The sequence below is a fragment of the Equus przewalskii genome, chromosome 13 (assembly GCF_037783145.1).
Source record: "Equus przewalskii isolate Varuska chromosome 13, EquPr2, whole genome shotgun sequence".
NCBI lineage: Eukaryota > Metazoa > Chordata > Mammalia > Perissodactyla > Equidae > Equus > Equus przewalskii.
The window spans coordinates 30,619,618-30,855,361 of NC_091843.1; the positions used below are offsets into that span (position 1 = coordinate 30,619,618).

The 235,744-nt window shown below is 41.3% G+C and overlaps 3 protein-coding genes, 1 long non-coding RNA gene and 2 pseudogenes across 11 annotated transcripts; 3 read left to right on the forward strand and 3 right to left on the reverse strand.

The window, feature by feature from the left end:
* Positions 1-1,933: 1,933 nt before the first annotated feature.
* LARS1 (leucyl-tRNA synthetase 1) lies at positions 1,934-64,195 on the forward strand. Of its 3 annotated transcripts, none has more exons than XM_008513873.2 (32): positions 1,934-2,140; positions 10,932-11,050; positions 12,897-12,984; positions 13,399-13,479; positions 15,440-15,577; positions 18,265-18,426; positions 21,199-21,311; positions 21,938-22,001; positions 23,646-23,713; positions 23,817-24,042; positions 27,683-27,770; positions 27,851-27,927; positions 31,141-31,194; positions 31,957-32,097; positions 33,687-33,764; positions 37,536-37,621; positions 37,713-37,778; positions 37,873-37,955; positions 38,371-38,509; positions 38,857-39,069; positions 39,535-39,592; positions 41,560-41,623; positions 43,769-43,952; positions 45,095-45,185; positions 46,279-46,419; positions 47,431-47,571; positions 47,818-47,928; positions 52,780-52,890; positions 55,373-55,477; positions 57,712-57,807; positions 59,253-59,385; positions 63,783-64,195. In XM_008513873.2, exons 3-32 carry the CDS (start codon positions 12,934-12,936, stop codon positions 63,986-63,988), a joined length of 3,369 nt encoding a protein of 1,122 aa, XP_008512095.1. In that variant the 5' UTR covers positions 1,934-2,140; positions 10,932-11,050; positions 12,897-12,933; the 3' UTR covers positions 63,989-64,195. The 3 variants fall into 3 exon arrangements, with proteins under 3 accessions (XP_008512095.1, XP_008512094.1, XP_070425418.1); XM_008513872.2 differs by having other exon boundaries at positions 2,011-2,280; XM_070569317.1 differs by lacking the exons at positions 1,934-2,140; positions 10,932-11,050; positions 12,897-12,984; positions 13,399-13,479 and having other exon boundaries at positions 15,453-15,585; positions 18,272-18,426.
* LOC139075088 (D-aminoacyl-tRNA deacylase 2 pseudogene) lies at positions 10,173-10,622 on the reverse strand (annotated as a pseudogene).
* Positions 64,196-73,187: 8,992 nt separating the features above from the next.
* Positions 73,188-89,835, forward strand: PLAC8L1 (PLAC8 like 1). 2 transcript variants are annotated; one of them, XM_008513870.2, is made up of 4 exons: positions 73,188-73,404; positions 77,143-77,279; positions 88,331-88,467; positions 89,574-89,835. In XM_008513870.2, exons 1-4 carry the CDS (start codon positions 73,283-73,285, stop codon positions 89,712-89,714), a joined length of 537 nt encoding a protein of 178 aa, XP_008512092.1. In that variant the 5' UTR covers positions 73,188-73,282; the 3' UTR covers positions 89,715-89,835. The 2 variants fall into 2 exon arrangements, with proteins under 2 accessions (XP_008512092.1, XP_008512093.1); XM_008513871.2 differs by having other exon boundaries at positions 89,634-89,835.
* A 1,896-nt stretch (positions 89,836-91,731) lies between these two features.
* Positions 91,732-217,756, reverse strand: SH3RF2 (SH3 domain containing ring finger 2). 5 transcript variants are annotated; one of them, XM_070569319.1, is made up of 11 exons: positions 217,520-217,756; positions 215,849-216,332; positions 167,353-167,622; positions 164,042-164,137; positions 156,213-156,536; positions 124,319-124,410; positions 122,852-123,022; positions 116,007-116,239; positions 112,340-112,698; positions 109,538-109,846; positions 91,732-91,997 (listed from the first exon to the last, which is right to left on the reverse strand). In XM_070569319.1, the coding sequence occupies exons 2-10, from the start codon at positions 216,224-216,226 to the stop codon at positions 109,571-109,573; spliced, it is 2,199 nt and encodes a 732-aa protein (XP_070425420.1). In that variant the 5' UTR covers positions 216,227-216,332; positions 217,520-217,756; the 3' UTR covers positions 91,732-91,997; positions 109,538-109,570. The 5 variants fall into 5 exon arrangements, with proteins under 5 accessions (XP_070425420.1, XP_008512091.2, XP_008512089.2 ...); XM_008513869.2 differs by having other exon boundaries at positions 91,732-95,283; XM_008513867.2 differs by having other exon boundaries at positions 115,989-116,239.
* Positions 122,176-124,154, forward strand: LOC139075089 (uncharacterized). Its single transcript, XR_011525137.1, has 2 exons — positions 122,176-122,237; positions 122,727-124,154. It is a non-coding gene; the product is annotated as an uncharacterized lncRNA (long non-coding RNA).
* A 9,863-nt stretch (positions 217,757-227,619) lies between the features above and the next one.
* Positions 227,620-228,815, reverse strand: LOC103546954 (interferon regulatory factor 3-like; annotated as a pseudogene).
* Positions 228,816-235,744: the final 6,929 nt, after the last annotated feature.

The window sequence follows — 235,744 nt, forward strand, 5'->3', positions numbered from 1 at the left end:
TGTCTGCCTCTTCCACTAGACTGTATGTTCTATGAAGGAGGTGACTGTGTCTGTCTTGTTCAAATTTTGTATCTCCAACATCTAAGATAGTCTTGTACATAGTAGAAGCTAAACAAATTTTGTTGAATGAATGGAATCCAAATGACCCTTAAAAAAAAAGAATATTAGTCACTTAAATATGAACATTAAAAAGGGTGAAATTAGGGGCCTTAAGGTAGGTTTTTCATAATTTTATAATTTGTAGTCACATAATTACTTATTTTTTTCTTTAATGTCTCACACCCTTTAAACTGTAAGCTCCATGAGGGCAGAGACCATGTCTCTTGTTCCCTACTATATGCCCTCTATGTCAGCTTCACAGGAGTGCTCAATAAATATTTGTTGTATGAATAATTTCAATTACCAATGTGGATTGGAAGCTGATGAATCAAAGATGACAAATAGTACTGGTTAGGGAAGAACTGGAACAGGAAAATATAACCGTAGTTATAAAAGCTGTAGAGGATGAGGATTCTTTCATTCATTCAATCAAGTCTTTATAAGGCACCTACTATGTGCTAGACACTGTGCTAGGCAGCCTCTGCTGTCATGGAGCTTACAGTCTAGTGATAAATAAACAGGAAATCAAAATTCAGTGAGATAAATTTCCCAAGGAAGGGCAAGAAGGGCGTGCTTCAGGCAACATATAGGAGGGGATATTTATCCCAGACTTGGGCTGTCAGAAAGTGATGTCTAAATGGTTGGTAGCTAAAGGAAGAGAGTGCGAAAAGTGATGCAGAGTATTTATATGTGTAAGAGCCCAGGGGCAGGAGAGCCACTGGTAGGTTCTCTTTAGCCTAAGATTCCTTCTTAACTTCCTTCCTCTCATCCAATAAATTTTTATGGAGCCCATACTGTGTGCCAGGCATTGTGTTAGGCCATCATTAAATTTGTATTTCAAATCTAGTTTTTTTTTTGAGGAAGATTAGCCCTGAGCTAACATGTGCCACCAATCCTCCTCTTTTTGCTGAGGAAGATTGACCCTGAGCTAACATCCGTGCCCATCTTCCTCTACTTTACATGTGGGATGCCTACCACAGCATGGCTTGCCAAGTGGTGCCATGTGTGCATGCAGGATCTGAACCAGTGAATCTGGGGCACCGAAGGGGAACTTGCGCACTTAACCACTGCCCCACCAGGCCGGCCCCACAAATCTAGTTCTTAAAAAATGCAAATAAATAAATATATATAATCTAAAATTTGTTTTTATTAAATTTTTTTTTCCCTTAGTCCTTTAAAAAGACCCACTCAGGGCTGGGCAACTCACCCCCCCCCCCCCAAAGTGCTTTGTAGATGCTTAATGAATCTTTACTGAATTAAGAAATGAACGCATGTGAGAGTTATATAACCACCAGAAAGTAAAAGCCTTGGATCAGCACTTCTCAATAGATTTTTCTGATGCTACTGCACTGTCTGATGATACTGTAATCATTAGCTACACTGACTATAGAGCACTTGAAAAGTGGCTAGTGCGACTGAAGAACCGAATTTTAAATTTTATTTAGTTTTAATTAATTTAAATGTAAATGGCCACAATTGGCTAGTGACTATCGCATCGGACAGGACAGCCTTGGATGGCAGCACAGTTGGAGTAGTCTGAGCCTGGCAATGGGGGGACCAGGCAAAGTTTTAGTCTCTCGCTCAAAAATGGAAACTGTTAATAAATGGTTATAAAATGTCTAATTCTGGACTGTTTAATGCCACTGACAATAATAGATATCTGTGCACAGCAGCAAGCCATAATTAGCACTTCAGTCACTGAAGACTAATAAACCTTGCATCCTGGCATCCTGACAGACACCCAACCCGGCTCCACGGGGTGAAAAGGTTGAAGGCCAAAGAACTCCACCTTGGCCAGGACGAGCTCGCGGCAGCGAACTGCATCATGGACTTTGTAGTTCAACATGCGCGTGACGTCACTACCGGTGTCGCCTCTGAGTGGCTTATTGAGTCCACGTCCAGTATCTCGTTGTTCTCTGGGAATTGTATTCAATAGGTGCCTGCTGGACGTGGGCTCTATTGGCGTGGGAACTACAATTCCCGCCGGGCTACGAGATGAACTCGGCGGTAGTTAGTAGTGAGCCTGCGATTGCCTCATCAGGTGTGGAGCGTGTGCTTTAGTGTCTTGGGAGGCCTGGCTGCCCCGAGAGGGAGGGGAAAGGTTGTAACCACTCCTTTGAGGGGGGAATCGGCGAGGTCACTGTCGTGGGTTTGCAGAGTCGGCTGGGCGGCGCCATGGCGGTGAGTTTTGGCGGGAAGAGAGTCCCCTCGGCCGGGCCCTAGAACCCGGCTGATCTGTCTGCTTTTGCCAGAATCTAGGGCTTCATGTGGTAGCCCCTGTCCTGAAGGAGAAAATCCTTTTCTCAAGAAAGGGGAGGCCTTGCCCCCAACGCTTAAGGTGTGGCTGTTGTGAGGATGTGCCTTTTCTGGCCAGCTGATGAGCCAGAAAAACTGTCTTTAACTTTACAGGTTACTTACTGTCAAGTGAGTTGTTTCACTGAAGTTTCTAAAACCGATTTGGAGAGAGAGGAATATGTAACATTCATTCCTCCTTTCAAAAAAAAAATTATTGAGCGCTTCCCGGTAAAACAGACACAAATATTTGTATTCATGGTGTTTACGTGTGTGCGTTCGTGTGTTCGTACGCGTGTGTGGGCTATATACGAAAACATATGGTAAACTATGTCTGGTGCTGATAAGTGCTATAGAAAAAAATAGCGCTGGAAGCGGGGACTAAGGAGTGCGGAGTAGGTAGAGTTGCAGTTTTAAAAGAGCAATCAAGAAAGGTTTTGCTGAGAAGGTGGCATTGTGGCAAGAGGGAGGTAAGGGCACAAGCTGTGCAACCACATGGAGGAAAAGATTTACAGGTAGAGGCAACAGTGTGAGTGAAAAGCAAGGAGGGTTGTGTGTCCAAAGGACTGACCCAGGGGAGATGATGGTGTATGTGTGTGCGTTGGGGCGGGGTGCAGAGTGTTAATTGCTGGATGGATGTAGGTCATATAAGGCCTTGTAGGTTGCTGATTGAAGAGTGTGTTCATGAAAGAATGAGAAGAGAGGGACTGGAGATAATGACTATGACAACTCTTTTGACAAATTCTGTAAAGGAGAGTAGAGGAATGGGGTAATAGATCAAGGTCAAAATAGGGCCTTTTTTTTTTTTTTTTTTAGGAAGATTAGCCCTGAGCTAACATCTGCTGCCATTTCTCCTCTTTTTGCTGAGGAAGATGGGCCCTGAGCTAACATCCATGCCCATCTTTCTCTACTTTATATGTGGGAAGCCTACCACAGCATGGCTTGATAAGCAGTGTGTAGGTCTGCACCCGGGATCCAAATTGGTGAACCCTGGGCCTCTGAAGCAGATCTGTGAACTTAACCTTTGCACCACCTGGCTGGCCTCTAGGGCTTTTTTTTCAGACAGGAGAAATTATATAATGTTTGTATGCTTGTGGGAATTATCCTGTAGAAAGGGAAAATTGATGGAGAAGAGAGAGAGAATTGGTTGAATGATGTTCCTGAATAGAATAAAGGGGATGAGATCAAGTGCATCAGTGGAGGGTTAAAAAGACCATACTCGTCTATAGTAATAGGAAGGAATGCAGAATATTTGGGTATAGATGCATGTGGGTACGTAGACATGATGAGAGATGCTGTGGAAATTTTCTGTTCACTTCTGTTTTCTCAGTGAAATGGGAACCAAGATTATCAGCTAAAAATAAGGATGGGAAGGAAGTGTTGGAGGTTTGAGGAGGGAGAAGAAGGTATGAAACAATTGTCTAGGACATTCCTGTCAATAGAACTTTCTGCAGTGATGAAAATATTCTACATTTGCACTAATTTGGTAGCCACTATCTACGTGTGGCTATTGAGCACTTGAAGTGTGGCTAGTGCAATTGAAGGACTGAATTTTAATGTAATTTTAAAATTAAATAGTTACATGTGGCTAGTGGCCACTGTATTGGACAGTGCACACATTAAAGTTTGAGAAGCACTTGCCTACGAGAAGGAGTAACAAACTGGAGTTCAGAAATTGGAAGTATTGCTGTGCATCACTTGACGGTAGTGGTCGTGAATTTAAGTTGAGTCCAATCAGCATGGTCGAGTGTTTCTCTGCTGCCACTTTCAGCTGCCTGGATGAAGGAGCAGAGCAGGTGGATAGGAGGGTTGGTGTTTTGCCAGGCAAGAATCATGAAGAGAAAGGCAAAGGAGTGATTATACAGATGGACTTCAGGGAAGGCAGTGAAGACATGGGGTGGAAGGGGCTTAAGGATCAGTGAAGAAAGATCAGGATCAATAGGTCTCAGTGGGGTTGAAGAATTACTGGTGTTGGAATTCTAGCAGAGTCAGGAGCAATAAGATCAATAATAACATTTCTTATGTGTTTTGCTCTGTGTTTAGCTTTTTATTTGCCTTATCTCATTGAATCTTCTCGTTAATCTATCTGAGGTAGGCGCTCTTACTCTCTTCAGTTTACAAATGCAGGCTTAGAGAACTTAACTAACAGGCCCAAGTTCCCGTAGCTAGTACCTGATGAAAGTGGATTAGAACTCAAACAGATTGACTCGTTTTTCAGTCACCATGCCATACTGCTTTCCAGGAAAACCCATGCCTTCTGATTCCTGGTCCAGTGCTTTTTTTTGTTCCGAGCTGCTCAGTGCTTCCTCACCAATCTCACCCACCTCAATGGTATCCTTAGCCAGGGTGGAATTTGCAGGTCCTTCCTTTTTTTTTTTTTTTTTTTTTTTAACCACCCATTGGAGGTGGTAATGAGAATAGGCTTTTCAGTTTGGAAGATCTTAATATATTTTTTTCTTCCTTTTTATGTACAAGGAAAGTGGCATTATTTCTGGTACACATTGTTGTTTCACTTTATTTACTTCTTGGCCTCTGAAAATATTCATGTATTATGCTGTCATAATACTGGGCTGACATTAGTTTTATGGAAGAATCCAATAAGAGGTGCTTTTAAGAAAGAATAAGTAACAATAATAGTTAAAATATACTGATTGCTTATTCTGTGCCAGGCATTAGTGTTTTACATAATTTTTCATCAGAACAACCCTGTAAAAGTAGGTGCTATGATTATCCCCATTTTACTCATGAGGGAAATAAGTCATCAGATCTACTGAGAGGCGAAATTTGAGGTCATTTTGTCCCATTCTGGAGCCCATTCTCTTAATCATTATACTATTGCCAGTTAAACTAATTGGGAAATTTCTTTTGCAAACACCTTCCTATAAGGAAAGTTTCTAACTCTTTCCAAAGGAAACCTTACCACTAGTAAAGTATGTAAGACAATAAACATGGGATAGCATGTATAGAAAGTTTTTATTTTATAATTGAATTTGTAAAGAGCAAACTATAATTTTTTCATATCATAGAAATATTTATTTTATAGAGCTTTTGACTGTTTTAATCCCTTTTAGTTACATATCAGACTGTTAGAGGGGACGTGGGGATGTGATGTAATGAAGATAATACCCAACTTTAAAAAAATTGTTTTTGAACTTTTCATTTGGAAAATTAAATAGTGAACAAGAGAAAGAATAATAGTATTATGTACTTCCATGTACCCATCACCCAACCCCGATAATCTCGTTTCATGTATACCCCCCCTGGACCCTCCCCTCCACTCCTCAAGATTCATTTTAAGCAAATCCCAGGCTCTGTACCATTTTATCCCTACATATTTTAATGTTTTTTTAATGTAATAAGTTCTCTTAAAACAACCACAATGCCATTTCACATCTAATAAAAAGCACAATGTCGTGTTCCTTTGTGATAATGGTTAACATTATTGAACATTTACCGTGGGACTGGCACTATGCTAAGTCCTTCATGTGTATGCGCTCTTTTAATTCTCATAATAATATTACAAGATAGGTATATATTACCCCCATTTTATAGATAGGTAGAGAAATGGAGGCTTAAGGAAGTTAAGGAACAGCTAGTAAGTGCTAGAGCTAGGATGTGGCCAGAATACCAAGAGAAAGCAGAAATAGGAATCAGAAGATGAGAATTTTGTCCAACTCGACCATTTACTGGCATGATGATCTCTGAGCCTCAGATTCCTCATCTTTGAAATGATAATCACTGCTCTGCCCACTTTTTAGGGTTGTTAAGATCAAATAAGGGGCTGCCCGGTGGCACAGTGGTTAAGTGCACACGTTCCACTTTGGCGACCTGGGGTTTGGATCCTGGGTGCAGGCACGGCACCGCTTGGCAAGCCATGCTGTGGTAGGCATCCCACATATAAAGTAGAGGAAGATGGGCATGGATATTAGCTCAGGGCCAGTCTTCCTCAGCCAAAAAAAAAAAAAAAAAAGGAGGATTGGCAGCGGATGTTAGCTCAGGGCTAATCTTCCTAAAAAAATCAAACAAACAAAAAAGATCAAATAAGTTGATGTTCATAAAGTTTTAAGAACTGCAGAATATTATGAATATATGACAAAGTTTGTTGTCTAGTTCAGTGGTTCTTTACTGGGGGTGATTTTGGCCCCTGGAAAACATTTGGTCTGGAGACTCTTTTTTTTTTTTTAAAGATTTTATTTTTTTCCCTTTTTCTCCCCAAAGCCCCCCAGTACATAGTTGTATGTTCTTCATTGTGGGTCTTTCTAGTTGTGGCATGTGCGACGCTGCCTCAGCATGATTTGATGAGCAGTGCCATGTCTGCGCCCAGGATTCGAACCAATGAAACACTGGGCTGCCTGCAGCGGAGTGCGCGAACTTAACCACTCGGCCATGGGGCCAGCCCCTGGAGACTCTTGATATCACAGTTGAGGGCTGTGCCACTGGCATCTAGTAGGTAGAAGCCAGGGATGCTCCTAAACATCCTACAATACACAAAACAGTCCCTGAAAAAAGAATTATTCGACCCAAAATATCAACAGTTCCAAAGTTTAGGAACTCTGATCTAGTTAAATAAGCTTGTAACCAGTTAAAATAACCACTTGTCTTGTTGAGTATTAATGAAGAAATTGAGACTCAGGTGATCAAAGGACGTACTCAAGGTTATACAACAAGTTGGTGCCAGGACCACTGTCAGGGTTCATTACAATCAACCTTTGAGGTTTTGAGGAACAGGTTTTTCTGAGAAGCAGAAGCCTCAAAGAAGAGTTTTTGAGCATTTAGCACGCTCAGTACCTTGAAAGGATATACATAGTTCTAAGTAATTTGTGAAGACTATTGCTTTCATGTTTTTCTTTAAAGTGGGCGACATGGTCATTTTTAAGCAAAAAATATTTGTCAAGTAACTTCTGTGTCTATGGCATTGTACTCGGTGCTGAGGTGACTATAAAAGTTCTAAAGGTTGCAGCCTAACTGGAGTTGACAACCTAACTGGGTAAATGTCTTCAGGATCTTTTGATTGTATGTGATGGAAGCCAACTCAAATTGGTTAAAGTAAAGAGGAATTTAGTAATGATACAGTGGAATTTCATGTGACCCACGACCCTACGATAGGAGGTACAACTGGGCTTCATGAGGTCCTAGATATTTTTGGTTTTGTGGGCTCCTTCCTCTGTAAAAATATTAAAAATTATATTTTATTATTTATTTATTTATTGAGGAAGATTACCAGTCCTCCTCTTTTTGCTGAGGAAGGCTGGTCCTGAGCTAACATCCGTGCCCATCTTCCTCTACTTTATATGTGGGTTGCCTACCACAGCATGGCTTGACAAGCAGTGTGTAGGTCTGCACCTGGGATCCGAACTGGCAAACCCTGGGCTCCCGAAGCAGAACGTGCACACTTAACTGCTGTGCCACCGGGTCGGCCCCTAAAAATTATATTTTACAACTGTGTTAGTACAAAGAGAAATATATTGATATTATATATTAAAGTGTTTTACCTCAACCTAAAAGTTCATTTTTTTCTTCTTGATTTTAAAAGAAATTAAAATATTTTTGTGAGCCCCTTAGAGTATTGTGGGCTCTAGGCACTGTGCTACTCTACCTACAGGTTAATTTGGCCGTTAGGAGTTGTATACGCTGTTTTAAGGTCCAGGAGAAAGTGATTGACTTTCCTCTGCCCAAAACTCCTTTGCTAGAATCTAGTCACAATGCTCTAATCTAACTCCAATTCTGGAAACGTAGAGGAGTACACTTAACTGGCCCTGTGGCACTACCCTAAATAAAACTGCGCTCTTGTTGAAGAAATAGAAGAGGAAGGAACAGTATTGCATAGGCAACCTGCTGTCTCTGCCACAGCTTATTTTTAAACGATAGTCCTTGTATATTAGAATTGAAAACAGGGGTTAGTGTCTATGGGAATAGAGAGACTTGTAACTTGCAGGTTACTTGTTAAGAAGAGGGTTTTGCAGTAAGAGGGGCAAAGGAGCTGAGAGTCTAAATGAAAGTGATCGGTAGAAGGAATGGAAAGGAGTGAATAAATTCAGGGCCTTACTCTTTCTTGGAAAGGGAAATGCCTTATGCAGCCACACTTAGTTTTGGAAATTCTTGGGAAGGAGTCCAAACTGCCTTGCGTCTTGATTCAAATATGCATCCCAGTTCCTAGTCTTATGTTATTTCTATACGGCTACAATGTGCAAAAGCTGGCAATGTGTTATTCACTTCTCTTTCAAATCTTTAAATATTCAACAAATATTGAGAGGCTGCTATAAGCTAGACATCAAGGATGTAATGAGAAACAAGACACAGTGCCCACCATGAACAAACTTACAGTCCTGTGGGGAAGACAGACAGATGCTGACACTACTGTGCAATTAGTGCTATCATGGGGGAAATATTGATAGGTAGGAATGTAGTGGTAAGAATGGCATCTCATAAACTCTTGGAGATTCAAGGTGCTGACACCTAAGGATGAAATAGCCAGGCAAAGAAATTGGTGGGGTATGAGGCAGAGAGAATAGTTTGAACAAAGGCCCAGGGGTGTGAGAGGGAGCTTGGCACATTTGGGAACATGCAAGTGGCTTAATAGACCTGGAGTAGTGGTGAGGGGCTTGGAGGAGAGGGAAGGAAGAAGGGGATTGGCGGAGATGAGACAAGAAGGGCCTTGAGTGCCAGGTCTAAGAGTATGGACTTTATTCTGAGAGCAGTAGAGTGCTTCTGAAGGGGAATTGATTTGATCAGATTTGTGTTTTGCTATAATTTCCACTCAGAACAATTATGATCCAGTCAGGATTTATAGAAACAAAAAATTTGCTTGTCGCTTTTATTTTCCTTTGGTTCCTAGAGGAACTTGTTATAACTTTTAAAATTATGGAATTCCTTCTCATTTCCTCTCTGCCTGTGTGGCAAAGTTCTTCCTTTTATCTATTTCACCTCCGTCTTGTAAGCTGACATTTCTTCTTTCTGTTGTTTGTCCTGCTTAAACTTACTTAAAAAAATAAAAAGGAATAGCAAACCATTCTCTGATTTAAAATATAGAAAACTGAAAATAGTAAAACTGAGTTGACAACTTTATGGTGGATTTGTACTAAATCTTCCATAATTTGAATACTATTAGTTATTTTCATTACCTAATACATAAAGTATATTTAAGATAGTTTTTGGAGAAATAGGGGTAAGTTTGAGGTCCTCCTCCCACCCCGAGGAAGATTAGCCCTGAGCTAGTTGCTGCCAATCCTCCTCTTTTTTCTGAGGAAGACTGGCCCTGAGCTAACATCCATGCCCATCTTCCTCTACTTTATACGTGAGATGCCTACCACAGCATGGCTTGCCATACGGTGCCATGTCCACACCAGGGATCCGAACCGGCGAACCTGGGGCGCCGAAGTGGAACATGTGCGCTTAACTGCTGCACCACCGGGCCTGCCCCAAGTTTGAGTTTTTTAATTGCACGGAATTCCTCCTATAATATATCAGGTTTGTGTAGACATTTAAAAAACTAGTTAAGAATCCAGTGTATCTGTGATGTGAATAGAAAGCGTTTTTTTAAATTGTTGAATGGAAGGACAGAGGGAGGCCTAACTGAAGGAGACTGAGATCCAGAGATTAGGCGAGCTGGCAGGTCACTTGTCTAGTAGGTTGTAAAAGTGTGAGTAGAATCCAGATGTTTTCTCTTTTGAAAATGCTGCAGAATCTGGAAATGTTAGCAGGTAAGAAGGGGAAGAAAATCTAATTTCGGTTGAGATAATTTTATACCAGATAATAAAATTCTAGAAACTAATAGTAAGTTTTCAAAACAGAATTAGATTTGTGTGTGGTCCATTGGTGTCCAACTTTCACACCTGCCTGTTCCCTAAGTGCCGTGTTCCACTCCAGCTTCAGCACACTTCTTAGCAGCTACTTCTTTTTCACAGTCACAGACTGAGAATGAAGGTCTAACCCTTCTTTTCTCAGTTAGAGTGATGATGCGTGTTCCCTCCTTTCACGTTCATCCACGGGTGGCTTAAGGGATGGTGGGAATGTTGCCAGGTAGATCCAATATACTAGAGACATGCTGGCCATTCTCTATTTCATTTAAATTTCATGTTAATAGTCTGTAAATGATTTGGAGAGAAGTTCTTCGTCAGCTTCCTCGGAAAAAACACACAGATGACTAATCCTCTCTCAACCTCTGCCCACTGGGCCTCAGCATCCTCCTTTGCTGGATGTAATCTCAGCTTGGCAAGCAGACACTGCTTCATCGTATACTTTCGTACATGTTCACAGATTCCAATATATAGGAACATTTGACAACAATGTTACAGGATCTATGTTGTAGGATCTAATTTAAAAAAAAGTATTTGAAAGCTTTTTATATATTTAACTAATTTGAAATGGACACGTGATAACCCTACTTTTTAATCTTATTTATTTACATTTCAAGATAACCATGGAAAAATTGATCAGTAAACAGCTCAGTTCTGTGTGAATCCAGTTCTTTTTTTCCTTTTTTTTAAAGCAAGCCTCTTGTAGTATAGGGTGGATTATTATGTCTCTTTTGTGTCTAATAGGAAAGAAAAGGAACAGCTAAAGTGGACTTTTTGAAGAAGATTGAGAGAGAAATCCAAAAGAAATGGGATTCTGAGAAAGTGTTTGAGGTCAATGCATCTGATTTAGAGAAGCAGACTAGGTGAGTAATAGTTTGTGAAGTTCCACACATTGTGTTTCCAAAACCATTGGCTACAGAAACTGCTCTGCGGAAAGGATAAGGCAGATTGTTTTTATGGTGTTGTCTGAAACGGGCTGAAGGAGATGACTTCCACTTTCTGCATTTGAAATTAGGATCTTCCCTCCCATAGAATTCTTAAAGGATTTTTTCTACATAAAGGTTTTTTAAAGACTAATATTTTTCATATTTAAACAAAGGAGGATGTTTTGAATTTTATCTTTGCTGACTGGTTAAAGGAAATCATTCTATTAGAGAGATTCATATTATAGTGATAATTATCTTCAAAGACACAAAATATAAATTTTGAAGGCTTTCTGTGTTTGAGGATCTTATTTCATAGATACTGTATTGCCTTGATGTTAAGAGTCACTGAATAAGACAAACATAGATAATGATATGATATTGGGGAAAAACAAAAACAAAATAACTGCCCTAAAACAGTACCACAATAAAGGTATGCATCAATTATAAGATGCATCTCAATTTCAGGTATGTTGAAATGTAGAAAAATGTGCTTCTTAGAATTGAGGAGATACGTTGACAACAATAATAGCTAGTAGTGAAGTCTTAAGTCTTCAGTATGCCAAGGCAATGGGAATTATGCCATTTTTTAATGTGTATATTCTCATTTAATCTTCTTAATAACCCTTTAAGATTAGCAATATTTTTATCCCTATTTAATAGATGAGGATACTGAGGCACAGAGAGGCTGAATAACCAACTCAGGGTTGCATAGCTAGGAGTTGACAGGACCTAGACTTCTTTTCAGGCCTTTCTGATTCCAAAGTCTATACTTTTTGCTACTAAGCTACAGTCTAATGGAAATCTTTTTCTTTTTTTTTTAAAGTGAAGAGGAATTTGCTGTAATATAAAGTCTTCAGTGTTGTACTTTAAACTGTAATTTTAAGCTTCTATTTGGTTCTAGAATTTTGGTCAACTTTGAGGTGATTTAAAGTAATCAAAAGTGAACTGAAAAAGCTGCTTTGTTCAGTGGAAGAAAATGAACTGAAGAAACTTAGAAATATAAAGTTGAGTGAAAAAAGCAAATTGCAAAAGTCTATATGAAGTGTACCATTTTTTTATAAAGCTCACAAGTAACTGAAATTAAATGATATATTAAAGGCACAGACATGCGCAAACTATTCAAAAACAAGGGAATAAATTTCAAGATATTGGCTATCTCTGGTAGGATAGTGGGAGAGAACACAAGTAGTTTCAGTGGGTTCATAAGTTGGATTGTGTTTACAGATGTTCATTTTATTGTGCTTCATAACTTATATATGTTAGATACATTTGATTCATAAGGAAAAAGAATATAGCATAATAAACAGCTTTAAAAAGGTACTTTTCAAGTGAATTTACCATATATCATGTAATGCTGGGGATGTTCTGTTTTCCCTGAGGGGCTTTGAATTGCTTTTTATGTATCTAATGAAAACGAATCTTGCTTAGTCAGTAAAACATTAAATTAATCCAGAGTGCTACAAATATTAACAAAAATTTTGTTTTATTATATCATCTTTGCTCAGTATTTTAGCTTAAGTTAAACCTCCAGTATTTGGTACAAGTATGTTTATTTCTTTAGTAGCCACCTATAAATATCTTATTCTTTCTAAATCAAAAGTAAGTTTCAATTTTAGAGAGCTTTTAATTTCTGGATTTATAAGTTTAATCTTAAATGTCTTTTAAATAAATAAAATTTAAACAAGTTATTTACAGCAAGCTTTCGCTCCCCCTACCCCCTCATTGTAAAAGGAACTTAACATTTTCGTTTTTGTACTTTCTTTTTTCCATGATTGTTCTGCAGCAAGGGCAAGTACTTTGTAACCTTCCCGTACCCATATATGAATGGGCGCCTCCATTTGGGACACACGTTTTCTTTATCCAAATGTGAGGTAAAGCTTCTTCTGTGTTTAATACAATGGGATGGAGGGTCTTTAATAAATACTATTTTGAAGAAAATAGCATCTGTAGAATTTATTTCCTGTTAAGAGAACTTAGAGTTCCTTAATTTTAAGCATAATTTTTATATTTAAGTAATTTATATATTTTTATATTTAATTTTCATACGCTGTGTGTATGTGTGCAGGGGTCTCGGTATGTATGCATATTTGTAAGTAATTCCTAGACTGATGAAAAGACAGAAGAAAGGATAGGGGCTAGAATTTTGGAATGACTATAAAATCTAGCTGGTATTCTAAAGGAAGATGAGAAAAGGAAAACTAAACTGATGATTTTTGTGAAAAGTCAGCATTTTGTATTCATCTAGCATTTACATTTGTAATTTAAATTTAATTTTCTTTCTGTAGTTTGCAGTAGGGTACCAGAGATTGAAAGGAAAAAATTGTCTCTTTCCCTTTGGTTTACACTGTACTGGAATGCCTATTAAGGTAAGATTGCTTTTTATTTTTTTTTAGCTTAGAACAAATAGTAATATCCAATTCAAAAGCTTGAAATACTTCTGTATTATATTACAGTGTTTTTTGAAATGGGTTTTGAACTTGTAGTGAAAATTAATTTTTAAAAAACATTTGAAGAAGTGCTTAAATAAAGGGCACACATTAAGGTCTAAGTGATTTCTAAGCAATTTTGATATCGTTTGGTTACCTTTTATATTCATATTTCTGTTTTAGAATTAGATAATAACTACTGACAAGTAACATGCACAGTATTTTGTGCATTCATGACATATGGGATGTTGGCATAAAGTAATAAACTACTGTATCATTTTTATCATGTTTGCAAATGTCATTTGTCATAAATTTATATTGGAAATAATTCTCACTAAAGAATGGACCAGAAAACTAGAGTTGAAAGGATTCCCTAAATGTAATAGGGTTGGGAAATTTAACTCCCATTTCTTTTTATTCTCCAACTTTTTATTTTGAAAATTGTTAAACCTACAGAAAAGGTAAAAGGATAGTACAATATACCCCTCACTTATGTTACCAAGTATTAACATTTACCGCAATTGCTTTAGTTCTGTCTCTCAACACACATATAATATGTGTGTGCTTTTTTCTCCCTTTTTCTGTGAACTCATTGAAAGTAAGTTATAGACATCATGACATGTCACCCCTAAATACTTCAGCATGTATCATTTGAGAACAAGGGCATTCTTGTAATATCATCATAGTCCCATTATCCCCTCCAAGAAATTTAACGTTCATATAATATTATCTTTACCTAATCTATAGTCAGATATCTCTAGTTGTCCCAAAATGTCACTTCTAGCATTTTTTTGCTTTTTATTTTGTGGATCACGTGTTGCATTTGATTATCAGTTCTCTTTACTGTCTTTTAGTTTGTCATGACATTGGTGTCTTGAAGAGTTATTTTGTAGAACATCCCATAATCTGAATTTTCTGGTTGTCTCTTCGTGATTAGATTGGGTTAAATATTTTGACAATAACACACTGGTGAGGCGTAAACTTTTGATGTATCACATCGAAAGCGCATCATGACAGTTTGTCCCATTTTAGTGATAAGTTAATAAAGGCCAGATTTCTTCATCCTAAAGGTACCTTTTCCCCTTTTTAATTAAAAAGTAATCTGTGGGCTGATACTTTGAAAGCCTCTGAATATCTGGTTATCCAATTACCTAGTGGTTTTAGCATCCTTTGATCCTTGTCTGTTTCAGTTATTGAATTGGTGATTGTAAGATAACTTTCTATTTGTGTCATTCTTTCCTCTTTATGAACTGGAATTCTGCGTAGAAGAGTGCCCTCCCTTTTTAAAATTCATAATTCTGTATTTGTATTTTTCTCATAACTTTAACGTTGTCTACTTGGTGTCATCTTTGTTTTTGACAGTGGACTCAGTGTGGTATAACTGAGAAGAGCTGGGGTGGAAAGCCCAGGTTCATGTGTTAGTCCTGCATCTTACTAGCTTTATAACCTTGGATAAATCATTTCATCTCTCAGTGTCTGTTTTCTAACTTGATACCTGTCTTTTTCTCCCTAGCAGGCTTGTGATGATAACTGATAGAGTATATGTGACTGTAATCTTTAAATTGAGAAATGCTGTTATTAATGTTGTTACTCAAAATGACAACACTATATCTTGTTTATCTTTGTCTTCTAATGCCTAACATAAAGTATACTACATTGAGTACTTAAATGTTCAATAAATGCTTGCTGAGTGAATGACGTAAAATACAAATTTGTAAATTAGTGAATTTTGAGGTACGTGATTTATACCATTTGAATTTTCTATAATGATCCACTTAAGTATAGATGTATTGCAGAAAATTTCAGTCAATTTTAGTTGGCCATAGAAGCAACAAAAAACTCAAATTGTTTCTACCTTGCATTTTGAACATCTCTCTCTCTAATGTTGTGTTTGTTATAGGCATGTGCTGATAAGTTGAAAAGAGAAATAGAGCTTTATGGTTGCCCCCCTGATTTTCCAGATGAAGAAGAGGAGGAGGAAGAGATCAATGTTAAAACAGAAGATATAATAATTAAGGATAAAGCTAAAGGAAAAAAGGTTTGGTGGTGACGATATTTATTTTTGTTGAAGTTCTATATTTATATTAGTGATTTATATGTGCATTCTCGGTACTTCTGTAAGATAATAAGAGTTCCCTTATAATCTTCACTCAGTTCCCTTAATGTTACATCTTATATCACCGTGGTGCAATCCTCAAAACTAAGGAATTAACATTTGAACAATACTATTTACTAAACTGCAGGCTTCATTTGGATTTCACTAGATTTTTTGTTAATGTCCGGTTGTCAAGGTCCAATCCAAGAGCCTACATTGCATTTAATTGTCATGTCCGCTTAGTATGTCTTCTTATTCTTCTCTGTCTTTGTCTTCCATGACCTTCACCCTTTGGAAGCTACTGGTCAGACAATTTATAGTATGTCCCTCAATTGGGTTTGTCTAATGCTTTCTCATTAGTAGATTGAGAGGTGATGTGTCCTCAATGCATCATATCAGGGAGTATTTGATATTGATATGTCTTATTACTGGTGATGTTAACCTTGATTATTTGGTTTAGGTGGTATCTTCCAGGTTCTTCTATAGTAAAGATTCTATTTTTCCCTTAGTAATTAATATATATTTTGGAAAAGATGCTTTGAGGCTATGGACACAATATCTTGTTTCTTTTTAAATATTTGCTCACTAATTATAGCGTCCATCAGTGGATCTTGCCTGTAATAGTTATTACTGTGGTGTTCTATGGTGATTTTCCATTTCTCTCATTCCTTCCACATTTATTATCTGGAATTCTTCTGAAAGGAAGAGTTGTCCTTTTTCTCTCATTTACTTATTTATTAAGTTTTTTTATGTTAGTATGGATTTGTGTATATTTATTTTATTCTTCGGGTTATAATCCAATACTATTGGGGTCTTTTGGGGGGCTTGTTGTTCTTGCTCAAATTATTCTAGCATTAGCTCTCGGGGGTATTTTAGGTTGGCTCCTGTGTCCATCTGATATGCCCCCAACTTTTGTCCCATTTTTTTTTAAGCACTTTCTTACTTTTTGGTGCCCCAAGATGCTCCGGGCTCATCTTGTATTTTCCCTGTTGCCTCCCTGGAATCAACCACTTCTCCAAGGAGTCTTGTTTCTTTTTATTGAAAAATAGTATTTAGGGCTGGCCTGGTGGCACAGCGGTTAAGTTCGCACGTTCCTCTTCTCGGCAGCCCAGGATTCGCCGGTTCGGATCCCGGGTGCGGACATGGCACTGCTTGGCAAAAGCCGTGCTGTGTGGTAGGTGTCCCACATATAAAGTAGAGGAAGATGGGCATGGATGTTAGCTCAGGGCCAGTCTTCCTCAGCAAAAAGAGGAGGATTGGCAGCAGTTAGCTCAGGGCTAATCGTCCTCAAAAAAAAAAAAAAATAGTATTTAGAAACTAAGCTCTGAGTGCTGGGTATGCTCGTTGTTTCTAGGCCTTCTCAATAGAAAGAGCAAGGAAATATATGTATGTTTACTAACCCACGAATATGCATGTCTATATTTATTTCTTTATATGTATTTTTTTAATTTTGTATTTTCTTCTTCTCCCCAAAGTCCCCCAGTGCATAGTTGTATACTCTAGTCGTAGGTCCTTCTAATTCTGCTGTGAGGGGTGCCGCCTCAGCATGGCTTGATGAGTGGTGCTAGGTCTGTGCCTAGGACCTGAACTGGCAAAACCCTGGGCCGCTGAAGCATAGTGCGTGAACTTAACCACTCGGCCCCAGGTCTGGCCCCTACCTATATATATTTTGAAAAAGTTCATACTCATACCCCTGGCTCCATTTTGGCACCATTGGGCTCACTCTAGCATTCTTCCTTTGCTTATTTGTGACTTCTTTCTTCAATAGTGAGAAACCTGGTTCTCCTTATTTATAGTATATTTATTTGTTCAATCCCAGTCTACTAGTAGTTTCAGAATTGCTAACCTATACCCCTGGGAGAAACAATTTTACCAACTAAAGTACAATGTTTGTATATAGTTCTTTTTGTCGTTAGAATCTAGTGAACACAGTTTTCTAAAGTTACTTCCAAAGCACCTTTCTTTCCTGCTCTCTTCAGTGTGGTTATGTCATATATTTGTAATACAGTTAGATACATTTTTCACACTCTGCATTCCATCTTGAGTTCTTCCAACATCCTGATTGATTTTTAAAAAATGTTTACACATAGTAAAATTCTTTGTTGTGTATAGTTGCGTTGGTTTGGCGAATGCGTGGAATCATGTTTCTACCACCACGGTACCATACACAGCAGTTCCATCACCCCCCATATTCCTTACCTTGCCTTTTTATTGTTTTATAGTTCAACTCCTTTGTTTACCTCTAACTCATGGTATTTGGTTGTCTTTTGGTTATTGGTAAATATCGGAAAAGGAGAAAACTCTTGTTAATAGCTTATTCATAACTAAGAAAGATGCATGTGGTATTAGAAAGTTGGTGCTGAGATCTTGTCTTTGTGTTGATAATTCTTTATGGTTCCACCTGTTTAGTTATCTTTGGTGTCAGAGACCTGTTGAGTATCAGACTGTACAGTTTGGTAGACAAAAGAATATATCTAAATCTTGCAGTATTCTGACATATCAACACCATTGTTTTGCAATTAAAAAATTACCAAATCGGATTATTCACTTAAAATTATTGTGGTCCTGGCATTTGTTAACCAGTTGTTGGTTGTTCTTTAATGGAGTTTGTTTTTGTTGGTTATTTTCAGAGTAAAGCGGCTGCTAAAGCTGGATCTTCTAAATACCAGTGGGGCATTATGAAGTCCCTTGGTCTGTCTGATGAAGAGATAGTCAGATTTTCTGAAGCAGAACATTGGCTTGATTATTTCCCACCACTGGCTATTCAGGATCTGAAGAGAATGGGTTTGAAGGTATGCCCACCACCCCCATAGTTTAAGAAAACATGAAGAACATTTATATTTATATGATTATATGAGATTTGGACCATCTCTTAATTTAGAATAATATATTCCACTTGTATTCTGTTAATGAATTGGTACTATTATTATCAGATTAGAACCTCATGGCCCTTGATGTAAGCCATGAAGTACTTTAATATTTGTTGTATTGGAATGTGTATCCATATTTTAGTAATTATTAGAAAGGAATTCTATTCAAAGAATTTTTTTTTTTTTTTTTTTTTTTTATTAATGTTATGATAGATTACAACCTTGTGAGATTTCAGTTGTACATTTTTGTTAGTCATGTTGTGGGTACACCACTTCCCCCTCCGTACCCTCCCCCCACCCCCCCTTTTCCCTGGTAACCACCGATCAGATCTCCTTATCAATATGCTAATTTCCACCTATGAGTGGAGTCATATAGAGTTCGTCTTTCTCTGACTGACTTATTTCGCTTAACATAATGCCCTCGAGGTCCATCCACATTGTTGTGAATGGGCCAATTTCGTCTTTTTTTATGGCTGAGTAGTATTCCATTGTGTATATATACCACATCTTCTTTATCCAATCATCAGTTTCTGGGCATGTAGGCTGGTTCCACGTCTTGGCTATTGTAAATAATGCTGCGATGAACATAGGGGTGCAACGGACTCTTGAGATATCTGATATCAGGTTCTTAGGATAGATACCCAGTAATGGGATGGCTGGGTCATAGGGTATTTCTATTTTTAACTTTTTGAGAAATCTCCATACTGTTTTCCATAGTGGCTGTACCAGTTTGCATTCCCACCAACAGTGTATGAGGGTTCCTCTTTCTCCACAACCTCTCCAACATTTGTCGTTCTTGGTTTTGGATGTTTTTGCCAATCTAACGGGGGTAAGGTGATATCTTAGTGTAGTTTTGATTTGCATTTCCCTGATGATTAGCGATGATGAACATCTTTTCATGTGTCTATTGGCCATATTCATATCTTCTTTTGAGAAATGTCTGTTCATGTCCTCTGCCCATTTTTTGATCGGGTTGTTTGTTTTTTTGTTGTTAAGCAGTGTGAGTTCTTTGTATATTATGGAGATTAACCCTTTGTCGGATAAGTGGCTTGTAAATATTTTTTCCCAATTAGTGAGCTGTTTTTTTGTTTCAATCCTGTTTTCCCTTGCCTTGAAGAAGCTCTTTAGTCTGATGAAGTCCCATTTGTTTATTCTTTCTATTGTTTCCCTCAACTGAGGAGTTACAGTGTCCGAAAAGATTCTTTTGAAACTGATGTCAAAGAGTGTACTGCCTATATTCTCTTCCAAAAGACTTATTGTCTCAGGCCTAATCTTTAGGTCTTTGATCCATTTTGAGTTTATTTTGGTGTGTGGTGAAAAAGAATGGTCAATTTTCAATCTTTTGCATGTGGCTGTCCAGTTTTCCCAGCACCATTTGTTGAAGAGACTTTCTTTTCTCCATTGTAGGCCCTCTGCTCCTTTGTCGAAGATTAGCTGTCCATAGATGTGTGGTTTTATCTCTGGGCTTTCAATTCTGTTCCATTGATCTGTGGACCTGTTTTTGTACCAGTACCATGCTGTTTTGATCACTGTAGCTTTGTAGTATGTTTTGAAATCGGGGATTGTGATTCCGCCGGCTTTGTTTTTCTTGCTCAGGATTGCTTTAGCAATTCGCGGTCTTTTGTTGCCCCATATGAATTTTAGGATTGTTTGTTCAATTTCTGTGAAGAATGTTCTTGGGATTCTGATTGGGATAGCATTGAACCTGTATATTGCCTTAGGTAGTATGGACATTTTAACTATGTTTATTCTTCCAATCCATGTGCAAGGAATGTTTTTCCATCTCTTTATGTCATCGCCTATTTCTTTCAAGAAAGTCTTGTAGTTTTCATTGTATAGATCCTTCACTTCCTTGGTTAAGTTTATCCCAAGGTATTTTATTCTTTTCGTTGTGATTGTGAATGGGATAGAGTTCTTGAGTTCTTTTTCTGTTAGTTTATTGTTAGTGTATAGAAATGCTACTGATTTATGCACGTTAATTTTATACCCTGCTACTTTGCTGTAGTTGTTGATTATTTCTAATAGTTTTTCTGTGGATTCTTTGGGGTTTTCTATGTATAAGATCATGTCGTCTGCAAACAACGAGAGTTTTACTTCTTCGTTACCTATTTGGATTCCTTTTATTTCTTTTTCCTGCCGAATTGCTCTGGCCAGCACCTCCAGAACTATGTTGAATAGGAGTGGTGAAAGTGGGCACCCTTGTCTTGTTCCTGTCCTCAGCGGGATGGCTTTCAGCTTTTGTCCATTGAGTATGATGTTGGCTGTGGGTCTATCATATATGGCCTTTATTATGTTGAGGTACTTTCCTTCTATACCCATTTTACTGAGGGTTTTTATCATAAATGGGTGTTGGATCTTGTCGAATCTATTCAAAGAATTTGAAGAAGCCAAAGTTGAGTTTAAATATTTAGGAATATATAAAGGTATTATTGAAGTGTTCCTTCTTAATTTATCATAATTCCTATATGTTTAATATAAAAATATGTGGGTTTAAAAACTTACATATTAAACACAAATTAATAATTGTGTTATTTTTTAATAGTTGGAACTTGAAAAGTTTTGTTTTTCTTTTAATATTTGATATAATTCTAAGTTGGAAAATAAAGAGAAGAGTAAATAATTGATTCATGGGAATTCTTATTCAGAGACTATACAAATTTCTCAAAAATTACCTTTTTCTTTCTCCTTCTGTAGGTAGACTGGCGTCGTTCCTTCATCACTACTGATGTTAATCCTTACTATGATTCGTTTGTCAGGTGGCAGTTTTTAACATTAAGAGAAAGAAACAAAATTAAATTTGGGAAGCGGTGAGTTTGTTGTCCTTCAGTATAATAAAGGAAAATTATGTAATTCTTGCATTGTAATTCAGTGCCCCCGGCCTTCTTTTTCTCATTATCTTTTTTCTTTTTGTTCTCTTGTTTTCCTTTTTGTCTTGCCAATGCCTTAATTTCTCTTAGCTGCTTAGTGTTTGTGACAAATAGCACTGGGGAAAATAGGATGTCGCTTTAATGATCTCACTAAAGATTCTGTTCAGTCTTTCCAGCCAAGCAGAAAAAATAATAATTATATCTGTGTTTTAGTTTATCCTTTTGTTGTATAAATTCTTTGAGTCTTCATTGATTATATGGATTAATTAAAAGCTATTTGCATTTTATAAGTGAATTTATATTTTATTATCTTTTGTTTCATACCACAAAGCCAAGATCAGTATATATGTTTCAGTGGTATTACCTTTGGTGAAGGCAGAAGGCTTCCATTAAATAACTAAGTTGGCTGTAGAACTACCCATAAAAGCATACATGATAGACATTTGCTCAGTTAGAAGTTTTAGTTAGAAGAACTATTGTAAGATGTTAGGAGCAACACTGCCAAATATGTTAATATAAAAGTTGTATATTATAATAATATTTATCACTTATTATTTATTTTTTAGATATACTATTTATTCTCCAAAAGATGGACAGCCTTGTATGGATCATGACAGACAAACTGGAGAGGTAATTATTTGTGACATAAAGTAGCTGTTATAATAATTCTTAATGTGGCCAAAGAGTTTAAGACATAGATCAGAAACCTAAAAATAATGTTATCCTAGTGCTGAGGTACATAGTCATGATACTCTGGTGGCTCAGGAAGCAGAATGTCATTACAGATAACTGTATCTTATCTAGAACCTTGCTACTCTAAGAATGGTCCTAGGACCATCTGCATCAGCTTCTGATGGAAAAGCACATCCTTGAGGCTCACCCCAAAATTGCTGAATGAGAAGCTCTGGAGATGGGGCCCAGGAATCTGTCTTTTAACAGGCTCTCAATGTGATTCATATGCATGCTAATGTTTGAGAAGCGCCACCAGGAGAATATTCTGCTCTGAAAAGAGAGTGTGAGGAGAGGTAATGAGATATGTGGCTAACTGATGTGCACAGATTCCATTTATACTTGCTTTGATCATGTGCCTACTTGCTTATTTCCAAAATACTTCACTCTACATTCCTGTAGGACACATTAGTAACATTATTCCTTGCAATACTTGAGTCAAGCAAGGATAAGTGATTTGCCTAAAGCCTTGGCACAGTAAATCAATACTAATGCCAGGATCTGAATTTAGGAGTCCCAATGAGGACATCATTCTTTGTTACCATGTTTGAACACATTTGTAGTTTAACAATTAGTTTTCAAAATCAGCCTTCAATTATGATGAAACTTATCAGATAGAAGTGAGAGTTGATCAAAATTTTGAAAGATTTGAGAGACTTAAGAAGGCCCAATTTACTGACTTTATTAAGTTTTAATATAGTCAATGGTAGCAACATCCTAAATTTCAATAGTACATCATAGTTTTTTTTTTTTTTTTTTTTATTAATGTTATGATAGATTACAACCTTGTGAGATTTCAGTTGTACATTTTTGTTAGTCATGTTGTGGGTACACCACTTCCCCCTCCGTACCCTCCCCCCACCCCCCCTTTTCCCTGGTAACCACCGATCAGATCTCCTTATCAATATGCTAATTTCCACCTATGAGTGGAGTCATATAGAGTTCGTCTTTCTAGTACATCATAGTTTTTCAAAGCATTTTCCTATCCGTTATCTTATGTATTCCTTGGGACAATCCTGTGTGAGGCACAGCACAGTTATTTTACAGATGAGGAAACGAAGGCTCAGAGAGATTGTGATTCCCTTGGGTCAAGCCATTAGTAAGGGCCCAAGCTAGGTTTTGAATGCGTATCATCTGACTCCTGGTCCAGTGTATGTCTGTGATGATGACCACTCTGTGAGATTGGTGGTGATTGTATCTTCTAACTTCCATTTTGGCAAACACTGTTTTGGATGATTACTCCAAGTCACTTTTTTTTTCTGTCCTCCCCTCAGCAAACTGTCCTTACTCAGTAGAGTCTGGGTTTCCTTTACCAGTTCTGGTCTGGCGTGGGGTGGGAGGGTGGTGTCCCAAATCGCTTACATATTAGACTTCCATGTGGATATAGTCAGCACACTACTGTCAATTTCTTCATTGGAAGAAAGAGTTATTCCAACAATGCGAGAACCCATCTTAGAAATTTGAGTCAGATCTCTCACATAGATGAGTGGGTTTAATGCAAGTCTTTTGTCCTCCCCAATTTTTTTGTTTTGTTTATTTGTTTAGGGTGTTGGACCTCAAGAATATACTTTAATCAAGTTGAAAGTGCTTGAGCCATACCCATCCAAATTAAGGTATGTTTTCCAAACAGTTATTGCTTTATCTTTTTGAAATATCAGATAGTTGTGATAGAATCCATAACATGTTTTTGCATAAATGTATATTTTTTCTTCTTAGTGGCCTGAAAGGAAAAAATATCTTCTTGGTAGCTGCTACTCTCAGACCTGAGACCATGTTTGGACAGACAAACTGTTGGGTTCGCCCTGATATGAAGTACATTGGGTTTGAGACAGCGAATGGTGATATATTCATCTGTACCCAAAGAGCTGCCAGGAATATGTCATACCAGGGCTTTACCAAGGACAATGGAGTGGTGCCTGTTGTTAAGGAATTAATGGGAGAGGTAAGTTGGGTAGCAGACTTTTTATTTAGTGTGTAAATTCAGAGGAAAATTTCAGCAGTGAAACTTCAGAAAAGAGCATTTAAAAAAACTTTTTGTTTTAAAGATTTTTTTTTTCCTTTTTCTCCCCAAAGCCCCCTGCTACATAGTTATATGTTTTTAGTTGTGGGTCCTTCTAGTTCTGGCATGTGGGATGCCACCTCAGCATGGCCTGATGAGTGGTGCCGTGTCCGCACCCAGGATCCGAACCGGTGAAACCCTGGGCCATCACGTCAGAGCTCGAGAACTTAACCACTTGGCCATGGGGCCGGCCCCTAAAAAACTTTCTAATTGAGGTATACATACAGTCAAATGTGTAACTCATAAGTGTATGTATTGGTGCATTTTCATATGTGTATACACTTATGTAAGCAACTGCCCAAATCAAAATGGAGAACAGTTCCAGCACTCCAGAAGGCACTCTGATATCCGTTTCACAGTCAACACTTACCTGCTTCCTGTAAAGTAACCACTGCTCTGACTTCAGTTGCCAAAGATTAGTTGCAGTTCTTGAACTTCACATAATGGGATTATACAATCTGTACTCTTTGTGTCTGGCTCTTTTTTTTTTGTTAAATTTTAATGTAAGAACTGTGATTTGTTCAGTATAAAAAATTTAGGGTGTACAAAGAAACAAAAATAAGGAAATAAAAATTACTTATAATCTTATTTCCTATCATAACTATTTTAATTTTCTTGGGTATATCCTACCCGTTGTGTGTATGTGTTTTTATAATATATATATACATGCATTGTTTACAATGGCATCATGTTGTACCCAATTTCTGCCATTTTATGTTTTCGCTAATTATATCATAAAATTCTTGATGTTATTTAGTATTATTTTACTACTTAATTTTTTTTTAGCTTTTTATTGAGATTATGATAGTTTACAACCTTGTGAAATTTCAGGTACATGTTTGTGAGTCATCTTGTAGGTGCACCACTTCACCCTTTGTGCCCACTCCCCACCCCCGCTTTCCTCTGGTAGCGACTAATCTGTTCTCTTTGTCTACATGTTTAACTTCCACATATGAGTGGAGTCATACTGTGTCTGGCTCTTTTGCTCAACATTACGTCTATGAGACATGTTGTGTGTAGGAGTAGTTTGTTCTTTTTTTATTGCTGTGGAGTATTCATTGTGACTATATCACTAAAATAGCATTTTCGAATCTTATGTTTCAGCTCAATAAGTACATGGTTGAAAAATACGGTCCTCCCCAAGAGATTTAGTAGCTGCAGTAGACTTTATATTACTTTCTGAATATGATTGCATTCTTGTGTGGAATTGGAGCTGCTTTTTTTCTGAAGAGAAGGTCTTGGTTGACGTTAACTAAATCCGGATGGTTACATAGCTCTTATCCTTATAGTTTTTTTTACTTATTAGTGTTTCTGAGTATCTTTTATTCCTTTTGGTAAATGCTGATCTTTGGTATCTTTTTTTTTTTTTTTTCCGAGGAAGATTAGCCCTGAGCTAACATCTGCCAATCCTCCTCTTTTTGCTGAGGAAGACTGGCCCAGAGCTAACATCTGTGCCCATCTTCCTCTATTTTATATGTGGGATGCCTACCACAGCATGGCTTGCCATGCGGTGCCATGTCTGCACCCAGGATCCGAACTGGCGAACCCTGGGCTGCCGAAGCAGAATGTGTGCACTTAACTGTTGCACCACCGGTCCGACCCCTGATGTTGGGTATCTGAATAAATAACTTTTTAAAAAAAAAAGATGAGTAGACTACCATCTCAATTCTTTTTTTGAATTGAACTTTTATTTCTTACTTATTTTGTAAACAATTTTTTGACTAAATTGTTATACATTCATAAGACTCAAAATTCAAAAGACAAAGAAGATGCAAAAGATATCCCTACTCACTCAGTTCCCTCTTGGATAGGCAGTAAGTAAAATCACTGTCTTGTGTATCCTTCCAGAAGTGTTTTGTGTATACGTAAGCAAATACATACATATATATTCTTTCTCCCTTTTTTTATACACAAATGGCAATATACTTTATCACATTATTCTGCATCTTACTTTTTTACTTAACGGTATCTTTCTTTTGAAAGGTTTTATTTATTTATTTATTTTTCCTTCTTCTCCCCAAAGCCCCCCAGTACATCGTAGTTGTATACTTTAGTTGTGGGTCCTTCTAGTTATGGCATGTGGGACACTGCCTCAGCATGGCTTGATGAGTGGTACTAGGTCTGCACCCAGGATCCGAATCGGTGAAACCCTAGGTTGCTGAAGGAGAGCACACGAGCTTAAACATTCGGTCATGGGCCAGCCCCTACTTAACTATATCTTGGTAATCCTTTTATCAGTACATGAACAGCTTCCTTGTTCTTACCTTATTTTTGAGGCAGATTAGCCCTGAGCTAACATCTGCTGCCAATTTTCTTATTTTTGCTGAGGAATACTGGCCCTGAGCTAACATCCGTGCCCATCGTCATTTGTTTTATGTGGGATGCCTGCCACAGCATGGCTTGACAAGCAGCGTGTAGATCCGTGCCTGGGATCTGAACTGGTGAACACTGGGCTGCCAAAGTGGAATGTGTGAACTTAACTGCTGCGCCGCCAGGCCAGCCCGTCCTTGTTCTTATTTTTTACAGCTACATAGTATGGCATTGTTTGGCTATACCACAGCTTACTTACCCATTCACTATAATAGATATTTGAATTGTTTCCTGCCTTTTTTTATAAGCAGTGCTGCCACAACTCATTAGTTCCTGATGTTGGCATTCTGTCTGAGATTTTTTTGGGAACAGTATTAAAGCCACAAATTTTTTTCTGTTCTTAATGCAGCTTCTTTCCATGCTAATTTGAGCAGATTCTGGAGTGAGGGAAATGGGTGGTAAAACTTAAAAATAGCTTTCAACCTTTAAGATTGTTAGGATATTTAGTTTTCATCCATATGACTGTAAATTCCATAAAAGCAGTTTATTTATATGAATAAAGTGGGATGGGTGGGAGCTGTGTGGAATTGAAAAGTGCATTCCTTAGCTGTATAAGCAGCTGCAAGCTGTTTGTTGCCATGTGAGAATATGGGTCCAGTATTGTCAGATCTTCTGATTTTTTTTAAGAGAAACTAAATATATCTTTTTAATTGTTTGTCTTCTTAATTATCATTTTAAATGGATATACAGTATTCTATCTTATTGATGTCTCATATCTTTGTTAAATAATTTTTCTATTATTTAAAGTTTTAGTTGTTTCCAGAGTTTGCTAGTGTAGTTAACACAGCATTGGGCAGAGTTCTCAGACAAAAGATAATTTTTTTTCCTTTGAGGTAAATTCCTAGGATTGGATTGCTGGGTCCAAGTTGTATGAAAATTTCTGTGGGTCTTGCTATGGATTCCTATATTGTTTTCCTCAAGGAGTACGATGTCACAACCAATGTATTAGTATACTAATTTCTTCACCACCTTACCAGATTGGGTATTATAATTATTTACAATTATTTTTAGTCTAGTAGTTATAAAAGAATGAGTTTTTTTTACTTCATATATTTTTTGATTAGTAGCTTCTCAGGGCTTAACATATTAACATTGTTTTAAATTTTAATGGTTAAGTTTCTTTACGTTTTATGGTGATTTTTTTCTTACACAGGAAATTCTTGGTGCATCCCTTTCTGCACCTTTAACATCTTATAAGGTGATCTATGTTCTTCCAATGCTCACCATTAAGGAGGATAAAGGTAAAGAATTTATTTCTTTCTAGAAATACTTCAATACGCATTCTGGTTGTGTTAGTTAATTTCACACTTTCTTTTATAAGGCACTGGTGTGGTCACAAGTGTTCCTTCTGACTCTCCCGATGATTTTGCTGCCCTCAGAGACTTGAAGAAAAAGCAAGTGAGTATCATGTTCTTATTTCCTTTTCATTGTCTCATTGCTTTGGTACTGCTGAACTAACAATGAGCTTAGGCTAAAAAGCTATGGATGTATTTTTGAACTGCTATCTCCAACCTGTTTTTTGATGTTTATGTATTTTCCTGTGGTTTGAATTTTAAATATAATATTTCATAGAATCTTTTTTTAAAGACTATTTTTTTAGTGCAGTTTTGGGTTTACAATAAAATTGAGAGGAAGGTACAGAGATTTTCCCCTGCTCCCATACATATATAGCCTCCTCCATTATCAACATCACTGTTCAGAATGGTACATTTTTTTTTAATTGAGTTCATAAGAGTTTACATCATCGTGAATTTCAGTTGTACATTATTTCTTGTCTGTCACCATATAAGTGCTCCCCTTCACCCCCTGTGCCCACCCCCCAGCCCCCTTCCCCTGGTAACCACTGAACTGTTCTCTTTGTCCGTGTGTTTGTTTATTTTCCACATATGAGTGAAATCATATGGTGTTTGTCTTTCTCAGTCTTATTTTGCTTAACATAATACCCTCCAGGTCCATCAGAATGGTACATTTTTTTACAAGGATGAACCTAAATTGACACATTGTGATCACTTAAAGTCCATAGTTTACATTATGGTTCACTTTTGGTGTTATACATTCTGTGGCTTTGGACAAATGTTTAATGACATATATCCATCATTATAATAACATTCAGAGTATTTTCACACCTTAAAAATCCTCTGTGCTCTCCCTGTTCATCTCTCTTCCCTTCCAGCCCTGGCAACCACTGATCTTTTTATTGTCTCCATACTTTTACCTTTTCCAGAAATGTCATATAGTTGGAATCATAGTATGTAGCCTTCTCAGATTGACTTTTTTTACTTAGTAATATGTATTTAAGGTTTCTCCATGTTTTTTCATAGCTTGATAACTTATTTCTTTTTAGTGCTGAATAATATTCTCTTGTTTGGATGTACCATAGTTTATTTATCCATTCACTTACTGAAGGACATTTTGGTTGCTAACAAGTGTTGGCAGTTATGAATAAAGCTGCTGTAAACATCCATGTGTAGGCTTTGGCATGGACATAGGTTTTCAACTCTTTTTGGTAAATACTGAAGAGTGGGATTGCTGGATCGTATGGTAAGAATATGTTAAATTTTGTAAACCACCACCACACTGACTTCCAAAGTGGCTGTACCATTTTGCATTCCCACCAGCAATATTTGAGAGTTCCTGTTCTCCACATCCTCGTCAGCATTTGTTGTTGTCAGTGTTCTAGATTTTGGCCATTGTAATAGGTATGTAGTGATATCTTATTGTTGTTTTAATTTGTGTTTCTCTGATGACATATGATGTGGAGCATCTTTTCATATGCTTATTTGCCATTGTATATCTTCGTTGGTGAGGTGTGTCTGTTAAGGTCTTTGGCTCATTTTTTAAATCAGTTTGTTTTCTTACTATTGAGTTTTAAGAGTTCTTTGTGTAGTTTGGATAACAGTCCTTTATCAGATGTGTGTTTTGCAAATATTTTCTCCCAGTCTGTGGCTTGTCTTTTAATTCTCTTGATATTGTCTTTGACAGAGCTGAAGTTTTTAATGAAGTCCAGCTTATCAGTTATTTCTTTCATGGATTGTGTCTTCGGTGTTATATCTCAAAAGGCATCACCATACCCTTGGTCATTTAGGTTTTCTCCTATATTATATTCTAGGAGCTTTATAGTTTTGTGTTTTAAATCTAGATTCATGATCCATTTTGAGTTGAGTTTTGTGATGGGTGTAAGGTCTGTCTCTAGATTCTTTTTTTTTGCATGTGGATGTCCAGTTGTTCCAGTAACATTTGTTGAAGAGACTGTCTTTGTTTCATTGTATTGCCTTTGTTCTTTTTTCAAAGATCAGTTGACTATATTTACGAGGATCTGTTTCTGGGCTCTCCATTCTGTTCCATTCATCTATCTGTCTGTTCTTTTGCTAGCACCACACTTTCTTGATTATTGCAACTTTATGGTATGTCTTGAAGTCAGATAGCGTCAGTCCTCCAGCTTTGTTCTTCAATATTGAGTTGGCTGTTCTGGGTCTTTTGCCTCTCCATATACACTTTGGAATCAGTTTACTGATAACCATGAAATAACTTTATGGGGTTTTGATTGGGATTGCGTTGAATCTGTAGGTGAAGTTGGGAAGAACTGACATCTTGACAATATTGAGTCTTCCAATCCATGAACATGGAATGCCTTTCCATTTATTTAGTTCTTCTTTGATTTTGTTCCTCAGGGTTTTGTAGTTTTCCTCATGTAGATCTTATGTATATACTGTTAGTTTTGTGCCTAAGTATTTAATTTTTGGGGGAGCTAATGTAAATGGTACTGTGTTTTTAATTTCAAATTCCACTTGTTCATTGTTGGTATATAGGAACAAAATTGACTTATGTATATTAACCGTGTATCCTGCAACCTTGCTTTAATTGCCTATTAGTTCCAGGAAGGTTTTTTTTTGTTTATTATTCTGGATTTTCTACAGATAATCATGCCACTCTGCACAAAGACAGTTATATGTCTTCCTTCCCAATCTGTATACCATTTTCTTTTCTTGCATTATTGCATTAGCAGGGACATCTAGTACAGTGTTGAAAAGGAGTGGTGAGGGGACATCCTTGCCTTGTACCTGATCTTAGTGGGAAAGCTTTGAGTTTCTCATCATTAAGTATGGTGTTAGCTGTAGGTTTTTCATAGATAGTCGTTATCAAGTTGAGAAAGTCCTCCTCTATTCTAGTTTACTGAGAGTTTTTATCGTGAATAGGTGTTGGATTTTGTCAAATCCTTTTTTTGCATCTGTTGATATGATCATGTGATTTTTCTTTTTCAGTCTATTGATGTGATGGGTTTCATAAAACTTTTGAAAAAGTTTTCTGATGTTCACAATTTCATTGCAACCTAGGTTTCACTGACCTCATTTTAAGTGGGGTGTGTGTGTGTGTGTTTGTGAATTTTTGCTTTTGGCTGTATAATTTGATTATTTAAGCCATTCACTCTAACTTAAACTGTTGAGTTTTTAAAAGTCATAGATCTCTTTTTGAGATATATGATAAAATTTAAAAATTGCTCTAAATGGAGAGGAGGACAAATAATAGTGGCAGAAAAGTTTGGAGGTTGCTTCTCTCTGATTATACCAGTAAAGTGTTGATCATTAGTGTTAACTTGCAAATTTTTTGTAGGCTTTACGAGCAAAGTATGGAATTAGAGATGACATGGTCTTGCCATTTGAGCCGGTGAGTACGTAGATGATTCAGAATGTTCGTATCCATTTCTCTATCAGAGCAAAAAAGAGCTAACATTTTCCGTGTATCAAAATTAAACAATTGGTGGAGTATGAAAATAAGAGGGAGTTTGCTTAAGAGTTTGCTTATTTTTACTTGATATCTGCTGTGGCAGATAAGAGTGAGAGAAAAACTAACAATAATCATTTTCTTAGCACCTGGCACCTGCAATTCCTGAACAAAGAGCTTTTTAGCATCACCAATTTTATATAGCGTATTTTGCTGGTATGGCCAATTTCCAGACTTCTAAAGACAAAAATTTTGCCGTATTACTCATGAATGTTTATGTTTTCATATTAGTGCCTGCAGAAGAAAAGAAATTTAAATTACTAGCAAATAACTTTGATGAAGAATTTGGAAGACTTAAACCAAACAAGACTGTCCATAAATTTAGTTGTTTTCATCGTTTTGCTAGCTTCAACGTTAATTATATGCCAGTGGAGGGTTGAGAGCTGGGGAAGGTGTGTGTGTAGTGAGGGAGGGACAATGTGGGAGTTGGTGCACAGAATTTGGGTGGTTCCTGTGGACTGTAGGAAGACAGATTCACATCTGGATGTTATAGTCACTCTGTGATTACCTGTGTGGCACTGCAGTAATGATATGTAAAATGTGAAATGACTTCATTGGACAGTAGAGGCAAAAGGACTGTGCCCCATAGGGCTGTTTTTGTGTTCATTCATTGTAAATAAATTCCGACATTGCTGTTCTTTGCAGGTGCCACTCATTGAGATTCCAGGTTTTGGAAATCTCTCTGCTGTAACTGTTTGTGATGAGTTGAAAATTCAGAGCCAAAATGACCGAGAAAAACTTGCAGAAGCAAAGGAGAAATTATATCTAAAAGGGTTTTATGATGGTGTAAGTAATCATTTTTATTGTTTTTTATTTGATTTATTCCATGCTCTGTGATTTTCTTCTTAATGATTTAGAAAAAAGAAGAAAAACTCAATGTAGTTTTCAGCTATATACTGATTTGAGAGAGATTAGTATGAAATTCTGTTATTCTATTTCCAAATTTCTTTTTTTAATCTATTTTTTTTGTTTAACGGCATTTACAGAAATTACGTTTTTGTGCCCTCTAGGAGTCTCTAAGGAGTGGTTTCTTGAAGATATTTAAAGTTCATATTATTATGCAGTAAACGCCAAAGGTTTATTGCATGGACAATACCTGGTCCCTTCTATTGCTCTTTTAATTGAGGAGTTCATATTTTAAATAAGCAGTTTCATTCAGTTCATTAATTAACTTGTTAATGCCTACTAAATGCCAGGTGAGCACAACAAACATGTTCTGAACCTCTCTTTTCTCCTTTATTGTGCATATATTAATGTGCTTAGATTTCCATGGAAAGAAGACTAGGCTAGAGAAAGTAAAAGTCCAACCAAGTTGCTAGTGGCTTGAGTTTGAAATGAAGATTTTTAAGGCCATAAGTGAGAATGTTCTTTATTTTTACCTATACTCTCATTTTTCTGGATAACCAAGAATTGGTTATATGTCTTTTTTTAAGTGACTTTTACATTTTGGGTGATAATAAAAGCCAACATTTATATGTTAACTTATTTAAATCTCAAAATAACTCCCTGAAGTGGGCACTCTTATTCCCATTTTATAGATGAGGAAATTGAGGCACTAGGAGATTAAGTAATTTACCCAAGATCAGCCAGATAGCCAACCAGTGACAGAACTGATACCCAAACTAGGCAACTTGGTTCTAGGATTTGTGCTCTTAACTACTGTACCATAATGAAAAACAAATATAATTTCATAATGATGAATTAAATAGATATGAAGCATTTTGGTATGTTAGATGATTGGAAGGTCAAAAAAGAACATGTGTCTTTTCCACTTAAGATAAAACTATTTGCAAGAGACACAGGTGTCAGATAGAGCTCAAAATATCAGAAGGGGATTATGGCTTAGATCTGTGTGTGACAACAATGGGCAAGCTAATACTTTGCCCTAGAATTAAATTTCCCCACTACGTAAAAGGAAGAGTTGAAAAACAGTAGGCCTTCCTTTAAGAGCCAAGTTTATCACATGGCCAAGCAAAGGAGAGTGCTCGCTGGCAACAGGTGGAGTTGGAAAGAGAAGCCAAAATGGGGCTGAGCTGCATATGCTCAGTTCCTTCTCCCAAAACCTTCAGAAATGAGGTGAATTAGTATGGTGGAATTCTCGCCACATGGAAACCTGAGGAGTGGGAAGGAGGTGAGCGTTCCTTCCTAATCATGTTCGTGATAGCTATCCTAGTTATACTAAAAGAAAAACAAATGTGTTATAAATATTAGTTGTCCAAAACATACCAAAATAAAAACTTATAAAAGTGATAAATTTCACACTAAAAATGTCTTGATTATGGGTGGAAGTAAATTTAGCGAAAATGTTGTGTGGGGAACCCAAGGCAAATTTTAATTGTTGTGTATGTGTTTTTCCCTACTTCTCCTCTTTTTAGGTGATGCTGGTGGATGAATTTAAAGGACAGAAGGTCCAAGACGTGAAGAAGACTATTCAGAAAAAGATGATTGACACTGTAGGTGGTAGGCGATCCTCTGAACAGTTCTTTAGGAGAAAAGCTTTGAGTTAATAGACAGACTTTACAATTCTATTTTTTATTTTTTTTCTGCTTTATCTCCCCAAACCCCCCTGTACATAGTTGTATATCTTAGTTGCAGGTCCTTCTAGTTGTGGGTACAATTTTAATTAGTAATGAGTTCTGTAGTAGAACCTGGAGCTATATTAAAGATATATAATTTTGTGGCAGGAAATAGACCTATTCAGCAATTGATTTAACTTGAACATCCCACCTGTAGTGTTGATGAAGGTAGTACAAAGCACATGCAGAGGATTTTGATGATGCTTCCTGGCAGTGGCCTTTTGAGATACTGGTAGTTACGATTCTTTCTTTTGGTAGTGCTTTACTTTTTACTTTCATCCTTTTTTCCCCCCATCTTCATTTTTGTTGTAACTTTTTTCTGTTGAGCTACTTAATTACTTAACTTGTAAAATTAAATTTTTATTTTTTATTTTTTGAGGAAGATTAGCCCTGAGCTAACATCTGCTGCCAATCCTCCTCTTTTTGCTGAGGAAGACTGGCCCTGAGCTTACATCCATGCTCATCTTCCTCTACTTTATATGTGGGACGCCTACCACAGCATGGCTTGCCAAGCAGTGCCGTGTCCGCACCCGGGATCTGAACCGGCGAACCCTGGGCCGTGGAAGCGAAACGTGCAAACTTAACCGCTGCGCCACCAGGCTGGCCCCTAAATTTTTATTTTTGACAGTTATATATACCCATAATACAGAGAGACAATTTTTTACGTAAAGAAGCAAGTTTTTCCTTTCTATCCTTCCACATTCTCTTAAATTTCTCTTCCTTGGACAGGCTTACTTTCAGCTGTTTTAGTTGTTTCTTTTAGTATTGACCTTCATCTGTCTTATAGATCTCTAAGCTAAATCCTGTAGTATAATTTTTTGATTTTATTTTTCAGTTTTAGGCATCAGCCGTTGACCTACTATGAAAGATCAAGATTTAACTCTTCCCCTGACCTGTGTCTTCCTCTCTAACCTCCCCACATTTATGTACACTTCTCTACCCCCATCTTCCTAGTATAGGTATATTATAACTAATGTTAGAGCAATAGTCATTGTGTACATTTTTGAGACATGGCTGATCTACAATGTAGTATACAATGAGAACTTTTCTTCCCCAGCTTTTGGTTTTCCCTGGAGTTTATTACTGTCTTTTTAAAAAAATTTCCTTACTTTTAAATATAATTATTAATACTCCCTCCTCAGACTCTGTCCCAGTTGTCTATTTCTCCTCTCCATACCTTCAGACACATCAATATGCTCTCCCAGAGCCTTCTGGCCTGTTTTAGTCTGGACTGGTTGCTTACTGTCCTGGTGCATAAATGTCATCGGGAATGTTCCTCCTCCAAAGCTAAGGATTTCCTTTGCTTCTCTTGAGTTGGATCTCCTGTTTCCTTGATCCCTTGGCTTCTTCTTTCTTATTTACTCTCTTATTTTGGTGAAGCTCTGCCTAGTAGCTTTCCTGAAAAAGGGTGCCTGGAAGGTAAATTTTTGTGACCTTCCATGTCTGAAATGTGCTATTCTCTTCTCGATGGCCTGGGTATAGAATTCTGATTGGAAATAATTTTCCCTTAAAATTTTGAGGGCATTACCCATGGTGTTGTGGTTCAGTGATGCTGTTAAAAAGTCCAAAACCATTCTGGTAATACTGATCTTTTGTAAGTGACCTGTTTTTCCCCCTTCGGGAAGCTTGTAGAATGTTTTCTTTTCTCCCAATATTCTGAAATTTCGTGATGATGTACCTTGGTGTAGGTCAGTTTTTATTCATTCTTCTGAGTGATTGAGGGGGTCCTTCAATCTGTAAACTTATGTTCTTCAATTTTAGGAAAATTTCCTGACTTTTTCTTTGATTATTTTGTCCCTTCCTATTTATTTTCTCTTTCTGAATTCTTATTATTCAGATATTAGATCTCTTAGACTGTGGAAGTCGTTTTGCTCTTCTTTCTGAGAGACCCCCTCAACTTTTTTTCCCTATGAGTTTTTATTTGTTTACTGTATGTTTTTTGTATCTTTTACTTGTGTATAAATAAAGATTTCTAAGGACTCATTTAAAACATTTGTTTTGGTATGGGAGATTTTAAACTTATAAACGAGTGGAGAGTCATGGTGAGTTCCTGTACACCTATTACCCAGCTTAGCAATTACCAACTCAGGGCCAAATTAAGAAATATTCTTGTTATCTGATCAATCCTTTTTTTGTAAGATGCTATTCTTGTTTGTTGGATGTGAAATCTTAAGTTTCTCTTATTTCTCTGAGGAAGGCTGTTGATATTTAAGAATGGATACAAAATGGTGATTGGAACCTTTTTTAATGTGGGTACGGCTTGTCACTGGGCTTGACTGGTGGAGAACTGAAGGGCCATCTGGGCCTTGGGTAGGCCCTGACGTTAGCCCTGGTGTTAATTAGGGCTTCTTGGGTTTGTTAGATTCCCCTTAGGAGATTCTTCTAGTTTCCAGCTAAAAGGGTTTGAACTAGCTGAGCATTCTGGGAGCTGAACGGGATAAGATTGCCAGGGTGGATACCAACACTCAGTGTGCTGACTTGCACTTAATTCCCTATTTCCACTATGTACCAATACCCTCAACTTTGACTTCTGGTTGAACCTCCCTTTTATCCCTTCCAGAGAATAAACCTTCAGTGTTCTGCTGTCATAGGGAGGGGCAGTTGCCTGTCTGCATAGTGTGGGATTAGGGTATCTGGGTTCTAACCTCTTCTTTAAAAGACTTCAGTTAGTCCTCCTTTTTCCAGCCTCACATTACCTCCACATCCAGAACTGTCTTGTGCCACAAATTCCTGAATCTTTTGGAGGTTCTGTAATGCAAACTGGATTGCTTTTCAGCTTTTACTGCTGCTGGCTTAGGATTCAGCTAGCTTTCTTTAGTCTGTTAATACAGTTATCACTCATACTGCTTTTTACTTTCCAAAATTGTGTTGGTATTTCTTCTTCCATTCTTCTGTCTTTGTAGGTTCATGCCATTAAAAAAAGAACACCTCTTTGTTGTCATTTTGTTGGAATTTTGAGAGGGAACAGAGTTAAATGTCTGTTTATAATTTACTGTCTTTAAACTAAAATCCCAGCTGTATAAGTTCAGTATAAAGAATTGGATTAAGAACACAGAGCAGTGAATCATTTTATGAATAATAATGCTGAATTTTACTTTAAAAAATTATCATAGACTTACAAGTTTGGGACCATAATACATTAAGAGATATTTATATTTGGTAAAAAATAAAATTTATGGTCAGTTTTCTAGTGGGAATTTTTCATGACACTATAAATCTTTAGTAACAGTGTTTTCCATGTTTCATTTTGTGCATCTGTTTTTTGAAAACACAGTGGTTCCATGCATTTAATTTCCTATTTTCTTTATATTTTTACATAACAAGGATAAAAGGCTGCCAATAGCCAGCCTAACCTTCAACCATAGGATTAGAAACTATTAAACATCTTTCACTTTCCAACGAAAAGGAATACTCTGTACCCAGGGAAGGTGATCTATTTGATGAAGACGCACACCTTTTCAAAAGCAAGTGTTGTGTAGAAAGAAAGGCAGATAACTTCTACCCTGGGAAGAGGGAAGATGTAATGAAAATATGGGGTTTTGGTTATTGGTGGTATAGCATATTTTTAAAAAGTTATTTTTATCATCCTTGAGTAATATAGCTTGACTTGACATAATATCTGATATATTTTTATTTACTTTCTGTTAGGGAGATGCGTTTGTTTACATGGAACCAGAGAAACAAGTTATGTCCAGATCTTCAGATGAATGCGTCGTGGCCCTGTGTGACCAGTGGTTAGTCTCCTATAGCAACAAGAAATTTCCTTCAGTCACTTTGCTTATCCTTTTGACTTTTATTTTTTTTAATCAATTCGTCCACTCCCAGGTACTTGGATTATGGAGAAGAGAATTGGAAGAAACAGACATCCCAGTGCTTGAAGAACATGGAAACGTAAGATGGGAGAAAGTGATGAGGGAAAGGGAAAGGAGTTGAAGAACATGAGAGACAGTATAGGTGAAGACACTTTATCTTTTGCCCTCTCCAGATTCTGTGAGGAGACTAGGAGGAATTTTGAAGCTACTTTAGGCTGGCTACAAGAGCATGCTTGCTCAAGAACTTATGGTTTAGGTAAGCAAACGTCAAATTTTTCTGTTTGAAAACCTTTGCCAATTACACAGCACATTAATGCTCTTCCCTTTGTTTCCTCTCTTCCAGTGTTTTTCTGAATTGGAAGTGAGAGGTTTTGGTTAGAGGGTGAGGGAAACTAGGATGTGGTCCCCTACCATCTACCTGGTGGTGGAAGTACACCCTCTGTAACCCACATAGCTTTTATGGTGTGATTTTTTTTTAATAGAAAGTTTCTAGTGCTTCAACCATTTGTTTTTTATTTATCAGTTTATTTTTATTAATTATTCAAGTAAATTTAAGAACTTCCTAAATAAGAAGCTTTGTAAATGCTATAGACCTGTTCCTGGAAATGTGGATTCTATAGATGAAATGTCTCTTAGGTTCGTGCATTGATTGTCTTCTTTTTATCTTGCAGGTACTCGTCTGCCGTGGGATGAGCAGTGGCTGATTGAATCGCTCTCTGATTCCACTATTTACATGGCGTTTTACACGGTTGCACACCTGTTACAGGGGGGTGACTTGCGTGGACAGGCGGGGTCTCCACTGGGCATCAGGTTGGTAAATGAGTAAGGGAAAGAAGTGTAGTTTGTTAGCAAGAGATGTGATCTTTTGATTTACATATTGAAAGCTCTCTTTTTTAATATTTAGTTTGCATGAGAATTCATTTAGCAGAATTTTGTCATGATGTTTTTGCTGTTTTGCTATTGAACTGAGAAATAGTAATAAATAGACGCTCCTCTATTGTTATCCATTCTTCATTCTTATGGGAGTCCCTTGTCCTCATTTGTTACTGTAATTACCTTAAGAAAGAGATTCCTACTTCATGGTTAGATTAAAATACTGATTCTTTCAAAGAAATTATATATATGTTTTGTTGTTGTTTGTTTTATTTTTAATACAGACCGCAGCAGATGACCAAGGAAGTTTGGGATTATGTTTTCTTCAAGGAGGCTCCATTTCCTAAGACTCAGATCCCAAAGGAAAAATTACATCAGTTAAAGCAGGAATTTGAGTTCTGGTATCCTGTGGATCTTCGAGTCTCTGGCAAGGATCTTGTTCCAAATCATCTTTCATATTACCTTTATAATCATGTGGCTCTGTGGCCGGAACAAAGGTGAGTGCTAAAAAAGATGTGGACTAAATTTTACTGGTTATCAACAAAGGTGCCTTGTGGCTTCAAATATGTGAGAAGTAACTGTGAAGGGTATAGTTAGATTTGCCAGTTACATTCTTTTTCTTATATTAAATGTATACTGAAGCATAAAGCACGTCTTCTCCTGTCTGTTATATCCAGAAATCCTCATAAGATCTTTTTGTATCCATATATATAGCCCTGCTATATTTTTTAAATAGTTATATAGTATTTCACTGTATGCCTGCACCATAGTTTATATAACCAGTCCTTTAATGAACACTTGCTTTGTTTTCATTTGCCTCCTCACGTCAATAGGACTCAATAAATATCCTTTTACATTTGTCTTAGCCAACTTTTATGAAGCTTTTAGGATTTACCTGAAAATTTTAAGCCTGAACTATAATCTTTATGTTTTATTTTATCTTTAAACGTTTACCTGTAAAGTGACAAATGGCCTGCAGCTGTGAGAGCAAATGGACATCTCCTCCTCAACTCTGAGAAGGTAAGGCTCATTGCCTCTTGAAAATTTAAAATTCTTCAGAAAACTTTTCAGATTTAGGAATTTGCACTTTTTTGAAGAAATAAAGAATATGAAAATCAGAGAGTTAAAAAACTTCCATTTAAAATGTTTAGGGCTGCCAACATTAATTAAAGTTTAATCTTTAAAATTGAGTGAAGTGGAGAAGATAGTATTAATTGAGGGAGGGATGGGGAAAACTTCATTATTATATTTGTATTTAGAGTATCAAAAGGTGACACAAATTGTAACTGGAGGAGGGAAAGAGACAGACAGAGAGAGACAGAGACAGGGACAGGAAACATAAAGATCCTAGTGTTGTGCCCGTAACATATCTTTCTCATTAAGTTGAGAAAATAGTTGGATGGCTTTTGGTTTTTGTTTTATGCTTTACTGGTCCTTAAATTAGAATAATAGAATTTTGGAGTTTGTAGGATTCTTAGGTGTCATTTTTTTAAATTGAAGTCATAATAGTTTATAACATTATGAAATTTCAGTTGTACATTATTATTCGTCAGTCACCGTATAGAAGTTCCCCCTTATCCCTTATGCCCACTCACCGTCTCCCTTCCCCTCTGGTAACCACTAATCTGTTCTCTTTGCCTAGGTTTCATTTAATGCTTCTTCCCAGGCAGTATAATATCTCTCTTTATACTACTACTACTTCCCCTATTGTTACTACTACTAATATATATGATTTTTTATAGAGCACATAAAATTTTACCTCGTTAATCAGTATCCTAAACAGGAGGTTGTACATACTTCTTAACAAAGCCCTGGCTTGCCCCTATGATGTCTTTGTGCACATTAGAAAAGGACACCGCTCCTCAACTAAACAAAAGAAATTGTTACAATATTATATTTCTCATTAATAGCAATTGTAACAAGTTAGATTTGTTACTAGTGAATTTTGCTGCAACTAATGGAATATTAATAGTAAAAGAGTATCTGTTGCTGTAAGTATCTATATGTAATGAAAAGTTATAGATTTAAATAAATAGCAGATGATATGAATTACAATATGAAACATCATTTTTAGGCAGTGCTCTATTATTGAAAGGCTCATTGCCTCTTGAAAGGAGGCAATATTACAGGGAATGAAAAAGTTCATTTAAGGTAATCTGTACATTTGGCTGAAAAACAGCTCTCTGTTTAGAAGCACAGGCTATTTGATGGATTTTGTTAGATCAATAAGGACTTGATTATTGAACTCATTTTTTCTTTGTAAGTCAAGTGGAACCATGTACACGTACATTTATATAAATATGAATCCTGTTGTAACATGACTTTTTTTTTTGGTCTCAGCATTGTTGTACTGTACACCATAATGATTTTATTAGAACAAGATGCTGTATTGCTACGTAGTGGAAAATTGATGTAATAATTACCTCTCTTTGGTATCAGCATAGTTGTGATAAAGATATAAAAAATTTTAAATAATAAAGATTGCTAGGCTGTGCACAGTACTTCCTTAGATGAGCTGCCCTCAGGCAGAGCACAACTTGAATAACCAATTATTGTGACCCTAATGACAGGAAGTTCCTTAAACCTCTAACTCTGACCTCATGAGGTAGTCTGTTCATTTCTGAATGACTTTAATTGCTATAAAGCTGCTCTTTAGGGCCAGCTGAAATGTTCCAGAGTTACAGTAGAATCATTCCACATGTCTAAACCAATTCCCAGGGGGCAGTGTAGGCTCATGGAGAGAGCAATGGACTGAATATTGGACTGGAGATTCTGTCCTAGCTCTGTCACTGACTAGCTGAGTGACCCAGACAAGTCACTGTATTGACTGGACTTCAGTTTTCATCTCTGTAAAATTAGTGTAAGGTATCTTTTTCTTTCCAAGTTTCTAATCTTGTTATGTGATTGTGGCCAACCCATTTAACTTGATTTGGCTGATTTGATTTATTTGTTCTTACTAATGCCTAATCATTGACTGTCTATTTCAGATGTCAAAATCTACAGGCAACTTCCTCACTTTGACCCAAGCTATTGACAAATTTTCTGCTGATGGTGAGTATACTTTTTTGTTATTGTTGGTGCAAAGGGTCTGATTCTCCTCAGATTACAGAGGCAAATTAAAATTGTTTCAGTTTTATTTCTTTTCTCTTTTGCTTTTACCAATGCTTTAAAATATTCACATTTTCTTGTGTACAAGGTAAGAATTGCTGATGTGATCTGTTTAGGAGGCAAAGAAATTCAAGCTAAGTTTTTTTTTTTTTTTTGAGGAAGATTATCCCTGAGCTAACTACTGCCAGTCCTCCTCTTTTTGCTGAGGAAGCCTGGCCCTGAGCTAACATCTGTGCCCATCTTCCTCTACTTTATATGTGGGACGCCTACCACAGCATGGTGTGCCAAGCGGTGCCATGTCCGCACCTGGGATCCGAACCGGCGAAACCCTGGGCTCCCGGGAAGCGGAAGGTGCGAACTGAACCGCTGCGCCACTGGGCTGTTCCTCAAGCTAAGTTTTTGAGTCTTCTTTTGCTTTTTTTTTTTTGAGGAAGATTAGCCTTGAGCTAACTACTGCCAATCCTCCTCTTTTTGCTGAGGAAGGCTGGCCCTGAGCTAACATCCATGCCCATCTTCCTCCACTCTACATGTGGGATGCGCACCACAGCATGACTTTTTGCCAAGCTGTGCCATGTCCACACCCAGGATCCGAACCGGTGAACCCTGGGCCACCGAGAAGTGGAACGTGCGAACTTAACCGCTACACCACTGGGCCAGCCCGAGTCTTCTTTTAAAAGGAGATCACTGTAATTGCTACCTGGCTTGTTTCTAATTTCTTACTACTTCTAAGATTAAAGAGTTGGTTTGTAGAGATGCTGCGTATGTAGGAAGCTTTTCCAAAGTATTTCCTCCATCTTTGATATAAATGTAGGTAACTTGAACCTGGGAGCATTCATTTTTCAGAAAAACTTTTTTTCCCTGGCCTCAGTACTGTTCCTTTTGATCATTACTTTGTCAAGAGAAGAAATTCATTCTCCAACCTGAAGGAACCATTTATTTATTTAGAGAAATTTTCTTTTTAATTATTATTATTTTTATTGAGGTAAGCCATTCATCTCTTGTATAACTTAGTCTTTGGTCATCATGCCACTTCTTTCTACTGATTGTGGCTGGCACAGTTTGAGACCATACTGAAAAGGATGGGGAAGAATCAACCTAAGTAACTTTGCATAACAGTGTTTTAACTGAACAGTGGAAGGCCAAAAGAACTGTACACAAATATTGTCGTTAGTGAGTCTATTACAAGAGGTGTAGATTACTATTCTGAAACTACTTTTTAAAAAAAATTATTTTATTGAGGTCATAATAGTTTATAACATCGTGAAATATCAGTTGTACATTATTTGTCAGTCATCATATATATATGTGCCCTTTCACCCCCTATGTCAAACCCCTAACCCCCTTCCCCTCTGGTAACCATTTATTTGTTCTCTTTGTCCATGTGTTTGTTTATCTTCCACATATGAGTGAACACATATGTCTTTCTCTGTCTGGCTTATTTCGCTTAACGTAATACCCTCAAGGTCCATCCATGTTGTTGCAAATGGGACGATTTTGTCTTTTTTATGGCTGAGTGGTATTCCATTGTATATATATATACACCACATCTTCTTTATCCATTCATCAGTCGATGGACACTTGGGTTGCTTCCACATCTTGGCTACTGTGAATAATGTTGCAGTGAACATAGGGGTGCATAATTCTCATTGAATTGTTGATTTCAAGTTGTTAGGATAAATACCCAGTAGTGGGATAGCTGGGTCGTATGGTATTCCTATTTTTAATTTTTTGAGAAATCTCCATAGTGGTGATTTTTATTTTTGCTGTTGATCCATGGCAGTCCTTGAAAGCATTTGTTATTTCTTAATTTATATGTAGGCTTTGCAGTGTACCCAACTGGACATGAAGTTGATGTTCAGTAACCACATTTTTTTTTTTTTGAGTTCATAATAGTTTACAACGTTGTGAAATTTCAGTTGTACATTATTATTTGTCCGTTACCATATAAGTGCTCCCATTCACCCTTTGTGGCCACCCCCAAGCCCCCTTCCCCCTAGTAACCACTGAACTGTTCTCTTTGTCTGTATGTTTTCAGTAACCACATTTCTAAGTCATTGATTGATGTTTTATTTTCCCTCCTTCTTCCAGGAATGCGCTTGGCTCTGGCTGATGCTGGGGACACTGTTGAAGATGCTAACTTTGTGGAAGCCATGGCAGATGCAGGTATTCTCCGTCTGTACACCTGGGTGGAATGGGTGAAAGAAATGGTTGCCAACTGGGACAGCCTAAGAAGTGGTCCTGCCAGCACCTTTAATGACAGAGTTTTTGCCAGGTAATCTCTGGACCCAGACTGCTTTGTACTTTGGAGTTGCTTAGTCCTGGTGCATTTTTAAGTTTTCTTTTTTTTATTTCTCCTACAATAAATTAGATGTTAATAATTCCTGCTCTTTATCGAAAACTTACTTGTGCCAGGTACTATGCTAAGTACTTTGCATCCATTATCTGATTTTAGCTTCATAGTAACCTTATATGATAAAGATATTATTAGCTCTATTTTATAGTTAAAGAAATTTAAAGCTTAGAAAAATTAAATCTTTCATTAAATGCCTCAAAGCTAGTAATTTCAAACTTGGGATATAAACTTGCTTTTATCTAGCATTCTCATAACTATTTTACCATGCTGTCTTGCATTAGAGTAGGGCAGAATGGGTAAAGGAAAAGTAGATTAAAAAAAAAGGAGAATTGTCATTTTTTTTTTCCTTCAAAAGACATTTATCAACCTCTTTATATCAGGAACCATCCCAAGCCCTGCCATTAAAAAGATGAATAAGACTTGATCCTTCATTGTGGTCTAGCAGGAGAGAAAAACACTTATCCAACCAATTATAAGTGTAATAATAGGAATAGAGGGAATTCAGAGGAGAGGACGTAAGTTCTGGGTTTCTTGAGAAATAAACAGGATATTTTCAGGGAGAGGAGAAAGCTATGGAAAGAGTATGGTATTTACTTGAAGTACAGCATGTGGAGGGCAAAAGTAAGAGATCAAACAAGTTGGGTCCAGATTAGCCCAAATTATGAAGGGCCTGAGGTGGCAGGAGAAATTTTTTTTTCAATATGCAATGTCAGTTGTTTAAAATGCAATAATTAAACTTGACTGCAACCTTAGTTAAGCTATTTTCATATTGCATTTTGGACTTCATGATAAGGTTTCCATGAAGGAATTTTTAAACAAGCACATCTTTAACTGTGTTGTCATAAATAGGAGCCCTAAGCAGTGTCAGATGACAGAGTGGGTAGACAGTAGGGAGCTGCAGTAGGCATTTGTAAGGAACACAGAGATGAGTTTGTGCTTGAGCAGTCTTAAAGGTTTCAGGCATTGTTCTCATTTTACTGTTTATCACTATATTTGACAGTTTTTTACACCTATGTATACTTGCCTTTAAACTCAATAACCTTTTTTTCCCTATTCAATAGTGAAATGAATGCAGGAATTATAAAAACAGACCAAAACTATGAAAAGATGATGTTTAAAGAAGCTTTGAAAACAGGGTTTTTTGAGTTTCAGGTAGGCTATTCTTTTAGTAGCTATAAAATATGTTAGTGTGAATATGATATACTTCACCCTTTTCCTTCCTGCTGTAATGTAATAACTCATCTAAAGTGGAGACTGAAAATCTTGCCGGGAAATTTTTAAATTTTTCAATGAATTGTGATTTAAAGTAATTTTCTTTGGTACTTTTTCTGTTGCATCCACTTATAAATAATTATGTTTTTAGTTGAGCCATGAGTTAATAAAGAGGTTAAATCTAAAAATCGGGGTCCAGCCCGTGGCTGAGTGGTTAAGTTCTCACGCTCTGCTTCGGTGGTACAGGGTTTCACGGGTTCGAATCCTGGGGGCAGACATGGCACCACTCATCAAGCCATGCTGAGATGGCATCTCACATATCACAACTAGAAGGACCCACAACTAAAAATACACAACTATGTACTGGGGGGCTTTGGTAGAAAAAGGAAAAATAAAATCTTAAAAAAAAAAATCTAAAAATCAGTCACATTTTCCAGGAAAACATTTTTAAATTGATAAAAAATAAAGACAAAATTGTAACTAATTGCTGTTAGTTTGAAAACAAACATTTTCTGAGGTTTTCCACAAGGTGTCAGTATTTCCTCAAGTTTGGCAGTTGAAGTGCTTAAAGTAAAAATGTAGCTTTCCTCAGTCAGTTTTGTAAAATATCACGTTGGGATTTATGTAACTTGGTTTTCAGAGATGTGGTTAAATAAGGATAAGTGCTGAGCATAGCATTGTGTCATATTTATAGCCTTTTTTCATACTTAATGTCTTTCCTACATGCTGCCCAGAGTATTTGCCCTTAGTACACAAAATTGTTCAACTTTTACATGTTACAAAATGTCTTTTTTAAACATTTTTCTTAAGGATCATTAATATAAAACTGCAATATCCTTTGGACAAGGACTGATATACATTTACTTGCAAGTTGTTAAAAATAAAGTAAAACCTTTTCACAAATTCATTATGGAATTTTAAAAGACTGAAAAACTTAAAAATGCATTAAAATAGAGATACTGAATTTTTTTCCTTTAATTTTATTTTAAAGAAGTATGAGGAGAGAAATGGTAAATAAATTTGAATTTTATAGGCCTCGAAAGATAAGTACCGTGAATTGGCCATAGAAGGGATGCACAGAGACCTTGTGTTCCGGTTTATTGAAGTTCAGACACTTCTCTTGGCTCCATTCTGTCCACATTTGTGTGAGCACATCTGGACACTCTTGGGAAAGGTACCTTTATGCATTTAAGATGTGGGTGGTTTTGATTTTGGCCTCTTTAAATAAATATTGTGGTAATAATGTTCCTTAAGCAAAAAAGACTAAAAACGAGTATTTCAAGAATAATGCTGGATTCGTCATCTCATAATTATTACACAGGTTAAACTGAAGCTGCTTCCTGTTTAGACACATACATCATGTCTACACCTTTATAGACACAAAGTGTATATATTTTAAAAGCATGTGACTATGTGCATGTTGTTTGTCACCTACTTCCTGTTAGGAAATGTTTACGTTTGGATATATTCAAATATATATTTGAATATTTGTATAACTGACATTGTTTTTCTACCTGTTTATTAAAAAGGTGAAAATATTGAGAAAGATATAAATAACTGTTATGAGCTACCTGTAAACAAAGATAGAAGTGTATATTTGCATAGATATTCTTGTTTTATGTAAAATTCCTGGCATACATAGGGCTGCATACTCAGGGATACTATATTAGGATTCTTACTGTGAAGATGAATCCAATTATTTCTCCCAGACTTGCAGATAAACAGATTGGTTGGTTTAATAACTCCTTTCCAACCTTATTAGCCAGGCTCTTTTGTATTTTTCAGTGCATGAACAATGCAAAAATGTGCTTATGATGTATATACTGAATAGCTATACTTTCAATACTGGATTTATTAATAGAATAAAAACTGAGTATGCATAATTTATATAATAATGATTAAATTTAGGCAAATTAGCATTACATAATTTTCTTTGAAAGTGAGCATATGTGTGTGGGTATTAATATGCTTGTACAAATGGATGCTAATTAAGAATGTAGAGTCAGACTTCACAGCCTGAATTCTAGGGAACATTAGAGCAGGGGCTCTGGAAGTGTGTTCTGTGTGGTCAGGTTTGAACTTTGAGCACATAATTACAGATGGTAGCCTTGGTATGAAACTGTAATCGAGAATCATAAAATAATTGTGATGTCTAATCTTACTGAACCCTTCGTTTTTTTTAAAGCCCGAATCAATTATGAATGCTTCATGGCCTCTGGCGGGTCCTGTGGATGAAGCCTTGATACGTTCCTCACAGTATCTCATGGAAGTAGCTCATGACCTTAGACTGCGACTCAAGAGCTATATGATGCCTGCTAAAGGGAAGGTGAAGTCATTTTCTTTAAAAAAGGTTATTCCTTAAAAGTTGTTGGTCAAATAACATTTAATAGTAAAGAAAATTGAGACAACTTTCATTAAAACGTATAGAGCTATCTTCACTGCTAATGCAGTTCTGTAGTGTGTATATTTTTAATCTTCAAGGTGGTAGTGGTATATACTGGAGAAGGGTTCTTTCATTTTTGGTTTCTATGAAATTGATTAAATGTGTTTTTTGCTCTCTTCTGCCCTGTAGAAGACTGACAAGCAACCCACCGAGAAGCCTTCACATTGCACCATCTATGTGGCAAAGAACTATCCATCTTGGCAACATATCACCCTGTCAGTTCTACGTAATCACTTTGAGGTGATGCTCACGGTAGACTTTTCCCTCGACATTGTGGATAATGCTTATGCTGCTCTTATTTTTAGGATGTTGGCCTGTCTAGGGAAAGGAAGACAGGCAGCTTTGTTTAATTACCTTTAGGCATTGAGTGTCCTTTGTTATCCTTGGAGGCTCGTAACGGGATGCCAAGGGAAGAGCTGCTTTTTCATTATTTCTGAAACATTCGTACAAAAGTACACGATCTAGTTGTATGTAATTAAAAGGTGTGGGACTTTTCCCATATGTGTGGTTAAAATTATGGAGCAAAAAGACTAAGGTTGCCATTGGATTTGTTGTGACTTGAACGCTGGGATTCATGAAGCCTTAACCTTATTATGTTTGAAAAAAATTGAAGCTTCACTCTTGAGTAACTTAAAAGAAAATGGTCACATTGATAATTACCCACAGAAATGAAAAGCTTGATATTGTTTTTGACTCTGTTGGGTAAATAGCTATTAAGTATGATAGTTGTATTTAAAGGAAACCTAATATTTAAACTTAGTTCTAGGTTTTCCTAAAGAAAAAAGTTCACCTACTTTTTTCCTGTCACATTCAAAATATGAGAACAAGTAGGTGTTGTGGAATTCTTGCTCAGGTTATTAAGAACAGTTATTGGCAGACACAAACCATTAAAGTGCTCTTCAAAAAGAGAAAGAGAGACAAAATAGGGATTATGGCCGAAGCATAAGGTGATAACATAAAGGAAAAATCTTCAGTTTTGATTTTCTAGACCTTTATTGGAATTTTGCCTCAATACTTTTCAGAGTTAATTAAGAAATACTCAGAAAAACTTTTACGTTTATAAAATTGGATGAAGGGAGAAGATCATGTGTTTTTGTCTTCCTTGTGAACCTATTTTTATGGAGAACTACCTCCTGCTTTGATTGTGTGTAACAGAAATAGAATGTAGCCTTTAGAATCTTCTCGCAGCATTTGACTTATGGTAAGTAAAAGAGTAAAAGCTACTTCGGTAGGTAGAAACCTGAAATTATGCCTCAGTGGGTTACATATTAATACGAGCATTTCCAAGGAAGCGGTGGAAGAACCAAGTATAGTATGTAATGTCCCAGCTATTAAAAATGCATCACCACTGTTCTTTTAGAAATTATTTTTTACTTTATATTTTACAGTTTCAAAACAGCATTATCTTTTAGCATTATTTGGAATGGTCAGCTTCCTTTTAAATTTTTGTTTGTTTTCATCCAAAAGAACTAAAAGACTGTTGGTTTATAATCAAGAAGAATGTTCTTATGATTATGGCACTTTTTGGTGACATAAGGAAAACGTGTTTCCTACTCTCTCCTTTTTTCTTCCGTATGTATTTCAAATCCACACATTGATAAGTGGAGAAAATTTTTTCTTTTTACTTTTTATTAAGATTATGATACTTTACAACCTTGTGAAGTTTCACTTGTACATTATTGTTTGTCAGTCATGTTGCAGGTGCACCACTTCATCTTTTGTGTCCACCCCCCCACCCCCACTTTCCCCTGGTAACCACCAGTCACTTCTCTTTGTCTACATGTTTAACTTCCACCTATGAGTGGAGTCAAACAGAGTTCATCTTTCTCTATCTGGCTTATTTCACTTAACATAATACCTTCAAAGTCCATCCATGTTGTTGTGAATGGGACAATTTTGTCCTTTTTTATGGCTGAGTAGTATTCCGTTGTATATATATACACCATATCTTCTTTATCCAGTTATCGGTTGATGGGCACTTAGGTTGCTTCCACATTTTGGCTATTGTAAATAATGCTGCAATGAACATAGGGGTGCATGGGTCTTTTGGAATTGCTGATTTCAAGTTCTTTGGATAGATACCCAGTAGTGGGATGGCTGGGTCATATGGTATTTCTATTTTTAATTTTTTGAGAAATCTCCATACTGTTTTCTGTAGTGGCTGCACCAGTTTGCATTCCCACCAGCAGTGTATGAGGGTTCCTTTTTTTCCACAACCTTTCCAAAATTTGTTACTTTTTGTTTTGGTTATTTTTGCCATTCTAACAGGTGTAAGGTGATATCTTAGTGTAGTTTTGATTTGCATTTCCCTGATGATTAGTGATAATGAGTATCATTTCATGTGTCTATTGGCCATCCGTATATCTTCTTTGGAGAAACGTCTGTTCGTGTCCCCTGCCCATTTTTTGATCCAGTTGTTTGATTTTTTTGTTGTTGAGCTGTGTGAGTTCTTTATATATTATGGAGATTAACCCTTTGTCGGATATATAACTTGTAAATATTTTTTCCCAATTAGTGGGTTGTTTTTTTGTTTCAATCCTGTTTTCCATTGCCTTGAAGAAGCTCTGTAGTCTGATGAAGTCCCATTTGTTTATTTTTTTTTATTGCTTCCCTTGTCTGGGAAGACATGGTGTCCAAAATGATCCTTTTGATACTGATGTCAAAGAGTGTATTGCCTATATTTTCTTCTGGAAGCCTTATGGTTTCAGGTCTAATCTTTAGGTCTTTGATGCATTTTGATTTTGTTTTTGTGAATGGTGAAAAAGAACAGTCAATTTTCATTCTTTTACATGTGGCTGTCCAGTTTTCCCAGCCCCATTTTTTGAAGAGACTTTTTTTTTTTTTTTAAGGATTGGCACCTGGGCTAACAACTGTTGCCAATCTTTTTTTTTTTTTCTGCTTTATTTCCCAAACCCTCCCACCCCTGGTACATAGTTGTATATCTTAGTTGCAGGTCCTTCTAGGTGTGGGATGTGGGATGCCGCCTCAGTGTGGCCTGACGAGTGGTGCCATGTCCGTGCCCAGGATCCGAACCCTGGGCCGCCGCAGCAGAGCACATGAACTTAACCACTTGGCCACGGAGCCGGCCCCTGAAGAGACTTTCTTTTCTCCATTGTATGCCCTCAGCTCCTTTGTCAAAGATTAGCTGTCCATAGATGTGTGGTTTTATTTCTGGGCTTTCAATTCTGTTCCATTGATCTGTGCACCTGTTTTTGTACCGGTACCATGCTATTTTGATTACTGTAGCTTTGTAGTGTGTTTTGAAGTCAGGGATTGTGATACCTCCAGCTTTGTTCTTTTTTCTCAGGATTGCTTTAGCAATTCGGGGTCTTTTGTTGCCCCATATGAATTTTAGGATTCTTTGTTCTATTTCTGTAAGGAATGTCATTGGGATTCTGATTGGGATAGTGTTGAATCTGTAGATTGCTTTAGGTAGTATGGACATTTTAACTATGTTTGTTCTTCCAATCCATGTGCATGGAATGTCTTTCCATCTCTTTATGTAGACATCAGTTTCTTTCAGGAAAGTCTTGTAGTTTTCATTGTATAGGTCTTTCACTTCCTTGGTTAAATTTACCCCAAGGTATTTTATTCTTTTTGTTGCGATCATGAATGGGATTGTGCTCTTGAGTTCTTTTTCTCTTAGTTTATTATTAGAGTATAGAAATGCTACTGATTAATATATGTTGATTTTATACGCTGCAACTTTGCTGTAGTTGTTGATTATTTCTAATAGTTTTCCAATGGATTCTTTGGGGTTTTCTATATATAAGATTATGTCATCTGCAAACAGTGAGAGTTTCACTTCTTCATTGCCTATTTGGATTCCTTTTATTTCTTTTTCCTGCCAAATTGCTCTGGCCAAAACCTCCAGTACTATGTTGAATAAGAGTGGTGAGAGTGGACACCCTTGTCTTATTCCTGTTCTCAGAGGGATGGCTTTCAGTTTTTGTCCATTGAGTATGATGTTGGCTGTGGGTTTGTCATATATGGCCTTTATTATGTTGAGGTACTTTGCTTCTATACCCATTTTATTGAGAGTTTTTATCATAAATGGATGTTGGATCTCGTTGAATGCTTTCTCTGCATCTATTGAGATGATGATGTGGATTTTGTTTCTCATTTTGTTAATATAGTATATCACGTTGATTGACTTGCAGATGTTGAACCATCCCTGTGTCCCTGGTATAAATCCCACTTGATCATGGTGTATGATCCTTAATGTATTGCTGTATTCGGTTTGCCAAAATTTTGTTGAGGATGGAAATATTTTTTTCCCATGTACTTTAGTAAAGGTTAGAATTGAAAGTAAATGGATTATTGGAAATATTACTATATGTTACTTTTCATTTAAATTCATTCCCAACCCTTGGCTTTGATACTGTGCTTTTCCAATAAGGAGAAAATAAGTTACCCAAAACTCTGAAAAGGCTGCTTGCTTTATTTTTCACTCTATTGAAGAGGACAGTTGATGTTTGCAGAAATGAATTTAAATTCAGGCAGCACATTTGAGACTGTGTGTATATTAGTGATATATGAGTAGGCATTTATTTTTGAGTAGCTAGAAATGATACTATTTTTAACAGGTTGATAGCTAGGGATTCTTTTTTTTTCACATTTGTGGTAACAATTTATAAGGAAGAGTGTTCAAAAGCAGACATTATATAAATCTTGTATGATACTTGTGTAGTTTTCATTTTGATATGACTAATGGAATGCTTTTAGAAGTTTGAAGAGAAACAAGATCTTTAAAAGACCATTTCGTTTTCTCACTAGTTAAGATCTAATGTTACAATCCTGGAGGTGCCATTAGTGTAAGGAAAAATTAAATATTCAGCTTGAAGCATCTGGTTTTCTCCTGTATTCTAAAAAACCTGTATCCTTTGAATTTAGAGGGAATAGGAGACTCCCTTCTGTATTATTCATTCACCTTTCACTCCCCCATGATGCTCGAGGTTGCACACTCCTCTTCTCTAACAGACTGATAGAGGCCACCATTCTAGTCTGGCCGACTTCCTACAGGCACATCTGCTATCCTTAATTATCTTTCAAATATTTTTCTCTGCATTCTTCCCCCACTCTTTTTTTTAGACCAACAGTGGAAAGTTGCCTGATAACAAAGTCATTGCTAGTGAACTAGGCAATTTGCCAGAATTGAAGAAATATATGAAGAAAGTGATGCCATTTGTTGCCATGATTAAGGTAAGCTATGGACTCTGTGTAGCTCTGAACACATGAATAATGGTTAAATAGGATAGTAGAAGGAAGGGGAAAACTTTGGGTACAGTCTCCCCATAAATCTGCTAAAATAGCACTTTTCAATCAGTGGTTGTGAGAAATGAGCAATCAGATTTGGGGTTTACCTGTGGAATGGCTGAGTATGTGAAAATATGTATTGTGGAAGAAAAATTGGTTTAGAATTACTGCACTAAATGATTCTATTCATGTTCCCTCTTCCTTGCTTTTCAGCTTGGGAAGGAAGCATATTCTTTTAGCTTACATTAGGGTGTTTTTACTGGATCCTGTAACTGGAACCAAGATTCTACATTTGTATAGGTTTGCCTTAACGGGATAAATGCTGTTTATAGTGGTTAGCCCAGGGTTTCTCAACAATGGCTCTGTTGATATCTTGGGCCAGATAGTTCTTTGTTGTGGGAGTCTGTTCTGTGCACTGTAGGATGTTTAGCAGTATCCTTGGCTTCTACCCACTAGATGCCAGGAGAACCTCCCCGCAGACCCTCCTTCCAGTTGTGACAACCAAAAATGTCTCCAGATGTTGCCAAATGTCTCCTGGGAGCAAAATCAGCCGCCTTCCCCAACACGCCTCCCCCACTGAGAATCATTGAGTTAGACTTTTAGTTTTCCTCATATACATAGTTGATCTGTTGAATTTCGTGACAAAGAAGAACAGTAAGAAGGCTGTATGTTGTTTAAGATCTCAGGCTCTGGAGTCAGATAAATCTTGGTCCAAATCCTGTTTGTCTGTCACTTCTTAGTTTTGATGCCTTAGACAAATCACTTAAATTCTCTGGGACACAAAGTTTTTCATCTATGAAATGAAGAAATTACTAGAACCTACTTTTTAGGAGTGCTGTGAATAAATGAAATAATACACTTAACAGTTTAGTTAAATACTACCTGTCAAAAAGTAGGCTCACTAAGTGTTTTTTTAAAAATGTAAATCAGTGTCTTTCAGCTTGCTAGGCACGTAGTGGTTATTCTTGTACTTTAGATTAAGTCCCGAATCTTCTAGGCTACAGATGTCTGCCTGATGGAGACCAAAACTCTTAGCTTGTTGTATTTTAGAGAGATTTTATTCTTAGGAAAGCCTTAATTCTCCTAGACCGGAGTCAACCGTCTGAGCCTTATGGTGTTTGAAGTTTCAGAAATAATTTAGAATCCTGGGTTGACCTATACCAATCAAGTTGTAGTATGTTGGCTAGTACGCTTGTAATTCATTGGTTCCCTACTCAGCTAGTGTCGGTCAAAATGCCAGATCCATTGTCGATATGTCAGTCCAACAAAATATCCCACTGTTGGTTGCAGAGGCAATTAATTTTAATGACATGCCTTACAGGATCCAGTGAAACTGATTGAAAAGTAATTAATTAATATTAGATTAAAGACTTGGCTTTTTGAAAAACCAGTGTCAGACTGTTGAGTAGTAATATATTTTTTCACTAATATTGGTGATTTGCCAAGCACATTAATGGTTTGAAACTTTGGAAAGCGTTTAGTAAATCTGAGGATAAGAAAATGGCTTTCTAGGGGCCAGCCCCGTGGCTGAGTGGATAAGTTCACGCACTCCACTTTGGCGACCCAGGGTTTCGCTGGTTCAGATCCTGGGCACAGTCCTAGCACTGCTCATCAAGCCATGCTGAGGTGGCATCCCACATAGCACAAATGGAAGGACCTACAACCAGAATATACAACTATGTGCTGGGGGGCTTTAGGATGAAGAAGAAGAAGGAGAAAAAAAAGATTGGCAACAGATGTTAGCTCAGGGCCAGTCTTCAAAAAAAGAAAAAAAAAGAGAATGACTTTAGCAGTTTTTCATGGGAAAAGAAACAACTTGGATGGTAAACAAAAATAACGGACATCAGGAATCATGTCAGATCACTTCTGTGTAAGAGCAACATGTTCTAAACAGTTAGCTATATTTGTGCATATAAACTTGGATATTTAAAGACATTTTGAACGTCTTTAAAATTTGTGGGAATTTTTTGTTTGGTTATTATTAATTCATTATTCTCTGAAATAGCTTTAAAGATGTGGCATCTTGGAAAATTATTTATTTATCTATTTATTTATTGTTTACCTGAAGGGATATTTGCACACCTTTGTTTGATTCCTTGTCAAAGTGAATTCTTTGGGTTTGCATATTGTCAGTCTAAATAAACAAAGATAAAATCATACTTCTCTTATAAATCTGAAAACCTTGTCTTTCCAGTCTTTTCAGTGCTGCCTAATCTTATCATACTTTAAATGGTAATTACTCTCAGCGAGTAATTTTATTAGCAAGCAAACATAGATAAGGGAAACCATGAGTCTAAGGCCTTTCCTTTAACTGTTCAAACTTGAAGATTTTATCAATTGAGAGAAGAATGATTGCTTTGGAGGAAATATATTCTTTCCAACATATTCTTAATGTGATTTTGTTTTTCAAAACCATTTTGACTATTAGGAAAATCTGGAGAAGATGGGACCTCGTGTTCTGGATTTGCAGTTAGAATTTGATGAACAGGCAGTGCTTATGGAGAATATAGTCTACCTGACCAATTCCCTTGAGGTAAGAAGGACCAGGGATTGTAATAACTAGTTAACTAAAGTAAACATAATCCAGTTCTTTTGTTTTATAATAAGTCTTTTTATAAACTTCATATTCTGTGTTTAGTACCTTTGCCAAACATATCAGTCAAAAATATTTTTGGGGGGCCGTCCCTATAGCTGAGTGGTTAAGTTTGTGTGCTGTGCTTTGGCAGCCTAGGGTTTTGCCAGTTCAGATCCTCGGCGCAGACATGGCACCACTCATCAGGTCACAGTGAGGTGGTGTCCCACATGCCATAACTAGAAGGACCCACAACTAAAATATACAACTATGTACTGGGGGGATTTGGGGAGAAAATGCAGGAAAAAAAAGAAGATTGGCAACAGTTGTTAGCTCAGTTGCCAATTTAAAAAAAAAAAATCTTGGAAGGAAAGAGAATGGATGGGTATAGAAGTTGCAAGAAGAAAAAAATGTTCTGTCATTTCACTTTTCAATTACTCTACACGTAAAATACTACCTGTATATGCCTGGATTTTCCTCCCAAAATTATCTTTAAAAAAATGAGGAGAGACCTTATATTCAAATACTTTGAAAATCTGTCCTATTAAGGGGCTCTCTGAATTGCTTCTTTTTTCACCTATCCGTTCTAGACCTCAGATTCACAGAATTGGATTAATTAGAATCTTTGATTCATAGTATACAGTAGTCCCCTATTATCTGTGGAGGATACATTCCAAGACCCCCAGTGGCTACCTGCAACCACGCATAGTACCAAACTATAGTATGTTTTTTCCTATATATACATACCTATGATAAAATTTAATTTACAAATTAGGCACAGTAAGAGATTAATAACAATAGTAATAAAATAGAACAATTATAACAATATACTGTAATAAAAGTTACCATATATCTTAGCAACCTCAACATTTTTCCTTCCTTATTAAGTCAAGAACTCTCACCTTTTCACTTAGAGGAAGTGCTTTAGGGCTTCTCTTTGGCGTATCCGAATTGCCAGCATCACTACTCTTGGCTTTGAGGCCATTATTAAGTAAAATAGGAGTTACTTGAACATGAGCACTGCGATACCACAAAAGTCAATTTGATAACCAAGATGGCTAAAAGTGACTAACAGGCAGGCAATATATGCCCCATGGATATGCTGCACAAAGGGATGATTCATGTCCTCGGTGGGTCAGAGCCGGACGGCTTGAGATTTCATCAGGCTACTCAGAACAGTGTGCAATTTAAAAGTTATAAATTGTTTCTGAAATTTTCCGTTTAATATTTTTGGGCCATGGTTGTTAGTCATGGGTAACTGAAACTGCAGATAAGGGGGGACTATGGTATTATCATCAGTCCCTGCCTGACCCTTTTTTTTTTTAATTAACAATATAGTGAGCATCATGAATCTACTGTCCAACTCAAGAATTAGAACATTACCAATAGCTTTCACATATCTGTGTGTTTCTCCCCATCCCATCTTCTTACCCTCGACACAGCTTCATATATAGATTCTAAAAACGCTGTCTCTCAGACAACTTAGGCAGAAGGAAAGATAATTTGCTCTAGAAAACTGTTAGAGAATTCAAAAAGTAGTTCTAGTGATATTGGAAACACTAAAGTAAAAAAAAAAAAATGCGGGTTTAGAGTTTGAATAAAATTGTTTCATAAAATATGGAAATGGAAGAAAGTTATTTCTAAATAAGCATTTTATGTCATGTAATTATAAATGAGTTAGTAATTAAATTAAGTATTAATAGACATCTATTTTACGTGTATTTCTAAAAGTTCGTATATGCTCATGGAGGTCAAAAAACTAATTGGAGCTTTTCCCTGAGACAATGGGGACACCTTATATTTAGGCTCATCTTATATTTAGGCTTATGCAATATGCTGCATTTCTGAGTTTTTCCTTTTAAGTGGAAGCCTTTTATTCAGTGCTGAATTTCTGAACTTTAATTGGAAACCTTTTATTCTGATTTTCCTTTTCTCTTATACAGCAGGTAGATGCCACATTTCATTATACAAAATGGTAAACATGACTATCTAAATAACAATACTATGAGACATCTAAGATGAGTGTTAAATAATTACAGATTTTACTTAATGTTTATATGGAAAATAATAGAATTGCACAGACCATTTCATGTTAAGTGGAGAACCTAGTTTTGCTCTTTAGTGAAATGGAGTGATGATTAATTTAAATCATATTAAGTCATACTAATGACTTTCATTTTTTCCTCTCTATTTAGCTAGAACATATAGAAGTCAAGTTTGCCTCTGAAGCAGAAGATAAAGTCAGGGAAGACTGCTGTCCTGGGAAACCACTTAATGTTTTTAGAACACAAGTAAGTTGAAAGAATCTCATCGAATCATTACATTTTAGAGCTAGAAGAGACCTTAGAGACCATTACATCTAAACCCATCATTTTAAAGATGGAAGAAAGTGAGGTCACGAGAAGTTAAGTGATTGGCTTGCTCTAGGCCACATAGTTTGTTAGAAATGGGGCTGGATTTGAGGTCTTCTAATTCCCTAGTTGGTGCAATCCTGTTTTCCTTACTTTACTGTTATGGATGGCATCAGATGTTACTTGTGGGTTTAAAAATAAAAATATGATTTTCAAAACCTGATTTTTATACAATAAATACAGTGAAAATTGAAATGTTAAGATTTTTTTAAACAGTGGAAAGGAGCTTTTATACTTCAGATGAGTCTTGGTTTGATAATGTGATTCAAGACTTTTTGGTTCTGGGCATAAACCAGATTGATGCATTGTCTTACATTATGCTAGAAATGCTTTTTTTTTTTTTTCTATTTTTTGGCCATTGTTGGTGAAGATAAATAGGTTTTGGAGTTTTGGGAGATTCTATTTATTCACTCTCAAAGAATCCATTCAGAATGGCAGTATTTGGCAAAGTCTGATGGAGTGCAATTGTGAGAATTCATAAAATGCCCTACTTTTCTTGATAAACAGAGGACTTACGTATATCCTGTTCCTTTTACCACATTTGATTGAAAACCTAGTGAACAGAAAAAGCCTATTTTGAAAGAATGAAGTAATCATGATCATGGAGACTTCCTGAATTTATCAGCGTAGTTCGAATACTCTCACTACATTAGGATATGGTGTCTTTTAAAAGTGCAGTCATTCAGACCATGGAGATAGATAAATGAAATGTGTTCCTTATACAAATATGTTTATTTAGGCTGCTTTCAAGCATTGCATTAAGCTACTGTGTATTTAAGTCTTTAATAAGACTCAGTTGACTTTTTCCACTTAAAATAATAAAGAGGTCTTTGACTGTGTAGCTTATACAGTGTGGGAGGGAGTATGGCATAGAACTGGGTTTAATCTTGCCTCTGCCTCTTACCAGCTCTGTGACCTTCGGCTACTTTGTTAATCTTTCTGGTTCTCAGCTTCTCATCTGTGAAAAGGGGTCTTAAAGAACTACCTTTCAGGATATAAGGATAATGTGTGTAAAGTGCTTAGTACAGTGCCTGCTACATGGTGGAAATTCAATAAATGATGGTAGTTTTAGAGGAGAAAATATAATTATTGTTATTATGCGTCATCAGTATTGATATGTGTAGTCAGTCATTTTTACCTAAGCATTTGGTTCTAAGCACGAGCCTTTGTGCATCTTTTCCTTTATATTTGAGTATTGCTTGGTCTTGATTTTAGAGTACCAGAATTAAATCTGTCTTTTATTGGGCATTAGAAATGTAGCAGAGATTCCCCCTCCTGCAGTATTCAAGTTTGATTTTCTGTAACAATCATTTTTATTTTCCTAGCCTGGTGTGTCAGTTTCTCTAGTGAATCCCCAACCATCCAATGGCCACTTCTCAACCAAAATTGAAATCAGGCAAGGAGATAACCGCGATTCTGTAATCAGGCGTTTAATGAAAATGGACCGAGGTATCAAAGGTAAATGGTTTCCCTGAAATGCACATTTGGCAGTAGCTTATAGATTTGATGAGTTCTAAGCGGAGGGGAGAGAGTAAAGTAACTGGCTTGTTTAGGGACAGCTGTGTAATGTGGAAAGCATATTGGACCCGGAATCAGGAAACATATACTCTCTTTGGGACATTGTAACTGTGTAGCTTGATGACTTCGCCATATCACTTAAGCTCTAAACAGATCTCTCTTTTAGTAAAATGAGGACAGTGGATTAGATATTTTTTAAGGCTCCATCTAGCTTTAAAATGGTAACAAGCAATTTCTCTCTCTCAGAAGTATTCAAAATTAAGGAACACATACCCTTAATATTCCAAACTAACCTGCTCAACTGGTCTGTTCCTGAGGAAGGAAGAGAAGCAGAGTAAAAGTTATTGAGTTGCTGTCATGTGTTAGCGATTTAATCCTTTTATGAACCTATAACTTAGAGGGTATTATTATTCCCCTTTTAAAAATGATGAGATGGAGGTCAGAAAGGCTAAATAACTTGCAGATTTCATTGAACTAGTAAATCCTGGAGCTGGAATTCAAACTCAGGTCTGTTTGACTCCAAAGCTCATATTCTTTCTTCTAAGCAATATGCCTCCAGGTAAAATAGTAAATAATCGTAATTTCTTATCAAGATTAAGTTTAGATCTTCTATGATTATATTTAATATAATAATTTATAGCTTGTTTTTTTTTTATCACTCAGCCAGGTCTTAGGCTGAGCAGAATGTGAAGGGAGTTAGTGTGTCTCTGTATTATTTTTCTTCTAAATTATAGAGACAAATTAATGTTGAGATTCCCTATTTTGCGTTCTTTCCTCTTCTCTTCTTGATGGCAATCAAGAGTTGATTGGAGCACATTCCATTAGTATGAAATCTTTTTGAAAAGATTTACAAATCACAGACAGGAACCTAATTTATGTTCAGGCTAACAATATTCCATTAACCTAGAAGACTTAAAATAGTCTTTTGGAATCCATTCTACCATGTATTTTTTTTTTGTTCTCTTGAAGTCGTCCGTGCAGCTTCTGTGGACACTTCTTGAGAGACTATCGTGTGTGGTATATATAGAAACTCCTGTGTATGTCCCAGGGAGTTTGGGGAATCCACAAAGTGCTGTTCCTTAGGAGGCTGCCTCTAGTGCAGGAGTAGGGGACTAAGCTACTGAAGTCTAAGGAGAAACTGCTGAGTGCTGTAAGAGACGTGTAGATAAAACTTACAGCACAGAAAAAGGTGAGATGATTTCCAGCTGTGATCAAGGATGAATTTATGGAGAAAATATTGTTTGGATGGGGCCTTGAAAATTGTACCTGTGAGGGTGAGGGGAAAGGATGTACTGTACCAGCAGGAGGGAAACAATCATCCTTGTTTCTCTGTGTACCAGCAATTTATTAGGGCTAGCGATTGTATTGTTTTTGGACATTTGAAAAAGTTGTGGCAAAGTGTACACAACATTAAGTTGGCCATTTTAGTCATTTTTAAGTGTACAGTTCACTGGCATTAAGTACATCCACATTGTTGTGCAGCCATCATGCTATCCGTCTCTAGAACTTTCATCGTCCCTCACCGAAACCCTGGACCCATTAAACAATAACTTTCCATTCTGCCTCCCTCTAGTCCCTCGTAACCACTGTTCCGCTTTCTGCCTCTATGTATTTAACTTTTCAAGAACCCTATAAAAGTGGAACCATACACTATTTGTCCTTTTGTGTCTGATTTATTTCACTTAGCAAAATGTCTTCAAGGTTCATCCATGTCGCTATAGACATTTATCGTGTTCCCTCAGTAAACCAGGTACTGTAGAATGATAGCACCATCCTTAGAACTGATAGGTCACAAAAAGCAGAACTTGAGAATTTTGAAATATGAACATATTAGAAGCCATTTTGTGGCCTTCATTTGGCTATTTTATATTACATATAATCAGTCATGAGAAGATTAATAGGAAGAACTCTTAGTCTTGAAGAACAATATGGTACCTTTTAAAGAAAATAGGTATTTGTGTGGACCCACTGGATAGGATTATTATGAAGCTGTAGCACATGAGAGGATGTATTCCTGTGTTGAAAATTGTGTTATATAATGTTAAACCTGCCTTTTAAATATTCTCAGATACAGCACTCACTAGGTTTTTCAGAATTGTACTGAAATGTGTTTTCTATGTCTTGTCTTTTCTCCCTGAGCCTCTGGCATAATTCTTACATCCTTTGTCATACTAGCTATGAATAATATTATCACAAAGTGCTTTTAGTTTGCTGTTAGTAGCTGCTGTGAATTTTACAAAATAAATGGAAATGTTAGCGGGAGTTTGAAATTGATATTCCTCCAAGTATCTACAAAAGAGCTCTAACCTTGAGACTTTTCCAAAAGCCCTCAAGATACTTTGATACTTAAGGGGCTGAGCATATTGAGTATATGAGATGGGAAAGGAGTGAAATTCAATAACGTATTTCTCGGTCTGTCTGCTGCAATAGCCAGCGAGTCGTCCAATTAGTGCCAGTTGTATTGAGGGTGATTATGATCTAGGTCCAGGAGGAACTGGTCTAAAACCATCATTTCACTCCACAAAGACCACTGAGCAACTATTTGATGATAATGACTTTAAATCACTCACATCCCATGCCACATATGAACTAATAACTTGGAGGTGAAAGGCACTATTTCACATTATCAATGTCTAGGAATTTTCAATCACACTCATCTTTTCTCTAAGTGCCTTGAATCTCGTGTGGTTGCAGACTTAAATTTCAACATTTTCAATGATAAGAGAGGTCTGGAATAAGAAAAGATAGTAAAGCCACTAAGAAAGCTCCAAGAATTTATTGGCAGTAATGAACTACATGGTGAAACATCAAAGCAAATGTGTTTTGTCACTTAGAAGCCTGATCGAGTATTAAGGCTTTGAAATAGTTTGATTCAGAATTGCCTGGAAGGGTGAGGGAGGCCTGTTTCAGGGAGAGACAGAGGCAGATCTGCAGTAAAAGGCCTTGTACTTAAAATCTGCTGGCAGGGCTTGTCGCTGCTTCCACAGCAAAATATTTGGTATCACCGAAATGCATGTTGACTTGCAATGGCTGTTATAATGAATTGTATTCTTCCCCCAGAATAAGATTATGGCTGTCATGAAGGCCGTATCTGCCCCTGTCCCATTTTAATTTTCAGGACTTGTGCTTTATCTGGGAATAGATTGTATGGTGTCTGTAGAGACTCTCCAAAGACTCTCAGGCAGGCTTTGCCTTCATGGTAGTTGCAGGTAATTGCTCTGTAAGCCCCAAGATCCCTACTCTAAACTTACAGTCCTTCACTCTTTGTTTCCCAAGAAGAATAGAATGCCTGGATAACTTGTACTCCTGGCATAGCCGCCAGCTGCATTAATGTCTCCTTTTATCTCTTATCCCTCTCATGCAAAACTTCATTCTCTTAAGGCAATGTGAGGGAGTGTAGCTCATGGACCACCCAGTGATCTGCTTTAGAAAGGGGTGGGAAGTAATTCAGAAAATATCTTCTATTTCTGGGGATCAGGTTAAGCATAACTAGCCATGCTACACTTAGAATGAGATATAAACCCAGAATCAGCATTTGTAGTCATTTATGGTATTTTTCCACCGTATAAAATAACACCATTTGATGTTGGGAAGTCTCAGAATTGCTGAAATAAATAAATTTCTTTCAACCTCAGTTGTTGGCAGGAGTGTTGGATCATAAATTTTTTCAAGGGCCAAGTGCTTTCTTTGCCAGGAGCCATCTTATCAGCTTGCACAAGAGCAGATCAGGAAAATCTCAAGCAGGATAGGGTTGGCAGTCATCCAGAAGCTCAAAATTCTCAAAGCTATGCCCTTTCCCCTTCTCTCCTTGTCTCTCATCAGCTTGTTAATACAAACATTTTGATCCTTTGAGCAAAACAGGAAACTGGTAATGCTATTTCTTAGAGTAGTAATTCTTTCCCCAAAAGTATTTTCCAAAAAAAGCTACAACTCTTGCAGTTTTAATGTATTCCAGGAAGCAAGACAAGAAAGAGAAATAAGTTTTAGACATTTTGATCTTCTGAAAAATGGTCACTTGAAGCATATAGAAAGTGATTTGAGAAACCATATAGGATAATGTTCAAAAATATACTCAATCTTTCTTCTTGGTTTATGATCCCAGGAGAGGTGTTGTACAGAATCTCTGACTATTTTTGATCTGGATAGAAGCTGACAGAGGATGAAGATTGTTAGATTTGGCTTTGTTTTCTGAAATTGGATCCTGTTTAATAATCCGACGAAAATATTTTTCAGATATAACAACCAACATGTTTAAAATGTGCGTTATCAGACTGAGGCATGGGTTTGAGTCAGTAGCTGTAATTAAATGCTCATACTGATCATCTCTTTTGCTGTAGACCTTTCCAAAGTGAAACTGATGAGATTCGATGATCCACTGTTGGGGCCTCGGCGAGTGCCTGTCTTGGGAAAAGAGCACACTGAGAAGACCCCTATTTCTGAGCATGCTGTTTTCCACGTGGACCTCATGAGCAAGAAAATTCATCTCACTGACAATGGGCTACAGGCAGACATTGGTGATACGATTATCTATCTGGTTCATTAAACTTGTGCAAATTGGAGATATATCCTGGCTTCTGGGGTGTGACTACTCTGATTGTGCGTACAGATTGGTTGTGAGAACTTTAGGCTGGACCTACATAGATTTCATTTCTAACTATCAAATTCTGCATGTAATCATAATTATACCAAGTTATCTTGGAATCCTGGACCTAATAAATTTTTTTTTCCCTTCTTGGGCCTCTAAAAGAAACAGTTTGTGCCTACTTTGTTTTTTTTCTTTTTTTCTTTCTTACCAAATTATTGCTGTTTCCCGGAAGCTTCTAGTCTTTCAGATTAACACAAAAGTGTCAGTATGCTTCTTTTATGAGGTGTACTTTGTACTATTTATGAAGGCTAAGGAGTATCTAACAACTTTTTATATTATATCCATTATGGAGTTAGCTGTATTTCTTCTTTAAAAAGAAAAAAGTAAATTTGACAGCTAGTTTTTCTTTTTAAAGAAAAGAACTCTGATGGTGATTTAAAAGAACAAATGAGAATATTTTGACTTGACTATGATCACTAAGTATTTTGTATAAAGAACAAATAGATTTTGTATTTATAAGAATTTTTTAGCTTTAATGTATTAAATTACCACCAATGATGTTTTTTCAGGGCTAATATCAGTACTTTATGAGCAGTTTATTTCCTCTACACTGAATTTTGACATTTTAAAAGAGAGGATTTTTTTCCCCCAGAAATCTGCTTTTATCAAATTTGTCTTGAGTCCAGTTGTGTTTAAACATCATGCCTACTGTGTTGCAAATTTGTTCTCATATTCTTACAGGAATGTCTTTTGATATTGTCTGTGCCATCTGTCTTCATATGAGGAAAAAATATTAGATATTGATTGGCATAGGAGAAAGACATTTCTGTTTCTTGAAGGGTTCATTATGGGGAATGACCAATTCTGGTAACCCTAAGGAACCTAAATTCTAACTTTCAGGTCATGGAAAGAGATTTTATTGAGCTTCTTTAATTTTGCTCTCTACAATTTGAGATTACTGGGCCTGGTTAAATGCTTTATCATAGATTCATTAAAGCAAATCATAGAATGTTAGAACTGAAAGATCCCTTAGATATCATCAAGTATAAATTATCACTTATCTGCTAGGGGCAGGCAATATAGCCTAGTGGGTAAGATTACATACTCTGAAGTCAGACTAACTAGGTTAGATTTCCAGTTCTTCCATTTGCTACTTGGGTGATCTTGGCTAATTACTCAGCCTCAGTTTCTTCATCTATAAAATGGTACTAATAATGTGCCTACTTTCTAGGCTTACAGTGAGATGTTTAGATGAAGCAATCTAGGAAAATTATATATATAGCATAGTGCCTGGCAAGTGGTAAGCCTTCAGTAAATGTTGCTGAATAATAATAACAATAATAAGGGTCACCCTCAGTGGCCTAGAGGTTAAGTTCAGTGTGCTCTGCTTCAGCAGCCCAGGTTCAGTTTCCAGGTGCGGACCTACACCACTCGTCAGTGACCTTGCTGTGGCAGCGGCTCACATACAAAAAGAGGAAGATTGGCAACAGACCTACACCACTCGTCAGTGACCTTGCTGTGGCAGCGGCTCACATACAAAAAGAGGAAGATTGGCAATCTTCCTCACCAAAAATAAATAAATAAATAAATAAATAAATAAATAAATAAATAAAATAATAATAATATACCAGGATGTATTGGCTTGATGTTACCATAGGCTATAATCATGTCCTTTGTATTGGTTCCTTTGGGGCAACTGTTTTGTAGTTTGCCCTCCTTTAGATTGTTTTGCTGCTCTCTCACTCTGCATAGCCTTAGTTATTCCCCAGATTGAGAAATCCTTCCTGGTGTCTACTTACATTTAACTTAGGAAAATTAAATTATATGTGCTGAGCAAAAAAAAAGGAGGAAGGAAACTAATTTAAATCTTGTGAGTGATTGTAGCTGTTTTATTTAATGAGCCTCTGAACCTGTGCTGTCTTGGAGTAAGTGTAAGTTGTGATTCATGGATCCTCTGTTCTCTTAGGCTCAATTCCTATGTGTCTCTCTTAGAATGAACATCTTGCTGGGGTGAATATGCTTCTTGTGTTTAAAGATACATAAGTTTTGTTCAAGGAAGCCTCTAAGCATAAGCCCATTACTTCATGTGCTGCTCAACTAAAGAAAGAGCAATTAGTTGAAATGCTGAAAGAAAAATAGGATGCATTGGGCTTGTTGTATTGATAGGAGATTGGTACTTTCCTAAAGGATTTTTTTTTTCTTTTTTGGTGAGGAAGGTTGGCCCTGAGCTAACATGTGTTGCCAATCTTCCTCTTTCTGATTGAGGAAGATTGTCACTGAGCTAACATCTGTGCCAGTCTTCCTCTATTTTTCGTATGTGGGATGCTGCCACAGTGTGGCTTGATAAGTGGTGTGTAGCTCTGCACCTGGGATTCCCAAGCTGTGAACCCTGGGCCACCAAAGCATAGCACACGAGCTTAACCATGACACTGCCAGGCCGGCCCCGTAAAGAATTTTAACTCTTTTTTAAGTTGTGAAATATAGTGCACACACACAAAAAGTGAATAACAATAAGAAATATATAATATACACACAAACCATATGAAATACACACAAAAAATGAACACAAAACAGAATTTATCAACAAAGGAAAAACCTGGGTAATCACTACCCTCAAAGAATAGCACAGTGCCAGCGCCTCAGAAGCCTGCCTGGGCCTCCTCCCATAATGACAAACTTGTGGCGCACTGTATGATCAGTTTTTGTACATGTTCTGTATGAGCTTGAAAAGAATGTTTATTCTGCAGTTGTAGGGTTCTGCATGTCTGTTAGGTCAGAGTTGCAGATTGAATTGTTCAACTCTATATCCTACTGTTTTCTTGGTTTACTCTTTGTTTTTGAGAGGTGTACTAAAATCTCTCATGACCATGGATTTACCTATTTCTCCCTATAGTTCAGACAATTTTTGTTTTATATATTTTGATGCTGTGTTATTAGGTGCATATAAATTTAGATTCTGTTAATTTGCTGGTGAATTGAACTTTTTCTAATTAGGAAGTGTTCCTCTATTTTTAGAAATGTTTTTTGCCTAAATGGTATGATGTTAATATGACATCAGTTTTCTTTTGGTTATTGTTCATGTAGAATATTTTCTTCCATCCTTTTACTTTTAACCTTCTGTAGCCGTATTTTCTTTCAACTTTTTATTTTGACAAGATTTAAACCTACAGAAAAGTTAAAATTGTCAGGTAAACATCCATGTACTTGTCACCTAGATTTACCAATTGCTAACATTTTGCGTCATTTTCTCTCTCTCTAAATGTACATTTTTTAAGATAAGCTTTTTATGTTGAAATAGTTTTAGATTTAGAGAAAAGTTGCATCTATTGTACAGAGAGGTCCTGGACATCCTTCACTCAGTTTCCCCTAATGTTAACATCTTATATAACCTTAGTTTATTCAAAACTGAGTAATTAACATTAGTTTGTTACTATTAACTAAATTATAGGCTTTATTTGGATTTCACCAGTTTTTCCACTAATGTCTTTTTTCTAATACAGGATCCTATCCAAGATACCACCTTGGATTTAGAATATACTTTTAAAAAGTTCTGATCCATTTGACAGTAAGTCGCAGACACCATGACATTTCATCTTTTAGTCCTTTAGCATGAACTCCTAAGAACCAGGACATTCTTTTGTGTAATCACAATACACATATATTTTACTTAAGAAATTTAACATTGATGCAATAATATTAGGTAATAAGCTTTCCTAATAAAATTGAGGTAATAAAATTTCCCCAATATTTCATCAATAATTTTTTTTTTAACCCTCAGGATCCAATCAAAGATCAAGTGTTACATTTTGTGGTCATGTCTCTTGATCTTCAAATTAAGACAATTCTTCTGCCTTCTTTTCATTTCTTTTTTGGTTTTTCATGACAGTAACATTTTTGAAGACTCTATGCCACTTGTTAGTAGTTGGCTTCACAATCTTCATTTGTCTATTTTCTCATGGTTAGATTCAAATTTAAATGTTTTGGCAAGACTACTGCATGGGTAGTATTTCCCATTGCATGGCATCAGGACTCATATATTGTTGCTGTGATCCTATTACTGGTCACTTGGTTAAAGTGGTATCTTCAGATTTCTCCGCTGAAAAGATACCTTTTCCCTTTTGTAATTAGTAAGTAGTCTGTAAGGTGATATTTTGAGACCTATGTGAATATCTTGTTTACCAGCAAACTTTAAAGAAATGGTAGCATTCATGGATCATCTTTCTGCTAGTTATTACATTAGTAGTTGTAATAAGGTGAGTTCTTAATTTTATTATTTCTTCTCCATTTATTAGGTCTCATTCTTCTGTGAAGAAGTTTCCCCTTTGCTCCCAATTTTTTTTTTTATCATTCTTTTCAAATCACTGTAGACTGATGGATGTATTTTTCATATATACTATAGTCTATTACCATCATTATACTTTGACTGCTCAAATTTCCCTAAATTATCTGGTGGGAGCCCCATTCAAGCTGTTTCCTGTGTCCTTTTGATATCTCCTCTACTGTCTTGTAACATTTCATTGTTTAATGCACAAAAGGAAGTTCCCAGCTCACCTTGTATTTTCGTGTCCCAGAACTGGAGTCAGTTTTTCTCTCCAAGCAGCTCTGCTTCATTTTAATGGAGAATGGTATTAAGAAACCAACATCTGGGTGTTTTGTGTGCTCATTGCTACTAAAGTGTCATTGTTTTTAGGCTTTTCCAATGGGCAGAGGTAAGAAATATATATATTTTTTAAGGCATAATTTTATCTAATACGACAATTCTTTCTTGCCTCCTCCCCTTAAATATTTGTATTTTCCTTCTCATCCAGTGAGAACTCTGATTCCCAAGAGCCTCCATATATTTACTATTTGGTCTATCAGTAAATTCAGAATTACCAATCCAGTACTGTTAACAACACATCTACTAAGTAGAGTTCAATCTTTTTTTTTCAGTTCTTTGTGTCCTTAAAACATATCTCACTGAAGCATGTCAGAGCACTGTGTTCAGATGTGACTTGAATGAATTCATTTGCGGTTTTAATAGAGTCATTTTCTTTTCTTTTTATTGAATTTTATGGTTTGCTTTTTTTCCTTTTCACTTATTTTTTGAATAAGTAAAATACATGGTTCAAAAGTAAAAACTATATTTGTTCAGAGAAGTTTTACTCTCCTGCACCACATTCTCATGCTCTGTAGTTAACCAGTTTCATTCGTTTCTGGATTCTCTCTCCTGTGTTTTTTTTTTTTTTTTGAGGAAGATTAGCCCTGAACTAACTGCTGCCAATCCTCCTCTATTTGCTGAGGAAGACCGACTCTGAGCTAACATCCGTGCCCATCTTCCTCTACTTTATACGTGGGTCGCCTACCACAGCATGGCTTGCCAAGCCGTGCCATGTCCGCACCTGGGATCTGAACCGGCAAAACCTGGGCTGCCGAAGCAGAATGTGCACACTTAACCGCTGCACCACTAGGCCAGTCCCTCTCCTGTGTTTTTTTCCCAAAAATAAGTAAATATTTGTGTGTTTTAATTTCTCCTTTCTCATGCAGAAAGTACGTTATATATAGTTATTTTACACCTTGCTTTTTTAAGTTGACGTAATCTGGATGTTTTTTCCCTTTAGTTCATGAAGATCTTTTTCTTTCTTTCCCCTTCTCCTTTTCCTCCCTTACCCCCTTCTGCCCCTCCTCTTCTTCCCCTTGTGTAATCCTAGTGTAAAGGTGTACCGTAGTTTATTCAACTAGTCTCCTGTGGATGGGCTTTAGGTTGTTTCTAAGTTTTTGATATTTTATGGAATCTGTATAGACTTATATAGTGAAGAACTGAATATGTGGTTTTATATTTGTGGAGGTGTATCTTAAGAGTAAATTTCCGGAAGTGGACTTGTAGGTCCAGGTGTAAATGCATATGTAGTTTTGTTAGCGAATAATCTGGGCTGAAAAATGTTTTAGGCAGAGGGTCCAGCAGGTATAAACACTCTGAGGCAGGGGCATGCAGCTGGTGTGCTGAAGGAATAGCAAAGAGGCCACAGGAAGAAACAGGTCTAGAGATGAAAACTGACCTGCCCAAGATCCTATACACTAGAGGCAGAGCTGAGTTAGAGCCCTGGCCTCCATATTTCCAGCCCATTGCGGCACACTTAGTAAACAAGGAATGCATACGTAGAAAACAGGAATGTATTTGACCAAGGCCAGTGTTGTCAGGGCTGTTAGGTCAGAACAGGGAGAAATTTATATGGACCAGTGTCAGTTAAGACTTCACAGATGAGGTGGGACGTGAAGGATCATTAGGGTTGGCATAGCAGTTGAAGGAGAGCAGGGCCACATTCTTAGCTTTTAGAACTGTGTGAATGAGGGCTTGGAGGTGAAAACAAATGCCTGACTTGTTTGGGAGATGATACCAGGAATGGAATGTTTATCTGGAAAGAATGAGAGAAAAACTGGAAAGAGGTAAGTAAATTGAATCTTATTATAAAGATTCTTGGATTCCTGGATGAAGATCGAAGTTGATTTGTCTGGAGAGTCACTGCAAATTTTTAAAGTAGGAATGAGATGATATGGTCCTTTATGTCTTTTCTAGTTTGTGGCAGTTGTGTCCATCTGTTTTTCTCTTGAAAAATGCATTCATTTTGTCATTCTGATGACTATGTGCCTTGCTCTGGTGGGTTCTCAGTGTTAGCTGATACTTTGTTAAACTGTTTTCTCTCCTTAATATCTTTGGACATAACTTCATATATATATTAAAAAATACTCAGATGTCACTTAGGACTTGCAGCATTAGTTAAGTTTTCTAATTGCCCATTGCTATGCTTAGAGCATAATTGATTATAAGGTGGGAGAAAAAAATGTACACATGAAAAACAAACAGGATAGGACATGATCTTTTTGCCTGAGGGCTTAAGGAATGTGACAAAGGAGTACTTACCCCATTTTCACTTTGGAGGAATAGCTGGTAATTTGTTCTAGCCCTTGTTTTCTTTATACTGGAGTTAGATCTAGAGCTGTGCTATCCAAGAATTTAGCCACCAATCACATGTGTCTATAGAGCACTTGAAATGTGGCTAGTCTGAAGTAGGGTGTGCTGTGAAAGTGTAGAATACACTTCAGATTTCACAGACTTAGTATGACAAGGAGAATATAAAATATCTCAATAATAATTCTCTTTTATGCTGATTACATGCTATAATAATATTTTGAATAAATTAGGTTAAAGGATATTGGAATTAATTGCATCTGTTTCTTTTTACTTTTTTTAACTGTGGCTACTAGAAAATTTAAAATTGCATATGTGGCTCACATTATATTGCTGTTGGACAGTGTGGTTTAGAGACTTAATGAAATTTAGGTTAAACATTGCTTTCTTTTGCATCATATCAAGAGGTACGTAGTATCAGTTTGTCCCGCTCTTAGTGATAATAAATTTGATAATTTCCAAAACTCTCCATTTTAAAGATAAATTTTGATCACTTCTAGAACTTTCCATGATAAAGATATTTATTTTTAAATCACCTCCAGAGCTTCTGCTATAAAAATACTTTTTAATAAAAGTCCTCAGAACTTTCCATTTTAAAGATACATTTTGAGTATCTCTGGAACTCTCCAGAGTTAAGATACAGTATTTCTTTTGCAACTAGAAATCTGTGGAGTGATATTTTGATACCTTGGGAACATCCTGTTCCCAATCTTTTTTACCTAATGGTTTAGTACCCCTTGAAGATTCTTCCTGAATAAGTTATGTTGGCTATGCAGAATTGTTTTTTAATGGTATCATTTCTTTTTCATAAATAGTTGTCATTCTTCTTTAAAGAAAAACATCCCTTTTTCTTCTTTCTCTTTTTTATGTATCTTTAGGTGAAAGAGCTTTGTGGCATGTGGATTAGTCATTTCATACAATAAATATTTGACTGGAAAAGTTGGGTACAAATAAAATTTTAAAATATGGAATCAGCTTACATGTACAATGGTTGTTCACTCTTCAAAGGAATCTTATTGTAAATCTTTTTTGCAAAGCTAGTAATCACCTCTTCTGTTATTTTATAAACTTGAATTTTCATGTGTAGAACATTTATTCAACAAATTATTGAATGCTTATTATGTTTCAGACTGTTAAGCATGTGGAGTACAGTGGTAAGCAGAAGAAACATGGCTGTCCTTCATGGAGGTCACATCCTTATAGTTAAGAAGACAGTGAGAGTTGCCCAGAACCCAGTGAGTGAAGGCAGTTATGCAGTGATAGCTGAAGAATCTTGATTTGGGAGGTATTATACAGGCTTTTGCTAACAACTCTGCTCAAGTAAATGCTTTGAAGTTCAGAACCCTAAACAATCATTGTCTGTGGGTCTGATGACAAGAATCTATAGTATCGTTGGCAGTTTCCTTCTGTTGTCTTTCTAACGTAACATGGAATTATGATTGCAGACTCCTTCCCTCAATGTGTGATTTTTTTCTGAAGTTTTTTCCTCTAAGGACATTTTCCCAGCGTTTCTGGGGTCCACACCTCCATAAGGCATTGTGCTAGAGACATACCTCAGAGGCTCCCAGTACCCTGGAGATTCAGAGCAGTAGGGAGGCGGTCACCAGCCAAGCCCTGCTTTGTTCACTAGACTCCGTTCGGACTGGGTAGGAAAGAAGCAGCTCCACCTTCCTGTCATGATCAATGAAGTCCATGGAAGAGTAGGAGATTTCTAGAAGTTCTAAAAAGACTGAGAGGCTTGGGACAACCTCGGAAAGCTCAAACTTTAGGAAACCATCTTTCATGAGATGGTTTCAAGTACACTGATATCTGGGCTAGAAAACCTTTCTGTCTGCTCTCAGGTTAGTTATGGCACTCGTCATTTTGCTGAATTGGACCAGCAGTCCTGGGGAGAATGAGAGGCCCCAGCTGCTTCTCAGCTACATGGCGTGGCAGAATTCTGTAGCCTTTTGAGTACCCTGGGAAAAGGTCAAATGACATTTAGCTAGATCAGTGTTTACTAAAGGTATCTCCTAAAGCAAAGGCATTTTCCCACCGAAGATAAGTCTTGTTCTGAACTTACACAAGAAACTTACATCTTCAGCAGTCTCTCCCTTCAGATTAGTAAAATGGACGTGCCCAAAGTTAGATGTCTACCCATCTTTAAAGAAATACGATGTCTGTCAGTTACACTACTATGACCTCAGGTTCCAGAATATTAGGCAACATTCTTTAGAAGAGATGTTTTACTTTGGATTGAACCTAAGTGAAATCAGTGTCAAAGGGAAGAGGATAGCCCCAGTGACAAGAAAACACCTCTCACTATGAATTGCTTTGGAAATTACTTCTCTAAGTTTCCTGAGGATGTTTCCTTACTCAACATACACTCACCTCTGTTGCTTTCACTCACATCATCTGAAGATGAACATTTTGTTTCCAACATAAGGTGGGGAATAGGGTGATTTTTGCTCCCAGCTTTTGCTCTTTGGTCGGAATATCAAATCAGTCTTTTCTTATAGAGAATCAGGGAAAAGAAAACTTGGCTTGGGAAGAAAGTGGTTGCTCTCATTTCCCATGTGTACTTGAAAAGAAGGCAACTGATTAGTTCCTTCTGGCCTTGCTTGGCTAGTGAAAAGAGAAGGGCTGGCTTGGGTAACAGGGTGTCTCTTTATTCTTAACTTAAAATGTTGAACCCTGACCAAGTGAAACTTTATTTGTGGTGGCTGCCAGTAATTTCTACCCTTTTGAAATCAAAACTCAGGGGTTTTGGCTTCAGTTAAGAGTTTGAAATAATCAAGGCAGGCCAAGTGGAAGGCAGAATGAACTCGAGTATTGCAAGTTTCATTAAGGAAGAGAATGACATGAAACCCCCTGCAGGCTCAAGCCGGGTGTGTGGGGACATGCAGTGCGGAATGTGCTTCGCTGCTAGAAGAGAAGGATAGAGTGAGGTCAAAAATGGGGAAGAGTGTGTATCTTGTCCATCTCCTAACACTCTTACTCAGTAGGAGCAGGTAACTAGAATGACTGGAGTCAGCCTCCTGCCTCCCACCAGCTGAAGCCTCCTTCTGCTTCTGTCTGTTAGGGTGACCAACGCTCTTGGTTTGCCTGGGACTGTCCTGATTTTAGCACTGAAAGTTCTCCATGGTGGGAAGACTTTTAGTCCCAGGCAAACTAGGGTGGTTAGTCACCCTGATTGAATTTTACGGTGTTTGGGTAGCATGTATGACAACTGAGAAACCGCCCCAGATCTCCTTCCTCTGTTCTTTGTTTCTCAGAAAAATGTACGAATGCCCTAGGGTATGTGCGGGACCCTTAAGTTACAATAACAACAATAGCTGCCGCTGACTGTGTGCCTACTATTTGCTAAGTGTGATCTTCTTTAATCTTCATGGCAATGCAAAGGTAGGATATTTTAAATCCAATTTTATGGAAGAGGAGACCAGAGCTGAGAGCTGTGACAAGTTGTGTTTCCCAAGGTCAGACACCTAGAAGGCAGGCAAGCCACACTTGAACTTCAGTGTGCCTGAATCTAACATGTGTCCTCTTTCCACTGAATGATGAACTTGCTGAATTTGATGGCACATGGACAGCTGATCTGATTTAGCAAAGCTCTGTGTCCATCAGCTTTATCTGCTGTTTCCAAACTTATTCCTATTCTTAATGATAGTCTAGGAGTCCCTGGGGTAATATACAGTGCTAAAAGCTGTGCAGGCAGCTACAATAGCTACATTAGTCTGATACCTGTAGCAGCCCCCAAATAGTTACTCAGTTCTTTAAGGAACTACTAAGTGCCTGGCACATAAAAGGTCCTCAGTGAAGGGTAGCTATGCTTGTTATTTTAATTATGACCCATGAACTATAATCTTGAACTGAAATGTTTTAGCCACTGCATGTCAATTCAAACATTTTTATGTAAAAATCACCAAAGATTCAGGGTATTAAGGAAAGAAACAATGTACTTGTTGAGTTTAAAATTAAGCAAACACACAAACAACAACTTTTTTTTCTCACCAAGGAAAAGTCATCCTCTAGTTATTTAATTTGGAATAGATAGAGGATGGGCTTCCTCGCCATAATAAATGGTGTTATATACATAATGTTGAGTTAAAAGCAGAAAATTCTGTTTTGGGCTGCAAGCTATAAATAGTTCATTTCAGGGGAAAATCTAATCCAAGGGCTCAGCCCTAAGAAATTCCTCTACTAAACTCAGATAATTGGAAGCTCTTAATATAATGATGGAAGCTCCAGCTTGTGGGCATCACATTGAACGGTAAACACCTTGGATTGTGTGGAGGGATGCAGGAAGCTTTTAGGCTAGTCTCTGCTTTTATTTCATCAGTTCACACCTGAGACTTGTGCCTTTACTAGAGAATGAAACACAGGTGAGCTCACATAATTTATAGCTAGATTTGAGGAGAACTCAAATAGGATGGAAGAGATGTGTAAATTCAACTTGAATTCCAAGCTCTGGTGCAGCATTTCCAGCTGTTTGCTGGGCATCCTCCTGATGTCTCACTGGCACTGTGGACTGGCCAAGTTCCAAGCATCCTCTTCGCTTCCAATCTACCTCCTATTCTATTTTCTTTGCCATCTCTATTACATTGAAATCACCACCAAGCTAGTGTGAGACTCAGAAGCTATTGTAGTCATCATCAGTGGTCTCCAAACCCACCTGTATCAGGTTTCAGGCTGGTATCAGAATGACTGCATGGAATTTGCCTGGGAACCTTGTTATGAATCCTGATTGCTCTACCTCAGCCCTAGAGACCTGTGCAGTTGGTCTAGAGTAATGCTTGAGAATTTTTTTTTTAATCAAGCTAATTTGCTGTGAGGTTTGGGAAGTTGTGGACTTGGGCAGTATTGGTGGAATGAAAAAGAGATGTGGATCTTAATAACAAGAACAATGACCCCATATTATGGTAACCCAAAATCCTATTAGATTTATTGCCCCAAATCAGTAGTACTCAGAGGGCTCCCTAGTTGTTTCCAAGATGCTCCAAAGGTGTTGCCTCAAGAATGTTCCACTCTGGCCTCCAGGGCCTGTGTCCCAGGTGCTGAACACTGGTGACTAGTACTGTAACCATAGCTGTTCCAAGAAGAAATTCTGCTGCCTCTTGTTTATTTTGTCTCAAATGTGAGGCGGGCTCTTTAATTTTCCATAGCATACCAGTGACCAGGTGCAAACACTTAATGAGGCTTGCTGAAAGGGAAGCACAAAACAGAATAATTAGTACCATGTACAGGCTTAGACTCATTCTAGGGCCCCTCTACCCTACTTTTGACCTGCTTCTTCCATGAGGCCAGATACAGCTTACTCTTTACTATGGGACTCACTCACTCCATGGTAGGAGTTCAGGCAAAACTGACTTTCAGCCCCAGAAAGAGAAGGAAGTTTTTCCTCACCTCACTTTTGAAATCCATCCTGTGGGCCCATATGTCCTATTTCAGAATGATTAAGTGGAATATCTGTTCCCTTTGGAGAAAATCAACCCAAAGTTGTACTTTCTTGTCCCACTAGGACAATCATACAGTAGTTTGATATCAAGACATATTCTGAAGTCTGGATTATTTTCTTAAATGATACTGCATGTTCAACTTCAATAGCCTAGTCCAGATTTCAGTGTACCAGCTCAGTCCAATTCATTATTAGTCTCTTCAACAAAGGTTCAAAACCTTTAGGGTATAGCCTCACTCAGGGTTACCTTGTTACACAAGCTCTGGGCACAGTAAACTAAGTATATGTCTTTTAATCGACACAATAACACTGTGAGGTAGTTTTTCATCTTACATTTGAACAAACAGAAAGCAGAGAGGTTAAGTGAATTAACCAAGGTCAAACTTCCAGGATGTGGCACGCTGGGATTTGAACTGAGGCCTCTTAGTTCCAAATTTGTGAATTTAATTATTACGAAATGCTGAGAAACACTGAGGAATTAGACTGGACATTGAGTTTCAGTGACAGAATTTGGAATAATGTTGTTAATAGAGGTGGCAAAAAATCAGAGGAGAAGGTGTGAGGACGGAGGAGGGAGGGAGATGGTGAGGTCAGCTTGGGCTATGATTTAAGAGCCACTTGGCATCACTGGGTCCCTAGCTCCTGTTTATTACTCTGTGTTGACTTAATGGTTAGCCTTCTGAACCATCTTCTTTGTTTCCAAGTTAATCACCATCCTTGACTCTCCAGGAGCCATGCACCAGCCCAAGCTGTGGTGAAGCAGCCTGTCCGGGGAGCCAGTGGCAGGACCACAATCACAACAGTTGTCCAGACTGGTGGGGACTGGAGCACCGGCCTCTTCAGTGTCTTCAGAGATAGGAAAATTTGTATGTTTTTCCTCTTCATTTATATTCCCCTTTATTATTTTCTTTTACAAGACATCAGTGGGTGGAAAAGCTACAACAAGCAGAAGAACAGAAATTAAATGGTTTCAGAATAACTGGACTAATCTAGTGACTCAAATGCAGGAAAAATCTTGCTTTTCAGGGATGTGGATGCTTTTATAGACTAGTGATGACTTCAAAGATTTTTTAAATGACACCATCCACTGTTGGCAAAGATAAGTGAAATAGTCTCCTTCTGTTGCTGGTGGGAGTATAAATTGGTACAACCTTCCTGTTGGATGGTTTAACAATACATATAAAAAGAGTGTTACATAGCTTTTGACCCAGTAATTACACTTTTAGGCGTTTAGTCTAAGGAAATAAATCGTGTGTAAAGATTTAGTAGTGACATTAAATTTTGCAGCATTGGTTATTCCAGCAACAATCTGGAGCAACCTAAATGTTAAATGGGAGCATCCATACAATGAATTATTATACAGCCATGAAAAGTCACATTGTAGAATAGCACTTAATGGGATGAAAAGATATTTTGGATACTTTTTTGTGTTTTTTTGGGATGAGGAAGAATGGCTCTGAGCTAACATCTGTTGCCAACTTCCTCTTTTTGCTTGAGGAAGATTGTCACTAAACTAACATCTGCGGCAATCTTCCTCTCTTTTGCATGTGGGACACTGCCACAGCATGGCTTGATGAGCAGTGTGTAGGTCTGTGCCTGGGATCCAAACCTGAGCACCCCCGGCCACCAAAGCAGAGTGTGCAAACTTAACCACTACACCACTGGGCCAGTCCTTGTTTTAGATACATTTTCAGTTATAAAAGCAGATTGTAAAACTATGCACGTTAGACACCACTTTTGGGGGGGCCATATTTAGAAAAGGACCTGGAAGGATACAAATACAAATGTTTACAGCAGGGCCTCCAGATGGTAGGCTAATGAATAATTTTTATTTCCTTTGGTTTATCTCTTTCTAGTATTTCTATGAGAAATGTAGTACTGTTATAACAATAACACCAGTCACAAAAAGAAGCCCCCTTCATGGATTGAAAACTTTTCAGATACTGGTTTAGCTATAAGGAAATACCAACACTGCCCTCTAGCTACATGATTTTCCCTTGGGTTTGAAGTTCAAAGCACATTGCTTCTATTTTTACCTTAAGTCATTCTGACCCATCTCTGGAACCACATTTCAGTATTCCCATCCAGGACCTGATGCTCTTGCCCTGAGGAGCAACTCAGTCCAGAATCTCTCTTGGGTGGGGGGTGCCCCTTTGATGGATAAGGGTCACTCAAGTTCAAAATCCAACAGACCCTGGATCTAATATTTTTGAAGAATATGGCTCTCCTCACCCTTTGCAGGCTTCTGGGAAGATCTCAATTTGCCCTGAAGTCTCACAGGATGGATCAGTCAGAGAGCTCTGAGCTGTTACATCCAAGGCCATTATTCAGCTGAGAGTCTTGCTGAGGCAAAAGCTCTAACAACATTTTTTGGTGCTCTGATCACCCAGGGTTGAGCCTTCACTGTTTGCCCTGGCCTCACAGAGACTGCCCAGCACCCAACCCTACCCTTTCCTGTCTCTTTGCCTGCCTGACCCAGAGCTCAGCAGTCTTCTTCTGTCACTGTCACCCATGTGGACTTCTGACCAGACAATTATGGCGGCTGTGCTCTGATTCTCTCAGGATTCTTCCTGGTTCTCTTCCAGATTCTCTAACCTCGGTTTTTGCTCAGTACTGAGGTATGGAGAAGGCAGAATAGCCATGTGGAGACCTAGCCCCACATTGGGAACTGGATTGTTTCCTTTCAAAGCTTATAGTTGGGGCTTGGGGGACCATCAATGCATTCTGAGTAGGGCAAAGCCTGGAGTATAACGTAGTGGTTAGAAGAACAGGTTTGTATCAGACATAAACCTCTCCCTGAATCTTAAATCTGCCTCTTACTGGCCACTTGATCTTGAACAAATTCTTTGGATCTTCACTTTTCTAGCTCTAAAATTAAGATAAGGTGCCACCTCAAGGGCTGTTGTTAAGATTAAAGCAAACAATGTATATAATGCACTCAATGCTGTTTGGAACATAAGTGGATCAGAAGTTTTTTTGGTTGCATGCTGGGTTGAATAGTGTCCCCTCAAAATTCATGTCTACCTGGAACCTCTGAATGTGACCTTATTTAGAAATAGGGTCTTTGCAATGTAGTCAAATTAAAAAGAAGTTATACTAGATTCGGGTGAACCCTAGTCCAAGGGCTGATGTTCTGATCAGAGAAAATTTGGACACAAATATGTAGAAGAGAATGCCCTGTGAAGACAGAGGTGGAGATTGGAATAATACATCTACACGTCAAGGATTGCCAGCAACCACCAAACAGCTTGGAGAGAGGCATGGAACAGACTCTCCCTCAGAACTTCCAGAAGGAACCAACACTGCCAATGCCTTGATTTCAGACTTCTAGCCTCCAGAATTCTCCAGTGAGAGAATAATTTCTATTGCTTTAGGATGCCCAGTTTATGCTATTTTGTTATGGCAGCTCTAGGAAACTAATGCACAAGCAAACACTGGATTTCACTAGAAGCCTATGGGGTAGTCCCCACAATAAAAAAATCAATTAGAAACAGCTCAGAAGAGACAAGATGCATTACCAGGAGCTAACTGACAGTCTGGTCAATTCCAAACATTCTTTTGTTTTCCCGTCTGAGAATTGATGTTTCCCTAGATGGAGCCCAATTTGCCTAGCTTAGGTGTCATGTGCCTATTGCTTGGGCAGACCGGGGCATTCTGAATGAGAGTCCGACTATCAATATTGCCCACAATAGTGAAGGGATAGTTTCCTAAATTTACTATTGGGGTGCTGTTACCAGGAAAATCCCAGCAAATACACAAAAATGCACTTAGTGAATCTTAGGTATGACTATTACTGCTATTACAAATTTTTATTCTCCAGCATGTTGAGAACAAAGAGTAGAGTCAAGAGACTTAGACTGGCTGCAGCAGAGTGATTTCTACCCAATCTCAAGAGCACCTAAAATGTTGGTCAAAGAAAGGACCGCTCCTCGCCACCCCCTCTGCCTTAAACATTGCTTCTCTGCTTAGCTCTGCTGCCCACCCCCATCAGTGTTGAGGAGACCAATCACACCAGGTCTCCTGAGGATCCCCTGCTTGTCCATTTGAGAGCCCATTGTAGGAGAAGGGGAGAAGGAAGGTCCTGTGGAGAAATACAATATTCTTTACACTGAGCAGAATCCATGGAGGAGAGGCCAAGGTGATCTCGAATGTTCTGTGCCCTACTCATTGTTCCCTGGATGGGCCTCCATTTTGTGACTGCTCATAGTGTCTCTAAGCTAATTGTCTCAGATGAAAATTTAAAGGCAATATCACTTTATACACATCATCTGCACCATAATTCCCAGGATGCTGCTGGACTGAGTACTCTCAGTCCTGGGTTTGTGTCCTTCATTGTTTGAAAAGGCTACTTCATCCACAAAGTTTCATTTCAAGCAAATCACTGTGAAAATAGTGACCAACTTGGGAACAAAACCATGATTTGGTTCCACATATGATTCCCATCCTGGGACAGTTTTCCATTAAATGTTAGGAATTATCGCTACAATTTGTCATCCATTAAGCAAAGAGTAGATTATGAACAGCGATAATTTCCATTTCATTTTGACATTTTGCTTCTTCATTTTATTGTAATTATATTTTTTAAACTGCCTCCCTCTTCCCACCTCTGCGCTTTTATCTGAATTCACAATGCACCGGGATTAGCAAATGAGAGCTGTGTCCTTTGAAGATGTGGTTACTGGAAGCTCAGATGTGAAGATGAAGCCAAGGTGAAGTTAAGTGGCTGCTAAAGGGCATCATGGGTACAAGGCTGGGTATTCCAGCTCTGAGAATGTTTGTGATGTTGCCCCCGACAAGGTTTATGTGGAAGGTGTAATCAACATTGGTTTGTAATTCAGCCAATACTTACTGAATTCCTACCTATGTATAGACACGTGATAGGTGTTACAGACGTAATAGTGTATGAGACAGCGACAGTTTCTTAGAGGAGATAGACAATAAGCAAATAAACAAAACAAAATAATTACAGTTGTGATACGTGCCATGAAGGAAATAAACAGGGTGTTATGAAAGGAAATTATACAGGAGTGGGGTAAAGGATGGCCTCTCCGAGGAACCAACTTAAGCAGATACCTGAAAGATGGAAGGAACCAGCCGCTCCAACAGCCTTCCCTCTGGAGGGCACCATAAGCACCAGGCAGTGAAGAGCGTGGTGTGGACTAGGAACCATCAGATGGCCAAGGAGGGTGGAATGAAGTGGGCCAGGATTATCTGTGGTTTTCTGGAAGAGGAAGGAGGCACGAAGGGACCTCAGACTGGGGTTTGTGTCCCCAAAACTGTATTTTGGGTAAACTGTGCACTCTCTGAAAGAAGGGACTACTGTTGTCTTGCTCACCCCTCTGGGGCCCAGCAGAGTGCCTGGCCCATGGGAGGTGCTTAAAACTATTTCCTGAAAGACACATCAAGGAAGGAATTAGAACCGATATTCTCACTTGCTTCTTTCTCTCTTGCACGTCATTGAAAGAATCATAACGCCTCAGCGTGAGGGGGATGTTGGGGTCAGCTGGTCTGGCCCCTCGTCTGCCTGTCTAAATCCCCTCTGCAGCAGGCCTGGCAGAGACCTGACTGCCTTGGCTTTCTGAACCATTCCAGAGAGAAGGGCTCCTCCAGTGGAGCCAGCTCGGTGCTTAAAAAAAAAGATTTTAAGGGGGCTGGCCCCGTGGCCGAGTGGTAAAGTTGACGCGCTGTGCTTGGGCAGCCCAGAGTTTCACTGGTTCGGATCCTGGGTGGGGCCATGGCACTGCTCATTGGGCCATGCTGAGGCGGCGTGCCACATGCCACAACTAGAAGGACCCAAGACTAAAAAGATACAACTATGTACTGGGGGGCTTTGGGGAGAAAAAGGACAAATAAAATCTTTAAAAAAAAACAAAAGATTTTGAATAGGTTACCTTGCACATGATGCAAAATGCAGAAGTACCTACCCCTTTGGTGTATGAAAAGCGGGTCATCCTTGCTCTGCCTCCACGCAGTTCTCCCCAGAGGCAACTGCTCTTACCTGAGTCCAGATATAGACTCATGCTTCTAAAGATAGAGAAACTTTTAAAATAGATTGATGTTCTTTATTATAAAAGTATCATATATCATTGTAAAAAAGAAAAATATGAAAGGCTATAAAAGAAAAAAAGCAGTGTCTTGTAATCACAGCCACCAGAGGTAACCATTGTTAATATTTTGGTATCTATCCTTCCAGAATTTTTGCTGCATGTGTGTATATATAATCTACACAAATAGCACTGTCAACACACACTGTTCTGCACCTTTGTTTTGTTTTAATTTAACAATATGTCTGGGTAATCAAACCATATCAGCACTTCTGGAGCTAATATTTTAAATTGCTGTATATATTCCATTGTATGAATGTATCATGATTTATTTATTGAAAAATTCCCACTGGTGGACCTTTATGTGGTTTCCAACTCTTTGCTATTCAAACCAATGCTACGTGCCTATCCTCATACAGATGTCATTTTGCACATGTATGAGTTTATCCGTTGGATAATTGCTGAGGAGTAAACCTGCTGGTCAAATAGTATGTGCCATTTAAATCTTGATAGATGTTGCCAAATGGCTGTTTGGAAGTTGTACTAATTTACACTCCCGCCCACAATGTATGAGTGTACCCCATTCCTTCTTTGAGCATGTCTTATTGTTACATGGTTCTGCCTTTTTGTAATAATTGATCTGAAATGTGCCTCGCTGCAATTTCCACCCACCTTTTCTACTTTCTGCTCTCTGGGGCTCCACACTCTGATTTTGTGTAGGCTTCTTCTTTTTATCTCAACTCCTCTATGAGTTAGAAGGATGAATCATGAACCACATTCCATGCATGAGGGTGGAGCCCATCTCCGAGAACAGGCCAGGAACATTTAGGCTGTGGGTGCTTACATAACCACCAGGCCTCTGGGTGTAAGAGGAAGAGGCTGAATTTGTGGCTCAAATCGCTTTTGAGTCTGAGCTCCTTAGGAAAAAAAAAAAATATATATATATATATAATTATTCATTTACTTGCTTATACAGTATATGTATTTTTTTACTTCACAAATAACACATGAATATGTTCATCTCATAAAAAAAATGAAACATTACAGAAAAGGGAACTGGGTCCGCCCTTTTTTATTAAATCAATTTGAAGGACTTCCTTCCAGATCTTTTTCTCCGTATTTACATATGTATCCATTAGTAGTGTATGCTATTGCTTTGTAACTCTTTAAACAAAGCATAAATGGTATTATGCTATACATATCATTTTGCAGTTTGGCTTTTTAAACTCAAATTAGATCTTAGAGATTAATCTGTTGATACTTAATTGATCTTTCATTGCATTTTTACTTATTCCGTAGTACAGTTGTCCCTTCGTGTCCACAAGGTGGGCATTGGCTCCAGGATGGCCTCGGATACCAAAATCCACTGATGCTCAAGTCCCTTATATAAAATGGTGTAGTATTTGGATATAACCTACACACATCCTCCTGCATACTTTAAATCATCTCTAGATTACTTGGAATACCTAATACAATGTAAATGCTATGTGAATAGTTGTTATACTGTATTGTTTAGGGAATAATGAAAAAAATTCGTACACGTTCAATACACAAACAACTATCGTAGGCCTTTTGATTCACGGGTGGTTGAATTTGCGGATGGGGAACCCACCCATATGGAGGGTCAACTATATGATCTACACCATCACGGTTTATTTATACTTCCATCTATTAATGTACATTTAAGTTGTTTTAAATTTCAAGCTACAGATAATACTCAGTGGATATCTGTGTACCTGCTTCTGTGCACATGTGTAAGCATCACTCTAGGGTAGATACTGATAAATGGAATTACTGGTTCCTCGAGGATTTAAAATTTTACTAGATTCAGCCAAGTTGCCTTCCAAAGTGACTGTGCCAATTTCCACCTCCATCAGTGTATGGAGTACCTATTTCTCTTGGGCTCCGCACAACATTTAATATTAAAGAACTTAGAAAAATTTGGCATTCTTATGGGTAATAAGTGGTTTATGATTGTCTTCATATGCATTTCCCTGGTTACTAATGACATTGAGCAACTTTTCATGTTTGTTATTGGCCATTTGTATTTCCTCTTTGGTGGATTACCTGTTCATGTCCTATGCCCATTTTATTCTTTTGTTTGATTTCTTTTTTTTTTTAAAGATTTTATTTTTTCCTTTTTCTCCCCAAAGCCCCCTGGTACAGAATTGTATATTCTTCGTTGTGGATCCTTCTGGTTGTGGCATGTGGGACGCTGCCTCAGCGTGGCTTGATGAGCAGTGCCATGTCCGCGCCCAGGATTCGAACCAACGAAACGCTGGACTGCCTCCAGCAGAGCATGCGAACTTAACCACTCAGCCACGGTGCCAGCCCTTTTGTTTGATTTCTTATGTATTGATTTGTAGGAGTTCTTTGTTTATTCTGGATACTTACCTGGCCTGTGGTATATGTTGCAAAATTCTCTCCCAGAGACTCGTTAAGACAGAGGATTCCATCAGCCCACTCTCATGCATCTCTTCCTGAGGTGAGAGCTGACAGTGTGTATCCCACTGCAGTCTATCTCAGTACTGAGCAGAAACACTAAATGTAAAGCATTTTGCCTAAAGAAGTTGCATGATATAAGACTGTCCCACAGGAATAAATATAAACTAGTGATGATAAGGATGCTGTTTTGGAGCACTCAAATCCACAACCATTGTGGCATGCTAGATAAATACATAAAATGAGAACATATGGACATATGTGTTGTGTGTGGTAGTTAAGACTTTGGGGCCAGACTTCTTGAGTTCAAATCTGGCCTCTGCCCTTTCCTAATAAATGTATGAACTTGGGTGAATTACTTAAATCTTTTGGCTATCAGTTTGCTCATCAGTAAAGTGGGCATAATAAGAGTGCCTATTTTATAGAATTGTTGTGAGAATTTTATGAGTTAATAAATGCAAAGTAGTTTTAGCAGGGCTTGGCACATGATAAAATCTGTATAAATATTAACTATTATATAATAAAATTTTGGCTTTCATAGTACTTTTTATCATATCTAACTTTTCTCCCAAGGTAATTGAATTTTGGGTGTGTTTCCTTCAGTATCTAGTACCACCTCCTAATGAACACTTAGATAACATGGTTGGTTATACGATGGGGAGGATTAAAAATAAAAATGACAGAATGTGTTTTTAAAATAGGCATATGAATCATAAATGTAAGGTGCAAGAATTCCAATGTACCAAACAGCTTCTTTACAGTAACTTACTGAGGATGAGCATTTCTCTTTGCCAGTTAAAGTGGCACAGCTCAGGCAATAGCGTAAACACAATTTATTATTCACTTAGCTTGCCAGCTCTGTAATTATGCAATTTTTGAGAAATTTTTTATTTGCAGATATTTACACTATTTTGTAATCCATGCATAAAATGAGGTTTGATTGATTTTTATGTGCCTTGATTTCAAAGTCCCCTGATTCAAGGTTGCATACAGCATAATGACTCTCAACTCGATGTAAGTTTACTGGGCCATTTGCTGTCCTCTGGATTGTTCATACCAGTTGTCAGTGCTGGTGGGGACTGATGATTTCACTGGGAGTAATAATTTTTTTAAAATGTGGGGTGAAACATCCCAGACTTACTCAAGGCTGAATTCAGAGTTTGCTTTGGGGCAAGTGATGCCTACACTACCTGATTTAGCAATTATCTTAAGACTCCTGGAGGATGAAACAGATGTTCTGTTCCTCGAAGACAGGCTGCTCCTTTCCTCGCCTCCCAGTCCTTGTCATGCCCACTGTGTGCATGTGGTACTTCAACCCCTATGCAAAGTTGAAGAAGCCCCGAGTTCTGGAACATCCTTGGAGGTTCTAAGATAAAACAGCATTCCTAGCTTTTTGCTTCCTTGTCACTGAATTTGGAAGTGGGACTTTGCAATCCTCACTGTTGGGGCGGGAGGGATGGAAGAGTAAGCCGAGACAGGCCTTTGACAGGAGGTTCTTCTAGTGTGCTAATGACGTGGAATGTGAGCCTTTGTGTCTGGTGCACTAAAAGGCTATGGTCACTACCATTTCACACTCATTAGAATGGCTAAAATTAAAAAGACTGGCAGGGGCTGACCCCATGACTGAGTGGTTAAATTTCTGCACACTCTGCTTCAGCAGCCCAGGTTCACAGCTTTGGATCCCGGGCGTGGACCTACACCACTTCTCAGTCATGCTATGGAGGCATCCCACATACAAAATAGAGGAGGATTGGCACAGAAGTTAGCTCAGGGCGAATCTTCCTCACCAAAAAAGAAAAGACTGGCAATAGCAACTGTTGGTTAGGAGGTGGAACAGCTAGAACTCTCATGCATTGTTGGTGGGAGTGTAAAATGCTACAAATGCTTTGGAGAACTGTTTGTTTCTTGTAAAGTTAAACATAAATCTACCCCCATGACCTAGCAATTCCACTTCCAGGAATCCACCCAAGTGAAGTGAAAATATATGTCCACATAAAGACTTGTATATGAATGTTCCTAGTACTTATTCATAATGGTAAAAAGTGGAATAATCAGTGGGAGGATGGATAAACAATTTGTGGAAGAGTCATACATTGGAACACTACTCATCAATAAAAAGAACAAACTCCAAATTCATATAACAACAGGTGAGTCTTAAGAAACAGGATGTTGACCAAAGGAGGACAGATATAAAGGTAAATGTGATTCCATTTATATGAAGTCCAAGAAGAGGTAAGATTCTTCTATGGGAATAGAAAGCAGAAGAGTGCTTGCCTCTGAGTGAGGGTGGGAGATTGGGATTGTCTGGGAAGGGGCACAGGGAGCTCTGTGGGGTGAGGGCAGAGTTCAACATGTTCCGTTACTTGGGTGAATGTGATTGTCAAAACTCATCCAACTGAACATTCACGATCTGTACATTTTCTTGTATATAAATTTTGCCTGAATAACATATTTATTGAATACATTTTTTAAAGGTTATGGTTAGCTTTTTTTTTTTGCTGTTTCATAGTCTTAATTATTGGTATTCATCAAGGTTGTCATCTTTTGCAGCGCTACATGATGTAACATCTTAACTGTACATCAGGGGTTCTTGACCTGCAGTCCATTGATAGTTTTCAATGGATCCTTGAACCCCATGAAATTGGATGCACACTTTTGCATTTCTGCATGCATGTATTTTTCTTTTCCCTTGAGGAGCAAGTTCATAGCTATTACCATATTCTCCAAAGGGTCAGTGACCCAAAACATTTAAAACAGAACTTCTGTGTTAGGTGGCTCATGCAGAATGTATAGGAAACAATATCAGTAGTTAAAGATGAGTGAATGAATAAATGACAAACTGTTTCCAGTTGATGTTCAAGGAACCAAGCCTCTCATAGTTTACAGATTAAAAATGGCAGATGTCAGTGGCTCCATGAAACTAGCAAAAATTAGAGTAACCTTCTGGCCTGAGAAATAGAATAAAGCCCTGATAAGAACAGCAGGCAGAATCAGTGTACCATAGAAGAGCTTTCAATCACATTTATAGAAAAAGATGCCTGTTATTCAAAAGTGTCGTATACTGTGTCTATTTTAAATATTGAAATTAGTTAGATGAACATCACAGAAGCAACAGTTTTGATTCAACTGTAAAAGAATTATTTAATGCTTTTCTCTTGACAGGAAAAACAATTACCATTGTGAATGCTATGAGAATTGTATCAGGTTCAGCTTTGCCAGTTTTTAACAAAAGGAGACAATTTTGATGTACTCAGTTATGGCAGTTTTCTTACACTGAGTTTTGAGAATTGATTATTCATTCCCAGTCCCCCATTGCAGGGAGACACTGCAGCATTAAATTGATAGGGCAGGTTTGTACCTGCTCCTTGAGATGTAAAGTTGCTCTGAGAACATCGGAGAACCCTGGCTTTCTTTTATGTGGTTATTGACAGGTTTCTGTGGTTTGTTTTGTCCACTATGTCTTGAGTGTGACATCGCCAGGCGCTATGGAGAGTGTCTTTGTTGGCCATTGTTACCTGGGTCCACCTTTGCACTGAGAATTGGCACCAGAGAGAGACATAAAATACGGGTAAGTGGATTTGAACGTATGTGTGAACCGTGAACCTGGATCTATATGATACCCTGGATGCCTTTCAAACCTGTGATTTTCCAAAAAAAAAAGGTGTGGTTGAGGATGCTTAAAAGCACACACCTAGTGGAAGACTTTGGGAAAGGAAAGGGAAGAAGTTTCTGATTTCATTAGTTACTGGGATGTATGTTAACCAAAATGCCACATTTTGAAGGGTATTTCCTGGGGGGACCTATTATAATGCAGATTATTGGGCAATGGGCCACTTCTGATTCTCCGTCTCTTATTGCATCAAGAGAAAACACCAGATAGAATGCACCAAATTTGGAAGATACTTGGGATGGTCTGACTTAAAATGTAGCCTACGTGGCATATGCAGAATTCACTTTGGGGGTTTCTTGGGGACCCTTCAAAGAACCATAGAGTCAATTTCCAGTGCAGCTGAGACTGAGGTGCAATGAGAGATTGAGGACAGACAAGTCATACCTATTAAGATGAGGACAGTTAAAAAAAAAAATCTCTCTCTATTCACGTGGAATGATTCCTAAGATGTATTTTTAAGTGACAAAAAAAGCAAGGCATAGAAGTAAGCACCATTTACATAAAAAGACTATATATGTCTATACTTGTATAGACATGGAGTTTATCTGGAAGTATATATAAGAAACTGCCAACAATGGTTGCCCCCAGGTAGGTAACTGGGTGGCTGGGGACAGTTATGGAAAGGGGATTTATTTTTTACTTCCTATACCTTCTTAAAGTGGGAATTTTGGATCATGTGCACTTATTACCCATTCCAAAGAAATAAATAAAATAATTATAAATATTAAGTCCTAAGAGAAAAAAAAAGATTTGATTTCAAGCATGAAGCCCTTATCAAAAGCCCTAAGGGCATGTCTCTGAATTGCAAGGATTGATTGGCAATTGAGCTGCTTCATCCCTGAGTAACCCAGTGGAGCTCTGTCCCTGGGCATGGACTGAGGGGTGCTGGTGGATCTTGGATGCACTGGATGGGATGGGCCATCAGGTAATATTGCACGGGTCCTTGGGTAATGAAAATGAGCCTGTGTGATTGCTCCAGAACAGAGATCCGGGTCTCACCCTAGGGCACCCTGTGCGAGGACTGGCTGGCAGTGCACTGCTGTTGGCTGTTTTCCATCTGTCAGGTGGCCCGGGAACTCAAAATGAGGACCTCCCAACTCTACGAAATCTATGCAGCCCCTTCGACTAAGGACACCTTTATTTGACAGAGCAAGGAAACTCCTCCTCCTCACTCTCCCAAGCCCTTCTCTCAAACTCCTCTTAGTAGACAGATTGTTCTTAAGTTTTCACTGAAATTGTATGAAAATAAACAATTGCCCCCTGCTATCTTTACCTGTGTTCTTTCTTTACACATGCCCCTGGCGAAGAAAGACTGTCATTTGTCTGGATTTTCTATTTCAGTTCAGCCGTGCAAGGCAGATGCTAGAGGTGAGTTTTGTGCCCCCAACACCCTGCCTGGAATTCTGGAAGGTTGCATTTTTCCCCATCTTCCTACTGCCGTCCTTTCATGAGGGATGTCTGGGAAGCTGGAAGCATTGTTATATGGCTTTCTTATGCTAAGCCCCTTTTCCCACAGTACCAGTGATGCGCAGGAGATGGCTAATTTTAGTTAGTACTTGGACTGGGCCTTCAAGTCAATGAAACACAGAAGCATTGTCCTTCCCTTGTCCTGACTGCTTCAGGCCTGGATGCATAAAAGACAGAGTCTCCGGTTGCTGCTAACTGTGCACTTGCACATCTTCAGCTCCAGGCTCAGAGGCTTAGGTTGGCAACTGTTACAACTTGAATTGTGTACCCCCATCCCCCTAAAAGATATGTTAAAATCCTAATTCCTGGTATCTGTGAATGTCACTTTATTTAGAAACAGGCTCTTGCAGATGTAATTAAGTTAAGATGAGGTCATTAGGGTGGGACCTAATCCACTGTGACAGCTGCCCTTAAAGGAAGAGACACAGAGACAGAGACTCACAGAGGGAAGATGGCCGTATGTAGATGGAGGCAGAGATTGGACTGATGCTGCCACAAGCCAAGGAATGCCTGGGGCTGCTAGAAGCTGGAAGAGGCTAGGGAGGACCCTGCCCTAGAGGTTCTGGAGGGAGCATCCCCCTGCCAACTCTTGATTTTGGACTTCTGGCCTCCAGAGCCCAGAGAGAATAAGTCTCTGTGGTTTAAGCCACTCAGTTTGTGGTTCTCTGTCACAGCTGCCCTGGGATGCTAACACACCAACCATCTCCCACGCGACTGGAAGACTCTTGTTGTTCGGGCGGCAGCACAGAGCAGCGCTGAGGAGCCTGGCCTCTGAAGCCTGGACTTCCCTCTTCATTTACGAACTGTGTAACTACAGGCAAATTTGCTAATCTCTCTGTGCCTCAGTTTCCTCACCTGTAAAATGATAGTACCAACCTCATAGGGCTGTGAAGATTCTAATAAGACAGCACAGTGGCTGGCAGTTAGCAAGGACTCAGTACGCAGGAGCTATTATTACTCTTTTACTGTTCCTTATATTCACAGCAAATTATAGAATTTTCCATTTACAGTTGGGATATAAAGTTTTCCTTCAATTAAATTTTAGATTAAAATTGAGTTAATTAAAATAGGAATATTAAATAATGGTATAGATGGTTGGTGGATATGGTGAACATTGAGAAGGTGGTAAAACACTAATTTTATTGAGTACCTGTGTGTGCCAGGCACTGTTCAAAGCATTCTACATGTTTTAAAACATTTAATCCTTAAGATCCCTCAGGAAGGTGTCATCATATCGGCATTTTCCAGAAAGGGAAGCTGAACCACAGAGAGGTTACGTAACTTGCCCAAGGCCACACAGCTGGTAAGTGACAGGCAGTTGGGCTTTTGAGGCTGTGCTCCTAATCTCTGCACTAGGCAGCAGAGAAGGCTTCTGGCCAAGAGGCCTTCTTGGGCCCTCGTGGTTGTACAAACCAGAGTTTGCTCTAGGAGGTAAACTCATCTTGGTGAGCTTTGAGAGGAAGTGTCACTCACTCCTGCTCCCAGCCATCTCCACCAAAACTAAGCAACTAAGCAAGTCCCCTCCGGCAAAGTGATTCCTCTCCTCACGGCTCTCCCTCTGGATGTCCAGAGCCGCTGCCAGGAACCAAAGTCCTTTGGGAAAAATTAAGTGCTCAATGTTGACATTTAGTCTATGATAAAGTACCCCCTCTCCAAGCCAGCTCCTGAAAAAACCAGACTTGAGAGACAGCTCTGTTAAGTGAAAATAAACCTGCTTTATTGTTTCATGCTAAGACGCACATCGGGCTTCACAAGCTTACAGCTGGGAACAGTATGCGTTTTTGGCACAGGAGACTTGGGTAATCTCTCCACTTCCATATGATTGACCCTCCCAGCATGGAGAGCAGATGGTGTTTCACGCCCGGGTTACTGGCACAGTTCTCCTCCCGGCTCCTGGAAGAGGTGCGAGGGGACCGCTCCAGCGAGGAATCCCTTTTTTCCCTTTGCGTCTTCTCATCAGCCTGGACGGAAAAGGGCAAACTTAACACTTCATTAGAGCCTCAAGCCCCAGAAAAGGAAAACTCTCGGCTCTAAAAACATTGATTCCACCACTGAAGCACAGAACATAAAATGGGGAATTAATATGTGGATGGTTCTTTGAAAAGTGATGGTAGAGAGTGGTCCTGAAGCAAGGTGGCTGAGGGCCAGGACTTCTAGTTTCCTCTAGAATATGTCAAGTCCAAGAAAAAAGGAGCTAACAAAAATATGTGCTTTCTTCCCAGGTGAAAAGTTATATAACATCAAATATTTAAGTGAGACACAACAACTCTGATATTAAACTCCCCATTTCCTCAGACTTACAGAAAGCTGTCAGTGGTACAAATGTGAGAGTTACCCAACAGTGAAGGCATATTCTGTGTATTTTTCTTCTCACTAGAAAATTCCTTTTGGTTTAGAATTAGAAAATTCCACGCGAAGCATGGAACAGATTTCTGATGACTCCATGTGGGTAAACAGCACCAACACACATGTAACAGGCATTTCAAAGTAATCCACACAGATCATAAATTATAAAACCAGAAAACAAACACAACCCCCCAAAATCCCCTGGCTTTACAGTGGAATAGACTAAGGAAATAAGCTGCCAGCCCTGGAACTCTCTATTTTTTGGAACAAAGAAGTAAAAAGTTTGAAAGTCGTTAAGTGTCCACTGCCCTGTAAAATAATTTTTAAACATTTATATATTTTATATATCTAAGGTTTATTTATACAATAGTCCATAATGACTAACATATTATACCCTTTTTATAAACATTATTCACATACATATTACCTCATACAGATTCTCTTTTGGTCTATTAAAAACACTGTACTGAAAAAAAACCAAGCAAAGACACAAGAGTCTGTAGGTTTTCTGCTTATATTTCCATGGAGGAGTGAATTTTTCTCCCCTTCCATTTTCTCTTCCATCTTTTTTTCCCTAAACAATACCCCCTCCTCCTGACCCCACATGTAGTAAGAAGAGCGACAGTTCCAGGAGACGAAACTCAGACTTCATGGTCAGCAAACTATTCTAGGGTAGATTTCTGGGCTGACCTCGTTCTAATCATTCTAATTCATCCTTATGTGCCTCCCCACCACCTCTACCACTTTTGACCCATGATATTTGGAATCTATATGTTGGAACTGACAGTCCAGAAATGAAAACTTAGGAGATGGGGAGCTTTTTCTAAGCTTCTTGGCTGGCTGGGAACAAATTGGATTCTTCATTTTGTGTTTTAAGAAAATATTTGGTTGATTGGCTAAGCAGGTTCAAAGGAAAAGCTAAATCTCTATGAAATCCTCCACTATAAGCCATGGAAAGTTCCCAGAGACTTAAAAAACAGCAAGTGGAAAAATTAGGAGTGGTGGTTTCCTGTTGCTCTAAATGTGAGGAGGGGGAAGCCAATAGAAGAAGAAAATCGAGCGAGAGGGCCTTGAAGACAAGGCTGTAATTAGCCAATGTGATCTAATGGTTTCTGGGGATTAAAAGTTATGTTGTTCCCCCCAGTTTATACAACTTGCTTTTGTGTGGGCAGTTTGCCCATACTTAACCTTTTCATACATCATTGATAGAAGTAAAATTCCTTCTAACTCTGACATTCTATGACTTTGCCCTGGAAAATAAAGTCATGGAAACCTATTTATGGGTAGGCTGTAAGGCCTCATGGTAGTAACAAGTAGATTCCAGACTCTGAAGGCAGCATCTCTATATTCATTGCTGCTGAGGCTAAAGAGGAGCCAAGCAAACCTGAATTTATCCTAGAAGAAATGGAACCAACATTTAGTCACAGCAGTTCAGAGACAACGGGTGACCGACAATTGGCAGCACCATCATTGACCATGTGTGAGAAGGAGATGTCATCACTGAATTATCCTTTTGGTGGTCTCATCATACCTCTTGCCTTCCCACTCACCACTTGGCAGATAAAGCCAATACTTCGGGGCTTCTTGTTGCTTATTATCACCTTCCCCTTGGGTTAACTAAGAGAAGACTGTGATTAACAAGTCCAAGTTATTCATCCCATTGAGAGATGAGTGCTAGTTTGAATCTTCATGTGACAGTTTCACATAGAAGAAAACATTTGTGTAACCACAAAATACAATCCTTGCTCTGCTCATAGTTTAGCTGATGCTTGCTCCTGCTTATAAGCAGGACTGGATGAGAGACTGAGGATGCTTCAGTGCAAAATTATAATCCTGAACTTTAAAACAACTAACGTATCCAAATAACGATGCATTCTTTCATTGTCTTTGATAATCAGTGCAGCATGTGCTTTTAAAAATGAAATTCTTATTGATGTCTTAAGATAAGCTAGAAGATGAAAATGTATGGCTCAAAGAGTCTCAGGGTATTTCTGAATTTCATTTATCTGTGCAATGTGTCTCTCTCTGTTTAGCACAGATAATGTAAAATTTGCCTTTTAAATTAGTTTTTTCAAACCAGGGGTAGACTATCTTCTAATGACTTGTCCTTTAAGAGGACTTATTTCTGAACAAAAAGGAATGCATATTGTAACTAATTTTTATATTTTTGGACTTGAAATAGCCTCTCTGTAAGCATTGCCGTCTGTGGTGTCTCTCTTATAACGCCACGGATTCTTCTTGTCTGAGATTCTTTATGTGCCAGGTCCTTATTTCCTTGATCAGTATGTTCTAAGAGAAACCCGCTGGATCAGAAGGTGTTGGGGGGAGAAACAGGATGGAACTGGAATGGAAAAGGATGAGGATGTGGCGGAGGGATGCAAGATGCCTGGTTGGGAGTCAGGGAGTGGGTGAAGGCTAGGGACATTGTGAAGAACACCCAGGAGAAGAATATTATGCCATCCCCTGCATGGCTCTAAATCTGAGCTGGACAGACAGGCCAGTCACAGAGCTGGAAGGGGTTTGATGTCCAAGTTTTTCATTTGTTAGTTAGGTGCCAAAGTGAGAGAAATTGGCAAGATAAAGTTTGGCTTTGACAACAGAATGGAATTAGAGGATGGACAGGAGTCTTGTGTAACCTGTAACAGCACATGACTCATTTGCTTTTCTCCATCCTGACCTACCACCCATTGACTCTATGGGTAAAGACAGACTTGCTCTTTCTCCTATTACTCTCTGTCTTGGAAGCCAGCCTACTGGTATTCCTGTATCATCCCTGATGTCCGAGGAATATCTTATGGTCCACAGCTCTCCATTGAGCAGTTTCCATTCAAACAGATCATTTGTTCTCTTCAGTGTCCCAGTTGTTGCTGGCTCCTCCTCGGAAGATTACCAAGGCAGGGTCTGTGAAGGTGAAAAAGATTTCAGAATCTATTGTATGTGAATGCAGCCTGCGAAGAACTATAGTTCTTTAAAGTTCTTAAGCCTTTTGGACAGGAATTTATCTTTTCACAGAAGAGACGTCGCGTCCTCAGTTCATCTTAGCAAGAGGCACATAGACTCTATTTCCCCATTACTGGTGATGCAAACTTGGTCTTTTGGTTAAGATGGCTGTCTACCAGGTTTCTCCACTATAAAGCTGCTATTTTCCCCTTGTGTTAATAAGTATCTTGTGAGGAGCTACTCTGAGCTCTTCAAGCTTTCACCCACTAGTTTTAATATCCATTGATGATTCTTGCCTGAACCAGTTGTTACTGTAGTGGTTGCCAAATGGTGACTTCTAAAAATTCTTCTTTCCTTTTACATTTAGTAGTTGGCACACTACTGTAAGGAAGAGCTCTTCCTTCTCCCCTATTTATTTATTTATTTATTTATTTATCTAGTATGGAGCCAGGGATTCCTATTTGATGCTAAAGATTATTATCCGTTACTGCCAAAAATGAATAATCTGAATCTTATGATGAAGAAATATCAGACAAACCCCAATCGAGAGACATTCCATAAACTTAATGGCCTATATCCTTCAAAATACCAAGGTCATAGAAGGCAATGGATCTTGAGGAACTGTTCCAGATTAAAACAAACTAAAGAGATATGACAATTAAATGCAATATGTGGTCCTAGATAAAGCTAAAAATTTTTTTTCTATAAAGGAAAAGAGTAAGACAATTGAAAAAATAGTAAGGCAATTGAATAAAATCTGCAGATTAGTTAATAGTACTATATCAATGTTAACTTCCTGATTTTGGTAAGTGTATTATGCTTCTGTAAGAGCGCATCCTTATTTTTAGGAAGTACATACTGAAATGTTTAGAGATAAATGGGCATTTGATCTTCAACTTATTCTCAAATGGTTAAGAAAAATTATATCTATAATTTATATTAAAATTTTATTTACTATTTAATTAATATTTATATATATATATAAAAGAGTGAGAATCAAAACAAACATAATAAAATGTTAATATTGAGAGAACCTAGCTCTGAGAAGTGTATAGGAATTCTTCGTACTGTTTTAGCAACATTTCTCTAAGTCTAAAATTATTTCAAAAGTAAAAAGTTAAAATCCATGAGCCCCCAGAATTTCTCCAAGGCCTCTATGGTTTATTTTGATTACTAAATTCAACGTGTCAACCTGCATCCTTATCATCCCCACATGTGTAACCAATGTCCTCCTCTCCCTGCCCAGCTCTTGGCCCCTGGTCTCTTCCTAAGGCTGAGAATTTTCAGAAGGACGTGCAGCCAACACCTCGGGCTGCCCCTCGTCCAGGTGAGGGCAGGCCGTTTGAATGGGCATCCCAGGAGTCGCTGCTCTCTATGACTTTGCAGCTAGTACTTGGCTCTTGGCCCTTCTGAGTAAAAATAAAGTCCCCACTGACCATGCTGAAGGGGGACAGGAGAAAGTGAAAAGATGATGGGAAATGGTCCAATAACATTTAGAAAGACCTGCCTTCTAAAACATGCAGCCTCAGGGTTTGTCCACAAGCGAGTGCTCATGAAAATCCAGTAAAAGAGGAAATGAGTCTAAGGGGGAGTTTTTCATCTCCTGCCCAATTTCTTTCCTCTGGAGCCTGATTTCTATTCGAGCACTCATGCTGATTTAACAGACCAGTTTTCTCCTTGGGGAAACTTTAATGATGACCACAGCCTCATTCTTTGTGGGATGGCGTGGGACAGATCTTGCAAGCAAAGTTTATGAGAAACACTGATTTTGGGAGTCTTACCCAAACCTGCACTCTCCAAAAGCAGAACTGTGAACCATGGTTACAGAGACTGAGTGAAGAGAAGAAGCCTGAGCTTTCAAACAGGCAGCCACATTTGGGCTCAAAACTGAGCTTCTCAAAGCTCTTGGAGCCTGCAAATGCGATGCAGCATTTACTCATTTGCTGACGTGCTCCACTTGGCACAAGAGCAAGGAAGTGCTGTCAGAGGCTCCAGGTGGCTGCTTTACATTCAGCAGGAGAAGCAGGCATGAATACAAAGTCTATGATCACTAGGATGCATTCCACATCCCCCTATGTCAATAAGTTACACAGGATTTGGAATTGTGCTGTCTTCACTACAAGCCACCAAATGTGGGCAGGAGCTTCATCCTTATGACTTTTAGCCCTTAGAAGGGAAGGCACCTGTGTTAGACATAGCCTGCTTCTCTTCCCTGTGCCTACACGGGGCATGTGCCTTTGGAGATGTTAATATCAATGTCAACCTGTTAATATCACACTGGGCCCCAAAATGGCCACTGTGATCTGCAGGTCAGGCCTGGTGTCAGCAGCTGGGAGATTGAAGGTGAGGTTATTTGAGATTACTGCACCTGGACCCCAAGGCAGCAGTGTTTTATTTACTCTTTAACTACATTTATTGTGATGTAGCATTTCTGAGAGTGAGTGCAGGGACAGGGAAATAATAGGGAAGTAACTGCCAGGGGAAGGCTGGCTGCTGCGTTAATCTGACCTTCCAGGTTCTGCTAAACGATGGAGAAAGAACTTCAACTCTCTGCTCCACTGACATTTTAATAGGCAACCGAGAATCCCATCAATGGTAGGACGTGCACATTTACCTGTGGCTGGCCCTGTGCAGGGCTGGGTAGCAGCCCTTATTAGTGCTGTGTCTACAGGCCAGGGGTTTCAGGATCAGGCAGGTAATAACTCCTTGTTTACTGAGTGCTCAGAAGACAAATCTATTGGAAGTAGAAAACCCTGAGGTCTGCAGGAAAGCTTTTGCCTCTCATCTTAAACGAGGTGGCAGGTGGTTAGCAGCACAGACTGGAATCAGATTGCCTGGGTTTCTCCCCAAACACCACCAATTCCTAGCTGTGTGACCCCATGGAAATTATTTAATCTCTCTAGGCCTTAGTTTCTTCGTCTGTAAAATGATGATAGTAATAGTGTTTACTTTGTGTGGTTGTGATGAGATTTTTAAATTGGTCCATATAAGTAAAGAGCATTGAACAGTGTCTGGCACACAGCCGGTGTTCTGTAATTGTTGGCTCAAAAGTATTATTATGAATCAAGAGACTTCTTGAAGGCTATTTATTGTGATCCTGTTTCTTGGTTATCTCAAAGAATGGAAAGGTGGATACAGATCATTAAATTGGTTCATTGTCACGCTCATTACTTTTGCCTTAAAAACCTAAGTCTCAGTTTCTTAAGTTGAGGTCTTAAAATGTTACATCCTAATCTACAAAATGAGGATAATAATAGCTCAGTATTTACTTTATATGATTGTTGTGAGATGGCCTCTATTATTCTTCCCATTATATAGATGAGAAAATTGAGACTCAGAGAGGTGAAATGACTTGCCCAGAGTCATACAGTGAGTCACACTTGAGATACAACTCAGGTGTTCCAATGCTATAGTCTGGGCTCTTAACTGGTGTGCCAGAGAGAGGTGAGGGGAAGATGGGGGTGGGGCAGAAGGAGGAGAAGAAGGACCGTGTGGGAGAAAGACACTCACAACTAATAATAAGTATTTTTGGAATGAGTAAGTGGGCGTGGAAATTCAATAAATATATCCTAATGATAACAAAGCAGATGACATTTCATGCCTTGTCTACACAATTCCAAACAATGATTTTGACTGCTTAAAAAATATGACAGATTGCTTTTTGCTTGCTGCATAGTCTTTGCTTTAACGAGCTATGACGGCCAATCCATTTGGAAGGTGAGTTTTGCAGATCCCACAGCCCTGGAATGCTAGTGCTAAGCCAAGCGCCTTGTTTTAGAGATGGGAAACCAGGCTGGAGAAAAGGGAAGTAACTTGCCTCTGTGCTTGTGGCATCTCCCACAAGTTCATCCTTCCTATGAAAGTCCTTCTTGGCAAGAAAAAAGAGGATTCATCTATTTTTCAGTTATTCATTCAACACATATTTATTATACGATCAAAAATGTCTGATGAATGAATTTCCTTGACATATTGAGTTTGTTCCCGTTCACTTTGCCATGCTGTGTGTCTGGTTCCTTCTTAGTCTTCAAACCTCAGTTCAAATGTCACCACCTTGGAGAAACCTTTCCTGGCTGCTGTACCTAATGTAGTTTCTACCCCTCAGCTGTTGTCTGTCTCATCACTTTGTTTCCTTATAATATCTGTCATATAGAAAGATCCTGCACGTTTGTTTACCATTTACTCCCCTTCACGAGTTCAGGGACCTTACTTGCATTGTTCATTGCTGTATCCCAACTGTACGGAATAAAACCTGGCACACAGTAGAAGCTCAGTCAATATTTGTTGAATGAAAATGTATGAATAAATGAATGAGGGGACATTGATTTTTACTCAGGAAGAAAACATTCTGTGACTTTAAATGGAGATGGAGTGAGAGCAGGGATGTTGGCCTGGGGCCCCTTGGTCATCATGGGGTGTCCAGCAGGGGTTTAACTAATCAGCACATGCATTTTCTGAATTACAAACTATGCCAGGGACATTTAATTTCTGTTATTTGGCACCAAAGAGGAGGGGTTGTTATCGAAATCACCAGCCAGCTGGAAGCATGGCCGTGTCAGACCTATTTGCAAATCAGAAAGGACATTTCATAAAACCTGTCAACCTTGGGAAGCTGCAAGTCCACAGAGGGGCAGCACCAGTGTGCTCACGGGCTGCATTCAGGGTCACAGACAACCCTAAACCTTAAACCTTCAACAGACGAGGAGGTGCAGTGGTGGAAATGACCAGAAGGGAAAAGACCAACAAGGGTTTAGACAAAGGATGCATTTAAAAATAATCGTCATGTTGCCTCAATCCTAGCGCCATTTACCAGTTTGTCTGAAAGACCATGAGAGCCAAGCAGCTTAGATTTCTAGTCTTACAGAGCCAGCCCCACTGCTTCCTTACTGTGACCTTAGACAGATGACTTATCCTCTGAGCCTCAGTTGTTTGACCTATGAATAGGAGACAATAACAACTCATGGGATTGCCGTGAGGATTAAGTGAGAAAATGAATGTCAATAATAATGATAGCTAACATTATGGAGGATTTTCTATATGCTGGGCACTGGGCTAATGACTTTGTGTCCATGATCTCATTTAAACCCCACCAAACCCCTCGAGGAAAGCACAGTCAGTCCCTGCATTTTACAAGAAAGGGAACAAAAGGTTGGGGAGATTAAGTGACTTGCTCATGGCAACACTGGGAGGAAACACAGTGCCTAAATTTGAATCTAGATCTCACTGTGCTCTTAAAGACCTGTCATCAACCTGCTAAGAAGTCAGCCAGTACCTGGCATTTAGCACACATCTAATGAATGGCAGCTAGTGAGATTCTGTTCTTAGATTTAGCATTTCTCCTGCTCACTTGCTGTCAAGTCTTTCTCCTGCCTGCAAATTCCTCTAACAGCTCCCACTTCTAGGGTCCCATCTGCACACCAGCATCTGGCCTACCTGTCTCACTGAATCTTCCCAATAACCCTGTGAAATGCTGATTATTGTTTCCACTCATCAGCTGAGTAAAGAAAGTCTCAGAGAGGTTAGTTAACCTGTCCAAGGTCAGACAGCCAAGAAGCGGTGTGGGCAGGATTTGAACCTGGGGCCACGTGATCCAGAGCCCAGGGGCTTTCTTCTCCACATACCATTTCTCCACGTATCATCTTTTGGAACCTGTTTCTCCTCAGTGAAGCTCTCCTGACAACTAAAACACTCCCTTGTAACCCCCTCTCTCACTGTCTGCCTGATAGAGCCTCGCTATTTACTGTACACTCTGTTATTGAATTGTGCCTCCATAACCACTTATTGAACACTTTGGTATACTCAATACCGCCATCAGAACTGTACATGCATCATCTCGTTTAATCCTGCCAAGAACCCTATGAAGTGGAGGTTCTGATCCCCATTTTACAGATGAGAAAACAGGTTTAGGGAGGTGTCGAAACGTTTCCAAGTTTCTTTAGTCATTTGTCAAAGGAACTGTAACAAGTAAGTGACAAAGCTGAGACAAAAACCCAGATGGCTTTGTTCTAAAACCCATCACCCTAGCTATTACATTATATTGCTTCTCCATATCTTGTGAAGTTCTAGAGGATTGGGAATATAGCTGGTATAGCTACTACCAAATCCTTGTTGACTGATGCTTTAAAATCTAGACCTTTGTTGGAGGTCTCCATAATGCAGAAGGCCTAAGCTCTCAAATTGGCCAACGTCTAAAAACAACTTAAGCTTAAAAAAAGAATTCAGCTTATAAATAGAATGTGCTGGAAATGTGGTTCTGATATCTAAAATTAACCTTTCCTTCCAAACAGTGTCACCCTTTCTGACGGTCTGAATGCTCTGTTGCTTGTCATGGAAGCTGGTGCTATCTCTCTTGAGCTGTGACTGACATGCCCTCTTCATGCAATGCAGTTCTCCTGCTCTCTCCTTGACAGAGATGTAAAACATCACCCCAAGGAACTGGTGAGGAAGGGGTAGGAATCTGAATACAACCCTTTGAAGGTGATACTTATTTGAAATTCTCTTTGGTCCTCCCGGTCTGTTTTAGCTGCCTCCTTATGTTTTGATTGAGGCTTGCTTATTGCTTATTTGTGAGGGTCTCCTGAACGTAAATAGCTCTCACAATCCTCTTGGATGGTCCGGGGAGTTATTGTTTTCATGGGAAGGACATTAGGATGGCTCTGGCTTCCAGGACATAGGTGACCTACAGCAGTCAAACTCTGACATCGTAAATGGCCTTCATCAAGTGGGTTGGTCATGCTAGCACTGATTCTAATAGCATTAGCCGAGGATATACAAAGTGGCCTTTGCTAATGTCTTTGCCTTTCTCCCTGGGTCTTGGCTGGCATCCTTTTAGTCCTTATGAGGCTGCAGCTCTTGTCCATCAGCAGTGACCCTATTTGCATAATGAGCTTGCATCTGTGGGTGTGTATTTACCCCGAAAAATAATTGCCTTTGAACCTTGGATAAATACCAGTGTGGAACACTGGAAGATGTCAGTTTTCTGAACCCTCTTGTTCTCACAGAGAAGATGAAAGTGGGGGTCATTTTGGAAATAACATCCCCCTTCTTCTGGGATTCTGCTCTGTATCATTTAGAGTGAGGACAGGCAAAACCAGAAATAAACTCATGAAGAGAGAGAGATCGAGGGAATGCAAAATGATCCTCGTGTTTTGACGTCAATGATCCAGAACCTCATTACAAGCTTTGGTTCTTTTTCAAGTTGCTTGGCTGTGACTGGCCGCCCTTGGAGCAGGGGGAGGTTTGTTTTTTGGATTTCTCTGTACAGAACACTCTCAGTTGCCTTCCTTCTCACCCCTACTTCTTGGATGACAAGACCCTATCTTGTAGTTTTTCTCTGAGAGGGCTTGACCCTCTGAGTTAAACCATCACCCTGGGTCCCCATCTTCATCCTTGTCCCCATGATCTCCGCAGCACACACCCATTTGTCCATCTTCTCCAACCTCGTCCCTGTTATACGTGTGTTTATAGTTGCCAGTGTGGAAGAGGGACGTTGTGATTTAAGATTAAAGTTTGGGCTTAGAGTCCTGGGTTCTAGTCCTTATTGCCTTGGACAGGTCATTTGACCTCTGAACCTTAATTCTAATCTCTAAAATGGGATAATAGAAGTACCTCCCTCACAGGGTTGGTAGGATTGGATGGCATAATGCACATGAAGTGCTTGGCACATAGTAGCTGCTTGGTAAATGGTGGAAATCATTGCTGGAGTCAGAGAGAATTTTTTTTTAGTCTCTCTTCCATCTTAAACTAAGTATGTGAGCTTAAGCAAGGCTTTGAAACATTCTGAGTCTCAGTTTTTTGATGTGTAGTCTGGGGACAAAAACCGCTTTTCCCTGCATACTTCACAAGGTTATTATGAGAATTTGTCAGCAGTAGCAAGATCTGTTTGAGTTTCAGATACCGAGGAGCTGCTTCTGGTTTCAGCAGTCGGCTGCCCAGAGGTGTCAGGAAAGGCCCAGAGAGGAGTTGCCTAGACAGCTCTATCCTCACATAATTTGGGCACGGCTACAACCCACATTTTCCATGTTCAGGAGGAACAAGTTTCTCCCAAAACAGCTGTATTTGGAAGAATTCTTATAAAAATACCTCTAAACTAGAACTTCTCAAAACCAGACATGATGGTGCATCAAAAATCTCAATTCCTAGCAGTGAATCAAAGCCTTCATCTCCCAGTGACAGAAGCCAATTGGGAGCTCAAATATTCAGACAGGGTGTCTATGGCTTCAGGTTGCAATATTTGCTTTGACTGGTGTTAGTGAGCACCTCTATAAGCTGCCCTGAAAATTCCGTATGGCACACGTGTGGGAAATTTACAAGGGAAGGATAAGCATGGAATTCTGGGAGCGGTCGTGAGGGAGGTGGGGAGGAGGAGAAGAAAGGAACGAGATTGGGAGAAGCACACAGCAGGCCTCAATGGTATTGGTAATTATTATTTTTAAAAAATCTAGGTTGGGGGCAGGCCCTGTGGCTGAGTGGTTAAGTTCACGCGTTCTGCTTTGGCAGCCTAGGGTTCCAAGTTTGGATCCTGAGTGGGGACCTAGCACCGCTCATCAAGCCATGCTGTGGTGGCATCCCACATAGCAGACCTAGAATGACTTGCAACTAGGATATACAACTATGGACTGAAGTTTTGAAGAAGAAAAACAAAAGTGGAAGATTGGCAACATATGTTAGCTCAGGGCCAATCATCCTCACCAAAAAGTAAACCTAAAAAAAAAAATGTAGGTGGTAAGTTTATGGTTATTTATTTTATGATCCTGTATAATTATACATATAACATTTAATTTAAAAAAGGGGAGAAAAGCAGAAGGGAGCCCCATCCAGAAAAAAACTAATAAGAAACAGCACACTGGGAGGGCCACGTATTTTATCTATCCTGATAACCTCTGTATCCCCATTGCCTCGCACAGAACCTGGTCCAGAGTGGGTGATAAACAACTGTGGTGAAACGAATGGATGGGTGGACAGGTCAGTCTGCACTGCTCCTCCATGCTCCCTGCTCCTGCCATCTTTGAGCTTGCCTCTGCTGTGTTCTATTTGTCAAAGTATAGGCCAGTAGGCAGAAGGGCTTCCTGGGAACATTTTGTTTCTGCTCTGGTCTAGGACACTATACGATGGCCGGGAAAACAGATGGCTTGATCATTTGACATTGCTCTATTTCAAGCAAAATGTCCTTTTAAGATTTATTCTTAATGACACCAACCTGCTGCAAGGATTTTTAGAGTTAACTCCCCTGGTTTGGTCTTGCCTGCCAAACACATTCCCTAAGTGACTCTCTTTCATGGTCACCTGAGAGGTTGCTGGAAATGTTAACACTCCCTTCTCCTAGCAAAGGTAGAACTGGGGTCTTTACCCTCAAGACATATACAAGAGAAGCATCAGTGGCAGCAGCGGCTGGCCCTGGTAGAGCCCAGCTTGCTGAGCTCTTACTTGCAGCTGGAGAAACTTGGACTTTGCTATTCTGCCTGACACAGCTGTTCACTTCCCAGGAAGGGAGTCTAGGGGCTGTGGGCCGGCCTGTGTGAACAGAGGCAGGGGAGAGGATGAGGATAGACGCTTGCTCATCTTCTTGAAACGAATGACTTCTGTACCAGCCAAACTGATGCCAGAGGATCTGGGAAGCTAAAGGGCTTTGCTGATGCCTGGGAAAGCGTTAGCTGAAAGAGGCAGACTAGTGAGCATGGAACTACCCACCCTCCAAGTCAGTTCCTTTCCTAAGCCAACGGCCTGAAGGTGATTGTCGAGGACTGGAGAGTGGCCAGGATGGGGACTGGGAAGTGTGCTGGACTTGATAACAGTGCCCTCAACCTCTGAGTGACCTCTCTGGGCCTTATTTTGTACAGCAGGGTAACAGTCAAGATTTTTAACAACCAGTACGGCGTAGGCGCTAGGCAATCAGAATGGAGACGGGCCTTATTGCTGGAGGTCTCAGCTGCACCTGGCCTTAGCCCCTTAGTGTGGGATAGCAGAGTGATGGGGAGGACCTGAGGGAAGGGTCAGGGTGCAGGAGTCGGGAGAGGCTGTGAGGAGCTCAGAGCATCCACTATTCACCTATCAGTACAGGCCTATTTCAATGTATTAACAACCAGTGTGGCCCTGCTCCTGCCAAATGTGGACTCTGCTCTACAGTATGAGAAAGGTGGATTTGATTCACATACTTTTTTTTTTTGAGGAAGATTAGCCCTGAGCTAACATTTGCCAATCCTCCTCTTTTCTTTTTTGCTGAGGAAGACTGGCCCTGAGCTAACATCCGTGCCCATCTTCCTCTACTTTCTATGTGGGACGCCTGCCACAACATGGCTTGCCAAGTGGTGCCCTGTCTGCACCCGGGATCCAAACTGGCAAACCCTGGGCCGCTGAAGTGAAACGTGCACACTTAACCACTGTGCCAACAGGGTGGCCCCTGATTCGCATACTTTATGTGCACCAGAATCACTTGGGGAGCTTGCTGAAAACACAGATGCCCAGTCCCCACCTCAAAGCTCCTGAATGACATTCTGTAGGCTAAGCCCACTATGCTCGTGAGACCTGAGTGTCCTGGATCAGCTGATCTTTGAGGATCCAGCTCTAACTTTCAAGCGTTCACGATGGCTCTAGGAGATGAAGTCCAGCACGCAGTCCCTAGGGGAACATGCCCAGTTCAGGGGCAGGTCATGTGAGTGAGGGAAGCAGGCTAGTAGAACCGTGGTAAATTGAAGAGTGCATGTCTGTTTATGTGACTAAAGCTGCCTTGACCCTGACACAGCCCCACCAGATTGTTGCCGCTCAGGAATGCAGGCCTGGTGTGGACAGACCTTCTAAATTTTCAAGAGAAGATGGAAGTCAGTGAGCCTGTATTGAGTCAGTCCTGCATCTCACCAAGTCACAGGTGGAGCATTGCTTTGAACTCTTCCTGCTCCCAAATTCCTGTCTATGGGATGGGGAAGGGCAGGGCAGGTGGAGCTGGTCCCACACGAGAACGGAAGGAGAGAAGCCCTAAGAGAGGATCTTGATGCTGCTTAAGGACACCATTTCCTCAAGTATGGCTCTCAGAGTCTGTCCTCAGCTGGTTGTGCCCCTCCTTCACCCCTCAGATGTCCCCCTGCCTCATCAATCAGAGCCTGCCCTCAGCAGCTTTCCTAGCACTGAGGTGCCGGGGTCTGATCATGGGGCACCCTCGCTAGGGACTCTGAGTCTTAGTGGGGGGATGAAGCTCTTACGGGATGCAATATTTGGCTTCAGATGTGAGGTGCTAAGGTTCTACCTGGGATCCTTGGAATGTTTCACAAAGGAGTGGATTTCTCTAAGTACAAGAGAACTTGACTTAATTGCTACATTTAAACCCAATTGCCAAATGCCTCTTCCCCTGCTTGGGACATCCTTTCTCCCACCCCTCTGCCCATCTGACTCTTACTCATCCTTCAGGACTCAGCTTAGACTGTGCTCTGACCCCCACGACGAGGCTACCTTGGTGTCCTCGTAGCACCACAGCTTCGGGCATGCATTTGTTTTAGACTTTCTCCCCTGGAATTTCAATGGCCTGCTTCCTCAAAAATGTTCAGGTCCAACATTTGTCAGACTTTTGCTATGTGCCAGCACAATGTCACTTTATAATATTATCTCAGTTAATCCTCACAATAGCTAGTGAGGTTGGCACTATTATCATTCCTATTTCAGAAAGCAAAGCTCAGAGAGGTTAAGTAACTTGCGCAACATCACATGAATGGCAAGTGGTAAATGGAGATTTGAACCCCGCCTGTGTGCAGCAGAGCCTGCACTTGTAATCAGCACACCGTCCTGCCTTACCACAGTCTGAAGTCAGCATCCTGAAGTCAAGGATGGTCTCTTGGTTCAAACGGCATGGTCCCAAGCAGGGCTTTGAAGTTAGACAGCTTGAGTCTGAATCCTCGCTCTGCCACTCTCTATGGTTACCCTTCAAGCCTCAGTTTCCTTGGCTCTACAATGGGGACAATTATACCTACCTTATAAGGTTGTGGTGGAAATTATAGGAGAGGATGTATTTATCGTCCTCACTGCAGTACCCAGCACATAGGAAATGTCTGGAACATGTTGGTGGAATAAATGATTGGAGGTGCCACTGAGTTCAACTTTTACTTGGAAGTAACACCTTCTGCCCTTTTCAAATCCTCAAAAGACTCCACAGAGATGGACTTTGGTCTGGGAGGGAGTGAGTTTGATGCTGGGTATGGGTGAAGAGGCTGGATGGAATGGGGGTGGCGAGCCTTTGGAGTTGTTTACAGTTCTCAGAGAGTTACCCTCCAGAGATAGTGGACCATGGGAAGAATAGGCATGTATTGGGTATCCATTACACCCAAACAACCTACTTGTCAGCCACAACAGTTAAAATTTAACTGGAGCCATTGTTACTGAGGCACGGACTAAATATCTGGCTGGCTGGACATATCATATATCTACCACTCTGGGTCTAGAGCAGATTGCTAACCTTATTGCTAAGCGCATTGAGGGTGTTTTTAGGTAAAGACGAGGCATAGGTACTCATATTTTGACAAGTCATACACTGACTCTCGCTCCTTGTGACTTTTCCCATTTCTCCATTGGAATTGTGATAGTTAGCTCAATGAGGCATGGAGCTGGGCATGGTGATTTTGTGGATTAGACATGGGTCAATATCTCATAGAAACACTAGAATGTGCCCCAAAGTCCTGGCACGTGTACAGTATTCCTTGGCAGGATTACGGTTTTGTTTTTGTTTTGTTAAGGTCTGGAAAAGTCCATGGACAATTCAGTTTGCCAAGTATATAAGTGGGTCTGTAAAACATACATGTGTTTAATCCCAGGATCTTCAAGAACTGTCCAGGGGAAAGGTCCAATTAGACCTACCTTTTTTGTTTTAATGGGACTCGGACTTAGTAGCAAACAGCATTTATGCATTAAAGTGCCCGCTTATATGGGCATGCAATAAATGTTAGAGCACAACAGTTAGGTTTAATGAGAATTAATGGGTCATCTCCCAGCACCCGCTCGCGTCTCTGGATGCTCTCTCACCTCTGTTTACAAGGCTCTGCCTGGCTGGTCCCGCTCACCTCAGCCCCATCTTAATGGGGTCACCTGGTTTTGCAGATTCCATGCTTCTTTCCCCACTCGTCAGGAATGTCAAGGCCACTCTCCGCCTCTCTCCTCTTCTTCTCTGACACTTTTTCCCAATGCTCTTTCTCTTACTCTCATCACCCTACGCTTTCTCCTCCATATTTCCTTTATCCTCCCTCTTCTCCTTCTCCTTTCCCCCTTTCCTCTCCCATCTTCTTTGCCCAGTCCCTTTTAGAGCATCTTTCCTCTAGGAAGCGCCCCACCCCAAGCTTGGACTGCCATCTTCTCACCAACACGGTTCCCTTATCCTGCAATCCCATGAAACAGCTAGTCTGCGCCAAATGAGAAGAAATGAGAGAAAGTAAAGAATGTTGCAATGCAAATAGAATATATACCTAAACTCAAACCCCTTACATCCTTGTTTCTAAGCATGTTGTTTTTCCCTAGGGAAGTTAGACTACGGAGTCAGGATGAATTAATCGTCCATAGTACTGTCCACAGCTACGTGCTTTCTCCTTATCTATCGTGTAGGATTATATGTGCAAGAACAGATTAGACTTTGATAATCTTTTGACACTGGGTAGTCAGCTTACTCTCTGACCTTCCTGTTGGGGCAAACTCAGGAAGCTGACTCCCTTTGGTTTTAGAGCGTTCTTGGAATGTTCCAAGTATACATCTCATATCCTTCCCAGAAATTCTCCCTTTGTAGTCAGGATTATGACTCGACGGAGGGAAAAAGATAAGGCGGCTAATAGTGGCCAGTGTATAGGCCCAGAAGATGGCAGAGCTGTTCTAATGCTTGTTGAAAACATCGTGGTGAGGTCGAAGAGGCAATGCTAACATTCTGACCATTGTGACATTCCTGGCCGAAGCCCCTTGTAGGACACCACAGAAATTCTAAGCAGAACATGGGGGATGAGAGTCCGCACGCTCCACCCTGGGCAACAGGGTGGCAGGATGGTCTCCCACTCCTTGGTCTGAGTAGTGGCCTTGCTGCATCATATCACTAAGCTTGGAAGGGCACCCAATTTATCTTCCCACCCAGGGCAGGAATCCCTGTTCCCACCTTTCCTTTCCTGGAGGTAAAATGGACAGAACAAGGACCCATACTTGAGTCCCCAAAGAATGGCAGGACGCCCTCATTGGAGGCAGACTGTATTTAAAGGCAATTCACCTCTTTGGGGTCTAGGAAAAGCCACCCGTAGATTCATTTGCTGGGAAACACGGTCTGTGTGGCTGAGGCTGTGGACACCGGGGTCATGGTCTTGCCAAAAGCTGACTTCCTCCGGAGGTCTGTCTGCTGTCCAGAATGGCAGCCGCTTCGGTGGGCGAATAGGATGGTCATCTCTGGGCCCAAGGGGGCTGCTTCAGGCTGGGGCCCCTTAGGGGTGGCTGGCTGCTCAGGCTTTCCGGAGGCGGAGTGGGAGGTATAGTGTTTGGTGGGAGGAGGGCTGTGATTCTGAAATCTCACGGTTTTGACTTGCTGCAAGAGAAGAGAGAGCAAAGGGACCCTGTGAGGTGGGAGACGTGCCATTTTCACCTGGGACTTGGTTCATGTTCTTTCTCTATACCTATCCTATTTGAAATACCTCATTTCTGTGTTCATTCAGCAAATACATATGTCTACTATGAGAGTCTACTACGCAAGACGCACTCTGTCAGGTGCTGTGAATCCAAGAGGGAACAAAAACGCCCTGACAGACAATTATAACTGCGCTATGATGCAGGAGGTCTAAGAGGCTCAGGGAACACAGAGGAGCATCTAACTGAAGCTGGAAGGGCGCTAGTCAAGGAAGGCTTCCTGGAGGCAGAGCTATTTAAATTGAGAACCGAAGTACAAATAGGAATTATCCAGGAGAAAGAGAGTAGGCAAACACCTACCTGAGGAAAGGGCCTGAGGCAAGAGGGTATGATCCCTTCCAGAAAGTACGAGACGTTCACCTTGCTTCTCTCCTCTCTGCTTACCATTAAGGCCTATCTCAAGGTTTACCTCTTCCTTGAGGCCTCCCCTGCTGACACCATCTAGAGAGTTCCATAATGGCCTTATAAGTCCTCAGAGCAGTTTGCAAACTGGACACCTGCTGGCTGAATTTAGTCTGCAGAATGTCTGAAAGTTTGATTTAGTGGCCAACATGTAAAAGTTGGGAGATTGCAAAAAAAAAAAAAAATCAGAATTTCATATGTCTCAAAAAACCCAAAGATCTGGCACACTGGGGCCTGTGCCCCATTCTGGCAAGAACTGTCTGGAGCTGATTAGCAGGTCTCCCTTTAGATGGGAGGCACGGTTTCCTGTTTGCATAAGCCCCTCCTCTCTCTCTTCCTTTCACCTCTCCTAGCCTCTTATATATCTGCCTGGTACCAATAGACATTTGTTTGGGCCAACCCCTATTTTAGGGCTTAATAAAGTGTTTTGCAGTACTGCTTAGACATTCCTTTTTTTCCATAAAATTTGATCCTACTGTCCCCCACTGAGAATCCAAGTTTCTTCATACTTTTCATCCTCACCATATCTGGCGGAGGTCTAGGAACTTACTAAATGTGTATAGTTGGAGGCTGTATCTAATGGCTTGCGGTAATGGGCAACTGGGGCCTGGAAAACTTTGAATTATTTGAATACTGTAAATCAGAAAAAGAACTCCCAACATTTGTATCAGTCAAAATTAACTTCTTCCAAATGCCTTTCCCTACAAATGTATAGCTTAGTATTTAGAGCATGAGTTTTTGTATCAGATATGGATTCTACTCTAGAAACTCATGTGTCAGCTGTGTGCCTTTGGGTAATATCCTTTAACTCTCTAGGTCTCCATTTCCTCATTTTAAAATAAGGATGACAATAATAATAATACCTACTTCAGAGAGTTGTTGTCAGGATTAAGTGAGATGGGATATGTGAACTATTCAGCACAGTGCCTGCCAAGTCATAGCATCCAGTTAATGCTTAACAAAGAGGAAGAAACCACACCATCTTTCCATTTGGAGGGGAATAGATGATGAGTGGTGGTGGTGGTGGTGGTGGTGGTGGTGGTGATGGTGGCGGTGGTGGCAGTGGTGGTGGTGGTGGTGACGGTGGTGGTGGTGGTGATGGTGGCACTGGTGGTGGTGGTGGCAGCAGAGGTGGTGGTGGTGATGATGGTGGCAGTGGCAGTGGTGGTGGCGGTGGTAGTAGTGGTGGTGGTGGTGGTGATGGTGTGATGGTGATAGTGGTGATGGTGGTAATGGCGGTGGTGGTGGTGATGGTGGTGGTGGTGCTGGTGGTGGTAGTGGTGGCGGTGGTGGTGATGTTCAATAAACTAAAAAATAACAATCACCTAATTTTCATAGTGTCACCTCCTCCATCTCCACATCCCTCTTGCCTAGAGGCTATTATTGAGAACATAATACTTTTATAAAAACTGCTTGTATTTTAGTGGGAAAAGCCCTGGACTAGAAGTTAATGGATCTGACCTCTGCCACAAAGGTCACAGTAAAAGTTAGTTGTTGGAGTCAATATAACTCAGTGTGACCTTGAGAGGTCACTTAAATTCTCCTGCGTCTCAGTTGCCTCTTCTATACCCTGAATAATTATGTATTAAGCCCTATGTAAGCACTTTACACATCTTATCTCATTTAATCTCTACTCTAATCCTATGAGACTGTTACTATTCTTACCGCCATTTTACACAGTAGGCAAAAAAGAGTCAGAAAGGTGAAATATTTTGCCTAAAGTCACCAGCCAGCAAGCAGAAGAGCTTGGATTCAAATCAAGGTTTTCTCTGATGCCAAAGTCATGTTTTTTCCAAGCCACCTCTGGGCCTCGAAAGAGTATGTATAAAATACTCCGGAAGCATAGGGGAGCTTCAGAAACACATCTTGGGGGTGTAAGTGGTATGAGGATTCTTTTGAGGCTGAAATTTTGATTCCTTGTCCACTAAAACTGAAATCTCAGGAGCTGGGATACCGTGCAGAGTCAGGGCCCCTAACGTTGCCTTACTCCTACCTTTTCGGTGCCATTTCTTGAGTTTTCTGGCTTCACCAGGATCGACGGTGGGGCAGATGCAGGTGGTTTGGGTAGAGGCTCACTCTTGATGGGCATTTCCTTGCCTTCCATGATGAGGGAACTGGCTGCCGAGTGGATCCTGGTGTCGCTGCCCCTGCTGACGCACGTGAGGGCAGGCTCCCCAGTGGGAGTGGGCTTGGGTCCCATTTCTGCCACCACTGCCGAGGGTGAGGAGGGGACTCCCTGTGGCTGGTAGAATTGGAACTGCTGAGGCCGTACGACCATGGTCGGGCTGCGCCTGAGGGAGCCCACCACAAGGGTGGGGTTCCCTGGCTGGACGGGTCTCTGCAGGGATCCATCTGGGGAATTATATGACAGAGATATCAGCGATGGGGGTGGCTGACAGCAGGTTGGGTTGGGGCTGGGTGAGCAGTGTGTCCTGATATCCCAGAATAGTTATGTGCTTTCCCAATTTGACTGTGCTCACATTCTCTCAGGGTCTTTCAAAGGTGACCTTATTCTTTTTTTAGTGCTGTTTGCTGATGTTGGCAGCAAATAACTGGCTAGCTGAATGTTGAGGTGGGGGGGCTGTGTCAGAAGGTGTATTACTTCCATTTGCCTTCTCTCTCTCACACACACACGTACGCACATGTGTGTGCGTGCACACACACATACACACACTCCTACTGTCTCTCTCCAGGCTTTTAAGATGGAAAGTGAAGAAGACAGACCTAAAAAGATAGCTGCACAGTGAGAAGCAAATATAGAGGCAGGTGGACCAAAGAGGAAACAAAAGGCAGAGACAGAAAGAGACAGAGAGCAGAAACTGAGAAACAGAAGAGAGAGCCAACTGAGAGGGATGAAGAGGAGGGAGAAAGGGAAAGAGAGAGAGGGGGGAGAGGACTCTGATCAGCTGCCTGAAGAAAGTTCTCATAGAAGCTTCAGGCATGTGGTAGTGAGGTCGTTTTTAGTCAGGGGCTACAGGAGGAAGGGAGAATGCGATTAAGAGGGAGTGTGTGTGTTAGACAAACGTGACCGTAGACAGAAGCAAATTTGGAAAGGTGATTCCAGAGTTAGGGCTGTGTGAGGATGAGCTTTGCGGAGTCCCACGACACGGGCTCTGGAGTCAGACTCACTCGCGGGGAGCCTGGGACAGGTCAGTCATGTCACCCCTGCGCCTCAGTCCTCTCATCTGTAAACCAGAGCGAATAACAGCCCCTATTGGGCTGGTGGCAACATTACACGTGATGACGTGTGCGGAGTGTTGGGCTAGTGCCTGGAACATGGTAAACGCCCCATGTTTGTTAGCTATCGTTATTTTGGGGTAAAGGATAGCAAGCCCTAAAAATGCAAGCCCAGGAGTTTGGTTTTGCCCCTTCCCTGAGCTCGGTCTTTTTTTGTTGTTGTTAATTGAGATGGTCCTCCCCCGGATAGAGGAACCATTCCTTCCCCTCAAATCCTCTGGAGACAGGCGATTCCTATCCCTTGGGCATATGTCCTGTAGGTGACCTGGTGATTAATTAGGAGTCCATTGCCCTCTGAGGGGAGCTGGGGGAGACACCGCTGAGAAGCATTGTGGGCCATTTCTCCATAAGGGTCTCCAGCACTTAGAGAGCCATAGGTGACGTCCAGTTAGAAATGTTTGTTCTTCCTGACCCTCTACGGACAAATGTGTGAATCAGTCATTTGTGCCCAGCACAGAGGGCCTGAGCCAAGGCCATGTTCTCCCTTGGGACTCTTCATCAAGCCGGATACGAACAGAAAAAGCAGAATGCTCACTAAACACAGTCGGCATTCTCAGCTGCTGCAAGCAGGCCAGTCACCATTCACACAAGTCTGACCTTTCAAGGTACACATCTATTTTCCACTGACAGCCCTGTGAGGTGCATGCAGTCAATTCTGCTGTCATTTCTCTTCGCTCTGGGGAGACTGATAGCTTGTCCAGCCTCACCTTGGGAAAAGGGAGAGAGAAAGCCTCCGGGATCTGGAAAGTCAAAGCAGCCCTGGGCAGACATGGCCTTAGGCTGCCGGAAACATGTGAAAAAGTGATTTTATGCATTAGCTATTTATCTTGTCATTTCCTGATTTCCAGGAGAGTTAATGCTTTCTTATTACGTGTGCATACAATGCAAGCAGTGAAAGCTCGAAGACAATCTAGATCTAGGCAAATGTGGGAAGGGAGGGTGTGAAAGGAATCGTGAGCAGTTGGCAATGGGATGCGCTTCTTGGCATTTGTAGGTGGTTGGTCTAAGTGAGTTAATGCTCTGGATGGATCGAAGATGATCTACTTAGTTGTGGTAGCAATGATAAGACTTGCGAAATGATAATACTATGAAAACAGCTAATATTTCTTAAGAGCTTATTATGTGCCAGGCACTGTGCCATCAGTCTTATAGGGATTATTTTATTAAATCCATACAGTAACACTGATGAGGTAGGTACTATTTTTATTTCCATTTTACAAATGAGACTACTGAAGATTGAAGAGGTCAGTAACTGGCCCAAAGCTGTGATGATGGGATTGCTTATTTGATGCGTGTGTGGGGATGGGGAAGGTGGAGGAAGGTACAGGAGGGGAAGGAGGGAGGCATGGTGGGGTAGAATTGAGCGGCAACAGTAGCGGGACTGGTGGTCAAGCAGGTGATCAGATGAAGGCACTGGGAGAGGGTGGAGCTAAGATATTTGCTTTCATTTTTTTGGGACATTTTTCTGTGTGGCATATTGTCCCACATGTCACTCTTTTGCTCTGACTAGTCATATTGCATTTTTATATTTAATCATTTTTTAGAATAGCAGGAGAGATTGCAGAGCCCACCTAAAAGCAGGAGACATGGCATAAATCAAATTTTACTCGGCTTGTTGTCATCTTTCAGAGAGGGGTATGGATATAGAACCTTGAAGTTTTGTAGAACAACACATTTCAAACACTTTTTAGAACCCCTGAAAATGAAGTCTTATGTAGAAGTTCAATATACTAGGAGATAAAAGCACAGCCTTTAAGCTGAAGGATCTGTATGCGTTGCCTGTGTACAACGTGGGTGTTAACATAGGTAAAAATAAAAGCAAGGTACAGAACAGTGCAGGGAGTCTGAACACAAGGGACATATGTACATGCAAGAAAACTTGGCACTGAGGTTAAGGATATGAAGGAGATTTACTTTTGCATTATTTTGTACAATATAATTTGCTTTTTACCTTGTGAATATGTTAGTTAAATAACAAAGTGGGAGTCAGAGGCTCTTAGCGTTGACTCCTTAACCCTCTTTTCCTTCTCCCTCCATCCTTCCCTTGTTTCCCTTTTGGCACCCCCTGAGGGGTTCCCTGGAGCATGGTTTGAGAAGCACTGATCCAGCAAGTGCTTTGGTTGTTCTGTCTTACTAAGAGCCAACACCCACCTTGGCTGTGTTCTAGTTACATCTTGGCACTCAGAGCTGCTATCTTCCCAGCCACTCAATGTGCGTGTACAAAGTGACCAAGGGCAGTGACCTGAAGTCGCCCTGGCTTCTTCCAATAAAACAACTCGGTATTTGGGAATTTCAAAGCACCCTTCACAGAGGCTTGTTTTCAAGCCAAGATCCTTATGTTTGTAAAAAGTACTCTGTCTACCCCAGAGTCGGATCCCCCCCATCACTTAGCTCTAGGCACGTACCTCTCTGCCACCACTTACTCTTTCTCATGCTGCCCCGCCCTTTCCGAAGAGAGCCCTGTCCTGAAGCCCCCGGGCCGGCCGTGCTCCGTACAGGGTTGACTATGGCGGTGGGCACGAAGACAGACTTGAAGGGGCGGCCTTGCCGAGGGTCACCTTCTGAAATGCTACCTTGGGATGACACAGAGGAGGTGGATAACGTCCATGTGGTGTAGAGACCAGGGCTCCGGGAATCTGGAAAGCTAGATGTCTTTCTGGTTGTGGGAAATTTTTTAAAAGAGAAGAAATAGAGAATGTTCGGTCAAGAGTCTTATTTTAAAAAACTATCAGCTCCCAACCATACAACACCAAATGTGGCTGCTCCTCACCCTGTTCCTGCCCATATATACACTCTCCACCAACCACACAGGATTGCCTGAGGAGGCCTCACCTCCTCCCACACCACGATAACCGGTGAGTGCGCTGAGGGTAGGGGTGGGGCTGGGGGGGGGTCCCACACTGAGGCCCTGGGGGAGCTAGAAGCCTTGAATTTTGTCATCTTTCACTCCTGCTCTGATCACTCCTCACCCGACCTCTCTTCAGCCCTTGAGTTCAGAGCACAAGATCTTGCCATCTCGCTTTGCAGTGGCGATTTCCTGTTTGCTTAGCGACTTTCCCTCTAGACTCTAAGCTCTTTGAAAGCAGAGATTTTATGACTTATTTTATATCCTCTGTGTTCTGCCTGTATTGTTTATTAATGATTGTTTGTTGAATGGCTGCCAGGATGCTTTTGGCACTGATGCTAGTCATTTTGGCTAACACATATTGAGCACTTATTGTATGCCGGGCCTTGGCCAAGGGCTTAGCCTACATTATCTTATGGATTCTTCACAACAGCCTTCTGAGGTAAGTACTATTAGTGCTACTATTTTATAGATTATAAAAAAAGAGATTTACAGTTACTCGTCCAAACAACTACTAGACCTGAGATTTGAACCAGGGTCCAGGCTCTACCTGCTCTACCACTGAGCTACACCACCTGTGCTCTTACCACTGAGGTACACTACCTTCTGGCTAGTTAGAGCATTCATCATTTGGTAGCAGGGAACACCCTGCATCTTGCTTGAAATAAATGAACTAAAACAGCTGGTAGACCCTACACACACCTCCATAAGACCCTAATTCTTCATCCCTGGGCTCTGGTGTTTAAGAACAGTATTAAAGTTTTGTAAAACAGCAATCCCTTGTCCATCGTTTATAGCCTACAACTGCCTGAATCCCATGAGGATGGCAGTCATTTTACATGCCCTTCTTGCCCCAATCTGACCCCAACATTACAGCCCGTATTGAGCAGACTCTCAATCACCTTGTTGCTCTGTTGATTAAGTAACCTCTGCTAATTCCCTGGGAATAAACAGCTCAACCAAGGCCCGGGCACAGAGATGCCCTCCCTGGTGGTTTCCTTCTTGTCGATGCCTCCAGGTTTCTATTTAGGTACTTTCCCCCTATTTCTCCTTTTCTCTCCTCCTTTTGCTTAAAAAAGTGATATGTGGTTTAATAACGAGCCAGCCAGTGTTGTACAAAGATGGGTAAGGCATCATTTAATGTGGCTCACTCCGCCCAAGAAGCATATGCAGCCAAATGCACTAGGAACTGATGCTTGCAGCAAGGGGGCTTCTATCCATAGCTGTCAACCCGCCTCTCACCCCTGGTGATGCAGTCAGTGGAGGGGAGTGGCTGTCCGCCAGTAAGAGCTCAGCCTGTATTCTCGAGATGAGGGCTGGGCAGTGGAGAGAAATCCCCAGCACTGACTTCCATGCAGAGTCCGCATCTGCCTGTCTTTTGAACAGACGCCTCTAGGTGTTGGATGCTGCAAAATGGACTGACAACAAGAAAGACAGGTTCCAAATTGTTTCCAGAAGCAGGAGAAGCAGCAAGGACAGAAGATAGTTAACTAGGCCCAAGCCAGCCTTATTCCACTAGCCCCTTCTTTGAACAACTGTTTACAGATCAAGGTGTGACCTCATTTTTCCGAGCCCAGCCCTAGGCTGGATTCCAGAAACTCCTAAATCCCAAGTCCCCCATCCAACACTGAGTTCCTCTATGTCTTTTGGCAAAAAGCTTAGCACTTACCTGGCACTTTCTCCTAACATCAAAGCACTTTACTTAGATATATTCATTAATCCCCATGACACCCCAGACCCGCAGACATTATGACCCTTGTTTTCTAGATGGAGGGACTGAAAGACACTCTCAGTTTAAGTGGGAGGAGTGCATGTTGCCTCTGATGTGCTCCACTGTGCTGCTGTGAGTGTGCAGGTCCCTGTGTCCCCTTTTCTATCTGTGGTATGAGCCTTTAAGAGCTTGCCCAATATCTGACTGGGGCATTACCATCAGCAGCTCTACTGTGCTCCCCACTGGCAGTAGCTGCCTGGTGAGGCGAAAGCTTGGACCTTGCCAATCTTCCCATCGTTCTGTGTAGAAAGTTAAAGGAAAGTGAGTGGTGGCCCATGAGTCACTTTTCTCCATCCGTAAGGCACCAGGAGGGCATATATGTCTGTCTTGTGTAGGTTGCAAGAAAGAGAAATATCCTGGCAGAAGGGAATTTATTGGGGGGACAGGAGGGGAGGAAAGGGCTTGGAAACAGGACGAAGGGAGGCTGCAGAGCTCGGCAGCAGGAACCTGAGGCGGGAAGAGTCAGATCAGAGGCTGCTACGTGTGTTCTTGCCATGAGTGGTTTTCAACTTTGCTCGCATTCTTTCCTCCCTTGTTCAAGTTTCCAGGTCCCAAGAGGGAGCATCAGACTGGCCAAGCCTGTCCCTTAGCTATTAAGAGGAGCTGGTTTCTTCAGCCTCTGAAAAGGGAGAAAGCTTCTGCCTCCCACCAAGACTACGCATGAAGGAGGAAACCCAAAGGGATGTTGGTGCCAGTAAGAAGGGCTGTAGAGAAAAAGGTGACAAATGTTCTGTACAACCTGAGCCAGTGGATGCCTCCGGAATCAGGGGACATAGGTCACGGTGGCAGAGATTTAGTCCCAAAACTTTGACTGGGGATGATGCTAATAAGAGAAGAGGTTCAAATGCTCTGCGGGCAGGACACACATTTGAGCCCTGGCTGTTTTATGAAAGGCTGCACTGAACACCAAGCGGGCTGGTGGCAGAGCACAGCCATCAGCGCAGCCAGAAAACAAAGATGGTGGGAGGCAGACCTCACCCACACACTGACCAAAGAGCCTTGCTGATGTGGGTCAGCCCACCCAGTTCTAATGCATAACTCGCTAAAAGTAGTAGAAACTCAGCAGACAAAAGACGGCATCATTCAGCCCTGAGAAGTGGGAGGAGCTAAACACCCCACTGTGGAAATGGTGGTTAAGAACAAGGGTGAGCTGCCCCCAGAGAGATAAATTGGGCATATGTCATCCACATCAAGATTAGTGAAGACAGAAACTTCTCTGCACCAGGGAGGCCATCAAGGGAAAACATTGATCCACTGTCACCTAATAGCCCTCAGGAGAATATACTCTGACAGGGACTTGTTCTTCTTGGAACTGCTGGTTCCCTAGAAGCAAAAACACCTAGCAGCACAAGCAGCACCTCAGTATACACATATGTTCTGATTTCTGTGAGCTGGGGATGGGGGATGGACTCAGTGGCAATCTATGGTGCTGAAACTCTATCCATTGTCTGACATGCAGCCATCTTGGCGTGGGTAAGTCTAGATGCTCATGACCATGACTTGCCCAAGAACACAACAGATCTACCTGGGAGAAAAGCCAAGAAGGAGAGAAAGGGAAGCTGGAGCCTTGAAATACATTAGAATGGAATGCTACATGCATTCTAGTTAGGATGACTATATGTCCTGATTTTCCTAGGAGAGTCTCAACTTACACATGTGCTCCTGGTGTACTAAGAATGTCCCTCTTTTATTTCAAAAACATCCTAGTTTGGATGATAAATTATATGGTCACTCTTATTCTAATGGTTCTTTCATGGCATAACCAGGACTTTGGGCTAAGGCCTGATGTGTAAACGAATGCCCTAGTATAGGCATGGGCCCTGGAGAATTCATGTTAGATCCCATGAAGAAACTGTTGATAAGTCAGGCTAGGTCTCCTGGCTCTTCATTGTCACTTCTACACCATTCTCCCAGACCCCCCTCAATACTTGCCAGCTTTGACTCACGTTATCATACTCTACCACCCACCACCCCACTTGGTGCAGTCATCATTTCCCTTCTAGATCTCTCCCCTCATTCCTTTTAAGATTTTAGCTGCTGGCTCAGTCATTCTCTCCAATACAATTGATCCTACCCTGATGATCTCATCAGTCTTAGGGCTGTAAGTACCATCTCAAGCCTGGACCTCTTTTTTAAATGCTAAACTCTCATACTCAAACCATTTACCAACATCTTTACTAGGATTCCTAATAGACATCTGAGACTTAATCTGCTGCAAACTAAGCTTTTGCTTTCCTCACACGTCAAAACCTGTTCCTCTTTGGTTTTCATCTCCATCTCAGTAAAAAGCGACTCCATGTTCCAGTTGCTCAGGGCAAAAAACTTGGACTTGTCTTGAATCCTCTGTTCTTTCACATCCCATATTTGATCTGTCAGAAAATTCTATGCTTTCTACGTTCAGAGTATATCCAGAGTGTAACCACTTCTCCCTGCCCCCATGGCTAACACCTGATTCAATTCACCATCGTCTCCCCCCTGGATTATTACCATATCCTTTTAACTAGTTTCTCTACTTCCACATTTTCCTCTCTACAGTTTATTCTCAACTCAGCAACTAGAGGGATTCTGGTTAAAACATAAGTTAGATCATGTCATCCTTCTGCTCAAAACCCTGCAACAGGGTTAAAGCCAAATTCCTCATTATGACCTAGAAACTTCTATAAGATCTGGCCCCTGTTACCATTCTGACCTCATCTCCTACTCGCCTCCCCCTCACTTGCTCTAATCCAGTCCTATTGGCTTTCATGTCAGACCTACTCCTACCTCAGGGTCTTTGTACTTGCTATTCCTGTGGCCTGGAATACATTTCCCTCAGAGATCCACATGGCTCAGCCTCTTCACTTCCTTCATTCCTCCTTCTTACTGCTCAGTAAGCCCATCCCTGACCAATTTATTAAGATTTTAATCACTTCCACACAAATTCTATCCCCCTTTCCTGATTTATTTTTTTTCTTAGCCCTTATCATTAACACATCATGTATATTACTTATATATCTTGGGTACTGTCTTTCTGTCCCACTAGAATGTAAGTTCCTGTGGGCAGGGTTTTGTGATTTTGTTCACTGGTGTTTTTCCGGTATCTAGAAAGGCATCTGACACATAGTTAGTGCTCAATAGATATTTGTCAAACAAATGAATTAAACATCAGTTACAGACGCTCTTAGATTGCCTTAGGAGACTTTGCAACTTTCTAACAAGTGCCAAGAACCTTCCATTGAAGGGAATAGCTATGATCTTCTACTCTAACTTTCTGCCATGGGAAGAAATCTTTTTCTGCACACCTGGGTTATGGGAACCCAGACTTTGCCTGTGTTCTTTCTAGAAAGGGGTCCACCACCTCACCAGCCAGCCTGATAGGAAAAATCTGTGTGTTAGAAAGTGCAGCCTTTCATTGAAGCAGAACCTTCTAAGGTGCGTCCTCTGGTTCGCTGCCCCTCATCAGACAAGTCTACTTCCTGGCCTACACAGTCTGTTACGGTCCCTCTGACCCTGTTCTACAGCTTCAACAACCCTAGTTTCTTTGTTTAAAAATTATTTTATTGAGGTCATATTGGTTTATAACATTGCGTAATTTCAGGTGTACATGATTATGTATCAGTTTCTGTATAGACTGCATCTTGCTTACCACCACTAGTCTAGTTTTTGTCCATCATCATACATATGTGCCCCTTTACTCCTTTCGCCCACCCTCTACTCTCTTCCCCTCTGGTAAACCACTACTCTGTTCTCCTTATTCATGTAACAGCCCTAGTTTCTTTATCAGTTTCTCCCATGATGTAGTTTTCTGTCTCACCATCCTTGCCGCTCCCCTCCGGACACACTGCCCTGCCTACATGAAGGCCCCCCAAACTGGACATATGACTCCAGGTCTGAACCTCATAGTGTACAATGGGATTATCACTTTCCTTGGAGTTATGACTCTCTGGCATGTCATAAAGACAGCATTTGATGTGTGCTGATGGTCTCACTGCCCTGTGGCTTTGGCTGGGCTGATGTGGGGGGTTGGGGGGAGTAGGAGGAGCCAAGGATAGTTTTAAGGTCTGTGCATTTGTGGTCATGGTATGAGGTGGCTAGACAAACAGTGGGCAGGTGAAATTGATAAGTATGCCACAGGATGAAAAAATTTGGGAAAAGCTGTTAGGGATAAAGACCTACAGGGAAACTAACATTTGACCTGGGGAGTGGTCTGAGTTCATGGAAACCCTGTCTAATGGCCCAGCATCCTGGGAAGTTTCCCCGATGCGCTCTGGGAGGACATCTGATCATGACATTTCCCCATTACGCCACTAGATGGCGTATCAGGGTGCAGGATGTGAAGTGGGATTTTGGGGGTTTGTACAGTAGAAAACCTGAAATCTAGTTCTTGAGCAAGTTGCTTAACTCTGCATATCGGTTTCCTCATCTGAAAATAATATCTACCTTACAGGATTCTTGGGCATAGCCAGGGAGTTAAAAGGTGCAAAAGTGCTTGTAAAATGTGAAGAGCTGTAAGAAATATAACCTTTTTGCTATTTTTTTTTTTTTAAGTGTTAGGAGAGTGTTAGGACAAAAGCTGTTTCTCGGCCCATACTCTGAAAGAGCATGAGTTCTTCAGCAGTTCAGCCCACAGAGGGCCCCTGACCTCCTGATGCCAGAGATTGGAGAGGACGCACCTGAAAATGGGGATGACATAGTTGTTGGGGAAGATGCCGACTCGTCCAGTGACCAAGGAGACGCCCCTGAGCCAGCCGTCCTGGTACTTCCCCAGGACCCTGATGCCCTCTCCCTTCTGCAGATCCAGCTCATCAGGTCCGTGGGCTGAGTAGGAGTGCAGGGCTACAAACCTGGGGAGACACAGGGAACTGGTGAAGGAAGAGGGTGAGCGTGCTGGTGGAGGGCATGGAGCCAGCAGAGGGCGAGGGGAGGCAGCACCTCAGAGCCCATCAGCTGAGTGGCTGATTAAAAAAGTTGAAAGACCTTAAAAAACTGAAACGTCAATATGTAAGGCAGACAAAAGTGGTAGAACCTGGTTGAAGCAGCAGTGGAGGAGCCCAGATCCTTGCCCTCTCCATCTCCCCCTCCTCCATGGATGCTGCACAGCTGCACATCACCAGTTTAGGCCACATGGGCACTTTGACAATGGGAAACTGGCCGAGAGGAGAGAAAGGAGTTGGCTACCAGGAATTAGTGGCAGAGCCAGGTCTCAAACCCAGAAGTAATACCCAGGATGCTCTTTCACACTGCTAAGAGTGTCACCCAAGAAAGTGGTCGCAGCCACAAGGTTCATGGAAAGGGGAGGTCAGCACAGAAGCCCCTCTGAGTAGAGGCGTGTTTGACCCCAAGGAATAGCCTGAGAAGCTAGCTTAATGTGGGTAGGGAAATGGACACTGGGAAGTGGGAGACGGGGTTATTTTAGTTTTTTGGCACACAATGGAATACTGGCTGCATGGTGGGGATGGAGGGGAATGGGCTTAACATGGAAAAATGACCTTGGGTTAGAGCAGTGACTTTCCAGTCTGAGGTCCACACAGGAGTCAGCCAGCTAGCATCCGGGGATGAGTCAGGGGGTGAAGACACTAGGGACTAGTGCGGCTATGGAGGTGAGAATTCCTGCCTGAGTAAAGGCATTAAAAACTGACCCACTTTGGCTTGCCAGATTCAGGGGTTACCAGTACATGGCCTTCAGGCTAGACATCAGGAAGTTGTTCTAGACTCTAAGGACTCAGACACTGCAGTGTTTTATCAAAGGGGCTAAGGGAGTGTTCTCATCCGCAAGTTTTTTTCCCCTCCAAAATGCTATATTTATTCTTTGCTGATTACTAAAGCAACATCTATTTATGATCCAATATTTTGAATCTAAAGGAAGGCAATAGAAATTTCTCAACACTCAATCTCCCAGCAATGTTTTGGTATATAATCTTCCAGTCTTTTTCTACTTTTGTAAAATAAATAAGCTAGGATGATATGGTTTGCTAATTTGTGTTTTTTGTCATTATTTCCTTTGGAGGTTGTAAAGGAAGGGGAGATGTTGTCTCTCTGGATGGGATGGTTTGGGAGTGGGGATGCTCCATGGCAGAGGGATGGCAAAGATGACCCCTCTGTGCCAGGACCGGGGGTGGAGGGCTGAGCTTTTTACTCACATGTTAGCTGAGAGGTGTTGCTGGGAGCCGGGCAGACTGACGATGGCTGTGGAATGTCCTGGGGAGGCAGGTGCAGGGTGATAAGTGCTGACCTACACAGACAGAAAAGACAGCCAAGCAGACAGTGAATGCCACAAGCCAGGCCCACAGCAGAGCTGCTACAGAAAGGCCTGACGCAGCTGAAAACCAAGAACCATGCCCAGCCAGCGCCACCCATTGTGCGTCTTCTCTGTGGTTTGTGGCTGTGGGCAGAGTGGGGCGGGGATGGATTGGTTTATGGCCTCTCAGGGTGGCATGCCAGGGCTGTATTCCAAAAGACCGCTCAGTTACGGCAGAGGATGAAGACCCATCCAATTTACAGTCAGCAGGGCACTGCCATGCTCGTTGATCTGTTCCCCCCGGCCCGTCCCCAGACATCTCCCAGTCACTCAACTCCCTCTATGAAAACTTACTCTTAGAAAATGAAACAACAGCTAATACTGATTGAGAACTTAACACTTGCCAGGCAGTTTTAAGTGCTTTAGAAGTTTTAGCTAATTTAATCTTTATTACAGGTACTATTATCTCCGTTTTTGGATGAGAAACTGAGGGAAAGAAAGGTCACCCAACTACTATGAAATAAAATTTAAAACCAGGTAGTCTAGGTCCTGAGCCCACACTCTCATTAATGCTAATACTAACACACACAAGCACACACATGTTTATCCAGTGACTTATGGAAGGTAAATCTGAATCCTTTTCCCTTTTTCAGGATGAAAGAGGGAGCAAAAATACTAAACGATCCTGGAAACTGCCTACCATCTTGGGACCTTGTTTATTACCTAACATTTCACCTTATTTCCTTCTTGGCGTGTGTTTCAGACTGTGATTGTTTCCTTGTTCGTTTTCTGATCATTCCCCCCAACTAGACTCTAAGTTTCATGAGGGCAGGGAGTATGTCTTCTTCATCATTCTATTTCTTATGTGCTTAATATGTAGTCGTAGCTTAAAGAACAAACAAATGAATAAAAAGGTCTTACTACCCAGGGCACCAAGGACTAATGAAACCTCAACCATCTCCATGCCATCCAGAGTAAATATATTGAATCTGTCTTCAGTTATCTACCCATAAGTGATGTTAACTATATACATGTACCTTTTTAGGACTATGCTTTTGTGGGTACAACTATTGTCTGTGTATGTGCGTTTGGGCAAGTGTGAATGCATTACTGAGTGCAAATGTGTATGTTTGTTTAGAACCCATGACAATTTTATGTACATATATGATGGCATTGGTCTATTATATGTCTGATTACGTTCACACGTGAGGGTCTATGGATTGATTTGCACATATGCTGTGTGTGATTGTCTATATGAGGCTGTGATTGTAATTGTCTGTGTGGGATTCTGTGTGTATGGATGTGAACTTTAGAGGTGTGTGCAGGTATGCACGACTATATAGTTGTGTGTGTGTGTCTGTGTTGATGATTGTCTAAATGTATGTGTGGTTGTGTATGTGTGTATGACATTTTGGAATCCAGTTCAGTTATAGGATCAGAAAACCATTCCCATCAGATAATAACAAGTGTTGGTAAGAATGTAGAGAAACAGAAACTCTCATATAGTGCTGGTGGGAATGTAAAGTGGTGCAGCCCCTTTGGAAAATAGTCTGGCAGTTCCTCAAATGATTAAACATAGAATTACCATATGACCCAGTAAGTCCACTCCTGGTACACACCCAAGAGAGATGAAAACCTATGTCTGCAGAAAAACTTGTCCATGAATATTTACAGCAGCATTATTCATAATAGCCAACAGGAGAAAATAACCCAAATGTTCACCAGATTAATATATAAACAAAATGTGGTATATCCATGCAATGGAATATTATTCAGCCATAAAAGGAATGAAGTACTGGTACGTGCTACAACATGGATGAACCTTGAAAACATTATGCTAAGTGAAGGAAGCCAGGTACAAAAGACTGCATTACATAATTCCATTAATATGAAATGTCCTGAATAGGCAAATCTATAGACATAGAAAGTAGATGAGTGGTTTCAGGGGTTGGGATATGGGGGTGATAGTTAAAGAGTACTGGGTTTCTTTTTGAGGTGATGAAATGTTATAAGATTGTGGTGGTAATGGTTGTACATATCTGAAGTGTACATCTTAAATGGGTGAATTGTATGGTATGTGAATTATATCTCAATAAGCTCTTAAAAAAATTCCATGGTCACTCATCCAAGGCTCTCTAACATTGCATAACATATTCTGAGCTTTGCAATTAAATATTGTCAACCAATTCCCTTAAACGGAGATGAAAAGTTACTAGCTTTGGGCTCCTTACCTGTGACTGGGCAAGATGAATCCCTGCTGGGCTTGGGAGATGTGCCAAAGGAAAGGCTTGTTATGTGAACAACTAATCTTATGTTTGTGGAGACTGTTGGACCACTGATTAAGCAGGATGAACTTCACCTAACACCCATGACTTTCCAATGTTATGTCTGAGTAAAAAGCCCTTCTATCCATAAACACTAATAATTATTTAGGGAGGAGGAAGATGCCAGAATGCAAAGCCATCCCCCCATTATACTAGGCTCTGTCTTTTTATTTCTCTAAGTCTTCATCTGGAGAGGAGTGTCCTATTATTTGGACACTGAAACTGGTCAGGATTGAAACCAGTGGGCTTGTGCTGGAGATCTTTCTAATATGGAATGGGAAGGGAGGATAGATTCTCAGGGTCTGAGGTGTCCTGGAGGAGAAGGGAGAACACATGTGGGAGAAGGAAGAAAGAGGCAAGGGAGAAAGAAGGAGAGAGGGGGAGATAGTGGACAACTCTGAGAGTTGGGGAGAGAGTCAGAAACTGGGACTGAAACACAATGGGAGAAAGAGACAGAGCCAGAGGGACAGAAGGAGGAAGGAAAAAGAAAAAGGAGATTAAAAAAGATTGGAAACCTCTCACAATCCATTTAGAAGAAGACAAACAACCCAACTAAAAATGGGCAAAAGATACCACAAAAGATACATTGGGTGGCCAATAAGCAAATGAAAAGATGCTCAACATCAACAATTACCAGGAGAATGCAAATTAAAACCACCATGAGATACTACTACACACCTATGAGAATGGCTAAAATTAAAAAGACTGACCATACCAAGTGTTGGTGAGAAAGTGGAGCAACTAGAACTCTTATATACTGCTGGTGGGAATGTTAAAATTCCCACCATATTGGAAAACAAGTTGGTCATTTTTTCTAAAGTTAAATATGCACTTACCACATTACTCAGGAATCCTACTCACAACTATTTATCAAAGAGAAATCAAAACATATACCCATACAAGGGCTTGTAGATGAATGTTCATAGCAGCTTTATTCATTTTAGCCAAAGACTGGAAACAACCCAGATGCCAATCAACTGGTGAAGGAATAAACATATTGTGGTATAAACACAGTGGAATACTCCTCAGCAATACATTGAATGACATGGCTGAATCTTAACATCATCCTAAGTAAAAGAAGCAGAACACACAAGACTGCATATTCTATTATGCCGTTTGAATGGCATTAAAAAAAAAAAAAGCCAAAACTATACTGAGAGAAAACAGATTAAGGAGTGCCAAGAGCCAGAGGTGGGGAGAGAGGATTGACAGCAAAGGGGAACAAGAATGTGCTAGAAATTTTCTACAGAAGTGATAGAAATGCTATAAATCTTGATTTTGGTAGTCATTACACACCATCATACATTTGCCCAAGTCATTGAACTGTATACTTAAAATGGTTGAACTATAGCTCAATAAAACTGTTAAAAATATGAATACATTATCTAGTTGGCAGGAAACATCTACATGGCCTTAGCATGACCCAGCCCAAGCTCTGAAATTGGTCAGGGAAGGGGATAGAGATGGCTCAGCTTCATAGTGGGCAGCTAGCAAGTGACCCTCGTGGCGGAGGGCCACCTGAATAGGAGAGAAGTCAAGAGTTGTAACCTATGGGTCAGGCAGAGGCTCAATAAATAAGGTAAAAACAAAAATGAATGAATGAATGGAGTAGCAGGAAAAGAAGGCAAGATAGATAAAGGCAGAGAAGACAGAAACTAGTAGGGAAGGAGGACAGAGAGAACAAGACAGAAACGAAGGCCCCGCCCAGCAAATGAAGACAACTGAGTAGATGGCCAACTTCTAAGGAGGCAAGTCTGTTCCTGTCACTGGGATCGAAGACCAGCTTTTCTGAGTGAAGGGGCCTGGCAGGTGGTTCCCTGGGGTCAATTGTGAACTCAGGTCCCTGTCCATAAGGGGTTTGTGAGGCACTTGTGAGGTCCTCCAGTAACTGGTCCTGCCTGGTATAGGGTTCGGGACCTGAGCAGGATCAGAGAGACGATGTGTTTTTGAGGGTGGGGGGTAGGTATTTCTGCTATGATCTAAAAATATTCTTTCCTCCTTTTGAAGGAAATGACTCAGTTAAAAGAAGTCTTTATCAGTAACAGAAGGATCTACAGAGGTGTGGCCTCTGGGCGTTTTCAGATCTTCAGGTATTAAGTGAGGGAGGAGGACGGCATGGATCCTGGCGCAAAGTTGTTGCAACACTCTGCTGGCCCCTAAGCCTTCCCCATCAGCCACATGGACGGGTGTAGAGAATGCGGCTCCCTCTCAGGAGTCTGGAGACCAAGTCTAGCTTAGTATGTGGCTCGGGCATTTACCAGGATTTGTGTTCTTGGGCGAGTATTGAATTCTGGAGATCCTCCATTTCCTCATCTGTAAAATGGGGGGAATAATGGAATTTCTCTTATAGAGTTGTTATGAGAATTAAATAACACAATCAGTGTACAATTTACTTATTTTTATCTGCAAAGAGATTAGCTGTTGCATAGGATGGGGATGGGGAAAAGCACATCATTTTATGCAACAGCCCCGCAAGGTTTGGACTGAGAGCCGGACCCAAGAAAGTGATGGGGGTGGGAACAAGCAACCCTACTTCCCTATCCTAGAGGAAAACATCCATAGCTTTCCAAAATGTAAGTTTGCTGTCCCCCTCCCCACCCATGCTGTGGCACTTAGCTATTTCCTCCAGGGCTTGTACCTTCTCGTCTCTTGGTGGGCACGGGGTGACTGTCTTCCTCAACAGAGTGTCAACTACCTCGGAGCCCATTGCGTTCTTGCATCTTGGTATTACCAGGAGCTAAGAAGGGCATGGAACCTACAGAGCGTCCACTCAGGGTTGAGAAAGAGCTGCATTTTCGAGACAGAAAATTAGGTTTTATTTGATAGTTTCTGTACCCACCACTACCGGTAATCTGGGGTTGACCATTGGACTTTGTAAAGTTGAAAACTCGTTCCCCTCTGTAGATTAAAAGACACTTAAGAGCCACATTCAGCAATTGCAATGTGTGGATCTTATTTGGTCCTAGGCGCTGGGGTTAATGCAATAAACAAGACATACAAGACTCCTTCCCCATGTGGAACTCACCATGTATACGGGGGAAGGCAGTTACATTCATAATTATATAAGCATGGCGCATGTTGGGGTGAGGGAAGTTCAAGGTGATCTGGGCGCTGCCAGGAGAGGCTTGCCTTGATTTCCAAGAGGTATTTCACTCTCACAGCCTACGATTCCAACGCGAACTTGCTATACACAGGCCTCATTGTCAGTACCCCCATTTTTACAGGCAAGGAAACTGAGATAAAAAGATTACATGATTTCCTGGAGGTGGCCAGCAAAGGGGAGGTCAGGTTGATACCAGGACCCTAAAGCAAGGACCCTAAGCTCAGAGCCTTTGCTGTAGAACACCAAGGTTAACACATCATTTCCAGATCTCAATGTGGCTGAAGGGGTCATATACATGAGACTTGTTTGTGTAACCCAGAAAAAAAATGTCCAGCCGAATCCAACATCCTGGTTTCACGCTCATGATATGTTACAATGACCACCCACTCTGTCCAGTGTCCTTTGTAGTATGGGCCAGATCTGATAGCAGGTGGAATATGAAGTTGTTTTTGTGCATTTCTCTTCTTCCTGGCAGAACAGAATCCCAACAGAGTGAGAGCTCCTTGGGCCAAACTGCTCTCCTTCCTTCTCCATCCAAGCCAGTCTCAGAGCAGCCCAGCCTGCAAACCCTCCTCGTGTGTGACGAGCAGGGAGCAGCCACCCAGTGCTGTTTATTTGCCCTGAGAGTAAAAACATTGTTTGAGAAAGAGAACTGTTTACGAGCTGGCAGCAGGTCCATTTAGGTCCACTTAAAAAAAAATTTTTTTTTTTCCTAAAGTACATGGATATGTCAGCAGGGGTAATATTGTGTAACGCTGCGAAGACTACCAGATTTACAGCTCCGTAGTAGTTACTGAAGCTTAGAATATTCTCTGTGATCTGGCTCCTGCTTTTCTCTCCAGACTCACCTCGCTTCACTCCTCTCACTCCTCTGCTTCAGCCCTGGGGTCTTTTCCCAGCTCTTTGAGCAGGCCACATCCACTGTTTCTGTCACTCCTCACCTCTGCTTCCCCTCATCCCCGCCCTCTGCTCTGTTACTTCCTTTGTTATTACAATTTTAAATTATAAATATATTATGCATACAAGTAAGTGTATATAATTTTATGTATCATTTAAAAAATACTAATAAAACTAACACCTGTATACATACCACTCAACTTTAGAAACAATAAAAATAGAAATCGAATACTGTACTTAGAGACCCTCTGCATTTTCCTCTGTAATCAGATCTCTTCCCTCCGCCAGGAGGTAAGCACAATGCTGAAATTTGTGTTAATCATTCCAATGCTTTTTTATGTAGTTTTTACCACCTTGGCGTACATCCTTGGCATGCAACATGTTGTTTAGGTTTGCCTGTTTTTGAACTCTGTGTGAATAGATTCACATTCATGTATTCTTCTCTGACTTGCAGCTTTTGTTCAACACTAAGTTTTTGTGTGTGTCTGTGGTTAATTTTCACTGCTGTCTCGTATTTCATTGTATGCATACACCACCATTTAACCATTCTATCATTTATGTGTCATTTGGGCGACTTTCAATTTGGGGCTGTTATGAATGATGTTGCTATGAACATTCTTGTATATGTCCCCTGTGCACACGTACAAGAGTTTCTCCAGGATATACACCTACAAGTGGAATTGATGGGCGATAGGGTATGAGTCTGCTCAGTTTTATTAGGCAATAACAAACTTTTTCCCAGCGTGGCTCTAACAATTTACACTTCCACCAGCAGCGAATGACAATTCCCGTTATCCCACAATCTCACCAGCATGCAGTAATGCCCATCTTTTTAATACCTACTTAAGGTGCGTGTGAAATTATATTTCATTATGGTTTCAAATTAATTTCTCTGAGTACAAATGAGCATGAGTTTCTTTTCTAATGTTTATGAGCCATTCTAGTTTCTAATATGAAAGGCCTGTCATGTCCTTTGTCTGTTTTTGCTTTCTGCTGGGTTATTTATTATTTTCTATTAAGTTATGGAGTTCTAATATTTTGGATATGAATCCTTTGTAGCCTGTATTTTTACTTTATGGTATCTTTTGATGAATTAAAGTTCTTCTTTTTAATAGTAAAATTTACAATATATTCCCTTATGGTTTATACTTAAAAAAAAATCTTGAATGCAAAATTTTTTTAATCTCACGTTCATAAAGATATATTTCTATATTGTCTTCTAAAAGTTTTATAGTTTTGCTTTTCACATTCAAGTCTTTAATCCACCTGGAATTGATTTTTGACAAGGGAGGAATCCAATTTCATCTTTTTCCACATGGATACCCAATTAGCCCAGCACCATAGTTCATCCTTCCCTTCTGATCTGCAAAACCCACTCTGTCATAAATCAAGTCTCCATGCTGTGTCTATTTCTGGGTTCTCCAGTATGTTCCATTGGTTTAATAGAATCCTTATGCTAAATCCATGCCACCTTAATACGATAGCTTTAAAAATAAAATTTGATATCTGATAGGGTAGGTTCCACTCCTCACCCCAAACAAATTCCATTGTCTTCTTTAGAAGTATCTTAGCTGTTGGCTTTTTGTTCTTCTATGTAAGTTTTAGAATCACCTTTGAGTTACAAACAAACAACACATTGGGATTTGAATTTACAGATAAATTTGGAGAGAATCAACATCTTTAAGATATTGTTTTTATCCAAGAGCATGGCATAATTCTTCATTTATTTAGGTCTTTTTTAATGTCTTTCAATAAAATTTTATAAATTTTCTCCAGGAAGGGCTTGCATGTCTTTCGTTGGGTTTATTCCTAGAGATTTTCATTTTTATTTTATTTTATTTTTTTAAAATTGGTACCTGAACTAACATCTGTTGCCAATCATCTGTTTTTTTTTCTTCTTCTCCCCAAAGCCCCCCAGTACATAGTTGTATATTCTAGTTGGAGGTCCTTCTGGTTGTGCTATGTGGGACACCACCTCAGTATGGCTCAATGAGCAGTGCCATGTCTGCGCCCAGGATCCAAACCTGCAAAACCCTAGGCCACCAAAGCAGAGTGTGTGAACTTAACCACTCGGCCGTGGGGCTGGCCCCTATCCCCAGAGATTTAAAAATTGAGTTACTTTTGTAAATGGTACTTTTAAAAAAATTATTTTTCTAACTATTTGTTTTCTTTTTAGAGTAAAGAAATGTAAGTAACTTTCTTGTATTAATTTGTATGCAGTAACCTTTCTCAGCTTATATTTATTCCTAATAAATTTTTCTAGATTCTTTTGAGTTCTTTATATAGGCAATAACATCATCTGAAAATAATGACAGCTATGTTTCTTCCTTTCAAATACTTAATCTTTTATTTCTTTTGCCTGCCTTACAGCACTGGCCAGGTGCTCTGGGAGGGAGAGTACTGAGCAGAAACATAACAGGCACTCTGTTCTTTTCCTTAATCTGAAGGGAATGCCTTCAACATTTCACCATTAAGTACGATGTTTGCTGTAGATTTTATATAGATTTCATTTATCATGTAAAGGAAATTCCCTTTGAGTCCCTGTTTGATAAGATTTTTAAAAATATATGTATAATGAATGGATATAAAATTTTATCAAATATTTTTTTCTGTATCTATTGAAGAGATCACATGGTTTTTTCCTTTAATCTATTAATGTGATAAATTATGCCAATTAATTGTGTCATGTAAAACCAACCTTTCAATCGTGGGAAAAACCCAACTCAATCACGATGTATTCCATTTTCATGCATTCCTGGGTTTGCTTTGCTAATATACACTTGAGGGTTTTAGCATCTGCGTTTATGAGTGAGGTAGAACACAAATTTTCCTGTCTTATGTTTTTTTCTGGTTTTGATACTAAGAATATCTTAGCCTCATGAATGAGTTGGGGAACATTTTCCTTTCTTTCATTCTTCGGAAGAGTTTGTAAAAAGTGGAAGTATCCCCTCCTTGGAAGCGTGGAAGAACTCAGCTGTAAACCTGTCTGGGTCTGGGGTTTTCTTTGTGGGAAGATTTTAAATTACAGATTCAATTTCATTAATGGTTATGATACTATTCTGAAGGCTTGCCAAGCGCGGTTTACCAGATGTAAAATGTTTTTTCATAAACTTTGTTTGCTGAAGATAAATTCCTGATTTATTTATTTTCCTGATGGCCTCTGTTGGGGAGAAGAGGCGGTGCTCAGATCATGTGCAAAGAGGCTTGAAAAACCGCAGCTGACATGGACTGTCAGTTCAAGTCCCTAGAGAACCCCAGAGTCCCACTGCTTGACTCAAGAAGCACCCCATGGGGACAGTCACTGCTTGGGTGGATTTCTGTAACTCCCTGAGACACTATGCAGCCATGGCTAAGAGAATGGACTTTTGGGACTGTCGGAACCTGAAGCTTCCAGAGAAGGATGGGGTCTGGCACTCTCTACAGCTGCGCTCTGCACTAGCTTCTTGGGAAAAAGCAGAAAATGCAACCACACCTGAAACCACAAAGACAAAATCCTCTTCTTTAAGCTGGGTCCTTTGGTTGGGGACAGAGATCTCCAGTCCCACCACTCCCCCTTCCATTTTCTACCTCATGCTTTCACGAGCCCAACAGCTTGCTGTCTTCAAGGCAGGACTCTAGCACCAAAGTAGAGTCTGATGGGGTGAATACTCTCGGTGCTTTTTGAAATACCCAAACCTTAATTATAACCCTTGCCCTCCTAGTCGTAACAGTCCACTTGAAGAAGCAACTGCTTGGCAATAATTATAATTAAATCCTCTCACTGGGCTTCACTAAAGGCCATAAAAATTTAAACAAGCAAAGTTCCTCTTCAGTCTGCTGTGGGTCCTCTCCTGGTGTGTTCTCACAGGAGAAGCTTGTTATGCATCTACTGAGTACCACGCACTGTGCTGGGTCCTGGGGACTGGTGAGGTAGCCCACTCTCACCAGGATAGTGCAGACTGTGCGAGAAAGCTTCTCTCTGTCCTACACCAAGTCCTTCCCTTGCATTTTCCAGACAGGAGCGTCCCAAAGATGAGCAGTCTCTGAACATCCAGAAATTTCCGTGTTCTACCCACCTCTAATACAGACTACATTATGTCCTTAGAAAGTGACTTTTTATCGTAGAGAGAGTGGGGCTGACAGTCACTTCCTGAACTAAGGAAAATGGACGCACAGGGAGAGTTGGATGGAGAAAGGACAGACCAAAACCACTGAAGAGACGATATAGCATAATCATTAGGAAGTTGGCTGTGAGTTTAGATTTCTCTGAGTATGGCTCCCAGCTTTGCTACTCTTTCACCATGTAACCCTGGGCAAGTTATTTGACCTTCTTGGCTCTGAATTCCTTCATCTGGTTTAGGTGAGATTTAATGGCTTTTTCTCTAAGGATCTGTCAAATTTTATAGGTCGTGGGTCTCACTTTGGGGGAGATAGCTGGAGAAACAAACTGAAGTAGGACTGAAAGGGAAGTTAATTAAAAAAAGTTCCTTCTAAAGAATTTAGTGAGCCCAGAAATCATTTGACAATGTCAAACTTCACTTGGCATCTTCAGAAAGTTAACTTCTTGCCATGTGTTTGTCTTCTCTTACTATTTTTTAAATTTCTCAAAGGATATCACAGCAACCACAAGGGACGTTTTTTAAAAGGAGGATAATTGCTCACCATCCTACCACATTATCAAAGCGGTTGTCTTTGTTTTCTTTGAGTAACTAAGTCCCCTTAGTAACTGAAGGATTTACAGTTGTAGAAACCGTAGGATCTGGAGCCCTCACGGTACCCTGAAACACTGCCTGAGACCTCTTCTGTTGGCAAGTCTGCCTTCCTCTTCTGGATTATTGGGAAAACACCCTACACAGAGGCTGAGACCTCGGACGTGGTCGGTCATGCAACAAGTTCTCCTTCTTATGGGATGGATAGGATGTGGCTGCAAAGTCCACCAAGATCCTGGTGTCCTTTCTAGACAGGCTCAGGGATCCACAATGAGTGAAAAGGGTATGTGACATTTCCAAAGCCAATGCTTAAAGCACCTTTCTGGAGAGTCTTTGTAAGATTCTGCAGAAATCAGAAGAAGCTTGTCCCCTACTGTCGCAAATTAGATCTAAATAGTTTTGATTGGCTGCCATGGCAGGTCACCATCCCTCCCGGAGGGTCCACCTGTGGCGCCTGAAGAGGTTTGACTGCCTGCCCTTCCAGGAGGCCCTCTGCTGCCTTCTCCCTTCACTGAGTGAACCACACAAGCTTGGGGCCCCAGGCTGTCTGCACATGTGGTGCATCTGATCTGCCAGGGCCCTGCATTTGATCGGAAATAAAGGGAGAGTAGAAGCTTTCAGACAGTCTCTGTTTCCAGGTGTCCTGATACTCTCATCTCATTGTGCTAAAAAGGAATGGAAACATGGACTTGCATTAAGAAGGAGGGGATCCCTCATTTTGGCCCGTCCTTAGAACAGCTGTAAGTTTCTTGTTTGTATCTCCAGCCTTTAGAACAATACTTCAGCACTCGGTAGATGCTTGTTGAGTCTGATTCAGGAGGTCATTGTCTAAACCATCTGGGACAGATGTGAGGAAACTCTCTTCCTCCCAGTTCTCTCTTCAGCTGGTGTTAAGAATGTAACACAAAACAATCCAGGTATACTTTGGGGGAAAATTTTTGTTCTTTACTTTCCCTTGATGTTCCTTAATTCAGCCTTTTCTCCCAACCAGTGTTTTCCTGCAAAACGTAGCTGTCATTTTTCTTAAAAGAGGGCTATGGGCCAGTGCTCACGGGTTTTGATGAGCAGAGCTCCTGCAACGTTTCAGAGCAATGATTTGGGAATGTCTGATGCCCTCCAATGGACAAGTGTTCTGAGTGTTCTGAGCCCCAGGTGAGGGTGAGGATGGGGTTGAAAAGGAGGCCTAGTCCCTGCCATTAAGAAGTGTATAATCTCACTGAGATAAAATGGAGAAAACCGAAAACAGGTTTTGGAATTCACAACAAACGCAAGAGCTAGTCTGTACAGAACATTCACCAGGGATCACCCATTCCTAAGTACTTTATTATCTCATGTAATCTTCACAACAAACCAAGGGGCTAAATACTAAGGTTATCATTACCGTTCCCATTTTAGAGATCAGAAAGTCAAGGCAAAAACATTTCATCGTAATTTGCTTGAGGCCATAGAGTCAGCAAGTGAGCAGAGCTGGGGATCAAACCTAATAGTCTGACTTCAGGGCGGGCCTGCTTAGTGCTCCCTACTGTGCAAGGCAGCATGTGCACTGTGGAGGCGGGATCAACGGTGCTGGCTGTAGGGCTGGAGGATTCTCGGAGCACAGGAGTCAGTGAGGGCTGGAACCCTCGGACAAGCCCTCTCTAGCTCTCCGGGCCGCATTGGCTGGGCCAAGTTGGGGAGGCTTTGCCCAGTTTCTGGGAATCCTGCAAAGACGTCTGAGAAGCATTTCCCAGTCATTTCCCTCGTGGGGGTTTTATGGCACGCTTTTATGGCTTTCAGAAGGCATTCGCAGCAGGACATGAGGCTGGACTTTGGCTCTGCACAGAGGTTTGGCAAAGCCTGAGGGAAAGGAATGGTCACACACAATGCTCTGATGGCTGTTGGCCAAAACAGAGATGTTACCATACCCACTGTCACTTTCCCCCATCATATGCCAGAAAAAATGGCTGTCTCTTATGTAACAGCCAAACTTTCTTTTTAAAGAGTTGTGGCCAGGGGACTCAGGTTTATATTAACTATATGAGTCTTGAAAAACCCAGGGGGCTGGGTGCAGGGGTTAAGTTTGTGTGCTCTGCTTCGGTGGCCCAGGGGTCACTGGTTCGGATCCTGGGAGTGGACCTATACACTGCTCATCAGGCCATGCTGTGGCAGCATCCCACATATAAAATAGACGAAGACTGGCACTGATGTTAGCTCAGGGCCACTCTTCCTCAAGCAAAAAGAGGAAGATTAGTGACAGATGTTAGCTTGGGGCCAGTCTTCCTCACCAAAAAAAAAAAAAAAAAAAAATCCAGAGCCCCCTCCCTCTTGGCTGTAGAACCTTAGCATGTGAGAGCTGGAAGGGACCCTGAAGATAATCTAATTTAACCTCCTGAGCCTCAAAGAGGGGAAATGATGTGCCGAAGGTCACGTGGGATTTGGTGGCAGAGTCAGGCAGGTCCACCACTGGGAGAGGGGAACAGCTGATTCGAGGTTGTTTTACTTGACTTGTTTTCCAGATAATGTTTTACTCATTTTCAACAAATGTTAGTGAAATTTCCATTTGCCTGGCTCTGTCAGCATGGAACTTATATACTAGTGAGGGAGCAGGCAAAAAAGCAATCACACACAAAACAAAAAGCAAGGAGACATGTGCTGTAAAGCAAACAGAGTAACTGGAGGGACCTGCTTTTGATAGAGTGTTTTTGATTCCATATTCTCCCACCTGGCTAGGATGACCTTGGCCATGAACTTCATTCCAAACCAACACTTTGCCCATCCCTTGCACCTGGAAAGTGTGCCTTTGTGTGTCACTCAGCTTTTGGCGTAGGTCCTGTTCACCTCTGGTGCATAAAAGGGATGGGGCTGGGAACACATCAGCTGAAGGCATATTTTTTCCATTTATGGGAGGCTGCATCTTGGAGGCCTGGCTGTCTGGCCTCAAGCCCAGGGGTGCAGGTGTTATTGTCCTCTGATAGAAGCCGCAGACGTTAAACCACTAAAGCATGGGCACACCTTAAGCAAGGGAGGGCATTGATTAAGCTCAAAATCCCCATGGCTGGCAGAGCATGAGCAAGCAAGGCAAAATGATGAGATCAGCAGAGCTTGGCGGTAACACCCTTTTTCTCCTTTAGGTGGCATTCACGGCATCCCCCTAGCCTGCGTTCACCTACTCCCTCACCCACCCCACACATCCCTCCCTCCTTCATTCACTTACATACTTATTCCTTTAATCGGTTCTTACAAGAATTTCCTTACTCATACACTCACTTATCTCTTCTTTCTTTCATCAAGCCCTTTAATCAATCATTCATTAATTCATACATTTATTCACTCTTATTTACGTTTATTGACACATATACATTAGCACATATACATTCACTGGATTTCACTCACTTCCTCACTCTCACATTTAACTAACACTTACTAGACATTTCTCCATGCCAGGCTCACTAGGATTGACCCTTGGTGGGGGTGCTCAGGGAGCATTAGTTACCTTATCCTTAAAGAGTTAAAGGCAATGAGGCAGCACTTAGGTAAACTCCCAAACTGTCGAGTGACAGATGTGCACCTGGAGGCATAGACAGATTGTTGTGGGGTTCACATGATGCCCTCTCAGGCAGCCAGCGCTACTGGACACACACATTCTCACAAAGGCATTAGAGATCTCAGAAGTTGCTAGACCAGCAAGTATTTGCATTTTAAAGAAAGAGAGAGAGTTTTCCCCCAGGGGTTAATAAACTTTTCCTGTAAAGGATCCGATAGTAAATATTTTAGGCTTTGGGGGACGTACAGTCTCTATCCAACTACTCAACTCTGCTGTTGCAGCGAGAAAGCAGCCACAGACAATACGTAAAGAATGAGCGTGGCTGTGTGCCCACAAAACTTTATCTTGGGATGCTGAAAGTGGAATTTCATATAATTTTTACATGTCATGGAGTGTTATTCTTCTTTTGATTTTTCCCTCCAACCATTTAAAACTGTAAAGACCATTGTCAGCTTGTGGGCCACAGAAAACCAGGCTGCAGGCTGCATTTGGCCTGTGAGCTGTAGTTTGCAATCCTGTTTCAACTCAAAGAAATGAATGAACAGCAGATAATTTCCAGGTGCCAATGGTGGACACGGTTTGGGGCAATTAGTCCTTCCTGTGGCGACTGCTTTCTGTACCTACGTAGAGCGATGAGGGCCTAATCCCAGGCATAGGCAAGATGACTTTGGAAATAAAGGATAGGCATTCTCTGATCTTATTAATGTCCTGCCCGCTTGGAACTGATGTAGGAGAATGATTAAAACAACGAACTCTCTCTGTGACCCACTATAGACAGGTTCAAATGGGTTTAGAGTTCGTTTCCCCAGGGCTTGCCCAGGACTTGGCACATAATAGGGACTCAGTAAATCTTTACTGAATGAATGGATGACTGGCATGTGGTGGGCACACTATGCTTGTGAACAGGACCACGAAGGCAGTGACACTTCTCTAAACAGTGCTGGCTCAGGCCAAGGCAGGGCGGCTCAGCAGAGCCCAGAGAGTGGGACGGATTTGTCTGCATTTCTGACACGGCCCTCTATGTCCTCAGAGGTGCCCTAGCCTCAGTCGTGAGAAGGCACGTTTTCCCTAGGCGAAGTATCTGGGAAAAAACTGGCGTTTGCAATATTCTTTGCATATGTAAGCAGGTTTTATTATGCATCTAGTTGTGCAATTTTCCAGCAGGGTTTGATTGTTTGGGAGTAGGAAGAGAGAGAGAAGGATGGATAGTGTATCTCCCAAAGCTCGCGCTTTGAAATACAATAAACATTTTTTTTTTCTGTGAAAGAAAATGGCCCATTTCCTTGGACGTTTCTCTTTTCTTTTCCTTTTTGAGAACATTTTTACTCACCAAAAATAAAATTCCTTAAGCGTTAACAAAGGGTTGTGATAGAGGCCTATATCTTACTTTTCGGTGAGAACAATTTGTTAAGAACATGCCCCTTTGTGCTCTCCGTGGAGAAGATCTGATTTTCAGCTCATGCCCTGAGAAAGCATACAGCACAGTAGCGTATTTGCTGAACAAATCCAGATGTACCCCTAGTCCAGTGTAGCCCCCAGATAATGCCAGCTATGATGATACAGAATCACTGAATCTTGAATTATGGGCCTACACACAGATGGCAAACATATGGCACACGTGCCTCCATTTCCTCCTCCTGGGCCAATGACAGACATTGCTAATTGATCCCACCATTCCTTCCCATTGAGCCTGGTTGCTGCCCGCAAATCATTCCTAAATTCTCACCGTGGACAATCAAGTCAGCATGTGAGAGGCCCCACTCCTGCTGCTTGGGTGGGGATGGAGCATGGGCTAGAAAGAGAGTTAGACCCGCATTCTGACCCAAATCCTGAAACGTACTTGCTGAGTAACTTTGAGCTGGTTACTTAGCCTCTCTGAGTCTCAGTGTCTTCATCTAAAATGGAAATAAGAACATCTATTCACAATGCTCACAGAAGACAGGATGTATGTAAGACTCTGGCAGCGAGTCTGGCACCTGCTGCCCATGCCATCAAATTAGCTCCTTTCCCTTTGAGCTGAGCCAAGTGGAAAGTGGACCTGTTCCAACAATCCAGCCAATATACAGATCCCTTCAACTTCTCCAGCCAGAGGCACGTAAGTCTCTGCCTGCACCTTTCCAGTGGCTGCACTGGCAAGTCTACCCTTATCCCACCTTTGGAAAGCTCCAGTTTTCTCCAAAGCCCTTATATTCTTGGCATGTGTTTGGGAAGAAGAGTCTGCTATTCAGAAAGGGCATTTGCCTTGCACAGGCCTTATGTTAGCTGCCATTTATTCTGCATTTACTACATGCCAGGCCTTGTGCTACGTCCTGCACATCCGTGGTTCCCAGCTGGGGCCGATTCTGACTCTCCGGGACATTTCACAATATCTGGAGACATTTTTTGTTGCCACAACTGAGTGGTGGGTGCTACAGGCATCTAGTGGGTAGAAGCCAGGGATGCTGCTAAACGTACCACAATGCACAGGACAGTCCCCACCACAAAGAATCATCTGGCCCAAAATGTCAATAGTGCCGAGGCTGAGAAATCTTTCTGTGTGAATATCTCATTCAATTCCCTAACAGGTCTCTGTGAAAGATGTTGTTAGTCTTTTCACTTTCGTATGAGGAAACCGAGGCCTTGCAATGTTGAGCCACGTGGCCAAGGTCCGTGTGCCATTAAGGAATGTCTCTGCCCCACGTCTTTTCTCTACACTACACTCCTTGTCCCCATACACCTCTTTTCTCTTTCTCTTGCCCTTCTATTTTATTTTGCTTTTCTTGTTTTCCCTTCTTGCTGAATTCTATGAGAGAGAGTGTGTGTGTGCATGTGTGTGCTTGCGTGTTGCAGGCCCTGATGGCCTTGGGTATCAATTAGCCCTGCTTCTGGCTCCCAGAGCTGCAGTCTGCTACAATGTCTGAGGTGCGGGCTGGGCCGCTCCCTCATTCCCTTGGGCTGGGCTGGGTCTCCTGAGTGGCTTACCTGCCAGGATTAATTGAGCAAAACGATGATGTCAAGTTTAACCTCTCGTTGGAGAAATGCTGAATCGAGGAAGCAAGCTGAGCAGCAGACTTAATTACTGAATCTGCTTTGGTCACCAGAAACCAGAAAGGCTTTTCCCCAGAGGACCTCAGGGAGCTTGGGCAGGGCTGGGGAGCCAACGACTGAAGGCGTCACAGTGCACCAGGAGGACTGGTGTTTTCTGGCGTGACTTGGGTATAAAGGGAATTGGGCTGTCCGGACAGAGGAGAGGTGCACGCAGGCCCTCACCTCACCTCCTTTTTTCACCTGGCTGACTTCTGTTGCCCTTCAGGTCTCCACCTGAAGATCACTTCCTCCAGGAGGGCTTTCCTGAGCTTCCCAACCAGGTGGGCCCCCCGTCACACACTCCCTTCACTCCCTGTCCTTTGACCTCATGGCACTTTACACTCTTATAATTTTGTGATCAAGTATTTATAATACTTTGTTTAGTATTTGTCTGACCTGGTAGCCTGAAGTTTCCATGAACATAGGGACCATGTCTGTCCTGCCCACTGTGTCATCTGTGCCTGGTGCATGGGGGGCACCCAGCAATTTTTTGTTGGCTTGCTTCACTGATGGGCTGTGAAGGGGTTGGGCAACCAGAACCCACTACACTAGGTGAGGATGGGACTCACAGAAAAGGCTGAAAAGTGCATATAGAAAATGGCGGACAGACAGCCTCGCCTCTGTCTCCTCCACCCTGGTCTCTGCCTTTGTCCAAAGTCTTTTTTCCTGTAGCCATTCTTGGCTTCCCTCCCGCGGGTTCCCTTTGGGACTACAGCTGGGGAACTGGGCTGAGCAAGTACAGTTGCTCCAGGGAGCCCCTAGATACAAGCCAAAAGTCAGACTCCTTCCCTACTTCCAGGATTTTCACTGATTATCCCGGAAGCTAAGCGGTTTCGGGAAGCCTTTGCTCTCCAACGCGGGCTCCGACAGAGCATCCCTTTGGAGTGTGTGACTGGTGAATGTCATTCTCAGCAAGACCTGTTTGCACAGGCCAGTGCTTGGGTGGTGAGGATGGGGGATGGTTATAGCTTCCTGACTTGACCCAGTGTTAATAACAGAGTGAACATTTATGGAGCCATTTACCACGGCCAAAACCCAGCCATTATGTCATGTACATGCATGGCCTTGTTTTATCCTCACAGCAATCTTACGAGGTTAAAAAAAAAAAAGACCACATCAGTTCCATTTTACAGATGAAAAAACTGAGGCCCAGAGACATTATGTAACTTGCCCAATGTCCTACTGTTTAGTAAGAGGCAGAGTGAGAGTTGCATCCCAGAGTTGGCCAACCCCATAGGCCATATTTTCTCACTATACTGCTGGTGCTGAGAAACTCTTTGCTAGAAAGTTCTTTGCCTCAGAGAACTCTACCTGACACCTGCTGGAGCTGAGAGAGCTTTGCAGCAGTCAGTAAGAAAGACGGTCTCGTGTGAATGTGTGCTTGAGCAGAGGAGGAATCACAACAAGGACCATCATCAACTAAACAGTAGAAACAGCTCTTCCTGTGTTATCTACATTGGGAGTGTGCTGTCAACTCGTTAAGCAACGTCCTACTCTGCCAGGTCCATTTTATCACGGTACCTGGAAAATGAGAAAACTGGGACCTGGAGAGGCTAAATGCCTTGCCAAGGGCCACGAAGTTAATGGGTGGGAGCCCTTGGATCAGATTCTTTTAGGCCTAACTGGGGAGGTGATGGCACGTCAGGTGGTCATGAAGGCATCTGTCTTGTGCTAATAATGGCTACCACCACCTGGGACTATGTGGCCCAGAGATGAGGCATTAAATAATATGCCTATATCTGGTTCTGTCTTAAACTGGAATTAGTTTATTTATTTAATTTTGGGGTGAAGACTTTGAGTTTGTTATGGAAATACATTTTTCTGACAGTTTTCTTACATATAAAATGAGACAAGATCACCCCATATCTGTTAGTAGTTGTGAAAAATACCCCTTAGGGAATTCCGATGCGAAGGGTCATGTAGATTTTGGAAGATGTTGGTTCATTCCCTGCCTTACATCAGGGATTCTCCTCAAATGCACTAAAGATGATGTGTTCTCAAAGCTCTGTTTGGAAGAAAGAAGTTAACAGCAATGGCTACAGCTTACTGGGTTATGTCTAAGACTTGCCAAGACCCTGCATGGAAGAACTTACCCATTTTGCAGATGAGGACACTGAGGCTCAATGGGGTAAGGTACTCAGTTCAATGTCACTTGATTATTAGGCGGCAAAGCCATGGCATAAAGCTTTGTCCGACTCAAAGCCTTTTTATTCATGTTAATAAGCTGCCTTCCTCTACAGTGGAAAAGTAAAAAGCGAACCAAAACCCAACAATGGTTTCCACAGGCTCCTTCAGCATTTTCAGTATTTGATTTCTAACAATCTACTTGATGGGAGAAATTTCTTCTTATAGCTCATGAAATCCTTCACATTCTGATTTGTGTTCCTTTCCTCTTCCGAACACAGAAATACAAAATCAGTATCGAAACCCAGCTTTGGAAAAATAAAGTCATCCCTCATTTCCACATCAACTCTGAAGCCTTTCTTCTCCAGGCTGTGCAAACTTAAGCCTTTTTTTCCTGGTCTTAGCCCAGGTGCGGGAACCAGGCCTCAGGAGGGGCGGGAGGGTGAACACATGGCTGAAAGGGCCAGGACTCTGAGGCCGGGCTGAGGGCAGGGCTAAGGCTGTAAACAAGGAGACTGGCACGGGTAGGCAGGGGGAGATTAGCTCAGCTGGCAGCGGCCAGTGGAAAAAGGGGTAGCAGTTCAGTGATGGCAAACATGCCAGGCGAGAAGGCGGTGAGAAATGAGCCCTGTCTTTGAGATAGGGGAACGCCCAGGAACAAATAAGGGAGAGAGAGACAGAGAAACAGAGATAGAGAGAGGATACTGTGGTTGAGGCATGGACTTTGGATTTCCTGATATATGCTGAGGGTCTGTGATATGCAGATTTGGAGATCGCTGTGAAATAATTTAGGTAAAACTCACAGTATAGCATCTTACACATAATCAGCTCTTACAAAGTAGTGGTCAATCTTATAAAAAAAAATTCCAGCTTAAAAAAATTCAAGAGGACTGATAGATTTGGAATGTCACCATTTTGCAACCCCAAATGAATGTTCATGAATGGCACCTCAAATCATTAGGTGAAATGCTAACGGGGAAACTTATAATGGATGGAGAAGGCTGGAAACATCTGAATCTGAATCAATTTTTAATGCAAAACGAGAGGCATTCTTTTTACATGTAAAAGAATGAATTTGGACCCCTACCTCACAACATATACAAAAATTAACTCCAAATGCATCATACACCTAAACGTAAAAGTTAAAACTATAAAACTCTTAGAAGAAAATGTAGGGGTAAGTCTTTGTGAACTTGGATTAGTCAATGGTTTCTTAGATATGACACCAAAAGCACAAGCAACAAAGGAAAAAGCAGATAAATTGGACATCATCATAATTAAAACCTTTTGTGCTTCAAAGGACACCACCAAGAACGTGAAAAGGCAATCCACAGAATGGGAGAAAAATTTTTGCAAGTCATATATCTGATAATGAGCATGCATCTAGAATAGGTACAGAACTTTTAAACTCAGTAATGAGACGATAGATGACTCAATTAAAAAAATGAGCAAAGGATATGAATAGAGAGTTCTATGAAGAACACACGTCAATAAACACGTGAACAGATGCTTAGCCATCAAGGAAATGCAAATCAAAGCCACAATGGATACCACTTCGTACCCACGAGGATGACTATCACAAAACGGACTGATGATAAAACAAGTGTCAGTGAAGATGTGGAGAAATTGGAACCCTCATACACTGTTGGTGAGAATGCAAAATGGAAAATCATTTTGGAAAATAGTTGGCAGTTCCTCAAACAGTTAGACGGAGAGTTACCATGAGATCTAGTAATTCCATTCAGAAGCATATACCCATATGAAAACATATGTCCACACAAAAACTTGTACACAGGGGCTGGCCCTGTGGCTGAATGGTTAAATTTTTGCACCCTGCTTTGGTGGCCTGGGGTTCATCGGTTCGGATCCTGGGTGTAGACGTAGCACCGCTCATCAAGCCATGCTGAGTGAACATCCCACATAGCGGAACTAGAAGGATCTGCAACTAGAATGTACACCTATGTACCGGGGGGCTTTGGGGAGAAGAAAAAAACACTTGTACACAACTGTTCATAGCAGCATTATTTATAATAGTCAAAAGGTAAAAAAACCCAGATGAACCCAGATGTTCAACTGATGAAAAGATAAACAAAATTTGGTAGATTCATGCAATGAAATGCTATTCAACCATGAAAGGGAATAAAGCACTGACACATGCTACAACAGATGGACCTAGAAACATTATGCTAAGTGAAAGAAGCCAGACGCAAAGGACCAAATATTGTTTGATTCCACTTACATAAAATGAGAGAATAGGCAAATCTGTAGGAACATACAATAAATTAGTATTGTCTAGGGCTGGGGTGGGGGATGGAGGGAACTAGGGCATTTAGGGGGAGATGACTAGGAGGTGCAGACTTCCTTTTTGGAATAATGAAAATATTTAAAATTATGGTGATGGATGCACAACTCTGTGAATATATTAAAAGCTGTTGAATTTTATACTTAAACAAAACAAGAAAAAAACAAAAAAGAAGTATTTAGCACTATCTATGAGGTATTCTTACCAAAATCAAGCCTAAAGCTGATTAAGCCTCTAGATCGAACTACTAGTTCACAGAGAGCACAGGGGAGAGAGGAACACACGAAACAACACTGCAAACATGCAACCGGCAATATCCAGAACGCAGACAATTCAACAAGACAAATGACTTGGCTTCTTTGACATGTACATGGCAAAGGACAAGAGAAATAAAAGGGGAACCTGTATAATAACAGAAATCTGACACACGTCAACTCAGTGCAAGGTGTTTACCTCATGTGGATGCCATTTAAACAAATCAACTGCAAAAAAACATTTATAAGGCAGATGTGGACATTTGGACACTGACTGAATATTTAATGTTTTAAAGAAATTATTTTCCATATTCTAATGTGTAATAATGGCATCATGGTTATGTTAAACTCTTAGGAGAAAATACTTACTGAAATTTTTAAAGAGATGCCTGCATATGGATGAAATGACATGATATCTGAGCTTTGCTTTAAAAGAACCCAGTTGGGGAGCAGGATCATGACTGGAGACACAACTGAAACAAGATGGGTGATGCGTACAGGAGGGTTCATTATACTCTTCTTTTGACTTTTATATATGTTTGAAATTTTCTGTCATAAAAAAGTTCAAAAAAAGGTACAGGGTAGTGATTGAAGAGAAATCTAGTAATGGACTGCTAAGAAATTTTGACTGCTGAAATTCTTAATAACGACAACAACAATAAGTGGTACCCAAGCACTTTACGTCTTTTGATTTTCCCAACAACCTTGTGAGGTAGGGGTTATTCCTGTTTTTTGATGGAAACTGAAGCTTAGAGTGGCTACTGATTTGTCCAAAGTCTCACCATTGGGATGGGGACGAGGCATCTGGGTGTGAGGCTGGAGTGGTTTCTCCTGCACACAACACTGCTTCTCTAGATGGGCTCATGACTGTTCTTTATCCCAGGGATCTGGCAGAGCAGAAGGCAGCAGAGGCCCTCCAGACCTACCTTATGTCTTTTCTTGCTTTCAGACATCTGCCAGCGAACTCCTGCTAAGGCACTGGATGATAATTTATGAGAACAGTTTAAGGAGCTGTCTCCTCCCAGGGGATACACTCTTAAAAATTTTACAACATATTTCAAGCACCTATTAGGCCCCATAAGCACTTCGGGGCAGATAATGATGACATGGAACAGAAGGGTTTGAAGGGACAGATGTCCGTTTAATGGAGCCTTCCCATTTTTCTACCCACAAGTCTTTGGGACCTCTCTCCAGTCAGTTCAAGAGTGCTCTTGTAACTTCATTTATGAGTAGGTATTTGTTGAGTGAAACTGTAAAGATGAAAGAAGTTTATGTTGGAAGATATCAACATAAGAATATAAGCATAGGATAAACTTATTTCTGCAAATTATCTTAGATGGAGGATATTAGAGCCTTAAACATAAATTAGCACCAAGGATATGTCCATAGGAAAAAAATTATCTTAATACTAAATAAAAACCATCTCTTATGGCAGTCCTCAGTACCACAAAGTTGGGTTGGGAGACTCCTGTGAAAGAAGAAGACAAAGGGAGAGGATTTGGATTTACAATTCAAGCTCCTAAAAATTATTTTATTTGGAATATTTTGAATAAAAGTTTGAAAGGGAGTCAGCTGTGGGACAGTGGCATAGTTGTTAGGTTTGCGTGCTGTGCTTTGGCGGCTTGGGGTTCATGGGTTCAGATCCCAGGCATGGACCTACACACCACTCATCAAACCATACTGTGGTGGCATCCCACACACAAAAAATAGAGGAAGACTGGCACAGATGCTAGCTCAGGGACCAATTTTCCTCAAACAAAACAGAAAGATTGGCAACAGATGTTAGCTCAGAGCCAATATTCCTCACCAAAAAAAAAAAAAATAAAAGAAGAGAGTCAGCCTTACATATCTCAGAATTTCCCAAGGTGCATGACAGCTCATCTTCCCAGGAGCCCAGGAAAGATGCTTGGACTTGTCGTTATCATCCTGGGACGGGATGGAGGAAGTGTGGGAAGGGAATTGCATTCCTTACACTGACTTCAGTGACCTGCCTTTTTCCTCTCTGTCTGTTCTCTTTTGTTTTCTGGGTAATTGGAAGAGGCTAGAGGGATTGGTAATTATTTTAAAAAGTCAGAAGACTCTGTCTTTGTTTTTGATTCTTGAGGCAAAACGTGTTATTAGAAAACTTTATTGGGGTTTTGGAAAGTCAACAGCAATATAAATGAGTAAAATACCATCCCTGCCCTTAAGAAGTCTTTTTTATTTTTTGTGAGGCAGATTGGCCCTGAGCTAACATCTGCTGCCAATCTTTGTCTATTTTGTGTATGGGACACTGCCACAGCATGGCTTGCTGAGTGGTGTGTAGGTCCATACCCAGGATCCGAACCCAAGAACCCCAGGCTGCTGAAGTAGAGTGTGAACTTAACCACTATGTCACCAGACTGGCACTCCCTCCTTTTTTTTTTCTTTTAATTGAGGTAACATTGGTTTATAAGACATTTTCAATCTTAGTGAGCATGGTGATAAGATATATACATGATGTTTATAGTACAAGGAAGAATGTGTTATAACTCGAGTACAGGCGTATCTCTAAGATATTGTGGGTTTGGTTGCAGACCACCACAATAAAGTGAATATTGCAATAAAGCAAGTCATATAAATTTTTTGTTTTCCTAGTGAATATAAAAGTTACGTTTATACTAGTTGTAGTCTATTAAATGTGTAATAGCATTATGTTTAAAAAACAATGTACATACCTTAATTGAAAAATACTTTATTGCTAAAAAATGCTAACCATCAACTGAGCCTTCAGTGAGTAATCTTTCTGCTGGTGGAGGGTCCCACCTCGATGTCGATGGCTGCTGACTGATCAGGGTGGTGGTGGCTGAAGGTTGGGGTGGCTGTGGCAATTTCTTAAAATAAGACAGTAATAAAGTTTGCCACATTGATTGACTTTTTATCGTAAATGATTTCTCTGTAGCATACGATGCTATTTGATAGCATTTTATGCACAGTAGAACTTTTTTCAGAATCGGAGTTAATCCTCTTGACCCTGCTGCTGTTTTATCAGCTAAGTTTATATAACATTCCAAATCCTTTGTTGTTACTTCAGCAATCTTCACAGCATCTTCACCAGGAGTGGATTCCATCTCAAGAAACCGCTTTCTTTGCTCATCCATAAGAACCAAATTCTCATTCCCTCAAGTTTTATCATGAGATGGTAGCAATTCAGTCACATCTTCAGGCTCCACTTCTAATTCTAGTTCTCTTGCTGTTTGTACCACATCTGCAGTTACTTCCTCCACTGAAGTCTTGAACCCTTCAAAGTCATCCATGAGGGTTGGAATCGACTTCTTCCAAACTCCTGTTAATGTTGGTATTTTGACTTCTTCCTATGAATCATGAATATTCTTTTTTTTTTTTTAAATTTTTCCTTTTTCTCCCAAAGCCCCCCGGTACATAGTCGTGTATTTTCAGTTGTGGGTCCCTCCAGTTGTGGCATGTGGGATGCTGCCTCAGCATGGCTTGATGAGCGGTGCCATGTCTGCGTCCAAGATTCTAACTGGTGAAACCCTGGGCCGCCGAAGCAGAGCGCGTGAACTTAACCACTTGGCCACGGGGCCAGCCCCTGACGAATGCTCTTAATGGCATCTAGAACGGTGAATCCTTTCCAGAAGGTTTTCAATTTACTTTACCCAGATCCAACAGAGGAATCACTATCTGTGGCAGCTATATCCTTATGAAACGTATTTGTTAAATAATGAGACTTGAAAGTCAAAATTACTCCTTGATACGTGGGCTGCAGAACGGAGTTGTGTTAGCAGGCGTGAAAACAACATTAATCTCATTGCACATCTCCATCAGAGCTTTGGGTGACCAGGTGCATTGTCAATGAGCAGTAATATTTTGAAATGAATCTTTTTTTCTGAGTAGAAGGTCTCAACAGTAGGCTTAAAATATAAGCAATGTTGTAAACAGATATGCTGTCATCCAAGCTGTGTTGTTCCATTTATAGAGCACAGGCAGAGCAGATTTAGCATCAGTCTTAAGGGCCTAGGATTTTCAGAACGGGAAATGAGCATTGGCTTCAACTTCAAGTCACCAGCAGCATTAGCCCCAAATGGAGAGTCAGCCTGTCTTTTGAAGCTTTGAAGCCAGGCATTGACTTCTCCTCTCTAGCTATGAAAGTCCTAGATGGCATCTTCTTCCAGTATAAGGCTGTTTCATCTACATTGAAAATCCACTGTTTGGTGTAGCCCTTTCATTAGTGATCTCAGCTAGACCTTCTGGGTAACTTGCCACAGCTTCTACCTCAGCACCTGCTGCTTCACCTCCACTTTTCTGTTATGGAGATGGCTTCTCTCCTTAAACCTCATGAACCAACCTCTGCTAGCTTCAAACTTTTCTTCTGCAGCTTCGTCACCTCTCTCAGCCTTCAAAGAATTGAAGAGAGTTAGGGCCTTGCTCTGGATTACGCTTTGGCTTAAGGGAATGTTGTGGCTGGTTTGACCTTCTATCCAGACCACTAAAACTTTCTCCATATCAGCAATAAGGCTGTTTTGCTCTCTTGTCATTCCTGTGTTCACTGGAGTGGCACTTTTAATTTCCTTCAAAAACTTTTCCTTTGCATTCACAACTTGGCTAATTGTTTGGCATAAGAGGTCTAGTTTTTGGACTACCTTGGCTTTCAATAGGGCTTCTTCACTAAGCTTAACCATTTCTAGCTTTTGACTTAAAATTAGAGATGCCTGACTCTTCCTTTTACTTGAACACTTAGAGGCCATTGTAGGGTTATTAATCGGCCTAATTTCAATATTGCTGTGTCTCAGGGAATGGGGAGGCCCAAAGAGAGGGAGAGACACAGGGGATCAGCCGGTTGGTGGAGCAGTCAGGACATACCACACTTATCGATTAAGTTTGCTGTCTATACGGGTGCAGCTCATGGCACCCCAAGACAATTACAACAGTAACAGCAAAGATCACTGATCACAGATCACAATAACAAATACAACAATAATGAAAAGTTTGAAATACTGTGAGAATTACCAAAATGTGACAGAGACATGAAGTGAGCAAATGCTGTTGCAAAAATGATGCTGATAGACTTGCTCGACGCAGGGCTGCCATGAACCTTCAATTTGTAAAAAATGCAGTATCTGCAAAGTGCAATAAAGCGAAGCATGATAAAACAAGATATGCCTGTATAAACAATGTGCTGTGAACATAGTGGGGAGATATTAATTCTGTGGGGTCAGGGGGGACCTGCTCGGTGGCATAGAAATTAAGTTCACTTGCTCCACCTTGGCAGCCCCAGGTTCGCTGGTTTAGATCCTGGGGGCAGACCTAAGCACCACTTATCAAGCCATGCTATGGCAGGTGTCTCACATCTAAAATAGGGGAAGATGGGCATGGATGTTAGCTTGGGGCCAATCTTCTTCAGCAAAAAGAGGAGGATTGGTGGCAGATGTTAGCTCAGGGCTAATCTTCCTCAAAAAAGAAAATTTTAAAAGGGGTAACAAGAATGGAAAATAAAGATTAATTAAAGAAAAGAATGTGCAGTGGGGGAGTGGCAAGAGCTTCCCTAAAGAAAGGATATACATACTGGGCTTTGGGTTATGGATATAACTGTGACAGGCAAATGCACCAAAAATAAATCCCAAGAGGAATAGCATTTTTTATTCAACAAACATTTGTTTACTGCCCAGAATAATGAAGGTACTCTCCTGCATTACTCTGGCAAAAGGCAATGAGGTGGCCTAGTATATAGTGTGCTTAGGACCATTGAATAGATTACTGCAACTTTTCTGTGTGTTCATGCTCGTGTGTGTGTACATATGTTCACACATCTGTATGTGTATGTGCATGTCTGTAGTGTGTAGGGAGGTCTAGGGGTGCTGGAAGGGGTGGTGTAGCTAGGTCATGGAGGGTCTAGAATGCCTTAACTTATTTAGGGGAGAGAGCACAGGTCTACCTTCAAATACTGTCTCTTTTCCAGCCTTGATACTTTGGGCAAGTTCCCCATCCTTCTGTCCCTAAGTTTTCCTATTTGGTGAAATGAGCACACCAATGCCTACTCTGAATAGTTGTGAGGACAGTCATAATGTTTGTAAATCCTCTATTATGGTTCCTGGCTTTTAGTCGCCACTCAATAAACAGCAGATATTACTGCTTCCGAGGACTGTAGGGAACCACCGGTGGCTTGGGGAAGAGAAATGGCTGAATGGATTTGGGTTTTCAAGAGATTGTAATAGAGGCCAGATTGGAAGAACGGATGGGGGTGAAGGTTTGAGGGGTGGGGCGTAGAGATTGAGCAAGGTTCTGGGAGACCAGGTAGGAGGCTGAAGCACTAGTCGAGGCAAGAGATGAGACCAAAATTAAGGCTGTGGGATGGAATGGAGAGAAGCAATAACTATTTAGTTGGCAAAATGAGCCTGCTGACTAACGGGATGTAGGAGGTGAGTGAAAGAGAGAACTCTGGAATGATGACAGGCTTTCTAGTTCCACTTACAGCAGTTCCACTAACCTGGATCTGTGATCTGCGAGGAGGGGCAGGCTGACGTAGAGGGTTAGGGGAATTGGTAGTGGGGTAAGAGGGAGGGAGGAAGAGGGTGAGTTCTCTGAGGGGTATACTGAGGGAGCAGAACCTCTTAGGAAGCCCCATGTTGGAGAAAACAAGAACACCTCACTGTTCTGTGAGTGTGTGCGATGGAGCAAGCAGACCCCATGACCCGAGGAAGTCACTTTTAGAATCGACAGGGTGAGCCTGGCAATTGTGACTTTCCGTAAGGCATGGCTGAAGGCCTTCTTTCTGACTGTGTCCCACCCGATTGACTTTCTTTCTCCTTCTAAGGCATTCCTTCTCAGCACAGACCTACAGGTAATCTCCAGAACACTCCCAGAGGCCAAGTGCATTGGTTCCAATCCTCCTACTTAACCTCCTCCACCAGTGCTTTTTGCAGAACCTACTCAGCACCTTCAGGTCTAATCCTGAATTGTTTTCAAGTACAGTTGTTTTTAGCCCAAAGTTCACCTTTGAGGTCATTTCCTGATGTTCTAGCCAGATGTGTCAGGTGGTTTCCCACAGGTGGGAAGACACAATGGCAACAGGAAAACAAAATTCCTTGCTCTGATTTCTCTTTATGAGAAGGTAGCAATTGGTACCCTTTGCTGTTTAAGACCTGAAAGACAGTCCAAGCCTTGTCCTTGCTACAGGAGGGGGATAGGACTATGTAACAGGGAAGGTTTCAGAGGGGTTTCAGAAAACTGACTCTTTAAGCCTCCTTTATCTATCTACCTATCTACCTGTCTATCTATCCTATTAGTTTCAATAAATGTTTGAGATTATTATTGCTGCTCTTGTTATTTTGATAGTAGAATCCCCAGTACTCACTGTGGTTACTATTACGTTGTAAGCACTCCATAGATGTTTATTGGTTGAAAGAGTTACACTGACCTGTGATCTTTCTATAGGAAACTATTTCTCTTCCGGTCTTCTCTGAGCATATGTCACCACATCTGTCCAGACATTTAAGTCAAAAGTCTGAATTCCTTCACTTATTGAGCACCCACTAGTAACCAGGCACTGTGTGGGGTGCTGGGACGAGGAAGGTAGGGGGAGCTTGATAAACTGGACCCGATCACAGCTCTCTAGGACGTTAGAGAAAGAGGAAGCAGGAGAATTTGTCATTTGTTCAACTCTCCACTCATCTTTAGCTGTAGCTCATAAATGGGACATTTTGAGTATGATTTGACATCACCCGGGCAAACAAGGAGAAATGCTTATAATCCAAAGCCATCTGAATTGAGAAAAGGCTATAAATACTGTGCAGTGGTTCCTGGGAATAGGATATACAAATGCAATCCTTTGGAATTCTCACCTTTTGTGAAAACTAGGAAGGAACACTGCTTGTTTTGAGTCCTACTAGGATTCTCTCTGTAGATGAGATAAATGACCCAGAAGAAGAATTAAAAAGGCACATGGAAAATAGCTTTCGGCTAAAACTTTTGGGAAGCCAGCTTACAGCTGAGTAAGCTAGCTTATATCCACTGACGGTGGGCTGTACTTTATATATCCATGTCTCTATATAAAGAATGGTTTCAGAAAAATTCTGTTAGTCTTTGGCTTAATTGTGAGTCATGAGGCCCCCATTTTGGAGTGTGTGTGTGTATCTGTGTGTGGGTGGAGAGAGAACTTTGGGCACAAAGCACGTATGTACTTGTAAAAAAGCATTTGGAATGTGTGTGTTGGAAGGGAATTATGTGGTATTTCATGCAAGGAGAGTGTGTACGGAGGGGAAAGTGTATCTGTGCGTATGCGTCTGTATGTCGTGCAGAGGGTGGGCAGAATCACATGAACAGTCAGCCTCTTAGAGATCCAGACAGTGGCAGAAGACATAAAGTGTTGTAGGAGGTGATTGTTTTCCTTTTAGACCTGCACACAGGTCTTTGAGGAGCCCTTGACTTTCTCCTCCTCCTTGTCTTGTTAAAAAGGGATTAGAGTCCTATTAAGCCATTTAATCCCAAGGTAGATATTCATGTTTAAAAACAAGACTTATAGCTTTAAAAAAAATAGTTCAGTGCAAGTTGAGGTTTGTCCTTTCAAGTTGCCACCTGTGTGGCTTCCAAAGAGTGTTTTCAGCAGAATACCCAACATGCAGTTCTTCTTAATTACTTTGCCTCATACCTCCAGTCCTTCATCTTTTAAAGTACTCTTCAACCTAAATAGCCACATGCTGTTAGAAGTACTTCTACTTCTGGAGTGCCACAACCGCCCCTTGGCTTATCTCCCTTCAGTTGGCAACTCAGTCACCAGGCTTAATAAGAACAGTATTAAGAGCCAATGTTCACGGGGTGCTTAGTATGTGCCAGGCATTGCGCTAAGCGCTTTACATGCAGGATTAGATGCGCCATAAGAAAACACCCAGGGGCTGGTTTTGTGGGTGTGGGACATGTGTAGTCACACAGAGCTCTGCACAGAAGGGCCCTTCACTTGGTTTAATGCTCTGCTGTTGCCATCTTGAAATTCTTAATCATTTTTGAGCAAGGGACCTGCCTTTTCATTTTTCACTGGGCCCTGCAAATTATGTAGCCAGTCCTGAAAACACCCAATGACCCATAGTTTATTTCCTTTCTTTTCCTTCCTTTCACATGACACCTAATATGTTAATAGGGGTTGGGACAGTGAATGTCAAATTATGATGCCAGAACCCTTTCTCCAAAACAAGTGCCATTATCTCGTTGGAGGGAAATTTTCTAAGGGACAGGAACAATGTCATGACTCTTAGCACGGGAAAGCAAAGTATCTGTGAGAATTTGGCAAGTTGTTTAACCCCTCTAAGCCTCAGTTTTCTCATCTGTAAAATGGGAATAACAATAAGAATACCTAACTCACAGGCTGTTTCAAGGATGAAATGAGATCACATGTATATAGCTCTGACACACAATACATCCGACGTTAGAGATTATTAATGCATTATGGGTGTTTAGCAGGTACTAAACATCCAGTATTGCTTGTGACATGGTATGGATCACTTGCCCATCTCCAAGGTGCCCTTATCCCAGGGTTTGTTCCCTACCTGCCCCACAGAGCTGGGAGGAACATCTGCTTTCTCCATGTGCTGGGTGATCACAGAGGGGTTGCTGGAACTGATAAGCACTGGGGTGCTGATCTCCACCATTTGCCGCCCCGAGGGAGAATGGACCATCCTGTTGAGAGTGTTCAAGGCCGTCGTGATGGAGAACTGCCCGGGGCCCTTCCGCCTGGATCCAGGGCCCCTTCGGAGGGTGGGCGTGTTGACTGCTTTGCCTCTGGAGGGTGAGGCCACCAGGGACAGGTTTTTTGTGCGGGATGACTGACGGCCTTTGTTCTTCTCTAAGAGGTGTCTTGCAGTGAGGTTTGGCTGAAAAGACAAAAGGTCCCATAAGAAGTTAATCTTCTGATCTAATGTGTGGAGCTAAGTCCCACCCAGGCTAGCCCGAAGTCAGTTCTGATGCCACCAACTCAGTCGTCACTCCTTGGTCTGCTTCTATCTTTTATCAATATGTCCCAGTTACTTTGCCATATCAATATATTTTTACAACTCTCTGCAAAATAGGTACTACCCTTTTACTCTCTTATTGAGGTCCAAAGGGGCTAAAAATAAGCCATGATACTCTTCCCCCGATCCTGAGCACTCGTCCTTTACCCATTTCTCCCAGCCACATTCCAGTCCTTTTCACCTAGGAGACACTCCCATCCTCCTTCTGCCACCCCTGAATCCTCCATTGGGTTGGCTGCTTGCCCTTCTTGATGCTCCTGCAGCCCCTACGCTTTCCCACCATGGCAGTTTTCACTCCACTCTGTAATCACTTACTTTCCTTTCCCCCACTGGACTGTTAGCTACCTGGGGGTAGGGACCTTATTATTCTCTGCTGTATCCCAGAGTGGATGCTCAGTGAGTGTTCGTGGAATAGTGCGTGATGAAGTTGCTCAAGTTCATATATTTACATACTGTTTGAGTCAGTATGTAAATCCATTCAGGACTCTGAATCTTTATGCTAAGACCGTCTTTTACTACTTCCTTTAAATACTTTCATCTCATCACCATTCTCTCTTGTTCTATACCTCTGAATCAGTGGTGTGCTGGTAAATCAGAAACAAAAACAAAAACAAACCCAAAACCCTGATTTGTAAAGTTTACCAATTTCTGTGGTGTAAATATCTACCAATGGTTTAACAAATGGCTAACAAAATTCCTGAAAGTGTAACAAGCAGCTCTTGCAATGTAGTATCAGCTAGCTCTAGCACAACCACTGAGAGCACTATATTTTGAGTACCCTGCCCACCAAGGGTCTCCAGGAGCTCATTTCCTTTGGATCTCTGAAATATGCTGACAAAACAGTTTGTGTGAAAACTGTCCAGGACAATTACTTAAATTTCCATCATTATGATTGCCACCAGTTGCCCTCTCAAGCCACATGTCTCATTCTAGTTTAGAGATTCAATGATAGAGCTAAAGGAGAATTTGCCTATTTAAGAACTTTTTAATGACAATGTGCAGATTATTAAAATAGCTGAGATAGAAAATTTTAAAGAAAATGTAGTTCCTGCCTCAAGAGGGTTATAATTTTGTGAAAAAAAAATCATCAAGCAGGGGAAAGGGCATTATTAGGGCCACTTTAAAGATAAGAGAGCTGAGACCCAGAGAGGTGACTTATAAATGGCAAAGCGAGCACGTAAACAACCAAACAAGAAAACATCAAGATAGCAGTAAGTGCTCTGATGTGATAGAGAGTGGCTGGGGGAGCTGACTACTTTAGATTGGCGCATCAAGGAAGACCCACTGGAAGGTGACATTTGAGCTGAGACACAGATGACAAGAAGGAACCAGCCATGTGAAGAAAGGGGCAAGAACATGCCAGGCATAGGGATTATAAGCTAGTGGAAAGATCCTAAAGAGGAGAAAAATTCAGCCTGTTTGAGAAAAAGATGTGAAAGAAACAGAGAGAAGACTAGACTGGAGCGAGGAGCAGGTGGAAAAAGGAGACCAGAGATAGGCAGGGGCTGGATCGCAAAAGGCCTGCAAGGAGGCTTCAAGTTTATTTTAAGTGTAATAGGGAGCCTTTGGCGGGTTTTAGGTAGAGGAGTGACATAATCAGATTTATGCTTTTAAAAGCTCGTGCTCTGGTTTGACAGTTTCTCACAAAGTTAAACACATATGTTGCATCTGACCCAGCGATCCCACTCCTAGGTAATTACCCAGGAGAAATGAAAACTCAGGCTCACTCAAAAGTCAGTATGCAAACGTTTATAGCAGCTTTATTCATAGATGCCAACAAACTAGAAACAACCATGATGTCTTTCAACTGGTGAATGGATGAACAAACTCTGGCACATCTGCACAATGGAAAAAGACTCAACGCTAAAGAGGGATGAGCTACTGACACATGCAACAACGTGGATAAATCTCAAATGCATTATGCTAAGTGAAAGAAGCCAGGCTCAAAAGGCTACATCTATATGATTCCATTTCTATGACGTTCTGGAAAAGGAAAACTGCAGGAGCAAAAAACAGATCAGTGGTTGCCAGGGGTGGGAGGCAGGGAAAGAGATGACTGCAGTGAGGCAGCATGCCCTTTTACTTTTTGGGGGGTGCTGGAACTATTCTATCTCTTGATGGTGGTGTGGTTGCACACTATGCATGTGTTAAATGTATAGAACTAGACACCAAAAAGAGTAAATTTTACCATATGTAAATAAAAATAAATACATAAAAAGCTCATTCTGGTTGTTATTCAGAAGTGCCTGACTAGAAGGAGGGAGACCAATTAGGAAGTTACTAAAATTGGTTAGGCAAGCTCTGATGGCAGTCTGGACTAGGGACAATGTCTTACGTTCCCCAGAGCACCTATCTCTCTGTTGTTCACCCAGGAAGAGGACAATATACACCCTGTGAGTTGAATGAGTAAAGTTCTTTATGGTTATTCACAGCTACAAGGAAATAAGTTAATTTCTTTCTGCCTCTACCTAATTGTTCTGTCCCCAGGTGAGTGACTCCATCAGCATTTCCATCAGTAACATTGACAAAGGGCCTCGTGTGACTCTCGGTCTGCTCTGTCCTCTGCCACGTGATTAATAGCTCAGTCGGGGAAGTTCTGCAGATCTTTTAAATTTGCACCCACTCATTTAAAACAATATCCTTGAGGTTCATTGGGCTGAGCAAGGTTCATATAACCCAGGCAGGCCCCGCTGGAGGAGTCCTGACAAGAATGGGCGTAAACTCAGTGTTTGTTTTACCACCTTTTATCCAGGTGCAATTTAACAAATCAAATGACACATTAACAAGAAAAATCCTGTTTATGCCAAAAAAACCACGTCACTCTCATAAGAAAGCTTTCCTTCCTTCCAATTGTTTTGCACGGCACTGGTAATTCAAAACTTATTTAAAGAGTTCTCAGCAAGTGCTAGTCTTAATGGAATGACTGGAGTCAAAATTTAAGTACTACTTTAAAAAGCTCAATTTAGGTTTCAAGTAATTTTTGAAAACCAGGTTCCCAGATTAGAGCAACCACTTGATTATCTTTCTCCCCTCCTAGCAATTAGGAGAACAAATGAAGCAATGGCTAGTTTGATGATAATCTTGAGGGTTCTCGTAATCACTAATTTTAGAGGCAAAGTGGTGGGGAGAGTATTCAAATGAATAATCATTAAATGTAGAAGTTTTGGAAAAAAGGTATCAGAAATAGGTGTTAAAATCAGGGGTGTCTTTTTTCCCCCCAGAGCTATGTTAAGAAGCTCTTGAAATAATGCAGGGGATCATGTGAACTCTAATCTGCAAAAATTTAAGGCCCTCCCATATGTGCAACTTGGTATCAGTTGTAGCTGACCGCTGCCCTTCGAGACTTCACCATTGTCTCCCACTCACGTAATTGTTCCTCTGCAGCAAACGCTGCCTGACCTAGCCAATGGCTCCACCACTGACCTAGCTACACAAATCAGAAAGTGGGGCGTGATCCTTGGCCACTTCTTCTCCCCTATCCCCCACTTCTGTCGACCTCCTGGTCCTGTGGGTCTACCTCCTAAAGGTCCTTGAATCTGTCTGCTCATTTCCAATCCCAGTCCAAGTCACAGTCCTTTTCTAACTGAGCCACGCAGTAACCTCCTAACTGGTCTTTCTGCTTTTTTTTCCTCCCGCCTTCAAATTATTCTTCCCACCGCAGCCACGGCAGTCTTTATTTTTTATTTATTTTTATTTCAGTAATATTGGTTTATAACGTTATATAAATTTCAGGGGTACATCATTATGTATTTTGATTTCTGTGTAGATTATACCATGTTCACCACCTGAAGGCTAATTACAATTTATCACCATACACACATGTGCCTAATCACCCCTTTTGCCGTCCTCCCTCTCCACTTCCCCTCTGGTAACCACCAATCCAGTCTCTGTCTCTATGTGTTTGTTTGTTGCTGTTTTTATCTTCTATTTATGAGTGAGATCGTATGGTATTTGACTTTCTCCCTCTGACTTATTTTGTTTAGCCTCATACCCTCTAAGTCCATCCATGTCATCACAAATGGACAGATTTCATCATTTTTTATGGCTGAGTAGTATTCCATTGTGTAGATATACCACATCTTCTTTATCCATTCATCCCCTGATGGGCACCTAGGTTGCTTGCAAGTCTTGGCTGTTGTGAATAATGCAGCAATGAACATAGGGGTGCATGTATCTTTACCACAGTAGTCTTTAAGAAACCCAAATCTGATGGAGTCACTGCCTCACTTAAAATCTTTCAACAACTTCTACTGACTTCTGGGTCAAGTGCAAACTTCTTAGGATATGGCAGAGACAATGGTACTCACCAAACATTCCATATACTCCCTTATACTTCTCAGCTGACTTTAAGACAGGTGGGGCTATGTGACTGGTTCAGGCCAATGGGCTAGGCGTGGGAGTGACAAGTGTCACTTCTGACCTAAGGCCATTGCTGATATACACCTCACTCTTCCTAACTCTTCCCCAGCCGGGGAGACTAGGAAGTCCATGTGTTCTAGACGGTGCAGCTACAAGATGGCCCAACCTTATTAGTCTGGGTTCCTGAGTGACTATGTGAGCAGAGCCTCTCACCATTCTGTGCTGAACTGGTAATGTGGGTGAAAAAGAACTTCTTCTTTGTTAAGCTGCTGAGACTTTGGGGCTGTTTATCACCACAGCATAACCTAGCTCATCCTGGCTAATATAGGATGGTTTACAAAGCTGTCTGTGATCTGTCTTTCGTTTACTTCCCTGGCTTCATTTTTGTCACTCTCTTACTCCCTAAACTCCAGCTCTGGTATTCTTTTGATCCTTTGAATACATCACACTTCCTCATCTCCAAGACTTTTGCACATGTTACCTCCATTCCTTAAAACACTCTTCCCTCCGTGCTTACCTACATAAATCCTAATCAGCTGTCAGATCTTGGCTTAAGAGGCATTTGCAACCCCCTACCCAGGTCAGTTGCATGTCATACTCTCCCTCCCCCCCCCCCCCCGACAGTTCCCTCTACTTCATTCTTTGGATTATTCAACACACTTACAATTACTTGATTAATGTCTGACTTTACAATCTCTGAAAGTAGGGACCTATATCTGTCTTGTGTCTTTAGAACTTAGCATAGGACCGGACATAGCAGGCAGCCAATGAAAAATTAGTCGAATGATTGAATATATGTTTAGGACAGGGTCACACTGAATGGTTTGTTCTCGAAATTTTTTCCTGGTTAGTCTGACCACCTCCCAAATATTTTTTCATTCATTCACTTGTTAAGCTAATTTTTTAACCTGTTCTGTGTTAGGCTAGCCTGTGAAGTATAAGAAATACACGTATCAGGTGTTCAGAGAAGAAAGAGACAACTGAGTGTTCAACTAGTTGCTGAAATTTCATGGAGAAAGTGGATTTCTAGCTGAGCCTTGTAAAATGAGTGAAATTTGAACAGGTTGAGAGCATCGGGTGGGTGTACCTGGAAGGGGCCTCTGCAAGAGAAAAAGCACTAGGAGTGAGGATACAGTTCAGCAGGGACAGTGAGGCGAGCAGCCTCTCTGGACCTTTCCTGTATCCCTCCCTGCCACTGTTAGCCCTTCAGCACTGACTGAGTGGAAGGGGTATAGGGAACCCTGAAAGCTGGACAGTGTTCCAGGCACACCACTCACTCCAGAACCTGCTTTGGCTCTTATGAATGGAAGAATTGGTCCCTTCTCTCCAGCCATGCCTCTGCTCTGTGTCACTGCACTGTCCTAGAGGGCGGAGAGCACGCCTTTTACTTCTTTCATAGCTCCCCACTGCTCACTTTTAGTGCTTTATGCCTGGTAAGCACCCAATAAATGTAGTTAAGCAATAAAATTTCACTTTTAAATTTGTAAGGAACTGCTTTAAGCTGGGGCGAGGCTGAGGCTAGAGAGGTCAGGGACTCCAGGTCGTATTCTTATATTGGAGAAATAGGTAAATAGCCTGGCATGTGTTCTTTCTTTCTTTAAAAACTAACAAGTTATATGTGCTCATTTCAGAAGATTTGCAAAATACAAAGCAGAAGAAAATGAAAATCGTCTAAAATCTCACCAGCCAATGATCACCACTGTTAATACTTTGGTGCTTTTCCTTTGAGTCCTTTATCAACATATATACAAATACATGCATATATTTATAAAGCTAGTTTTATGTAGTTCAATTTGTTTCTTTTTATTGTGGTAAAAAAACACCTAACATCAAATTTCTCATGTTAACCATTCGGTAGTGTCAAGTATATTCACACAGTTCTTCAGAACTTTTTCATCTTCTAAATCTGAAACTCTATACCCATTCAGCTTTATCTTACTTAACAATAAGTCATAAACATCTTTCCACAATACCAAATACTCCACGATACTGAATATTCTTCTCTAACATTATTTTTTCCATCACTGTAATTTTTTTTTCTTTTTGGTGAGGAAGATTCCCCCTGAGTTAACATCTGTTGCCAATCTTCCTCTTTTTCTGCTTGAGGAAGATTAGCCCTGAGCTAACATCTGTACCAGTCTTCCCCTACTTTGTCCGTGGGATGCCTCCACAGCATGGCTGAAGAGTAGAGAGGGTCTGCACCTGGAGTCTGAACCCGGGAACCCGGGCTGCCAAAGTGGAGTGCACAGAACTTTAACTACTTGGCCATGGGGCCAGCCCCCCATCACTATAATTTTTAAAAATTAAATCCTTATTGTTGGATAGTTAGATTATTTCTGGGTTTTTTTTGTAAGGAAGGTTGGCCCTGAGCTAACATCTGCTGCCAATCTTCCTCTTTTTACTTGAGGAAGACTGTCCCTGAGCTAGCATCTATGCCAGTCTTCCTCTATTTTGTATGTGGGGTGGAGCCACAGCATGGCTTGATGAGTGGTGTGTAGGTCCACACCTGGGATCCAACCCCACAAACCCTGGGCCACCGAAGCAGAGCACACAAACTTAACCACTATGTCACCAGGTTGGCCTCTATTTCTGTTTTGTTACCATTATACACCATGCTATGGTGAACATTTTTGCACATTTTGTACATGTATCTTTGCATACTTATTTTCGCATGTCCTTGCAATAAACTCTCAGATATTGAATTGCTGACTCAGAGGAAATGAACATTTTTAGGCCTGGTAAGCAATAAATGCAGTTTAACGTTCTTGATATGAGTTTATTTGAGTTTGGACATGCGAGACTGCACCAATTTACACTCCTATCAGCTGAATGAAGAGGCCCGTTCACCCCGGCTCTTGCCGGAACTGGGTATTATCATCTGGCATCTTTTCTTTAGAGACTTTAGTTAGTTCTGAAATAAGCCTCATATCAAATAGGAATTACTCTCAGGAATCACTGTGATACTTGTATATTTCTGAGTCAGCTTGAGTCAGATACTTGATACTCACCTCTACAAACAAGATTGGGAAGATGCCTACTTTATCTCCTAACTTTCCTTCTGCCCAGTTCTCATCCACTCTGCTGATCACAGTGATGATATCATCCTGAAAGAGAGAAAGTCTCCGGGTCAATATTTACGCTCAGTTTTCAGGTGGTGAAAGCTCTCACTGGAGATCAGCTTGGAGTCCCAGATGGTTTAGGAGCAAGGAATGTAGTTCTTTCATGATTTATTTATAAATTCTTCCTGCTAAAACGATCTTTCTCCATAAAGGGCAGTATTTGGGTCACCGAGACCAGAAGAAGAGTCGAAATAAGTTGGAGGATCAATGGAATCCAACAGGAAAACTTGGAAATGTTTCTAATTTTCAAATCACCAGCAGCATCTGGGCTTTTCATTTAAATTAATATGATAGAGAAATAAAGATGGAAACCATAGGGAGACAGACTTTTATCTTAGCAAAAGGAAGAATGAATTTCATTCTGATTTTGAAGAGTTTTCAGTACCTATTCAATTTGTGTGTGTGTGAGGAATATTGGCCCTCAGCTAACACCTGTTGCCAATCTTCCTCCTTTTGCTTGAGGAAGATTGTTCCTGAGCTAACATCTGTGCCAATCTTCTTCTATTTTATGTGGGATGCTCCCACAGTGCAGCTTGACAAGTGGCGCTAGGTCTGCGCCAGGGATCCAAACCTGAAAACCCCGGACTGCCAAAGTGGAGTGCACGAACTTAGCCACTGTGCCACCAGGCCAGCCCCGCAGAATCTATGCAATTTTTAATGTATCCAATGTAAAGTGGCTTTTTATTCAAGTTTTTCTTATTATAAAGGTTATATGAAGAGTTGTAGACACATTTGAAAATACGGATAAGCAAAACAAAGAAAAAATTCTAACACAAGATAGAGACAACCACTGTTAACACTTTGATTAACACATTTTCCCCCAGATTCTTTTCTATGAAGATAAAACATATATACATATAAACATGCTAATTTTTAAAATCTTTTCCAAAAACATACACACACATATACTAAAGTGCATGAGTTTTAGATGTAGACCTTGATGAGTTTCTACACTGACTATATCCACCGGACCCCCATCCAGATGAAGAAGTACAGAACATTCTCAGCACCCAGAAGCCTCCTCTGTACCCTCTCCAGTCACCTAGCAAGAGGGAACCACTGTTCTGACTCCCACATATGCATTCATTTTGCCTTTCTTGTACTTGCTACAAAGTCAGTCATCCAGGACACACTGACTTTTCACTTAACACCAAATTAGGAACACCATTCTACGTCCATACCTGTTCATACTCTAAACCTGAATATCCATCCACCGGTCTCCCTGGCCTTCCGCCCCATGCCCCTCAGTAATTTAGATGAATCCAAGTCTCAATTCATTCCTGCGTTCTACCTTTTCTTAGCATTTTCTGTCCTTCCTACAATTTGCAATGACATATTTATAGCTTATTATCTCTTTGATGCCTATCCACCCCATCAGACCATATACTCCATATGTGCAGGGCCCTTGTCTGTTTTGTTCATTTCTGTGTTCCCAACACCTAATATGGTGGAGCCCCTTTAGTAGTCATCAATAAATATTTCTTGAATGCATGCATGCAAGAACAAATGACTGTGTGAATAAACTGTACAATTTACTGAGAGAGCAAACAAGAGGGAAGAGCAGCTTTGGGAGAGCAGATCTTGTTTAACACGGACATGCTGAGTTTAGGAAGACCGTGAGATTCCCTGCTGTAGTCAGCCTTCCACTGCCCTCCAGAACGGATCAAATGCTCTCTCCTGGGTCCTTGTCATAATTTCCCATTTCTGTGTCTGTTCCTTCCACTAGACCACTGGTTCTGTGAAGGTGGGGACAATGATTCATCACTTTATCCCCAGTGGACAGCTTGGCACGTGGATGGGCTTAAGGAATGAACGAGCAGGTGGAGTAAGTGTCCCAGTCTGCAAATTCCCAGAGAATGACAAAAAAGCAGATACGTCTATGTCTTCCTGCAGCTGTGTCTCCAGAGCTCCATGTCTACTGCCTGGCACAAAGGAAAGACTCAATAACTACTTGTGGAATCGAACTGCCCTTCCTGAACTGCAGGTGAAGTATCGACTTTGCAGTTTGGGATACAGAATGACCTTCCTTAGGGGACTCATTCCGAGGTGCCAAGACAATAATGATCAGTATTTCAAAATATGGAGCACAGTGAGGTCACCCAGTTTGAGGGAATCTGAAGTAAATCTCATTTCTGGGAATGAGTGTTGGAATAAAAACTTTTTATAGGGGCCATATCCCTGGCCTAGTGGTTAAGTTTGGTGTACTCTGCTCTGGTGGCCTGGGTTTGGTTTCCGGGCGCAGACCTACACCACTCATTGGTGGCCATGCTGTGGCGGCAACCCACATACAAAATAGAGAAAGATTGGCACAGATGTTAGCTCAGGGCGAATCTTCCTCAAAAAAAAAAAAAGTTTTACAAAACGAAAGACCTTTCCTGAGCTACTATAGCGACGCTATGTCTTGTATTTGATACAGATCATAAGCAGCAAAGAATGAAAATCACCACAAGTTTGGTTTTTATGAGAAAATCTGAATGTTTAAGGAATAACAAATACCAACTACAGAGAATTAAAGCAGTCTAGACTTTAGTAGAAGTCTTGTTATGTGCCCATGGTGAAGAATCATCCAATAAAAAAAGAGGCAAAAAACCTCAGGGTAATTAACATGCCTTGGAAAATCTGTTTTGTAAGAGGTTATTTATGTATAAAGGTATAATTATGTTATGATGTATGTTTGGAGTGTTTTGAATGCAATGTTTACAACGAACACATTGAATACAATGTTTACAGCAAAATGAGTAGAACAATGTTTGCAACAAGGGAGGAGAACTAGGTGGTTAGCCCTTGGTCGGCGAGAATACCCTGCCGGACAGTGATGGAGAGGTGAGGGCTGTAGTTCAGCACAGCACGCCGTCAACCTGTGTTTGTAATTTTCTGTGCACATGTCTGTTTCTCCCCCGCCTGTGTCTGAGGCAGGGACTCCGACTTGTTCATGCTGTATCCCCAGTGCCTGCAAAGGATAGGTGCTCAAAGGGGATTGTAGAATGAACGAACGAATGAATGTGTGAATACGTACTTTTGTCATTGCAATAGAAAAGGGCTAAAGATTTCTGTCAAACTCTTCTCGTTACCAGATTTCTCTAGTGACATCACTTCCATGTAGTTTGAATTATACACGGACACATTATATACATTTGCACACATATACATAAATATATATATTTCTTGCTGGTGACTTGGGCGGCCTCCCGGAATCTTACCTTGAGGAAGGTCAGGCAGTCCTGGCTCTCACTCTTGTCCTTGTCTCGTAGGTCGAAGTTGTAGAGGGCCCGGCAGAGTGGGGGCGGCTGGGGCAGCTGCTTGATGACTTCCACGGAGCTGGCTGGGAAGACCCCACTGACTCCGTTGACCTCTCCCTGGTACCAGTTCTCATCAAGCTGTCTCCGGAGGAGGATGACATCTCCCTTGTTAAACCTCAGGTCGCCGGGATTCTGCCCTCGGTAGTCACATAAGGCCTTTGCTCGAGGCACCTGCAGTGGCAAAGACCAATAAAATGTGTCCTTAGCTTGGAGGCTGGAGAGACGGAAGGTAGCATATTAATAACTAATCACTGAAGGGCTGGCTCCATGGAGTATTGGTTAAGTTTGGTGCACTCTACTTCAGTGGTCCAGGTTTGTGGGTTCAGATCCCAGGTGTGGACCTACACTGCTCATCCCTGGCCATGCTGTGGCGGTGTCCCACATACAAAATAGAGGAAGATTGGCACACATGTTAGCTCAGGGCCAATCTTCTTCAGCAAAAAACAAACAAACAAAAACAACAAAAAACACACAAAAAAATTAATCACTGAGCACTTCCTATGTGCTAAGTGCTGAATGTGATCATCTCGTTTCACCTTTCAGATAGATACTCTTATTATCCCCATTTGTAAGACAGGTTGACAGAAGCACAGAGTGGTTTAGTAACTTGTCTAAGGTGACACAACAAGGAAACGAAAGATATGGGATCTGAACTCAGGCTATCTGATTTGAACCTCTGTTTTTAATCAGTATGCCAGGAATAGGGTTTGGACTTGACTCCACAACTATGTGATTTGAGTGAGTCAGTGACTCTTTCTGGGGCCTGAATACTAATTCGAATTCTGGCTCCACCTCTTTCCTTTTGTGTGACCATGGTCAAGTTATTTGATCATTCTTTTTTTATTTTTTTTTAAATTTTTTAAAGATTTTTAATTTTTTTCTTTTTCTCCCCAAAGCCCCCAGGTACATAGTTGTATATTCTTCGTTGTGGGTCCTTCTAGTTGCGGCATGTGGGACGCTGCCTCAGCGTGGTTTGATGAGCAGCGCCATGTCCGCGCCCAGGATACGAACCGATGAAACACTGGGCCGCCTGCCGCAGAGTGCGCGAACTTAACCACTCGGCCACGGGGCAGAAGAGGGTATTAATTTAGTTCTTCAAGGACCTTCCGAGTCTGCAATGTTCATTCTAAAAGGAATTTCAAGCCGCTTAGCGGTAGAGACGAGACCTGAGCAGCAAACCCCTTGCCGGTGGGATGGTAGAGCAGTGCTTTTCTGCTGGTCCCTGGATGCAGTGAGGCCAGCCCGGGGAATTAGAAAACCACAGGACACAGCTCCTGTGAGCAACGACGTGTGTCCTAGGAGGGTTAGCACAGTGTTGTGGACAAACGAAACTGGTTGAATAAATTATGATACACCCATTCAATGGAAAACCCTGTAGTCATCAAAGTTGATGATGTTGATCTATAATGAATAACACTGAGAGTTACTCAAAATATATGATTAATAGAAGAGGTTAAAAACAGTTCTGTAGACTAGATCTTCATTATAAATACATATGTATATTTTTAACTGGGGAAAAGACTACACAGCTATATGTCAACGTCTTAAGAGTGGTTATCTCTACATGGTGAGATATTTGAATGTTAAAAAAATTTTTTTTTCTTAAGTGCTTAGCAATGTTTTCTAACTTTTCTGCAATGAAATAGTTGTATTGCCTATTAAAATTGGACAGTAAAAAGAAAATGAATAAAACTGAGGGACGAGAAGTGAAAGGCACAGGAGGAATGTAGGAAGAAGATAACCCAAGCTGAGGAGGATCAGCACACCATGCAACTACATTTTTGGAGAAGATGCTCCTTACCTGAGAAATAAGCAGGCAGATGCAGGCTAAGGGCAGAGGATTTCTGGGAAATGATCTGAATCTGCTAACCTCCTAGGGTTGAGTATACCAGGGAACAATAGTTGTCCCTCCATATTCCTTCTCTCTAATTCTCTGCTGTAATATAAATCACATTTTTCTGGGTACACGACTACCTGGAACACTGGTCCTACTTTCCAGCCTCTCTGGCGGCTAAGTTCTGGCCAATGGGTTATAAGCAACTTTTAGGAAGTGTCCTTACTGAGAGAGACTGATTTTCTTTTTCCTTACGTCTATTTTGCTATGTGGAATGCAGATATGATTGCTGGAGCTCTAGCTGCCATCTTGAACAATGAGGATGAGGGTCATACCTAAAAAGGGAGGGAAGTCTACAGAGCTGCCAGACTAGTCCTGGACTATTCTACTTCCAGACTTTTGTCTGAAAGGTAAATAAAGTTCCATCTTGCTTAATGAACTGTTATTTTGGATTTGTAAAAAGAAAAGAAGAGGAAAGAAATGAAAAGAAAAGGAAGAAAGAGTGAAAAAATAAAAAAAGAATCGAAACCCCTTTGATATTGCATAATAATAACAATATCAATAGCTAATATTTATCAAGTGCTTCTTCCCATGTGCCAGGCACTGTGCAAAGCACTCCACAACATATTTCATTTAATTCTCACAACTTGTGATTAGAAAACTCAGGATCAGAGGTTAAAAAGTTGCCCAAGTTCACAAAGCTAGAATGTGGTGGATTTAGGATTTGAGTTCAGGTCTGTCTTATCCATTCAGATTGTTCTCAAAATGGAGTCCGTGGTTCACCTGTATCAGAATCCGGGGAGGTGTAAAAAATGCAGACTCCTGGACCCCAGCCCTGACCTGTATTACCAGATCTCTTGGAGTGCAATTCAAGTGGCTGCATTTTTATCACGCTCCCCTAGCATCCAAGTTTGATGCCTCTGGTCTGAGCCATATCTTATTCTAACTAAAATGGGGAGCAAGGTGGTTTTGATGTAGGGTTTGTAAATGTTAAGCTGCTTTTTCCCTTTCTTTTCCGGAAGACATTCCATTGCAAATGGCTTATGTAGTTTAATGACTACTGAGTGGTATATTAAACTAAAACTGCACAAAATGATTAGACCTCTTTGAAGATGCATAAGCTTTGAAACTCTGAGATAGTACTAATTGCCTGACCATCTTCATTTTTTCTCCATCTCCCCTCAGTATAGGTAAGCATTGTGGAAGCAAATTGTAAACTATATTTTTAACGTGAAGGTTCTTTTCATCTTCTTTCTAGATAATCCCTCCCCCGGTATTGTCAGCTTTACATTCATACTTATAGGAAACATTGACTTCCACGCTATCAAGAGGGAGGGAGGGAGGGAAGGGAGAGAGAGAGAGATTGAGAGAGAGAGAATATGAAGAGAGGAAGGAAATGAACATTTCTCATGGTTTTAGCAAGCCATAGACTTTTTCTTACATTATTGCATGAATACACTTTCCATGTATTATCTCATTCATATGATCTCAAAACCCTATGAGGTAGGTGGTATCACCCAATTTTATTGATGAAGAAACAGAACTTCTGACATGTGCAAGGTCACCCTACAAGGTCACACAGCCAGCGTATGCAGACTCGAGATTAACTTAGGCTCATTTAACCAAAGCCTTTCAGCCAGCTGAAGTCACCTAGTATGTCTTTCCATCATAAAACTCATTTGGGGCTCTGTTTTGTAATCAAAATCTGAATAGAGTGTGAATGCAATTTGCTCGCTGCTGGCGGCATTAGCATGAATTATTGAACTCCAGAGCCCTCACATAAAAGTTAAGCACCTGAAGAGACTCAGCTGGTTGATTCTATCCGGTCCTCAAGCGTTCTCTCAAGGGAAAAGGACTCCAAGTTCCACATCAGCTGTCACCCGTTGTATTGTGGGGAAGAGCTTTTATCACCCACGATTGTCCTCTGTCTCTACAGGCACGGAGGGGTGGGCGGGTGGTGGATGGGGGTAAAGTAGATGTGGAGGTCCCATAACCAGGTCATTATCAAACACTTTTTCCTGGTGCTCTTCAGAAGGACAGAGAATCCAATGGAAGCTTGTGTGTGCCTGAAAAGCATTCCTTTTCTGAGATTCAAAAGGCTACAGAGTTTTATGCTCCTGTAATTTGTATATTTGGCCCTGCCACCTGTCATCTGTAGGGTCTGAAAGCCACGAGGGCCATGCTTTTGATGGAAACATAATGCACAGAACCCAGAAATAAGGAAACAGGGGCAGCGGAGGCGTTAGTAGCAAAATGATGCTGTAGTAATTGCGTGTGTTAGCAGTAAAATTATGGCAAGGACCCCGTCACCCAGGAAGCCTTGTTTTCTCTCCATCTTCTGATGGGAATGTCAATCACTGTGGTCACATCACACACACAGGGGTATGTGGCCAAGGCTGGCCAGTTATTGTACCTAAGTCTCCCTGGCATAGGGCTTGGTATAAGGCAGGCATGTGCTCCAAACAAGGCCAATCAGAATATTGTTTGAACATTGATATATAGATGCAAGAAGAGAATGTTTCCTACTTTGGATCATGAGCCTTCAGGTGGTAAGCCTTGGACTACCAGTGGTATTATTTACCAACCAGTAGACACATCTTCCTGAATGAAGCTGCAGAAGGTAGCAGAACTAGAGATATAGTGAGATAGATAAGTAACTAGATACACAGAGCCTTGACAATAACATTTGAATGCCTAGATCCAGCTGTGCCTGAAGGATAATCAGTTCAATGAACTCATATTGCCAATGTATTGCTTATTACTTAAACTACTTAGAGTTATTTTTCTGACAATTGAAACTGAAGAAGTCTTGACTAATACATATTAAAAACCCAGAAACAACAAAACTGCATAACAATGAAATAGCCAAAGAGTAGAATTCAGAAACAGCATGAGGTCTAACTGCCAATGAGCCCTGAGCTTATTTCCAATTTGAAAATAATGAAGGAGGCACATAGATTGATAACAGGGAAAGGGAAGAGGAGCCCAGTGGAGCAGAATCACCATAGTGACACAAGCAAGGAAAAAACCGAGCTGGGGTAAGAACTCAATGAGCTCCTCTGTAACTAGCTCTTCACCACGCACCACTGACACTTGCCATTTGTTTAGAAAGGGCTTGGCCTGGTTCTCTCTACTCCTGGCATTGGGTGGGGCCAAAACCAACATGCTAAGCCAACTTTTTACCTCTCTGAGCTGGTCGTGAGATTGCAAATTACTAGAGAATGGAGCCAGGGAAAAACAACCTGGCCTTTGGCTCAAGTTATCATTTACCATGTGATCAATTCTCTGCTGGAGAATTCAGGATTTGTAGCTGAAGCACCTCTGTATCTCTCTATTGCTGAGCCCTGGGCACAAGCCGGTGTTTAGTAAATGCTTGATAAATGAATTTGTGAATTAATTAAGAAATATCTAGGAATTGCCATTCCTGGAGGAAAAGGATACATGCCAGGCTAGTAAATATGACTGATAATAATTATTTGCAAGCAGATCTATTGGCATTAGCTGGAAAATAAAAAAGGAGAGTTTTGGTCATATTTTAATAATTTGGTGCTACACACACTCAAAAAGGGTTCCACACTTAAGCAAGCTCAGGGAACACATGAGTTTGTTTTCTGACTGGCTCCTCAGAAGCGTTACTCTGTTAATGTGATTTTGTATTTGCATCTGGACCACTTTGCAGGACTAGAGAACAAGCCTTGGGAATGCTGGGTAAGGTAAGCGTGACTTGCCCTGTGATATCACTCTACCTGTGAGACAAAGGGTCAGCTAACCGTCCTGGATCTTGACTTCCCAGTTGCTGCTGAGTCAGCTTGGCCACCCGCCCTCCCTCCCTTACCATAATAATATTTTTGGAGCAGATTTGTCGAGGGCCTCGGAGGGTGTATTGGAAAGTGCTGGCTGGTCCTTGTGTACACGTTTTCCCTTCTCTGGTGAGGAGGGAGAAGCCCCCAGAACTAGTTCAACAGGATCAGATCTCGGTGGCCTCAGCAAATCCCAGACCATCTGAGGCTTGGGGGCTTGAGATCGCCAGGAGGTTCGCGGTACTATCTTCCTAAGTGGAAATCCCTGAATCTGGGCATTCATATTTGAGGCCCGGCTTAGAAAACACCCTCTGTGAGTTTCTCCTTTTAGCAGAGAATTTTACTTGCCCAACGGAGGAACTAGGGTGCGAACCCCACAGATATTACAGTCAAGTAGGATGTTGGTTTGCATTCTGGCTTTTGGAACTTTGGCCAAATCACTTAGCCTTTCTGATCCTTAGTTTGGATCACCCACAAATTGGGGCTCATACTAATACTTCTTTCTGCAGTAAAATTAGAAAGTCTGGGTTATCCACACCCTCATATTCTACTGAAAGACTTGGCCCTTGACCTGGGAGATAACCTCCAAGCCCTTGGAACGTCCTGCCGCATCAGAAAGACTTGTTCAACAGCTTCACTGAGTTCTCTGAGCCCTTCTAGTGAATCACTAAATCTGAGGGTCTTGGGACCTCCTAATGCACTTTTTTTATGGATTTGTTGAGAAGACTAATGAGATAAATCACGTACAGTATTTAGTAGAATGCTTCATAAATAGTAGGTGTTCAATAAATCAGGATGTTTGGAGTTTTGCCCAAAGGCAGGGAGGGGAGTAATGGGCTTGCTGTTACTCCTCTGGCCTGACTTTTCCAGCTCTACTTGTTATTTATTCTTTCAATGAGTATTTTTTGAGTGCCAAGCATGCCAGGCATTGTCTAGTTGGGGAAACAAAGATCAAACTTAAAAATAAATATATAATTAAAAGTTGGAGTAAGCGTTACGGAGGAAAAGAATAGGGACATGAGCAACACTGAGATATGGGAAGGGAACGAATGTAAGGAAGGTTCTTATTATTGGCCCTATATCTATATCTAAAAGTCTATTCTGTTCTGTGAATTTTGTCATGTATGTCTCTCTTTATTTCTTTTTCCCTCAGTTTTTTGTCTCAGATCTCTCTTCTTCCGGTCATAGGCAGAGAGCTGGGACATCACATTTCTACAATTTCCTTCTTTATCTGTCTCCCAGCCAGCCCTGGTGGTCTAGTGGTAAAGATTCAGTGTTCTCACTGCAGCGGCCTGGGTGTGTTTCCCAGTCAGGGACCCACACTACCCATCTGTTGGTTGTCATACTGTGGCAACTGTGTGTTGCTGTGATGCTAAAAGCTATGCCACCAGTATTTCAACTACTAGCAGGATCACCCATGGTGGACAGGTTTCAGCAAAGCTTCTGGACTAAGCAGACTAGGAAGAAGGACCTGGCAGCTCACTGCTGAAAAAATTGGCCATGAAAACCCTATGAATAGCTGCCACATGTTGTCTGATACAGCACTGGAAGATGAGACGACTGTGCTGTGCAGAAAAAGACTGGGCAGGATTCTGCTCTGCTGTGTGCAGGTTCACCAGGAGTTGGAATTGACTCAATGGCACTAACAACCACAAAAATCTATCTTCTGTCACTTTGAGTCGGTGGGCGTGGCATTTCTTCTTTCCTCTCTTAATCACATATCAGTCAAGCACCTGGGATATGCAGACTTCTTTCCCTTGGTCCCTCCTGCCTCCTTCCCGAGTTATCAGGTGTCCTATACCAGGGAAAAGGTGAAGGAAGCAGGAGTTTGCACCATGGGGCAGAGATAGAATGACACAATCATCACAATCATCAGCCCCTTTTCAGGGTCACCATTAAAACGCTTTCATTTTGCCCTCCACACAGTTCTTTGAAATTGCTTTGGGATGATCTCATTCCCCCATCATAGGAGGTAATCTGAGACATGTTCGTAGCCATATCCCAGGCTCCTAACACAAGCTGGGTCTTAATAAATATTTGGGATTGCTTTTGAAATGGGTTGGGTGCCAGGTCTCAGAGACGTTCAATGGGATAACACTGAATTCTCCAGGGAACCAAAGCATTTCCATTGCTTTCTCTTCCTCCAGGAGGGCACAGGGCACCTGTGAGGAAGGGCCAGAGGTGCTCGGGAGCCTCAAGGACAAGCAGAGGAGCTATCTCACTCATCCTGGGAGGCGATTCTGCTCCCTTTCATTATCCCCATTTCCAGAGTGAGCTTTTCCAATAGGTGTGGCACCTGGTGGATGAGTCTTTTTCCATGTGGCTTGAGAAACTGAGCCAAATCCACCATGCGGAGGAAGGAAAGATGAGTCAAGCGACCCTCCCACCACCACCACCACTACCTCCTCTGGCTGAGGAGGTTACATGTACCCTGGCTTTCTGCACTGTTAAAAACTTACATCTTGATTTCAAATGGTTACTTCTTAATTTATCTCAATCCTTTAGGATTTGCATGTTTGTGTGTGTGCATATTTATACCTATTTGGTGATACCAAAGGAAAAAGCCTGCATGGCCCTAGGAAGTTAGAATTCCTTCCTTTCAGTTCAACTGTCCTCAAGGCTGAGATTTTCACCACCAAGCCCTTCTGCAAATCTGCCTATTTTAAATAAAAGTTTAGAGCATTCCTCTCATTTATACCAGATGGAACAGACATGACCTTGCAGAAGTACCCTGCCCGCCCTTGGAACTGGAACCCGTGTTAGGAGTGAGTGGCTGTACATCAGAGAAATGCTAAAGACCCACATGTCATCTGTTCCCCTGGACATAGGGTCATTTCAGTAGAAAGCCTGAATTTAGGGAAACCCTCTGAAGTCCCTGAGAAATGGAAACTGTGTCCAATGACTAAGCTATAGAAGGATTCCAGAGTTATTTGCAATCACTTTTCACTCTGAGATAGAGTCAACAGTCCTCCTAGGAATATGACATTTTGCAGAATATGTGGACAGTTCCTTTTTTGCATAAGGTTGTATCCAGATAGGTGCCAGTATCTCTGGCATCGCCTCTGTCTTCTGCATCTTTGTCTTCAGAAAGCCTTCACTGTCTTTTCCCCCAAGGCTGAGTTGGGTCTCCTTTTCTGTGAACCATTGCACCCTATACCTCTCCTATCGCAGCACTCATCACCTTGTATTTCAATTGCTGATTTACTAGTCTGTCTGCCCACCAGATCTGAACTCTGGAGGCCTATGACTTGTTCATCTCTATACCCCCAACACCTGGCAAAGTGATGCCGTCCACACATTCATTCAACAAAAATGTATTGAAATGCCTACAATAAGAAAGACAGACAACCTCTGCCTTTATGGGATTTACATTCCAGCAGCACCTAGTAAGCACTCAATAGGTATTCGTTGGTTGAATGAATGAATAAATAAATAAATGAATATTAAACCACACATGCCACACAAATCCAATTCCAGCTTTGATATTTTGCCATCTCTGCTCCTGACATAAAACGCCAACATGCTTAACTAGTTATTTCTCCAGGACTAGGGAGTATCCAGGCATGTTAGCCACAGATAAATATAGTATTTTTCTAGGTCACCCTTTAAAAAGGTCTCATTTTTAAAATGTACTTTGAGCTATATCCTTATCCCAGTTTTTCCAATGAAAGCCTGCCTTGGAGACTCCCACTGTCGAAGGCTTTTTTCCCACATGTCCTCTGCATCAAGTGTATAAGCCCCGCCGCAGCCAGCCATGATGAGTGACAAAAAGTGCCAGCTGGCAGCTCCAGGAAAGGCAGCAGAAGGCAGCAAAGAGATATCTTTTTCCGCCTATTCAGAACATTGAAATCCAATTTATCGCTGGCCACATGAGCCAAAGAAAGCAGCTCTCGGCAGCTGTTGATCTGAGAGGCTCCAATCTCATTTCCGTGACCCAGGTGTCACTGACCCTCCTCGGGCCCGTCTGGGAATGGGTTGGCATGAAGGAGTGGCCCTCCTATTCTCTTCCCTAAGGGCTGGCTTTGGGCGGGTCTGTTGCAGGTGGCAGAAAAAGCGATAGAGCCACTCTTTCAAAAATCTTTTTTACTGTGGATAGACATTCCTTGATAATTACTGCCCAGGGTTCCTACTCATTTCATTACTTTCATCCTCAGTCAGTGGTAAATCGGCTCTCAAAAAAGAAAAACAAACAAAGGCTCTGATTTGTAGTGTTTGCCAATTTCCATGGTGTAAATATTCCTACCTTGGCTACCAACCTTGTGTCACTGAACATGGAGTTGGGAAGACACAAGACATGTGCGTTGTTGTCCAGGGATTGCTCCCATGTGCTTTTATGACCCTCTCTAGCACCCCCATCATGGTATCTGTCAGATGGTGTGGAAATGGCTTATTTATTGACCTGCCACCTCCATCAGACTGTAAATGTTGTGAGGCAGAAATTTTTATCCAGCTTACCATTGATCCTAGTGCCAAGAACAGTGCCTGGGCAAAAAAGTATTTTTAGAATGAAGGATGGTCTCCTAACCTCAAATTCACTGAATACTTTGTTTTCCACAGAGTCTCCTATCAGGACCCCAAAGAATTCGTTTTCCTCGTCGGTAGTTGAAGTTTTCTCAGGAACCTGGGGAGGCTCCTGCTAGAATGCACAGATAGTGAGATTTCCCCATTGCCAGTTGCAGCTGCTCACCTCCCCTGCCTTGCTATGGTCCCTCTGGGCTTTGCAAAGTGTCACAGAAGCAAGCTGAGAAACCTGTTTGGTGTGCTATGAAATGTGCTCCATCCACACATGCCAAGACAAAGACACAGTCAGGAAGAAGGCTCCAGCCAGAAGTCCCGGCAACTCTGGGAAAGGAGGAATGTTTAGGAATATACTGGAACCAGCGTGTCCTATAATAATTGTACGACTAAGCCTTATGGATTAGCATTGATTGCCTCAGTTTTCCTTTGAGGAGGCAGGAAAGGGTCAGGGCAGCTTGTATGCTGGGGAGCTGCTGACCTTTTAGCACCACAGAATCTCACACATATCTGAGGCACTCATTACAGACATCTAATCATCTTTTGTAAACACAGGTGGCTGCCACTTAAAACAGGCAGGAGTGGAGTCTGGCACACACATTAGTTACTTCTCTTACATTACCTGAGCCTGCCTAGCAATACAAACTTCAGGGTGTTCATCTTTACTCTTGAGCATATATAAGAAAAAAATAATTTACCGATCATCAGAGGATCTGATGATGACTCTGGAAGCATTCCATCCGACAGAAATTTCTGTGATGATGGAAGTGTGCAAATTCTGTACTGCCTAATCCAGGAACCACTAGCCACATGTGGTTACCGAGCACTTGCCACGTGGCTAATGGGACCGATGAGCCAGATTTTAAATTTTATTTACTTTTAATTAATTTAAGTTTAAAGCTAAACTTTGGATGGCACAGCGCTAGATCTAATTATCAGGTACAAGAAATGCAGAGGACTGAAGAACATATTAAATGACACCACAGGGAGGCCATAAGAAAAATGTAGAAAATGGGAAACTATAAGACAAATGACCTAATTCCTCTAATAAATATATTTAAGGAAAAAAAGAAGTGTGTGGGCGTGTGTGTGTGTGCGTGCACGTGCATGTGCATGTGAAACCTAGGGATTAAAAGGGACTTAAGATGCATATCAACCAAACACAATGTATAGACTTTGGTGGATCTTGATTCAAGCAAACCAATTATTAAAAAATTATGGGACAATTATGGAAATTTGGACATCAACTGGATATTTGATAATATCAAGGAATTTTTAGATGTGAGAATAGTAGTGAGGCTCTGTTAAAAAAAGAGCGTCGTTACATTTTAAAGGTTCCTATTGAGTTGTTTACAGATGAAAAAGAATAATATATGGGCTTTGTCTCCATTTAACCTAGTAGGGGGAGAAAGTAAATGCAGCATCGATGAAATAAAATTGGCCTTATGTTGATAATTGTGGGAGCCAAGTGATGAGTACACGGTGTTTCATTATTGCTATTTTCTCTATTTCTTATATTTAGAGATTGCAAAGTTTTAAAAAATCATCAGAGGAATGCCAATGTTGGTGAGTATACACAAATAGGCACTTTCCTTCTTGAATGTTGGGAGCTTAAAACTTCACATTGAGAAGGCAATTTGGGGACGTTGATCAAGATTTAAATTGTGTGTTCTTTTTGACCCAGGAATCCTAGTTTTAGGAATTTCTCCTACAGAAATATGCAAGAATCTATGTAAACGATTGTGAAGTGTAGGATTGTTTATAATAGCAAAGAAGTGGAAATAGCCTAAATCTCCTTCAGTCATGGGTTGATTAGATAAGTAGTGGTATGTAAGTACTGTGGAATGCTAAGCAGATTTAGAGAGAATGAGATAGATCAGTGTGGACTGTCATCAGAATGATATTCATGGAGGCAATCCTGGTGGCATAGTGGCTAAGTTTGTGCACTCTGCTTTGATGGCCTGGGGTTCATGGGTTTGGGTCTGGGTGTGGGCCTATGCACCATTCATCAAGCCATGCTGTGGTGGCGTCCCACATATAAAATAGAGGAAGATTGGCACAGATGTTAACTCAGGGCCAATCTTCCTCACCAAAAAAAAAAAAAAAGAAAAGAAAAGAAAAGAAAAAGAAAGAAAGAAGAAGAAGAAGAAGCAAAGAAAAAAGAGAAAAATATCCATGATGTACTCTTAGGTTAAAAAGAAAGGCAAATTGCAAAAAAATATGTGTACTATGACCCAATAAAAAACTACATATGGGTATGCATACGTATATCATATATGTATATGTGTACATACATACATGTATAAGCACAGATAAAGCCTGGAAAAAACATACACCAAATTGATCTGGGGAGAGGAGGAACTTACAATGCCGTCAAAATGAATCTGAGTGGCTGTGTTATCTGTGCTGTCGATTAGTTACGGGCTATCATCATCTGTTCCATGAATAATCAACAATTAGCTCTTCCACCAGGCAACCTGGCTGCTATGATACGAATGTTGTGTGTCCCCCAAAGTCATACATTGAAACCGTAACCTGCAAAGATTATGGTCTTAGGAGGTGTGGCCTTGGGGAGGTGGTTAGGTCATCAGCGTGGAGCCTTCGTAAATGGTTTCGTGCTTTTATCAAAGAGACTCCATGGCGATCCCCAGCGCTCCCATCATGTGAGGACACAGTGAGGAGACGTTGGCTATGAACCAGGAGGCGGGCTCTCACCAGAACGTGACCGTGCTGGCGTCCTGATCTTGGACTTCCCAGCCTCTAGAACTCTGAGAAACAAATTTCTGTTGTTTATAAGCCACCCAGTCTGTGGTGTTTTGTTATAGTAGCTCAAATGGACTAAGATACCGGCCCTTCCTCCCAGAAGAAAATGAACGTGGCTTCTGTGATGAGCAGATCCATTCGGCATGAACTGTTGATCCCCACCTCCAAAGTGGAGAGGCGTTTAGGAAGTTCATTTCTATCCTGATAAAGCTGCCAGTTACTGAGCGACACCCTGTGCTGAGCATTGTGCTAAGAAGTCTATGCACCTGTCTTACCCACCAGCTCTGGAGTCAAACTCGGATTCTTCCACTTGCTAGCTGTGTGACCTTGGGCTAGTTATTTCAGCTGTTTCCTTATATATAAAATGGAAGGAATGGCGGTACCTGTTTCACGGTTATGAGAATTCAATGAGATAATGCATATCAAGTGCCTGGCACATATAAGTGCTCAGTAAAGGTCCACTCCCATTATTTTCTCACTTCAACATTCCAACAACCGTATGAGGTAAATACTATAATTCATCCATTTGACAGATGAGGAAATTAAATCTTAGAGACAATGGCATGCTGGCACCAGCTTGCATGGGTTTAGGAGAGCTAATTGTTAAATTTTCATGAATTTCTTGAGTTGGCTGACCATCATGTTGGTAGCTTGAAATGAGCTGAGGTGGGAGTATTTATAGCACGGAAATTGGTGAACACTACAGAGAACCCACAGAGAGCTGTTTGTTCAACATTTACCAGCACACTACTGCGGAGAGCAGTTAAGTAACTTGTCGAAGGCCCCATGGCTGGTGAGTGACGGAGCCTGGATTTGAACCCCACTCTGCTCAACTTCAAAGGTCCTAATGCTTAGATACGACTTGTTTGAATACATCTGTCTCTCAAAGTTAGAACTCTTATCTCCTGAATGAAGCTAGTAGAATTGTGTTCTTCAACATCATGTCCCTAGGGAAGTGGTTCTCAAATTTTAGGGCACATCAGATTCACCTGGAGGATGTGCTGAACCACAGACTGCTGGGCCCTACCCCTGGAATTTCTTAAGCATTTTTTGAGTGGGGTCCAATAATTTACATTTCTAATCAGTTCTCTGGCGATGCTGATGCTGCTGGTCTGGGCACCACACTTGGGGAACTACTGTTCTAGTGCAAAATCTGAAGCTTTGTGCTGTACTACTTGCCACCATCCTATGAGGACCATGGCTTTATCAATTCTTCTCTGATCTAAAGATGAGAGGAGTTAGATAGCAGTTGTAGGCCCTGAGCTTTCTACAGGAGACCATTTTGGTAAGATATCTATGCTCCCAGCCATTTGAGCACAGCAAAACAGGAACCAAATCTTGGTGCCTCTCTCTCCAGTTGGCCCCCATTTAGCTCTGGCCCATATCCCAGGAGCCGGAGCCTCTCCCCACACAGAGAGGGAGGCAAGTGAAAAAAGAAACATTTCAAAGTCTATCTTTAAAGCCTGGCAGAAAGCTGCCCTATAATTACACTAAGTGAACTAGTTACAACTTCTCTCATATTGATGTAGGATTATTAAGAGATTGTTTACACAATCCTGTGGAATTCAACTAATGAATTCAGAAAATTTTTTTTAAACCACCCTTCTCTTCTAACCACCTCCTGCCACCTAAATGTTATAGAAAATAAAACCCGGAAGGAAAATGAGGTTAACCCTGAATTAATGTTCCTGGTCAGAAGGCGATTGCTGCTGTTAGAAGCACAACTTTCCCCGTCTAGTTTTCTAACTTAAGTATCTCATTTTTTTTTGTAAACTCATAGGCCAGAGAGAAAGCAGGAGAGCATGGAGCTGCAAATAAAAACTCACCTATGGACAACACTTCAAAGCAATCTAGAGAAGCTAGGATGAGGATTTGGCTAGCCCAAGTTTGCATAGATTTAATCATTTTCCCTGCAACAATGTTCTATGAATAGACCTAGCCAATGGCATATAGAAGGAAATAGACCAGGCCAATGGACCTTCGTGGGCCACTTTTATAACCCTGGGTTCGGGAGATAAGACAGGCACTCCCGGCTTAGAACATACCATGGGCTTATGCCATTTGGACCTGCTTTGATTAAGAAAATCAGGGAATATGAATTCTTGCAGACAATTGGAACCCCGGTTTCTTGAGAGTAGGGAACTAAATCTTACTCATCTTTGTAGTCGCACATTCCTGAGCACACAATTAGAGTTCAATAAACTCAACAAATGCTTAAGAATGACAGAATGTCATTGTGGAAAGAACAAGGGCTTTACAGTTACAGCAATTTGCATTCAAATCTCAGCTGTATCTCCTACTATCTGTGTGACCTTAAGCAAGACATTTAGGGGTCAATTAGTCCAAGAAATTTACTGAGTGCCTGCATGTGTCAACACTGTTCTAGACCCTGAAACTACATCAGTGAACGAGGCAGTCAGGATTTCTGTCCTAAAGGTACATGTAATATGAGAGCCTATCTCAAGCTGCCTTGCAGGAAGGCCATACATATGATAAAGGTCAGAATACCTGGGTTCAAATCCTACCTCTACCACTTACTGGCTGTGACATCTCAACAAGTGAGTGGTAATAAGACCAGTCACGGGGATGCTGTTAGGGCCCTAACAGCATCCCACACACCCATGTGTGCCTTTGTGTGTGTTTGGAAAGGGCATCTCTTTGGGCAGAGGAGTACACAAAGAGACACTTTTACCATGGGGCTGAGGGGTCCCATTTCAGGGCTTGGAATTCAGCCCTCAGTATACTTCAGTGGCTGAATACCTTGTGAAAATACATGGAAAGCCCCTAGAATAGTGCCTGGCACATAGTACTTACTCAGTGAATGCTACCTTTTATTATTGTAGGTGTGTGATGACAACTTAATGCAAGCCAGGCATCGATAGTATATAGTTGATGTTCGCTAACTGTTAGTTCCCTTCCTATGAGTCTGTGGAAAAATAGTAAACATACAAGTCAGAACAAAGTGTAGGTGAAGGGCAACCATTAGCTTGTTGTTTCTTTTGTTTTAGATGTGCAGAAGGTTGTTTGGCCTAAGACGAAGAGCCCCAGGCTAGCAATCAGAAGACTTGAGTACTGGTCCCAGCTCATCCATTGCTTGCCTCTAATTGCCTGGGTGATCTCCGCCAAGCCTCAGTTTTCTCATCTGTAAAGGAGGTGAGGGTATGGGTTGGCCCAGGTCATGTGCTGGTATTATCACACGAATGCATTTCACTGTAACAAGTTCGTACTTCGCCTAGTGTGTGTACAGACAAAGAGGGTATGAGCCAGACTTGAGAAAGTACTGAGTGGGTGAGCAAGTCTTAGAGGGACTTCCTGTTCCAACATGCTTTATTCTAAAGCACTAATTGAGGTGAAGGACATGCCCTGGATCACACAATGGGTCAGCTCTAGATGGTTTCAGATGACCTTTACCTTAGAGAACCATGGGGAGATCTGGCTAGAGAGCCTAGCCGTCAACTAGATGGCTCAGACACACGAGGTTCTGTTTCATGTTCTAGTCTTGCTTGGGCTAATGGGGTGACAGGGGCTAAATCAATTCTGGTTGGTTTGGTCTAAGATATTCTATCAGTCAATGGCTAATACCTTTTATTTCTCATTGACTTTTCCGGTTAGAATGAGACTATTTAATTCCCAATCAGACACATGGATGAGGCACGCGTTCTCTCAATTTGGGGAGTGCAAGGTAGTTTTTCAGCAGTTAGTGATTTTAGCCCTTAGGCAAGAGCATTTTAGAAAATTCCTCTTAGTTTCCCTTTTCAACTCCATTAGTCTGTAAAATAGCTAATAAAAGTCACCACTTATTGAGTGTTTGCTGTGGGTCAGGAACTGGGCTAACGTGCATTTAGATGGAGTATCTCATTCAGTCATTACAAGCAGCCTATGAGGCAGGTATTCTTGTTATTTTATAGGGGAAGAAATTTGAAGCTCGGAGAGGAGAAGTGTGACTGCTTAAGGTCACACGACTGATAAGTTAAGTGGCGGAGTCTGAGGATAAAGCCTGCCCTCTTTCCTCTGCAACATCCTGCATTTATTGATGATCCCTTTCCATGTAGCATTATGTGAGTGACTTCACTGTTACAGTCGCTTAATATTCCAGGTCAATTAACGAACCACAAATATTTACTAAAAATCCATGATATGCAAAGGAGAGTTCTTTATTGGCGTGTATGTGACCTGTCACTATCTTACTTAAGTTGCATAGTTATGCATTTGTATATGCTGTTAATCACAGATGTTGAACTTTTCAAAAAACTCAACACCATTCATTCATGCCTACTGTAAGTTACACTTATTGGTCAATTAGTACTATGTCCTAATGCAGCATCTCATCTAAGCTTGACAACAGTCCATGAGGTAGGTCCTCTCATTATCCTCACCTTCAGATAAGGGATGTGAGGCACAGAGCAGCGATTTGTCTACAGCCCCACAGCATGCAAATGGCAGAGCCAGGCACTATCCCAGGTATGAGAACACAATGTCTTCTGTTTCCTTTGACTCTCCACCGAGGGTTCAGTGCTCTGCATAAAGTTTGAACTCAACACAAGTTTATTGCTCGGTTAGACTCTGGCAGGGTTGACTGTGAACCATAGGATCAATGGTTTTATTTATCGCTCCCTCTGGACAGGTGGGAACCAGCTGGGGGCTCTGTCACGTCAAATAGTGCAGGCAGCTGGAGTAGGGGCTAGGACTAGCTGACCTGCCTGCCCTGAATTGGTGCAAAAGGGATCCAATTTCTAAACCATTCTTTTCCCCAACACTGCTGTGAGTCACCTGGTTATCCCCTGCATGTCTCTGCATGAGGAGGCTTCCTGTGGCGTCTGCAGCTGCCCCTTTAAGACACTAAGAGGGGAGTCAGGGGTGTGCCATGTTCAGCCATCCTTCTTAGAGCAAGCGTTGGAAAATGATAGTTTCCGAGGACTGACGCTGAGTAGCACTTTCAGAACCATCTTGTTGAAGTGGCCATTGGGAAACTGAGCTCCAGTGTCAGTTGGGAAGGACAGAGTGTCCAGGAATAGAATGGGACATTGCAAATGAGCCATGAAAAATAAGCCCAGGCCCCTGCTTAGCTGCCTGGGCCCAGATGTGCTCCTGCAGAAATTTGGCAGTACATGGGTGTAGGATACTGCCTGGACGAGCTGGGTGTCTCCAAGGCCCTGGCCACAGCTTGGCTGTAGTGTTTAGCTCTAGGTTCTGCAAAACTCAGGTGGGCCAGAAAAGGGTTCAGAAGCATGAGACTCATCTGTGGTCCCATTGGTTTCCATTTAAGATCATGTTTGTCTAATTGGCTGCTTCCTGCTGAACCCAATCCAATATATTGCAGACACACAGGTTTCCTTATTGATTGCCAACACTTTTAGGAGCAAATTCACTTTTGTTTGGAAACTCTGTTCTCTTATTTCTCCATTCTCTGTTTTATTCTCCTTTTCTCTCCCTTCCTCAGCTCTCTTAAAATACAGCATAACAGTTAGAAGATTGGGCTATGGAATCTAGTAGAAACGAGTATGAATTCTGGTTTTACTTTTTATACTATGTGAACTTGAAATACTTAGTTAACTTCTCTGAGGCCTAGTTTTCTCTTTTGTAAAGTGGGGCTATTAGTGTTACTTACCACACAGGGTTTGGAGGAAGATTAAATGATAAAACGCATGTAAAGATAATTGGCACAGTACCTTGCATACAATACTAGCGTCATAAATGTTATGTATACATAGATACATTTTCCTCCTCCCTCTATTTTTCTTTTCTTTTTGCTCTTTTCTTTTCCTTCCCTTCCCTATCCATGTGTGGCAGACAGCCTGTAAGGTGAGCCCCATGCTCCCCTGACATGAACAAAAGTGCTCATGCTTCTGTGGAATCTCCTCCCCTTGAGCGTAAGTGGGACCTGTGACTTGGTTCTAACCAACAGAACATGGCAAAGATGGCGAGCTGTCACTACCATGATTACTTAATGTTATATAGGACTCCATCTTGCTAAATATTCTCTCCCTTGCTGGCTTTGCAGAAGTAAGTAGCCATGTTAAGAGGTCCATTAGGCAAGGAGCCAAGGGCAGTGCATAGGAGCTGAAGGCAGACTTCAGCCAACAGCCAGCAAGAAGCCTGGGCCCTCAGTTTTAGGGCCACAAGGAAATAAATTCTGACAACAACCTCAGTGAGCTTGGAAGTGGGTCCTTTCTCAGTCAAGCCTCCAGATGAGAACCCAGCCCTGGCTAATCCCTTGGTTGCAAATGACCCAGCTGGTTGTGCCTGGACTCCTGACCCACTGAAACTGTGAGATAATAAGTATGTGTTGTTTTATGCCTCTAAATTTGTGGGAATTTGTTACACAGCATAGAAATACACCTTCTTTTCTAATTAGTCCTCTCTTTTTTCACTACTTCATGACATTCATAATTGCCATGTATATGTCTTAAGCATAAAATGCAGTAGAACAACATCCATATATCCTTTTCTGGAATATTAAGGAGAAGGCAGTTTTGTCTTAAGTAAAAAACAAAAACAAACAAAAAAAACAAAGAACAGATTGAGTTGGGTCAAATGGGCTGAAGTACCCTTGAGAAAGACCTACAGAAGCTGCAGTTATTTTTATGGCATCATAAAAGCAGCAACTCTTTCCTCCCATATGGGTCAATAGAGATTTCAGCAACTTCTCAACTTTCTTAAAAGGATGAATCTATTTTTGGACAATTCAACAGCTACTACATACACGATGAAAAGTTTGAAAGACTGAGAGAGACTCAAAAGACTCATTTTGGAGAGAAACTCAATTGCTTTCAGACCCACTGTCTTTCTTAGACGGTGTGGAAGATAATGTAGAAAATGCCCTGTTCCTAAATGATCATATCACTTTTTCGCTCAGAACTCTTCAGCAGTCTCCCTACTGCCCTCAAGATAGTCCTGACTCCTTCACATGGCTTAAAGACCACTGTCAATGTCTTTAGCTTCATTGTTCCTCTTTCTTCCTCTGATGTTGCGAGTTCTTTCTTGTTTCAGAACCTTTGCGCATACTGTTCCTCTGCTTTGAACTCTCACTGCATACTCTTTAACTGGTTAACTCTCACCCATCTTCCAATTCTCAATTGGGATATGTTTCACTCCAAAAAGCCTTTCTTGACTCCCAAGCATGAGTCAGGTGTCTCACCATGGGACCCTTTACTTCTCAGTCACCGCCCTTATTACACTGTATTTTAATTGCAAGTTTTATGTCTGTCTCACTCCACTAGACCATGAGTTCCTTAAGAGCAGCGTTCAAACCTTAGTTCCTCATGCATCCCATTTGCCTAGCTGTACACCTAGTGCTGTGAATAAAGCAGCAAATAGGACAAAATCCTGCTCCCACAGAGCTCAAATAGGATTGAGGTAATGCACTGTCAGCTCCAGCCCTACTTTGGCCTCACTTAAGCTCAAAATCCCTCTACCATATAGGCTAAGTGACTTGCCATGATGCCGGACCATTAGTGGTAAAGATAATTTATGTAGCCTCCGTATCTCCTGGAAGGGTGCAAAGGATGGAGGAGCAATTACAGAGCAGATGAGGTGATGCAGCCCAGCAGATACTTCCGCTTCCTGTGACACTCCCTGCTGGAGGCAGTGCTCAGGGGAGAGGAGTTCACATCCCATCCATTGTCCCTCCTATGGCTCTGGGCAGTCAGTGGTGATTGCCATGTGAATGGCACCCTGAAGCCTGATGTACAGGGAGCAGGTCAAGTACTGTGGGGAGGTAGTGGTGGTGGTAGGAAGGGCCCATATCCTTCTAATGCCTTTCCTTCTGCACTCATTCTCTTGGGAGACAGCAAACTAATTTGCCCTGAAGAGTAGAAATGAAGCCTTTGTTATTCTAATGGGATGCTGGAATACACCCTGTCCTCTCCACCTAATGTATACAGCTAAAAGCATGACCATTCTTTTTTCTTTCTTTTTTTTTCTTTTGGTATTATTAGGTTTATTATTTTTTTTTCCCCAATGGATTGATGCAAGATAAGTTAAATAATATGCTTATGGTCATCAGAAAATGAGTGGTACGTTAAGGATTTGAACAAAGCCTGTCTAGTTCTAAATCCCAAGAAGGATATTTTCTGAAGAGAGGAAGATCTGGGTTCACATCCCAGCTTTTCCACTTCCAGCTGGCTGACCTTGGCCCAATCTCCTCCTCTTTAAAATGGGGGTGAAAATAACAACATCAACCTCATACAGTTGTCGTGGGACTAAACAAAATAGTCCATTTACGATGCTCAGAGCTTGGTAAATGCTCAAAATTCTTAGCTACTATCATTATTATTATTACTTCCTGACTATTCCAAGCCTCATGTTTCATCTTATGTCTTTGTTTGTTTGTTCTGCTGAGGAAGATTTGCCCTGAGTTAACATCTGTTACCAATCTTCCTCTTTTTTCTTGAGGAAGATTAGCCCTGAGCTAACATCTGTGCCAGTCTTCCTCTATTTTATATGTGGGTCGCTGCCACAGTATGGCTAATGAGTGGTGTAGCTCTGCACCTGGGATCTGAACCCATGAGTCTGGGCCACTGAAGCAGAGTGCGCCAAACTTAACCACTACACCACTGGGCCAGCCCCCTCATCTTCTCTCTTAACCTTGGGGATTGATCTTAGTTTGGCCATCCCAGAGATGGTAGCCTTGTTTATCAACACTTTGCTGGGTTCAGCTAGGACCATGCAGTTTTTTCTCAGCATCCACTATCACACTTAGCACATGGCTGGCCACCACAGGTGTCTTGCTCAATCCTTGTAGACTGACTGATAGAATGACCAAACTTCATTCATTCTTACTTTGGCTTGGATGCTTTGTATTTCTGCTTGGCCTCTCTCATCCTAGAAAACAGCGCAGTATTGAGGAATAAACACAGGCTCTGGAAGCATTAGCCATCTAGGAGACTTTGGAAAAATAACCTACCTGTTCTAAGCTCCACTTTCCATGTTAGTCAAGTGGAAATAATAACCCCACCTCATACAGTCACTGTGAAGGTGAAATGACATGTGTGCAGAGACCCGCATGTGCCGGTCGCTTCTTCTCTTCCCTCAACCAGCTCCTGTAACTGGACAGTCACCTTCCGATGCTGGGCTCCAAGGGGGAGGAGAGAGGCAGACTATTGTTTATTGGCTTGCTGCTTCATTTACTTACAGACCAATGAAGCCTGCTCATCAGCTTTTGGGAGGGAGGGAAAGTTTCCAAGCCCAAGGGCTCAGCTTGTACATGGATCAAATATGGCTTCTTGCAGAGTTCTCAAGTTCAGATGTGGCCATGCAGGTAATATTCATACATTGTAGGGGCTGGATTTCTAAGTTCTTGAAAGAGAAAGCAGAGCCCTGGTCTAAGGAGAACTGGTCCGATGCAAAGGAGACCTCAAGGCTGAAGACTGTCTAGGTTTGGTAGTCCTTGGAACCAAGTTCCCAGAAATATTCTTTATGACTCAAAAATGGCTCAAAGTTTCATAAAGAGATTACTTTTTCCCTCCTTCTTTTCAGGTGCTCTGAGAATAATGTGGAGAAGAAATTGCATTTGTAACCATGCGAGTGAAAATTGAATGTTCGTTAATTACCAGAACATCTTCTAATATACACCAAGTCCATAAAGTTCACTTCCCTTTAAAAAAAATTCTCAGACCTCTGAACTCATGTAGTTTCTGGTGGGTTGGGAAAATTGAAACAGTGTTTATTTTTCTTATACTGTTTTTTCAGTTTACTAGGGTAAGATGGGGCCCAGTCAATACCCAATAGGAAGGAAAACAGATATAGCATAGTGGTCAAGAACATTGGTTTGAGTTTAGATTTTATTTAATACCAGTTCCAGCCCTTACTGGTAGCAGGATCTGGGCAAGCAAGCCACTCAATGTTCCCGAGTCTCAGTTTCCTGGTATCTAAAATGGGATGATGATGGTACATCTGCCAAAGGCTTTTGTGAGGATTAAATGAATTAATGCACGTAAAGCCAATGTGAGCAAGGGTTTGGTCACAATTAGCCATTATTATTATTAGGCAATATGAGTAGATTTCTTTGCACTTGAATCTCTTCTTTCTTAGTAGATTGAAAAATTTTCAGATTAAAGGGATGGGGGAAGGAATAATGCAGAGTTCTGGAGGATTGTGCCCATGACATGCAATGCTGCTGCATGACCTTGGTTGTCCAGAATGCTGGGAATGACACACCCATGTTAGAGTGTATACTGACCACCCCCATCCCAATTTACCTGATATTCTTTGCCAACTCACGGCTTGGATCCCCCTTTACTCTAAACTGCTTCACTCTTTCACCGCTGTAGCTGCTACATAAATAGGTAGGAGAATCAGGAGGTGTTGGAATCTGCCCTCTGTCCCTTTTCTATCACCATTCAGTGACACAGGGGAGTCACCTGCTCCAGTATGCCCATAGTGAGCATCTTTTGTTTCTCCCCTCCCTCCGTTCCTTCCTTACCTCCCACTTCCCACCAGCTCCCCTTTCTTTGAGTTCCCATTGCACTGTCAGCCCTACACTGCCCACTTTATGGTGACATTCAGCCTTGAGTTTTCCCTCTAATTTTTCCATAAATAAGTCTTTTCTTCCAGCAAAATTTTGAATTCAAGGGCAGGAATTGTGCTTCCTGCTTCTTTGTAACTTCCATGAGGTGTAGCTCTCAGTGTGATTTCTTTTCTCACACTGTAAATTTTTAATAAACACTTGATGGCTTGACTTATCTGCTTGGCAGTAGCATGTATATATTTGCACACCTTTGGCCATGAAGCCTTGATATCAAATATGTTCCAACCTGAGTGAGTTATCTGGCTGGCCCTGAGAAGCTAATACAGGTACCTGTATGTTACTCCTTATAGTTCCTTAAAATATATGTAATTAAAAAGTAGAAAAGAAATATATCTTCTCTAGAAAGAAATCTAGACACTGTACAATCTATAAAGAAAATATAACTCCTTTTTTTGCTCTCTCCTCTATTCCACTTCCTGATCAAGATAATTTTTGTTTGCAGTTTGATGTATATGCTTTGAGATTTGCACTATCCAATATGGTAATCCCTGGCCGTACATGGCTATGGGACACTTAAAATGTGGCTGGTCAAATTATAATGTGCTGTAAATGAAACATATACACTGGATTTCAAAGACTTAGTATGAAAAAAGAATGTAAAAGATCTCATTAATAATTTTCAAGGGGCCAGCCCCATGGCTGAGTGGTTACGTTCTCATGCTCCACTTTGGTGGCCCAGGGTTTTGCCTATTCGGATCCTGGGCACAGACATGGCACTGCTCATCAAGCCATGCTGAGGTGGCATCCCACATAGCAGAACTAGAAAGATGTACAACTAGGATATACAACTATTTACTGGGGCTTTGAGAAGGAAAAAAAAAAAAGAGGAAGATTGGCAACAGATATCAGCTCAGGGCCCATCTTCCTCACCAAAAAAAAAGCATTTCTTTAAAAAAAATAGTAGTAATAATTTTTATATTGATTACGTGTTTAAATGATAATATTTTGATATATTGGATTAAATAAACTATATATTAAAATTAAGTTCACCTTTCTCTATTTAATGTGGCTACCAAAATATTTAAAATTACATATGTGGTCACATTATATTTATATTGGAGAATGATGTTCTAGATCTTTTTCTATGCATATACAAATCCACACACATGCACAAACACATATGTAAACATAATTTTTAACAAAAATATGCATTGTAGCACATGTAGATATATGCTCTGCAACTTGCTTTTTTTCATTTAGCTGTACTTTGTGGACATGTTTTATTAGTATATTTAGAGCTCCTCATTTAAAAAAATGGCTGTAATAGTCTGTCATATAAATATATCACTGTTTACTTAATTAAGTCCTTATTGATGAGGTTTGCGGTTGTTTCCAGTGTTCTTTTATAAACGATGCAACGTTTCAGCATACGTGCACAAATATTGTTAAGCACTTCACTAGTATTTCACAAGTGAGATTTTTAAATTTAATAAGTACATCCATCGTAAATTTTGATAGAATTAGGCGAAATTTTAACATTTTGGGGGGCATGGACCCTATTGAGGATCTGGTGAAGGCTTTGGACTCTCTCCCTTGGGAATTGCGCAGGCAAACATCCATATGGTTTTTCATAGAGTGCCAGGAATTCGCAGATCCTCTGAAATCAGTTAAGAAGTCCATTTCTAGGGAAATAATTCAGCATAAATTCTAAGTGTCCTGATTGTTGACTAGAAAAAAAGAGAGACAATCCCACATAGTGGTCAAGACTCTGCACCCTGGCGTGAGACAGACCTGGGTTCAAATCCCCACTCTGCCACTTATAATCTCTGAAACCATGGGAACACACCTTGAACTCACTGAGCCTCACTTCCTCCTCCACGAAGCTGAGGAAGACTACCTACCCCATGGGGTCTGGCGCCCCGCGGCTACTAAATGAATCTTACTTCCTTTTTGGCACTTCTGCTGAATGACTATCTTGAGGCATCTTTGCTCTGCTGACAGAGTTAACAGACTGCTTTCTTTGTTCAGCCACCGGTCAGTGGCTGGCTTGGGCAGGAGTCATAAAAGGGAGAATTAGAAGAGTCAACTGACTCCTAGTAGCGTTTACTCAAACACTGGGAGTCTTTTCTCCACACAAAGCTATTGTTTTGAAGCAATTACCTAAAAAGGAACCTTAAACAGTGTTCAATGCGTACTAGGACTTCTGTTCCAACATCATTGTTCCAACTGACAGATTTCACCCAAAGCATAAAAGCTAAATTGTTCTTCTTCCTTTGAAGGGTCTTCAGGTCCCTATTTATAAAGTAATTACTTCTACTTGTTTCATGAGTATCCATCTCATCATCTCTTCATTCCCACACATAAAATCTGGGTTGTTCTGAGTGCCAGGACCATACGGCATCTTTCTCTTGTGTCCCCCTCCAGCATTTGGTACAGTGCTGGGTACGGAATGTGTATTTTAATCCTTGTGAACTAGAATCCCTGTGCAGTGGGTTCCCGACACAGAGGAGAGTTTTTATTCAAATCATTCCCATTGGTCTGAAAACAATGAAAACAACAACAATAGCTTTTATTGAGCATTCACAACGTGTCAAGCGTTGTTACAAACTCATTACGTACATTGTCTTCCTTTATTCTCACAACCCCATGATATAGGAGTTACTGATTCCACTTTACAGTTGAGGGGACTGAGTCTCCGAAATAGACCTCAGATCTACCCCCCTGCGGTCGCTCTCTCGCTTTGCCACGCTCTCCTAACAGGTCTCCCCATTTCCACTTTGCCCTCACCCAGTCCTCCTCACCGAGGCGGCCAGCGTGATCTTCAGAAAATGCAAACTGAGTCCTACTGTTCCCATCGAAAACTTTTCACTGGGTCCCATTGTTCTTAAAATCTGACTGGGTCCCTGCCTGCTTCACCCCTCTCCTGTGCTGCCCTCCCCTCTTTACAAGGCCTAAGGTCACATCCCCTCCCAGGCCATTCTCCCCGCCACCATGGAACTTTTGCACAAGCAGATCGTTTGCCTCAGATACTCCTGCCCAACTATTTAGTTAGCTAGTCCTGACTTATCCTTACTCCCTTGGGAAGTACCTTTCTTTAAAATTATTATTATTATTATTAATTGTTTTTTTTTAAAGATTGGCACCTGGGGTAACAATTGTTGCCAATCTTTTTTTTTTTTTTCGCTTTATCTCCCCGAACCCCCCCTGTACATAGTTGTATATCGTAGTTGCAGGTCCTTCTAGTTGTGGGATGTGGGACGCCGCCTCAACGTGGCCTGATGAGCGGTGCCATGTCCGCGCCCAGGATCTGAACCCTGGGCCTCCGCAGTGGAGCGCACGAACTTAACCACTCAGCCATGGAGCCGGCCCCTATTATTATTTTTTGAGGAAGATTAGCTCTGAGCTAACACCAACTGCCAGTCCTATTTTTCGCTGAGGAAGACTGGCCCTGAGCTAACATCCATGGCCATCTTCCTCTACTTTATATGTGGGATGCCTACCACAGCATGGCTTGCTAAGCGATGCCATGTCCGCACCTGGGATCCAAACCAGCGAACCCCAGGCCACTGAATTGGAACGTGCGAACTTAACTGCTGCGCCACCGGGCCTGCCCCTTGAGAAGTACCTTTTTGGATCTCTAATCCTCATTTTAAGTATGTCTCCCTCCTCAAATATTGTTCAAAATATCCCTCCTCAAGAAAAGTCCAGAGCTTTCAGGCCTTTTTACCAATTACACCTTAAAATTCTCTACTTATTTGAGTATTTCACTACCTCACCTTTCTCGGATGAGATCGCACACTGTAGGAGGAGAAACTGCACCTACGTTTTTCTCCACTGTCCCCCCTCCACTGCCTACTAGTCGGCCTGGCATACGGTGGCTGATATAAATATTTGTTGAAAGGATTAATGACACTTAGAGCAGTTAATGTAAACACTGATTATCGCAGTTCTTTTCAACTTTGAAAACTCCACAATGCCCCGTCTAAAGCTCTCTGTGCGAAAGACAATGTTTGTGAAAATGAATACAATTGAACTTCAACTTTCTTTTACTTCTCTTAGTTTAAAAGAAGACTGCCATCACCCTAGTCCAAAATGATGACAACTCTAGATGGAAAATGACGACTGCTCAGAACAGCTTTACAATGGTTTGTAACACAGCGTGTCAATTGACTATTGACCATGGCTCTGACGTAGCCCTCAATAGACAAGTGAGCCCACATCACTCTTCATTTGATGGCACCTACAGAGTCAGACATAGCCTGAGGGTAAAGGCCATTGGCAAAACAGTGGCAGAAAGAATTTCTGGGAGGAAAACCGAAAAATTGCAATTGGTTGAAATAGAGTTCTTTTAGTTTTGGCTTTTTGAACAGCCTTATCAGCAATAATAAAAATGAGCCTCCCACTTCATTTAAATATTCTCAGAACATACAAGAAAATGTCTTTCTATTGGAGCACGTTTCGTGAGAACCAAGCAGAGGCCTGTGGTAGATCACTTAAGGAGCCACAGTCAAAACTGACAAGGGCAAGTCTCTACAATTTACTCACCTCTCATTTTTGCTGCAAATAGAACTTAACTGGAGCAGCAGTTTTTGGACATTCTGGTGATATGAAGACGCAGAAATAAAAAACCCGAACAATTGGGGCTGGCCTGGTGGTGCAGTGGTTAAGTTTGCATGTTCTGCTTCAGCAGCCCGGGGTTTGCCGGTTTGGATCCTGGGTGTGGACCTATGCATTGCTTGGCAAGCCATGCTGTGGCAGGTGCCCCACATATAAAGTAGAGGAAGATGGGCATGGATGTTAGCTCAGGGCCAGTCTTCCTCTGCCAAAAAAAAAAAAAAAAAAAAGATGCGGATTGGCGGTAGATGTTACCTCAGGGCTAATCTTCCTCAGAAAAAAATCCGAACAATTAAGGGGAACTCCAAGGAATCAGAGAGCTGGGGGTGAGAGATAGGGCTGCAGAAGTTCACCTTATGTCATTTAATCCAGCCTTTTGTCTTCAAGGGACTCAAAAAGTAGTTACAAGTGATGGTGGGCGGGGGGAGGTTTGGTGTTTGACCCACCTGACGAGAGGGTAATCTTTCATTATATTAAAACAAATTCTCTTGTGCAATAGTTTCAATGTATTGTGTTCCATTTGTTTTCAGTGTGGTCATAATACTTTCCAGTATAGAGTTTTTGATTGCTCACTTGGCAGATCTTAATCCCTTCATGCTTTGGAACTCTTTCTTATTGGGACAAGGGGAAGGTTTATGCCAGCCTACAACTAACTCTAGAAAGTCATTCGTTTATCCATCCATTCATGCATCCAGTATTTATTTTGTGCAAGCTATAGAAAAAGAAATAATTGAACAACATAGAGTCATTGCCCTCAAGGAACTAGGTCCAGAAGGAGAAACAGACAAGAAATACAGGTCAACAGAGGGAGGTAAGTGCTATGATGGGGAAGCACGGAGTACAAAGGGAGTTCTGACTTAGCCTCTTTTCTTCCTCCTCTTTTCTGCTTACTCCTTTTCTTTTAAAGTATTTTCTGAGTTTTAATCTGGTGGGAGGGGCATAAGACAAAACCACACCTGTATAAGACATCCTAAGGCAGGGCAAGGTAAGTGCCAGGTGTGTCTTGCTACCGGAACTGAAGAGAGAGACAGAATCTCAGACAGGGATGAACTGAGCAGAGTTTCTAAAGAGGTGGCATTTGAACAGGACCTAAAAGTGTGGGCAGGATTTCTATAGACTAATTTGTGGGGTGGTGAAGAGGTTGGATGGAAAGTCAGAGCATTCAGAGAAATGATAAGGCATTGGGAAGTACTTTGAAGTTTGGTTCATTTTTGCTTTTAACTGCCGTGCATAAAAAGTTAATAATCCTAAAAACGTACCCAGGACTTACATGTATTTGTGCTGAGACATTTGTCTACACAGGATCTCCTCTTCTTCTTCTTTTTTCTTTTTTGAAGAAGATTAGCCCTGAGCTAACATCAGCCACCAATCCTTCTCTTTTTCTGAGGAAGATTGGCCCTGAGCTAATATCTGTACCCATCTTCCTCTATTTTATATGTGGGACACCTGCCACAGCATAGCTTGATATGCAGTGCGTAGGTCCGTGACCCAGAGCCCAGCTGGCAAACCCTGAGCCATGGATGTGGAGCCCACGAACATAACCGCTACTCCGCCAGGCCGGCCCCACAGGATCTCTTCTTTTGTGAACCACCTCTCCCTTATTGCCTAGTGATTCTGCTCAGTCCCTGTGGTGCAGGTGAGCTGACCCTGCCCTGCCCTCTGGCTTAAGGACTGACCACGCGACCCTGTCCTGACCAATCAGAGTATTCGTTGTATCCCATCCACAGCCATCACACAGAGATGCACACAGGACCCCAGGTAAGCTAATTGGAGTCTCCTCGGCAGAGCTGTCATGGGAGATGCTCTCAATTTCTCTAAGATTAAGAGCTTTAAGAATGATGTAGACTTTGGCCGCCAGTGTCTTTCTCCTGGAAAGAACCTTCCTGAGAATGAAGAAAGCATAAGCACGCAGAGCTGAGAGACAGAGATACAGAATTCAGATGACTGTGAAGCCATAGATCCTGCCATGCCTAGTAGCCACGCTTCAAATCTCCACGAAAACACCAATTCTCCAGTCACTGTCCCCCAAGTTTTTTTGGCTTAGACAAGGAATTTTGCAAAGTACCATTGAAAAGGTCCTCACACATAGAGTTGATAAACTGTGATGACACCAGGAAAATTTTCTGGAATAAGTTGGTCTAATCAGTATTAATAAACGTTGACACTTGAGGTTAACATCTGGCTTAGCCAACTGTCCATTCTTGTTGAATTGACCGCCTCAATCAGCAACTTCAGTTAAAATAATAAAACCACTACATGGCTTAATGGATGCCCAGACTTCTGTTTTTTAGATCAAAGCTACAAAATTCTTTTAACCGCTAATTATCATGATTATTTCCTGTATTTTAGGTAATTGAGTCTTTTCATTCCAAAGAATCCTGAAATAGTTCCCTCCCTGCACTTAGAATTCTGTGAGTGTTACTTCAACCACCTCTGAAACGACATCTTTCTCCTTGGCTCTCTCCCTTCCCCCAGGCCAGAAAGAGGCAGTAGTCGTCTGGAGAAGAGTCAAAGAAGGTGCTTTTCTGAGAAATGGGAAAATTCTAATGAGTCAACCTGTCCTTATTTCTACTATCAAATTAGGGAGACTGTCACAAGTGACAACTAAAGATGACCCCCTCAGGATCTTTCCCCACCATAAACTCTTTTGAACTGACGCGAGGCAAAAAACGAGGATGGCTGCAGGAATGCAGTGGCTCCTGAAAAGTCCTACTGTCTTCAAAAATGATATCAGTCTGCCCTCTTTATTTTGTCTCCACGGGCAACTTCGCAAGAGTCGAGGCTGGGAGGTGCTCACGGTAGGAGGATGCGTTAGCAAAGCTAATTTCAGCGTCTGTATAAAAATTTCCATCAGTTGCTTGCTGTTATCAAATATCACACTATCTGCGAAAGCTGTTTGAGGGACTGCATTTTGACTTCCTGCCTCATTTTTCAATGAAACTGAGAATTGTATTTGCCATCTGCCTTGCCTGTTGAGTTCTTTTTGAGCCCAGTTTGGACCCTGCTAATGTATCTTTAAGTGCCAATAGCAATTTTACGTTCCATTAATATTCTTCCTAGGGAAGAATCTCATTTTCTATTTCAGTGGACTTCTACTGGGAAAAATGTCAGGTTTCCATTTATCAGAAATATGATGTCCCTTTTTTCCCCCACAAAGAGAAATTAGACAGCCATAAAAATTAGACACAAGTGAGGTAGGTCTGCCTGTCCATCTATAAGAAAAATTTCAGGGAACAAATATTTTAGACATAAAGAATCTAGGAGGACACGGGACTTTAATTTCGTCTTAGTTTTGACAGTACTACAAAAGAAAGAGTCTTAGGATTTGGAATCTGGCCTTATTTGTTAAAGCTTCTGGATCATTTCAGTCCAACAGGTGTTTCTTAAGGGCCAGACACTGATGTTGAAAGAGACTTCCTTTTTTTTCTGGGGTTGTGGAGCTGGGAAGATGTAAATCTGAGCTGTGTGTTGCCACATTTCTTGTAGTACATATTTGTGACTTGAATGCCCTGCATCTGAAGCCCTTTCTGTGTTTGGGAACTCACCCACCTTATGATTTTTGATGGGTAGCAGAAACTGCCTCAAATTAAGCTGCAGATGCCAGCTTTATCAGCATTGCTTCTAGCCAGGGGTCTAAGCTTTGTCAATTATAGGAACCCAACTTCAAATTGGGAGTTAGTGACACAAAGAGGGCACCAGGACAGACTCAGCTACACCCCCGTGGGAAGGTGATGAGGCTGAAGCAAGGGTGACCTCCAACTGCAGTGGGAGGAGTGAGGCCAAGAGAGGCCTAGGTGTTCAGCGCCATCAGGGTCAGCCCTAGAAGTCAGCAGTTGGTCATTTGGGGCATTATTCCCGGCAAGGTGGCCTCAAATCAGGCTTTGCAGCCCTTGCAGAAATTCTGTGAACTACCTGATATCCTTTTTTATTAATCCTGCCTCTTCTTAAATCTTTTTTTGCTGTGAATTCCATTGTTTGTGAGAACCCTGGGGGATACACCTTCTTCAGTCCACATCGTTTGAGAATGTCATTTGCAATTGCAGAGAATGATGCCAATGCAGAGAAAGAAGTGGAGTCTAGACAGAGGTGAGCGATCCGTCAGGACAGTCTGGGTCCTGAGAGGTCCTGAGATCAGCTCTAACTCCCAACTTCCCATTCTATGAGCTAACTGATTCCCACTTTTCTTTGAGCTAGTTTGTGATGGGTTCCTGTTGCTTGCAACTGAAAGACATCCGGCAAACATAGATGTCAGCAAATTAATATTATGTATCAGGAGTCTCAAAAATATTCATCCCCTTTGACCCAGTAATCACTTTTCTATTCTTTGGAAATAATTTAAAATGCTAAAAAGCAAAACCAAAATAGTTGGTGGGACTGGGCAAACGGTTGCATAAGAAAGTGCTTCTAGGTGGCCATCTCCACGAAGCTGGAGGCACCTGTTGCCCAGCCCGCGCTCACCTGTTTCATACCTTTTGCTTTACATTTGGAACATGTTTTTATTGCCGCCTTAGTTTTACTCTATGTCTCTGTACAGCTTGTCCCTTGTCCTTTTCCCTGAGTCTTTGGAAACTGCCTTTTGAGGCTCAAAATGGGCATAAACTGTGAGACCGTATCAATGCTTATTTGCTGCTCAGACCAAATTGCAGTTGAGAGCGTGAGGTCTGAAAGTGCGCTGAAGAGGCCACGGTGCAGAATGCTCCACACGATCTGGATGTGTTTCTGTTTCTAAAAGAATTTTTTATGCTGAAATCTGGTTTGGGGGAGTCTGACCCAAGCCCAGGAACCTACAATGGCCTGGGCAAGAAGCAAGCAGTTTGGTAAAATACAAAGTGCCTGGATGGAGAAGCAGGAAACCTAGCGTTCAGTCTATTCACTGGCCAGCTGTGTGGCCTTGGAAAGTCCATTCTCTTTGCTAAGCCTTAGACTCCACATTTATATGACATGGGGCCAGATGTATTTTATGGCCCTTTCAGCTCTCAGCACCCGTGTTTTACGCTTCCTTATAAGGTGGCATTTTAAAAGAAAGTTTGAGATAACCTTGGCTCAGGAGTGCCTTTATGCAATAGCTGGTCCAGGTCAGGCTTCAGGCAGAGTCGCAGATGAATTTGCTGGGATGAGTTCCCCTTTGAAAGAACCTGTCCCTAAGTCCTCAGAGATGGGTCTCCTGAACCAATTCCAAGGAGGGGAGGCTGACTTGGCCCCATTCTGCTCCCAGATGGAGGCACCCATTTAACTCTGGGACAACTTGGTGATTCAGCCTTACAAGGTTCCATTTAATCTTGAGAATAACCATTTGAAGTAGGAAACTGAGGCTCACAGAGAAAGCTGGGATTCAAACTCAGGTGTTTTGGTTTTAACGTCTGTGATTTTCCCTCTGCCTGATTGACATCCTGTGGGTAAACACCTCTGAAGTGAGCAGTGAGGTGCACATTCAGAGAGGGTGACATGAGGGCGATCCCCCCTCCTCTCAGTTTTAATGCTACAGTAGAACTCCTTAAGGGCATCAGCCTGGCCCAAATCCAGCTTTGTCTCTTGCTCCCTGTGTGACTTTGAGCAAGTTAAACTTCCTGAGCCTTAGTCCCCCTACCTGTAAAATGGAGATGAAAGTAATACCTCACATAGAGGTTGCAAGAGTTAAACGGAGGTGCTTAGCACAGTGAGTTTTCAATAGGGTTAGTGACACATAAAGGCTCCAATTTGCAGGCCTAAACTGCAGCAAATTCTACTGTTTCTACTTCCAAATTTTCTCTCAAATCCATCCACTTGTCTCCATCACCGCTACCATCTTAGCCCAGGCCACCCATCCAGAAGACCAGAGTTGATTTTCTACTTCCGTTCTTGTCCTGCAGAAATTCATTTCCCATACAAGAGCCAAAGTAATAAACTGAAAATCAGGTCAGATTATTTCCCTACCTTAATCTTTCTCATTGCATCTAGGATCCAATCTCCCTTCATCACCACGGCCTCTTGGTCCCTGGAGACCGTCTGCTGCAGGCTTTTCTCATGCCGCTCCATTGTTTATCACCCCTCAGCCATGTGGGTCTTCAGTCAGTTCGCTGAACTCACCAAGTTCTCCCTGCTCTCTGGGAAGACGATCTCCACAGCCAGAACTCAATTCTCTACTCTTCACAGGGCTGCTTTCCTCTCATCTTTAGGGTCTCAGCAAAATGCCTCCTCTTAGTGAGGCTTTCTTGACCGCCCTCATCAAAGATCTTCCCTTCTATCCTCTGTTTCATATTCTTGTGTAGAATTAGTTTTACAGCAGACACTTACCATAATTTGTGATATTTTAGTTATTTTGTGTGTATGTATGTGATGCTGTTCGTGTTCTACCTATCTTTTCAGATCCCTTTACCATTTCTGTGCAATTCAGTTCACTTCCAATAGTCAGCACCTGCAATTTTGTTGGAAGCCTTCCCTTGAGCTTCTAGAACCTACTTTGCCCCTCAGGGAGACTCTTAACCAATGACTGATTTGTATGGGGGTATAAATACCCCAGATCTCTCACCTCTTAGCCAGGATAATTCTGAGGTCTGAGTTTTACACTGTTTCCCAGAGTTTTCCGGATGGATTAAGCTCCTCTAGTGCGCTGTCATGACTGGCTTTACAACACACCATTCCTGGTCACCCTCCCTCTCCTCTATGATGTTCCCACTCCCCTACCAATGTCCTTACACCTCCCAAATAATCTATGAGCGCTCAACCCTCATGTCAGGGTCTGATTCTTGGGAGAATCCAACTAAGACCATGGATTTCTTGGTTCTTTTTATCTACCCCAGTAGAGTGTATGTTATATGTCTATCTTGTTCATGGTTATATCCTAGTGCTTAGTTTAGTGTCTGGTAAACAGTGAGCACTCAATATATCTTTGTGTAATGAGCGCGTTCTAGAGGTATTATTATCGCAATGCAGAATTTCTTCCTTTCATGGAATTTAATTTATACCAGTAGCCTACCATACACCCACAGAATGATACATGTGCCCTCCAAAGCTTACAGAATAAAAACAAATATTTTGCTTTCTATAGTACTTTCAAGAGTAGCCTTCCTGTTAAAATGTTGTTTATCAAGGTTTGTTACGGCTAGAGGCTCCTTGCAAGGAAGAGATCTCAAGAGAGAGCCTCTAGGAGTATGGCAATTCTTCCTGGGAGCCACCTGAAATCCCAGCATGGAGATACTTTAGACATCTTTTATGGGTGGGACAAAACCCTGGGTGGGAGGTTTAAGCAAAAAACAACTGGATCCCGGACCAGGTGCCCTCAGTGGAATAAGATGGATGCCTATGCAGAGAGAGTTGCAATAACAACACTAAAGAATGACAAAAATCATCAACATGTGCTGATTGCACTTATGGACCAGTTCTTGAGTGTGTCACACGTCTTATCTCATTTAATCTTCAGAACCAATATATGGAGTAAATTATATGTTACCCCATTCCCAGATAAAGAGATGGAGGCTCCGGGAGGTTAAATGACTTACCCAAATTCATACAGCTAACAAGAGGTTGAAGCGGGATCTGAAATCAGTCCTCATGACTTCAGAGACCCTGCTCTTATTCCTCTATCTCGCCCCCTGGGTTAGGAGAACTTAAACCAGCTCACCAGGTGAACTAGGCAAAATGCTTCAGCCTAGAGAAAGTAAGATTGAAAACAACACACAAATATCAGCTGCAACCCTCCTGAGTTGCCTTCAAAGACCTGTAGGCTCCCATGGAAAGAGAGGGCAGGTGTGTTTTGTGTGGCTCAATTTCAGGAAGATTTTTCTAATATTATTGTCCGGAGGTGAGGGAATGGAGAGTGTTCAAGCACAGAAAACTCCCCACACTGAGATTTGAAGGCAAAAGTTATGCATGCTTCTCTGTGGGAAGTCAAAGAGAGGACCGAAGAATAGGAGAGCTGATTGGCTGGCTTGGAGGACCTTCAGGATCTCTTTTAGATGTGAGCGTCTAGATTACAAAGGAATTAGAAGACTCCCACAGACCCTGCACATGTGGTTAGTACCATGAGATTCTGGAACAACAAGATTTACACAGGTAGTATGACTTGAGAGAAATTTACTAATGCCATGTTAATAAATAAAAAAATATGTGCTATGTTTACTCTTTGCATAAGGGAGGCAGCGCTCCTGTACTGCTGGATGAGCCGGCATAACGTGATGGTCAAGAACGTGTGCTTGGAGTCAGTCTATAGCAGTCACTTTGGGCAAGATACTCAGTACTCCTGAGCCTCAGCTTCCTCATCAGTAAAACAGTGATGCTCTGTGGATTAAAGCTTTTGCAGTTATAGTATTTACTATAGGTCCTTGAAGACTACAAAGGCTAAAAACTGGTAGCTATTTTTCCTGAAAATCTTTAAATTTATTTCTTAAAAACATAAATGCAAATACTTCTGTATCATTTGCATACTCCGTCAAATAGGAAGAGGGCAAATTTTAAAATTTGAGATGCTGGAATCCTGAGACTTGGAGAATCTGGGACTTTTCCTGTAACCACAGTAATTGCTGACATTTATTAAGCACTCAGGTACATTTCATGTCACACGGTCGGTTCTCAGCTAAAACAGGATTAGAAGCTGACTTTCCTGAATTTCAGGCTCTGTTTCTCCCCGCTGCAAGGGATCATTTTGCCTAGCCAGATGACAAGTTTCCAAAAGGAATGGAACATAATATTTTGTTCTGACTCTAACTGTTTACATTTCTAGGAAAAGCAGACTAGTTCTCAATCAGAGCTTTTCACGTCTCCTGATAACATATCTTCCAAGGTTTCCTCCCTTGCACACTTGGTCCCTCGATCAGCTTTCCTCCCTTTTCTCCTTCTTCCTCTCTGGTTTTTGTTGCCCCTGTCTAGATCTCACATGCACCTTTCCTGCCTTTCTCCTTCCCTCCCCTCCTCTTTTCTCTGACTCTATTTCTCCCTCTCTCGTCTCCCTCTCTATTCACCTACACTCACTTCTACTGCTTAAATCCTTAAATTTCAGACCAAGTAGCATCCAGCTAAGACATAGCATATCATTAACATAGAGTTGGATTGGCTTCAGATTACATCATGCTCTGGAAGCTTATCAACAACATAGAATGGTGACATTGGTGCCAACAGGCACCAACCAGCAAGGGTAGACAGTGCAGGGCTCCACAGGGTTCCAAGGAAACACCATACTTGTCTGGGTCACCCTGACTGATCTGGTTAAGAGTCCAGTCCTTGGATGTAGGCAGACTTGGTTCAAATCCTGGCTCTGCCACTTCCTAGTACTTTCTTCATCTGTAAATGGGAAAATAACATGGACTACCAATGGTTTGTTGGGGGGATTCAAGGAAACTATGCTTATTTTGCACAGTGTCTGGCACACAGTGTGCTACGTGATGGTAGTAGTTATTAAGATGCTAATTAATAACTATGTCCACCTCCTCTCCGGCTTCTCTCTTTCCTGGTCCCTTCTTCCCCACCCAAGTAATCAGGATAAGTACTCCACATGACAAAGTTTGCTTGATTTTCTAGGCCTTGGGACAGCAAGTGGAATGGAGAAGTTAGGAAACTGAGGACAAGTCTCAACCACAAAGTGTCATGATTGTGAAAAAAAATCCTAGTGTTTCAAAAATTTCAGAAAACAAACAAACAATAAAAGAAACACTAATTGAAAATTCTTTTCCTTTCTAATACAAAGGGAAGTAGAGGAGGAGATGGTCAATGTTCTTTCTGTTAAAATGCAGGCTCCTGCATCCTGGATACTTTTTATAATCTCTTAAGAGGAAGACAACACTTTCATCTCCTTCCATTCTGCAGTCACCCCATTCTTCCTTCTTTCAAGCATGGAACTAATCTTCTTGGAGTTCCCTTATCTATGGGAGTTCACCACTCCAAGGAGATGTCTGAAATCCACAAGATTACATCTCCTGCTACTCCAGAGAGCCCAGAGGGGAAGTTTTCTGCCCCTCCACTTCTCGACCATTCCCGTTTATTAAGCAGAGGCCCCAAATAAGATTTATTGCAGCCTTGCCTTTCTCATATCCTTGCAGCTTGTTAATATCACAGACGAAAACCCTTTCTGAACACAGCTCTGCAGAGTTCTATTCCTACTCCAGGCCCACTGATTCTGCGGCATTGCCTTGGCAACCAATTAAAATACTTCTTTGTGTGTGGCAACATCATCCTTAATTCTGCAAAACCAGGGCAACCTGCTCAGAGGGCTGAGGGCTGTCTGTCAGTTGGTGTTCTCTCTCTCTGGCTCCATTCTGGTTTGACTTCTTTTTTCACCTCCCAACTACCTCTGAATGCCCTGCAAGCACCTGCATGCCGTTCCTAACACACCTGGCTTGAAGTCAAGAAACGCCCTTGTCAACAAGACAGGGGCTGGAAGGGATCCTGGGGACAAAATGGTTGGTATGTCCCCTTTCCTCTAGCCTCAGGGGAAGATACCAGGAGTGCCTCAGTCATGAAGCTGCTGAGTCTAACTGCAGTTTCTTGTAGTCTGGCGAACACTATGTATTCAATAGTTAAATATGTATTGACGCTGGTTGCATTCAGGCACTGTGCTAGGCAGTGAGGAGACAAGACACCTCCTTAACCTCATGGAGCTTATAGGCCAGTAGGAGAGAGAAGTGAGCAGACAATACCGTATTGTACAGCCTGATGTGTGCTGCGGAGGCTGGAGGGTAGCCCCGGGGACTCTGGGAACCAGAGGAGGAATCTATGGCCGGCTTAGGATTTGGGACAGAGCTGACTTCCTGGAGGAGTAAAGGCTACACTGAGACCTGAGGATGGGCTGCAGTCAGCCAAGTGGGCCAGTTTCTCAATTAGGTGGACAGTTTCCTTCTTGTCTTCTTCAAACTGGCAGTTTCGCTGATGTTCTCAGCTGAAGTTTTCCTACCAGCCTCTCAGGGAAGGGTAACAGTGAATGTCCCAAGTTTTCTCACCTCTTCTCTTGGCTTTCCACGCTGTGCATGCAAATGGTGGCTCAAAGGCACATTTTTCAAAACCAGCAGCATTGAGACCATGATGCCAGATCTCATCATCCAACGTATGTGCTGTATGTGTATTCTGAGGTTTGCAATCCTCAGCGTCATGGGTTTCTGGGAATGCTGAGTGATTAGAATTCAGATCATCTGCATTTTAAACAAGTGCAACCTCAATAACTGCCCTGAACACAGAGGCAGGGATGCTAAATTTTGGTCTGTAACCATTTTCTCCCATTGTGTTTTCTTATATTAACACTTACTGAGCACAAACCTCTGATATGTAACATAGAGTAAACAGTAGCACCCATCTCAGTGGGTTGTAGAGTTAAGTGAGACTGCGAGTCTAAAAGTGCTTTATTCAGTGCCTGACACATAGTAAGTCCTTTGTTTTAAAAGATCTATTAACTGCATCATAATTATTAGTTTACATGGCTGTCTCCCCAAAGACCATAAGCCCTTTGAGGGCAAATATCCTATCTTTCTTACTTTGTTCTCCACTGGAGCCTAGCCAAGGGTCTTACTCATATAAGTCATCCCATACATGTCTACTGCCCAAATGAGACTTAGGAAATAAGAACAACAACGCCTCACATTTATTGTCACTGAATTTACTGTGTGTCACGCCTTGTCCCAGGACCTTTACAAGAATTATCTTGATTTATCTGCCAAATGATGCCAAGATCACTGTTATCTGCGTGTCTACAACGCAGTAAAAGAGCAGAGTCCAACTACTGTAAGTGTGGCCATACCTTCAAAGATTAACCTGCTTGTATGACTGCAAGCAGACAGTTAACCCTTAAAAGCTTACTTTGTCCAGACCCTGTACTAAGCACTTTACACGTATCACCCCATTAAATCCTCCCCGTAACATTATGAAGTGAGCTTATTATTTCCATTTTACAGCAATGATGCTCAGAGTGGCTAAGTAACTTGCCCAAAAGCACACAGCCAGTACACATGAACAGAGCCTTTGTTCTGAATCACAGCATTATCTTGTTTACTTATCTCATTGCGAATCTTAGGTCAGAAGCAGCAGAAAATTGGAATACATATTTTTAAAATGATACTAAAATGCCTATTCTTATTCAGAAAGAAGTTTTAAAAAATATCTATGTACTGAGGGGGCAATGGGAAGTTAGTGTTTAAATGGGTACAGAATTTCAGCATGGGATGACGAAAGAGTTCTGGAGATGGATCGTGGTGATGGTTGTACAACAATGGAAATGTACTTAATGTCACTGGACTATATTCCTAAAAATGGTTAAAATGGCAAATTTTATGTTATGTATATTTTATATATCTGTGATGTGCTTTGGCAGTGTGTGAGGTACAGGGCCCACCTTCCTACATGAAAAGCTGCCTTCCCTTCATATCAGAGGCCAGGTCCATTCAGCTTATAATTAGTGGCCAATTCTTTTAGAGCCTCTTCTTTTCCCTCACTGGTATCCCTGTGACTAAGTGTCGATTAGCTCAAGATAAAGTGTTTCTCCTAAGACGAAAGACACACATACAAGTTGCGGTATCTGACGCAGGAGTTTAGCCATATATGGGGTGGCATTTCCCATCTTCACAGGGTTAGCAATTCATGAGCCAAGTGGGTTTTGAACCTGGCCCACTGTGTTTTCCAGAGAGTGCTGTTTGTCACCCTGAAAGGTATTCAATTAGGGGATTCATATCTAGAATACTTCAGTCACCACGTGACTTTACACCTAATGTAATGTGTTGCTCATTCCTCATGTAGCCCTGTAATGGCTTGATTCTTGAAGAGTTCATTTCTGCATCCTGAGGAGTTATTGCATGAGGCCGTGAAGTCTACCATAGACATGATGTGTTCATTTATTTATGCATCTATTCAAAAAGTATTTGGGGGTTCGTAATAAGAGCCAGGCTGTAGGGTAGGTCCTCCAAGCATTGTATTGAGGGACAAGACAAGCTGCCTGTTTTCCCTGTGCTTGGAAGAAAGATTGGAGTAACTGAGAGATATCTGAGGTGAACTCAGCTACTATTTGAGTCCTGGAGTCTGAGCTCATGAGCATCCCTGGTATGAGCTTTGAGTGGTATGAGCTTTCAAGACAGAGCCTGGCACACAGCAGGCACTTAGGAGCAGTCTGTTGAATGCCCTGGCTTCTGAGCTGGGGATCTAGAGCAGTGTGACCCTGGAGGTTGACACAGACCCAAGATGCAGGAAGCTGCTCATGATGAACGGACTGGTCTTTCCTTGCCGGTGTTCTACCACTTGCTTTGGATGCACTGGCTTGTGCTTCTAGGTGCTGGGGTTATCTGGTTACCTGACCGTTTCAATGGAAAAGAATGTCTCTGTCTGCCAGTGAAGTGGAGACTACTCCTTAGTTACCCAGTAAGCTCAGCCACCTGCTTGGAGTAGAGACAGCTTGTTTGGCTGCATTGATCCATCAGGTAGATATGGCCCATAGGCCACATGATGACCTGTAACCAGTTTGGCACCAGAGAGACTTTATCACAGAGAGTAATTGACATGTGTCTCCCTGGTGGTGCTTCTGAAGCCAGGTATCCAGTCACCCTGTCTTTTCTCCACCTGTTTCCTCTCCTCCCTCTCGTCCAACTTCCATTCTAATCAAGAGATCCCCATCCTGCTCTGCCTTTCCTAGCACCCACCTGCCCAGAACACCCTGCCTTTTCATCCTTTGACCTTCCTGACTGCTGAAACACCTATTTTTTTTTTTTACAGGAAGTTTCTTTTTATTGGCCAAGCTTCATTTCTCTCACACTGAACCACCTCAATGCCTGACATTTTCATAAACCATCATTTCTTCAGTCTAAGACTTCTCTACCATAATAATCTTTATTAGGTTATAATTTACATACAAAAAAATGTACTCTTTTTAAGTGTACAGTTTGATGTATTTAGACAAACCTATATACCATCACATAAAACATTTGCATTACCCAATAAAAATTATAGTTTACAGTCTTGCCATTTCTGGAATTTTATATAAACGGAATCAGACAAGATGCACTCTTGAGTAAGACTCTCCTTTTTGCATATCTTAATGTTTCTAAAATTGGATGTATCTTACAGTGAACATCTAACATGGTAGTGCTTCTTTTTTTCCTTAAGAGCTAGAACTAAATAAATGATACATCTTATGGTGGATAATATCTTTAAATCCTGAATATATATACATACATGGTACAGTAGATATACATATACACAGTATATATAATATGCATGTGTGTTTACATATACGTGTGTGTATATACATGTATACTGACTGGTTGGTTTTACCATTAGATGGTAAGCACTGGGAAGGCAAGAACCTTTACCTTGCTGTATGTATAGGTTCCCACAGTGCCTGTAGCTGGACACTGGGAGGAGCTAAATAAATACTGCAGATGGCGGTGATAGTGAGTTTCAGTTTCCCCAGAATATCTTCTAATGGCAAGAACTTGCCTAAAACTCTTCTTGGAATGAGTCAATAATCTCTAACTACAATAGGGGTTCTCTTTGGGGGCTCAGCTACCTCTGCATTAGTATGACACAGCATTTTCCAAAATTTGTTCCGTGGACAATGAATATTACTCAAGATGCTAATAAAAGGAGGGAGAGGAGGTGCCACTGTCATAGAAATTGGAAAATATATATATATTTAAATATCCCACCACTTAGAGATTCACAATTTGTTAGCATGCTAAAAGTCTTGAAATGTCCCGTAGCAAAGAAAAAACATTTCTCTCTGTTTTAATCTCAGGTTTGTTTGACCCTGGAGCTTTATGGAACATCCATTAATACCTTACAGAGTACTGTACACCTTATGAAAGATTGGCCTAATATATAAGCATGAATTTAAAAAATGGGAAAGGAAAGAAGAAGATAAAGAAATTGAGGAGAGCTGTATTTGAGCTGGTCCCAGCTAATCCCAACGCTATGTAATGGTATCTGGAATGAAATGGATGAGGATGCTCTTTGTGAGTAAAAGGCTGAGCAAGCACTTTCCCTGGCTTCATAATCTCTTCATAGTATAAAGGGACAGGTGAGCAGGCAACCTTTCCTAAGAGGAAATGAAAACAACACAAAAAATATGCATTGGCTAATCCCTTAGGTGACATGCCCGCAGTGCACAGGGTGGATAATTGAGGTTGAGAAAGGAAAGCCTTGTGCCCCGCCCCTCTGCCTTGGCCATCCCATGGGGGACAAGCTGTTGTGTTTGTCCATTGTTGGGCCAGATACTTTTAACTGATGAGAAAATCGAAGCAGGTAATAGAATGGCTCGCTAAAACAGAGAAGAGCTCACCGGTAGGAATTATGTTGATCATTATGTTGATGGCAAAGTCCTTCTCAGAAATAGCATGGACCCACTACACACAGAGATGAAAGGAAATCAGAGTGGGCCAGGTGAAACTCCAGCAGAGGTGAAAAGAAATGTATAAGAGCTCCTTTTCTTTCTTCAAAATATTATTTTAAGCATTATCATACAGTAAAATGGACTTTTTTCCCTTTGTGCATATTTCTATGAATTTTAATACATGTATAGATTCATTTAACCACTAACACAATTAGGATACGGAACAGTTCCATCACCCCGTAAAACTCCCTCATGGTATTCCCTTTTAGTCACATCCTCTCCCAACCCATAGCCCCTGGCAACCACTGAAAAATCACTATTTCCATCACTGTAGTTTTGTCTTTCTGAGAAATCTCTTTCCTTTTGCTATTCCCTTTGCTTAATTTTTTAATGGAGTTCTCTGCATGTTTATGTGTAGGTGCAAAGAATGTCAAATCCAATGCAGCTGACTTTCTCCTCTATTATTGTTTTGTTATTGACTGTTGCTAACATTTATTAACATCTATTATGAACCAGGTACTTGTACTAAGCTTCTACATACACTATCTCATTTTAATCTTACAATAGCCTTATGATATACGGATTATCACTATTATCTCCATTATCCAAATACGGAAATTGAGAGTCAGGGAGATTAAGTGACTTGCCTAAGGCCTCACAGCTACCAAATAATTGAATCCCAGCACAAACCCAGCTCCTTGTGACCACAACGCTTGAACACTGTAGCCAGCAATAAAAGGGAGGGCACTGTAACTAGGAAGGAGGTACATCGTAAGAGGTTGGGGGCAGGGCCAATTTGGGGGCCATGTGGTTTTTAAAAGGGTTGACAAATGGGTGTGAAGCTGGAGAACCACCTGGGTCTCCTGACTTCTCAGTCTCAGCTCCTACTTTTGTGTTTTCCTCCACCTGCCTCATGTGGCCCTCGCTGACCCAGGTGGCACCAGCCTGCAGTTTTCAGAGGCTTGGAATGGTTTCAGTTCCCTTGCAGATTTAGCAGAAACCATTGCCTGTGTCACAGCTCTGCTGCAGGACACAGCAGCTGAGACCCAGGAAAGGAGCTGGATGCCTTATCGTTTCTACCCGGCCCCAATTCCCTCATGTGCTTTCTGACCTCATTTGCCCCCCTCGGTTGCTTTGCAACACTAACTGAAAAAGTTTCTAGGACACAGCCACCTGGTCTATGTGCTGGAAGTGGCAGGTGTGTTCTTGCTGAGATGCGACAAGTAAGACAGGAATGTGTGTGGTGCTTGGCATGATGCATAACAAAGGAGGAGAAAGTTCAGCCCTGCAAGATCCAGGGCTGCAACATTTGTGGTGGGGATAGTGAGAGGCAGAGGGAAGGTAAGATAGAAAGGTTAATGAAGAACTGATGATGCTGGCAAAGTGGGCCAGCTTCTTGCCCTGCCTGTGGTTTTCCTTTGAGCTTGCTATTTGGGGAAGTGAAGTTGGCTAGTGAGTTTTCTCCTAGAATCAACTCCTAGCTCCTAAGGGGTCTTGAAAGTGAGCTGCCAAACCAACACATGCTGGGAAGACACACTTCTCAATCATGGCCATGGAGCATCTGGAGACAAACAAAGTGAGCCAGAAATCAGGGTACCAAGGACCATCTCTAGCTGACACTCGATTAACAAGGGGGTAAAAGAGGGTGTGTAATTTAGAGTGGAAAGTGTTGACTCACTTCAATAACAATAACAGCTAATATTTATTGAGCACTTAATATTAGCCCGTCAATGTGCTAAGAGATAAATGACATGAATCCTCTCATTTGTTTCTCACAACAGCCCTCTGAGGTAGGTACTACTATTATCTCCAATTTACACATGGGGAAGTAGGGGTCCTGAGGCTTAAGTGACTTATCCAAAGTATACAATTATTGAGCAGCAGAGGCAGGATTTGAATTCTTGTATTTTTCAAACCTAAGTTCGCGAATTCTTAGCTTTGTTGCTTTACTGCCTATCCTAATTCAGAAATGTTCTTAAAGGGTAACAGAGTGAGGAGGAAGAGAGATCAGCTATTTTGGAGCCCATAATCTTCACCTAGACTTGCAAAGTTCCTTTGGCCTCAGAACCAGTGGGATTCCCACTGCCAGGGGCCTTCTGGGAGTCTGTTGACCTCACTTGTTGCCTTGAAATAATTGCATGCTGTGGAAACCTACAGCCATTTCTCAAGTTTTCTTTTTACACAATCAACTTGGGAGGGTTTTAGACAGGTAGGCACAATGGACTATTTTTTCTCTCTTGTGCTGGCACCATGAAGTGTGACTCTTGGTTCCACCCTAGCATGCTGGCTGGCACAAGAAGTACCAGGCTTTTTCGAGCCAACAAAAAGATCTTGATGAGCTTGTTTTTTAGATGAGCCTTGGTGAGCAGAACAGATTTTGGGCTTAAAGAGCTCACGGACAGAAAGCTAAATGAACTCTTTCAGAGGGCCACGTTAACATTGAGTCCTCTGTAAGAGATGTTTTACAAAATGGTACCCTGCAACAACAGGTTATTTTTGCCCTCTTAGGAAAGTACTTCATACTTAGTATCATCCTGGTCTGGATTCATCATAGGATCAAGTTCAATAATAATAATACCTATTGCATTCTCCTGCAAGGGCTATCACTCCTTTTGTATTTTGTAGAATGCCTCATGCACAGCAGGGCACAATACACAGTCAATAATAATGTTTACTCTGATAATGATCTTCCAAATGCCTTTCATCTAAGGATCTCAAAGTGCTTTGCAAACACTAATTAGTTAAGACTCACCGATGGCTATCCATTTTTACAATACATTTTCCCATTTTACAGAATTTTAAATTGAGACCCAGCAAACTTAAGTGGCTTGCCCAAAGTCATACAGCAAGTTTAAATTAATGATAATGACAATGATTTGCATTTCCATGGCATATGCTTTCGAAGGCAATATGAGTACACTGCAAAGATAGTGTTCACACCATCCTGGGGAAGGTGGGGAGCAAGTATTATTAACTGTTGACTAAACTGGGTAAACTGAGGCGGAGACAGCAAGTAACTTGGTGAGGATTCGACAGAGGATGCAAGTCCACTCCTCTGACTCTCAGAACGGTGTGGCATCCCAGACAATCTTCAATTCTCTGAATGGAGGGATGCATGATTGCTTTCACACTTACAGGAAAGATAGCTATATTTTGGGGAATAAAACAGGATGCAGAATGACAGCCATATTTACATCTGGGAACGGGTTTGTTCACTCCCCACTGAGAGAAGCGAAAGGGATGAGATGAGACACTTCAAGAAAAGTGAGCTCAGGAAATGAAGGAAACAGGGGCGGTTGGGGGATGGCTGCCAGCTCTGCTGTCTTGCAGAGCATCTTTATTAAAACAGGTTCTGCCTGAAAGCAGGAGCTCTCAATGACCTTGTTCTGTGTGTCAGCCTCACGACAGGATTTGGTCAGGCGTGGCTTGGAGGAAGGGCACAACCCCATCACTGGCACCTTGGTCTGATGTTACAAGTCCCTGTGAAAGAGTTCCAGGGACACGGAGTATCTTAATGGCTGTCTCTTACGTATGACCAGCTCTCATCTCCACAACTCCCTATGCCAGGAGGGGCCTGGGAATCCTCTACGGTTCAAAAATTTAACTGTGGATCTATTTGTTGCTACCTATTCTCAGCTACATAGCCCTATAGAAAAAAGATGAAAACATGAACAAAAATATTCAAGGCAATAAGGGACTTGGTGGCTGGGTCTTAGGAATTCAAAGGGAGATTTGCTGACCCGACTCTCTATAAACATGGCTTGTTTGAGAAAAGTTTGCTGCCCTCCCCCACCCGCCTTCTCCAGGCCTGTGGATTCTGATTGATGACTAGACCTAGGGCTAATAGGCAGGCTTAAAGAAGGGAGCCAGGCTCTTTTCTGGAATGTGTTCACATTCACAAGCACAACGGCAATAGTCTGCAGTGAAGAAATCACACCAATGTCACACTTCTTCCTGCTCTCATTTTTGAACGTTTCCATACTCCCCTGCTGCATGGGCACCTTGGAGCTGCAGCGAACGGGTTAGCTGTTGGAAGGAATATTTTAGAAAGTTGCTCTGAACGCACAACACAAGGCTATTCTCCTGTGTGGGGAAGGAATCTTGGAAGACCCTCCCACCCGCTGTGACTTCACAGCAGGGAGTCATGGGAGCTTGCTTTCGGTAAGACGACAGAATGCAGCTTTGACTTTCTAAGTATGCCAGTGACCCAGGCCACAGCTTGGCGTGTCCACTTTGGCACACTGACTCCAGGGGTGACGGTGCAAATAATCCTGCCAGACTCAGAAGGACCATGTCCTTCTCTCCAGACGTACCCTTACACAGCTTCCCAAAAGGAGGCTCACAGCCAGGTCAGGTAAAGTCCTCAGGATGAGTCTGCACCGCGTTATCCAAACACCCGAGGTGTTACGTGATCGCCTGTGCGGCTCCAGTGGGTCCGTTCATTTTTTATTTTTTTTTTTTGCAGCTGCTGAGGTGCATTTTATGTGTTTCATTCATTTTGTAAAGTAAGGCACATCTGCGGGGCTCTGGTACACATCTGTTGTACTTCACAGCCCAGCCTTCCCTATCAGTCAGTCCATCCACACACACGCTTCCCTCCCGCTCGGTCTTCCAGCGTCAAGTATCTTCATAGCTTTCAACCGATTATGAATGAGCATCATCACAATAGCACTTTATGACTAGGGGGTGGCAAGAGGGATTTGGGCAAAATTCAAACAAAACCTGACATTTGGAAACTACTCAGAGATCTCAAAAGCAACAAGCAGTTGGATTTATTTTCTCTTTTTCCCATCCTCTATGCATTTCCCATGCACTGGTTTGGCCTCAGGACTGCAGAAGTGAAAGACCAAAAATATAATCAGGAAGGCTTTCCTTGTGCTATTACCTTCTGAACAAGAAGCAGAGAGAACCTAGAAAGCTTTCACCATTTTAAGGAGAATTTCTAGATGGATTAGATAGGCTCAGGATTCCACCAAGTTTTGGTAAAAGGATCACTGCCCACAGAAGATAATCTCTGGGGAATCATCGGCAGCACTCTGAAATGAAACTAAAAGAGAATAATTCCTAATTGCTGGTACACCCAAATCCAACCTCCAAGTGGACATGATAGGAACAAATAAGATCTTTCTTACCCCATCCATGTGGATCCTGATATTAGGCACCAGGCGGAAAGGGCTGGACTGCAGCCCTCTGGGGCTAGTCCTGCTTTTCCTGCTGTCCTGCGAGGTCAGCACGCCGGGCCTGCGGAAGGAGCCGGCTCTCCCCGCGCTCTGCCCCGAGCGCACACCATCCAGAAGACGCACGAGCAGCAGGTTGGCCGGCAGGGCCTCGATGCTGCAAAACACCAGGGTCCTGCATTCGGGGCACCGCAGCTCCTTGTGGGCCTTGAAAATCCTCTGTAGACATGGTTTGCAGAAGGTGTGCTGGCAAGGCAGGACTTTGGCTGTGACATCGAGCTTCTCAAAGCAAACGGGGCACTCCAGAAGATCAAGTAACGTCAAATCATCCATTTTATTTTAAAGCTCCAGTCCTGACCTGGAAAGGCAGAGTCCGCATTGTAGGGTCAGCTGAGCCAAGGGGGCAGAGCCGGTCTCTTGAGAGCCTCAGAATTCCTGCCTGTATGAGTGAGAAACGAAGAGAGGGGAAAAAATGTGACTGCTCTGAGAGGTATACCCCACCTACATGAAGGCAGTGTCTCATAAGGCAGTTTGCAAGGACTTTGTTCCAGCACCCAAGTTTCAAATGACTCATTCTGAATCAGTGCTAGCAGGTAAAGACCGACTTCTGCCTGCTGGAGGATCTGAGGGAGCTTTCAGCACAGTGACTGACTACTTACTCATTGCCTCTCTGCGTGGAAGGCAAGAGCAGGGAGCCAAGCCTGGCCTGTTGAAGCAGCATACCCACTCCTCTCTCAGCCAGGGCTCAGAGGGGTAAATTACATCCCCCAACCGTCAGGCTCAATTCTCAATTTGAGAATTGAGAATGCAATTTCCGGGAAGCTGTCTACTCCTCCTTCTTTCCCTAAGTTCATCTAGACAAGTTATTTACATAGATAAGTATATCTGACTCTCATGCAGATGTAGAATTATTTCCTTCACAATATATCTTTCCCCCTCATTTTATTCTAGCAACATCCAAGAAAAATTTCTACTAGAAACTGTTTTCAAAAATTGGTTTGCCTCAACTGCAGGCCATGGTACTTGGAAGTTTTTTTCTTTTTTTTTTCCTTCCTTCTTTCCCTCCTTCCTCCCTCCCTCTCTCCCTCCTTCCTAGCCTTCCTTCCCTATGTCTCTCCCTCTTTCCTTTTTTTTTTTTTTTTGCCTCTTCACCCTGATTATTTTAGCCTCAGAGACAATATTCCTCCCATAAGATAAAGCCGCGCAGCCTGTTTAGTTACTTTGACAATTGTTCTCAGTTTCAACTGAAGGAGATAGGAATTCTGGACTGTGGTCACAGCCTGCAAAAACCAAGATGGAGCAGCATATACAGGTGTGTGTGTGTGTGTGTGTGTGTGTGTGTGTGTGTGTAGTCTGGAAACGATCCTTGTTCCAGGAAGAGTTTCCTTTTGGATGTCTGAAAAGAGGTCTCCAGTTTAGAAAAGTCTCTTGGGAAGAGGTCCTCTGTCCTTCACAAGTGCCAAGCCTTGGGTGACTGCAGCAGCCAGGAGGTTTGGCAGGAGGGTGGGTGGCCCCACTAGTAAGAAATGCAGACAGGACGCACCAGGACAAGAGATGGCGCCTTGCCTTCCTGAGATAGCTCTCCAAAGATGTCAGCGTGGGGGAGGTGTGCGGGGGGCCACTAACCTTGAGCTTGTAACCCCAGCTGATCCTCTGCTCGGCCGGGCTCCCTCCAACTCGCTTCCTTTTCCCCAAGAGCTGCCGCTGCCAGCGCTTTGAGAACTTTAACAACTCTGAGTCTTACTCATTTCAGGGATCGCCTTACCCAGCCCTGTTAACGCTTTCACCGCCAGGCAGCCACAAGGCTTTGCTCTGAGTTCATGCTTGGCTACTGATCCTTCCTTTATGTAACTGAGTTGATTTCTGGGAAAAGATTATAAGGGACAAAATATAAGCCAGCCCCTAAGGCCAAGATTAACAAAGTTTAGATTTTCACCTTTGTCGTTTTCTCTCCTATCCAAGAAGTTGAAACACACTCAGTTGTAAACATGCCAAGGTGATTGTGTTATTCAAAACCTTTATAAGGATTTCCTGAAAAGGTCAAACAGATTAAGGGCAGCTACGATGACAAAGATAAGCTGGCCACCTAAAAATACTGCTTCTTAAAAATCATAGTCAATCCTTAAATTTAGTAATTTGAGAGGGACTTTGGTGATTTTCTTCTTTGCTCAATCTCTTTAAATTAAAAAAAAAGAGATAGAGTCAGTAATACATACCTATCTTTGACAGATCAAAGCAAAGAAGGGCTTTCTTAAAAAAGGAAAAGCGGGGCTGGCCCGGTGGCAGCAGTTAAGTTCGCACATTCCGCTTCGGCAGCCCGGGGTTTGACGGTTCGGATCCTGGCTGCGGACATGGCACTGCTCATCAGGCCATGCTGTGGCAGGCGTCCCACATATAAAATAGGGGAAAATGGACACGGATGTTAGCTCAGGGCCAGTCTTCCTCAGCAAAAAAGAAGAGAATTAGCAGCAGATGTTAGCTCAGGGCTAATCTTCCTCAAAAAAAAAAAAAGGAAAAGCAATGGTCCCAGCTCTTTGCCTAACCCCTACCCACTGGAGTCTTTTCATAGCCCAAAATAATGCTTATACTTCTATTTCTTGATTTATCAATAATACTTTAGATGTGAAGTTAATAATAAGGTTAATAATAATAACAGTAATGATAACAATATTACCAAACACCAGAGTAGCCCTTATTTGTGCCAAGCACAGTCCTAAATACTTTCCCTATGTTAACTCATTTAATCCTTTTTACAACCGAATGATACACAGCACTCTTCTTTACCCTTATTTTACAGAGGAGGGACCTGAGACACAGAGGGGTTGAATAACTCATCCCCAGAGTCACAGTTAGCAAGAGGCAGGTGGTTTGTGAACTTACTACTATGTCATATGATGATATAGCTTTAAGGGGAGAAGAGATGGTTGAAGAGAGCTAAACGTCACCTAGGATGGCACAAAGTCAAAAGGTGATGGCCGAAGTTGACTCATCAATTTCTTTTGCAAATGAGGCAGCTGTGCCCAGAGAGATCAAGAGATTCCTTGAAGTTGCCCAGTGAGGTGGGGACAGAACTGGGACTAGATACCAGGTGTTCTTTTTTACTGTGTCGTCTCTCTCACCATGAGGAAGGCAATTCTTTACTATGCCGAAAGCACCTAGATACAGCTCCATGGGAAAATCTGCAGAGGGGGCCGAGAGGCCTGAGAACGGGTTGTAGTGGTTTACATGATTTTCAAAGTTCTTCCATCTCAGTTCTGAAAGATCAAATGTGTGAAACTCAAAACACAGGAGAAATTTGGTAAGGAGCAGACAAAGTCATCTGCCCTCTGAGCACAGGGGCTTAATTTGGATATGTGTCAATTTCAAACACTATTTTCAACTCTCTCTCTCTCTTTTTTTTTTTATAATCTCCCTTTTATGGAGGGTTTTTGAGCTTCAATGACATCACATCCCACTCTATGGCCCGTCTCCTTCAAATAATTTCCACTTTAGATTCCGTGCTCATCAGGAAGCCCCTGGCGGTTTGAGGCCATTTGCTGTCCTTACTCTGTTTTCCACTTGGCAAAAGCTGAGCTGTCTCCTCTGTGAGCTGCCCTGCAGTCCCCTCACCCTCTAGAAAGGTCTGCCCCAGAGCTGGAACTCCTACTGCAGGGGCTGGGAAACGTTCTCCCTTCTTCCCTCTCCTTTTCTTTTTTTTTTTTAAAGATTGGCACCTGAGCTAACATCTGTTGCCAATCTTCTTTCTTCTTCTTCTTCTCCCCAAAGACCCCACAGTACATAGTTGGATATTCTAGTTGTGAGTGTCTCTGGTTGTGCTATGTGGGATGCCTCCTCAGCATGGCCTGATGGGCGGTGCCATGTCTGCGCCCAGGATCCGAACCAACGAAACCCCAGGCTACTGAAGCAGAGCCCATAAACTTAACCACTCGGCCACAGGGTCAGCCCCCCTCTTCTTCTTAAACACACTCTATACCCTTACAACCTCACCTCGGCATCTACATGCATATGCACACACACGTGTGCATAAGGAAACACACATACACAATTGTAACAGTAACAATTATTGAGCATTTGCTGTATGCCATGGACCAGTGCTTAGACTTAAAACAGATTATCTCATTGAATCCTCTCAACCACCCCATAAGGTAGGTGCTGTAACTTTCCTGGGGTTACAGAGCTTGTGATCTGAACCCAGGTTGGTCCAATCCCAGAGCTTGTGTTCCTTACCATCACTGCTTCCCATGTTATAAAGTCATGCATCTGCCATAAATGCACCCATATATCTTTACAGCATAAATCCACACACAATTATACATATGTCCATACTATACACACCAGTTGATCTCAAAGCCAACCCAAAATAAAGTGATGAAGTCAAAGGAGCCCAAGCTCCTTGATTGTCGTTTTCTCTAACCTACCAATCTCATGGCTCCTCCATGCCCCTGCGTGGCCAGTGGTCTCACAAAGCTTCAAGCCCTCCCATCCCCAAGAAAGCAGAAAAAATCCAGCTCCGTCCCAGGAAAGCAGGATAGGTCCAGTTGGCTGCTCTGTGCTAGCATATTTGGCAACTGAAGATTCAGCAGAATAGACCTGCGACGGTGGAACCTTAGGGACTAGAGGAGGACAGGGAAAGTTTACACTGAACAGGAGTGGCTTTTAGCACCTCTCAAATCACACCCTGTAGGTGGTCCCCAACACCATCCACATAATAGGTTAGTCTTGGTGAAAACTTGAGGAGAAATTTTCTTTTGAAGCTTCTGAAAAAGACGGAGAGTTTTAAGTGGGGATTTCATCCGGCTTACCCAAATGCTACCTTGGCGTCAAATCAGATGAACATCTAGTCCTCAAAAACAAACAAAAAGGTGAACTATGCACGCCTTCCCAGACTCCAGGCTCAGGTCCCCCCACCTCTGCTCCCACCCCATCAACACTCCTGTTTATATTTATACTGTTACTAGTGATTACAGACTGTACTCTTTTTAAATACCTGGGTAATATTTACGAGCTTCTGCTGCTTGTATTTACAAGTATATCTTGATTTATGTTAAAAAAAAAAAAAAGCAAATCTGATCATATTGTTCCCCTGTTCAAAACCCTTCAGTAGCTTCCTTAGGATTTAGTAGTTGACCTTAGATAAAATCCAAATCCTTTTTCTGATCTATCAGGTCAGACATGATCTGGCTCCGGTCCACTTCTCCTGCCTTGACTTGCTCCCACATTTCCCCCTCACTCCCCACTCCAGTCCCGCTGGCTTTCTCTCTTTCCTGAGAATAGTTTAAGTTTTTCTGCCACAGGATATTTGTTCATAGTTTTCTTCATGTCTGCACTACACTTTCTAGTTACTCTCTTCTTCCTGCTCTCTTTCTCGTTACTCTCCTACACCCTTTGCTTTTTTCAACCCCTTCTCTGCACATTTTACCTTAAATGTCCCTTCCTTAGGGAAGCCTTCCTTGATTCTCATGACTAGAAAGTTTATCATCCTACACTGCTCCTCCATAAGTTATCGCAATTATAATTCAGTAATTATGTTAAAATGATTTATTTAATGTCTGATTCCCCTAAATAGACCAAAAGCTCCAAGAGAGCAAGATACTTATAAGTCTTGTCCCTGCTCTATCCCTCATGTCTAACACGGTGACTGGCATGTGCTTGATGCTCAATAAATGTTTGTGGAATAGATCTATGGGCAAATAAATTAATTGTATTCTTAAAAACTTGTGTCTGGGCAGATGTACATCAAACTGTTGATAATGGTTCTATATTGGACACCTCTTGGGTGCATTTTGAATGTTTTCAGCCCCATCTCTTACTTAGGTGGGGAAGAAGTTCTACCAGATTCTGGTGGATGCTACCTGGCATTGTCAGGACCCTGCCATGCACCTCTTGCCTCCTGCCCCAGAACTTCTCTGATGTTGAAATTTGGGACACCCATGGGAACAGTCTCTCAACTCACATATGCATGATCTAGAAGTGTAGAGCATCTTTGACGAATGGGGATCTATGGATAAATGCTTCCCCCTTACATCCTTTAGAGTAGGCAGTGCTGAGCGTTCATAAGGCTCTTCATAACGTTCCATGGGATGAGTACCATTCATCCGTTGGGTGGCTAATGCAATGGTCCATCCTTGTATTGTCACCCCCTCATTCCCTGTATCATTCCTCCATCCCTAACCTCTGCTCCCAACTAAATTACCTTCAAGCAAGCAAGCCTTTGTCTCAGGTTAAGATAGTTTCTTTCAAATTTAAAATTAAATCACAAAGCAAGTGTGCAGACAATTTTGTCAATCAAATTTATTTATTTATTGGAATTGTAATTTTGAGGTGTGCCATTTTCATTGACTGGCTCTTAACACTTTGACGGTCTCAGGATCTTTGCCATAAAGTGAATTACTTGTAAACCAATCCATAAGTTCATCAAAGGAGTTCAGGTAGTTGGGAATGTAAAGCATTGTAACTGAAAGGGCCATGAAGACTCTGTTGACTGTTATTGGACTCTTGTTGGCAGAGGCCATGTTTTGTAACTTGTTGCTCTCTTTCTTTAGTACCTATATAAATTTAGACATATGTTTTAAATATTTCAATGGAGCCATATTATCAGTTTCCACCATGCTGAATTTGCCCCTGTGATTTGGTTTCTAATGATACTTGGAAATCTTTGGAATAATTCAAGGAGAGGAATGATTGGAGAAAAGTGGGCACCTTTCCAATAGTGGAAATGTGAAGGGAAGTCGAATGGCAGGGGTTAAATGGCTATTAGACATTCTGCCTTTCTTTGAAAGATGCAGGCCCGCAATGAAGTTAACTGTGAGATTTCCTTTATAATCAGGAGGATGAGGAGGTGAGGAGGATGAGCAGGTGAGGAGAGTACTTTAAAGTATTCCTATGCCATCATCAGACCCACGGTAAAGTGATCCAAGCTCCAGGCAAGGAGGAAGAGTCATCCCAAATTCTCTAAAGATGACTTACAGTCCTTAAGTTTAATGAGAAACAGTATGAACCAGCAGTCACCTGACCAGAATCTCAGCTCTGCCAGTTACTAGATGGATCACTTGGGCGAATTACTCTATTCCTCTGTCTCTTGGATTCCTCATGTTTAAAATGAGATTACTAATAAGACCCATCTCACTGGGTTGTTCTGAGGAGTCAGTGAAATGATGCATACCATAAGTGCTTAATAGATGTAGGGTTCTTCTCATCTTTCTTCTTTTTTATAAGGTTTTCAAATTTTTCTTTGTTACCTCCGATAATATCTCTTTCCTTAGGAATCTATCTATTTCGCCTAGATTGTCAAATATATTAACATCAAATGGAATAGAGAAATGTATATATTGTTTAAACACTGTGCATTTATCTTTTCCTTTTCCAATTTTATTTATTTTTCTGTTAATGAATTCACCAGAAAAACAAAACAAAACAAAACAAATGAACAAACAGAACAAAACAAAAACAAACTCATAGAAGCAAACAACAGATTGGTGGTTACCAGAGGGGAAGCGGGGTAGAAATGAGCAAATGGGGTCAACTATATAGCGACGGGTAGAAACTAGACTTTTGGCGGGAAGCAGACTGTGTAGTGTATACAAATGCCAAATTATGGTGTTATACATCTGAAAACTATGTACTGTTTATAAACTAAAATAGAAAATTATCTCAATTAAAAAAAATATATGAATTGTCTTTCTTCTTATTTTTTTGAGGAAGATTAGCCCTGAGGTAACATCTGCTGCCAATCCTCCTCTTTTTGCTGCGGAAGACTGGCCCTGAGCTAACATTTGTGCCCGCTTTCCTCTATTTTATGTGGGATGCCTGCCACAGCATGGCTTTCCAAGCGGTGCTTAGGTCTGCACTTGGGATCTGAACCAGCGAATCCCAGGCCGTGGAAGTGGAACGTGTGAACTTAACCACTGCACCACAGGGCCAGCCCCAATTTCTTAGCTTTTATACTACATTATAGTTATATAAGATGTTATCATTGGGGGGAGATTGATGAAGGGTGCAAAGGACTTCTCTGTACTATTTTTGCAACTTCTTATGAGTCTATAATTATTTCAAAAGAAAAAGTAAAAAAAGAGAAACCAATAAGAAAAAAATAGCCAAAGCCTTATAAATATGTTTCTATCCTTTGATTCTGAAATATTTCTTCTAGAAATTTACAGTAATGTAGCAGATATACACCCAAGTATGTTCCTCATATAATTACTTACAATACCGAAAAGTTTAAAAATATCCTTAATGTCCAACAATAGGGGAGTTGGTAAATAAATGGTGGTATATTATTAAAAATAATGGTGGAGATGTATATTTAACAACACGAAGGACATTCACGATTAAGTGAATATAGAAACTTATAAGCTATGTGAGCCCAGGTTATTTAAGAATGATACACAGATATATAATACTGAGACTAGAAGAATGTATGCCAAAATTTCTGCAACAGTTATTTCTGGCCGCTGGACTTATTAGTTGATTTTAATTTTTTCATTTTGTTCATGTGTATTTTTGATTTTTCTACAGTGAACTTATGTTACTGCTGTAATAAATTTTTCAAAGATAATGAAAATAGCTTAAATCGTTATAGATTTACTAAAACATTTACAACAGGGGAAGTTAAATCCTATAACACTAATAGCAGATGCATTGCAATTGCTAAGATAGCTGTTAAAAAAAAATAAGTTGCAAAGCTCCGAAACTGCTGTGAGAAGAGGTTAATCCATAGCAGATCCCGCGCCTGACCAAAGAGGGTTGTGATCAGTCACTTCACTCCTAACTGGTCTTCCTCCTTTTCCTTTACTGTTTCCTTTCTGATGAAATCCGTAAATGTTTTGATTCAAAACCAGGAGCAGGATATAACCTTAATTCCTATTAAATTCAGGGCAAGTCTGTGCAAAAGCTGACAATCTGCCTAGGCTATTGGGTAATCACAATCTTGTACTTTCGATCACAGGTGGGAAAGTTGCAAAACTCAGTAATTCCCTAAATGTCTCTCTCCATAGGTAGGTCTTCTAGGATGCTACGAAACACACGAGAAACAAATGTCCTCCTTTTTTTAAGTAAAGAATTAGAACTATTTTCCTATAACTAACAGTAAAGGACATTTGTCAAATCAACTAGACATTTTCTGGGCCCTGTGATGGTGCTAATTATATATTAATTATATAATATTATATGTTCTTTACTCACTTGTCCTTATAAATTGTCTCTTTCCTCCATATAATCTCTGTTCCATGGTGCAGGAACAATGCCTGTGTTGTTCTTTGTGCCTCACGCAAGCAAGTGCTTAATAAATATTTGCTGAGTGATGAGGATGACTCATCTGTGTTTGGAATTCTCACCGCATTCCTAGGGAGAAGGCCTGGGACTTGGAATGCTTTGGAAACTCACCTCTATCACTAACAGCTCCGTGACCCCATGTGTTCAATAGCTCTACGCCCACCCATAAAAGTGCTATCAGTAATGTGTACTTTTCAGGCTTGCCGTAAGAAATAAACTTCCTAATATGTGTTGGCAGCACTTAGAACAGTGTCTGGTGCTTAGAAGTTGCTTGAGAGATATTAGTTGACAATATCTGAATTCCTCTTTTTGTCTGGCTGCAATTTATCTCTTTCTGCCATTGTTTCTGACTTACTATAGTGGTAAAGAGAATAAACTCTGGAGTCAGAAAGCCTGTGCCATCTTATTAAATAAGAATGTGACCTAGAGCAATGTGATCACACATTCTATACTTGGAGTTCTCATCTGTAAAATGGGGGTGATAGTAATAATAGAACTTACTCCCTAGTATCATCGTAAGCACACACTGAGAAGATGCTAATAAAATGCTTCAAAGAGGGTGACACACAGTAAGTGCTCAGTAAAGGTTAGCCATTATCTTCTTCCCAGACCTCTTATTATCTATCGTGTTGAATCTAAAGTATAGTTTAAAACTGAGCCCAACTCCTGGCTTCTTTTCTTGAAGGAGTTAGTCATTCCAGTTGGGCCATCATCTGACTGTCAGGTCATGGAATAGCTGCCCAGAGGCTTCTGTGGTCTTGGGTACCGCAGCTCCCTGCACAACTTTAAGAGGGGATGGGGTTGGCCATTATGTTAGAATAAACAGTAACAATTAACATTAAATTGTGCCAGATGCTGTGCAAAAAACTATAACCCTATTATTACCCACATCTTAGCAGATGAGGAAACAGAGGCTTAGAGAGGTTTTGTTTTGCCCCAGCTAGTGCTTGGGGAAGTCAGGGACTTTTGTGTAGGCAGTCTACAATTTTAACCTTCAAGTCATCCCATTTGCTGCATTTATCATATTAAAAAAGAGGCTATTTTAATCAATACCTTATTGCAACTTTGATTGCCGGTTTGTATCTTTAGTTCCATTCAGTGGAGTCCAAACCTTGGAAACATAAGCAGCTTTCACACAGTAACATCAGGTTAATCTACAAGAAACAAAAAGGCTAATAAACCTGAAACACAATGGGAGGGAGGATAGGGGGTGCTTCTTTTTTACATACAATAATGAAAATAAAAAACTAATAAAGGCTAGTCAATATATTTGGATAAAAATTCCTTTGGTTTTTAATAACAAATGGAGAATCTACAAATATAACCAGAACTGTTATCTCATTTTGTTTTCATGCCCAATTTATGACTGAATTAACTCTTCAGATAGAATTCTAAAATGCATTCATCCTGCTAGGTCTAGTTCTTCCTTTCGCAATATCATCTTTGTGGCGATCAGCTATGGTCAGACAAGGCATAGAGGAGTATAGTTGCTGAAGAAGAGAGCTCAGGTGGTGGACAGTTCACCTCTCAAGGTCACTCTCCAGCCTCACCCACTCCTTGCTCCTTGCTTGGGGCTAAAAATGGCTTGGATTTTAAACGAACGTCAGCATTATCTAATGAAATTTTAAATGTGCTCTCTTTTACTCAGTAATTTCACATTTAGAAGTTTATTCAAGAGAAATGCCTACAAAATATGCAAAGATATATACAGAGGCATTTACTGTTACATTGTTTGCAATTGAAGATAAATGATGCTAACCTAATCCATCAGGAAGGGACTGCTTATATATATACCATAGTGTAGTCATACAGAGGAACACATAGGTAGAGTTGTATGTATTGACATGGATATAATAGAACAGAGGAGATTGTAGGCAGTGCTCATAATACTCATAATATTATAGGAGGGTGTAAGGATAGGGCAAAGTCAAATGCATATAGGGGCCACACTGGTCAGATAGGGACTATGACAACCTCGAGAGCACACCCTATGTGAAAGCAACTCGCCCTACTCAGCTTCAGCTAATCATTGCTAATGGGGTGACCAATCTTTGGATTTTCCAAGAAAAGCTATAAATCATGGTACTTTTCACGCTACTTTGTGTAGTCTATTTACTTCTCTGCCACCTTCAAAGCTCCATGAAAATATCTCAGTTACGGGAACCTCTTAATTTTTGTTTTGTGGCAACTAATAGAAATATTTTAATAAAATATATTGTATGTGGTCATTCTCTGAACTGGATCTGTCACTGCATATCAACCTCTAAAACACTCTTAGCAATGGCTGTCTGGAGAATTGCATTATGGGCCAATATCAGAGTATGGCCTTCTACTCTTTATACATTGCTTTATGTTTGAGGGGTTTTTCTTTGACTATGGCAAGAACCAATTTATTGGTCAAGGTGAGGGGGGAGGAGCCTACACCCATGAGCTACAGTTCAGGTCTCCCTAGTGATCTAGAAATCCATATCCTCGACTAGCTTCTGGAAGTAGGCTTTGTACTGGTCTGAGGGGAGGGAGAGCGGGTGGCTGTTGGAAATATGCAGGTCCATGACGTTCTTTGTTGAGAAGGCATCCCCTAACTGGGCCCTGTCTAGTATGGCCCTGAGGCACATGGGAACAACCTTGATCATCATAAGCCTCTTGATCCACGGCTTGTCCTGGGACCACAACTCCCTCATAGAGAATCATAGGGTATAGTGTGAAGGGTGTCCACTCCCTTCGATGGAGACCATCAGATCTGCCATGAAGGGCCCCAGGTGGAACATGTCTCCTTTCTTGCTCTTGGGGACCTCACCATCAGCCCGTGATCACTGTCAGGGAAGATCTCCTCATCCATAGCCCAGTGTGTGTGGCAGTGCCCCAGCCTCTGGGCACAGAGCCGCTGACTAGCTCTCCACAGAGTGGTAGAAGGTGGTCACCTCAAACTCCCACTCTGAGCAGGGACAGCAGTGATGTGAAAGGTGAGAAAGATTGAGAGAGTTTAAGGGGGCCAGCCTATCACCCCGGTGCCCAGCGCCAGCCTCTCTCATTCATAGCTGGCACTCACCTTCCTCAGGCATCAACAGCCACTTCAGTGGGTTTTCAGGCAGTTCCAAATTTGGGTAGGGAGCAGTAAGGGGCTAAACTGGGGCTCAGCAAGAGCTGAGGTGTGTGCTCAGGGGCCATAGCCAGGCTCAAGGGCCCCTGATCTGGGAGTGGGGCCAAGACCATGTCACTCAGTAACTCCTCTAGAATGTTTTCCTGAGTATCAGAAGTACCGCATCTGCCACTGGGGTCTAGAGAGCTATCTGGCTCAGGAGAGTCCCCAACTTCTGAGGTCACAAACTCGTAGATCTTGTGCAGGTTGTGGGGGTCATTGCTCCATCCTCGACTACACACAACACTTCCTTCCACTTCAGGGTGGACCGGAAACTCTTCTTCTGGGTCAGTAGGTTGGTCTTATCCTTCCCAGTGTGTAGGCACTGTTGGCCTCAGCCCAGGCCTGGAAGATAACGAAGGCTCCGCTGGGCATCCTGCCGCAAGCCAAGCCGTGCTTTCAAGGGATGCAGAAGCACTTGCAGCTCTAGTCCAGCCAGGCCATGCCCTCCAGCTGTCCCGAGTCTGGTTGTGACACCAGCCAATGTAGAATCCGAGGCTTTTGGGTTCCCATGGACCAGGCTGAGGCACATGGGGTGCTGGGGCCCACCCCGTCTTTGGGCTCCCAGGAGTTCTCAAACCCGCAGTTGTACACCCCCCTTCCCGTCAGCCACACTTTAGAGTGATGGGGCTTCTTTTCTATCTACTGTTTTTATAATAAAAAAATACAAATACACAAAACACACTTACACTGGCCTTCTGCTAGGAAAGGCTGAACTAAAGTGAGTTTCCAGACTATTTCAGACTAGAACCAGTTCCAGGATTTTGGCCTAGGTTTGGTTTTGTTACTGATCTCAAGAATCTTGAGTTTGGTGGACACCCCTGGGCTCATCTAGTTAATATTAATATTTTGAACTAGGCTGTCTGCAGCCTTGAGCTACTTCTGGCCATGTTGGACCATCTGAGTCCCTGGGGGCAGAAGCAGCATTTTAAGGGTGTTGGGAGAGAACAATCATATCTCTCATTTCCATGGTGTACCCCGAGCTTGTGGAAAAATGAATAGCTAAGTGATCATCATTCATTCACTCAGTCATTCAACAAAGATGTTTTGAGGTTTTACGATGTACCTGGTCTTGTGTCAGGCCCTGACGATGTTGAGATACTTTCAAAAAACTCCTGGCTTTGGAGGTGACACCAAAGTAAAGAGAATACTACAAAATAGTGTGAAAAGTAGTGTGATGAGGGTCAGAAACACGGTGCCTTGGGAGACCCCATTGGAGGTCAGGATTGGGTAGGGAGCAGAGGTGGCACCTGGGCAGAGTTTTGAGGGATGAGCAGGAGAGGTAGCCTGGTAAAGAAATAGAGTGGGCATTCCAGGCAGAGACTCACAGGTGCAAAGGCATGAAGGCAGGAGAGGACCTGGGGCCTTCTGGGAATGGCCGGTGCTCTATAGAGCCTGAGTGCCAAGTTCCTAGTTGGGAGCATCAGGCTTTGGGACTGGAATGGGGGCGGCCACTTGATCACAAGTGTTTGACTAAGCAGCCAGGACCTCTGGGCTCCATGCTAAAAGCACCTGAGAGCCAAGGACAGCTTTTAAGCTCGGGAGATTTGGGCCAGTTTTATATATTTACCTCAACAAATAATTTCGCCCTGAATTTTCATTTTATGTTTCCTTGATTCTATGAACCATGGGGGAGAAATACTTTAAGTGAAAAGAAACAGCAACTTGTTAAAAAAAAAAAAAACTTTACAAAATGATGGCTGAGAAACCGGAGTGTCTAAGTTTTATACCTTCCTGTGCCGCTTGATTTTAGAGACATTTTATGACATGTCATACACAGCCTGGAAGTTAATTAAGCCATCGACTTGGAAGGTTGCTGGTAAATTCCAAGCCAGTTTCGAGGGTGTGTATGTGTTCTGTGTGGGGTGCTGGCTAAAAGCATCCATAGCATTATGATAATCCCCACTGAATATGGCCAGGTTTCCAACTGGCAATTCATCCCATTCCTGGCATCATTACTCACTAAGGGCCTTGCTTCCCCGGAAAGATGGGTGAATACTCAATTAATATGAAGAGAATAAACATGTTCAATTTGGTAAGAACTTGATTTCCTGTCTCACAAGGCGAAAGGGAAAAGCTGGTGGTTTTTGAGAGGGGAAGGAGGGAGGGGAGGGAGGAGCAGCCTTGGGTGACTGGAGACGCTGTGCAAGCCCCACGATTGCTGTCGAGGTGGTTTTTCACCCCTGGAGCAGAGTGATCTCATTTGCTGCTGCATACGCATTCATCCCTGGTTTTCTGGTCTTTTCGCCATGAGGACACGTGTCTATGCTGAATGTGTAAGTGTGCCCCAGGGAGACTGTGAGGCTTTTAGAGACAGACTAAGCAGGATTCAGATTCTCCTCTGCAATTTACTTGGCTGTGAGAGACTGGGAAAGTTGCTTACCCTACCTGATCTGATTTCAGAATGCCTACCTGGCATGGGCTTTTGTGACAATGAAATGAGATGAGATATTTATGTACAGTGGCTGGTACACAATTGATGTTCAATAAATGCTAATTTCTTTCCCAACCCTGGACCGAAGCTACCTTTAATTGGTTTCCATGGGAATTGACTCTCATGTTTACTTCTCACCAGTAAGGAAACATTATTTAGGGAGGTGGGAACTTGGGTAACAGAGTGACCTGCATTCCAGTCCCGGTGTTATGACTCACTTTGGACAAGTGACGTAATACTTATGAGACTCAGGTTCCTTCTCTATAAAATGGGAACAGCAATGCCCAATAGTTCCTGTACCTTCCACAGTCATTACAAGGACTCAATGAAGTAAGGCAGGGCTCTCAAACTTTAGAATCACCCAGAGAACTTGTTAAAACAGATTGCTGGATTCCATCCTCAGGGGTTCTGAGTCAATAAGTCTGGGGTGGAGCCTGAGAATTTGCATTTCTAGTCAATTCTCAGGCAATGATGTTGCGGTGGTCCCAGGCCCCACTTCAAGAACAGCACCTGGCTCACCGTGAACACCAGATGGATGTGAGCTACTGTTACCCTTTGTCTTCTGGGGCAGGGGGAATATTGTAGACAGCACTCCCTTGGCTATAATTCTAATTTTAGGGTCCTTATTTTGGCTATGTCAAATAATTGCTTAATTTTCAGTTTCTGTAGAACTGACATAAGCAGAGGGCAGGAGGAATTCAGTGTTCTGGGGGGTTAGATTCCGCAAGTCATTTCTACTGAGGAAATCTGTAGGACCCAGACACAGGAATGAGGGGCCCAGAGTGACCAGGTCCCAATGCAATTTTATCAGCCTGGCTTCCTTAAAGTATGCCTGGATTCAAAAACAAATTTCTGGAACATGGTCCTCTTGTACAAGACTCTCTAGAGATGTTGAGGGCATGTTTTGGGGGAAATTGGGGGAAATGACAGGAGACTTCCATAGGCCAGAGTCCCCTTTGGCAACTTGTAAAAGCCCCACTGTCCCCAGGGTCTTTAAGGATGTGAAGGATGGATCTTCCCACTGAGGAAATCATAGGCCCTGACACTTCTATTTTAGAAGGTGGATGGCAGAGATAAGGGGCACAGTGACACCTCTGCCACTTAACGAGCAGTCTGAATTACAGATCTAAAATTAACAGCCTCTCCTCCTCCCTCCCTCCCACCCACCCAATACTTTAACTCTCCTTTGTCACTGTTTCTGAGAGCAGCTGAGCTGCAAGAAATGCTACTGGGATGTGAAAACCCTTCAAACACAGCCAGGGATGGGATTCAGTGTTGCATTGGGGCTAAGAGTCCAGGTTCTGGGCTCAGACAGACAGGGCCCATCTCCTCACTTCCTGGTTTGGAGAGTGTGACCTCAGCAAGTGACCTTCTAAACTTCCATTTTCTTATCTAAATTGAGGGCAGTAATAGTACCTATTTCAAAGGATTCTTGTGAGGGTTAATTAGATAAGCATGTGAGGACTCAATAAATGATGGCTATTGTTACTGTGGGGGGATTTTTAAGAGTTTAGGGCTGGGACCAACTCCTGCAGGCTCCCCTCCGAGCTGTCACTTCCCCAGAATTATCCAGCAATGTTCAGTTGGTTTGTGGGGCCTACATTTCCCATTTTCCCTGGTTTGTGTAGTTTTGGACTGAATGAGAAGGGAGAAGCCTTTTGCACGGGTCCTGGGGAAATGAAAGGGGGCACAGGGACAGTGGAAGGTCTGTGAGGAGTTTGACCCTACCTGACCCCAAGAACTGATTCTCAGCCCCTGTGAGGTGGGGGTTAGAGCCATAAGCTGAAGGCTCTGTTCTCCCTAGATGATGCAGGACATTTAGCGGCTCAGAGGCCAAGGTGACAAAATGCCGAGTTTGGGAAAGGGCTTACATATGGCACCAGGAGTGCAGTGAGAACCTAAGGGAACTCAAGACTATTTCACTTCGAAGGGTTCGAGGTCCTAGGAGGCAGGATCCTGATCCTGGGCAGCAAAGCAGTGTTTTAATAGAGGCCACAGCATCTGTGGGGATGACAAGGTAATTCCCACAGGGACTTGTGGGTGGGTAGTAAATATTAAGGAAAAAAATGAGGAGATTGTTCCTGAGGTTCTCTCTTTAGGTGGGGAGAAATCCTTAAATAATGGGGGTGGGAGGGACTGCAGTTACACGGGTGGGAGCAGATGAGGCCTGGGGACACGTGGGCGATGTAGCTGAAGCCTGTTGTGGAGAGCCGGGCACACGGTAAGCATCTAGAAAGTGGTCGTAATTACTGACCAGCTATTCCCTGACCCCCAGACCACCTGCCCACAGGACTGGGCAATCTCTTTGGCAAGGATGGAAGGAAACGAGATCTCTCAGCCCCTCCTTCCATGGACTCTTGGAAGAATGCAGAGTGGGATGTTAACTCTATTCCAGGTCTATTTTCTCCAGTAGAAGCATGAAGTATCTACTTTTGAGAGGAAAGAGTAACTCTGCCTCAGGTGCTAGGAAATAGTCATGATCCTGGCTGGCTTTGCAGAGCACTAGATAGGAGTCTGAAGACCTGGTTCAAGTCCCAGCTCCTTTACCTTTGAGCTGAAGGCTATAGGCTAATTATTGAACTTCCTCACCTGTAAAATGGGGACAAAACTGCCTCCCTACCGCCAGATAATAAATGCAAAAATGTTTTGTAAACTGTAAAGTCTGTTAAGGGAATTAAGGAAAGTGTTTTTGGCATGGCTGACGATGAGGTCTCCTAAGGCTAGCAACACTCATCCAAGGGATGGTCCCTTATTCCAAAATGAAGACCAGTGAGGGAGTTCAGGCCTGAAGCCAGGTGAGGGATGGGGAGGTATTTTGTAATATGCCTGGGTGCTCACTACCTACTCCTGAGGCTGGTCCAGAGGACATGAGCCTAATAATCTCATCAGAAGGCATCACTGGACCAATCCTGAGGATGTGACAGGTGCCCCTCCCCTCTCCACTGCTGTGGTCATTTATCACTGTCTCCCTTCCAGACTGTGAACTTCTAGATCAAGGATCGTGTTCTCTTCTCTCTGTTGTCCAGCCCCTAGCACAGGGCCTGCCACACAGTGGAGATTCCGTCAGGGTTTACGGAGTGATTCAATGAGTGAGTGGGTGGGAGGATGTATTTTCTCTTTTTGGATCATGGTTTTCGTCTAAATTCTGCACACTTACTCTTATTGTCACATCTCTTCTCTTTCTAGAATGTCCTTAAAGTAATCCACAGCTCTGGGAGACAAACATGTGGGGAAACACAAATACTTGAGTCTAAAACACAGAAAAACTTCAGAAAGAACAATACGAATTGGGGGCTGTCCCAGTGGCGTAGTGGTTAAATTCATGTGCTCCCATGTGCTCTGTTTTGGTGTCCCGGGGTTCGCAGGTTCAGATCCCGGGTGTGGACCTACACACCACTCATGAAGCCATGCTGTGGCAGCACCCACATACAAAACAGAGGAGGACTGGCATAGATGTTAGATCAGCGACAGTCTTCCTCAAGTGAAAAGAGAAAGATTGGCAACAGATATTAGTCCAGGGCCAATCTTCCTCACCAAAAAAAAAGTGTATCTCAGAATGTAAGGTTTCAGAGGGCAGAAACCATGACTTTTCTCTTCCTCACCACAAAAAAAGAATATGAATTGCTTTCCTTTCTGAGCTATTTGTGCCTTGGGGATCAACTTTGGGGAAGAAAGGAGACATGGGAATTGGTCACTGGAGGTGGGATGGGGCAACAGGCAAATTTGTTGGAGAATTTGTCTGTCTTGGCACAACAAGACCATTCTGTGTCTTAAAGGAGATGTGGATTCTGGAGACTTCCCACCCTGGAAAAAATTGCTTTTTTAAAAAGGACGGGGAACTCATAAAATAAATCTGGCAATAGACGTCATGTTGTTAGGGTTGAAACAGGTAATTTGTGTGTTTTCTGAATGCTGCTATGATCCTAAGCTGGGGAACTTCTTGATTTTGTGTTGGTTTCCATTGTTGCTCCCATAGCTTCTTAGCAATAGTGACAACAACTATGTCAATGAGGACAGTGCCCTTTTTCTGAGGGTTTGTTCGACACTGCCCCTTGCACGCTTTGTCTCATTTTCCCACAACAACTCTAGAAGGTTGGTTATAATCTGGACCCCATTTTACAGATGAGGAAACTGAGGCTCAGAGGACTTAAGTGATTTCTTCAAGGTGCCAGAATCAGTCATCTTAATTTGAACCTTGTTCGAATTCAGGCCTGATAACTATGCCCACGCCCTCCTCCACCCCTTAAACTGCCCCCTTTGAAAAATATAAGGTGGAGTTTACGGTAAGACTGTACAGACCTGCCTCTAAAGTATTTTCTAAGCAGCTCAAATAAAGCCCTTCAAAATACAGATTGTGTATTTCTGTGACAAGAAATCCTCCTCGTCCCCAACACCTCCCTTCAATGGCTTTTTCACAGACTGCCCCAGGGTTCAGCCTGGAGCCTGGGGGAGAAAATGGACAGCAAAACAAGAAAACAAAAGACCCCAAGGCCTGTAACTGATCATGAACAAAACACGCTTCCTCAGCCTCACAAACTGTCAGTCTGATTCTCTTTGTTCTAAAAGCTCTGGTTCCACAGAGCATCAATTTCCCCTAATAATGAGCTTTTTTATTCTTCATCTCATAATATAACCTGGTCTTGAGGATTCTTACCATCTCTGTTGCTCATGCAGGATGAGACACACGCACAGTGAGTTTGTCACTTCTGTTATTTTCCTTTCCCGTCACACATGATTCCCACCCCAGGGCAAGCAGGGGCTCTGAGCAGCGTCCCCCCTTTTCCTCCACTCCTCTGCCTCCCACACGGCCATGCACAGCTCTTTGAGCTCTCTGCAGAGCATTGTCTGCTCCCCCATGAATAAACTCATCTTTCTTTTTTTCCCACCCCTCTTTGGTGACTCTTGTGTCAGCCGGTGTGCTGGGGGCACTCCCCCATGGGGCCCAGTATTTTTGGCTGGTTGCATGTTTGAGCTAATATTTATCGTGCATGAACTCTGCTCCAGGCTC

Coding starts and splice junctions, on each gene's coding strand:
- LARS1 (XM_008513872.2), top strand. Junction 31,195..31,956: donor TGGTCTTGCCATTTGAGCCG/GTGAGTACGTAG, acceptor TGTTCTTTGCAG/GTGCCACTCATTGAGATTCC. Junction 41,624..43,768: donor TGACAAATTTTCTGCTGATG/GTGAGTATACTT, acceptor TCCTTCTTCCAG/GAATGCGCTTGGCTCTGGCT.
- PLAC8L1 (XM_008513870.2), top strand. CDS start 73,283: ATGAATTGCTTTGGAAATTACTTCTCTAAGTTTCCTGAGGATGTTTCC. Junction 77,280..88,330: donor CTTCAGAGATAGGAAAATTT/GTATGTTTTTCC, acceptor GGTTATTGACAG/GTTTCTGTGGTTTGTTTTGT. Junction 88,468..89,573: donor GAGAGAGACATAAAATACGG/GTAAGTGGATTT, acceptor GTCTCACCCTAG/GGCACCCTGTGCGAGGACTG.
- SH3RF2 (XM_008513867.2), bottom strand. CDS start 216,226: ATGGATGATTTGACGTTACTTGATCTTCTGGAGTGCCCCGTTTGCTTT. Junction 167,623..215,848: donor TCAGGATCCACATGGATGGG/GTAAGAAAGATC, acceptor TTGCCACTGCAG/GTGCCTCGAGCAAAGGCCTT. Junction 123,023..124,318: donor CAACACCTCTCAGCTAACAT/GTGAGTAAAAAG, acceptor GTGTCTCCCCAG/GTTTGTAGCCCTGCACTCCT.